At 45.0% G+C, this 288,358-nt stretch overlaps 5 protein-coding genes across 8 annotated transcripts; 2 read left to right on the forward strand and 3 right to left on the reverse strand.

Moving 5' to 3' along the window:
* Window positions 1–17,889: 17,889 nt before the first annotated feature.
* Window positions 17,890–50,509, forward strand: LZTS1 (leucine zipper tumor suppressor 1). Its single transcript, XM_033172121.1, has 4 exons — window positions 17,890–17,987; window positions 42,993–43,474; window positions 45,086–45,910; window positions 49,386–50,509. The coding sequence occupies exons 2-4, from the start codon at window positions 43,130–43,132 to the stop codon at window positions 50,052–50,054; spliced, it is 1,839 nt and encodes a 612-aa protein (XP_033028012.1). The 5' UTR covers window positions 17,890–17,987; window positions 42,993–43,129; the 3' UTR covers window positions 50,055–50,509.
* A 22,210-nt stretch (window positions 50,510–72,719) lies between these two features.
* On the reverse strand, window positions 72,720–100,447 carry LOC117060294. The gene is made up of 10 exons (XM_033172509.1): window positions 100,402–100,447; window positions 98,528–98,681; window positions 96,338–96,466; window positions 95,990–96,120; window positions 94,423–94,641; window positions 84,725–84,830; window positions 84,480–84,602; window positions 81,870–82,009; window positions 80,908–81,167; window positions 72,720–72,860 (listed from the first exon to the last, which is right to left on the reverse strand). Exons 2-9 carry the CDS (start codon window positions 98,622–98,624, stop codon window positions 80,940–80,942), a joined length of 1,173 nt encoding a protein of 390 aa, XP_033028400.1. The 5' UTR covers window positions 98,625–98,681; window positions 100,402–100,447; the 3' UTR covers window positions 72,720–72,860; window positions 80,908–80,939.
* LOC117060293 (interleukin-1 receptor antagonist protein-like) lies at window positions 72,859–80,134 on the reverse strand. The gene is made up of 5 exons (XM_033172508.1): window positions 79,929–80,134; window positions 78,391–78,612; window positions 78,087–78,275; window positions 75,604–75,743; window positions 72,859–73,120 (listed from the first exon to the last, which is right to left on the reverse strand). The coding sequence occupies exons 2-5, from the start codon at window positions 78,485–78,487 to the stop codon at window positions 72,893–72,895; spliced, it is 654 nt and encodes a 217-aa protein (XP_033028399.1). The 5' UTR covers window positions 78,488–78,612; window positions 79,929–80,134; the 3' UTR covers window positions 72,859–72,892.
* Window positions 100,448–106,484: 6,037 nt separating the features above from the next.
* LOC117060026 (interleukin-1 family member 10-like) lies at window positions 106,485–120,025 on the reverse strand. Its single transcript, XM_033172068.1, has 5 exons — window positions 119,885–120,025; window positions 118,092–118,327; window positions 109,188–109,328; window positions 108,412–108,545; window positions 106,485–106,709 (listed from the first exon to the last, which is right to left on the reverse strand). Exons 2-5 carry the CDS (start codon window positions 118,222–118,224, stop codon window positions 106,497–106,499), a joined length of 621 nt encoding a protein of 206 aa, XP_033027959.1. The 5' UTR covers window positions 118,225–118,327; window positions 119,885–120,025; the 3' UTR covers window positions 106,485–106,496.
* Window positions 120,026–151,357: 31,332 nt separating this feature from the next.
* Window positions 151,358–204,275, forward strand: OGDH (oxoglutarate dehydrogenase). Of its 4 annotated transcripts, none has more exons than XM_033171977.1 (24): window positions 151,358–151,474; window positions 158,941–159,186; window positions 166,443–166,631; window positions 169,768–169,858; window positions 176,404–176,448; window positions 180,826–180,941; window positions 184,049–184,203; window positions 186,179–186,325; window positions 186,913–187,003; window positions 187,997–188,176; window positions 188,403–188,531; window positions 189,870–190,049; window positions 190,379–190,531; window positions 192,921–193,023; window positions 193,452–193,580; window positions 194,376–194,526; window positions 194,805–194,932; window positions 195,050–195,228; window positions 195,831–195,902; window positions 196,369–196,491; window positions 198,145–198,217; window positions 200,023–200,186; window positions 200,969–201,123; window positions 202,902–204,275. In XM_033171977.1, the coding sequence occupies exons 2-24, from the start codon at window positions 158,965–158,967 to the stop codon at window positions 203,020–203,022; spliced, it is 3,096 nt and encodes a 1,031-aa protein (XP_033027868.1). In that variant the 5' UTR covers window positions 151,358–151,474; window positions 158,941–158,964; the 3' UTR covers window positions 203,023–204,275. The 4 variants fall into 4 exon arrangements, with proteins under 4 accessions (XP_033027868.1, XP_033027867.1, XP_033027870.1 ...); XM_033171976.1 differs by lacking the exon at window positions 169,768–169,858 and adding an exon at window positions 169,986–170,088; XM_033171979.1 differs by lacking the exon at window positions 176,404–176,448.
* The last annotated feature ends 84,083 nt before the right edge of the window (window positions 204,276–288,358 follow it).

Consider the following 288,358-nt stretch of genomic DNA (forward strand, 5'->3'; position numbering starts at 1 on the left):
CCATCTCAGGCTCACCCACCAGACATCTCTCCACCCTCCACCATCCTTGTTCAGTATCAGCTCTTTTTCTTTAATGCCAAAAATCAAAACACAGTCCATCAACTTCCTCGCAGGGAGCTTCGGGGAACGCCAACTCTCATCTTCCAGCAACACCATTTCAAAGTTCAGATTATCTTCAACTTGTATCTTCAAAAACCTTCTCACCTTCATCTCTGGACTCTCACTCCAGAGACAGGGTATAAATCTTCCAACCCTGGGTCTCTCACACCCCCAGGGTTTTAGGGCACCAACCCTGTGTCTCTCACTCCAGCAGGGTTTTTCAGCTCCTTGGAGTTGCGAAGTTGCTTTGTTACATTTCTCCAATATTCCCTCCAGTTCCCTGGCAAAGTTTACTTCCAGTTTGGCAAAGTTCTCCAAAATCTCACTATTTTTTCCTGATCCATAAAACATTTCTTCGAAATTCAGTCTTATCAAATCCATTTTCTGATTCAACAATTCTAATTTTAAAAGGGTTATCCTTTGTTCATGGGTAATTGTTGTTGTTCAGTCGTTCAGTCGTGTCCGACTCTTCGTGACCCCATGGACCAGAGCACGCCAGGCACGCCTATCCTCCACTGCCTCCCGCAGCCTGGCCAAACCCATGCCAGTAGCCTCGAGAACACTGTCCAACCATCTCACCCTCTGTCGTCCCCTTCTCCTAGTGCCCTCCATCTTTCCCAACATCAGGGTCTTTTCTAGGGAGTCTTCTCTTCTCATGAGGTGGCCAAAGTACTGGAGCCTCAACTTCAGGATCTGTCCTTCTAGTGAGCACTCAGGGCCGATTTCCTTGAGAATGGATAGGTTTGATCTTCTTGCAGTCCATGGGACTCTCAAGAATCTCCTCCAGCACCATAATTCAAAAGCATCAATTCTTCGGCGATCAGCCTTCTTGATGGTCCAGCTCTCTCTTCTGTACATTACTACTGGGAAGACCATAGCTTTAACTATACGGATCTTTGTCAGCAAGGTGATGTCTTTGCTTTTTAAGATGCTGTCTAGGTTTGTCATTGCTTTTCTCCCAAGAAGCAGGCGTCTTCTAATTTCGTGACTGCTGTCACCATCTGCAGTGATCATGGAACCCAAGAAAGTGAAATCTCTCACTGCCTCCATTTCTTCCCCTTCTATTTGCCAGGAGGTGATGGGACCAGTGGCCATGATCTTAGTTTTTTTGATGTTGAGCTTCAGACCATATTTTGCACTCTCCTCTTTCACCCTCATTAAAAGGTTCTTTAATTCCTCCTCACTTTCTGCCATCAAGGTAGTATCATCAGCATATCTGAGGTTGTTGATATTTTTTCCGGCAATCTTAATTCCGGTTGGGGATTCATCCAGTCCAGCCTTTCGCATGATGTATTCTGCATATAAGTTAAATAAGCAGGGAGACAATATACAGCCTTGTCGTACTCCTTTCCCAATTTTGAACCAATCAGTTGTTCCATATCCAGTTCTAACTGTAGCTTCTTGTCCCACATAGAGATTTCTCAGGAGACAAATGAGGTGATCCGGCACTCTAAGAACTTGCCATAGTTTGCTGTGGTCGACACAGTCAAATGCTTTTGCGTAGTCAATGAAGCAGAAGTAGATGTTTTTCTGGAACTCTCTAGCTTTCTCCATAATCCAGCGCATGTTTGCAATTTGGTCTCTGGTTCCTCTGCCCCTTCGAAATCCAGCTTGCACTTCTGGGAGTTCTCGGTCCACATACTGCTTAAGCCTGCCTTGTAGAATTTTAAGCATAACCTTGCTAGCGTGTGAAATGAGTGCAATTGTGCGGTAGTTGGAGCATTCTTTGGCACTGCCCTTCTTTGGGATTGGGATGTAGACTGATCTTCTCCAATCCTCTGGCCACTGCTGAGTTTTCCAAACTTGCTGGCATATTGAGTGTAGCACCTTAACAGCATCATCTTTTAGGATTTTAAATAGTTCAGCTGGAATATCATCACTTCATGGGTAATGCCCGGATCTAAAACCAGTTTGAAAGCAAAAGCGAGCATGGTTGAAGAAGACAAAGGGTATCAAGTTTCAGTACTTTTCCATCTTTAACTGCTAGTTTCCCAGCGCCATTTTTCCCTGAGGCAGAGTGCAAAGAACAATCCAAAACTCCAAAGAAGAGATATTTCCAATACCTTCAATCCCCTAACAGGGATTCAATCCATCTCATCTGTCAAGAAACTTCAAAACAACATTGTATCCAACGGTTCAGCTGCAGCTACTGGAAACTTAGTTATCTTCTCTGTCAACAAAGGAGAGGGACGGGCTTCCTTTTAACATCCCTCCCGGTTGCCAATTGTTAAATTGTAATCCAAATAGTCCGTACTTACAGCAGCCGGGGTTTTTTTTTTTCAGTTTTCAGAAGAACGACGCGCTCATGCAGGCGGCGGCCGCCGCATCGCCGCCCGGTTGGGGCATTGCCTCCACAGCCCAGCGCTGGGTACCCTTCACTCCCTTTCCCCTTTTACAAGGGGATTGGGAGAAGAGCCCAGCGCTATAGCGGGCTCGCTGGAGAGCCCAAGCCGCGGGACGCTCTTCCCGCGGCTTATCGGAGCCCCGCTGTGCGGTAGCGGGGCTCCTACCCCCGGGCTGGCCTGGGTAGTCTCGCTACCGAAACGACCCACGACCGCTCAGCATGGCGTTCTCGCTGGAAGTCCCCAAAGTGCCTGCATCTCAAGGCTTGCTATGTTCCCCTAGTAGAGGATCCTTTCAACAATGCATGATGCTTTGGAGAAGGGCACAATGGATAGTTTTGGAACCTTGTGCATTGGGTATTTGAGAATAAGGGCCAAGCTACACATTATTATAAGCAAGGATCACCTCTGGAAATTCAACCTGACAGTCAACAACACAGTGGTCTTCCTCTCTCTGTTACCAGACTCTCCACTCCTAAGGGAGCATCTGGTCGTGTATGTGCCAAGCCAGGATATCGAACTAGTGTTACCAAAGGTACATGCATGCTAAAACACCAAGGTTTTTTTATTATTGTGCTGAAAATGAGAGAGCACTGTGGAGATCTGTTCCAGAAGCTCACTGCACAAGGACACAGCCACTTGGTCTGGGATGCAGGATTTCAGTGCAATCCTATGGGGGTGTATTTTGAAGTCCCACTATGTTCCATGAGGCTTCATTCCCTAGGATATGTGCTTAGGGTTGTAGCCTAAATGCCCTAAGTATCTTAATTTTGAAGAGCAAGCTCCTAAATTTTAAAAACTGCAATGGCCCATTTCAGAAGTGGAGCGCTGAAGCTGCATTTTCGCTGCCTAGGGCTTCATAGTCATTTCTCTATGTGCCGCATGGTACATGCAACTCTATCCTGAGTGCCACTTGTGAGCATGCTGTAATGAGGAGCTTTTCTTGGGGCAACGAACTAGCACTTGCACATATGTCTACATCTGAGGTAGCTACCTTGTGTACTTCTAGTTGTTACACTCCAGTTCCCATCAGCCCCTGCAAAGCAGAGCTAATGTTCAGGAATGATGGGAAGTGCAGTCCAGCATCAGAGGCTCACAGGTTCCCCACCCCTGGTATAAAACTGGCACTGGCATGTATGGTGGGGTGGGTGTGGTTAAATTCTTCCTTAAATGGGGGGGGGAGCCTTTTTCCTTTCTCGCTTGGTTAAGAAGGGAAAGGCAGAATTGTAACCACAGCTTTTTGAAAACTCTAAAGCAACAGCCCACATCTAGAGATGGTTCATTTTGCTTTACTGGAATTTAAACAAGCTCCTATTCTTTAATCCTGCAAATAAATGATTTTTTAAACAAAAAACAAAAAATCTTTTCAGCTTGGTGGTGTTCTCTCCGAGTGCTGTGCCATTATCAGCCACAGCATGGTGCTCTTATGCTTATTATCTAATACAGCTTGGCTGTGGAAGGTCCTCTGGTTTTTCTGACTTTCCAAATGCATTCGTAGCTGAAAGTATCAGTAGATAAATCTAGTTATGGATCCTCCGGAAAGTAATCTGACTTCCTACCCTCACCATGAGAGAGTCCTGTGGACTGCAAGAAGATCAAACCTATCCATTCTTAAGGAAATCAGCCCTGAGTGCTCACTGGAAGGACAGATCCTGAAGCTGAGGCTCCAATACTTTGGCCACCTCATGAGAAAAGAAGACTCCCTGGAAAAGACCCTGGTGTTGGGAAAGGTTGAGGGCACATTGAGAAGGGGACAACAGAGGATGAGATGGTTGGACAGTGTTCTCAAAGCTACCAACATGAGTCTTACCAAACTGCAAGAGACAGTGGAAGACAGGAGTGCCTGGCGTGCTCTGGTCCATGGGGTCACGAAGAGTTGGACACGACTAAACAACAACAAAACCCTCACCTTCCTGCTTCCTACATGTAGAGGCCTGGGGTGGGGTGGGGTGGGCTAGATTCTGCCTTGTATTTGTGCGAGGTGCCAGGGTTCTAGAAAGCCAAGGTTGTGTGTGCATGTTTTGGCTAAAGAAATGTTAGGATATAAATTGGTTGATCAACACAACTAGCAGATCAAAATCTATTTTAATAGTGGAATGTGGTAGGCAAAGTACTAAGCATGGTGGCTATGTTCTACCTCCTTTGTCAGAAGAATAATGCCTCAGAAGACCTGTTGCTGGGGATCACAGGTGGGCATCACAGGGACTTTTGTTGGAATCAAATAGGGAAGGTGAGAACCATGAGCTTCTTGAAGGAAAAAGGTGGGATATAGGTAAATGCAATAAATAAATAAATAAATAAATGCCCAGTTTATTCTGCCCAGTTTCCTCTCTGAATTAAAAAGCAGGTAGATGCAATTGAACTGCTTCTTCAAATGACCCACAAACCAGTTGTTCTGAATGGGAGCTGGAGTGAGTACCCCTCTCTAACTGCGTCTATACTGCCTCTGGTTCCCCAAAGCTAAATTATTTAGACAAATGATGTAGCAACTTGGCTGAATTATTCAGAGGGACTTAGGGGGTGCTAGCCAATGAAGCAGAAGTGTACAGAGACGAGCAGCATGTTGCATAATCCCCAGAGAGAATTCAGCCATTGGCTGGCAGCGGAAAAGCAACGGGATACAATATTCATAGCAAAGGAGGCAAGGCACCGTCCCAAGCTGAGCCGTGTTTGCTGCACGAGTCGTTTTGTGTGGGTGTGCTTTTCAGAGCATATGTTGCGTCAAAGGCTGGAAGGGCTGTTCTGCATGTATGCAAAGAGAGGTGCAAAGCTAGGAAGCAAGAGTTTTAAATAAAAGCTAAGGGCAACCATTGGAGCCAGAATGAAAAGAAGAAGAAACCTTCTGCATCAGGTCAATGGCCTCTCTAGTCCAGCATCCTGTTCTCACAGCAGCCAACCAAAGGCCCATGAGAAGCCCACAAGCAAGATCTGAGCCCTCTCCCCCACTTGTGATTCCCAGCAACTAGGATTCAAAGGCATTCTTCCTCTGACAGTGGAAGGAAATCATAGACATTGATAGCTATTGACAGCCTTATCCTTCACAAAGACGGGACATCTGCAGATCTGGGTGGTAAAATTCAAGCACCTAGCCTGTTTCAGAAGGGCAGAATAATATAGCTTCCCTTTGCTATGACTTTTCCAGTGGAGTCACATTCCTGGGGATGGACGAATCTGCTGCTTGCTGGGCCTCTCAGTTTCTCATTTTCCCAATCTGAAGGTCAGTTTGTGGTTAGTGTAGGCTTGTGAATCCCCACTCAGCGATGAAGCTCACTGGGTGTGTTCATGCGCCAGGCACTATCTCTCAACCCAACCTATTCTGCAAGGTTGCTGTGAGGATAACATGGGGAGGAGAGCTACGTACACCATCCTGAGCTCCTTGGAGGAAAGGTGATGCAAACAATCGATCAACGTTTATATTTTAAAAGTCCACATTCGTATGCATTTTTTAGCATATTTCTCAGAATGCATGCATTTTTGTTTGCAATATTGCTTAATATACACAATTCTTTTGCAAACAATTTCCCCAAATGTAATGTTGTTTTGTGCACACTTTTTGGCTAAAGAACTGCATCACAAAATCCAGGGAAGTGCAGGTGTCAAAGGATAGCTGTCTTCTGGTTTGCTAATTGGTTAAGGGAATGCAAATTAGAAAGGGTTACATTAAAATGGGAGTTGAGTGAATTCTACCCCTGCCCCCATCCCTACTCAGTTTGGGCATCTCTATTTTGAGAGCCCAGGAAAATTGTGCTTATTTCACATACCCTTTTCTTTGGCCCGTGGGAGCTGTTTCCTAGGGCAGACATCCCAGGGAACTGGAAGAAACTTGATTTGTTTAAGGAGGAATGTGATGTCCTTGTTTCTGTTGGTTATTGGTTTTTATGTTGTTTTCTGTTATTGTTTGTTTGTTGAGTGAATGTATATGCTGTTCCAGCTGTTCCATATCAGGAACTCCAAGGCTTCATTAGTGGAGCTGAACAAGAGCTCTGGGCCTGGGTTTGACAGCCTGGCGAGAGCCAGCTTCTCTTTTTAGCTGCCTCTCGCAGGCACGCCGTGATGCACGTGGGCGGCAGCAATTAGGAACTCTGACGAGCTCTTTCAGAGAAGACAAAATAATCTCAGGGTTTTGCAGAAGCAAAATGACAATTTTCTCCTACTGAGATGGAGCTGCTAGCGAGCCACCTGTTTGATCCAGAGGGGAAGTCTGGAGATGTGGGCAGCTTCTGACGTTTGCTTTGGGAACTGAGGATTTAAACATGGCTACAGGGAGCCTCATTGGTGATATCCTAAGTATCGCCTGCTTCTCCAATAGGAACCTGCCCATGCTTCCATGATTTTCCTTGGTCCTTGGGACAGAGCCAGCCCTACCATTAGCATTGCCACAATGAGCTTCATTGATGATAACTCATGTATCATCTACTTCTGCCATAAGAACCAGCCCATGCCTCAAAGACCTTCGCCGGAGGCCTTGCATTGAGACCTTGGGCCAGCCCTACTGTTAGAGTTAGGCTCCTGCCCCTCCGGCAGCAGATGCTGGGGAATGGGGAGCAGTGGCAATGTGCTGAGGGGCACAACTGTGTCTATGCTCCATGCAGCCTCCCCTGAAGAAACATGCTGCCCATAGATGTTGTGGAGGACACTGTCCTGTTGCCAGTGTTGAAGTAAGATCCAGCTGCTAGCTGGTCAGCTTCCATCCATGAAATAAGGGTTGCATCTTGTCCATCTCAGGCAACAAATTTGCCATCAGGAGTACTGGAACAGAGGCACCCAGACTGTGGACATTTCTCCTTTAGTTGTGGGATGGTTTAGCAGTAGCATCAAAGCTGAAGAGAACTCCTCCCTTGGTAGAAGTGTTTGTGCTGTTGCTTCTAGTTTTTAGGCAGTTGGCTCAGGTGGCTGTTCCTTAAGAGAGATTTCCAACCCCTTATTTGATGAATTGGGCCCTGCTTTTCTTTTCTTTCATTCCTCTGCTTTGCTGATTTATTGCATTATACCCAGGGCCAGAACCACCACTTGGTTGCCTTGGTAGCCTCACTCAGGGGCTAAAGTGCCCTGGCAGGAGAAACCACCTGTCCTGGTGAAACCAACTCACTGGGTGGCTAGTTCAGGGAGCCACCCACCATTTCCCTTTCCCTCATGCCCCTCAAAGAGCTTTGCACCTGAGAACTGCAGGGAAATAAAATGGTATAGTCAAGCTGCACAGCACTCATTTCAGTGCTACTGGGTAATGAAATCTTAGAAGGAATGAAAATGTGCATGGGGATTTAAAAACAAAACCATAAGGTACCTTGTAAACCCTTTGCTCCAAAAGAAAAATAGTACAATAAATAGCATTTAACAAAAAAGTGCAGTGAAATCTCTTGTTTAAAAATCATGGAGATATTTCTTCCTGATCTTCCTTCTCACATCATCATTTGTTATTTGTGTGCATTTGGGGGGGGGGGATTTGCATCTTTGTTATTTCTAGTAAATGTGCTTGCAGGATCTATATTTATGTCTTAACAGTGCTATCCTATGCTCCTCTACTCACAAGTCTCCTTGTTTTTAATGGCACTTACTCCAAGGTAAATATGCATAGGATGAAAGCCTTGATTGGTGTTTCCAACAGCAACCAGTGCTTTCAGACACCCAGCCACTTTCACCGGGGTGGTTTATATACACAGCCATTTCTGGGGAAAGAGGTGTCAGGGTTCAAATCTTTCAGGAAACCTCCTCCTTCTAACTCTGAGCTGTTGGGACAAGGAGTGGGTGAATCTGTCAGCTACAGTTCCCCTCGTGTTTCTCATTTTTTTCTAGTCTTAAGTTCAGTCCTCCACATTGCCACACCAGTTTGCATTTTTCTATTTTTTAACAAATGTTCTCATAAAAATTCATCATGAGGATGTGAACTTACCATTGTCTTTGGTCTCAGAAGTTGGCTTCACCTCCAGCACATTCAACATCTTTTCCTTGCAGAAGTTCACAGGCACAAAATCAGGCAGCCCCTCCAGGTAGGCAGGGCCAACTAGAGTACAGACCGTGTCAGCGTATAAAAAGCTTCAGCAGCCTTCAGTTCTCTGCTTAAACAACATCCCTTTATAGCCATGGTAGGAGGACAAGCTCAAGTCATCTGGGCCTGCTGGGAGCTGTCTATGGTCCTGACTTCACTGACTTCACTTCAAGAGACTTAACTACAACAGTTGACTTGGCCCGCCCAGCCTCAGGAGAGACAGCTTGACCTTGCCCATTTTTTCTGTGGTCTTCAAGGCCCACAGAGCAGGATATATTGTGCTAACAACAGTCTCTGCGCCATTTATTGAGGGGGAAGGCAACCATTCTGCCCATTGTTTTACCTTCCATCTGTTTCCTTGATTGTCAGTTCTGCCTCCTCATCCTTTCTCTTTACTCAGCCAGGCTGCCCCATAATGAAAGCCTTCTTTAAAAATTCCCCATCCAGGAGACCCAGAAGATGTTGTTGTTCCACCCTCTTTGAAGAATGTCCACTCTGGTTAGGGGTCTTGCCTCTTTAGCTTGTCCCATAAAATGGGAGTCTGGCAATTGTGTCATTAGCAAGGTGACTTGCTGTGTGACTGATGGCCCCCCCCCACACACACACACCAGGTGGCTGTGGCTGTGAAGCACCTACCATTCTAGTTATGCACAATGCCCTGAAGTGATTGTCTGTTGGGGGAATTGTGGGTAATTAATGGAAGTGAGAGCTGGACCATAAAGAAGGCTGATCACTGAAGAATTGATGCTTTTGAATTATGGTGCTGGAGTAGACTCTTGAGAGTCCCATGGACTGCAAGATGATCAAACCTATAAATTCTTAAGGAAATTAGCCCTGAGTGCTCACTGGAAGTACAGATCCTGAGGCTCCAATACTTTGGCCACCTCATGAGAAGAGAAGACTCCCTGGAAAAGACCCTGATGTTGGGAAAGATTGAGGGCAAAAGGAGAAAGGGACGAAAGAGATGAGATGGTTGGAAGGTGTTCTCAAAGCTACCAACATGAGTCTGACCAAACTGTGGGAGGCAGTGGAAGACAGGAGTGCCTGGCGTGCTCTGGTCCACAGGGTTACGAAGAGTCGAACACGACTAAACGACTAAACAACAACCCAAAATGGTGGCTGAATAGCTTGCAGCATCCATAGCAGATTGCTGGACTGCCATCTGCCAACTGTAAGCCAACTGGTGTCACCAGTGTAGGATGGAGACTACTAAAGACCACTTGGTTGTCCAGAGCCAGCCCTACACCTACCAAACTTTCTCATTAATTTGATAAAAAACAGTTTGACTTCGGATAACTGTAGTTTGCATGAATGCCTACAAGCAAATGCTATGAATGAGCTGTTCGCCATAATTGGAAACCCAGCCAGATGGGCGGGGTATAAATTATTATTATTATTATTATTATTATTATTATTATTATTATTATTTGATTACCTGTGAAAATGCTTGTGCCAGCACCTCAGGGATCATCCCACATTCTCCCTCTCCCTGTCACTTCATAAAGTACATTATTCATCTTATTAATCATGATTTATCTTGTTAAAAGCATGCCATTTTTAAAAAAAACATTGCTACAGTATTTCTTTTTCCTATGTCTTTAATTCATCTTTCTCCACAACAAAGGCAGAGGCTCAGCGTCATGGGTTTGAGCCCCATGTTGGGATGAAAGATCCCAGTGCTGCACGGGGTTGGAGCTAGATGATCATCGTGATCCCTTCCAACTCTGTACTATCAGTCAGGTCTTTATTGGGGGAGATAAAGACCCCCCCCCCACAAAAGGGACCCTCTTAAATCAAGAAGAATAGACTTCACCTTTCATCAGATGATGCACAGCAAGATCCTGCTTAGGGTTGGGTTTGAGTGCATGGGAAAGTTCCCTGTAAGTTTGACTTGAGGTGCAGCTATCAAGGAACAAGACAACCCAGTGAACTCTCCCTGCTCTCCTGCACTCCTTCGCCAGATCATCTCACAGTTGCTGCTTCCTGAGAAATCCTCCAGGTGATTTTTTTAGGGCGAGGTAATGCACAAAAGAGTCAGACTGTCTGAAAATGCAAGAAGCGGAGACAGGGCGAGCTCCAACTTGCAGATCAGCAGTTTGGGGTGTGTGTGTGGAATTTACATTTGGGACGCAGAAGAAGGCATTGGTGGAGGAAATGCAAATATGAGCCTGGCTACTTCTCAAGATAGAAAGCAAGGAAGATAAAGAGCAGCACATTGCTCAGCCATGGAATAAAGAGAGGACCAGCACAAACACATTATGAAAGACTCATTAAAAACTCATGGGGTGATTTCAATTAATTTGAACTACAGACCAAATTGCGCCCATCAGAACTTTTCTTAACTGATGACAGCCCAGTCTACTTACTTCTACTTGGCTCCTCCACTGCCAGGATTGAAGAAACCAACTCAGGGTACCCATTGTACCCATGACAGCCCCTACATAGAGTCACAAACCACTCACTATCTAGAACAGGAGTCCCCAAACTAAGGCCTGGGGGCTGGATGTGGCCCAATCACCTTCTCAATCCGGCCCATGGACAGTCCGGGAATCAGCATGTTTTTACATGCGTAGAATGTGTCCTTTTATTTAAAATGCATCTGTGCTGGCCCCAAGGGTTTGTCCGTGAAGCGAGGTCCAAGTCCAGTCCTGGGTCTAGGGGTCCAAAGGAGGTCAGTCCGGCGGGGAGCGAGGCAGGGAGCAGGTCGAGGTCCAAGGCAGGTTCAGGCACAAGGTTGCAGGTTGAGCACACGCTTGCAACTAAGTTGCTCACGCAACTTGGGCTGGGTCTGGCTGGCTTTTATCTGGCCCTATGCTTAGGGCGGCCCCGATCCTCTGGAGACTCGCCTCTCCTCCGGGCCTGGAGGTGAGCACTCCTCCTGTAGGCACTTAGCCCTCTTCGCCTCTCTGCCCTGAGCCTCTGTAGCTCAGGAGAGGCTGGTGGGTTACTGGGCGCAGGGGCCGCCTCAGCTTCCTCTGAAGAGGCTGGGAGTGGAGCACCTGCAGGCAATGGGTCCTCCCTCCCATCAGGAGCCAGAACAGACTCTGCTGATGCCTGCACCTGGGGATCCAGCACAGGTGGGGATCCTTCTGGCTCAAGCCCTGGCCCCGGCTCAGCTGGTTCTGGAGGCAGGGAATCCTGTGCAGGCTGGGATCCCTCAGGTTCAGCTTCAGAGTCCATGGAGGACCTTAAGGTCTATAAATAACAACTTCCAAAGTGTTGTTATTTATAGACCTTAAGGTCCTCCATGGGGCATACCAGGAGAGGAGGTCCTGTAGATACGAGGGTCCTAGGCTGCATAGGGCTTTAAAGGTCAAAACCAGAACCTTAAACCAGACCCTGTAGTCCACCGGGAGCCAGTGCAGCTGGTAAAGCACTGGATGAATGTGATCCTGCGGCAAAGACCCCGTAAGGAGTCTCACTGCGGCATTCTGCACCCACTGGAGTTTCTGAGTCAGCTTCAAGGGCAGCCCCATGTAGAGCAAATTACAGTACAGGTAATCAAGCCTGGAGGTAACCATTGTATGGATCACTGTGGCTAGATTGGGGCAAGAAAGGTAAGGGACCAACTGCTTAATACGGCGGAGATGGAAAAATGCCGCCTTTGCTGTAGCTGCAACCTACATGGTTACATCCAAGCTCTTGACAGAGGGCATTGACACTAATCGAGTCCCTGCAAGAGATGGGAGTTGTCCCCCCCCCCAACCCCATGTCATCCCAACCCAGCCAGAGGACCTGTCTTTGAAGGATTTAACTTCAACCAGCTCCCACGCAGCCATCCAGCCATAGCTTCCAAGCATGTGGTCAGTGTGTCCAGGGCCAAGTCAGGATGGCCGTCCATCAACAGATAAATCTGGGTGTCACACCTCAAGTAGGATGAATCAGTCGGCTTGGGTTTCTCTGTTTCCCGTTTTTCAAAACTTAAATTCAGTTCACATTTCCACATCAGTCGTTGTTCTTTTAATCTGCATGAAAAACCACCAGCATTTCTCCTAATATACACATTTTTTGTACTCAACATTGTCTAACATGCATACTTTTTGCAAGCACAATGCATTTTTGCATTTTTTTAAAAAACAGATATGCCTCTTTATGCCCACGTCTGCCTAATATATGCCCTTTTGTACACATACCCCTTTTTTGGGTGGCGAACTGCACCACAAAATTTGGGGGAAACGTGAATTCTGAAGGATAGCTACAATTCATTTCAAGTGCAATTTTTGTGTTTGGGAGAGGGGAGTTTCACCTTAAAAATGCAAACCAAGCTGAATTTGTGCCCCCATCCCTTCCTTCAGGCCCAATATGTTGCCTGCCCCTTCAGTAAGATGGAAAGGAAAAGGTGACCCATTTCAACTGCCTTCTCCTTTTCGTTTGGTTTCTCCCCTTCTGAATGGAATCCCATCAGTTTGTCTGCTCTCCGCTCAAAACAAACCCTGTCATGTTTCCCTTTCCCATTTTACAGCTCAAAATAGCACCTCCCGTCTGGGGATGCTTTCAAGGCAAGGAGGCAGCATGTGGCATTGTGCAGCGCATGCCAACCGCCAATGAGTCAAGGAGCTAGCTAGGCTGCAACAGCTGAAATAATAGAACGGCTGCTTTGCATGGTTTGGGAGTTGGGAACAGCAGGGCAATGCCCACCATGGACCTTAAGAATGCAAGACGAGCCTGCTGGCCATTGGCACATCAAGTCCAACATCCTGTTCCCACAGTGGCCAACCAGATGCCTATGGGAACCCCATGTGCAGGACATGAGCACAACAGCACTTTCCCCTCCTGCAGTTTCCAGTAAATGGTCTTCAGAAGCATACATGGTCTAGGGCAGGCATAGGGAACCTTCGGCTCTCCAGATGTTTTGGACTACAATTCCCATCATCCCTGACCACTGGTCCTGTTAGCTAGGGATCATGGGAGTTGTAGGCCAAAACATCTGGAGAGCCGAAGGTTCCCTATGCCTGGTCTAGGGGGAGCACATATCATGGTGAACTTGAATACGTGTGTACAACCAGGTCTTTTCCCCCAGCAGGAACTCACTGGAACTCAGTTCTAACACCTCTCAGGTGGGCGCCATTGCCATTATAAGAGAAGGTGTTCTCTTATAAGGGAGGTGTTCATGGTGAGTTCTGGCACCTCTTTTTCTAGAAAAACAGCACTGTTTACAATCCTCCCCCCCCCCCTGTTGCTGTCTTTGGTGTTTTCTAGAGCTGAAAGCACAACTACAGAGAGCCAGTGTGGTGTAGTGGTTAAGAGCGGTAGACTCGTAATCTGGGGAACCGGGTTCGCGTCTCCGCTCCTCCACATGCAGCTGCTGGGTGACCTTGGGCTAGTCACACTTCTCTGAAGTCTCTCAGCCCCACTCACCTCACAGAGTGTTTGTTGTGGGGGAGGAAGGGAAAGGAGAATGTTAGCCGCTTTGAGACTCCTTCGGGTAGTGATAAAGCAGGATATCAAATCCAAACTCTTCTTCTCTTTCTTTCTTTCTTTCTTTCTTTCCAGCCAACACTGATGTCTGGGCCTGATTAAAAGCAAAAACCGCAGAGATGTGGCTGATTTTGGTTCTGTTCTCCAGGAATAAATAAAGGTGTGGCTGCTCCAACTACACACCTGACCAGAAGGCAAACAGCATGACACCAAACCAGAGGGGCACCTATGGAGAAACCACAGGATCCTTCAGTCAGCACATTCCAAGCAGATGAATCAACATCCATTGTAAGCTAATGACTGCTCTTCACCCTGGGGCAAAGAATGCAGCAAAGCAAAGCAAAGCAAAGCAAAGAGGAGCCGTTTGCTGATAATCTATGAATCCACGGCTAAACAGAACAATTCTATCTCATACACCCTATACCAGGGGTGAGGAGCTGGAGCCCCAGGAGCAGAATGTGGCCCTCAAAGCCTATCTATTTGGCCCTTGAGATTCTCCCCAAGATGTACAGTACCTTCTTCAAAGTTGCCACTATGGGATTGAATCCCACCCAACAATAGTGGCAGTCTTGATGATGGCTTGGATGCGCTGACTATGTAATGAAAGCTGCAGTCCTAAAGACTAATGAATGGGAGGGTCTCATACAATTCTGCATGCCTTATTTCTGAGCAGACATGCTTAAAAACCATGCTGCATTGTAGGAATCCTATGCAGACGCATTTGCAAGTTGTACTGAAATAAATGAAACTTTGCTTCCGAGTAAATGTGCTTAGCATAGGGATGCAAATCAAATATGCAACGCAATAAAGGAAATGTACTTTTTAAGAAAGTTACTCCGTGTCTGTCTAGCTTTTCAAAGCCCAGCTTGAATTTAAAAGGTTATTGCAATTCTTCTGGAAAACTCTTGGCCTTTCTTGGGCGCCACAGTTTCAGGGCAGCCCTGGAGAATGGTGTGCCCTTGGTGTGCAGTCTTAGGGCACAGACAGTGCAGTAACAAGGAAAGTTTTAGGTGGTCTTAAAGGATGGAGTACAACAGACCAAACTACACATTCCCTTGTGCATCCATTTCCCCCCCTATCACAATAAGGGATGGGCAAACTGGTCCATTTTGGTCTCTCTGTTTCTCATTTTTCCACCCTTAAGTTCAGTTCTCCACATTTCCAGTTTGCATTAAGGAAAAAAAAAAGTCCTCGTGAAAATTCAGCAGTGTTGTAGTGCAAATCTACCTCCACATGAAATTTTGCCTAATACACACATTTTTACAAAACAATTTCCCCAAACACAATGCATTTTTAAATGCTGCTTTCAGGAATATATGATTTTTTTCCCCTGCACAAATTACCCAAGTACAGGCATATTTGTACACATTACCTGGCTGGAGAATTGCATGTGCAAATTTATATGGCTGGCCCTCTTTAGGTTCACATGTTGCTTCAAAAAGTGTGTGCTAAGTCAGTTCACTTATGAATGCAAACCAGAACAAATTGTAATAGGAGTCATGGGGAAGGGCAGGATCTATGGGGATGGGGATATTAGTGTTTCAACCCTTTCCTCCCATGCTGTAGAGTGGGCAATGCCAGGATGGCCAGGCAAATAGCTTGGCCTGGCAAAAGGCAGCTTCCTGGGAGCTTTATAGATGCAGGCTCAAATACTGGCTTGCACCAGGTTTGCTCTCAGTGCAATGCCTGTCAAAATTCCAGGGGTTACTACAGGTTGCACCAGTTTTGCCATCTTCCAGCATTTCCTTTGCCTTTCGGAGCTTGCGCAGACAACTCCTGGGATTAGTATGCAGCACGGTCTAGTGGGGAACATTGTTCTGGATCCGCCCCATCTCCTCCCCTTGTTTTGTGTCTGGCAGAGGGTGCGGCGTAGGAGGGCTTGATGAGTATGTCCTCAAAAGCATCCCGTTCCCCAGTGTGGAAGGCAGAGGCTGTGAGGTTGTGTTTACAGTGTGCTTGTGCTAAAGGCAGACCAAAATGTTTGTGCATGTTGGGAATACTCTTGGCCATTATCCAGAATGTCTTATGAAAAGACAGGCTCCGGTTTCAGAATGACAAGAGCCATGGGTATTATGTAAGCGGAGAAGAGAGAGAATTGATGAGAGGCAGAAAGCAAAGAAGGCAGGAGGAATAGACTGAGAGGGTCTGGCAGAGAGAGACACCTGTAGAGAGATGATCCCACCCACATTTGGCTCTGGCTCCACCAACATTTGACTTCGGCTCCTCCAGCCAACTATCAAGTCTGGCTCTATCCACTGTTGGCCCTAGGCCCCGAGATTTCTGTTTCCATGGGTCAATGCCCCTCCATTGAAGAAAAGATCCCTTGCTCTAACTAAACATGCTTTTGCAGTTGATCAAAACTATCCAGGAATATAAAGTTATAGGAAAACTGGTGCTATTAACAGAAATCCTTCTGGTTGGTTAATTGGTTTGGCAACTTCCAGGCACATGATGTGTGATGCTAATTATTTTCTCCAAGAGTTCAATGATAACTGATCGGAGGCAGCTATCGGAGAGCTATGAGATTCAAGTGAGGGTGAGGGTCAGATGACTTGTCAATCCCTGAAGGTATATAAGAGGACGAGCTATGAGATTCAGGTGAGGGTGAGGGTGAGGGTCAGATGACTTGTCAATCCCTGCAGGTATATAAGAGGATGACCCGGCCTGCCTGCGGCCTGCCCAGGCCCATCTCTTTCTATTCCCGCATGTTGTCGCCCACGGAGCACAACTATGCTCAAATTGACAAGGAGGCGTGTGCCATTCCCTCTGATGCAGATCTGATATATATATATTGGCGGGGTGGGGGGTTGCACATGTGCCCCTCAAGCTGTGTGTGTTGTGCTGTCAGGAGGGGGTCGTGCAAACGCTGCACGTTGTGCAGAATGGAAATATTTAGGTGCGATGTTCTATCCATGGATGCCGCTTGTAGAGGGGAAATTCCAGAGGGCGAGGGAGCATGGGTCCGCCGTGGGGAGCGGAGCGCATTTCTTGTGCACGGGTGCCTGCCTGCAGAAGGGATTTGTGCTGCGGAGCTGTTGTGGAAAATGCCTATGTGGTTGTGTTGACAGGTGTGCAAAGGAGGGGTGCAGAAGCTAAAGGTATCTGTCTATATGGCCTTTCCAAAGGCCAGGTTGTGCAGTCAGCTGGAGCCTTTAAAAAGCCAGGCCGGGAGCCTCCTTAAGTTGCGGCTGCATAGGCCTTGTGGTGCATGTGATTCAGATTCTATTCAGTTGAACCTCTGGTTACAAAGTTGACATTTTATTTAGCAATGCCCCCCTAGTGAGCCTTCTTTTGTTCACTTCTTTTTATTTCGAGGCAGTGCACACCTATGTTTGTGGAACTGCAAACCTTTCCAGTCATGTGTTACTCCAGTCAAATCCCACATATGAATGTGGGGAAAGATAATGGTGTGTAGCCTGGTGTAAATTAACTTGTAGCGTGGACTAAGGCGTGGACTGTCCCTGAGAACCGTAGACTGTCCCCGGGACAGGTGAGGGTGCTGATCGCTTATTTTCAAATCCGAAACTTGACAGGTATGATGGGGAGAGTTTGCAAGATGGCTTTTGGTATCCAGCAGGAGACGTGGTACATGCAAAGCTGGCTCAGCCCAGCTCCTTCCCCCAGCTCCTCCTCCGCAGCCCCTTCCCTGCCCTCCGTTTCTATCCCACATGGGACCCTATCTTTCCCTCCCTCCCTCCCTCCCTCCCTGCCAGCGGGATAGGGAGGGCGGAAGGCGAGGGCAGCCGGCACGTGCCGCCCCTTGGGGACTCCTCTGATTGCAGGCCCTTCCTCCTCCCCCGCCCCCGCCCCCGCGTCCTTCCCTCGCTCTCCGTCGCGCGCAGGGCAGCTGCCGGCGGCGCCCAAAGCGCGCCCGTCGTCTCCCTTTCGCCGCGTGCCCAAAGTCGGTTGAGCAGCCAATTAGCGCCGCGTATGCAAAGCCGCGCCGCCCTCCTCGCTCTCCCCCGCCCACGCGCGCGCGGCGCATCTCCCGCCTCCCCAATTCCGTGCAAGTGGCGGCGCAGCGCGAGAGCAGCCCTGGCCGGGCCCGCGGCGAAAGGAGGAGGAGGAGGAGGCGGCGGCGCGATCGCCCGAGCTTGGCGCTCCGGAGGTGGCAGCAGGCTGCAGCGAAGAGGCAGCTTCAGGTGAGGGTGGCGCGCGGAGAGGCAGGATCCGAGCCCGGGGCGGGAGGCGGCTGGGACTAGGTGGGGTGGGGGGATTAGCCCGGGCTAGAAAGCGCGTCTCGGTCGTGCGTTAGGGACAAAACGGCGGGAGCTGCCTTGTAGGGAGTGCAGAGCGTTTTAGCTCGCCAGGGTCCGCACTAGCTGTCCACGGCTCTGTTGCGGACTCTTACCTGGAGACGCGCCGGGGATCGAACCCGGGACGTTTGTGCGCGCAAAAAGCAGGCGTGCTGCTACTGAGCCGAAGCGTTTGCTCAAATTCGGGTGCTTTTGATTGCTGCTCCGACCGCCGAATCCTGCGGGGGGCGGGGCGGGTAGAGAGGAGGAGAAGGTGCATGTTGTGTAAACAGAAGCAGACAGACAAAACCAGACAGCATCCATCATGTGCCCCGTGCGTGCGCGCCACGCATCACAGGGTTTGGGTAGGTAGCAACGTTTCCTAAGGTGGGTCCAATGAACTACTTAGCGCACGGACAGCTCTTGCAGGAACAAACCTATCCACCCACACCAGACATGGGCTGCCTGCGCTGGCACATTGGTATGCGCAAAAAAGAAGAAGTCTGTGCCCGGTGTGCTGTTCTCACAGTTGGGAGAGCATCGTGTTTCCTGTGCCAGGAATGCAGACTGCTCAGGGCACAGGGGAAAAGCGCGTGTCTTCAGAAATAACCCCTGGCACACAAGTCGCGCCGAGCATCTGATAATGAGACTCTGGGCTGTTCTAATACGGTGGTGCTGGGCTTAGCCAGCATTTATTGAAGGCACTTGCACACAGTGTATCTTCAATAGGCGGCATGACTTGGGGAGCATAGCTCAGTGCTGGGGGGGGGGACGACCATACCTCGGTGACAGAGCACCTGCTTGGCATGCAGAAGGTCTCAGTTTTTGTTTGGGGTATTACTAGGTAAAAGGGTGGTAGAGAATGCCCTGGAGAACTCCTGGCAGAGTAGATAAAAGGGATAAACAGAGAATCTATATAAAAGGGGTAAGTGATGATAGGTACAGTAACATTAATAGGTTAAATTTAGTAGATTAAAAGGGGAAATAGATAATAAACAGACAAATTGAGCTGGTGTATGGCAGCTTTCTTTATGGCACCAGTTCAAGAACAAGCTGTGTTTGGAACTCTAGACCAGTTGCAAAAGATAAGCTGTTGTGAGCCAGCTGCATGAATAGCTTACAGCAGTGGTTTTCAACCACAGCTATAATTCCCAGAGGGATTCATCGATTGATCGATCAAGCCCTCTTCCCAGGGAGTTCTGGGAATTCCAGTTCTGTGAGGGGACTCTCGGCACCCTTAACAAACTTCAGTCCCCATAATTCTTTGGAGCAAACCACGAGTGGTATGATACTGCTTAAAATGTGTAGCGGACATGGAACCTCTGTTGTTCTTGCTGCAACAGACAAACAGGTCCGCTCCTCTGGAATTTGTCACCAATGCTGAAAACAGCTGACCTGGAAGAAAGAGTGGATTTACTCTTGCTGAGAATATGGTGAAGACCGTAGTTCTTGTTGATTCCCTCTCTCCCCACCCACAGTGTGCCTGTCCCCCCACTCACCCCCATGCATACACAATGAAACTTATTTGTGGCAGCATGCCAAGAGGTATAGCTTCTAGACTGGTTGGTTGGTTTTGTGACATATTTTATGTGTTAGTGGAAGTGGATCCCTCTTAGATGAAATGCCATGCTTGTGATAAAAATCCCTTTGCGGTGAAATGTACCATACCTAGGATGCAATCGTCTTGATGTGGTCGGTGCAGATTTGAATTGACTTTAAGACCCGCTGTTCCCTTTTGTTTTCAAGTGGGCTGTCTTGCAATTAAGCATGCTTAGAACTGCCGTCTGAGAAACGGGTGTGTTTTTGTGCATAAAATACTCCGGCCATTCACAGTGTAATGCCCAGGTCTTAGAAGACAACCGTCTGTGGTGTCCAGCAAAATGCTGCAGCATGCATTGTTCACAAAACAGTGCTCACCGTTAGCAACGTCTCACCATGGCATTTGAATGTATGTCGCCCAGAATGAACAGATAATGGGCCATTACAGATGTTCTGTTTTAATTGCAATAGCAATCTCCTGGAAGCAGAGCTAACCTTCCCCTCTGCTGCTATCGGACCCATTGTCATTTATTACAAACAGGCAGGAGATCACACTGCTGCTGCTGAATGTTTCACATCCTTCATCATGTGCACAGTCTGAGGCTACTTAAGTTCATGACATGTGTATTTATCTGATTTGTAAGCTTGGAGTGGAGAGGGAGAGGGAGAGAGAGAGAGAGAGAGAGAGGTGGTTTTTAAAAAAAATATTTATACCCCATAGAATTCCAGTGCTTGAATACTCATCAGCACCATCATATTCTGCAATGAAGCAGTTTTTGTTGTCTATCCACTAAATTGCACTTTTTGCATCAGGGAACCAGTGCTGCCATCCTAAGCATGAGACATAGGATCATATCCAACTAACTTCTTTCTGGAGTAATTCATTGGAATTAATGGCTTTAACTTGCTCGTGTTTCTTAATATCAGTGGGTCTACTCTGAGTAGGACCTAGAATTTGATACGAGCCTGTGCAAGGCATGTATGGATTTGCATTGTGAGAAGAAACGCTATACGCATTGTAAAAGCAACAAAAGCTCTTTCATGAAATGTTAAATTTAGAAGTACAGTGCTAAGGGGGAAATCTGGTTGTTGTTGTTTTACATCATCTGGGTAAGTCCTAAAGAGAGAGAAGGTAGGAAGTTGTCTTACACCAAGTCAAACCATTGGGCCGCCTGCCTCAGTCTTGTCCACACTGGCTGGCAGCAGCTTTCCAAGGCTTCCTTCTGGGAAGACTCCCATCCCATCAATGTGAGAGATTGAGCCTGGGACCTTCAGCATGGAAAGCAGATGCTGTGTTACTCCTTTCCTTTTGTCTGTTCTTTGACCACCAAAAACTTTCCCATGGGGGAAATCCAAACTCCCAGCACCAGTGGGGTGAGATCATCATCTGGGAGGTACACTTCCCTTGCAATTCTGATGTAGTGGCTGGTACCCATTGCGATTGGTGGGGTGGGAGGCAGGGAACCCAAACAGTAGCTGGAAGCCAGAGCCAATGACAACAAATTCTAGTTTTGTCTCCATCCTCCTCTGTGCTGATTTCTACAAGGGAGCCACTAAGACTCAGCAGGGCCGTATTGGACCAGCCTCCACCAGATGTAGCCCTACTGAAATGATGCCCCATTCCTTCCACCTTGTGGCAAGATGGTTGCAGAGCCATTGTTTCTACTTCATGACACAAGTTTTGCGTTTCGGACCTGAATCCATCCATTCCAGGCATAGGCAAACTCGCCCTCCAGATGTTTTGAGACTACAATTCCCATCATCCCTGACCATTGGTCCTGTTAGCTAGGGATGATGGGAATTGTAGTCACAAAACATCTGGAGGGCAGAGTTTGCCTATGCCTGATCCATTCCAATTGAGTTTAGCCCCTTTAGTAACAGGCTTGGGCTTGGGGATCTGGCAGAGTCCTAGAGCCCTCCCACCTCCTACCCAAAGTTGGGAAAGTGCTAAGTAGACTTTGGGAAGGAGACAGGAGGACCCTACGGCGCTGTCAGAGCCTCGTGCCCCCTTCCCAAAGCCCAGCACCTTACTTATCAGGCTTTGCCACCCCCTCAGCTTGCATGCACTGGACACACAGCTCTAAATCCACTCTGGCCCCTGTTGGTCATATAAAGTTCCCTTTTAAAAAAAGACCTGGAGCTTTTTTTGTGCAAAACATGCTCTCTGCCGCTGAGCTCCTGTTCTTGTTCACAAACATCAGGCCAGCTCCTATCATTCCTTATTTTGCCTTGATCCATATTTTTGAGGGGTGGGGAAAATAAAAGGGAAACTGAAAAGGGGTTTTAAGACTAAACTGCAAACAGCCTTTGTGACTTAAGGCCTCTCCCTGGAGGTGGAGGGGGTGTGATCAGAGCCAAACCAAGGACCTTGTGATCATTGTGTTTTTCAAATGCATTAAGAGGAGGGTGCAACATGATAGGTAGGAGTGAGCGCAGATGTGGTTTCCGTGGAGCGCACCACCTGGAACAAAAGTCCTAATGAGGCTGCGCTATCTAGAATTCCTGATAGAGCAGTGCCAGATGAAAGCTGAATACCTCACTTCATAATTATTGCTGGAGTGTGGTTTGCCAAGGAAGCCTAGCCTGGCCAGGCATTGTTTGCAAATGGTTTTGATTGTTGGCCGGCATTGGCTAGCAGCTCATGGGATGTCTCTGTGACCTCCTGTGCAAATGTCTCTGGCGCTCTGGGGACACAGTAATACCTTGTTTTGGAAATTGCTGTCTTTTGAAGAACAGCAGTTTTCTTCCCTGCTGCAGCTGACTGCACAGAAACAGGCGGCGGGCTTCTTTTGCACGCTTTTCCTGACATGCAGGGCCAGCGCTAGTTAGCTTTACTCCAGAGCAAACAGCATGAACATCTGTAATCAGAGGTCCTCTGTAACCAGAGCTGCATGCGCAATGCTTGCAAATTGACTTGGAATCCTGATTGTGCAATGTTCCAGGTTGCCTGGAGGAAGCCTTTGCACATGCAGCTGTCCACACGGATACCTGCTCCCTGCAGGCATTTGTGCATGGATGATAGGGGGCGGAGCTGGTTGGTTGGTGCAGGATGGCTAATTTCAAACACTGCTGAAATGAACATAGGTAAAGGTAAAGGGACCCCTGACCATTACGTCCAGTCGTATCTGACTCTGGGGTGGCGGCACTCATCTCGCATTACTGGCTGAGGGATACAGCTTCCAGGTCATGTGGCCAGCATGACAAAGCCGCTTCTGGCGAACCAGAGCAGCGCACGGAAACACTATTTACCTTCCTGCCGGAGCGGTACCTATTTATCTACTTGCACTTTTGATGTGCTTTCGAACTGCTAGGTGGGCAGGAGCTGGGACCGAGCAACGGAAGCTCACCCCATTGCGGGGATTCGAACCACCGACCTTCTGGATAGATGGTGTGAAATCAGAGATCTGGTGAATTATGGGACAAGGAAGAGAAGTGGGGCATAAGCATGGTTTAAAACATGGAAGGGGAACCTTAGGCCCAGGGAGCAAATATGGCCCTCCAGATCTCTCTGTTTGGCCCTTGAAACTCTCTCCAGCCGTGCCATGTCTTCCCAGGCCACACTTGTGCTTTGCACCTTCCTTGGCTGCTAATACTGCTTCTTGCTTGCCTGGGTGGAGGCGGACAGAGAGGTGGTGTAAGCATTTGCAGAAATGAGCCCACCACGCAAAGGTAACGTTCACATTCATTTTTGCCTCTGGACCCACCCACCACATGCACCATGTGGCCCCTGGAAGATTCTCAGGAGGGAATGTGGCCCTCAAGCTGAAAAGGGTTTCAAAGCAGCCTGAACAGGAATGGCATGGCGCACCAGATGCAAAATGTTTCCCCTTTCTGTCTGGCGTGTGTGCAAAGCGACACTGGTTTTAGATGGAAGCACAGCTTCTAGCCTCAAAGTGGAAGTAGCTGGATAGCACTTGGTTTTGTGTGTGTGTGTGTGTGTGTGTGTGTGTGTGTATAACCAGAACAGCACACTTGCACACTCTGTCCCCCTGAGTCTTGCGCATCCCAGCCATGCTGTACTGTACCCTTCATCCTGGCAGCTTGTTGGCTGTCGAAACCACCTGGTTCTCTGTTTGAGGCAGCCCCAGTCCCTGACAACACACCCTCTGCTTGGCACTGCGAGCTGCTAAAATTGGGTTTCTCTTGCTGCACCACCACGTTAGTCACTGGCAGGCAGGGCTGAAACATAGTGGGAGGTTGATGAACAGTAGTTTTCTGCTTGGAAACTGGCAGCTTTAAAGTTACCGGATTCAGGAGACAAGAGGGAAGAGAATGCTGTAAGCTGAACTTGAGCCCCGGCACGAGATGAAGCAAATAAATTGTTTGACCTTGGTTGAATGTCCAAGCCCTAGTTTGCTCCTTCCGTACTAGTCCTTTTTCTCTGACATCCTTTTATTTGCTTCCATTCTGTTGTTGTTTTTCCTGTGTCATTCTTTTTGTTTATTTTGAGATCTGATGAGTAGAGTTTGCTCCTGAAGATCAGGGGACCATTGAGACTGGGGGACAGGATCCACCCAGAGGAATCTCGTAGACCACCAAGGCCTTCTCCTGAGCCACCAGGTGCCTCCCATCACACATCATTAGTCCAGTGGCACAAAGGATGCACCAGGAGGGAGGCTATGGAATCCCTCCTGGATTGCCCTTTGAGGCCCTGAAGTTCTCCATGGGACAGGTGGAGCTTGGAGAACATAGTTTGATGACAGAGCCTTAGCTCCCAACCATTGTTAGCTCCCAACCCTTGTTGGAGCAAGTTGGTCCCTCAGAGTTGTCTGCAGCCCTGCATCTTCTGAGCAGCCCTACCTCCCCTCCGCTCCAGCCTACTAGCTCCCTTCTCCCTGGAATCTAGCATCGGACCGGGACACAGCACCCTCTCCATAGCCAATGGGAGGACAGCAGTGAGTGCGTATTTAAGGGCAGCCCCACGCAAAGCACATTGCAGCAGTCAACCCAAAATAAAGGATACATTTGTCATCTTGACATAGGAGTGCTCAGAGCTAACCATTGGTTAATGGATGTATTCTTTAACATGGTTATCCTTCTCAGGCATTGTTCCATTCCATAGCAACAAGTTTCAAGGACCAGTTGCGTGCCGGGCGAAACGTTTCTCCCCTCCACCCACCTCCCATTACTTCATTTCTAAATTTGCTACAGAAGGAATGTGCTCTTATGTGGGCTGAATACTGCATTTAGGCAGGGAGACACTGTGTCCGTGACATGAAAGAGCACCCTGTTCTCTGGAGCAAAGATGGCAGTCTTGCTAGGGGAATGTTATGCTAGCCTGTGTGGAAGGTCAGAAGATTAAAAAAATAAGGCCGTAAGACATGGGGTGGGGGACTTTGGGCCCAAGAGCTGAATATGGCCGCTGAGCTTTTCTGTCTAGCCCTTGGGAGTCTCCCCAGCCCACAATCCTTCTCCAGGTCCCTTCCATAGAAAGCTGAGAGTCTAGAAAAAACCTCTAGCATTTGCTAGAGCCAGTGTGGTGTGAGAGCCTGTGTGGTGTTGTGGTTAAGACTCATAATCTGGGGAACCGGGTTCGCGTCTCCGCTCCTCCACATGCAGCTGCTGGGTGACCTTGGGCTAGTCACACTTCTTTGAAGTCTCTCAGCCCCACTCACCTCACAGAGTGTTTGTTGCGGGGGAAGAAGGGAAAGGAGAATGTTAGCCGCTTTGAGACTCCTTCGGGTAATGATAAAGCTATACTGTACATCAAATCCAAATTCTTATTCTTCTTCGCCTGGCTGGGCACATGCATCTCTCCACCACATTGGCTTCTGGCCTTGCTCACTTTTTGCCTCTGACCGAACCCACCACTGCGATGCGGCCCCCAGAAAATTGCCCATGTGGGAATGTGGCCCAAGCAAATTACCCCACCCTTGTCATAAGATGAGCCCTTCTGGACCCAACCAAAGTTCCCTTCCATCCAACAGCCTGGCTTCCCTCAGTGCTTTGTCAGAAGCCTCCAGGAAGCCCCAAAGGCCCCTCTCCCAGCAAGGGGTATTCAGAGATGGATTGCCTCTGAACATGAAGGTTTACAATAGCCTAACCAAAAGCCATTGGCAGGCCAATTTATGGAGAATAGGGCTATTCCCCTGCAAAGCTATCAGTGCCAGTGACCACCATCATATCTTGCAGCAGTGAAGCATATCAGTCTGATAAGAGACACTTGTTTTGTCTGCTCTGAATTAAAGGCCAGTCAATTTCATTGGGTGACTCCAAGTTGTAATGTAACTGGCAGGGAGTCAGGAAGGGGGGGGGGGGGAATTATCCACTTTTTCTAAACCACGCATACTTTTATTTGTTTCAGGAAAGATGATTTAATGCATGCCGGGCCATTGCTGTTCTTGTGCTTTTTTAAAAAAAATAGTGTTATGAAATTGATACTTCAAATTGTTTTGAATTATATTTAATCAGCCATGTTTTGAGATATGTAGATGGATGGATTATAAGCCCCTTTGTGAAGACTCTTTCTTTAAAGACCAGTTATGAGTCTGTTAGCGAAATTGAATAAATAAATCTAGGAACAGGCACCGCCTCCTCTTCAGCATAGCAACCATATTTTAATTTATTCTGTGTGGGAAGGGGCATTGGCTACAGACACCTCTGGGTCTTTTTCACAGTCTTAAATATAGGCAGTGATGTAGGTGCTTTACTTATCAGGCTCTTTCTCTGCAAGACAAATCTCTGATGAGCAGCTCTTCATCCCCATGAAATACTGCACAGCCCTTTGCCTGCAAGAGAATTTTTGAAAGGGGAATTGATTTGAGGTCTCACACGGATGCATGATGGATGCGCTTGGCTGGCTGCCATATCTCATAAACAAGGAGATGGTGTTATAGGCCCTCTAATTCGGCATGAAAATTGCAGAGCACATTTAGATGTTGTAATTGACATTTACAAGACATTGGTGGTGGCTGCCGCTGCCTCTGCTGGTCCAATAAACGTGCTTCTCTGCAATAAACCTGCTTGTACGATGTGCTGTGTTCCATGTTTAACTACATCTATGGCTTACAAGGGTAAGAGTAAAATTAATAACTCTAGCAAATCTTTCTGTGTCAGTTTGCACTTCTGATAAAGCTGTTCATTTCACCTTGTAATTGGAAAAAAAAAACCCTGAAAGCACACATTTCATAATGGCAAAAGAATAAAGTACTTCTTAAATCTAGCCATTGATAGTGGAATCTAAAACCCATGGAAGAATGGTTTTCTACCATCTGAAAATGGGCATTGCATTTGGGGATAATATGGGTTTGCAGTGGGATGCGGGTGGCGCTGTGGTCTAAACCACAGAGCCTAGGGCTTGCTAATCAGAAGGTCAGCGGTTCGAATCCCCGCGATGGGGTGAGTTCCCGTTGCTCGGTCCCTGATCCTGCCAACCTAGCGGTTCAAAAGCATGTCAAAGTGCAAGTAGATAAATACGTACCACTCCAGCGGGAAGGTAAACGGCGTTTCTGTGTGCTGCTCTGGTTTCGCCAGAATGGCTTAGTCATGCTTGCCATGTGACCCAGAAGCTGTACGCCGGCTCCCTCGGCCAATAAAGCAAGATGAGCGCCACAACCCCAGAGTCGTCTGCGACTGGACCTAACGGTCCGGGGTCCCTTTACGGGTTTGCAAGGGGAGACAAAGTTCAAGGGTATGGGAAGCTGTTGGCTTTCAGTTAAGCTGCCATTGAGAGAACAGTAGAAATTGTTGGCAACTTTTGGAACCAGGATGCTGGTCTATATGGACTTGTGATCTGAGCCCGCAGGGCTCTTTGTGCAACTTGTTAAGATTGAAATCCTATAGGCTCTTACCAGAGAGTAAGTCCCATGAACACAGTGCTGCAAGACTCAGTTTATTTTTAGGAATTGGACTGAACTGTTTCTAGCTTTGCAGCTTCTCACTCCACCCCCCAAAAAACAATTTCCCTTCTTTACAGCAATGCCCTCTCCCAGATTGTCCCCAGAACAATGTGATACCCTTGAGAGCTATGATGCTATCTGGCTCTTCTTCCCTTCCTGCACTTTTCCTCTGCCTCCCTTGCCCCATCCTTCCTCTGCATGCATCTTCTTTCATTGCCAACCGTGCTTGTTCAGAAATCCCTACAGTGGGCGTTAAGTGCCATGAAACAGGAGAGATATCTGCCAAGGAGGCTCAGATGTAGCCAAGAGCTTTCGGTTGTGGACGTGTCAGACACTGTACTCCCACTGGGACTTGGGAATATTTCACACATGGCACTTAAGATACTTTTGTGCCTCTCCCAACCTGCTGTCTTTGAGCATGTGTGAAAGATAGAAGTGCCATTTAAATACACAAGTATCAAGTTATTCAGCCTATTGATGGCAATGCACAAAGGTAGGTCTACTGTTCCATTGCAAGCATCCTACATTTCTCACGTCCCTTGTGAACAGCTGCTAGTCTGCCTTGGGAAGATAACTGTTCTTGAAAAGCAGTTTAAAAATCCATTACACAGTTGAAAGAGAGAATAATTAAATAATGTATTCTCAGATGTGCATTGGAACCACACCTGAGAATCTTTTCCCACCTTGGAGATTGTCTCTTTAATTACTACTAACAGGCACACACAGCTTTCTTATGAAGTGAGACTGGGGACAGGACCTTTTATGGGGTGGCACCACATTTTTTGGAATTACCTCTCCCAGGAAGTATGCCATTCCCCTTTGCTGGCCAAAGGCTTATTTAATCCAGTCTGCACTTGGTTGATTTTGTCATACTGCCCTTTTATCTGCTGCTGCTGCTCTTATTTTTTATATTAGTGGCTCAGGTCCTGAATATTGTTGATTGTGAGTTGTAGCCGGTGCTAGTCTTACTCATAATAGACCCTTTGCAGTTATTAGGCATGTCTAACTTAGAACTCATTCATTTCAGTGGGTTTACTCTGAGTAGAAGTTAGCCGCTTACAGCCCTGCATTTATGGGTTGTTTGTTAGTTAGCTTTTTACTCTTTGTTTTAGAGTACACTGTAATCTGCTTTTTTTTAAACCAGGCTTAATAACTCCATTAAATAAATTAGCAACAATAACCCTGTGATCCCTTCTTCTTTTCCATGACTGCTCCCCCTGCCCACGCACCACCCACCCCCATCTATTTGTTGTTGTTCAGTTGTTCAGTCGTGCCCGACTCTTCGTGACCCCATGGACCAGAGCACGCCAGGCACGCCTATCCTTCACTACCTCTCGCAGTTTGGCCAAACTCATGTTAGTAGCTTGGAGAACACTGTCCAACCATCTCATCCTCTGTCGTCCCCTTCTCCTTGTGCCCTCCATCTTTCCCAACATCAGGGTCTTTTCCAGGGAGTCTTCTCTTCTCATGAGGTGGCCAAAGTACTGGAGCCTCAACTTCAGGATCTGTCCTTCTAGTGAGCATTCAGGGCTGATTTCTTTGAGACATCTATGCAGTATGGCTATTTTCTTCACTGTTCTTGCATCCCTTAACCCCGGACATGCATGAGAACTGTGCATCTCCATTGGCAAAGCTGGCTCAAGACATTTTGCTGCCTGAGAGGCAAGGACAAAGTGGTACCCTCTCCCCATTCCACATACAGAAGCCAACCAGAATGGCAGCTGAATCTTGCCTCAACACTAGTAATGGGTTAGCATCCTTCACTGCATCTTAGTGATGGGACAAGGGCAGGTCACGAGGCATGCAGAGTTCTGTTCTCAAGCAGAAGGAATTGGCTGTCCCTGCTGCCTCCCAGCATATGCTGCCTAATGACAGGGTCAGCCCTAACCATTGATTCACAAAGGGCGCATTCAGACGTCATTATGATGCCTGGTTAGAATGCTCTTGGCTCTTTCCAATGACCCTTTCACACTGCTATACCTGCAGTGCTGTGGAACTGCAGCTTTTTGGTAGAGCATGAGACTCTTAATCTTTGGGCAAAAATTTCTGGCATTGCAGGGGGTTGGACCAGATGACCCTCGTGGTCCCTTCCAACCCCTACAATTCTATGGTTCTCTGTCACTCTCTTTTCATTCACACCACTGTGTCTGGTGTGATACAAGAACGTGCACCATTGGGCAGTGCCGCCACTCCCTTTCCGCACATGCATGCTTCTGTTGCCCCACAATTCCCCCATGGAAACAGCAAGAAAGAACTCTGTGTTGGCATGCCACCCCAAATTCCATCACTTTACTCCCACAGTTTTGTGGATTAATGGGGTTGCAGATGGATTTCCTGGAAGCACTGACACAGAACTGAGCCCTAAACTTCCAGGTGATTTCCAGAAGTGGCTTTGGTTGCTCAAATATAATGCAGAAATTAAAAATTAGGGGGACATTGGGGAAATGGAATATACTGCCATGTGAATGCAGCCATAGTAATACTTTTATATTTATATTTAAAAAAACAACAACTGAGAAGTGGCATTAATTAAGTGAGAGCCACTTAATTAATTAAGTGAGAGCCAGTGTGGTGTAGTGGTTAAGAGCGGTAGACTCGTAATCTGGGGAACCGGGTTCGCGTCTCCACTCCTCCACATGCACTGCTGGGTGACCTTGGGCTAGTCACAACACTTCTTTGAAGTCTCTCAGCCCCACTCACCTCACAGAGTGTTTGTTGTGGGGGAGGAAGGGAAAGGAGAATGTTAGCCGCTTTGAGACTCCTTCGGGTAGTGAAAAGCGGGATATCAAATCCAAACTCTTCTTCTTCTTCTTCTTCTTCTTCTTCTTAATGAAGCTGGCAAGGGTCTGTTTCCGCTCCCACCCCACCCTGAGCTTGTCATTTCATTGGAGACTGCAGAAGAAGGTACTAACTAATGGAAACTGCAGACGTGGTCAGGCAAGTAAGGCAGATAGGAGAGGTGTTATTGACAGACATCCACCAGCCATGGAATTATGAGATTTCCGCCTTGCGTCCTGGCTGGGATGCGTAGCCCAGCAGCACATTCTATCGAATCTTGATTGTTGAAGTCAATGAGTAGTACCAAGGAACCCAAATAAGTATCACACAAAGCACAAAAGGTGATGAAATGAAATGAGGTTGATAAACAACAACGTAGAGTAGAATAAGATGGGCACCAGCGGCTTAAATGATGTGGTCCTGTCAGAGACTCCAGGGAGTGCTTGCAATCGGTTCCTGGTGGATTTTGTTTCCTGCAGCACATTATTTGGCCACACTGAGAGTGAGAGATGCGTCTTGAGAGACGTGCAACTCCTGGCAGATTTTATAAGAAGGGTTCAGTAGAGATTTCACGTATGCCACGACCAAAGGAGTACAGGAGGACATGAGTCACTGACTCGGGCTCTCCGGAGTTGTAAGGGCACTTGTGCTTGTGGTTTGGGGTGTTTGTGTATCTTCCCTCCAGGACTGATGAAGGAAGGACATTTAAGCACGCCACCAGGAAGGCATAGCCCTGCATCTTCTCCTGCACCCTCTGCCAGGGATGTGGTGAGTTTTTAAAGTGCTAAGAAGCTTACCTTCCGAAAGGTGAAACTGTGTGTTAACAGAAGATTTCCCACATGATGGTGAAATTGCTCAAATGTGATTTTTGAGCTCCAGTCCTATTTCCCCCCTGCGGAGAGGTTTGCTACCTAATTACTTAGAGGTGGGAAGGGAGAAATGGCAACCAGTGCCTAGTTTCCATGGCAACCCCCGGGGCTCAGCTACTAACTTCTCCAATCTAAAATTAAATGGCTCTCCCCCCCCCACCCGCCACTGCCACCCCTTCTTAATACTTAAAGCAGGTAATTTGCTGCAATGAGGACCCACGGGAGCACCGTCAGTGTCACCAACCAGATTGTTAGGTGTGAAGCTTAAGGCGCTCCAAATGGTCTCTCTGGATGCTCCCTGCCACAAACAGAATGTTCTCCACTTCTCTGAGAGGAGAGCTGCCCCACGCTTGGGCATACGACTTGGTTTCCTTTGGAACTGGAGAGTCGTTTGCATTTGTAATTATTTTTTTTAATGAGCAATCGTACAAGCAGGACTTCTGTGGAGGTGGACAGAAGGCACTTGGATTCCCCCAGAAAGCAACTTCCCGGAGAGGGGAAGGACTCTGTAGCTCAGTGGGGGAAACACCTGCCTGGCATGCAGGAAGGTCTTGGGTTCAGCTCCCAACATCTCCAGGTAGAGCCGGGGAAATCTGTTCTTGGAAACCCTAAAGGGCTACCGCCTCCCATTGTAAGCAGTACTGAATTGGCTGGACCAATGGTATGACTTCCAGTGTTCCTAACTTGCGTGGTTGTCTGACTCCAGCTAAAAGTTCAGACACTTCCACATCAACTTGCTAATGCTTTTTTATTTTTAAGTTTTCATGAAAATCCACCAGCATTTTAGTGCAAATTCCTCCTAATATGTACACTTTAGTAAGCAATTTTGCCTGAGAATGATGCATTTTTGTATGTTCTTTTCACAAATACATGCATTTGTTTGCCCCACACTCCCCGAGCGCACCCGTTATTTGATTGAAGAACCGTGTCACAAAATCGGGAGAAGTGCAAATTTTGAATGCTAGCAGAGTTTTGGTTCTCTTATCATTTCAGGAAGTGCAAATTACTAAATTACCTACATGACAATAAACCAAAATTGAATTTCAACCCCCATCCCTACTGTCACACTCTTCTGCCATTTGACTAAAGAAGCTGAGTCAAGGGTCATGTCCTATCTTGCAGTTGGCTAAAAAGGAGCTGCACTGGGCAACTGGTTGCTGCCCTCAGCAAGATACCCTTAAAGACTCGCTTATTGCCACAGAGGAAACACTTGAACAATACAGAAACCTGGACTATGAAACAGGGTGAGGCATGATGCAGGCCTGTCAATATACAAATGGAACCAAGGGGCAGCGGAACTTTCCAACAATGAACTGTAGTTTGGAACCAGTATGTATCCCAGTTTAGTTTGCCTTTACGTGGCTTGGCTGACTTGCTTTACACCTGGAACTTAGGGAACTGACTTACATCAGGCCAGACTGTTCATCTGTCTAGTTCAGTATAGTCTACTCTGACCTGAAGCAGCTCTTTGGGGTCTCAGGCATAATGCCTTTCCCAATACTGGCTTCCAGGTCTGTTTAACAGGAGAAGCCAGGGATCGAACCTGGGGCATTCTGCATGCTATGGAAATAGTTGCATTTAAACATATTCCATCCCAAAAAAGCGAGAAGCTTTACTTTGATGAAAAGTAGAAGGTAAAGGAAAAGGACCCCTGGATAGTTAAGTCCAGTCAAAGGCGACTATGAGGTTGCAACGCTCATCACGCTTTCAAGCAGAGGGAGCCGGCGTTTGTCCACAGACAGCTTTCTGGGTCATGTGGCCAGCATGACTAAACTGCTACTGGTGCAATGGAACACTGTGACGGAAGCCAGAGTGCATGGAAATGCCGTTTATCTTCCTGCCGCAGCGGTAACTATTTATCTGCTTGCGCTGGTGTGCTTTCGAATTGCGAGGTTGGCAGAATCTGGGACAGAGCAACAGGAGCCCACCCCGTCGCGGGGATTCGAACTGCTGACCTTCTGATCGGCAAGCCCAAGAGTCTCAGTGGTTTAGACCACAGCACCACCTGAGTCCCATGAAAAGTAGAATTCTTAGTAGGCCTGCCACTTCCCGTAGAGCAGGCACGTCCAACAGGTAGATCGTGATCTACCAGTAGATCACTGGATGTCTGTGGTAGATCACTGGCTCCCCCCAAAGAAGCTCAACAACTTTGGCTCCCCTAAAAAAGCTCAATATTTTTGCCCTGTACCCCGAAAACGGGCTTTCCTTCTCCCTAAAAAAAACAAAAACTGAACAACTTTGATCTTAATGCCTAAAAAACGGGCCTTCCTCCTCCCCCCAAAAAAGCTGAACAACTTTGACCTGAACCCCCAAAAAGGGGGTAGATCACTGCCAGTTTTTAACTCTGTAAGTAGATCGCAGTCTCTTGGGAGTTGGCCACCCCTGCCGTAGGGTAACGAAACATGGATTCCCAGGTCCCAAAGATCCAGCCAACCCTTAAGAGGAAACAAAAGAGGCACAATTAGTGACAACTCAATTGCAGTATTAGTTGCACATCAGCTGGGAAAGCGAGAGGCTCCCTGTAATTTAATACACAGAAATCAACACCCTTCCCTGGCATATTTAGCTAGGGCTTATGGGGGTGTTCCCACTGTGCCACAAAGATGAAGGATGTTCCGGATGTGAGTGGGCCTAATGTTCTAGGGGTGAATCATTGTAGGGACTTAGATTTAGCATGCTGCAGTCTTTCTCATCTCTCTGATCGTGATGAAAGTTGTTGCTGCATCAGGGGAAACGGAGTTAATCGGAGGCAGCCAATGCAGTGCCCTGCCAATGTGGTTGGGTCATGACGCCAATAACCCCCAACCATGCCATGCTAACTGGAAGACTTGTGGAAGTTGTGGTTCAAAACATCTGGTGAGCAGCACCAACTTGGGAAAGTCTGATATAAGTTGGCACAACATCGGTGGAGAATTGGGCTCAAACTCCAGCAGCAGTTACTGCACTAGTTATCATATCCCAAGGCTGCTCCCTCTAATGTGTTTATTACACATATAATCATAGAACTGTAGAGTTGGAAGGGACCCCGAGGGTCATCTAGTCCAACCCCCTGCAATGCAGGAATCTCAGCTAAAGCATCCATGGCAGATGGCTATCCAAGCTTTGGTTAAATGCCTTCAAGGAAGGAGAGGCCACCACCTCCTGTCGAACAGCTCTTTCTGTCAGAAAGTGTTTCCTGATGTTTAGTTGGAATCTCCTTTCTTGTAAATTCAAGCCATTGGTTCAAGTCCTGCCCTCCAGGACAGGAGAAAACAAGCTTGCTCCATCCTCCATTTGACAGTCATTCAGATATTTGAAGGTGACTATCATACCTCCTGTCATAGGCTATGCTAAATGTTTGTCACTGATTTAGTTTAACATGGATTATTCACATAGGTTTATATCCCTGCCATTCAAGGCAAAATACCTTCACAAAGCAGCTCGCGATATAGCAAATTGAGTATAAATACCTTTAAAAAACATTTTTTTTAAAAAAATCAGTTTTTTTTTATTTAGCAGAATTTATATACTGTCCTGTTTAATCGTGAAAACCTCTAAGTAGCTGTTTAGTAATAATACAGTCATACCTCATGTTACGAACACCGCGTGTTGCGTTCGTCGCAGGTTACGAACGCACTGAACCTGGAAGTACCGGAACGGGTTACTTCTTGTTTCAGCAGTTCGCGCATGTGCAGACGTGCAAAACGACATCATGGGCAGCAGCACCAAATCGCGTCGCGCACATGCGCGGATTCCGTTCGTAACCAGAGGTACCACTGTAATAACAAAATATCTTCCTGTTCTACAACTCAGTATGTGATCATAGAGAAGTTTAGGAGAAGAGGGGTCCTGATTCAGAGAAGAAATTTGGACTGGACCATCATTAGAGATGTGTATCCTGAAAGAGCTCCCCCATGTTCTGGTTTGGTCCCACTGCAATGGGCATCAGTTGCTGTTCCACAGTTGCAGTCTTGTACAGGCAATGAGAATGTGGCCATCGTATGTGGACTAGGAGTTCTTGACGAGCCAGTTAAGCTCTCTTTGGAGAACCCTGTAACCCATGCCAGGACTGTGTGACCCAGCTCAGCTTTCTTATTTCTGTACTTGGGCTCCTAGCAGACACTGTTGGCGTGGAAGAAAAAGGTTGGAGTGGAGGATGTCAGTGCTGACAGACACAGGACCAGGCTGGCTTACTCTTCAGTGAAACTGCGAGGATTATATCCAAATGCTAGTGTGACTCGGCATAGACCCATTGAAGTAAGTAAATAGACATGGCTAAACTTTGGTTCAGTAATTTCAGTGGGTCTACTCTGAGTTAATCTTTAAGGCGGGGATGGGGAATCTCAGGCCTGGGGGCCAACTGCGACACTCTAGATCATGAGTAGGCAAACTAAGGCCCGGGTACCAGATCTGGCCCAATCGCCTTCCAAATCCAGCCCGCGGACGTTCCAGGAATCAGTGTGTTTTTACATGAGTAGAATGTGTCCTTTTATTTAATATGCATCTCTGGGTTATTTGTGGGGCCTGCCTGGTGTTTTTACACAAGTAGAATGTGTGCTTTTATTTAAAATGCATCTCTGGGTTATTTGTGGGGCATAGGAATTCTTTTATAGAATAGAATCATAGAGTTGGAAGAGACCACAAGGGCCATCCAGTCCAACCCCCTGCCAAAGCAGGAAACACCATCAAAGCATTCCTGACAGATGGCTGTCAAGACTCCGCTTAAAGACCTCCAAAGAAGGAGACTCCACCACACTCCTTGGTAGCAGATTCCACTGTTGAACAGCTCTTACTGTCAGGAAGTTCTTCCTAATGTTTAGGTGGAATCTTCTTTCTTGTAGTTTGAATCCATTGCTCCGTGTCCGCTTCTCTGGAGCAGCAGAAAACAACCTTTCTCCCTCCTCTGTATGACATCCTTTTATATATTTGAACATGGCTATCATATCACCCCTTAACCTTCTCTTCTTCAGGCTAAATATACCCAGTTCCCTAAGCCGTTCCTCATAAGGCATCATTTCCAGACCTTTGACCATTTTGGTTGCCGTCCTCTGGACACGTTCCAGCTTGTCAGTATCCTTCTTGAACTGTGGTGCCCAGAACTGGACACAGTACTCCAGGTGAGGTCTGACCAGAGCGGAAAACAGTGGTACTATTACTTCCCTTGATCTAGATGCAGCCCAGAATTGCATTGGCTTTTTTAGCTGCTGCATCACACTGTTTCCCCCCAAAAAATATAGTCCGCCCCCCACAAAGTCTGAGGGACAGTGGACTGGCCCCCTGCTGAAAAAGTTTGCTGACCCCTGCTCTAGATCTCTCAACCTTTCCTCAGGACACCCCCCTTACTGACCCTGCCCTAAATATTAGGATCTCTCTCTCGATCTCTCGATCTGTCTCTGTCTCAGCATAGACTGAGCCCTTCATTAAACTGGATGTTGGGCGAAGCAGGATGCCGGAGTAAGGAGAAGTCTGACTTGGTATTAAAGCCGTGATGTCTGCATTGGTCAAAAATCCATGTTTGTTGTATAGTTTTAGGAGGGACATGGCGCTGAGTGCTGTCATGAAGGGTGTCTGCACTTCAGAATTGTTCCACTGAGTTTGTAAACTGTGTGTGCACATCGCCACAGGTGTCGGCTTCAAAACTGCGTTCTCTCTTGCATGTGAGAGTGAGGAGGGAAAGCCTCTGCTAAAACGGTGCCTGTCATCTGTGGCCTTCATGAGATGCTTAGTCCGTGTACACACCTTCCATTTTAAGCACATTACTCTGCCCAAAGAATCCTGGGGACTATGGTTACCCCTGCAAAGCTACAGTTGCCAGCACCTTTAACAAACTATAGTTTCTAGGATTCTTCAGTGGAAGTCATTGCTTTCAATGTTTGGTGTGTGCACAACCTTCTGTTAAAAATAGCATACAATTATTGGGGCAGGGGGATGTTGCCCAGTTAATTGGGGGTGCCTTTTGGTCTTGGATTTATTCTTTTAAACCCCATGCTTGTGTCCGTAGCCTACTATAAAGACTTCTCATTCAATGGATGGTTCTCTGCAGCAGTTGTGTCCATTCCTAGCTCTGATCCTCGATGCCGGATCCATTCCTTGCTTTGATAATGAGGCCGCCGGTGGGCGTGGATTCTCCCAAATGCTCTTCATTGAACTAACATGAAATACGATGAACTCCCAGCCTATTTGAGCAGCTGTAAGATGCAATTCAGTCTGAAGTGCTCTCTCTCACTTAATGACAGATCGCGGTGGTACGCGTGGGTGTTTGTGCGGGTGTGCTTTGTGAATTCCCAACTGAATGCCCTCGTTGCCCACAATCAAAATAATCCCAAGCGAATATAAGCAAAATGAATGAGGCTGATGAATTAGAGTGAATGAGCGTCTTGTAATGGGGTCCCTTCATCCACTCTGAAAGACAATTAAGCACCCGCTCCCTCAATGGGTGCCTGTTTAAATTCATTTCCCACAAATGCAAATGGAGGGCAGAGGAGAAGGGAGGATCTGCAATTGCCTCTGTTGGGATGAGGGTCACTGGCATCTGCAGGATTGCCTAGCAGGGGTGCCCAAACTTTTTTCAAAGAGGGCTGGACTTGATGAAGTGAACATGCGTGAGGGCCGACCAAAGTTGTTGGACTTTTTTTAAGATTGAAGTTGTTGAGTTTTTTTTAGGATTCCCCCCCCCCCCAGGAGAAAGACTGCCACAGGGGCCAGATTAAACTGACTGGTGGGCCGGATTACGCCCCCGAAGCAGACTGTGGACATGCCTGGACTCTAGGCTCACCTTCCTTCTCCTGGAACAGGCATCTCATGGGTTATAAACAAATGCAGCCCTAGAGCTCGGGGCCATTCAGTGAAGCTTAATGTTGGAAGATACTGGGCAGGAAAAACAAAGCACTTCTTCACACAGGACATGGCAGAACTATGGAATTTGCCCCCACAATAATTCTTTCTTTAGTTATTTCTGAATGTTAAGAGGATTTACAAGCATATCACAAATCTGTTTTAAAAGCAATGAGGAAAAAAAAAAAACACCAGCTGAAGATAGGTGTTTACTTTGTATCATTTTTAAACCTAAGACGTAGATCCTGCTGGAAAAGATTGCCAAAACAAAGACATATTCAGTTCTTTTCATGAAGTACGACTAGTGGTTGCCTGGTTTATCTCAGCGGAACAGGGGCAGCCATACTGAATAGTACTGTGAAGCAGGCTTCTGATATTTTGGGGACTTGAAGGAGAAACTCCAAGTTGTGTGGTGATACAAAGCAGTTTCCTCTAAAAATGCATTTTGTACATGCATTTCACTATTTATATGCATTGTTATGCACGCTTTACCCTAGTACGTATCACTCGGCTGGAGAGCTGCACTGCAAAATTCAGAGAAGTGTGAATGTTTCAGTCTGCATATTATTTCAGAGAGCATGAGTTAGGCACATGCAAACCGAATTGAGTTTCTCCCTCCTCCCTAGAGGCAGCGTTCCGATATTTGTGCTTGAGCACAGAAATGAGCAGTGTGGCTTTCGGTGACCTTCTAACAAGCCCTGCATATGGCCTGTTATCCTACCCCTCCCCCTTTGCATTGATTAATTGCATTAACAGGCTCTTGAATATCCAGTTAAGGGTCATCCAGCTGGAGGCGAGTGCGGCTCCTGCCTCTCAGCATACAGAATACGTTCCAGGCCCTGCCCCTTTTATTACATCCAGCTCTCGCGGCTCCCTAATATATATGCAAGGCCAGGTGCTCTTGGCTGCTAGGGACTCCATATGCTCACACCAGCACACTCTGTACCCACCAGATAAAATCTCAGCGGTCTTCAAATCCCATTCTGGCACTTGCACACCGACACGTGTGCACACACCCCAATTTGCATCATAAAGAGTTAGCTCTTCGCGTGCTTCTTTCTCCTTCCCCGGGCCACTGTATCATAATGGGCTGTCAATACGGCAGGCCTGACGCTGGGCAATCTCTTCGGCAGCTGGGACAAAGGCTTCTGCCATGCCCCAGCTGACAGGGAATAAGAAGGAGAAGATAAGCCCCATCCCATTTTGATTTAATTGTCTTTAACCCTCCGAATCAGGCTAGGCTGGGGCCAGACAATGAGACAACTTAGTTCTGCTGTCTTAGAAAAGGCAAGAGGCGGAGAACGATCTCCGTCCAGGGCTGGAAAATGTTTGATGGAAATAGCATGGTCTGTGGACCCTGGAGATGGCTAGGTTTGTTTTATTTAAAAGCATTTGTGGACTGCTAAGTATTTTAGAAATCTCTAAAATAGAAAAATGAACAATATCATTAAAACAAAACAACATAAGGGCAAATAAAACAAAAATCCAGGGGATTCAGGCACATAAAAGAGATTACTAAAAGACATAAGAGCCCTGCTAGAACACGCCAGAGGACCGTTCAGTCTAGGATCCTGTTCACACAGCCAACTAGATGCCCCTAGGAAGCCCGCAAACTGAATCTAAGTGCAAAAGCGTTAGAAATTAGTGAGGTGCTGGGTGCATTTTGCGACTGGCGCAGGTCCTGTTGCGACCATGTGGAGATCTCTGGATGCCAGGTCGGCGACGGGTATCTCCACCCTTCCAGCTTTCTTAAGCAGTAAGCAGAAGAGCTTGTTCACTGCATTTATTTTCCTCCAAGGAGTATGTGGTTTAACCCCCCCCCCCCAGTTAATCCCAACAGTGACCCTGCGAGGTAGGCTAGGAGGGGCTGCTACTGACTCCAAGGTCACCCAGTGAGCTACAGGACTGAGTGGGGATTTGAACCCTGATCTCCCAGCTCCTATTGTGGTGCTCTAATCATTACAGCATACTGGCTTCCTAGAGTACTTCCTCATGGGGCAGCTCTATAAATTAAGTAGGTAAATACATATGGGGAATAAATATGGGGAAAGCAAAATGCTACTCAGAGAAGGATATTTTCCTGAAAGCTTGAAAAAAAATGGTCTGGATTTTTTTATTTGATTTAATGTGTTGCAAACCATTTTGAGATCCCCCCCTTTGAAATATAAAGTGGTCTAGAAATGAATAATAAAAATCAAAATAAATGTTACTGCAAAAAAAGGCACCTGGACATTCAGTTGTGACGACCGTATTGTTTTTATTTTGATTATGTATTTTGTGGTTTTATATTTTGATTTTCTTCTGTGAATCACCCTGAGACGTCCATGTATAGGGCAGTGTATTATTATTATTAATTAATGTAAGCAGTGAGGAGATGGGCATCCCATCTTCAACTTTCTTTGTGCTCTGCCTACTTTGGTGGCTTGGACCCAGAGGGAGAATATGAGTGGTGCCTTGGAGAGCCTTTTGGCACATCCACCTGAGTATTGTGTACACTGGCTGGCCTTAGCATTCCAGGATTTCAGGTAGAGAGCCTCTCCCCTTTCCCTAAACAGGAAGCCCACCTAGGGACTTCTCGGAACCTGAAGCCATCACTGTCCATTCTAGTGAACTACTGTAGCTTTAAGGGAAAGGGCTGCAGATCAGCGGTAGAGCATCTGTTTTGCATGCAGGAGGTCCCAAGTTAAGTCCTTAGCATGTGAAGGTAGGGCCTGGAGAGACGCCTGCCTGTGTCGACCGGGGGCAACCTGCTGATTGCTGGGCAAAAGTGCTGGGAAGAGCCACAGTTTAGTGGCAGAGCATCTGCCCTGCAAAGAGGAGGTCCTATGTTCAATCCCTGTGGGTATCTCCAGCTCGGGTTGGGAAAGACTCCTGCCTGCAATCCTGGAGAGCCACTGCCAGTCAGTGTAGACAATACTGAGCTTGATGGACCAATGGTCTGACATAAGGCAGCTTCCTTCCAGTGGTGGTTGGGCTTGATGGGAGTTTGACACATTAGCTCCCCAAGAAGAAGGAGAAGGAGAAGAAGAAGAAGAAAACTGAACTAGATTGACCAACTGTCTTGAGGCAGCCTCCCCTATTCCTTTGTGAACATGTTAAGAGACAGTTGTGGGGAGCAGAGGAGTGGGGAGGTGGCAAACAGAAAAATCTACGACCAGAACCAGGTCGAAAAGTGAGCAAGCAGGAGGCGTCTCTGTTCTGCAGTTTCCTCTTCCTGACGACATTTTTCTGCCATCAGTCACAGCCACCCTTTCCAGCTTCCTCTGCAAACTTTATCCTCCCACACAGAGACTTCTGCAGCTGCAACAGCCTACAAGACTTAAAAAATAATAATGGGTGGGATGCTGGCAGCGGGGTGGGGGACAGTGGTGGAAGGAAGGGGGAGTTTCTTTTATACAGGTACTGCCATTTTGTCTACATTCCAAATTTGGGGTGGCAGGGAGAGAGAAAGCAAAAACAAAGCCCAGTCCCTGCCAGGGAGATGGAGACAGCCTCCCTAACGCCCGCAGTATGGAGAGCAGAAAAGCTTTTAGTGGTTTTTAGTGGAGCAGCTTCCGTTCCATCTCCCTGCTGCAATGAATCAGCCTCCAAAGCACGCCCCCCCTTTCCACCCCCTCCCCTTCTCCAAGGCACCTGGATGGAGGTCATTTTGATTCCTGCAACTCTGCTCCACCCTCTTTAACCTTTAGGTGTGCACCAGGAAAGCATTTCCTCCTTTCTCTCACCAGTTGATGACCGAGGCACACTGGGTTGATTGAGGTGCTTTAAAGCCCCAGGGAAAGGGGAAATATATAGGATACGAGCGCTGAGCTGTAATGACGGCAATGACACACTGCGCCTTTGAGAATGGTATACAAGACATGAGTTGTAATTAAGAACTGCAACAGCATCCATTTTGGAGCAGATCAAAAAGTGCTGAATGTTGTAGGGGAAGCGCAGAGCAAAGGGGTTATTTGGGAATAAAGATGAAACTACCGTGGCTAAGCTTCACTCTAGAGCTTTGATTATGAAGCTTTGATTCAGGGGATTCAGGGGGAGGGGAGGGGAGGGGATCTCTACCGGACCAGGCTGTTCATTGGAGTTGGTTGCCCAGAACAAGTGATGGGCAAATCTGTCAGTTTTGGTTCCTCTTAGTTTCTCATTTTTCAAGTCTTACGTTTTCGGTCCTCATAACCACTTTTTAATGCACCTTTGCCTAAGATACACAAATTTTCAAAGCAACTTCCTCTAAAATTTCCTCTAAAACCACATTTTTCTATGTTATTTTCACTAACGTATGCATTTTTGTACACATTGCCTGGTTGGAGAACTTTATTACAAAAATCAGAGGAAAATCAGTTTCTAAGGATGACTGTGCTTTGGTTGCATGACGCTTTAAAAAAAGACAATGTTATGCCCTGCAGGTGCTGATGGACACTTCCCATCACCCCTGACTATCAAGTATGTTGGCTAGAGGGCAAAAAAATTGGTTACTCCTTATATATCTTGACTTTACACAGTTTGTTTAAATTCTGGCTGGCCTTTTCAGGACCATGGAGAGCTCCCAGTAAGTTGGTTGTTGCTCCCTGGACATTATACAGTAAATCACAAAGGGATGTTGCTTCAGCCAAGATCTCAAGTTATCAAAAGCAATGCCTATTCTGCAATTGGCAGCACCATACTGACAAAGCTGACTGTGCTCTTTGCCCAGTTCCACAACCTCTGGCTTCTGTGTGGCAGGGGAATCACCACTGGGGATTCATACTCAGAGTCTGAGGAAGGCAAAGGGACCATGTTCCTGAGGTTGGGAGGAGACATTAAAGGTTCCCTACTTTGTAGGGCGCCCTGTATCCCTTTCTCATTGGCGTCTTCCCAAGAGGAAGTGGGGTTCTGGGGTTTGCCACTCTCATTTATCAGATGGGATGCCAAGTCTGAGAGATGGTGACTTACCCAACACCATATGATGTGTCAACGACAGAGGTGGGACTTGGACTTAAGTTTCCTCCATATCCATTGTGACTGTTTTCTGAGCGGGCTTATGTTAGGCACCTTGGCCCGTTCTCACCAATCCTCATTTCTTTCTCACCTTTTCTCAGGTTTATTGCTCCTTGGCACAGCAAGGCTTCTGCTATGACCACAACACCAGCCTTCTCTCCCAACAGTGAGGACATTCTCTTAGAAGACCCACCCAGGGTGCCCTCCCTTCTGTGCATGCCCTCCACCCAGGACGATCATGGGAAGTGTCAGTAGCCTAATCTCTGGCCACAGCTTCCACAGCAAACACTGCCGGGCATCCCAGTACAAGCTGCGCAAGTCTTCCCACCTGAAGAAGCTGAACAGATATTCAGACGGACTGTTGAAATTTGGCTTCTCTCAGGAAACTGTTCACAATAAGTCCAGCTCCAAGGGCAACAAGAATGAAGACTTTTTTTACATCAAGGTCAACCAGAAGGCTCACCGGACGGACTACACCCCGCTCTCTGGGGGGGAGCTGGGAGGCCAGGCTGGGAGGAGCAGTGTGGACTTTGGCACCACGACGCCACCCAAACTGAAGCCAGTCTCCAACCAGATAGAACTAGTGAGTTGTATGAAACCTGGCCCGTGTATACCAAAAGATCTCACTTGTGCTAACTGAAGAAGAACCCTGGTGGATCAGGGCAGAGGTCTGTTCCGCCCAGCATTGTGTTTTCCACAGTAGCCAACTAGATGTCTCGGGGAAATCCACAAAGTAGGACACGAGGACAGTCGCTGTCTCCCACAGTTCTCCCCCAAGAACTGGTCTTTTAGAGGGGGCCTTGCCTCTGAACCAAGGCTCTGACACAGGGAAAGAAAATATTTCCGTTACCCTGATGTCTTGCATGGGGGCTTCTGGTTGGCTACTGTGGCAAAAGAGGAAGCTGGACTAAGTGAATTATTGGAGAGATCCAGCCAACCTTTTCTTACATCCTTGTGTAAAGATGTGATCTGATCTGGTCGAGTGGTAGTACAATTTGTGCTTGCAATCATGCACAATCAACCTTCAGATAAGTAGGCCTCAGTATGTTCAGACCCAGGACCCATCTTTAATTGCAAAATGCATTTTGGGGGGTGGGGAGTTACCCTTTATTTATATGGTGGTGGGGGTGCTGCTGTTGGGACCCATGACTCAGTGCATTGGGGGCTGACCCACCCAGCTGATCAGTGAATTAAGGTGGCATAAATGTTCTTTCTCGGCTGCCACCCATCCAGGCACTGACCAAACCCAGACCTGCTTAGTTTCAGCAAAGTGTTGACCTCATGTACCTTAAATCTGTTTTTAAAAACAACCACCACCAAATGGAAGATTTAATCAACTGACATGGCATCCCACCATGCCTGCTGGTTTCTGTGCCAGGGCTGATGCCTGCAGTCAGCAGCAAATGGCTATGTTCTGCCTCCTCAGAGACAGAGTGCTAGGAATTGCTGGAAACTGCAAGTTAGCAGAGCGCTGTTGCCCTCAGGTCCTGCTTTTGGTTTTCCCAAAGGCAACTGGTTGGCCACTGTAAGAACAAGATGTTGGACCATGTGGGCCTTTGGCCAGATCCAGCAGGACTCGAACTATGTTCTTTTGTTCTTCTCTCTTAAACACCACCCCCTCCGATCCCCATGCCTTCCTCTGTATTGCCCTCTCTCCTTTGTATGGCATCTTTGAGGCTTCCTGTATTGGCTCATTCCTTACCACACTGTTGTAAGAACTTAGGCCAGTGGCTTATCTGGTCCAGCATCCTGTTCTCACCGCGGCCAACCAGATGCCTGTAGGAAACATGCAAGCAGGATCTGAGCCCTCTCTCCTCCTGTAGCTTCCAGCAACTGGTATTCAGAAGCATTACTACCTCAAACTGCATCCTTTCCTTCCCCTCTCCCCCACTCCATTCTGCCTTTTGCTTAAGGGCTACCTCTCTCACCGCTTCCTGAAGACTCCACATCTCTTCTCTTAGTCCTCTACTGCTCCTCTTCCTTTTTATTGCCTTCTCTTTTGTAGCTCCCCCTCTCTTTGCATGTCCAGGTTTTAACTTGAGGGCACTGGGTTTTGTTTTTTTTAAAAAAGGATTCTTTATAAATTTCCCACTCCTTTCTGAACTTTTGGTTTGGCTGTCTCCTAATTGTCTCCGTCACCTTTGCCAGTTCCTGTACCCCCAGTAATTATCCTGTTTCTTTTTTTTTTTCGCAGCCCACTGACAAGAGTGCTACGAGGCCCACAGCCTTCAAGCCCGTGCTCCCTCGCTCCAGCACAGTCCTCCACTCTTCCCCAGAGCACGGCAACCATGTTCCCCAGAAGCTCCAATCGCAGGAGAAAGCCAAGGATGCGGATGCTAAGCCTGCTCTGTGCTCCGGAGGACTGTCAGACTCTGGAAGAAACTCCATGTCTAGCCTCCCCACGCACAGTACAGCCAGCAGCTACCAGTTGGACCCCCTTGTCGCTCCCGTGGGACCCATCAACCGATTTGGGGGCTCTGCCTTGAACATCACTCAGTGCGCCATCCTGCAGGACAGTAACATGATGAGCCTGAAGGCCTTGTCCTTCTCGGATGGGGGCACCAAGATCCTGAACCCTGGCAAAATGTCTGCTCCTCCCCACCCCGGCGAGAAGAACTCCTGTGTCCGCTCGCCGATCTCCACGGAGGAGTCTGCCATCCAGGAGCTGGAGCAGAAGCTTCTGGAGAGGGAGGGGGAGCTGCAGGAGCTGCAGTGCAGCTTTGAGGAGAAGGAGATCGCCTCCTGCCAAAGCTACGAGGAAAAGCAGAGGCGCTGCAGGGACGAGATGGAAGGGCTGAAGCAGAAATGCAACAACAGACTCAAGCAGACGTCGCAGAAGAGCCACAGGGCGCAGCAGCTGCTGCAGCTGCAAGTGTTCCAGCTGCAGCAGGAGAAGCAGCAGCTCCGGGAGGAACTGGCCAACCTGATGAAGGAGCAGGACCTCCTGGAGGCCAAGCTGAGGTCCTATGAGAAGGAAAAGACCAACTTTGCCCCAGCGCTGGAGGAAACTCAGTGGGAGGTGAGGCTCAGCTCCATCCTAATAGGGAAAAGCTTGCGCCGCGATGGGGTGGGAATGTGTTGTGCATGGGTACACAGAGGGAGTAAAGGATGTGTTGCCACCACAAGTCAGGCAAGCGTAGGTACCAAAATGGTGCTCACATACAGGTGAAACTCGAAAAATTACAATATTGTGGAAAAGTCAATTTATGTAACCAATTGTTTTCATTAGCTACTGGAGTTTAATATATGACATAGACTCACGACATGCAAAGCGAGATATGTCAAGCCTTTGTTTGTTATAATTGTGATGATTTTGGCGTTCAGCTGATGAAAACCCCGAAGCTGAGATTGTTAATTTGGGGTTATCATCAGCTGTACGCCATAATCATCACAATTATAACAAATAAAGGCTTGACATATCTCGCTTTGCATGTCATGAGTCTATCTCATATATTAGTTTCACCTTTTAAGTTGAATTACTGAGAGAAATGAACCTTTCCACGATATTCTAATTTTTCGAGTTTCACCTGTAAGTTTCATCTAATTGGGCTGGCCTGAGCCACTGAAAGGACCTCCTCCTGTTATGCAGCTACTCCCTTTGGTATGTCACATTCATAAAATGAATTGTAGTTAACATTGCCAGTTCTTTCGTTGATGTGATATTCATTATCATCATCACCATCACTTTCATTGGGTTGAAACCAAGAGGAGTCATGGTTGACTCACTGAAATTAATGGACATGACTAACTTGGGCCCATTAACTTCAGTGGGTGTGCTGGAAGTTTGCCGGTTACTTTTTTGGGATGAAATATTGCTATGTTTATACAGTCATTTTATTGCATTGGAACAAAAATCAGGAGAGCACTAGAGGTTCATAATTCAATGAAGAGCTAGTTGTTTAGCGCCATCAGTGTGCATGGAGCTTAACGGAGTTCAAGAGGGAAGGTCCCTGCCCCCAGGAGCTTACAAACTTCAACCTAGAAGAGGAGAGAAACAGAAGTAGGGGGTAAACAGAGAAGCAACCTGCTTAGACTGAGTTATAGCAAGAGAGAGAACTAGGCAGTTGTGCCAAAGGCTTCACCAAAAAGGTTGATTTTAAGGAGGGGTTGAATTAATTAATGTAGCTTCATGCTCTACAAATCCATGACATACCTCAAGAAGTCATATTCAGGCCAAGTTGAAATGAACAAAGCAACTGCATTTTTCCTTCATGTTATAATGCATGAACATGAAACATACGCAGGATTAACTGTCTTTGCTTTCTGAAAAAGAACCTGAGAACTGCCTGCTATTCCCACATAATGAAACCGAACACATCATATCATAGTTTAGGAGGCCTTTTCCTTAAAGATCACTTTGTTCTTAAGGAGTCCTACTTGGGGTTAATGTTAGGATTGCTGCATCCAAGTTAAGTTATATATTTTGCGCAGTCATGCACAAAAGTTATATATTTTGCGCAGTCATGCAAATTTCCCAAGATGTGGGCTGTAAATGGCAAATATCTGAAATGGGTAAGGGACCTAAGGCCTGAGGCTGCAGGCTTCCAGTCCCCTTTATTTGGCCCTCAGGCCACACCCTCCTTCATTGCTTTTGCCTGGCTGGAATATGCCCCTGTATTGGGATAATATCTCTGCCTTGCCCGGAAGGCAGATGGAGAGCTGTGGTGCATGGGTGCACACACTTCTAAAAACACACTTGTCTTTAGAAACCTCCAACTTTTGATTCACTGTACAATAATGCTCCATCTACTTTTCCCACAGTTGCTATGCAGCCCCACAAGAAGGGAATATGGCCCTCAGGCTGGAAAAAAAACCCAATCTAAAGTTAAATTTCAGGTCTCTTAAGATGCTTTTGTTGAACTGAGAATGCAGTGCTTAGGAGTGCTCAGTGCTTGGAGAATGCAGTGCTTGAGGGACTGAAAATGCAATGCTTTTAGAGGGTTAGGCTTCAACTGGGAGGGTGGCCTTGGGTCAGTAGTTGTCTCTTAGCCCAACCTTTCTCATAGCCCTTTTGTGAGGATAAAGGGAAAGGCACTGCAGATGTAGTCCTGAGGTCTCTGGCAGAAGGGTGGCATCAAAATGTAATAAATGTAATAGAGCCAGTGTGGTGTAGCGGTTAAAAGCGGTGGATTCGTAATCTGGTGAACGGGGTTCGCGTCTCCGCTCCTCCACATGCAGCTGCTGGGTGACCTTGGGCTAGTCACACTTCTCTGTAGTCTCTCAGCCTCGCTCACATCACAGAGTGTTTGTTGTGCGGGAGGAAGGGAAAGGAGAATGTTACCCACTTTGAGACTCCTTAGGGTAGTGATAAAGTGGGACATCAAATCCAAACTCTTCTTCTGGCAGAAGGGTGGCATCAAAATGTAATAAACAAATGCTGTAGCATTTTGACGATTCCACACACCCCACATCACCATCTTAAAAGGTCTAGACATGACAGCATTCTGTATTGGCTATTCCGGTTATTGACTGCCTTTTACCAGGAGAGTTTAAAATCCAAAGAATATTTGGATTTTATTTGGAAACGGAATGAACAGCTGATAGAATTAAAACAATCCAGAATAAAACAAATTCAAGCTTCCAGGGAAATAATTCAGATCCTTCTCTAAGTGACATTTCGCTCTCCCCATATTTGTTTACCTGCTTAATTTCTATAGCTGCCCCATAGCAGAAAGACTCTAGGAGGCCAGTGTGGCGTAGAGGTTAGAGTGTCAGGCTAGGATCTGGGAGTTCAGGGTTCAAATCCCCACTCAGTCATGAAGTCACAGCCTCTTAGCCAACCTCACAGGGTCATTGTAGGGATTAACTGGGGAGTGGGGTGAACCCTGCACCCCTTGGCGAAAAAGGTGGGTTGTGAATAAGCCTAAAACAATCAATCAGAAACTCAACAGTAAAAAAAAAGAAATAAAAACACTGGAGGCATGGGAAACCATGCAGTAGTTCAGAAAGCGGGTAGCCACAATGAAATGTCTGTGTAAACAAATAGGCTGGCAGCAAACACTTGACTCAATGGGTGCTAAATGGATTTCATCTCCCAGGAGGCTCTACAGACCTTCTCCCATGATTACAACCCAACTTTCCAGGGGCCACACGAGGCAAAATTGGGGGGAACAACTAGAATTTACCTTTGTACAGTACACTTGTTTATACACATACCGTTCTCTAACCTCTGGCCAAACAAGCAAAAGGCATTATCAGAATTCAATGATATATTTCAGCCAGGCAAAAGCACTCTGGATGTGAAGCAGGGCCAGGAAGGGGCGTGGTCTGGGGAGAGGTGGTGTGGCTTGAGAGAGATCTTATGGCCAGCTGGAGAGGCCAGGAGGGCTTCCTTTGGCCTCCGGACCTGAAGCTCCCCACCCTGATCTAATCTATTCTCATGTATACCATAATCACTGCTTGTCCACACTAAACTTAGTTGCACCATAGCTATGGCCTCAGGAAAGCTGATTCCTGGATGACACCCTAGCTGTTGTTGTCGTATTTCCCCCCAGGTGTGCCAGAAGTCTGGTGAAATCTCTCTCCTGAAGCAGCAGCTGAAGGAATCCCAGACAGAGCTCAACAGCAAGACCAACGAGGTCCTCAACCTGAAAGCTCAGCTGAAGGATGTCCGGGCAAAGATGGAATTGCTAGATATGAAAATCCAGGACCTGGAAGATTCCCTGCGCGCCAAGGCTATGGAGCTGGAGGTGTGCGAGAACGAGCTCCAGCGCAAGAAGAACGAGTCGGAGCTGCTGAGGGAGAAGGTGAACCTGCTGGAGCAGGAGATCGCAGAGCTGCGGACGGAACTCACCATCCTCAGGGAGCAGATGAAGTGTGGGACGGCCTCCGCGGGCCTGGAGGGGAGCATGACGGAGGAAGCGCAAGCCCTGTGGCGGGAAGTGGAGAAGCTGAAGGCAGAGCTGGGAGAGGCTCAGGACAGCAACCAGCAGATGACGGCCGGCTTCCAGCAGGAGCGGCAGACCTGGAAGGAGGAGAAAGAGAAAGTCATCCACTACCAGAAGCAGCTGCAGCAGAGCTACCTGCACATGTACAAACGGAACCAGAACCTGGAGAAGATGCTCCAGCAGCTGGCTGCAGGGGAGGATGGCAAAGAGCCTTTAGACCTTGACCTCCATGGAACTGATGTCCCTTATGAGGACATCATTGCCACTGAAATCTGAAGGGTTCTGCGTTGTCTTGCCCGCTCTGGAGAGGAGATGCATCTTTCAACTGGGGGGGAGGAGATTGTGTGTGTACAGTCCAGGAGAACCACCTGTTTTCTTGGTTGAGGTCCTTCGCCTGGCCAAAATGGATCGCCAGCTGTTGTCCTGCCACATGTTAATGGTGTGAGGCACCAATCCCAACCCTGTCATGCCCAATACATCCTTCTGTGAGCGCTATCCTGACTAGAGCACCCCAGTGAGAAATAAAAAGGGATGTTACCAGTTGACCATTCTGTCAGGATAGAATCAAAGCAGCAGCTGCTTTCAGTGGAGAATATGCAATAATCTCCATGCCAATTACCACAGGTGGCTGCTTCTTGCCCATGACCCAAATATCAGTTCCCAAGGGCTACTGGAGTGCCAGCCATAGCAAATGCCATTATAGCTCTCCTGCAGCTACTAAACTGTGGGATGAGGCAATAGGATTCTGAGATACTTGGGGATCAGATGGAATGTAAGGCATTTTTTGTGTTTTCTCATCTGGGAGGAAACAACCCTGTTCCACTGGTTGCCTGTGGAGAACCCTCTTTCTCCAGCATACTTCTCCTGTCCAAAATAATAGGCTAGTGTTCTAGGCTACTAGAAGCCATAAACTGGCAAATCAGCCACCAGATCTTCCTTGTCATTGCTTGGCATTGCCTCTTCCATGAGCAGGTAAAAGCTGGGAGAGAGTTCTATTTTTTATTTAATGTGGGAGTGGGAACTGAAATGGTGTGTGTGTTGAATGGGAATGTTTATATTCAGTTACCGAAAATGTGAATATTTTTATGGCGTTTTTGGGAAGGCTTGCTTTTGGCAAATATCTCGTGTTTACTGTCCGCATTACCTGTCCTCTGTTTTGCCAATAGGGTTCAATCTGCACTATTTCAAAGAGTATTGCGCCTTTTAAACAGTCATGGTTCTCCCCAAAGAATCTTGGAAGCTGTAGTTAAGGGTGCTGAGAGTTCTTAAGACACTCCTATTCCCCCTGCAGAGCTACAGCTCTCAGACTGATTTAACAATCCACCCCTCTTCCTGGTGATCTCCCGTAATTACATATAACTCTTTGAGGAGCATAGGGCGTCTCCTAACAACTCTGGTCACCCATAACATACTAAAGTTTCCATGATTCTTTCGGGGAAGCCATGCTAGCTTAAAATCGGATAATGCTACTTTAAATGAAGGGCGCAGGTGTGACCTTCAAAGGCCACAGGAACCCACCCCTACCTTCATTGAGACACCCCAGGAGCTGTGAAATTCAGATGGAATAGGACGGAGGAAGGACTAGGCCAGACTGGTACAGCAAAGTGGAGATCTTAATGTAGTAATTCTGGAACACAGTAGTGTTGGATCAAAAGGTTTAAAACTCTGTTCTTCTCAGGGGCAAAAAGAATCGATCATCAGTTAACAATCAAAAGCAGCACTTGTTCCAGACAGGCGCTTGTAAGTTCTCTGCCTTTGTATGGATCTCCTCGCCCCAAGAGAGCCCCAAACCAACCACGTAAAAAGCTAGCAAAGAACCTGCTTCTGCCCCAATGGCTGTGGAAAGAGCCTGCCAACCGGTTGCCAGGGTGACACAGGGCAGGCTGTGTCTCAGTTCACCTATTCTTTTATAAAAAGCGCAAACTAGGTAGGTTACCCTTTAAATGTGAACTAAATTGAATTCCACCTCCATCCCCAGTTGCTGGTGTGAAACGTACAGCAAACATCCCGCAGGCTGGCAGCCCTGCATGGTACGTTCCACCTTGTTTGACGTTCTGGAGGAATTGAAAGGATGCCAGTCAGCATCTAGGGCTTGAGACAGAAGTGGAGAGTCTTTTGCCTCCTCCATTCCTCCTCTGAGGGGAAAACCTCCGCAGGTCATTCTCAGCTTGCAGTGGTGATTAAAAACATCACTCTTGGGCTTGTGAACACGAAGCCCCGACACCGTCCCCTCTTCTCTGCCTGCCTCCCAGCCAGCTAATTGGGTTTCTGCACATATGTTTCTGATTAGCAAAATTTGCATTTTTAATTGCAGTCTCAAAACCAGCCTGCTCCCTGGTGAACCGCCAATGACCCCATGGGGTTAATTACCTCTGAGTGGGAGCGGCTTGGTGTAGCCTGCTTGCCATATCCTGCTGATCCTATCAACTTCCCCCAGTGCTAGTCTGCTGTCTTTGTCCTCCCCTCCATCTACCTCACCTAAGGGCAGGGGACCAGCTGTTGGCAGACACCATTAAACTGGGAGCCTGTTTTCTTATTTAAGCCTCAAAGTCATCTTTTGTTAAGAGGGCAGAGCACCTCCGGTACAATTTTGCATTTGCCCCAAAGGCTTAGCTCAGCTCCTCCAGATGACTTGTTTGTTGAGCATTCCGTCATGATTTGTGCCTAAACAGAGGTTAGGCTATGTCTGGTCTTCATTGAACATCCATTCTGATTTCTTTGCCAGGAGATTATACAACGATAAGCATTAGTCCTGAATTCATCCTGATTTGCTTACTTGGTAATAATTGTTTGTTCATCCCGCATTTGCCAGTGCATTCCCCCCCCCCATCACTTTCCTAACTGAAAAATGTCAATTTGGGGAGGTGGGTGGGTGTTTAAGTAGATGTGTTACACTCAGGCAACTGAGTGCTTTAATGAACTTTAATTGTGCAATCCTAAATTTCAGGTGTGCTCGTGAATCTCTCCTGCAGAATACTGACAGTATGGAGGTGGCCTGTGTTTGGATCACCTGGTGCCATTTTATTTTTTTCTAAAAGTACAGTGCCTGTAGTATTTTCCTTCCATACGTAATGGAATGAGGGGTTAACTATAAAAGAGGCAGTGGGTGCTCCCTAAAGATATTTCCCGTTACCCCTTGCTCCCCTAGCTTTTGCTCACAGCACATTAAGATCTTTAGCCCGCACCAACAGTTTAGGAAACTTAACAGGTGGCTTAAAGAAGCCTCGTTTGTTTGCTTCCATGCTCCACCGCATCTACAAGCAGATCCTTCCAAAAGAGAGCAATAATTTGTCATGTGAAAGAATTGGATCTCACCAGTTCTCTTCCTCGGCCCCCATCCGCACCAGCGGTTTGAGCTGATAGTGTACAAATATTTTGAAGTCTTCTTGAGAACACATTCGTTCCCACAGTCTCACTGCTATCTCTTGGCAGTGCCAATGGGGATGAATGTTGATGATTTGAGCATTTCAAATCTGAGTGGTGATTATGTGTTTTTAATATTGAAAGCATCAATGACAGCGACTCTACTACTGCTTTAAAATAAACACTGTGCAGCCAGGTAAATTAGCTGTTGTGGTCTTCATATCGGAGCAAACATAAAAAAAAAAACAATGACAGGAGTTTGCAGCAGATTATACATATATATATATATATTACCCTTCTTTCTTTGATCATGAATTCCATTTTGCATTGAGACATTGGGCTCCCTTCCCTGACCGTTAGTTTTTATGAGTTGACATTGTTTGTGTTTGAGTGCCACAGTAAACTATGGTTTAATGTGGCAGGGATGAGGCACACTGAGTCTTAGAAAGGAGATCTAGAAAGGAGATTTTTGCTTCTGTTTTTAATTGACTGCAACTTGGTGCATTATCCGAACCTGAGAACCCATTGTTAATCTCAACAACGATTTGTTTTGAACAGGTCAACTTAAAGCCATAACTTATTAAAACGCCCTGCTTAAACAAACCATAGTTAACAGTAACCGCAGTTTAGGGTTCCACACCAGCTTCCCACTGCATCAGAGAGTTGCAGGTCAGCTTGTTTTCAGCATTTTGCCATGTAGTATGTCCATTGCTTTTCTGCTCCAAACATGCCCTCAAACTGCTCCCTAACCATGTTGACTCTTAATAAGCATGTATTTGGAACTCTGCAGAGGGAAAGAGGCTGCAGAAATTTTTAACAGTGAATCAGCTTGAATGCACTCTTTTCTGCCACTTCTCCATTCGAATGGAAATAATTTTTGAATAGACATGTGTAGCGTTGTGCTGTTTATCCTCTCCCTCTACCACCCTGGCTGCTTTTTTCTTTTTGTAAAGAAAATCACCCATCAGGTTTTAGTTATACACATCTTCAAATAATGCTTAGTTAGAACTTCAGCTGGTCACTATAGCATTCTTTGTAGCATTTGTAACTAGCAGAAACAGCCTTGCAAGCCGGTGGTGGTTTCTAGCTGCCTTGAAGATCATTCGCAGGAAAACATCCTGACTGGGAACAAGTCCACAGCTATGCCATCTCCCCAGTCCTTCCCACTTCCTTGTTATTAAAGGATGAGGCCGCAGTCTGTTGTATTCCTTCTGTTCCTATTTGCTTTCCAAAATCAGGATTCATGCCATTGAGAATTGCAAGGAGTCCATAGGAAATTACTTTTTTCCTTTCTATAAAAAAATTGTTGGACTCCAGTTTACCTCTGATCATTTTCAAATCCCCCTCAATACGGATTAGAGCCTAAGAGCTTCATGTAATTTTAAGAATGAAAGGTGGGGAGAGAAGCCAGAAAGCTGTCATTGGCCACATACATGGTACAAAATAGATGTGGATAGTCAATTTGAGCGTGGTGTCCCTCCACACTCATGTTGCATATGTGCTTAACCTGTAATGTGTGAAGCAGACCTTAATTTGCAAGTGATTTCTAGAGCTCTGCATTTTAGCAGTGTACGAGGCCTTGAATTAGAAGGCTGAACACAGTGGCATTCCTCTTTTCCTGAAGGCTTGTGGCAATGCAGGCTCCCAACCCTGGGTTCATAAAAAGGTAAAGGGACCCCTGACCAAACAGGTAGGAGGAAAAGAAGGAGGGGGGGTGCATGGAAGCTCTGAGGATTAGCAATGGACCCCTAACAGGTGTGGGCCTCAGCAGGAGCCCAGCAGTGCCAAATCTTGCCACGAGTCCTTCCTGTTGCTGTTCAAATTGCTTTGATTGTGACTTAGGGATGGATGAATCTGTCTTTTTCAGTTGCAGCTTCTCATTATCCCAGTTATGCCTTCAGTTCTCCACATGTCCACAGAGGTCTGCGAATACTGGTCCTTGCTAAAATTCATCTGTATTTTAGTGTGCATGTCGCCTAACAATACATGCACATTTTTGCAAGCCATTTCCTCTAATATGATGCATTTTTATATGTTATTTCCACCAATGTATGCATTTCTCTCCACACTTTCCCATAATGTATGCATTTTTTGCACACATTTTGGGCTTGTGATTTTTGCGGGGGGGGGGGGAATTAGAGAAGTGTGAATTTGAAAGTTAGCTGTGTTTTTGTTTGTATCTTGTTTCAAGAACTGGGAACAAGGTGGGTTTGCATTCAGATTATTATTTTTATTGTTCTTATTTGTCGAATTGGTATACCGCCCTTCATCCAAAGATCACAGGGCGGTTCACAACATGAAAATACAAAATGAGAACACAAAATACATAATACAACCAAAAGAAAACCACAAATACATTTAACAGACCATAGAGTGTTTAATCATCCAGAGGCCTGGGTTATAGAGAAACATTTTCTCCTGGCATCTAAAGATATGTCATGAAGGTGGGGAGCCACCACGGAAAAGGCCTATTCCTGTGTTGCCACCCTCCGGGCCCCCCATGAAACGGGCACACAAAGAAGGATTTCAGACGATGATCACAGGGTCTGGACTGGTTCATATGGAAAGTTATTTTGGTCCTGAGCTATTTAAGGCTTTAGAGGTCAAAACCAGCACTTTGAACTGAGCCCAGAAATTCATTGGCACCCAGTGCAGTTGGGCCAGGATCGGTGTAATATGTACAAACTGTCTTGCCCCGGTGAGCAGCCTGCACCAGCCGAAGTTCCCATCTTCAGAGACAGCCCTACTTATAATGCACACTGAAACAGATTTCTCCCTCATCTCCCTTTTGTCTACAGCCACATTGACACCATGTATTTAAAATGGTTTCATTGCCAATTTAAACAGCCATGGATCCTGCCAAACAATTATGAGAAGTGTTGTTTGTTAAAAAGTCCCGAGAATTATTAGGAGACTCCTTTTCTCCTCACAGAGTTCCGATTCCCATCGTTCCCTGTGAAGAGGGATTGGTTGTTAAACCACTCCGGGAATTGTAGCTCTGGGAGGGGACTAAGGGCCTCCAAACAACTCTCAGCACCCTTAACAAACTACAGCTCCCAGAATTTTTGGGGGGAAGCCATGCCTGTTTAAAGTAGTATCGTAGAGCTTTAAATGTATGGTGTGGATGTGGCCTATATCAGCGTGCTACAAGAAAAGTAAGCAATTTGCATTAGCGATCTTGGAAATGTAAGACTTTGTGTCAATCCCATGAAGCATTAAGGGGGTACAGAGAACCCCCAGTCTCACCAGCCATGCACACACACATACACCCAGTCTAATGTGACAATAGGCTTGTTCACATGTTATGCTGAACACAGGTACATGCTGCCCCTACACTTGTACAAGTGTTTGTGTGAAAGAGTGTGCACGTGTTTATTTGTACAGCTCAGCTACTGGTGTGCACAGGTGCACAGGCTGTTCACGTATTCAAAGGTGCAACGTGGTGGGGGGGGCAGCAGGAGCCATCACCCCAGGTGCACATTCAGGAGGGCACAACTGGGCCACAGCAGTTCTGAAGGTGACTGGGAGGGAGGTGGCTCCCTTTTCTAGCCCGGTAATGTGCAGCGTGCATGTTGTCTGGGTAGCCGGACGGGCTGGGAGTGGAGAGTGGGCAGCCGGGCAGGCCCACTCCTGCTGGGGCAAAGCCCCCTTTCACTGCCCGTCCCTTTCGGCGCCTTGGGATGGCATGACACACTTTTCTTGCACCATGGCTGCTGCCGCTGCTGGTCAAACTGGGTTGCTGCTGCACCAGGTGGCTCCCTCCTGCCCCGGGGCCGCCACAGAGCCCCCAGACAGGAGCAGGCAGCTGTAGCACATCAGGGTGCCGCTGGAGCACCCGGTGTGGGCACAGAAGCAGCCACGCAAGCTTTGGCCGGAAGCATGCTGGCTCCTGTGGGCATTCTACAGGTAAACTGCAGCACAACACCCTTTTGCACCTTGCCCCGGGCACTGGCAACCGATGCTACACCACTGCTTTCATTGATTGTTACATGTGAATAACCAAATGAGTGTACGACCCAGCTACTTCTGTACACAGGTGCGCGGACGGCATACCCACTGAATGTGATATGTGAACACCCCCTAATGACTGATGCCTTTGCACCAATGCCGTGTTTGAAACTGATAGTCCGCATTGCCAGCATGTTGCCTGCCTGGCGCATCCCAGGCTCACATGGGTGAAGCCAGATTTCAGGCTGTACATATTAATATTAGCACTGTCTTTTTCTTTTCTCTCCCCCCCCCCCCCTTTCCATTGAGCTCTTGGTGGTTATTTATTTATTTATTTATTTTTACACGTTATCTCTGGTGACCAATGTAGACTTAATTTTATGTTTTTATGTATGAATAAAATTTTTAAAAACAAGAGTAACACTGTCTTGAATATTCCTTTATTTTCTTTTATTTTCTTTGAGTTTCCTGAACGGGGAGAACTGCTATGAAAATGAGCCCACAGTCCAGCCTGCTCCAAGCCGGTGCTTTCCAGAGTTGGGATTGTTGGAGTACAACAACTTTTGAAGGGCACCAGGCTGACAGAAGCTACTCTAGGCAATGATAATTTAGAACACTGGCTTTTTGTTGTTGTTGTTGTTGTTTAGCTACCTATGTTATCTACAGCTGCAATCGAAATTATTCAACCCCTGTTGCAAATCGGGTTTTTTATGAAAAATTTACAGACTTTCAGCTGCTTGCAATGAGCAAATCAAACAAAAGCCAGTGTAAGTTGCATTTCCAGCCAAATCTGGGGAAACCACTTGAAGCATCCATTGTGTCAAGCTATTTCAATTGCTTTTGTTTGATTTGCTCATTGCAAACAGCTGAAAGTCTGAAAATTTTGATAATAAACCAGATTTGCAAATATTTCGATTGCAACTAGGTGTTCTCTCTCTTTAAGAGTTTCTGTTTGTGGTTCCTAAACTGCACTACATTCAGAGAATATCCAAATGGTGTGCAAAAATAAGCTACAAAACACAGGGCAGTTATAAGAAAGTTTTTTTTTTTTAAAGTCCAATAAGACCTTCGAAACTGCGGCAATAAAATGGGGCACTAATGTTAGGAGCCTTGGGAGAAGAAAGAAACTTTCGACATGTCACAAACATAGCAAGGCTGGATCTTGCTTGGTTTCAGAGGCAAGAGAATCCCGGAGAATTTGGGCCACAAAATATGTCTTTGAGTCACAAGAGGCTTTGTCACAGGGACTAGTTGCAACATCAACTGATATTCACTGGAAACAAAATTTAAAAATTCCTTCCAGTAGCACCTTAGAGACCAACTAAGTTTGTTATTGGTATGAGCTTTGGTGTGCATGCACACTCTGAAGAAGTGTGCATGCACACGAAAGCTCATACCAATAACAAACTTGGTTGGTCTCTAAGGTGCTACTGGAAGGAATGTTTTTTATTTTGTTTTGACTACGGCAGACCAACACGGCTACCTACTTGTAACTGATATTCACTGGCAAATCTAAGTGACTGGCATGGGGTGCAGATGGAGCTCGGTATCATCTACGCTGACTTTCCAGGGTTTCAGGCAGGGGTCCTACCCTGCCCTAGCTGGAGATGCTGGGGTGTGAGCCATGCCTGTTCCACATGCACAGACAAAGCTCTATGACTGAGCTATGGTCCTTCCTATTCAGTAGCCCCAAGAGTCCAGAAGAGCACACAACTGAGAGGAGCCGGTGAAATAACAGGGAATTCACCAGGACCAGGGAGTTTGCACACCGATGTGACCTCACTGAGGAATGGACATGTGTGAAGCGACCCCTGGCAGGAGACCCCTGACTTTGGCAAGTGGAACGATGAGACTGCGATTGCAGCTCTTAATTAGGCGGAAAGCGACAAGCCCAAAGGATGGCAAAACAAAATTGAATTCCTCCCTTGTTTCAGGTTCCTGGCTGTGACAAGCAGATTGGACCATTTGCTCGTGGCAGATGCTATGCATCATGTGCACTCACGCGTGTGCTCACCTCCTTACATGCATTCTTTCTGCCATGCAGGAGCCACTAGGAAGCAGGAGCTGTGACTTCATTATGAGGAAAGCACACCTGCTACCTGTAAAAAAAAAAAAGGAAAAACCCACCTTCTGCAATAAATAAGAAAGGGCTTCATTTTGATTACCCGTGGAATGCTTTCAGCATAGCAGATGTGCTCCTGGCTTAAAACCTGGCATGCTCAGGCAGTGATTATCTCAGCGAGAAAAATGTAGATCTTGCAGCTTTCTAGGTATCATCCTGGCTTCTCTCCTTCCCCCTAAACGTGTCTGTGTAGGTGACTTCTTCACCTTTTGTGTTGTTGTTGTTCCTGCATTGCAGGAGGTTGGACTAGATGATCCACCCTTTTCCAACTTCCAGTGTCCTCCAGAAGTTTTGAACTACAGCTACCATCAACCCCAGGCAGTACAGCTGTGTACTGTCTGGGGGCCTGCAGCTAATGAGCGTAATTGTCCAAAAACAGGCTGGTCAAGGCTGAAATCCCTGGCAACCCCAGAGTCCATACCCTATCACTTTGTCTACCGCTTGTGCTAAAGAGTAGAAATGCAGTTGCCTTAAAACATTCAGACCCCAGATGAGGCCATAATGTTATCATCCATCAATTGCTCAAATGGTTGGTCCCTAAAGCCTGCCTTGGGTTTCTTTGATCTCTTATGTGTCCATAGCTAGATCATAAAACTGAACAGTCGTGGTGTAAGTCACATTTTAATTACAGAAGCCATGGAAACAGAAGCTTCTGAGTAAGACATAATGACTGCTGGAATTGGCAAAGAATCCTAATGTCTGATTTCAGCATGCAGTTCGCACACCCCTCATTTCGTTCACCCCCATATCTGTTTTTGGACATTCTGCATGCACATGCATGCATGCACTCAGAGCAAGCAGGCACACTCTATCCCATTCCCCTGCCCTATTCCTTCATGGGGTGCACAGCATTCTCCAACCCCCACCAACCTCAATTATGGGCAACCTTTGTATAAGTGGCGGGTGAGGCAAATTATACCAATGGCACCGAAATTAACCAGCTAGCTTTCCTGCAATCTCCTCTATATCACATGGGGTTAGAGTGATGGTTCTTGGGACACATCTCAGCATATCTCAGGTAAAAAGGTAAAGGTAAAAGACCCCTGGACGGTTAAGTCCAGTCAAAGGCGACTCTGGGGTTGCGGTGTTCATCTCGCTTTCAGGCAAAGGGAGCCGGCGTTTGTCCACAGACAGCTTTCCCGGTCATGTGGCCAGCATGCCTAAACCACTTCTGGCACAACAAACACCGTGACAGAAGCTAGAGTGCATGGAAACACCGCTGAACTTCCCGCTGCGGTGGTACCTATTTATCAACTTGCACTGACATGCTTTCGAACTGCTAGGTTGGCCAACCTTCTGGTCAGCAAGCCCAAGAGGCTCAGTGGTTTAGACCACAGTGCCACCCGTGTCCCATTCAAGGTAGGTAAAGGATCCCTGGATGGTTAAGTCCAGTCAAAGGTGACTATGGGGTGCGGCACTCAACTTGCTTTCAGGCCGAGGGAGCTGGGATTTTTACACGGACAGCTTTCCAGGTCATGTGGCCAGCATGACTAAACCACTTCTGGCACAACGGAACACCGTGATGGAAATGGAGAGCAGAAGACGGAAGCAAGATGGCAGCAAGGTAGGCTTCCGTTCTTCTCTTCTTCAAGGTCACAGTAGAGGACAAGGGGTGGGGAAGTGGACCAGCCCCAAACCAAACCAGGCCAATGATTGCAGTTCCATGATAGATCCATATCAGAAGCCATGGTCAACATCCCATCATCAACAGCCAAAAATAAGCCCTCAAAATGATCATGAAAATTTGCTCTCAGTTTGGGCTGCCACAATCCACATGTTTGTCTGAGGTCAGGAATAGAAATCACACAAATACACACAGTATTTGCTATTGTTCTATCCTGCAAACATCACATAAATAATGGCATTGCTTTCTGCATCTTTTTTGATGTTCCCCTTCCATTGAAATACACTGAAATTAACTAAGTGTATTTTGGCCATTGCGAACAGTGAGATAAATAGCATATGTTTTAGCAGAAACCGAATTGCAGTGGAATGGAAACAGTGCTGTTTGCAATGAACAAGGGATGGGATACAAATCGCTGCCTCCTAACATCCCTGGCTGTAATTCAGCTGCGTGGTTTTCCTCTCTTCCCCAAGGACTTCTGCTCCTCTTCCACCACCGGCTTGTAAAAACTGACTGGATCGCCGTTGCAAATCCCAACAAGGTCTTGGGAAGTGAACCACAAAAGAAAGAAAGCCACACTGATCACAGGAGAGGATCTAGGAGAGACCTTCCCATCCCCACAGCCCCTCTTTGAGATGCAAATGCACTGCGGCCAATTTCATCAGCTCTGCTGCCCTTCCTTTCTGCCTGTTCCCTGCTTTACATCTGCCAGCTCAGCCCAGCATCCCCCTTGGGGGAAGGTGAATGTTTGTTCTCCGGTGAGGCAGCTGCTCCTGGCTTCTCCAAGGGGCTGAAATCAGATGGCAGCAGGGCAGGCCCTGTGGGCAGTCCTCATTAATTGGTACTCCAACAAAAATTAAGACTTAAAAGGGGTAAGTGCATTGGGGCAGCAGCTGGGGAGAATCAGCATGCCCCACTGTGTGTGCTACTACACGCTGACTCCCGGACCCACCATGAAAGGCCAGGCTGTTTGTTTAGCTTCCAGCTAAGAGCCTTGCATGTCTTGCGGAGAGTCAAGGAGGCAATCAAAACACCACAAGACGGACTCCCAACTCCTGCGCAGAGGAGAGGCAAGATTCCATTTTCACTGGGACCTGCTGTGTCTATCACACATGCCCTGGCTTTTAACATGAAGGGGTAGGAAGGGGAGGGAGGCTGCATTGTATATAGTGCCATGGCAGGATGCTAACAGTGGTGTCTGTCACCTGGATAAATTGCTTCCATTTGGAGAGTGTGCCTGGCAGCACCTGGTCATTGATCTGTCACCTTCCAGCAAAGAGAAAATTGGATCTTTTTTTCCAGCCACTGTTGCCTAGGGGAATCTAAAGGGTTCTGTGGCTGCATTTAGAGCCCGGTTAAATTATAACTGTTATTTCTACATTTCCATATAAATTTGCAAATGAGTGTCCTCTCTGTTGTCTTTTTTCCTTTTCCTTTTTTTTTGGGGGGGGGGAGACAATGCCTAACTCGCCATCCCAGTCAAGCAGTGCAGAGTATGGAAAGATCACTTGGCTCTATGGGATAGCTAGGGCAGAGGCTCCTGTCATGTACTGCTTACACACTTCCATTTTTATCTTAACCACAAACTAAAGTGGATCTAGCAGCCCATGTCTTTGTTTGACATAGCTATCCAAATTCGCGTTCTTGCTCTTTGATAAAGGTATGTGCAGAGCTCTGTTCCCATAGTAACCCAGCACCCAACATCTCGGAAACAACTGCTGGAAGCCCCATTATCAGTCTCTGCGGGTGGGGGGGTTAGCAATAAAAGGGAAGAGAAAGGTATGTGAGCTCTGGGCCATTCCAAATCTCCTCCATCAACAACAGCAGCAGCACAGCACCTTGCTTCGCTGGCTACCTTCTCGTGAAACAAGAAACAAGCAGCTCTTCCATTTCAGCTGCATCGGACGGGCACGACAATCTTACCAGGGTTTACTTTAACTCCTCCAGCACCAAACCCCATCAGGAAACAAGGGCTGAGGGTCAAATATATTTGCATCCACTACTACATACCAGAATAAAGGTAAAGGGACCCCTGACCGTTAGGTCCAGTCGCGGACAACTCTGGGGTTGCGGCACTCATCTCACTTTATTGGCTGAGGGAACCGGCGTACAGCTTCCGGGTCATGTGGCCAGCATGACTAAGCCGCTTCTGGAGAACCAGAGCAGTGCACAGAAACGTCATTTACTTTCCCACCGGAGTGGTACCTATTTATCTACTTGCACTTTGACATGCTTTCGAACTGCTAGGTTGGCAGGAGCAGGGACCGAGCAATGGGAGCTCACCCCGTCGCGGGGATTCGAACCACTGACCTGCTGATCGGCAAGCCCTAGGCTCTGTGGTTTAACCTAGTGCCACCTGTGTCCCACACACCAGAATAGTCCGTTGTATATCCTGCAACAGGAATAGCCAATGCGGTTTGTTGACTACAACTCACAGCAAGCCCCAGCCGGCACAGCCAATGATCAGGAATGATGGGAGTTGCAGTCCTTTAGCATTTTGGGCCATCTAGTCCAACCCCTTGCAATGCAGACATCTCAACTAAAGCATCCATGACACGTGGCTACCCAACCTCTGCTTAAAAACCCGCAAGCAGTGCTTTTTTCCCCTATAAAAAATGTTTAGGGGTACTCTCATTTTCCTACTCATATTGAAAAGCTGCCCCTCAATGAGGCCAAACATAGATTCACAAAATGTTTAGGGATATGCGTATCCCTGCGTTGTCCCCCCCCCCAGAAAAAAGCACTGCCCGCAAGGAAGGAGAGTCCATCACCTCCCGAGGGAGTCTTGATGTTACCGCGATGGCCACCCCTGTCTCTCGACACTTCACAGGTGCAAACAGGGACACTCCTACACCCTTATTGGGAACGGCAATAAAATGTCAATTTCCTTACAATTGGGCATTCAGTTTTTGTTGATATTGCTTTACGGAAGGGGTGGGGAAGCTTTTTGAGCCTGAGAGCCACTTCCCCTTCTGGGCAACCTTCCGGGGGCAGGTACATGCCACTGCTGGGTGGAGCAAGAAGTTCCCATTTTGCCTTTGCGCAGTTGGCTAGTTTCTGCACACACTCAGAAACCCCTCTGTATTCACAGTCAACCAAAAGTTCAAGGGCACATTCTAGCCAGACAAAAACAATCAAGGAGGTTGTGAAGCAGGGCACACCTTTTCTTTCTTTCTTTCTTTCTTTTTTTTAAAAAGCGCACCTGGTTTTGACATTTCCACCCGGCAATCTTATGTTGCTGCATCATTATATTTTCACTTAGTCTCACAGATGGCACATACAATTCTAAATTCATTAATATCATGGAATTGCAAGGTTTTTACTTATAGCTTCACAATTATTTTAGACATTTAAGAAACCCCATACAGTGTTTTCACATTCGAACAGTACCGAAGAACACAAAGAAAGCATCAATTGCAAAAGCTTTTTTTGATTATTTAATGTAATGCACCGCGGAAGCCATCACTCCTTCGTACTGTTGACTCAACTGGTGAGTGCAGACAGGACTGTAGCTGAAGCAGGGCTACTGTGAAGGTATTAATATGTTCAACTGAACCCCAAGGTTTGCAGAAGTACAAAAAATATATGGGGGTATGGGGGAAAGTGCAACAGCAAGGATCATTCAGTGTGCAACTTAAGGGTTAATTCTGTTAGGAGTTAAAGTCAACTAGTCAAGAAGGGGACTGGGTGGAAGTGTTGCTTAGCAATCAGTCAAAAGGGGTGGTCTCTACACTGCTCTGATTGGCTGTGTAGTTCTGAGGGAGCTTCCCACTGTATGTTTGGTGGGAACCATGCTATGGAAAGGACCTGGACTAAGAAAGACAAAACCACTCTGTGTGTTTCTTCTCATATTATGTACTGGGTTTATTCAAGAAAGGATTATCCATTTCTTTTCTCTCTGTGCTGTATCTGCATTAAGTGACTTTCCTAACAGGTTATTGGCCCAGAAACACTACTAAAATTCTAAATCAGGGATGGGGAACCTCAGGGTCAGGGGCCGAATAATAATGCCTTTTCCTTGCCTGCATGGAGAGGGGGGGGTGAACCAATTGTTCAAAGGCAACATTCACCTTTATTGCTGCTCTGCTCTGCCTACTTTTTCTTCTGGCCCAGCCCACCACTGGTATGTGGCCCTTGAAAGGTTGTAGGACTATAGAAGGGCCTGTGGCTCTCAGGCTGAAAGAGTTCTCCTGCCCTGACCTAAGATGAGACAAAAAAAAAATCACCCCAAAACTGTCACTGAGGATTGAAGCTTAGTGGCCACAGAATTGTAAGTGTCTGTTCAGGGCTGAGGCAGACAGCGAAAACCCCGCTCACCAGCTCCAAATTGCCCCCTGCAAGAGGTCGATATGTCCAATTGATGGTGAGCTTCTCTGTGACTGGGAAGGAGGACTTGAACGAGCACTTCAGGGTCATGCAGGGGCGTAGCAAGGGGGGCGGGGTGGGCCGCCCCGGTTTCCATAATGGAGGGGGTGACAAATTATCAAGGAACATTTTTTTGGGAATTTTTTTTTTGAATTTTTTTTTTTTAATGCCTGCTCCGAAGGTCTTATCTTACTATACTAGGGATTATATAGCTATATATGAAATTCCATGCATATCGGTTAATATCTTGACCCTCCTCCACCAAAATAGCTGTTCACTTGGCTGTTTTCCTATGTCATGAAGGCTGAAATTTCAGTTCAGAGAACACTTACTGTTCTCAACCCTAACCCTGTGGAAAGCCAACTAATTAAACTTTAATTTGATTTTGAGGTGTTTTTAGGAGGTAATTTAATGATTGTTTGATTTTATACCAATGTTATGTATCTGATGTTAGGCACCCTGAGCCTGACTTTGGTCAGGGAGGGTGGGATATAAATAAAAGGCTTTTTATTATTACTTGTTATTATTCCTTTGTAAGAAAATATGAAATAACATAAAACCATTTTTGCGGGGGGGGGGATCAATGGGGGGTTTGACAAGAAATTTTCCGCACTGGGTACCACCTGACCTTCCCATGCCTTGTGGGGGGGGGGTGACAAAAATGTTTTGCCCCCGGGTACCAATTTACCTTGCTACGCCCCTGGGGTCACAGGCTCACCCACAAAGGCCTGAATGTCTGAGTCAGCCTGGATCTCCAGGGAGTGGACTCTGGCAAGAGCTGCTGCAAAATATAACCCCAAGATATGTGTTAGTCACCTGAGCAGGAGCACAGAGGTGTTAACAGGACGGGTTCCTGCTGCTTCCTCTTCTGCCAGAAGGAATGGAGTGGAGGCCCTGGGAGAAGGGCTGGTTGGCTGGCCAGAACACTGAGTAGGAGTGCTCCACATTGCAATGCATGCATTCTTAAACCCATCAGAGTTGTGTAGGTGTAAATAACATGAGGTGTCTCAACATCACCCCCTCCCCTTCCAGCTGATCCGGTTCTTCTGTACTGTGGGATGCTTAGAGGTCTGGTTTCCTTTGAAATTACAAGTTTAGGGATTCTTAAGGAAGCTTAGCAGCAACTTGGTTAGTGCTTAGTATATGTGATATCTGGTTTTAGGAGCATTGTGGCGCTGTGGTCTAAACCACTGAGCCTCTTGGGCTTGCCGATCAGAAGGTCAGCAGTTCAAATTCATGCAACGAAGTGAGCTCCCATTGCTCTCCCCCAGCTTCTGCCAACCTAGCAGTTCAAAAGCACACCAGTGCGGCGGGAAGGTAAACGCCATTTCCGTGTGCTCTGGCACTTGTCACGGTGTTCCGTTGCACCAGAAGCGGTTTAGTCATGCTGGCCACATGACCCAGAAAGCTGTCTGTGGACAAACACCAGCTCCCTCAGCCTGAAAGCAAGATGAGCACCACAACCCCATAGTCGCCTTTGACTGGACTTAACCACCCAGGGGTCCTTTACCTTTATCTTTTCAGGAGCATTGTGCATGTTAGTTTCTCTTATCTACACATCAGCCTCTACTTATGCTGGCACATTTGCCCTTGACGTGCAGACTGGAGCCATTGTTTTTTGAAAAGGAGATCAATGCAGGACCAGAAGGGCCACTTCATTAGAGACCCTCTTTGGTGTGATTTCAAGGAGCACTTGTTCAGCTACAGCAAGATGGAGATTAATGAGCCTCTCTCCATAAGTACTTTCTTAGGCTGTGTACACATCACCATTTACTCTGGTTCCAGTGCACTCCCACCACTGGCTTTTGAAGACATGTACACAAAACATCGTGCATGATGCAGAGCTATCCTGCAGTTCCTTGGGAAATACTGCTGTCTGATGAATTTCCCCTCGAACCAACTTCAATCTGAAAGGAAAACTTTGGCCACATCCACTTCACCATTAAACGGAAGTGTGTTTGAGGCAGTTGTTGTGCATGCATGGGTGACTGGGCATGAGCAGATGACAGCTTCATGAATAGGAGTTGGGGAATTGCAGGGACAAGGAAACCAAACAGGTCATGCACATGGAGTGTGTGTGTGTAAAACAGCATGTAAATGTGACTTGAAATGCAATGGGGAAAACAGCCTTGCTGCATCTTAATCTGCAAAATTCGAGGCAACAAGGGCAGCTTCCCCAAGGACTCTTGGATTCCCCACTACACTCATAGATGAAACTGGAGGATTCACATTTGCATGAAAAAGTGAACTCAAAATATATCTGGAAGTTTTGAAAATGGTATGAAGATGCTACAGGGCCAGCAACAAATGTGTTTGAGAATCGAGAGTCATCAACAAGAGATAGTGATGGCCACCAATTTGGATGACTTTGAAAGAGGTTTGGCAAATTCCTGGATGATAAAGCTATCACTGGCTACAAACTATGGTGGCTGTCTTCCAGGGGTTGTTTGTTTTCCCCCCAGCTGGAACTCACCAGAACTCAGTTCCAGCACCATTCAGGCAGGTGCCATTGCCATTATAAGAGAACAAAGGAAGCATTCATGGTGAGTGCTGGCACCTCTTTTTCTAGAAAAATAGCACTTTCTGCTTCCACTGTTGGGAAAGATGGAGGGCACAAGGAGAAGGGGACGACAGAGGATGAGATGGTTGGACAGTGTTCTCGAAGCGACTAGCCTGAGTTTGGCTAAACTGCTGGAGGCAGTGAAAGATAGGCGTGCCTGGCATGCTCTGGTCCATGGGGTCACGAAGAGTCGGACACGACTGAACAACTGAACAACTACAACAAAGCTTCCACTGTCAAAGGCTGCATGCCTTTGGAGACAAATTGCGGGGAATCACAGGTGGAGAGAGTGCGGCTGCAGTAAGGTTCTGCTTCTGGGTTTCCCATGGGCATCTGGTTGGCCACTGTGAAAAGGAATTGTTAAAGATTGCTGGGAACTGTGAGGGATAAACTACAGTGCCCATGAGGGGCAGGGCTCTGTGGAGGGTTAACTACGGTGCCCATAATTCTTTGTGGGGAAAGAATGTGCTTTGAGGTATGATGTGTCATGTGCACAGTTTGGGTCTAAAGGCGGACCTCGTGGCTACAATATCAGCCTTCTGCATTTTTTTTAAACCCACTCACTCCCCCGTCATCCCAGCTTTCCATAGAATTTTAGCCACGATGAGGAATCCTGGGGAACTTGGAAGCTTGCCATTGTTTTGGAACATTGTGGCTGATCCTAACACAGGTAATGCCCAACCATGAATTTACAGTAGACAAAGTCGAGCAGCTCTTTTGTTCCCCTTCAAAAGCACTCAGGTACATGAAAACACCTGCAAATATCGGGTGAGCCTGGGTAAACAGAACGGCAGACATGTCTAGAATTGATGGTAGGAATTAATGAGACAGTGGTTAACCACAGAGTCTACAGAGCAGGTAGAAACAAGAGAGGAGAAGGGTAGATGACATGGCATCTTTGCACCTCAAGATATCGCCTTTTTTACTTTAAAACGGACTTGGGAGAAGGATTGGGACATAGCTCAGTCATAGAGTAGCAGACTTACATGGATAAATTTTCAGGTTCAATCCCCAGTCAAGTGAAGGGCTTTGAGTCCTGTGCAATGCCCTGCCCCCCCCCCCACTCTGTTCTGCAGCATTGTTTTGGCACCCTCTGCAATGTGTCACCCACTGCAACCACACCAACTGGGCCACCCTAAAACCACCTCTGCTCTGGTATCTCCATGTAGGTCTGGGACAGCATCCAGACTGAAACCCTACAGAGCCACAGTGTGCAGCAGTGCTTCTCAAGCTATCCAATGTGTTGGATTGGCACTCCCACACACCCGGACCGCAATGTGCCAGGGACCAGTAGCACATTTGGTCCCTGAAGCATCCCACACAACCTGGGCTGTAGTGGAGTCATTGGAGACTGACAGCTGATGACTCTGATCCGTGGACCACCCCTTTAGTAGCACTGGTGTAGAAAATACTGAGATGCACCAATGCATCTGACTGGGAATAAGGCAGCTTCCTATGTTTCTGTGACAATCATGTTCTGGACTGCAAGGCATGGGGTTTTATGGGAGGGAAAGCTCTCCTTCCCCCTCGCTCCAAAGTCCCGGTGAAATTCTAATCTCAGAAGCTGCTATTTGCCTAGGGAGGGAAGCTGCCGTTGGTGCCAGTAACCTATGAAAAGTCATGGGATTGCTGTTTCTTCCCTTCTCCCCTCCCCCTGACTGCAAGAAGGTTAACCTGCCCAATTAAATTGGTTATTTTCCGTGGGGGGCCTGAGATGCAGCTCTTCTAAATCAGCCTCCATTGAGGATGTGTTTATTCATTATAGTGGCTCATTAGACAAAGGGAGGGAAGGGAAGGGAATCGGCTGCCACCTAGTGATTTAACTTCTCTTCTCCCACAAAGTTGCAGCCACCCGCCAATACGCCCTGCTGAAATTTGTGTTCCCAGCTCTGCCGGCACCTACCCTCCTCCAAGTCATGTCAGACAGCGCAGCAGGGAGGCGGGTGTAACTGAACAGCAATCATCACAGTGTGGTGCCGGGTGGAGACACACAGAAAGCATCACGTTTAAATCTTTGTTCAGTCTTAAAGTTCATTAGGGGGTTGAGGGCCTTCGTTGTCTCTCTTGGCTTACCTGACTGCAGGGGTGGGAAACCTCTGCCCCCCGCCCCAGGTACTGGTAGAAGAGCTCCCATCAGCTCTAAACACATGAGAGCCCCATAGGGTGGTGATTAGTACATCATACTAGGCCAGAAGTGGCTGACCTGTGGCTCTCCAGATGTTGCTGGACTATTACTCCCATAATCCTTGGTCACGCTGGCTGATGTTGTTGTTGTGGCCATCTGAAAATTGCTGAACTGCGGGTTAGCCACCCGTGTCCTAATCCTAGAGAGACCCAGGTTCAAATTCCCACTTTGCCATAAAGCTCACAGGATGACTTTGGGCCAGTCAATATTTGTAAAGGCAAAGGATATGGTGGTAGAGGATTGGTAAAACCATACATGCTACCACGAGTTCCTTGGAAGAAGGGTGGGATGTAATTTTTAAAAATGGCAGGTCACACACACACACACACCTTCATAAGCCCAGAGCCTCCAGTTTGGATTGCCTGCACATGAATCTAGCCCTGAAGTAAGCTGTATGTGTCTGAATATTATAGACTCACAGAATTGTAGAGTTGGAAGGGACCACAGGGTGTCATCTAGTCCAGCCCCCTGCAATGCAGGAATCTTTTAGCCCAATGTTTGGCTCAAACCCACAATCCAGAGATTAAGAGTCCCACGCTCTACTGACTGAGCTATCTGTGTTCCTTCAATTGCTCGGGAGCACAAATGGGGTGTTCCACCAAGGTCCTGCTCTCAGGTTGCCCATAGGCATCTGGTTGGCCATTGTGAGAACAGGATGTTGGACTAGGCAGGCCTTTGGTCTGACCCAGCAGGTCTCTTATGTTCAGCATTGCCAGCAGTGGGGGACTTTGGGCTCTCAACTTTCAGCAGCGACCTGTGTGACTTTAAAATTAGGTGCCACTCCCCAACACTCCATTCTACATCATTGTTGCAGCACCCCGTGTGGGGCTGGCACCCAGTGTGACCAAACCTATTGTGACAAAGGCCTCTATGATTACTGCAATAAAAAAGGAAAGATTTGCAGCCTCTTGTGTTTCTGAGCTAATACTGCCACCGGTTTATTTCATCAATTGTTCATTGCACCAATGGTTAGTGGCATGCCCCTCTCAGGAATGAAGAGGGTGTGAGTGTGTGTAGGTGAATGAAAATGTTTCAGATTTAAAAAGGAAGTTGCTTCAGTTTCACCTTCCTTGTCACTTTTAAAGATGTGTGAAAAGAACAAAATAATTCCTTTTTTGAATGACCAGGAAGAACGGCAAAATACTGTTGTGCAAGGGAAAACACAAGGACATTACCAAAGATGCTTGTGCAACAGATTTTGCAGCAAGAATCTGCTGTTGTGCAACAAGTTTCTACTAGCACAGTTGTTGCATTGGATTCCTTTGAACTCTGCCATCCACTAGTATGTGGGCTCTTGTACTGGGAAACAGAAGATGCTACACTTATGGACCATTTCACAGGGGTTGAGATATGTCCCTTGGTATCTAAGACTATGACCCCCTACAATGATGAAAATCAGGAACAGTGTTTGTGTTCTGGAAGAATGAAAACTTCCATTCCTGTTGGAATACCTATTCTACAAGCTATAAATCTGGGAGATCCAGTGTGGTTGTCATGGAATCATAGAATTGTAGAGTTGGGAGGGACTTTAAGGGTCTTCTAGTCCAACCCCCTGCAATGCAGTAATCTTTTGCCCAATGTGGGGCTCATATTATGATAATGTCACGTGCCCCATAGGAGTATCTAAGCATCTTACAAAAAAATTAGAGCATAAATTTTTATATGGCTAGTATTGGGGAGAATCGGTTGAAAAACTCCCTTGCAGATTTTAATACCTGTTTTACAAGTTGTAAACTTAGAGAGTCAGAGTGGTAGGAGGTTCAAATACAGTCATACCTTGGTTCTCGAATGTTATCCATTCCGGAAATCCGTTAGACTTCCAAAAAGTTTGAAAACGAAGGTGCGGCTTCCGATTGGCTGCAGGAGCTTCCTGCACTCAATCGGAAGCTGTGGAAGCTGCGTCAGACATTTGGCTTTCAAAAAACGTTCGCAAAATGGAACACTCACTCCTGAGTTTGCGGCATTTGGGAGCCAAAACGCTCGAGTCACAAGGTGTTCAAGAACCAAGGTACGACTGTACCTGTTCAGCCATAAAGTTGGCTGGGTGCCCTTTAGCCAGTCAGTCACCATTTCCCAATCTCGCTTGTTTCATAGGGTTGTTGAAAGTAGGGATGGCAGACAAATTCAATCCGATCCAGTTTAATGATTTATTAAATGTGTATACCATCCTTTATCTGTAGATCTCAGGGTGGTTCACAACATAAAAATGCAGGATGAAAACACAAAATACGTGATTTAAAAAAGAACCACAAACACATTTAAAAGGGGTATAAGATAATTTTATTTCACATAAATAATTCACTCTTTCGAAAACAATGCATAAATTGAAACACCGTCATCCTTCCAAATTTGCCTTTCTGAATTTTGCACTGCAGTTTCCCCAGCCAAGCCATGTGTACAAAAGGGCACATGCTAGAGTTAAAGTGTGCAGAAAATTGCATGTGCTAGTGAAAAATGACACAAAAAATGCATATGCTAGTGAATAATGACACAAAAATGCTGTGTATGGAGGGGAAATACTTTACAAAAAAATATGCAAAGTAGCATTAAATGTGTATACAGTGGTACCTCAGGTTACAGGCGCTTCAGGTTACAGACTCTGCTAACCCAGAAATAGTACCTCGGGTTAAGAACTTTGCTTCAGGATGAGAACTGAAATGGTGTGGCGGCAGCGGGAGGCCCCATTAGCTAAAGTGGTACCTCGGGTTAAGAACAGTTTCAGGCTAAGAACTGACCTTCAGAATGAATTAAGTTCTTAACCCGAGGTACCACTGTAGTAGGAGAAAATTGCATTAAAATACTAATGAATTTTCAGTAGGACATTTAAAAAATGTATAGCAAGCATAGAAATGTGGGGTATTGAACTTAAGCCTGGAAAAATTATATCTCTGCGGGACTTCATTCTACCACACCACCAATACAGGGTCTATAGAATGGCAACAGCACCTCATGCCCCTTTATTTGTTTTTTCCATGAAAAATTCAGTGATCTCAGCACCTCCTTGCTGGCTCAAACCAATAGGCTTGTTTGGCTCTGGCGAAGTGCTAAGAAACCATCCTGGGAACGCTACAGATTCAAAGCTGCCGGTCTCCTTGCCGCTGCCAGTCTTGCAGAGGAAACTGAAGTTCTTGGATTCCTCTTTTTTATTATTATATAGATCCATAATTTTTTCTCCCTTAAAAAAACAACACATTTTCACAACAATTGGCAAAATAATTTATTTAAATTCATCCATCTAAACAAGAGGCCCTCTGTTACCTTATAAAACCCTCTGCGGTGTTAGGGAGGAAGGAGGCATGGCAATACTGAGCAATCCTAAGTATAGGAAGACAGTAGAACTCACACAAGCCAGCCTAAGTTACCCCTGCTCCCAACTCCATTATGTTGGTGGCAAGGGAAAAAAATATAGGTATTAAAAGAGAATTCCTGGATGCCAAGATGCAGGTTTGGGGCAAGTACTCTTTGGTGAGAGAACCCCATCAGAAATTTAAAATCACAAAATATGTAGCAAAGTAAAGGGTGGAAATATAGGCTGTAAGACCTTTAAAATGTGCCTTTCTAAGTTCCTTCTTTTTATTATTTTTATTTTTATTTTTATTTTTCAAACATAAATACTTACACGCACACATTTATACTCACATACCATGCAAACCAACTTTCAACACTTGGACACACTTTCTCAAACTTCCAATTATCCTCTTTGTATTTCATATTACTTTTTTTTTGTTTAACATAACGTACAGTTATAATTCCCATTTGTTACTCATATTTTTCTTCTCACGATCTCCATTTGCTTAATCTAAGGTTCAATCTACGTCTGCTACTAGGATTCCATTTAAACCACTATCCATTAAATATTCTTTAAATATCCTCCATTCTCTCCATACCTCCTGGGTCGTCTGTCCTCTTATTTTACCCGTTGTTTTGGCTAACTGCAGGTATTCTATCATTAAGTTCTGCCAATCAGCTATAGTTCGTACAGCCTTACTTTTCCAATTCCTGGCCACTAACATTCTTGCTGCAGTTGTGCCATACATACATAATACTCTTTTTTCCTTTTTAATTTCTTCTGGCAGGATACTTAGCAAGAACAATTCTGGTCTTTTTTTAAATGCACTTTTTGTCAATTTTTTGAGTTCTTCATATATCTCATTCCAATAGTTATTTATAGCTGGACAAGTCCACCACATATGTTTATATGACCCAATTTCTTTGTCGCACCTCCAACACAAAGGGGATCCATTTCTATACATTTTTACTATTTTCTCTGGTGTCTGATGCCACCTATACATCACTTTTAGTATATGCTCTCTTAGGTTGTAGCAGGCAGTAAATTTTATGTCCACCCGCCACAATCTTTCCCATTGCTCCATTAGTATGTTGTAACCTAAATCCTGGGCCCATGTCACCATCACAGATTTTACTTCTTCCTCTTTTAGTTCCCATTCTAATAGTAAATTGTAAATACGAGAAATATACTTCCCCTTACTTTGGAGCACCTCTTTTTCAAATTTGGATTTTTCTTTTGCTATGCCATTTTTTTATCGATTATAAATCTTTGGTAAATTTGAAAATATTGCAGCCAATCAGTGAGGTGTTCTTTGATTTCTTCATACTTTTTCAGATGTAATTCATTCTCTTTTTCTTCCAATAACATTTGATATGTGGCTCTTCCTCCTTCCATGTTCACTTTTTTAATTGTTATTACATCTATGGGTGAGGTCCACAGTGGGAGTTTTGGTTCTAATATTCCTTTGAATTTCACCCAAATTGAATATAATGATTTCCGTACTAAGTGATTGAGGAAACCTTTGTGAACCTTCACCTTTTCGTACAGTAAGTAGGAATGCCAACCATACCTGTTGTCTACACCTTCCAGGTCTAGTATTTCGGGATCTTTCAAGGTTATCCATTCCCTTAACCAATTTAGTCCTGCTGCCGCATGATATAGTTCTAAGTTTGGCATGGCAAATCCTCCCCTTTCTTTCCTGTCCGTTAACAGTTCATACTTAATCCTCGGTCTTTTACCGTTCCATATAAATTTCGCCAAATCTCTTTTCCATTCCTTGAAACATTTCATGCCCCCCAAAATTGGTATTGCTTGAAATAAGAAAATCATTTTTGGAAGGACATTCATCTTAACGACCGATATTCTTCCCCATAGTGAAAGGTGTAATTTATTCAATGTTTCCATGTTTGTTTTTATTTCTTTCTATGCCTTTTTGTAATTATCGTCAAAGAGGTTAATGCTTTTTGGCGTTATATAGATTCCCAAATACTTGACTTTGTTTTTAATTTCTAATCCTGTCAGTTGGTGTAGTTCTTCTTTTTCCTTTTTATCTAAGTTCCTTCTAAGTTCATCTCTTCCCCCAAAGGCCATGCATTTAGTAAGTTAAAAATTGGTTTACTTACAAACACTTCAAAGGCCAGGTTCATGTGCTCTTCCATACATCAGTCAGAAGACGCAGTAAAAATTGGTTTAGTTACAGTGGTGAAAGTTCCTAAATTATTGGTACAGGAACTCAAGGGAGGCTTGTTAGAGCCATGTGGTCTGAGTTTGGAGCAGCCAGCTCAGACCTCATATGTTGAGCTTCTCAAATAGACTAGGGGTAACAAATATGGAATCAAAAGAGACGTTGAAGTACAATTGAAACTCACCGCTAACTTTAGGCGAGGTTGACCACCATCTTCCACACAGGACAAAGTACGTTGCCCATCTTCGTTACCCATAAAGATGGCGGATGTTCTTTCATCTTTTATCCCAATAGCTTGATTTGGGATCACAGCAATTAGCCCCGCTGGAGGTGAGCAACTCAGAAACAGGATCAGCAGAGAGAAAGAGGGAGGGAGGGAGGGAGGGAGGGAGGGAGAGAGAGAGAGAAAGCATTATTGGTGCAGGGGTCTTAGGAGAATGGAAGGCCGCCAATCAGATTGAAAGCTGTTGAAGTGACCCATAAGAACAAGTCTCTAGAAAGGAGCTCAACCCCTATACTAGAAGTATGCCCAATGTTCATATCATGAGAGGTCCACTACATAGCACAGGTAGCTTGCACAGTGCACAGGCAATTTTGTGGGAATGTTTTGGAATGCAGGAGAGGATATATTGTTTAAGATATCCTCTTCCAACGTGTGTTTACAAGTCCCAGAAATTAGCAGAGTTCTCATTCCCCTTTTAAACACCCATGCAGCAGATAGCTTGCTCAGGTTTGTTAAAACCTCTGTAATAAATGTCCTGGTATTTTCCCCATTAATCCCTCTCAAAATAAGACACTACACAGTCTTCTATGAAAGTACACAAACGTTTACTCACGAGAAACCATCTGTTCACAATTGGATCCCAGACGGCAGACTTAAACTTAGTAATGGTTACATTTACTCAGGAGACTGTTCCATAAGGGAAAACAGCTCCTTTGTCCTCTTTTGGCTGGAAGCCAAGAGAGCATGTTAGCAAAGCAGCTTCTTTGAGAGCGTGGTCCAAAAGAGAGAGGGATGGAGTCTCGCCCCTGTGGTTTTGTGTTAACCTGCCCAGGTGAGACCACACCCATCTCCAGTTACACAGAGGAAGTCTATCCCAGCCCAGGGGAAACAGCGAGTTCCAACTGGCTGGCCTAGAGTTTCCTTTCTATGTCCACTCTAGGAATGTTGTGTTTGACTGCTCCTGCGTATTACATCCCACAAATTTTGGATTATTTTTACAAAAATAAAAAATAAAAATACTGATGCCTCTTAAAATGGGTGCTAAACTCAGGGGTAGCGCACGTTGTTATGCAGGCATGTGCTCTACCAGTGAATTACAGCCCTTACCTGTCAATCATTATAACTGGTGTGAGGAACCTTTATCCCTCCCAACATTGCTGTACTACAGCTCCCAACATCCTTGGCTATTGGCCATGCCTCTTAGGGCAACTGGAGAGTCAAACTTTCCCTACACCTGCATAACATTGTTCTTTGTTGCTTCTGTGCAATGCCTGAGGTGTGCATCTTGTCCATGGTGCCTCATTTTAGTCTATACCAGCCTTTCCCTCTGTAATCTCAGAGTTATTTGCTCCATTTGGGGAGCAGTTCTCAAGCTGTATGGGTTTTTCCAATTGGGTGGCTAACTATCCAAGTGTGTGGATCTGAAAGAAGGGAGCCACAGAAAGATATTTCAATATAAGGCTGTGGTGAGTCCACTATGGAGGCCACTCACCACACTTGCAACACACGTGTGCAACATCTTTTCCTGTAGCATGAAGACTGCATTTTCTCGCCTGGTGACAAGCAAGGTTTGCACAATGCTGATTGACTGACTCTATCTGTCATCTCTAGCTGAAGCAGGAATGGAGGACCAGTGCCTCCCCTTCAAGGTTGTTCTTAGACTTCAACTTCCAGCCAACATGGCCAATGGTCCATGCAATATCTGGAGGGGGACAGGCTCCCCATCTCCAAGTTAAAATGTTCATGTGGCAGATGGTATGACAGATCATTCTCTGACTGATACCTTTGGAGAACCACTGCCAATTGGAATAAGTGAGACTACATGGACTAGCCTTGTAATAAGATAAATGGACCAGTGATCTGGGCAGGATAGAGCAATGGATTGACTTGGCACCTGCCTATGTAACTGGTGACTAAAGGCATTGCATTACATCAGACTCAGCCCAGAACTCTCCTCTTCCCCATTTCACAGTGGCTCTTATGAACCCCATGGATAAGTCCCACAACAGCATTGCTGAGCCTTGTTTAAGAAGATGCTGCCGCTTCACTGGGTTGGCCCTGCCACTAGGCAAAATGGGACGCTCACTTCAGGCAGCAAATCCCCGTGTACTTAAGCTAGTCCATTTCCCCTGGGTGTGGTCAAGGATGTTGTCCCATTACTAGTGATGAAGTAAGATTCAACTGCCACTGCCAGGCAGATTCTAGTATATGTGGAATGGAAAGAAACTATCTTGTCCTTCACCCAAGACAACAGAGCTGGCCCTACCATTAGGAAGAGTGAGGCTATCTTGCTCCTAGCATTAAAAAAAAACATTCAACTGCCAATCCAGTTAGCTTCCATGCCTGGAATGAAGGATGGGCATTAGCTTGTCTTTTGTCTTAGGCAGAAAAATGTTTTGGACCAGCCCTGCTGAATCAGACACCTCCCTGAAACTAGGTTACCTAGTTCCACTTGAGAACAGCCAGCCACCTGGGGTGGAGGAACTGAGAAGCATGGTAGGAGCTGTTACCTGGTGAGTTGGAATTCCTGGGAGCTGAGAGCAGCCGGTCACCCACTAACAAGAGGTACTTCTGGTTAATATCCCAAATTTTGAAGTACCAGGGATCTGGTAATGCCTGGGTCACAACCGTACCTGGATGGTTAAAAAGGCAAAAAAAAAAAATCTAAACTATTGGCATAATGCTTATTGGCATAGTTTGGAAACTTAGCTTGAGGGATGGACAGAAAAGTAAAGAATTATTTTTCACCTGGAGGTGGCTCCTTAAAATGATTGAATAAATCGTTCATTTCCTGTTGTACGGTTTTGTGGGGCTTCATCATTTCAGCCTCCCCTGTTTTCTCCATTTCTTCTTGAGCAGTGGTTGAGGTTCAGACTATATGAAGTTCAGATTTCTGTAGGGGGATCTTTTAAAAGAGAGTGACGTCTTAAGCTGCAATCCCCAATGAGCTTCTGGTTTGGTTTATTTCATCTATAGATCATACAATGGTAGAATTGAAAGGGACTATGAGGGTCATCTAATCCAATCCCTTGCAATATAGGAATCTCAACTAAAGCATGCAGGACAGTGTCTTACCAAAGGGAAGGTGGTTCTTTTAAAATGAGATTCAGAAGCAATACAAAATACACGAGTGAGAAGATTAAAGATTTTATTCTAAAACAGTAAGCAATGTATACATACCAAGCAAGCACTTCAATCTGCCACTTGGAAGCCCTCAAGAAGTTGTGAAGTGACTCCCCCAGGTAGCCTCAGTTTGCATGGCTCTGCAGCTGATCAGTCTATGCACGAGCTTCAGAGAAACTCTGCCCAAACCATCAGATTTTATAGATAACCTGTGTAGCCTTCAAGACTGGCTACGTGCAGATCATCCATTAGCCACCCCTTCCCAATGCCTCACTTTCTCAAACCACAACAAACATGAAAGATGGTATCCAGCACTATCCTCCACAACTGATAAGGCAGCTCTGAGAGGGGGGCTTCACCTCCTCCCAACATTCCCAAACATTTAGGACTGTTCTCAAAAACATTCATATTGTAAAATAGCGATGAGAAGCCAAAATACATTCCATCAGAAAACTTAACAAGAGAGAGGGAAGGGGAAGGAACAGAGGCAGGAAGGGCTCCAAGTCAGACCACTAGCTCCTGGATACATTCTGTCTTCCGGATGCATTTCCCATACAGTCAAACCTTGGTTCCCGAACGGCTTAGTTGCCAAACAAATTGGCTCCCGAACGCTGCAAACCCAGAAGTAAGTGTTCTGGTTTGTGAATGTTTTTCGGAAGTCGAATGTCCGACACGGCTTCTGCTTGACTGCAGGAAACTCCTGCAGCCAAACGGAAGGCGCGCCTTGGTTTTCGAATGGTTTCAGGAGTCAAATGGACTCCCAGAACGGATTAAGTTGAAGAACCAAGGTACAAACAAATAGCCATCCAAGCTCTGCTTAAAAACCTCTAAGGAAGGAGAGTCCACCACCTCCCGAGGGAACCCATTTGACTGTCCAACACAGCCCATAGTTTGAAGCTGCCTTGTTTCGAAAGATATATCTTGCACAAAAAGAAGCATGATAGATGGGGAACATTGGCAAGAGGAAAGCCAGTGGAAGCAGACAATCTGGCATACTGCTCCTTAACCTGGTGCCTTCCAAATGTTGTGGACTCCAACCTGGCATAGCCAACGCTCATAGAAGATGGGAATAGCAGTCCAATAAAATCTGGAAGGCAGCAGGTTGTAGATAACATTTCAACACAGAGACAGGCAGTTCAGATAAGTAATTAAGGAAGTGGTACCTGCACTGATGTGATAAAGTCCTGTGCCTTGGGAGAGATCCTTCTCTCTGCTCTCCCCTGGGATTTGCACAGCATTTTATTGCTGCTCAGTGAGGCTGGTAGGTGTGGTTTGCATGCTTCATGCTAATTTATATGTCAGATTCTTAGCACTTGAAATACTAATTTAACCAGTTTTTCAGGTCTATCAGCTGCACAAAACTTCACAGGCTCTTTGGGAAATGCCTAGTAGTGGGATTTCCATCTGTTTTTTTGTTTGGGGTTTTATTTTATTTTATTGTTTTATTTATTTTTATTTTTGTTTTGTTTTGTTTTTGAAGTACTTTTGATAGAAGTACTTCTGAGCAAGGATGGATTCATTTGACCATTTGTATTATAAAATATTTGAGTGAAAAGAGAAGACATAGCTGTCAACCTTTACCTTTTTTGCGGGAAATTCCCTTATTATAGCATTGGGAAACAGCAGGGAGGGTTGACAGCAGTGAGACAGATCATTCTGCAATGCTGCTTGCGTACTGTTGATGTGCTACCAAGTTTCACACTTGCGTTGCTAAAAGAACTAACAAGGAAGACTCAGTTAATACATTGGGGGTGAGGCTGGCATTTGCTGGGCTTATAGTCTGCACCAACCACAAGAGCAAGAACAACCTGGAAGGCTCTTGTGCTCAGCTTAACAAATGGTAGCACCAGGGGCATTATGCATCTCGTGTCCAAGCAAGTGCATCTTGCACACTCAGAAATGACATTAAAACTAACTACCTTGAAAGTACTTGGAAAAGTTGGCTCCGATCCTACTTAGAATGCTAAGAATGAATATTCATATACCACTCCCTGAACATTATGAAGAGTCCTTTGATTACAACACAATCATTCCTTTGCATCCTTTGATCCAGTTTAATGATTTATTAAATGTGTATACCATCCTTTATCTGTAGATCTCAGGGTGGTTCACAACATAAAAATGCAATACAGCAATATACACCTATACAGGGTCTATAGAATGGCAACAGCACCTCATGCCCCTTTATTTGTTTTTTCCATGAAAAATTCAGTGATCTCAGCACCTCCTTGCTGGCTCAAACCAATAGGCTTGTTTGGCTCTGGCGAAGTGCTAAGAAACCATCCTGGGAACGCTACAGATTCAAAGCTGCCCGTCTCCTTGCCGCTGCCAGTCTTGCAGAGGAAACTGAAGTTCTTGGATTCCTCTTTTTTATTATTATATAGATCCATAATTTTTTCTCCCTTAAAAAAAAAACATTTTCACAACAATTGGCAAAATAATTTATTTAAATTCATCCATCTAAACAAGAGGCCCTCTGTTACCTTATAAAACCCTCTGCGGTGTTAGGGAGGAAGGAGGCATGGCAATACTGAGCAATCCTAAGTACAGGAAGACAGTAGAACTCACACAAGCTAGCCGAAGTTACCCCTGCCCCCAACTCCATTATGTTGGTGGCAAGGAAAAAAATATAGGTATTAAAAGAGAATTCCTGGATGCCAAGATGCAGGTTTGGGGCAAGTACTCTTTGGTGAGAGAACCCCATCAGAAATTTAAAATTACAAAATATGTAGCAAAGTAAAGGGTGGAAATATAGGCTGTAAGACCTTTAAAATGTGCCTTTCTAAGTTCCTTCTAAGTTCATCTCTTCCCCCAAAGGCCACACATTTAGTAAGTTAAAAATTGGTTTACATACAAACACTTCAAAGACCAGGTTCATGTGCTCTTCCATACATCAGTCAGAAGACAGAGGTGGTAAAAATTGGCTTAGTTACAGTGGTGAAAGTTCCTAAATTATTGGTACAGGAACTCAAGGGAAGCTTGTTAGAGCCATGTGGTCTGAGGTTGGAGCAGCCAGCTCAGACCTCATATGTTGAGCTTCTCAAACAGACATGGGGTGACAAATATGGAATCAAAAGAGACGTTGAAGCACAAATGAAACTCACTGCTAACTTTATCTGAGGTTGACCACCAACTTCCACACAGGACAAAGTACGTTCCCCATCTTCGTTACCCATAAAGATGGCAAATGTTCTGTCATCTTTTTTCCCAATAGCTTGATTTGGGATCACAGCAATTAACCCCTCTGGAGGTGAGCAACTCAGAAACAGGATCAGTGGAGAGAAAGAGGGTGGAAGGGAGGGGGAGAGAGAGAGAAAGCATTATTGGTGCAGGGGTCTTAGGAGAATGGAAGGCCGCCAATCAGATTGAAAGCTGTTGAAGTGACCCATAAGAACAAGTCTCTAGAAAGGAGCTCAACCCCTATACTAGAAGGATGCCCAATGTTCATATCATGAGAGGTCCACTACATAGCACAGGTAGCTTGCACAGTGCACAGGCAATTTTGTGGGAATGTTTTGGGATGCAGGAGAGGATATATTGTTTAAGATATCCTCTTCCAACTTGTGTTTACAAGTCCCAGAAATTAGCAGAGTTCTCATTCCCCTTTTAAACACCCATGCAGCAGATAGCTTGCTCAGGTTTGTTAAAACCTTTGTAATAAATGTCCTGGTATTTTCCCCATTAATCCCTCTCAAAATAAGACACTACACAGTTCTTCTATGAAAGTATACAAACTTTTACTCACGAGAAACCATCTGTTCACAATTGGATCCCAGACGGCAGACTTAAACTTAGTAAAAGTTACATTTACTCAGGAGACTGTTCCATAAGGGAAAACAGCTCCTCTGTCCTCTCTTGGCTGGAAGCCAAGAGAGCATGTTAGCAAAGCAGCTTCTTTGAGAGCGTGGTCCAAAAGAGAGAGGGATGGAGTCTCGCCCCTGTGGTTTTGTGTTAACCTGCCCAGGTGAGACCATACCCATCTCCAGTTACACAGAGGAAGTCTATCCCAGCCCAGGGGAAACAGCGAGTTCCGACTGGCTGGCCTAGAGTTTCCTTTCTATGTCCACTCTAGCAATGTTGTGTTTGACTGCTCCTGCATTTTACATCCCACAAATTTTGTATCTTCAGTCCTCTTACGGATTATTTTCCCCAAAAAAATAATACTGATACCTCTTAAAATGGGTGCTTAACTAAGGGGTAGCGCACATTGTTCTGCAGGCATGTGCTCTACCAGTGAATTACAGCCCTTACCTGTCAACCATTATAACAGGTGTGGGGAACCTTTATCCCTCCCAACGTTGCTGAACTACAGCTCCCAACATCCTTGGCTATTGGCCATGCCTCTTAAGGCAACTGGAGGGTCAAACTTTCCCTGCACCTGCATTAGAGGTTTGTTTCATAACATTGTTCTTTGTTGCTTCTCTGCAGTGCCTGGGGCATGCATCTTGTCCATGGTGCCTCATTTTAATCCATACCAGCCTTTCCCTCTGTAATCTCAGAGTTATTTGCTCCATTTGGGGAGCTGTTCTCAAGCTGTATGGGTTTTTCCAATTGAAGAAATAGCCCCAAATTTGTACCCTGCCAGCTGTGTCTTCCTTCTATGGGTTGCTAACTATCCAAGTGTGTAGATCTGAAAGAAGGGAGCCACAGAAAGATATTTCAATATAAGGCTGTGGTGAGTCCACTATGGAGACCACTCACCACAGTTGCAACACACGTGCAACATCTTTTCCTGTAGCATGAAGACTGCATTTTCTCACCTGGTGACAAGCAAGGTTTGCACAATGCTGATTGACTAGCTCTATCTGTCATCTCTAGCTGAAGCAGGAATGGAAGACCAGTGCCTCCCCTTCAAGGTTGTTCTTAGACTTCAACTTCCAGCCAACATGGCCAATGGTCCATGCAATATCTGGAGGGGGACAGGCTCCCCATCTCCAAGTTAAAATGTTCATGTGGCAGATGGTATGACAGATCATTCTCTGACTGATACCTTTGGAGAACCACTGTCAATTGGAATAAGTGAGACTACATGGACTAGCCTTGGAATAAGAGAAATGGACCAGTGATCTGGGCAGGATAGAGCAATGGATTGACTTGGCACTTGCCTATGTAACTGGTGACTAAAGGCATTGCATTACATCAGACTCAGCCCAGAACACTCCTCTTCCCCATTTCACAGTGGCTCTTATGAACCCCATGGATAAGTCCCACAACAGCATTGCTGAGCCTTGTTTAAGAAGATGCTGCCGCTTCACTGGGTTGGCCCTGCCACTAGGCAAAGTGGGACGCTCACTTCAGGCAGCAAATCCCCGTGTACTTAAGCTAGTCCATTTCCCCTGGGTGTGGTCAAGGATGTTGTCCCATTACTAGTGATGAAGTAAGATTCAAATGCCACTGCCAGGCAGATTCTAGTATATGTGGAATGGAAAGACACTATCTTGTCCTTCACCCAAGACAACAGGGCTGGCCCTACCATTAGGAAGAGTGAGGCTATCTTGCTCCCAGCATTAAAAAAGATTCAACTGCCAATCCAGTTAGCTTCCATGCCTGGAATGAAGGATGGGCATTGGCTTGTCTTTTGTCTTAGGCAGAAAAATGTCTTGGCCCAGCCCTGCTGAATCAGACACCCCCCTGAAACTTGGTTACCTAGTTCCACTTGAGAACAGCCAGCCACCTGGGGTGGAGGAACTGAGAAGCATGGTAGGAGCTGTTACCTGGTGAGTTGGAATTCCTGGGAGCTGAGAGCAGCCGGTCACCCACTAACAAGAGGTACTTCTGGTTAATATCCCAAATTTTGAAGTACCAGGGACCTGGTAATTTGTGGATCACAACCGTACCTGGATGGTTAAAAAGGCAAAAAAATAAAATAAATAAAAAGAACTATTGGCATAATGCTTATTGGCATAGTTTGGAAACTTAGCTTGAGGGATGAATAGAAAAGTAAAGAATTATTTTTCACCTGGAGGTAGCTTCTTAAAGTGATTGAATAAATCGTTCATTTCCTGTTGTACGGTTTTGTGGGGTTTCATCATTTCAGCCTCCCCCATTTCCTCCCGTTCTTCTTGAGGAGTGGTTGAGGTTCAGACTATATGAAGTTCAGATTTCTGTAGGGGGATCTTTTAAAAGAGAGTGACGTCTTAAGCTGCAATCCCCAACGAGCTTCCGGTTTGGTTTATTTCATCTATAGATCATACAATGGTAGAATTGAAAGGGACTATGAGGGTCATCTAATCCAATCCCTTGCAATATAGGAATCTCAACTAAAGCATGCAGGACAGTGTCTTACCAAAGGGAAGGTGGTTCTTTTAAAATGAGATTCAGAAGCAATACAAAATACACGAGTGAGAAGATTAAAGATTTTATTCTAAAACAGTAAGCAATGTATACATACCAAGCAAGCACTTCAATCTGCCACTTGGAAGCCCTCAAGAAGTTGCGAAGTGACTCCCCCAGGTAGCCTCAGTTTGCATGGCTCTGCAGCTGATCAGTCTATGCACGAGCTTCAGAGAAACTCTGCCCAAACCATCAGATTTTATAGATAACCTGTGTAGCCTTCAAGACTGGCTACGTGCAGATCATCCATTAGCCACCCCTTCCCAATGCCTCACTTTCTCAAACCACAACAAACATGAAAGATGGTATCCAGCACTATCCTCCACAACTGATAAGGCAGCTCTGAGAGGGGGGCTTCACCTCCTCCCAACATTCCCAAACATTTAGGACTGTTCTCAAAAACATTCATATTGTAAAATAGCGATGAATACATTCCATCAGAAAACTTAACAAGAGAGAGGGAAGGGGAAGGAACAGAGGCAGGAAGGGCTCCAAGTCAGACCACTAGCTCCTGGATACATTCTGTCTTCCGGATGCATTTCCCATACAGTCAAACCTTGGTTCCCGAACGGCTTAGTTGCCAAACAAATTGGCTCCCAAACGCTGCAAACCCAGAAGTGTTCTGGTTTGTGAATGTTTTTCGGAAGTCGAATGTCCGACACAGCTTCTGCTTGACTGCAGGAAACTCCTGCAGCCAAACGGAAGGCGCGCCTTGGTTTTCGAATGGTTTCAGGAGTCAAATGGACTCCCAGAACGGATTAAGTTGAAGAACCAAGGTACAAACAAATAGCCATCCAAGCTCTGCTTAAAAACCTCTAAGGAAGGAGAGTCCACCACCTCCCGAGGGAACCCATTTGACTGTCCAACACAGCCCATAGTTTGAAGCTGCCTTGTTTCGAAAGATATATCTTGCACAAAAAGAAGCATGCTAGATGGGGAACATTGGCAAGAGGAAAGCCAGTGGAAGCAGACAATCTGGCATACTGCTCCTTAACCTGGTGCCTTCCAAATGTTGTGGACTCCAACCTGGCATAGCCAACGCTCATAGAAGATGGGAATAGCAGTCCAATAAAATCTAGAAGGCAGCAGGTTGTAGATAACATTTCAACACAGAGACAGGCAGTTCAGATAAGTAATTAAGGAAGTGGTACCTGCACTGATGTGATAAAGTCCTCTGCCTTGGGAGAGATCCTTCTCTCTGCTCTCCCCTGGGATTTGCACAGCATTTTATTGCTGCTCAGTGAGGCTGGTAGGTGTGGTTTGCATGCTGCATGCTAATTTACATGTCAGATTCTTAGCACTTGAAATACTAATTTAACCAGTTTTTCAGGTCTATCAGCTGCACAAAACTTCACAGGCTCTTTGGGAAATGCCTAGTAGTGGGATTTCCATCTGTTTTTTTTTTGTTTTGGGTTTTATTTTATTTTATTGTTTTTTTATTTTTGTTTTTGTTTTGTTTTGTTTTTGAAGTACTTTTGATAGAAGAACTTCTGAGCAAGGATGGATTCATTTGACCATTTGTATTATAAAATATTTGAGAGAAAAGAGAAGACATAGCTGTCAACGTTTACCTTTTTTGCGGGAAATTCCCTTATTATAGCATTGGGAAACAGCAGGGAGGGTTGACAGCAGTGAGACAGATCATTCTGCAATGCTGCTTGCATAAGTCTAATGATGTGCTACCAAGTTTCACACTTGCGTTGCTAAAAGAACTAACAAGGAAGACTCAGCTGTTGGCCTTGTCCCCCTTCTCAATTAAATGCTGTTGCTTCCTCATTCCTTTGGCTGCTTTGATCTCCAGCATTAATTACCAGCAGCCTGGCACAGACTTTTACAAAGCAAGGAATCCAAAATTCCAGAGACAAAGGCTTGAAGCTTCCTTATGCTATCAACTCCCTGAAGGAATACTCCATTCCACCCTTCTCCAAACACTTACTCCCACCTTTTCCTCTCTGCTCTGGTCAACAGTTAATACATTGGGGGTGAGGCTGGCATTTGCTGGGCTCATAGTCTGCACCAACCACAAGAGCAAGAACAACCTGGAAGGCTCTTGTGCTCAGCTTAACAAATGGTAGCACCAGGGGCATTATGCATCTCGTGTCTAAGCAAGTGCATCTTGCACACTCAGAAATGACATTAAAACTAACTACCTTGAAAGTACTTGGAAAAGTTGGCTCCGATCCTACTTAGAATGCTAAGAATGAATATTCATAAACCACTCCCTGAACATTATGAAGAGTCCTTTGATTACAACACAATCATTCCTTTGCTTCCTTAGTACCTGAATAACATTTGCTGGGGACTTTGTTGTTCAGTCGTTCAGCCGTGTCTGACTCTTCGTGACCCCATGGACCAGAGCATGCCAGGCACGCCTATCCTTCACTGCCTCCCGCAGTTTGGCCAAACTCATGTTAGTAGCTTGGAGAACACTGTCCAACCATCTCATCCTCTGTCGTCCCCTTCTCCTTGTGCCCTCCATATTTCCCAACATTAGGGTCTTTTCCAGGGAGTCTTCTCTTCTCATGAGGTGGCCAAAGTACTGGAGCCTCAACTTCAGGATCTGTCCTTCTAGTAAGCACTCAGGGCTGATTTCCTTGAGAATGGATAGGTTTGATCTTCTTGCAGTCCATGGGACTAGGGAGATCATTAATGAGCTTAGATCCCTGGCTAGCAACTGGGGGAACAGAGGCATAGGAAGGTCAGGTGGTACGCAGTGCAGAAAATTTCTTGTCACCCCCCCCATTGATCCCCCTCCCCTGCAAAAATTGTTTTACGTTATTTCATATTTTCTTACAAAGGAATAATAACAAGTAACAATAATAATAATAATTTTTATTATTATCCCGTCCTCCCCGGCCGAAGTCGGGCTCAGGGTGGCTAACATCAGATACATAACATTGGTATAAAATCAAACAATAATTAAATTACCTCCTAAAAACATCTCAAAATCAAATAAAGTCTAATTAGTTGGCTTTCCACAGGGTTAGGGTTGGGAACAGTAAGTACTCCACTGAACTGAAATTTCAGCCATCATGACATAGGAAAACAGCCAAGTAAACAGCTATTTTGGTGGAGGAGGGTCAAGATATTAACCAATATGCATGAAATTTCATATATAGCTATATAATCCCTAGTATAGTAATATAAGACCTTTGGAGCAGGCATTTTTTTATATAAAAAAGGGATTTTTATGAACTGCCCTAGTAGGGCAGTAATTGTTCCTTGATAATTTGTCACCCCCCACCATTATGGAACATGGGGCAAACTGCCCCCTACACCCCCCTCCTACGCCCCTGTGTGGGAACGCAATGCTGGGCTACATCACCTACTACAGGGGTCCCCAAACTAAGGCCCAGGGTCCGGATGTGGCCCAATTGCCTTCTAAATGCGGCCTGCGGACAATCCAGGAAGCAGCGTGTTTTTACATGAGTCGAATGTGTCCTTTTATTTATAATGCATCTCTGGGTTATTTGTGGGGCATAGGAATTTGTTCATTTTTTTTTCAAAATATAGTCTGGCCCCCCACAAGGTCTGAGGGACAGTGGACCGGCCCCCTGCTGAAAAAGTTTGCTGACCCCTGACCTACTCGCTTGATCCAGCGGCCTCTTCTTACATTCTATTGTTTCTGGGGGTTGTTGTTTTTTTAATAAATGAGGAACAGTCATTTATTGCAGAATCCTTGGTGTAACCTGAGACCTAATTAGCAGAGACTAATTCAGTATGCAGCCTCCATTTTGGGATTAACTCTCAACGTCGGTTCATGCCTATAATATCCGCCTAATATCTGTAGCTTCCGCTGTTGTTTCCTCATCTTCCCGCCCACTGCTTTTTGTAACATGGATGGAGAACCTTCACACTATTTTGTTACATTTGGAACCCAATAAATATTTCTGGCCAACACTGTAGATTTTGACCCTACATATTTGTGATTATCAACACCAAATATTAAAATGACCAGGGGACTCACACTATTGTGAAATTGCAAAAACCTATTTCCCATTTCCTCACTCAGTAGCTAGTAACTTTCCAGCTCTTGTGCCTTTGCTGTGTGAGAGTGATTTCATCTTTGCCTCCGTGGTTGAAATGGAAACAGAGTATTTTGGCAATACTCCGGGAGAAGGGACAGGTTTAACTTTCATCTGGATTCATCTGGATTCACCAAGGCTCCAACCTGGCACCTCTGAATTTGTATTCTTAATGCAAATTAAGAATGAGCTGCTTTTAAGCAAGTCCAGAGTGCTTTTCTTTCACCACTAACTTTGGAAAACCTTCACACTAGAGAAATTAGGAGAAGGGTCTCCAAGCTGGGTAGAGCTGTAACGTCATGCTTTAACAGTCTAAGGCACCATCCCATCTAGATATTTCCTTTTTTAAAGCCTGCAACCATTGTCTGAGGCTTCACCTTATACCACCTAAGGATTTTTGAACCTTGATTATGGTGTTCAGAATCATCACATGTGAGTAACCTAACAAGTTTACCAGAAGGGTTTTAGACAGCTTCCTGGTGGTCAGTTGGCAGACCAACTCTGCATTACAAAGATCTCTGCAAGCGTGACATGAAGGCTGACAACATTGACACTGCCGTGTGGGAATCCGTTGCAGACAACCACAGTGCCTGGAGACAGACCGTCAAGCTGTGTATCCATAGCAGTGACCAGAGAAGAAATGACCGCTGGGAGGAGCGCAGACAGAAGAAACGCCATGGTGCATCTGCAGCAGTACAACTGGACGCCTTCATCTTCCTCAACTGCAACAAAACATGTCTCTCCTGCATTGGTTTCTACAGCCCCAGAAGGCACTGTAATTCTCCAACAGTTTGTCCGTTTGTCCAAAAGGTACACTGCCCCATTGTCTCCCAAGACAGACAGATGCCAAGCATGGATAGCAGCAACCTTCTGATTCCCCCCCCCCCCCACAATACCAGTGGATCTGATCTATTAAAAATGGTTGTTGCTTTCAAAATGAAACAAAGTGATCTCAGCAGCTCTTTGCTGACTCTGAGCAAGAGGCTTGTTTGGCTCAGAAAGGGTGCTCATGAACCAACCCAGAAACATCATGGATTCAAAAGAGAAATTCCCTTAGCTCTCTCCAGATTTACTGTAAATAGTGAGCCTCTTTCGGGGTTTTTTTTAAAAATAAAGCTCTGTAATGCATGTTTCCTAAGAAATTATGGGTGCTTAATTAAAAATGAAAGGCTTGTTGTATTGATAAGACAGTGTGGCTGTTGGATTAGCAATATCTCCACCCCCGGAGAAATTTTTACTGACAGAAAGAAACCAAAGATTAATGGTCATTTTTGATTTCAGCCTTGGGTACATTTGCAAATAAACAGACATTGTTAATTATTTTTCTACATGATTTGGGGTTTAGAATATATCTATAGATATGCGGGTGGCGCTGTGGTTTAAACCACAGAGCCTAGGGCTTGCCGATCAGAAGGTCAGCGGTTCGAATCCCTGCGACAGGGTGAGCTCCCGTTGCTTGGTCCCAGCTCCTGCCAACCTAGCAGTTCGAAAGCATGCCAGTGCAAGTAGATAAATAGGTACTGCTCCGGCGGGAAGGTAAACAGCGTTTCCGTGCGCTGCTCTGGTTCTCCAGAAGCGGCTTAGTCATGCTGGCCACATGACCCGGAAGCTGTACGCCAGCTACCTCGGCCAGTAAAGCGAGATGAGTGCCGCAAGCCCAGAGTTGTTCACGGCTGGACTTAACGGTCAGGGGTCCCTTTAACTTATAGGTTAAATGAATAACTATGGTGCATTCTATTAAATGTGTAAGCTATAAGTGCAGGCTATTCTTATTTCTTATAAGCGTGAAGAGTCAGCTTTTATTACTTCTCACCGTTGTATTATATGGGATGCACACATGTTTTTCACATTTGTATTGGTGAAGGAGCTAACTAGGCCCATCCAAACACTGAGTGTTTTAACTGATTGGAAATCCAACAGGCCTGATCCCTTCTGCTGCAGTGACCCCCTGCATTCATGGAAATGACCTTGGCATTATCAGCACCACTCTAACCACCTGAATCGAGTTTTCATATTTCCTTGGGAGGCATGTATTAGGCCGATGGAGCTTTATTTTAAGGAGGTGGTGAAATCATTTCTTTTCTTTAGAATGAAAGGGCCATTTTTCGTAGATCAGAAGTAGAGTTGCGGGTGTTCTCAGTCAAACGACAGACCCAGGCTGTTCGAGGAGACGTCTTTATTATATCTGCCACAGCTAGGCCACAGTCCCAACAGACTGAAGCACAGAACTCGGTTCAGAGCAGGTTTATATAGTTTTCAGAAAGCAAGTCTACATGACGTATGAGCATATTATATTGCAGGCCAAAACTCTGGCATGATTTATGGCAGTGTTTTTCAACCACTGTTCCGCGGCACACTAGTGTGCCGCGAGATGTTGCCTGGTGTGCCGTGGGAAAAATTGAAAAATTACTTTATATATAGTCAATATAGGCACAGAGTTAAATTTTTTAACATTTTTTAACATTTTCTAATGGTGGTGTGCCTCGTGATTTTTTTCATGAAACAAGTGTGCCTTTGCCCAAAAAAGGTTGAAAAACACTGATTTATGGAACAGGACATACAGTGAGCCAAGAAATTGTAAGCCAAAAGTTGATGTATGGAACAGGACATACTGTCTTCCAAAAGTTGACATTTCAGCTTCCCTAATAAAAGCACTTCGGAGCAATCAAAGCAATATATTCTGTTGTTGCAAACAAGCTGGCCGTGTCAGCTACTGTTGATAGCGTTCCAAAGCAGATAAGCCATTTTTTGCAAGCATACAAAAGATCATACGAATCCTCCCCATGAGTCCCTTCCTGTAGCAAGTTTACAAACTTCGATTCCAAGTTTCAGAGATAGTTGCTTCCTTACTGCTAGATGCTGCCAACTCTGACAATGTTCAGTCAGTCAGACTAAACTTTCATTCACCCTTCGTAAATTGCAAACTTGCAGAAAGGAAGTTTTTCCTTTATTAGGGGCTTGGGGTACATTTGCCAACAAACACACTTGGTTACTTTGTACTCAGAACTGGGGTTCATAATAAATTATGTTCGATCCTTCAGTAGTGTTCTTTTAGCGCATTGGTAAGCAAACTAAGGCCCGGGGGCCAGATCCGGCCCAACTGCCTTCTCAATCCAGCCCATGGATGGTCCGGGAATCAGCGCGTTTTTGCATGAGTAGCATGTGTCCTTTTATTTAAAATGCATCTCTGGGTTATTTGTGGGGCCTGCCTGGTGTTTTTGCATGAGTAGAGTGTGTGCTTTTATTTAAAATGCACCTCTGGGTTATTTGTGGGGCGCAGGAATTCGTTCTTGCTTTTTTTCAAAATATAGTCCGGCCCCCCACAAGGTCTGAGGGACAGTGGACCAGCCCCCTGAGGATAAAGTTTGCTGACCCCTGCAGTGTTTGTATTTCTTAGTGCAGAAAGTATTGATCTGATGTGTAGAGAGCTTTCCTATTCTAATTAATTCAAGAGGGTGCTGGAAGCTTCTCTGTGTGAAAGAAACAAGCAGAAGGTTCGTGACGTTTGAGTTATTCTTTCAGAGAAGCTGAGCAAAGCTGGATTAAACTGGTTCTGTTATTTCTTCTGTCAAGGTCACGCTGACTATAATAAGAGGCCAGAAGGAGTCTGGGTTTCACTTTCTCTTTCTATCTCTCTTCCTTCTGGTGTGGTGTTCTGTACATAGTATGCTTAGTGTTAAGGTTTGGACTTAACTTAAACTTACAGTAACTTATAATAATTCTGCTGCAACTGGATTCCTTATGGACAGGGCCAGTCCTGAATGTATTGGATTTGTGACCATTATGCTCATTTGCCTTCAGCAGCAGAAAAGCTGTGCTGGATGAAATACAATTGCTTCTGGTCTATTTTTGGGGAATCCTGCAATGTGTTTGAATTTTTACTCTGCTAACTATACATTGGAACCTACTCTGGATCAATATTGAGTAGACTTTCATGTCAAACTGACCACATCCACTTGGAGTTTTTTGGCCTCGGGGTGGGAATGCAGGAAGGAGGCTGGGATGGAGGCAGGAGGAATTGCCTCCCCTTATCCTGGCAGGGGCTGGTCACCTTTACATCTGCAGGCATTTTCCAGAGATTTTCTTATTTAGCTCCCACACCAATAGCTCACTATCTATCTATCTATCTATCTATCTATCTATCTATCTATCTATCGTGGTTCTGTTTATGTTTGAATTTCATAAAGTGACCAAAAGTTCAACCAAGACATGGGAGTCAGTGTTTTATTTCAGCTCTAGGCTGCAATCCATTCTGGAATTTGCTTTGAATACAAGGGTATATAAAGATCCAATCTTCTCGGCACAAATTATTCCACTCTTGCTGTGTTATTAGCCAGGATGGAACCTAGGGTCTGACCCTTTTATCCTTCCTGGACACAGCCCAGGAGGAAGGAGCGGAACCACTGTATAACAGTGTCCCCAGCTCCCAACTCCTCTAGACAGTTCAGAAGGATGTCATAGTCGATGGTATCAAAGGCCACTGAGAGATCCAGCAGAACTAGGAAACAACTTTTACTTTGTCCCTAGCCCACCAGAGATCACCGACCAGCAAGACCAAGGCAGTTTCAGTCCCATGATGAGGCCTGAACCCCAGCTGGAAGGGATCCAAATGGTCCGCACCCCCCAGGCATGCCTGGAGTTGCTCAGCAACCAGCCGCTCAATCACTTTGCCCAAGAATGGAAGAATTGAGACTGGGCGATAGTTGGCCATATTGGCCAGGTCCAAAGATGGCTTTCTAAGAAGCCGTTTAATAACCACCTCTTTCAGTGGGTCTGGGAAGGCTCCTGCGCAGAGGGAAGCATTCACCAGCCCACGGAGCCCATCGCCCAGCCCTTCCTGGCTCGCTTTTATGAGCCAAGATAGGCAAGGATCAAGGAGACAGGTGATCGGGTTCACTCATCCAAGCAGCCTGTCCACATCTTCAGAGGTGACAAATTGGAAGTGAACCCATGCAACTTGACTAGATAGGACTCTAGCACTCTAGGTACAATTGCATGCAAAAATGTGAACATTAATGAGAAATTTGCACCAGAATGCTGATGGATATTCCTGGGCACTCTTTTTTTTTAATGCAAACTAATATGAAAATGTGGAGAACTGAACAAGACTGGAAAAATGAGAAACTGAGAGCAACCAAAATTGACATCCCTACTCTTGATAGCTGCAATTTCCTTGTGTTTTTGTAGCATGAGTGAATACTGGAAGTTCTGAACATGTTAGAACTGAAAAGTTTTTTGTTACTTGATTAGGATATACATACATTGGCATTAAAACATTCCTCCTCTTTCAGAAGTTCTAATCACCTTTTACTTTTTCAAAATAAAACTGAGTGATCTCAGTACCTCCTTGGCGACTCAAACGAATAGGCTGGTTTGGCTCAGGTGACGTGCTTAGGAACCAACCTGGGAATGCTGCAGATTCAAAGCTGCCAGTCTCTGTGCTGCTGCCAATTATACAAAAGAAAGTGAAGTTCTTGTGTTCCTTGCCATCGTTGTAGAGATCCATAATGGCTTTACCCTATTTAAAATTTTAAAACATACAAAAGGTTTAGTAGTAAGTAAGGTTGTACTGCATCACAAACAGATGCCATCAGTTGCCTGGGAGAAAGCGAGACTTGGGGATAAATCCCAATGATTGTAACCAAAGCATATACAAAATCAAAGTTTACTGGAAGCCTCAAGTTTAAATTGGGGTTGTGTCATGAATACACCAAGCATTCAGCCATGAGATAAGCCTTTCATTCAAAGGAAGGGAGGACCTGTGGCCCTCTAGAGCAGTGTTTCCCAACCTTGTGCCTCCAGATGTTTTTGGACTACAACTCCCATCATCCCTAGCTAGCAAGACCAGTGGTCAGGGATGATGGGAATTGTAGTCTGAAAACATCTGGAGGCACAAGGTTGGGAAACACTGCTCTAGAGGTTGTTGGACTACAGTTCCTATCATCTCTGACCATTTGTTGTCCTGGATAGGGCTGATGGGAGTTAAAGTCCAACAAGATCTGAACCACCACTGGTTCTTCAGCCATGCTTCAATTCCTGTCTGCCTTTCATGAGTTTGAAACTTTGTTTATATACCGAACCAGGAAGGTTTCACTACTGAATTTAAAAAACAAAACAGGAAATAGAAACAGAAGCTGGATAATTAAGGAGAAATTCATAACTAATGGAGAAGAGTGCAGAACGTACAATCAGGAAGTGTTTGCTTTCACTAAAAGGACAGTAAAAGTAAAGGTAAAGGGACCCCTGACCATTAGGTCCAGTCGTGTCCGACTCTGGGGTTGCGGCGCTCATCTCGTGTTACTGGCCGAGGGAGCCGGCGTACAGCTTCTGGGTCATGTGGCCAGGATGACTAAGCCTCTTCTGGTGAACCAGAGCAGCGCACGGAAATGCCCTTTACCTTCCCGCCAGAGCGGTACCTATTTATCTACTTGCACTTTGACGTGCTTTCAAACTGCTAGGCGGGCAGGAGCTGGGACTGAACAACCGGAGCTCACCCCATCGCGGGGATTCAAACCGCCGACCTTCTGATCGGCAAGCCCTAGGCTCTGTGGTTTAACCCACAGCGCCACCCATGTCCAAAAGGACAGTAGCAGCCCTTAAAAACCTCAGTAGATCTTTGTCTCTCCCCAGTAGACAGGCTAGGAAGACAAAGGAGAGGGAAGAAGCACAGAAGGATAACAGAGAGAAGAATGGAATGCAGCGATTTAGCAAAGATGTCATTTGGATTCCCTGATTAAGAAAAAAAAAGAATGAGCAAACAGCAGAGAATACCAGTATCTAAAGTCTTTGTCACGTTGGATGCAACTGAAGAAGCAGAAGAACTTTGAAGCCATTGAATGTGACTTTGAACCAGAAATGAAACCTACCTCCAAGGTCAGCTGAGGTTGACCACCAGATTCACCACAGGAGAGGGTTTGTGCTCCATCTTGGGTGCCCAAAAAGATGGGGAATTTGTTTTCATGATTCGCTGTATTGGGGGTTATAGCCACCAAGTAATCTGGAACCAAAAAACAGGCAAAGATCAGTGTGATAAGTGTGGGGTGTGACCATGGAAAAGTTATGGAGCACTATTTCTGATCCTAGCTGAAGACAGCACAGCTGTATCAGACACATCCTGACACCTGGTTACCCAGTCCCAGAATTTGCACAAGTGTTCAATCAGTAACAGTGTAGGTCGCAGCTGTGAGATGTGAAGGGATCATAACCATTGTTACCGGGTGAGTTGCCATCTTTGGGGGCTGCTACCAGCATGTTGTTCTTCAGGAACAGGAACTTCTGGTTGATATCCCAAACCCTGTAGAGCCATGGCTTATCTAAGGTTACGATATGAGGCTTGGAATGATCTGTGATGAAAAGAAGTAACACAAACTTCAATACACAAGGGAAAAAATGGAATATTCTAAAGAAGGAACAAGCAACTTTTCAGACATATCTGTTTTCTTCTGTGTTGGAGCTGCAATTCTTTTCTCCCCTTCTGTGCGAAGTGGTGATAGCCATGATTGGCACAACACATTTTCCATGGTGGCAACATTGTGGAGTTTCTGGTGTGAGTCTAGGACTTCCTCTATCCTTAAGATATTGCACAGGCAAGTCACTAATGAGTTCCTAGTTTATCTTTCTCTTCATCTGGGAGGAAGAATACAGGTCTATATTGAAAACTGGAAAGATTTTGGAAGTAAGCTGTGGCTTAGGTTCAAAATGAAAATAGTGAAATTGAAAAATTATGGTAATAAAGATAGAAGATGTTAAAAAGAAGGTTAATTTTCAGGATTTTTAAAGTTTAATAATGAATTTGGAAAACTGCTGGGATAGATGTTTATTCGGCATTTGCGCCCATCATACAATACAATCATACAATACAAAACAAGCAGTCAATCAAAAATCAGGTAAAGGAAAACTGCTAAAGATGTACTATAATGAAATTCAACAAAGAGAGATTTGAGGAAGTCATGTAAATATGTGAGGAAAGTTAGGAGTTTTAAATTTTCTATTTGTGTTATAAGTTGGTGATGGTGTATATCAATTTTGTTAATTTAAGTATGTTGTAATCCTTTTTTATTTGTGGAAAGTGAATAAAAATATTCTTAAAATAAAATAAAATAAAAAGAATACAGGTGTATATATTGCCAAAGAGACAGCCTAGTTGCAAGTTTTATTGACTGGCTGTTTTCAGCTTTAATCCAATGGGATCAACCTGGCTGAAACCCAAGTAGACTAGTTTGACTGGTTTCTCCAGGTGAAATCCATCAACTCCCTCTGCTGGTGTGCTTATCAGTTTTGATTCTAACCATGTTCTTGTCTTCCTGTACCATGGGAAAAAGAGATAAGCAAAATAACCTAGGGCACAGAGCATGCATGTATGAATGAATGAATGAATGAATGAATGAATGAGGTTAGCTAATGAAGAAGTATATCTATTTGGTTATCTGCAAGTATATTTGCACACAATATCGTCCATGAAATATGTACTTTAAAAAAAATAGTCCTGGTTGTTTACGACCCCCATTCCACCCCCAAAAAATTCTATAACCCAGTAATTCAGGATAATACTTCATGCATCTGATGAAATGCAGTGTAGTTCATGAAAGCTTATATTGTTAGGGAAATAGTCCAACAGGTACCACTTGTTTTTTGCTGAAACAAACTAACACGGCTAGCTTTTGGGGAACAAGTCCTCCTTGCTTTTATGTTAAACCACCAACATGGAAAATATTCCCATGGGGAATGTTGTTTCACTCAGCTGGTGTACATGCTTATGGTGACGTAGCAGGGTTTGCTGGCTTCTGGGCCAGGTGGGAGCCAGGTGGATGCACAGGCACTGTGGCGTGGGATGCAGAAGATGAAGGGAGCCTGCCACACAAGGCCAGTCCTCACCGTCAATGCCACACTGCACTGCCTGCCTGCCCACACAGGGGGGAACAGGTGTATCCCCCTGATGTCCATGAAGAGGAGTGTCAGGCTGTGCTCAGGTTGCCCCTTGCCTGCTTCCCTCCATCTGTGCCAACTCACCATCGGGAGAACATACTGAGTGAGGAGTGAGTGAGCACTGTGCTGGTCAGACAGCCATTCAAAGAAGAAGTCTGGGGTGTAGTGGCAATGCCAGGTCAGACTCTGGGGCCCAGACACCCCTGCAGCAGGCAGGGAAGGATGAGGAGCTGAGGACAGGGCCCACCAGGACGTGCCTGGACAGGAATCCACGCAGATACCAGCTCCTGCATGGGGATGCCTGGTTTGCGCCCCCTCAAAATTGTGCCCCCAGGAGTCACAGTCTCCCTGCCCTCCAGTATGTTATGCCCCTGTTTGCCTATATGGATAATGGAAATTTTAATTTAATTTAAGGATCACTGCAGGTTTTCAGAATTTCTATTGGGCAGCAAATCTAAAAGCAAAGCATTGTTTTTCACCTGGCTTAGGAAAGTGATGGAATAAATCCTTCATTTTCTGGTCCACAGTCATCTTGTGGGGCTTCACCCTTAAAGTCTCTGTGTCTACTTTCTCCATTGCTTCCCAAGGATTGGTTGAGATTCAGGCTACAAGCTCTCTCTTCTACAGTTGTAGCTATTAAAAGAGAGTGATGTAAATTGTTAGAGGCTGCGAAAATCCAAAGTTCCATTGATTGCCCTCTGCACAATATCCCAGGATCCCAGGATATATACAAACATAGTTTTATTCGTTAGCCACCTTTACATAGTTCAAAGCATGCTCAAGGCAGCTAACGACATTGAAAAACTACATAATTACAACATAATAACCAATCTGAACAAGTTCCATATAAATCACAATAAGATGTAAGATAAAATATCAGTATCAATCAGTATCAATCAAAAAAATAAGTATCGATAATAGCAACAACCCACTGCCTAAACAATACCCCAGGACAAGGCCAGGGTGAAGCAGGGCTAATTACACAACCAATGTCCATGAATAAGAAAACAGCAACAGAGAAACAAATGATATGACACTGGTATGAATTGATGCAGTGTAGCAGATCACTAAATCAGATCTTCCACCTTCTTGAAATTTAAAACAGATACACAGACTTCCAGTTTCAATCAGGATAGAGGCTCTGGGGTAAATGTTTAATCCTTTCCCTTGTGCTGAATCAAGCTTAACCCACCTTCTCCAAACATTTGTACCCTCTTTTAAGGGGAGAGGGAATGAAGGACATCAATTTTTCCCCCTTGGTACAGACCTGCTGGGCTGGGCTGGGCTAGGGAGGCAATATATTTCTTTCAAAAACATATATCCTGAACAAAAGAACATTACAGAAGAAACAAATGTCCCTGCTTTGTATTACAAAAAATTCTCAAAATAGCTTACGATAAGTTCATTTAAAAAAAATAGCAATGCCACTTAGAGCCAAAGTAAAAAGAGAATGAATTAAACAGCTGTTCAGAATGTTTAGAAAGGAAAAACAAAAAGGACATCCGAATTATTATTGTTAATTACAATTAATTGACATTAAAATCAAGGAAATATGTCTCCTTCAGCTTCACTGCCCACCACCCACCAAAAGAGTATAATGACAGGTGGGGGAAATAGGTCTGAGGAAAGGCAAAACAGAGATTTCCTGCCTCTGAGATAATTTGGCATTACAATAAATTCATAACCAACCATACAGCAAACGAAAAATAGAAAAATGGAAAAATAAAGGATGGATGCATGCATAATCATAACAAACAGCAGACCATACCTGGTCATAGGAGCTGTTAAACTAAACCATCACAGTTTCCTGGGATTCTTAGTCTGCCGCTTAAGTGGCTATAATGATAGGGAAATCATCCAAGGGAAGAGCTAGACCAGGGATTACCAGCATTGCATTAATGACTGCAATGGGACCTTTGAGGCCTTTCGCTGGCACCCACAAAGCCTCTGGGAACCCCTGACTGCCCCCTTAGTCCTGAGATGGTAAGGGTGGTTAGTTTTTTCTTCCCTTGGAAATTTCTATAGTGCTGCAGGTTCCCACATCCTCTTTCAGCTGTGTGTACTTTAAAAGGCTCGAGATAATTCCCAGATACCTGTGAAGTGTGTATGTGCATGCATTCTCCTTTTATTTGAGAGGGGTGATTTGGGGGAGAAGAGAGATAAGTGACAGGCGGGGGGGGACCTCCCACAGCACTCACTCAAAATTCTAAGTGTGCCCATAGGACTTAAAATATTGGTGATCCCTGAGCTATACTGTAGACAGCTTTCCTGCCTCACAGGTGATTTAGCCCTAGCAGGGGAACAAAGCAGCTCAAGAAAAGAAAGCCTAGAGAGACAATTGTGGAGATGGTACCTGCACTGATGTAGAGCAGTCTTGTGCTGTGGGACGGAGGTTCCTTCTATGTGCTCCTCCAATGGTCCTTACACGACTCTTTATAGCAGCCCAGGTGGTGGGTGTGATTTACATATTCAAGGGTAATTTGAGTTGAGACTTATTATTGGCAGAGGTTTACAGAAGATGCCAATCTCATGACACTTTAAAGGGCCTTCTTGATGGTGGTGGCTGCCCTGTGGAACGCCCTCCCTTCAGATGTCAAGGAAATAAACAACTATCTGACTTTTAGAAGACATCTGAAGGCAGCCCTGTGTAGGGAAGTTTTTAATGTTTGATGTTTTATTCTGTTTTTAATCTGTTGGGAGCCACCTAGAGTGGCTGGGAAAACCCAACCAGATGGGCGGGTATGAAGAAGAAGAAGAAGAAGAAGAAGAAGAAGAAGAAGAAGAAGAAGAAGAAGAAGAAGAAAGAAGAAGAAGAAGTTGTTATTGTTGTTGTTGGTTTGTTGTTTTGTTGTTCGTTGTTATTACCTAACTTAAGGTAGCACAAACCGTTACAGGCAAGAGCACGGTTAGGTGTTAAGAATTACTGACCATTCAAGAGCTGCAAAAGGATCACAGCTCACAAACCATCAACAACTCCCCAAACCTGCAGGTGGGAAGATTAGCAGGACATTGACTGGATCAGAAATTCATAATAAATATGCAAGTGGTTAAACACTGACCGGGCACTTTACTGACAGATAAACAAATTTCTTACACACTCTTTAATACAAGAGCAAAAGATTTAAAAACAATACGTTAAGCAAAGTTGAAAGTGTGACTCCAATGGCCTTTTGGCAAATCTCATTTCTTTCTTTGATAGTGTTATAATCTTGGTTTGCATAGAAAGGAACTATCTAGAACACTGGTTCCCAGTTAAGGGTCCGGGGACCCCTGGGGGTCCATGGAACACACGTTTTGTTATTTTTGCATGGTAAATTTTATGGTCGGTTTTAGCGCTGTGCAGTTTTCAATATATTGACCAAAATCGGTATTGAAATCTCACTATGATAATGATTTTGACCTGGCAATATGCGGCAATCTATCGTTCCTCACACAAAGGAAAGCAGGGCAGCTGATTGCAAGGCACCACCAATATTGAACAATGATCTCAGTCGATAACACTGCTGATCTGATCTTCCTTCCCTCATGCTGATGGAGAACAGGGCAGCTGGTAGCCCTCACTTCAAGGCACTGTGACACTACCTTCCCCTGGCACTGAGGCAGAGAAGCTTTTCTCAGTCAGCAGGAAAGCAGCAGCAGCCACAGTGGACATGCACCCACCCCATCCCCCATATCCTCATCCCGTCCCACTTTCTTCACTTTTTAAAATACAATACATATTCTTTTAAAAATACACTACATTTAAAAAAAAACCACAACAAATAAAAAGCCATTTTTATTTGTTGTATTTAAATTTAACAACAAACAAACAAACAAACACAAACATGATTTTATCCTTCACAGACAGTCGTTTCCAGGGAAGTATCCCAGGAAAGGTCAGACTACATTGTCCAGGACAGCTGTGGGCATCACTCCTTTCATGTTCAAATAAGTCTATCAAGCATTCTCAAAACTGAACTAAGCACTGACCGCACCTAAAGTTGTTCCTGGAAATACTAGCTGAAGTCCCACTTGGAATGCAAAGTTAATATGACTCATAAAAGACTTCCTGAATATTAAAATTCCTTTGATTACAACACTGTTCCTTTATCTCTTCAGCATCTGAGCACTACATTGCTGATGTAGTACTAGTCAAAGCCAAGTTGAGGCTCATCTAATATGCATTCAGCTTAGTAACTTTAGTAACCTGAGTTCTGGCATATTTGTTATTTAATTTTAAAACTTACAAAAGCCACATAAAAATTAACTATTTAACCACTATTTACAGAATTGCATTTCATTCCTCTTTTTGTGCACTTTAGCTTCCTATCTGACTCCCAAATTTTGGGTGAGAAATAAAGAGGCAAGTACTGTAGCAAGTTATAGGGTAAACTACGATCACTGTATTAGCCACAACTTAAGTGTGTAACAATAAGGGATGTGGGTGGCGCTGTGGGTTAAACCACAGAGCATAGGGCTTGCCGATCAGAAAGTCGGCGGTTCGAATCTCTGTGATGGGGTGAGCTCCCATTGCTCAGTCCCTGCTCCTGCCAACCTAGCAGTTTGAAAGCACGTCAAAGTGCAAGTAGATAAATAGGTACCGCTCCGGCGGGAAGGTAAACGGTGTTTCCATGCGCTGCTCTGGTTCACCAGAAGCGGCTTAGTCATGCTGGCCACATGACCCGGAAGCTGTACGCCAGCTCCCTCGGCCAATAACACGAGATGAGCGCCGCAACCCCAGAGTCGTCTGCAACTGGACCTAATGGTCAGGGATCCTTTTACCTTTATGTGTGTAAGAAACACTGAGACCCAAGAGCTTATCAAAACTTCATAAGGGAAATCAGACAATCTGTGGGAAACCTACCAATTCTCTAACAGACTCCTAAGCCTGTCTTGCATGGGCGAGCCTAAACTGCAGGGAATAAACCTGGACATTACCCCCATTTAAAGTAAGGAGAGATGTTTTCCTGAAACACCCTACCCTCCAAGGTACATACTCCAGAGTGTGTGACAAGGGTCAGTGGTCCATAACATGTCCCACAAGGTTGCAAAGTCCTCTGTGCAAGTCTCTGGAATCACTATTCACCTGAAAAGTGCTTGAGGGAGTGTTATTGGTTTGTTTTGGTTTTGTTCTTGTTTTTATTATGTATTCTTTTGTTTTGCTTTTATCCTGTATTTTTATGCTGTGAACCACCCCGAGATCTACAGATGAAGGGCAGTATACAAATTTAATTAATAGTAATAATTATACCCACCAATTCTGTCCACTTGCTTCCCCGTTTCCCCACACTTATGTACCTGCAAAGCAACCAGAAGCCAATCAAGCCAATCAACCTAATTTTCAGCACCCACAGCTAATTGCTCCAGGCTTGTAATAAGCCTACAGTATTTCCTTCCACCAGCCAGTTGCAGAAAGGAACAAAAGAAGTCCTGCTCAGTTGCAACTATGATGACTCACTGCATACAGGGCAAGCAGGTTGGGTGCCGTGTCTTGTCTTCAGGGGAGAAGGAGGAAGAGAGGGGTAATAAGACTTTTTATAGCCTTGCCAGTGACATCAGAGGTAGCGGCTTCTTGCCTCTCCCTCTGCAAAAGTGCTCATACTCAGATCCCTTTTGGGACAGTGAGGTGGGAAGTGATATGACAAACATAAAATGTCTCTCTTTTCCCTTAATAATGAGTTCCCTCCCCCTGTATATTGAATAACTGTATCCTATCTGAAGAAGTGTGCATGCACATGAAAGCTCATACCAAGAACAAACTTAGTTGGTCTCTAAGGTGCTACTGGATGTGGAACAACTGATTGGTTCAAAATTTGGAAAGGAGTACGACAAGACTGAATATTGCCTCCCTGCTTATTTAACTTATATGCAGAATTCATCACGCGAAAGGCTGGACTGGATGAATCCCAAGCCGGAATTAAGATTGCCGGAAGAAATATCAACGACCTCAGATATGCTGATGACACAACCTTGATGGCAGAAAGTGAGGAGGAATTAAAGAACCTTTTAATGAGGGTGAAAGAGGAGAGCGCAAAATATGGTCTGAAGCTCAACATCAAAAAAACTAAGATCATGGCCACCGGTCCCATCACCTCCTGGCAAATAGAAGGGGAAGAAATGGAGGCAGTGAGAGATTTTACTTTATTGGGCTCCATGATCACTGCAGATGGTGACAGCAGTCACGAAATTAAAAGACGCCTGCTTCTTGGGAGGAAAGCAATGACAAACCTAGACAGCATCTTAAAAAGCAGAGACATCACCTTGCCGACAAAGGTTTGTATAGTTAAAGCTGTGGCTTTCCCAGTAGTGATGTATGGAAGTGAGAGCTGGACCATAAAGAAGGCTGATTGCCGAAGAATTGATGCTTTTGAATTATGGTGCTGGAGGAGACTCCTGAGAGTCCCATGGACTGCAAAAAGATAAAACTTATCCATCCTTAAAGAAATCAGCCCTGAGTGCTCACTGGAAGGACAGATCCTGAAGTTGAGGCTCCACTATTTTGCCCACCTCATGAGAAGAGAAGACTCCCTGGAAAAGACCCTGATGTTGGGGAAGATGGAGGGCACAAGGAGAAGGGGGCGACCAAGGACGAGATGGTTGGACAGTGTTCTTGAAGCGACTGGCATGAGTTTGGCCAATCTGCGGGAGGCAGTGGAGGATAGGCGTGTCTGGCATGCTCTGGTCCATGGGGTCACGAAGAGTCAGACACGACTGAACGACTGCACAACAAGAAGGTGCTACTGGAAGGATTTTTTTTATTTTTTATTTTGTTTTTACTATGGCAGACCAACACAGCTACCTACCTGTAACTGTATCCTAGCTGTGAAGATTGTTTCTATATTTCTTCATCTTTCTTTTCAAAGCTGACCATTTAATGATTTCCATTTAATCATCTATCTTTTGTAATGTTGAGTGTTTTCCATGATATTGCGAATGCTATTCATGCCACTGTAACAATGTGTAAGAATGGGATTTGTTTATCTACTGGGATGCAGTTCTTTACAAAAATCATTAAAAACACACCACTGGGCCACTGGGTCCAGCTCTATTTTCCACTGAAATATTTCACTGATTATTCCCACTACTATCATCCAATATCTAGCTATCTTTCTGTACTCATATACCTATTTGGAAACTGACGTATCCCATATTTTCCCCTCTCTTATACAGTTTTTCCCTCATTGTAAGATGCCACCAAGTACTCATTTTGAGACAATTTTCTGAAGGCTGCTGAAAAAGCACGAACATCTTCTAAAGAAAGCCTTCATCTGACACATTTCTCTGCACGTCTACACAGTGGCGGAGCTTCATGCTCCGGCACTGGAGGGCAGGGAGCAGGCAGGGGCAGGGCTGGCGGGTGTCCCGGGGCAAGGCACGGCACCCACAGGGGCAGGGTGCGTGTCCTGGGGGCAGCACGCTGCCCGCAGGGGCGTGGTACACTGCCTGCAGGGGCATGGCGCCCAGTGTGGGCAGGGGGGCAGCCGAAATGGCACCCTACTGGGATCATGCTGCTGGGGGCAGTGCTCTCCCCCCGCACTCCTCTTCCTCTGCCAGTGTCTCTACATAACACCTTTTTTACTAAAAACAAAATTTAAAATTTAAAAAATCCTTCCAGTAGCACCTTAGAGACTGTCAGGAGTAGCCCGGCTACTCATGAGGAGAGGGGGAGAGAAAGCCATGCTCAGGAGCAGGGCAGGGAAAACTGCTCTTCAAGGGGAGACAGCTCATGAAGCTATAGGGAGCCCAGACCCCTTTTGCAGACGGACTCCTCCTCATCATCATCCAATCTATCACAGGAATCGCCTCCAAGCGAGGGAGAGGAGCAAGGGCTCCGGGACACTGCTGAAAGACACAGCACCACCATTCAGACAAGCCCACAGCTTCCGACACAGGCACAGTGCAGGGGGGCTAGAGGACCCAGGAGACATCATTTCAGGGTGCCTAAGATCTGGTGTTGGGCGGGTAGCAGAAGAAATGTAGTTGCGGATTCTGATAGTGATTGAACGGTCATGTTTTTACTAGCTCCGCTTGTAAATAGCTATGCTTAATAAATAACGTCAGTTCTTCAAAGGAGGTTTAGTAGTTACTCATGAGCAGCACCTGGGAAGATCCTTAACAGAGACCAACTAAGTTTGTTCTTGGTATGAGCTTTCGTGTGCATGCACACTTCTTCAGATACACTGAAACCGAAGTCACCAGACCCTTATATATAGTGAGAGAGTGGGGAAGGGTATTACTCAGGAGGGTAACCTCTGACTGCTCCTAATGTGTTGGTTGTTGCTTTTCATAAAATGCAGCTGATCGGGCTGTAAAGCCGATAGCATCAGCAATGGATGGGGGAGGTATTAATTGCTTTCCTAATCTGTCCACATAATGCTGCAATGGATTTCATTTTGCTACACCCCAAATATATCAGATTCCAACTTTCAGTTCCCCTTATAAACAATAGTTCCGATCTATGCTGATGAATTATTTTATTTCAAAATAAAACAGAGTATTTGCAGACCCTCCTCGCTTACTCAAACCAACAGGTTTGTTTGGCTCGGGTGAAGTGCTTATGAACCAGTCTGGGAACTCTGCAGACTGTAAAGAGCATGTCGCTTTGCTGCCATCAGTTTTGCTGTAGAAGGTGAAGCTCTTGAATTCCTCGTTTTTTTCATAAAGCTGATGAATATCTCTCTCCTAAGAAAACATGAAAACTCAGGCAGAAAAGTTACATGGTATTAATAGGACAACATAGTTTCTGGATTAACAACAAACAGTCCCTTTCAAAGCTTGTGTTCCATGCCAATAGTTTCTATTATCATTTTTCTTTTCTGTGTTTTATACTACAGTCATACCTCTGGTTGCAAATGGGATCCGTTCCGGAGCCCCATTCGCAACATGAGCAGCGCGCAACCTGAAACGCCGCGTCTGCGCATGTGTGCGACGTGATTCGGCGCATCTGCGCTTCTGCGCATACGCAGAAGCCCCGAACCTGGGAGTAACCCGTTCCAGTACTTCTGGGTTCGGCGCATTCGTAACCCATGACGAACACAACACGCAGCATTCGTATCTAGAGGTAATACTGTACTTCATTATTATTATTTTTTAAAAATGGGGAAATAATAGAAACCAGTAATTAAAGTTCATTCTATTGCACAGGAAATAGAAGCAAATTAATTAAAGGACAATTTGGAACTAATCACCCAACAGTGTTAACAGGACATAATGAAGCAGACAGAAACACAAGCAAGCACAGGAACCTTTTGATTAAAGGCACAATAGCCCCTAAAATCCTGAATATACTTTGCTTCTCCACACTGGATAGACTGGCGCAACAATCACATTCTTTCACAAAAAAGACTGCCACCAATCATGTCTGGGGGAGAAATAGAAAGGATACATAGAATGCACTGTAATCTACTGTTATGTATAAAACATTGTAATGTGCATCCCTATAAGCACTCTCTGTAAAAAGGGGGCGAACGAAAGATAGTCATTCCAAACAAAGTGTGGAGAAGTATCCCCAGGTCTCAGTATTCCTCCTCTGTAAGCAAAGACTATGAGTCATCTTGGTACAGAATACCAGGGCTGTGCTCAGCACAGAATATATATAATCCTAATCATAGAGGACAAACAGATATGTGACATGGGGGATTCCCTTTGTATAAGGGCTGCCTGACTATCGAGAGAGGGGTACAAAGATCTACTGACAAGGACTCCACCTTTAATTCCAACTCTGTAAGTACTCTTAAAAAGAAAGGAACTAGAGTTTTATTTTTCCAAAGCCCAGTCACAGGCTTTAACAAAAACCATGTGAGATGCTCTTATAACCAGCAGGGTAGGTTAATAACTGTGCAGAGAGTATAGATGGGATGAATTGGGGAAAGAAAGAAAAAACCCACAACCCATCTCTGATATAAGTGGTTCAGGTAATATCCAACCAGATATTACTTAGAATATAGTTTCATCTTCCTAATGCTTTGAACTTCCATCAGATAAGAACTAGCCTGTTCAGACCTGTTGAACTGTTGAAAAAAGGGGAGTTAAACTGTAAACATAGATTGGAGATAAAATCAAGGATATTTGTCTATTCAGGCCAGGGTTCTCAACAGAGGTCGAGGAGTGTCATAGACTCTAGAATGGTGCTCTTGACATGCATTGGAATATAGTCACTATCTTCATGACAAGATAATTTCTTAGGGCCATAGGATTGTAGAGTTGGAAGGGACCATGAGGGTCACCCAATCCAACCCCCTGCAACGCAGGAAATCTTTTGCCCAATGTGGGGCTTGAACCCACACCCCTGAAATTAAGAGTCTCGTGCTCTACCAACTGAGCTCTCTCAGAACAGAGTGAATTCAGCAACTGAAACTGAACTACAACTACACCTGAAACTCACCTCTAACTTTAGCCGAGGTTGGCCTCCACCAGACTTCGCACAGAACAGGGTGTAGCTCTTATCTCTGAGGCCAATAAATATGGGTTGCTTTTTTTGATCTAGAGAATGGTTCGGGAGTACAACCATTAACTCATCTGGGGAACAACAGAGAAACAGGTTAAATGGTACAAGAGAGAGCGAAAAGCATCTTTCAATGGTGCAGGAGTTTTGGATGAGAAGATACTGATCGGAAGGTGGTGGCAGTGGCGGTTGCTCTTGTTGTTACATACCCAGTACATTCATATCCCATCTTTCATCTTTCATAGAGTTCAAGATGGTGTACATGGTCCTCACCCTCCTCATTTCATCCCTGCAATAACCCTCATGATCCTCACCCTCCTCATTTCATCCCTGCAATAACCCTGTGAGGCAGGTTAGGCTGAGAGATAGTGACTGTCCCATGGTTAACCAGTCAGCTTCATGGCTCAGTGGAGATTTCAACTTTGGTCTCCAAGGTCCTAGCCTAACATTCTAGCCACTACACCATTTTGCTTAACTATAAGATTTACTGGTGCTGATAGGGTCAATATACACAAATAGGAATCTTCATGTATGGGGAGGAATCAGAGTGGGGTAGAGATGATAGAAGGTAGATAAGAGCATGGTCCATCTATCAGCAATGGCAATAGTCATGCACCCTATAAAAAGAGTGGCAAACCCAACACCTCCATTACCCAAATCCCAAATTTACAAATGATTGAGAAATGCATAAAGATGAGAAGAGCTTCAGCAGCTACCTGATGAATTGGAAGTTTGTGGGGCTGCTATTAGTACGTTGTTCTGTAGGAAGAAGAAATTCTGGTTGATATCCCAAAATCTGAACAACCAGGGCTCCCTCTTCATGTGAATATCCTCTGTACTTGAGGGGTGCAAAGGCCCTAGGGGGAAATATATATACATGCATAGATACATATTACACAAAAACATATAAGCCAAGAGATATTTGGAGGAGGAAATGACCAACTCGGTTGGCTCTGAACACCATCTTGCACCTTCTGTCAGTTGCCACATTTTTAATTTTTGTGCTACAGCTGGAAATAATGTGCATGAGATATTTCAGAGGTTGAGGCCACATACCAGTGATCTCTGGGGCCAGAAGCAGAAGTGGGAAGAGAAACGGTTGCAAATTTAACCTAGGTACACTAGGCTACTTTATACACATGCTTCTCTCCATCCAGGCAGCCAAGAGCTATAATCAGAGTTCAAGGACACATTCCAGACCAGGGAGATAACCCAAGAAGGTGGGATTTAAGGCCAGTGGAGGGTGTGGCCTGGGAAGAGAGGGTGTGGCTTGGGGAGTGTTCCATGGACCATATCGAGAGGGCTGGTTGGCCATATCTGAGCGCTGAGCCTAAGGTTCCCATCCCTCTAATATATAGCATGAGAAGATGAATGCTTTGGTTGGTATGTCAAGATTCCTTTTTTATATCTATTTGCTTATTTTAAAGCCTTTCAAGAAACCACCTGTGCTGGATCTCACATTTCCCATTTCTTCCTTGCCCTAAGATACCAACCAGTCTTCAGAGATAACGTCAAAAGTCTCCTGGAGACAGGCTAGAATGTCATGCCTTGAAGACACGAGTGGAGAAATTGCATCCCTCCAGATGTTGTTAGGTTCTTGACACACGTCAGCGCCAGCCAGCATGGCCAAGGATGAGGGCTTAAGGAAACTGTAACCTGACAGCGTTGGAGGGACACAGGTGTTTACTGCATAAATTGTAGAGTTGGGAGGAAGGTTCCCTATCCCTGCTTTAAGAGATCCACATTATCTCACTGGGGGAAAGGCTCTATTTAGGGTCTGCAGTACTGAATAGTTGGGAGCATTGACATTTCTTATATCTTGCTGACTTCCAGAATTGTCTCTACATGCCTTTGATTCTGTGCCTCTGACTTGTTACCTCCCTCTGCTTCCATGTGGCTCCACCTTCACCCCACCCCAGGCCACAATCATCAGTCAAGGCAAGTACTGGGCGATAGTTTAGCCTTCTTTGTTCCAGTGGGATTGACCTGGCTGAATACCAAGTACTCTTGTTTCTCTAGGAAAGAAAAAACCCAACAGTGATCATATACTAATTCCATCTGCCAGTAGTGATGTATGGAAGTGAAAGCTGGGGACTTCCGGTTAGGTGCCGGTCAATGGCGGACGGGAGTCCAACGGCTCCGTCCTCCGCCAGGCTTTAGGGACTTCCGTGCCTGCGCCACGGGTCCCTTAAAGCCACGGGAAGAGCGTCCCGTGGACCTGAGCTTCGTGGGTCCCAGACGTGCCGTCTCCGTTCCCGATTGACCCTCGTAAGGGGGAAAATCGGGCGAGCGGAGCGCCGGCACGGGACTGAAGAAGCGTCTGCCTGCGGAGGATCAAAGCAGCGATCCCGCCAGACTCGAGCACCCGGCACTTCCTGCAGAGAAACTTCCAAAGAAACTCTGTAAGTTAAAGATTTGGATTATTTCTACAAGCTTAAAGAACACTGCTTGCAGAGGAACTGCAAAAGGAAGCCTGTTCCCTTTGAACTGTTTGCGCGAGCTTGGTAGCGCTAAAAGATCAAAGCCGCGACTAACGGAAAAGTTTTGCGAACTCTGCCAAACTTTTTAAAAGTTGATTAAAAGTTGTTTAAAGGATGTTTAAAGACTTAAAAACAGTTGATATGGCAAAAGAAGATGCCCCTCACCCTCTGGATTAGGATTCCGGGTCAGTAGCGGGCTGTGACATATTGTTGCCATTTTTTCTTTGTTGGTGTTTCAGTGACTGTTTACCAGTGGAGACATTTTGACTTTTTTGTAACCAGATACAAGTTACTTTGTGGACTTTGACGGTAACACTGCAAGTTAGAAACTGTTACTGACTTGGGCTACATGAAAGTGGACCCTTCTTGGCTTTAAAAACTTATATTTTGGAAAATTAAAACTCTTTGCCTAAAAGTTGGAATTTTGGGACTGGTGTGGGCTCCTGGCTCAGCAGGCTCTTTGTTCTCAGGACTGAGCTGCTGGCCACCTGGTGTTTACTTTTGGGACTGTTGGCCTTCTGCTGTGAATGTCTGAGATTGTTACTACAGCAACTGGAGTGACCTTGAGATTACAGCTGCAGAGCCCACAGGGAATGGAAACTAGATCTAAAGGAACTGGCTCTGAAAAAAGAAAAGGCTCTGTTTCCCTAACTCTACAGGAACAAATGGAGAAATTAGTTGTTAGTGTTGCAGAAATTGCAGCAGGACTGAAAAGCGTTACTGACGGGTTGCAGCGAACACAAGATCAAGTTTCATCAGGAAATACAGCAGTGAATTCAGCAATAGAAAAACTACAAGCTGATATAAAAGCTGATATTAAAAACTCTACGCAGACCCTAGAAAAATCTATTGGGCAAATTGAGGAGAACGTAAGGAAGAACAGAGAGGAGATTAATAGGATTGGGCAAGAGGTGACCACCTTGAAAAAGGATTCAGAGGAAATCAAAGTGGTCAAGGAAAAAATAAAAAAGGTGGAGGAAAAATTGGACAATTTAGATTTGGAACAGATAGAGAATATTGGATCACGACAGAGGTCTGTTGAAGAGTCTCTCGCGTTTCTGCAACTACACCAAAGAGAGGGCAACATCCGCCTAAGAAATCTTCCAGAGCTGGAAGGGGAAGATCTTAAAGATTACATAGTGAAGCTATTCTCAGGATTTTGGGAAATAGAAGAAATCAACGTCTCAGCGCGCATAGTAAAGGCCTTCAGATTTGGTCCAAGAGGATCCAGAGGAAAGAAAAGCAATAAAACAGTCAGTGACTGTTTGATTGTGCTACACGATCGACACGACAGGGACTACTTTCTGGACTTGCACTATAGAAACAACCTGGTGGTAGAGCAGAATAAAGTAATTTTTTATAAGGATATCCCCAGATTTTTCCTTGACAAAAGAGTTCCTTACAACGATTTGGCAACTGAGCTCAGAAAAAGGAAAATTCCCTTCAGTTGGGAATTTCCAGAAGGCCTGGCATTTACGTTTGAAGGAAAAAAGATAAGAATAAGGTCCCTGGCGGAGAAGCAAAAGTTCTTGGACAAGCATCTGGAACAATTCAAAGGTACACCACTCGATCCAGCACAACTTTATAGGTTCCCAGAGGTATTTCCACCACCGCCGGGACCACCAAGGTTACCAAGTCCAAGCCAGGAATCAGAGAAAGACAAGAAAGGAGAAGCAACTGGAGGAGAAGACCAAAGAAAGGAAAATGGCGCTCAAGTTAATGACATGGAATGTCCGGGGATTGAATCAGAGACCAAAGAGACGCAGAGTGTTTTACAGCATAGAAAAGAAGAATTTGGATATAATATGCTTACAGGAAACCCACATAGCCCGACGGCATAGAAGATTACTACAGAACAAAAAATTAGGCCAAGAGTTTATATCATCGGATAAGGTCAAGAAGAGAGGAGTAGTGATATACGCAAAGGAGAAATATAGCCCAAGACAGCTCTTTAAAGATGAAGAAGGGAGATACATCGCAATTGAAATTATTATACAAGGCGAAAAATTTCTGATTCTGGGACTCTACGCACCAAATGATGGAAAGTCAATTTTTTACAAGAAAATACATGATCTGCTGTTGGATTATTTGGATTACAAATTAGTTTGCCTCGGAGACTTCAATGGTGCAGTTTCCACATTAATGGACAGATCTCAAAGAACTAAATTAACGAATGATGGGAAACTCCCAAAGACTTTTTTCGAAATGGTGGATAATTTGAATTTGGTGGACTCTTGGAGATTAAAAAATCCCACAGATACAGAGGCAACATATTTCAGCGAACCTCAGCAGTCATGGTCGAGGATAGATTATATTTGGATTTCGAATGAATTGGCTCCAAAAATACAAAAGGCAGAAATTGGCCCCAAAACTCTTTCAAACCATAATCCGGTACAGTTAAATTTAAAAATGATTTCCAAGGACTCTTTTAGATGGAGAATGGATGACTCTTTGATGAGAGATACCAGGCTAGTTGAAAGAGCGGTGAAAAAGATGAAAGAATATTTTCAGATTAATTGGAGCTCCGAAGTGGAGAAAAGAATTGCTTGGGATGCAAGTAAAGCTGTAATGAGAGGATTTCTCATTAGTGAAAAAGCAAAAAAGAGGAGACAACAAAATGCAGAGATGGAGAGACTATTAAAATTAATCAAAGAAAAGGAAAAAGAACTAAGAGGACATCCCAGATGTGTTAAAATTCAAAAAGAAATTAAATACTTGCAATCCCAGTATGCCAATATAATGAACCAGGACATTGAATGGAAAGTGAAAATGATGAAGCAAAGAACATTTGAATCGGCTAATAAATGTGGAAAATTACTAGCTTGGCAATTGAAGAAAAGACAAAAGGTAAATGTCATCAATACCTTGGTAGTAAACGGGAAAAACGTGGAGAAACCAGAGGAAATCAGATGGTGTTTTCAAAGATTCTACAAGCAACTGTACAAGGAGGAGAAGACAGATGAAGCAGAAATTGACCGATTTCTGGAAAAGAATGGATTGCAAAAGGTCCCAGAGGAAAAATTAATTACTCTCAACCACCCAATAACGACACAGGAGATGGAAGATGCAATAAACAACATGCAATCAGGGAAGGCTCCAGGACCGGACGGACTAACAGCAAAATATTATAAGACATTGAAAGACTGGCTATTGCAGCCACTAAGAGAAGTTTGCAACAAGATACTAGAAGGAGATAGGGCACCAGAGACGTGGAAGGAAGCCTTTATCACACTGATTCCAAAACCAGATACTGATAAGACTCAAATGAAAAATTATCGTCCAATATCCCTTTTGAACGTGGATTATAAAATTTTTGCAAATATATTGGCTACAAGGCTGAAAAGAGTGCTGAAAGACTATATACACAGAGACCAAGCAGGTTTCTTGCCAGGAAGACAAATTAGTAATAATACGAGAATTATAGTGGACATTTTAGAAAAACTGGAGAGAAACATAAATACAGATGCGGCACTATTGTTTGTTGACGCAGAGAAAGCATTTGATAAAGTTTCTTGGACATTTATGAAAAAGAATTTGGAAAGGATGGGAGTTGGTGAAAAATTCTTGAATGGCATTAATGCCATCTACACAGAGCAAAGAGCCAAAGTAATAGTAAACAGTGTGATATCGGAGGAGTTCGAAGTTGAAAAGGGAACAAGACAAGGGTGCCCTATCTCCCCTTTACTTTTTATTACGGTCCTGGAAGTCCTCCTAAATATGATACGAAAGGATAAACAGATAAAAGGAATCCGTGTGGGAGAGAAGGAATATAAATTACGCGCCTTCGCAGACGATTTGATGTTATCCCTGCAGGAACCGGAAAGCAGTGTTCCCAGAGCCTTGGGAATAATTGAACAATTTGGACTTGTAGCTGGTTTCAAATTAAACAAGCAGAAAACCAAAGTTTTAGGAAAAAATATGAGTGCAGAACAAATTCAAAGAATACAGGAAGGCACTGGCCTCAATTTTGTCAAAACAGTAAAATATCTAGGTATCAACCTCACAACCAAGAATTTGAACCTGTACAAGGACAATTACGAAAAACTGTGGACGGAAATAAAGAAAGATATGGAAATATGGACAAGATTGAAACTGTCGTTAATGGGAAGAATTGCCGTGATAAAAATGAATGTCCTACCAAGGATGCTGTTTTTATTCCAAGCCATACCAATTTTGGACAAACTGGATTGCTTTAAGAAATGGCAAAAGGACTTATCAAGGTTTATTTGGCAGGGCAAAAAGCCAAGAATTAAGTTTAAGATCTTAACAGACTCTAAAGAGAGAGGAGGCTTTGCCCTGCCGGACTTAAGACTTTACTTTGAAGCAGCGGCCTTTTGCTGGCTAAAGGATTGGTTTAAATTGGAGAATGTTGATGTATTGGACTTGGAAGGATATGATAACATGTTCGGTTGGCATGCATACCTTTGGTATGACAAGGCTAAGATCCACAGAACTTTTAAGTCCCATATAGTTAGAAAATCCCTGTATCAGGTTTGGATTAGATATAAAGACTTGTTAGAGAGAAAGACCCCTAGATGGATCTCTCCAGTGGAGGCCAAGGCCTACAAGAGACCGAACATGTCTGCAAACTGGTTAAGATATATGGACATACTGCAGCAGGAAGGGGACTCTTTCAAGCTAAAAAGCTATGATCAAGTGAAAAGTCAGGTCCCCGACTGGCTGCATTATCATCAGGTATATGAAACATTCAAAATGGACAAAAAAGTTGGTTTTCAAGTAGAAAAATCAAAACTGGAAACAGAACTGATAGAATCGAACTTTAAAAACCTTTCCAAAATGTATAATCTTTTGCTAGAGTGGCATACGAAAGATGAATTGGTTAAATCGTCAATGATAAACTGGGCGAAAGATATAGGACATAATATTATGATGGATGACTGGGAGGGATTGTGGCAAAAAGGTATTAAATTCACTGCTTGTTATAGTTTAAGAGAAAACATAATGAAAATGGTTTACAGATGGTATTTGACACCAGTTAAGATAGCTAGGATGAATACCAAAATGTCAGATGTATGTTGGAAATGTAAACATGCGAAAGGTACCTTTTTTCATATGTGGTGGTTGTGCCCAGCGGTAAATGCTTTCTGGGATAAGATTTATAACGAACTCAAGAAGGTAATGAAGGTTACCTTTTGTAAGAAACCAGAGGCATTTCTCCTGAGCATAACTAATGAAGAGATACCCAGTCAGGATAGAGTGTTTTTTATGTATGCCACAACAGCAGCTAGAATTTTATTGGCAAGAACATGGAAAGGCGAAGAGATACCAACGGTGGAAGAATGGCAGATGAAGATGATGGAATATATGGAACTCGCAGAACTGACCGCCAGAATCCGGGACCAGAGGGAGGAGAAGGTGTCACGGGATTGGAAGAAATTTAAAGACTATTTAGTTAAATCAGTAAAATTGAATATTTGAGCAGAATTAAATAGAATAGCGGCTTTAGCAGGTATATGTTAGATAAAGTTGTCAGTAAGACATTTTTGTGTGAAAGATTTAATTGTTAGAAAATATGTTAAGATTTGGTGTTTAAGTTAAGATATGATTAAGTAAAGCAAAGCACATTAAAAATTGAGCAAATGTGAATAGAATAAGATACAAAGCTACCTAGAAGGTATATATGATTTTGAAGACAGTGGAGGGAATGGGGGAAGTCCCCCAAAATAGAGAAGATAGTAACAAGAAAAATAAGAGGATAAGTGTTAGTTTAAAGGTTTGTATATGTTTCTTTTTATTGTGATTGTTTGATTGTGTTTTTGTGTTGTGTTTATGCATTGTATTTTTGTATTGTTAATGTTGTTTTTATGTTATGTTTTCCTTTTGTCTTAATAGAAAATAATAAAATCTTATAAAAAAAAAAAAAAGGAAGTGAAAGCTGGACCATAAAGAAGGCTGATCGCCGAAGAATTGATGCTTTTGAATTATGGTGCTGGAGGAGACACTGGAGAGTCTCATGGACTGCAAGAAGATCAAACCTATCCATTCTTAAGGAAATCAGCCCTGAGTGCTCACTGGAAGGACAGGTCCTGAAGCTGAGACTCCAATACTTTGGCCACCTCATGAGAAGAGAAGACTCCCTGGAAAAGACCCTGATGTTGGGAAAGATGGAGGGCACAAGGAGAAGGGGATGACAGAGGATGAGATGGTTGGACAGTGTTATAGAAGTGACCAACATGAGTCTGACCAAACTGCGGGAGGCAGTGAAAGACAGGAGTGCCTGGCGTGCTCTGGTCCATGGAGTCATGAAGAGTCGGACACGAGTAAATGACTAAACAACAACAACAACAAAATACAGTTGCTGCTTTCCAGTCAGTCAAAGTCTCCTGTTTCTTTAGTCATCCATTGTATCCTCATACGATATGGTCATCAGTTTGGCTGTGTACGTGTTACCAGGTTAAAACACAGCCAGGTCATTCTTTTTCTTCCATTTGGCTTGAAGCTGGTTTGGAGAAAAACATATCAAGAAACTACAGGATTATATTATCTGGAGGATACCTGCAATTGTGCAGGCACAACTTTGCTGGCACAAAGATTTTCGAGAGATGTAATATTAAGAGTTTTGTATTCAAATGCTCCTGGCCCCTAATTGTTTTTGTGGTAAGTTGCCAGAGGGGGACATGTCCTCACTTGGTTAGTATACCTATTGTGTGGGTAATAAAAATAAAGCCCCTTTAAATGTAGTTGATTGAAATTAACATTCTAGAATCTATAGAAATCAGAACATAAATTGGGTCATATTCATTTCTTTACAACTATGTGATACTTTGGTATATATATTTAATAATACATACCGGTATACACATATGGAGCATTTATTTTGATACCAAAGAGGATGCTCTGTTTAGTTGTTAGTTGTATTTTACAGACCATAGAAATTATCTAGAATTTTTTGTAGTTGCTATTTCTTTTATTTAACCTGTGTTGTAAACCACTCAGAGATTTGTTTAAATATACAGCAAATATTAAATTTTAAGTGCTCATTAATGGTTATATGTTTTGAATATTGATTATTAAATTTCAAACAACAAGAAGAAATTTTTTCATTGGCTAAATAGGGATATATGCAGTTCGGGTCGTTTTCTAGGGTAACAAACAGAAAAGTAAGAAGTTGTTTTTCACCTGATATTGGCCCAAATGAAGTGAATAAATCTGCCATTTCCTGATCCCAAGTTTTCTTCCTCTTGGCTTCCACCTCATCTGGCTCACATTTCTGGGGCCCCACCTTACGGGGCTCATACTTCTGGGGTTCCATCTCTACAGCGTCTCCCACTTTCTCCAGTGCTTTTATACAATTGGTTGAACTTCAGGCTCGCGGATGCTTTTTCTTCAGTCACAGCAACAATCCTGAGAGGGAGCTATTAAAAGAGATTGATATCATAGGCTATGATTCCTGATTTGCAGAGACCTGACAGCATCCAAATCTTTCCAAAGAAAGGTGGCTGGGGAGCAGATCCATTGATTGCCCTCTGCCAGGGATGGGGAACATGCGGCCCTTCAAATGTTGTTGGACTACAACTCCCATCAGCCCCAGCCAGCATGGCTAATTGGTCTGGGATGATGGAGATTGTAGTCTACAATATTTGGAGGATCGCAGGCAACCCCATCCCAGTTCTATGGCCTATGCTGCAGTCTCACCTTTGGGAAGCAAGAGTAATTGATTATTACTGGGAAAAATATAGAGTGAATGGCCTCATTGCAACCTGCCTTTTCCTGAATCAGACTATTGTCCCGTCTAGCTCAGTTTTGTCTACATTGAGTGGCAGCAGCTCCCCAGAGGACCCCCCAGGCCGGAGCCTCTTCCAGTCCTATCATACAGACAGGCATGGAAAGAGGAACCCTATGTGTGGCTGGATTTTTAAACAGTGGTGTCACATCCCCATGATATATTTAAAACACATTTATGCCATTGTAACAGTAATGGTTTGGCTTTTCCAAAGGAACCTTGAGAACTGTAGTTTACCCCTCACAGAGCTACAACTCCCAACACCCTTAACAAACTATAGTTCCCAGGATTATTTGGGGAAAGGCTGTGCTTTAATGTCCATTGTAGATGTGACCTGTTCTCTGCTCTAGAGCTAATAGCAGGTTTGCCAGGCAAGGGAAGAAATTTATTAAGGAAACGCACAAGGTAGCTGACAGGGATATAATCATAATAAACCAAAACTTTTTTTTTTAATGGCAAGCTATAAATCAAGTGGGAAGGACCTGTGGTCCTCCAGTCCAGACACTGTTGAACTCCAACTCCCAGCAGTCCCAACCAGAATGAGGAATGGTTACAGGTGATGGGATTTGTAGTTCAGCAACATCTGACTGCCAACAGTTTCCCATTTCCCATCACAAATGAAAATCTGAGCTATTCTCATTCTTAAAATTCCAGGGAAATATATTTAGCTTTGCCCCGCAATGACCGTAACGACGGGAAATTTAAGTATTTAGAAATGGGCCAAGGGAAGGTCTATACACAGAAATATTTGCCTTACAGGTGCCTTACGGGAAGCAGAGAAGAGCCTTCCCAGCCAAAATGGCGCCGTGGGGTTGTATTCAACCCCAGGGGCGGGAATGGCACCGCAACCTGCCTGCCATTGACCATATAGGCAGGCAAGCTGCAATCCACTTCCTGGGCCTGGGCGAAGCTGATAAAGGTTCACCCCAAGCCCAGGAAAAACTCTCGCCTCCAGCACAAACACTGGATCCAGGGGAGGTGTTGTTGCTGTCCCACATTTTTGAACGGTTTCTCAAATTTTTCTTCTCTTCTCTCCTTTCTTTATGCTTCCACTGCTCCCTCATTTTTATTCAACGCCCCCCAATTGCACCTGAGGTTACTATCACCACCCCCTGGATGGTTCCAGCGCCCCACAGACTGATCAAGTCCAAGAAAAGAAAGTCCAGAGTGGTAATCGAAGGGACAGTACCTGTGCTGATTTGGGAAGTCCGGTACCTTGAGCTGCAGATTCCCTCCCTGTGCTCTCCGCAAGGAATTGCAGAGCGTTTTATAGCTAGTCCAGTGACACTGGTGGGTGTGACCAGGTGCTGAAGGGTTATTTTGGGGTCAAATACGTGGCTGAGCCTGATTGTAGAGCTGCTCTTTCTAGAAGCTGGGGGCCCTGTAACACTGTAAAGAGGAACTTAAAGCAGCACAAGCTTTCCTTTGAAATCCGCACTTCTCTAAATTCTGCAACTCAGTTCTCCAGGCAAGTAATGTGCCCAGAAATGCGTAAATTAAAGTGTGCATGAAGTATTTGTTGAAAACAACGCTACATTAGTGGGGATTGCTTTGCAAAAATGTGTCTGTTAAGCAAGATTGCATGTTGTTGTTGTTCAGTCGTTCAGTCGTGTCCGACTCTTCGTGACCCCATGGACCAGAGCACGCCAGGCACCCCTATCCTTCACTGCCTCTCGCAGTTTGCTCAGACTCATGCCAGTTGCTTCGAGAACACTGTCCAGCCATCTCATCCTCTGTCATCCCCTTCTCCATCTTTCCCAACATCAGGGTCTTTTGCAGGGAGTCTTCTCTTCTCGTGAGGTGGCCAAAGTACTGGAGCCTCAACTTCAGGATGTGCCCTTCCAGTGAGCACTCAGGGCTGATTTCTTTAAGGATGGATAAGTTTGATCTTTTTGCAATCCATGGGACTCTCAAGAGTCTCCTCCAGCACCATAATTCAAAAGCATCAATTCTTCGGCGATCAGTCTTCTTTATGGTCCATTGCATACAAAGATCTAATACAAAGATTAGAAAAAATTCACATCAAAATGCTGCTGGTGACTTTTTTAAAAAGAAAATGCAAACTGAAATGTGGAAAAGTGAAGAACTGAACTTTGGGTTGTATCTAATGCTAGTTCTGCTCAGGGTCATGGAAATTAATGGGCATGATTAACTTCATTTCATTGATTTCAGTGGGTCTACTCTAAGCAGAACTTAGCTGGGTACAACCCTTAAAATTGGAAAATGAGAAACCAAAAGAAGCCAACATTGACAGATTTCTCCACTGAGCCATCAGGCTGCGAGAGGTGAGGCCGTGGAGCGTCTCCATTGGCTGTGTTGAATGATCAGCAAGTTCCCTTTTTCCTCCTCTCTCTCAGTACGTTTTTCCTTTTGTGCTGTGTCTCTTAGATTGTGAGCCAGAGGACAGGCGCTCTCTTCTCACTGGTATTTGTAAGCCTTTCTGGGAACCTTTTCTGACTGAAGAGCGGAGAGGGGGGGAGGAGGAGGAGGAGGAGGAGGAGGAGGAGGAGGAGGAGGAGGAGGAAAATAGCAGCAGCCATGACTTTTGGGGAATGGCTAGTTGGATTTTGACTTTCAGATTCAAAAAGTTCTCAGGCACCTTTCAGGGCAGCTAGCCTGTTTTGTTTCCAATCAGTGCAGCCCATAACGTCATGCTGAAAGTCTGCAACTTTTTAACAAATATCACACACACACACACACACACACACACACACACACCTTCAAGGGTGCCCTGATTTCCTGCACTGCAGTCCAAGAAGTGCCCTTCCAGATGGCAATAATGCAGTAACATTTGGGAAACATCACAGAAAATGAAGTGGAATGATATGCAGATTGACCAGTATAAATCCACCACTGGTGTTCTATTATAATTGCGTCAATGACATGTTGCAGAATAGACCTGCAAGAAAATACCAATCTGGACAGGCCCAAAGTCTCATCTGTCACCTCCAGGTGCCTGCTTCTTTATCCTTTTTTACTGCTTTGACCCTCAACACATCCATTCATAGAATCATAGAGTTGGAAGAGACCACAAGGGCCATCCAGTCCAACCCCCTGCCAAGCAGGAAACACCATCAAAGCATTCCTGACAGATGGCTGTCAAGCCTCCGCTTAAAGACCTCCAAAGAAGGAGACTCCACCACACTCCTTGGCAGCAAACTCCACTGTCGAACAGCTCTCACTGTCTGTCAGGAAGTTCTTCCTAATGTTTAGGTGGAATCTTCTTTCTTGTAGTTTGAATCCATTGCCCCGTGTCCGCCTCTCTGGAGCAGCAGAAAACAACCTTTCACCCTCCTCTATATGACATCGTTTTATATTGCTAGCAGCTTCGCAACAAATCTGCAAGGGTTTTGAGCCCCATTTGACGGAGAGCTGCAATTTGAGCATTATGCCTCTCGCATCCGCATAAGTGCATCTTGCACACTTCAAACTGAAATTGAAGCTCGCTGTCCCAAAAGTCCTTCCTGGGAATGCCAGCCCAAGTCTCACATGACATGTAAAGAATGATAAATTACAAACCACTCGATTTGATTATAATGCTAGTGTTCAAAAACAGGGCAGTGCCCTCTTTAGTTCCTTCTAGCTTATGAATTGTAGGTCTTTCTGTCTCTCTTTAAGGAGACAGATGGGAGGGAGTGGTGCTCCTCTGTCTCTTAATAGCGCAAAAGGGAATGAGGAATTTTGGGGAATTCGTTATGGATTTTCACTGCAGAAATTCAGTAGGTGAGTACAGATGCTTGCAGGATCTGGCGCTGCCAGATTCCTCCCTGATTTTTCAGGGCAATGATGTAAAACACTTAGAATTTTAGTTCGGTGCCTCAAAGGGGTCCGCTACAGTCAGAGAAGACGGGTGACGTTCAACCAAGGAGAGAAAGAAGCAAGCGGCTTTTAAAAAGCAAAAGTCCTTTATTCGGTTGCAACCGGGTTCCCTACGCAAAGGTGACAAAAGGTATGAGGAACGCCGCCCAAAGGTACATTCAGAATTTTATACAGTTGCAATTGTGGGTGGTCTTATTTGTCACAGGTTTGTCAATTTACGAGGTAAGGGGGAGGTACATGGGTGCAGGGTGCAAAAGGGAGGTCCGGGTGCAAGATACCCTAGAAATCCAGGAAGAGGTGGCAAATGATATGATAATCTGGTTTTTCTAGAATAACAATAGGGATAAGAGTTTTATCTAACAGCTGAATTCGTCTCTCCGCAAGGTCAAGGGAAATGGATCTGGTCCTCTGGCCCTTTACAGAAGAAGAAGAAGAAGAAGAAGAAGAAGAAGAAGAAGAAGAAGAAGAAGAAGAAGAAGAAGAAGAAGAGGACGAGGAAGAAGAAGAAGAAGAGAGTTTGGATTTGATATCCCGCTTTATCACTACCCGAAGGAGTCTCAAAGCGGCTAACATTCTCCTTTCCCTCCCTCCCCCACAACAAACACTCTGTGAGGTGAGTGGGGCTGAGAGACTTCAGAGAAGTTTGACTAGCCCAAGGTCACCCAGCAGCTGCATGTGTAGGAGCGGGGAAGTGAACCCGGTTCACCAGATTACAAGTCTACCACTCTTAACCACTACACCACACTGGAGAAGGAAGGGGAGCTGAGTGGAAGTGATTGGGTTGAGGCTAAAACTAACATTTATGCTTTTCATGGTTACAATAAAGTGATGCAATTTGAATACACAGATTCCAATTCTTATTTTCCTGAAAGTAGTTACAATCATTGAGAAACTGAACAAACACTGATAAGGCACAAGGCTACAAAGGGGTCAATTCCATTTGCACATATGCCAAATGTAACAATTGCAAAAGGGTCACAGTAAGTTTTTACATTTACAAGTAGTAAATTACAAGGGGGGATGGAACTAGATACAATTTAAAATTACCTGGATACAATTATTTTTTAAAAAAAACAACCACTTGATTATAATTACAAAAGAATACTTGGCTACAATTATAAAAATAGAGATAGGATAAATTGAGGAAATACCTGTAGGGTAATGGGCAGTGCAGGGAGGGGGATATTTGACAGAAAGGGGATTCGAAGGAGGGGAATAACGGGAGAAGCGAATTAAAAGGAGAGCAGACGAAAGGCAAATTGAGGAAAAGGTTTATATATATATATATATATATAATGTGATTTCCCATGATGAAATTTACAACACATTTTCCTGAAACGTTTTTTTGATGTGTCTAGATCCAGCCTGAGTGTTGTCTGCATGGACTGGCAGTGGCTCTCCGGGGTTTCAGGCAACGGGTCTCATCTCAGGAGATGCCAGGGATTGAACTGGAACCTTCTGTATACAAAACAGATTCTCTATCACTTAGCTATGGCCCTTTCCCTAAGATGGGTTCTTGCTTAAGGAGCTGGTGTCGTTAATTGCCTGCCTAAGACAGCAACTCTCCTCTGCAAACAGGAAAAAAGGTACAGTAATTTGTTGCTGGTGATATATTTGCTCATGCTTGCATCAGGAGACCTATCACTGCCAATCCAATGGCAGTTCTATCCGGAGCCTGAAGTGCCTCTGTGTTGCCTTGAGATGCTGCCCACTGTTTCTGCACAGGCTCTCCATTCAGTTCAACAAAAATCACATTGAATGCAAAACACGTTTCACTCCACACCATGAGGATTCCAAATGTTTTTATTATCATTATTATTAACCAAAGATTCCATGCCACACCTCAGCTGAGGGCCAGACTTCACAAGATGCTTAACATGTTATTGGGAATATCATCAGGTCCTTAAAAAGAAAAATAGCAGGAGGGGAGGTGCGTATCTTCAACAGGACTGTAACCAGAAAAGGAGGAAGCCGATTTGAGCTTATATTTAGCCCTTGAATCTAATAACAACAAGGCAGGGGAGAAAGGGCTAAACCATTTTTCACATTTTTTTACTCTGCCACATGTTGAATATATTAGCATACAGCCTGCAAATTCTTCCTCCCTTATTTTCCTTGAAAGCAATGGTTCTGGACTATTAAACGGAGTCCTTCCTTTCAAAATAAAATGAAGTGATGCAGTGAGTTCCACCTTGACTCAAAACAAGAGGCTTGTTTGGCTCATCCCAAGTGCTTAGGAACCAACCCGGAAATGCAGCAGATTCAAAAGAGCAAGTCTCATCGTTGCCATCAGTATTGCTGTAGAAAGTAAAACTCTTGGATTCCTCATTTGCTCTATAAAGATCCATTATATCTCTCTCCTAAGAGAACATGACGATTCAGTTAGAAACAAAACTTATAGCACATAAATTGGACAGTGTGATTGTAGGATTAGCAATGAACTGCACCCTAGAAGGCTTCTATTCCTTTCATTTTCTCACAGCACTCTTTCAAAAGTAGCAGCAACCAATAATTAAATACTAGAAACTGGCTAATTAAGGGACAATTACCGGTAATAACCAGTGGATTAGGGATGCGGGTGGCGCTGAGGTCTAAACCACTGAGCCTAGGGCTTGCCAATCGGAAGGTCGGCAGTTCGAATCCCTGTAACGGGGTGAGCTCCCGTTGCTCGGTCCCAGCTCCTGCCCACCTAGCAGTTCGAAAGCACGTCAAAGTGCAAGTAAATAAATAGGTACCACTCTGGAGGGAAGGTAAATGGCGTTTCCGTGCACTGCTCTGGTTTCGCCAGAAGCAGCTTAGTCATGCTAGCCACATCACCTGGAAAAACTGTCTGCGGATAAACACTGGCTCCCTCGGCCAGTAAAGCGAGATGAGCAGCGCAACCCCAGAGTCATTCACAACTGGACTTAACTGTCAGGGGTCCTTTACCTTTCTAATAACCAGTGGTACTGAACAGGAAGCAACAAAGCAGGCAGGACCTGCAAAGGCAAAAAGTTTTTAACTAAAGGCACAGTAGCCCTGAATTGTGCTTTGTCTCTCCATACTGCACAGGCTAGAGCTCCAATCAGCTTCTATTGTTCAAAGACAGCCACCAATCAGGTGTGGGAAAACAAGGGAGGGAACATAAAATGATGATAATGTATTGCTATGGCCATCACATTGCCTAGATTCTCTGTAAAAAGAGAGTTCCAAAAGGAAGGTAATTCCAGAGAAAATGGGCAGAGTGGAAGCACCCAGGGTCTAAGTATCTTCTGGGTGGGTAATGTGAGTCACTTTGGTGCAGAATACCAGGTTGTACTTAGCAAAGAACCTGCAGTCCCAATCATAGGGGTGAAGCAAAGGTCAAATTAATAATTCCTCAGAGAATCCAAAAACATTTTGAACTGCAAACGAAACTCACCACTAACTGTAGCTCTGGTTGACCCTTGACAGTCGACACACAGTTCAGTGTACGTGTATTATCGCTGAGGCCCATAAAGATGGGTTGGTTCGTTGGATTTAGAGAGAGATTGGGGACCACCGCCATTAACTGGTCTGAAGGGGAATGACAGGCAAGAAACAGGGTCAGTGCCACAAGAGCATCTTCCATTGATAAAAGAGTTTTGGCTAAGAAGCCACAAATGGAAGGTCAACATCTAGGTTTACAGCAGTGGTGGGGAACCTGTGACCCTCCATCTGTTGCTGGACTACAACTCTCGTCATCTCTGGCCACTGGCCATTGGCCCTGCTGGTTGGGCTGATGGGGGCTGGGCAGCTTTCAACATAATATGCCTAATAAAGGTTTGATAAGTAAGTAAAAACACAGTGAGACATCAAACATTAGATACTTTCCAATACAGGACTGCCTTCAGATGTCTTCAGAAAGTAGCGTAATTGTTTATTTCCTTGACATCTGGTGGGAGGGCGTTCCACAAGGCGAGTGCCACTACTGAGAAGGCCCTCTACCTGGTTCCCTGTAACTTGTTTGGAGGTTCTAGCAGGGGAGCACAGCTATCGTATACCCTTGACTGAAGAACGGTACACTCCTTCTATCTGGGATGGTCATCCTTTTCCACTGAGCACGCAGCTTCGGAAGGGAGGGAGGGGACACCCGCCTAGCCAGCCAGATCAGCCGAATCAACCCTGGCGATCAATGGGGTGACAGATGTCGCAGCCAGATCGCCCTCACATCTGCCCTGTAACTTCTATTCTTACAGTGAGGGAACCAGCAGAAGACTCTCAGAGAAGAACCTCAGTGTCCAGGCTAAGCAATGGGGATGGAAACGCTCTTTCAGGTATACTGGGCCAAGGCCATTTAGGGCTTTGAAGGTTGGCACCCTGTGCTCAGAAACGTACTGGGAACCTTGTAGGTACTTTAGGACCGGTATTCTATGGTCCCAGCGGTCACTCCCAGTCACCAGTCTGGAAGCTGCATTCTGGATTAGTTGTAGTTTCCGAGTCACCTTCAAAGGTAGCCCTACGTAGGGTGCATTGCAGTAGTCCAAGTGGGAGATAACCAGACATATACCACTCTGGCAAGATAGTGCACAGGCAGGTAGGGTCTCAGCCAGCATACCAGATGGAGCTGGTAGACAGCCAACCTGGACACAGAATTGACCTGCACCTCTATGGGCAGCTGTGAACCCAAAAATCACCCCAAGGCTATGCACCTGGTCCTTTAGGGGCACAGTTCCCCCATACAGGACCAAGGAGTCCCCTATCCCCCAGAATCAGTACTTCTGATTCAGTACAATTGTCTTGTTAGGATTCAGCCTCACTCCATTAAACACCATCTTTCCTCCAATTGCTTCCAGACAGTCACACAGGACATTCACCGCCCTCACTGGTTCTAATGTAAATGAGAGGTAGAGCTGGGTATCATCTGCATATTGGTGAGCACCCAGCCCAACCAACCCTGATGATTTCCCCCAGCAGTTTCATATAGATGTTTAAAAGCATGGGGGAGAGGACAGAGCCCTAAGGCACCCCACAAGTGAGCACCCAGGAGTCCAAACTGAAAAGGTTGAGCAAGTACCTGATGAGCCAGACTGTTGTGAGCTTGCTACTAGCATGTTGTTCACCAGGAAGAGGAACTTCTGGCTAATATCCCATAGTCTGAATAACCGTGGTTGCTTTTCACTGTTGAGTATTATTGGATTTGTGGGAGGCACTGTGAGGAAGATAGGATAAACATACATAGGTACATACTTATTGCATACATACCAGTAAGTAAAATGTTCTGATGAAGGAACAAGCAACATGTTTGGCTCTCTGAACACTGTTTTGCAAACACATCATATGGGTTAGCTTCCAGATGTAATCACAGGTACAATATGCAAAGAATATGCATGCAGTTTTCATGGGCATGAAACGGTGAGTGCATTGGCTGAATCGACAACTTTCCTTTTTCAAGAAACTACCCACCCTACATCTCATGTTTATCATTTCCCTCTTCTCTAAGAAATCAACCAGTCTTCAAAGAGAAGATCAAGGAATGCTAGACTCCAAGCTAGAGTGCAGTGTCTTTCAAAAAAACCATCCTTTTCCCAACTTCGTGCCTTTTACAATAGATTATTTGTACGACAGCTCCTATTGGCCCCAGCTAGCGGGACTGATGGGCAGGGATGATGGGAGTTGTCGTCCAAAATCTTTAGAGGGCACCAGGTTGGGAAAGGCTGATTTAGCAGATACACAACTATATAGCTGGAGTGACAACATACTAGGTATCTTTTATCTGGCTGACACACTGGCTTCCTGTTCTTGCCTTTGCTGTTTGGCCTCTGGAGTTGTCACCTCCCTCTGCTTCCACGTGGCTCCACTTTGCCACCGTGGCTTCTCTGCCATGCCCTGCAGTGCCGGATTACCAAATAGGCAGAGTAGGTACTGGCCTATGGGCCCCACGCCTGTTGGGGCCCCCGCAACAACAGACCAAAATAATATTGATTTGAGCTTGCAAGGAAATTACAATCAAGCTTTCTTAGTTAACCGACTATAGCTCGTGTTCAGGAAACCTCCAGATACAAAGCTTTCAAAAATGTATTAGGAGATGATTTGCCAGGGGGACCCTGAGATTTTTACTGCCTAGGGGCCTCCATGGGGTTTGATCTGGCACTGCTGCCCTGAGGCCTGTAGCTGAAACCATTCCTGGGATATACTATTGTTTGGTCCTCTTTGTTCCAACTGGACTGACCTGGCTTGAAAACCAAGTAGTCTTGTTGAACTAGTTTAACTGGCTTATTGGGCTGGTTTCTCCAAGAATTCTCACAGGAGGTCATTTAATTCCATCGCCTAGTAGGGCGGTCACTTTCCTCTTGGGTAAATGCTCCTATTTCTTTAATCGGGTATTGCATCAGGCTGTGTTCTTGTCTTCTCCCACCATGAGATATTATGGTTAGGACTGGCTCTGTGCAACATTAGACAGGAAAGAAGGAATAGAATTTGGGGTGGATGAAGGCAAATATGCTAAAGTTTAACTGAGTCAAGACAGAGGTGTCATAGGTAGGGAAGTTTGCCAGTCTGGATGGAGGTTTGCAGTCAGTCATGGATGGGATTGCAGGGCCAAGTTTGCAATTGATTGACTGAGTGTTGTCTGTGGTGGAATCTACACACCTATAAAAACACTGTGAAAATACTTGGGGGGGGGGAGCTTTGAAAAATACAATGAATTTTGCATAGCTCACTGTTGCCATCTAGTGTCTCATTTGTATACTGCACTTTACAACACATTTAAAACATTTTATTTGCAGCTGTGTAGATGAGTCCTGTGAAAATCCATGAAATGGCAGTAGCTAAAAGTGCTATTTAGCAGCTCGGGCTGGTATTCCAGCTACAGACTATCTGGTTCCCCTGCCCTTGTCTGAACATTTAAGGATATTTACACAGTTTGGGAAATATTCCAGGGCAGCAAATAGAAAAATAAGTGAGTTCTTTCTCACCTGGCCTAAATTCACAGAATAATTCTGTCATTTCCTCATCCCAAGTCTTCTTCCGCGGCTTCCTCTGCCGGTTTTCCGTCTTGCGGAGCTTACACTTCCAGCCTGAAGGCTTCAGAGCCGTGCAGTTCTTCTCAGGTGCTGGCCTGAGAGGCTTACAAACCGGTTGCATTGCTGCAGCTTCTCCCACTTTCTCCGGTGCTTGTCTAGAATTGGTTGGACTTCAGGGTCTTCTGCAGTCACAGCTGCAATCCTGAGAGTAGTGATTAAAATACATCCATATCATAGACTACAGTTAAATGACAAGAATTCAGGGCATCGAGGTGTAACCAAAGATGGCTGTGGAGCAGGTTCACCAATTGTCCCACACATTCAACATATTCCTGGGGCAGATCCATGGGTGTAGCATGGAGGGCTGGAGGCCCATGGCCTTGGGTGCAATTTTTGTGGGTTCGCAACCAGGCGCCCCTACGACAGGCAAGGCTGGAGTTGTGGAGAGGGAAACGGTGCACAGGTCGAGCCTTCAGGGCTGGGGTGGCGGCAGCGCCTCCTTCTCCTTGTGTCTGGTGAAGGGACGCCCAAACATGCCCTACCTTTGGGCCGGCTGAGAGAGGGAGGGAGTGTGCAGCCACTGCTGCCCCCCAAGAAGGGAGGAAGAGGGTGTGGCTCTGGGGCAGAAGTGGCGGAGCGGCTGCGGCAGTATCGCCGCCCCTCTCTCTTGCTAAGCTCTGTGATACTCCAACGCCGTCAGCCGGCGGCCCCAGCCCCACTCCCAGGTCAGTCTGAGAATCAGTAGCACAGATTTTGTAAAGGTGTGGTGATCTGTCATGGAACACGGTTGTTGCCCAGACCTCATTGCTGGTTGCGAAGGGGCCCCCACCACAGTTTAAGCATCAAGGCCCCCCAAATGTAGGACCACCACTGACTTATCCCTTCCGATTTGGAGTTATATCACTGCGTCTCCCCTACGCGGAGGCTATATACAACTGTCCCTGCTAAATTTTGATTCAATCGTTAGGCCGCTTGTTTGTTTGTTGTAGCCTGTAGGAAAAGTTTTGTTCTGTTTTCACTTCTTGTTGTCCTTTTTAAATGCTTTGACCTTGCTGGAAAATCCATTCAGTTACTAAGTACTTACCTATTTATTATTAAATCCTTCTCCTCCTCCCTGTTTTTATCCTCACAACAACCTTGTGAGGTAGGTTAGGCTGAGAGCCGGAGACTGGTCCAATGTCACCCAGCGAGCTTTGTGGCTGAGTGGCAATTTGAACCCTGGTCTCCCAGGTCCTAGTCCAACAACTATACCACAATGACTCTTGACAGGGTAAAAAGGGGGCAGAGGCAGTATGAAAAATGAAAGCCACCAAAGAAGACAAAAACTATTTGCCTAAACCCAGTAATAATAATAATAATAAAACTTTATTTCTACCCCGCCCTTCCCAATCCAAAAACCGGGCTCAGGGCGGCTAACAACAAATATAAGACAATGATTAAAACAACTTTAAAAACAGCTTAAAAAACAGCATAAAAAACAAACATCAGTGGGATAACCCAGGATAACTGGCCAGGTTAGTCATGCTAGGCCAGTAGGGAGTCCAGGGAGGAATTTTAATGTAGGGACCCAGAAGGGTTTCTTCAGTAAGAAGGGAAAGGGAAAAGGAATAGGGGATCCGGCTAGATTAAAGGCCAGGCAGAATAACTCTGTCTTACAGGCCCTGCGAAGGAGGTCAGGTCCCACAGGGCCCTAGACTCCCCTTCTTGTATTCCACCAGGTTGGAGCCAACACTGAAAAAGCCCTGGCCCTTGTGGAGGATAATCTGGCTTCTTTTGGGCCCGGGACCCTTAAACTATTGTTATTTGTGGAAAGGTAGGGGCAGGGAAGGTAAGGGACCAACTGCTTGATACGGCGCAGATGGAAACATGTCGCCTTAACTGTTGCTGTAACCTGCGCCTCCATGGAAAGGGAGGCGTCTAGGATTACACCCAAACTCTTAACGGAAGGCACCGGGACCAATTGAGCCCCCACAAGAGAAGGTAGTTGGTGCTTTTTTTTCAGCGGGTACTCAAGGGTATGCAGTACCGGCACCTCTTTTTGTTGTTGTGAAAAAGTGTGGCGCTTACTGTAACAACTTCATGGTCAGTACCAGTAACTATTTTTCCAGGGGGGAAGCACTGCCTAAACCGGGGCGAAACTGCCCAAGGCCAGCTCCCTACTTTGTCTCCTCACAGACCCACAATTCCTAGAGTGGTCTAACAACCAATCCCACTTCACAGATAACTCTGCAAATTGTAGATCTGTCGGCACTTTTTACTTCCCAGGATTATTCAGGGGAAGCCATCGCTAGTTAAAAATATTATGATACTGCTTTAAATCTATAGTGTAGATGGGGCTTTCCTCACAGGACACCCACAGAAGTTCATGAACATGACTAATTTAGGTACAGTGGTACCTTGGTTCTCAAAGACCTTGGTTCTCAAATGCCTTGGTTCTCAAACGCCGAAAACCCGAAAGTAAATGTTCCGGTTTTCAAACGTTTTTTGGAAGCCAAACATCCAATGCGGCTGTCGGCCATTGTTTCCGGGGCGCCTGCACCAATCAGAAGCTGCGCCTTGGTTTCCTAACATTTCAGAAGTCAAATGGACTTCCAGAACATATTAAGTATGGCGCTTTTTGTTTTTGCTATTTATTTTGCGTTTTTGTTTTTTGAGGCTCTTTCGGTTAATTTGTTTTTGTGACTTTGTGGAATCCAGTTCAGCTACTGATTGATTGATTGATTGTGTGGCTGTGGAAATGGATAAAAGCCCCCCCCCCATCCAAAGAATGACTATCATGAGTGCAGGTAAGAAAAAATAATAATTTTAATTTTTAACATCTACTATACTGTCTTATTTATTTTATAGTACAGTACATTGATTCTTGCTTTCATTTTATGGATCAATGGTCTCATTAGATAGTAAAATTCATGTTAAATTGCTGTTTTAGGGGTTGTTTTTAAAAGTCTGGAAAAGGATTAATCCATTTTGCATTATTTCCTATGGGAAAGCGCACCTTGGTTTTGGAACGCTTTGGTTTTGGAACGGACTTCCAGAATGGATTAAGCTTGAGAAGCAAGGTACCGCTTAAAAATGATGGCACTATGGTAATTAAAACCATATGAAGAGGTGAAAGAACATGTAAACAATTGGTTGCAGTATCATCAAATTAATGAGATGTTTAAGTGTGACATGAAAAAGACAGGTTTTAACGAGAGTAAATCAAAATTTGAAATTGAAATATTAAATAGTGACTTTAAAGTACTTGCTAAGATGTACAAGATGCTGTTGGAATGGAACCTGAAGGATGAAGAAGTAAAGTCGGTGATGATTCATTGGGCAAAAGACTTTGGACATAACATCATGTTAGAAGACTGGGAAAAACTTTGGAAGGAAGGAATGAAATTTACGGCATGCACATCAATAAAAGAAAATATGTTAAAAATGATGTACAGATGGCATATTACCCCAGTTAAACTAGCAAAGATGTATAAGTCTGATAATAAGTGTTGGAAATGTAAGGGAAATGTCGGTACCTTTTATCATATGTGGTGGGAGTGTAAGAAGGTAAGGGCATATTGGGACATGATATATCATGAACTGAGAAAAATGTTGAAATACAATTTTGTTAAAAAAAAAACCTGAAGCCTTTTTATTAGGTATTATAGGTACAGACATTAAAAAACAGGATGTTAAACTTTTCCAATATGCAGTGACTGCAGCTAGGATTTTGCTAGCACAAAGGTGGAAACAAGAAGAAATACCAACAAAAGAAGATTGGACAGTGAAATTAATGGAATATGCAGAACTGGATAAAATGACGGGAAGAATCCAGGAACAGCGGGACCAGAAATTCATCAAAGTCTGGTTAGTTTACGAACTATTTTACTAACAATTCGCAGTTGAATACGCTAATCGAAGCTTTGTAGTTAATGTGTAGAAATATTATTGTAATTATGATAGAGTGAGTGAGTAAGAGATACATGATAATGTAAGCAATGGTAGATTAAAGAAGTATAACATTAAGATATAAATCTGAATGCCATGTGGAAGGTCTGAGGGAAGTCATGGCTACTACTTTTGTAGTAATTTAGTATAAAACAATAAAAAAATATTTTTTAAAAAAGAGAAGCAAGGTACCACTGTACATCAATTTCAGCATGTCTACTCTGGGTGGCTACAGCTCAGGGTATGATCTGAAAGCACACAAGGCTATCAGCTTGCTAAAGCTTCAGTCCGGTCAGCGTCTGAATAGATGGTTCCATGGGAACCACTAGAAGAAAGAGATATACATGAAAGGAAAACAGGAAATGAAAAGCCAAATTATTAAAAGAATAACTAAAACAGTGTTGAGGGGTTTTTAAAGATCAGCAAACCATATCTGGACATATGAGCTCTTCTTGTTAGTAAAAAATCTCAGGGAAATCTTACATGCCTGATCCCCCAAACGAACCATAATGGTAGATAGGGAAATTGGCTAAGGAAGGAGATGGACCCAGATCCCCTTGCCTCACAGGGAGGGATGAGAAATAATTTGGATCTGTTCACGGTTTACTGAAAATCGCTCTAATTTCGCAACTTCTAAAACAACATGTGAACTGAAAAACAAGGATCCTTTGAAATCTGTACTTCTCCAAATTCTGTGATTCAGTTGTCAAACCATCTAACGCATTTGCGAAATGCATATATTAGGGGAAAGTGAACATGAAAACGCATATAGTATACAAATAAAATAACATAACATGCACCATTGCATTATCTATGGGGAAACAGCTTGCACAAAAAAATTGTATGGTGAAATATGCTCCAAAATCCTCCAAAAACTCTTGTGTCGTTGTTGTTATTGTTTAAAAAACCCATCTGATGTGGAAATGTGGTGAACTCAACTTAAGATTGGAAAAATGAGAAAGAAAAAGAAACCAGAATCGAAAAAGTCATTCATCCCTATTTACAAGCAGTCCTGGAAGCAGACCATCTAACCAAAGGAAAGAAAGTCAAGAGGGGTAATTGAGAAGATTGTACCTGTGAGCCTGAGCTGGAAGACTCCTGTGCCTTGAGCAGAAGATTCTCTCAGTGCTCTCCTCTAGAATTTACAGGGTGCTTTATAGTGGCTTGGTGACACTGGTGGGCGTGAGTACATGCTTAAGGGTAATTTTGGGGTCAAATGCATGGCTAAGCCTTATAGCAGGCTACTTCTTTCTGGAAGTTGTGAGTCCTGTGATACTTTAAAATGTAAGTTAAGACAGCACAAGCTTTTTAATGCCACCAGTGTGGTTTAGTGGTTAGTGCATGGGTAGGCAAACTAAGACCCGGGGGCAGGATTCGGCCCAATCACCTTCTAAATCTGCCCCGCAGACAGTCCAGGAATCAGCATGTTTTTACAAGGGTAGAATGTGTGCTTTTATTTAAAATGCATCTCTGGGTTATTTGTGGGGCCTGCCTAGTGTTTTTACATGAGTAGAATGTGTCCTTTTATTTAAAATGCATCTCTGGGTTATTTGTGGTGCATAGGAATTTGTTCATTATTATTTTTTCCAAAATATAGTCTGCCCTCCCCCCAGAAGGTCTGAGGGACAGTGTTCCGGCCCCCTGCTGAAAACGTTTGCTGACCCCTGGGTTAGTGTGTCGGACTAGGAGCTGGGAGGTCAGGATTCAATTCCCCATTCAGCCATGAAGCTCACCGGGTGACCTTGGGCCAATAACTGCCTCTCAGCCTATCCTACCTCACAGGGTTGTTGTGGGGGCTGAATGAGGGGCGGAGAAGCACATACTCCACCTTGAGGTCGTTGGCGAAAATGATAGGCTATAAATGCAATAAAGACATAAATAAATGAAAGTCTCATAGGCCTTTTGGGAAATGGCTAGCTGGATTTTCCCTCTAATATTCAGAAGTGTTCAGGGAGGGACAGAAGCATCTATTCATGTAACCCTTTCTTTAAAAAAAGAATATTGTTGACTCTCCGTTGGAAACGGGGCAGACCTTTCTGCAATGCCAATCGCATGGACGGTTTGCTTACTAGATGTGGAACAGCTGGTGGAGAAGCTAACTGGGAAAATTAAGCAACTGAGGATCAAACTAGACTTTCACTGGAAATAGGGATGAGGGAGAAATTTCATTCAGTTCTCATTTAAAGGCAAACCTACCTAAAAATGCGGGTGGCGCTGTGAGTTAAACCACAGAGCCTAGGGCTTGCTGATCAGAAAGTCGGCGGTTCGAATCCCCGCAACAAGGTGAGCTCCCGTCGCTCGGTCCCAGCTCCTGCCCACCTAGCAGTTCGAAAACACGTCAAAGTGCAAGTAGATAAATAGGTACCGCTCTGGCAGGAAGGTAAACGGCGTTTCTATGTGCTGCTCTGGTTCGCCAGAAGTGGCTTTGTCATGCTGGCCACATGATCCGGAAGCTGTACGCCAGCTCCCTCGGCCAGTAATGCGAGATGAGCACCGCAACCCCAGAGTCGGACACGACTGGACCTAATGGTAAGGGGTCCCTTTACCTTCACCTTTACCTAAAAACAATATGCGAATCAAACACAGTCATACTTGCAAATCCCCACCGCTCTGAATTTTGCAGTGCAGTTCTCTGGCCAAGTAGGATGTCCATTAAAATGCATATATTAGTGAAAATAACATACAGAAATGCATTCTTTTAGGGGAAATTGCGTATGCAATTGTATGCAATATTATGCAATTACATACGGCATTATGAGGACTATTTAAAAAAAACGGAAATGTAGAGAACTGAACATACTGTATAATTGGAAAAAGTGTGGGTGATGGGTATATAACAGATAAATGATGGTAATAATTATTCCCATGCCAAAGAGATCATATTTGAAATCCAGAAATTTCTAACAAGGCTTCCATCACAAGCCTTTAGCTTTTTAATAATCCTGCTGAGGACCTTTCCCTCAAATGTCTCTGAGTCCTCACAGCCAATCCAGGGCCAATGGCCCTAAAGGGATGGCCCCTTCATAAGAGCAATTGGAACAAGGTGGTTGGCAGTTCTGATGATAATCCTATAGCTCGGCATGAAAGATTTGCTTCCTTTCACCCATTCATAGCATTCCACAAGGCAAAAGGAATACCGCAGGTAATGTCATTCCTTTATGCTAAAGGGAGTGGGGTGGAGGTGAAGCTCACAACTGTATAAATCCTTTACCTTTGCTGAAGGGGAGCCATAAACACAACTATGAGGCTGTTCTGGCCAAGGTTGGTGCTATTTCATCTCTAAGAAGAATGTGGTTTATGACAGGCTCTGCTTCTGTCCCACAAATCTCAGAAGTCCGGGAAGGGGGGGGGGGTTTGAATTGTCTGAACACTGTGAGTTTGCTGATAAAAAGAGGAACACTCAGAAAAGGTTATTTATGTATGCCGCTACTGCACCCCATGTTTTGTTAGCCCCAAAAGTGGAAAACGAGCAAGCACTGGCGGAGGAAAGGGGGGGTGGGGTGAGCGCACCACCCCTGGCACCACGGTCCTGGTGGGGTGGCATCACAGCTGTCCCCCCTGCGTGCTGGGCACCACGCCCCCGCAGGCGGCGCGCCACACCCCCGCGGGGGGCGCACTAACCACACCCCCGCCTGCTCTCCACCACCACCCTGGTGCCGGAGCAAGAAGCTCCACCACTGCGAGCAAGGTCCCAACCAAAGAAGAATGGCAACTTAAACTGATTGAATATGCGCAGCTTGCAGATCTAACATACAGAATAAGAGAACAAGAAGAACATACGTTTAGAGAAGATTGGAAAATGTTTATTGAATATATGGGTGGAAATTGTGTACACTTGAAAACGTTGGCAGCATTAAGATAAATTCAACAGTGTAAACAAGTTTTGATGGGAGTAATGGAATACTGAATGGTTTGGTTTATGTAAAATATGCAGGGATTTAAGATAAGCAAAATGAACCATGGAAAGAGAAGAAGGGAAGTCGCTCGTTTCTGCAAACACCACGCAAAAGAAACGAGGAGTAAAAAGCCCCACCATTTAAAAAGCATTTCCAGGTGCCAGAATGTCACCTAGTTTAACATTTTAATCATCATCATCAATTAAAATATATCTTACAGTAGGAATTTTAAAAATCAAAATAACAGCAGCTATTGGCATTTGAAACAAAAGGGAGCACCTTTTGGGCAATTAAAAATGACCTCAGGACGCAGGAGCATTCCACCACAAAAAATCCCCTTTTCATCCATTTTTGTTGATACCATTTCCCTCTCTTAAGTGTATTCTTTCCTCATTCCTTTTTCCTTCTCATTCAGTTCCAAATATTAATTTTTAAACACACACGCACACTTTGTTCCAAAGCGAGACATGCTTTTTATTATTGGGGGGGAGGGAGATTGTATTATCATTAACAAACCAGGGATTTTCAATGAGACCTTTTGTCAGATTCCCCAGCTTTCTTGCAACTCACCTGCCCAAGCAGTTAGTTTATGCATGTTTCTTAAGGATTGCTGGCCCTCCTCACCCCACCCCACCTCACCCCAGCTTTATGACGTGCCCAGCTACATAGTACTGTCCTTTGCCTTGGAGCTGCCCACAATTCTAGTATCAGGTAAGCTTCCTGCATTATATCTGACTTTTTCTGCTTGGCCTCTGGCTTTGAGTCATGTCCCTCTCAGTCCAGGCTTATTCCCAGGTGTCCCCAGGGGTTTCACTCTGCCCAGTGGGCAGGAATCAGCTGAGATTTCTTAGTTGCATTGATTTCAATGGGTTTGGCTTGGGTAAAAGCTAAATATTCTCACCTGACAGGTTTAACTAGATTCTTAAACTGTTCCCCACCCTCTCCCCACAACAATTCCAGCTGGAGATAATTTTGCTCTGCATCACTTTCCCGATTATTTACTCAAACTGTTGCCTGTGCCTGTGTTCCGAATCTCTTGTTCTGTGAGATGGGATGCCTATAGCAGGCTCTGCAAAAAAAATGGGACAGAGAAGCATGCTGAGCCATGAAAACTTGAAGCAAAGCAGGGCTATAAAAGCTGGTGTCTCCTACACCCCCCACAAACAAACAAACAAACAAACAAACCCACAATATAACTTTGTTTTCAATATTCGTCAACTGGATATTTCATTTACCAAGAGTTCAGAATAGCTTGTCTTAGACAGCTTGCGAAGGAATTCTGAACCTATTCTCTCTTTGTGAACAGAAGTGTGAACATTGGAAACTGTGGTGGAAGATACACACATATAAAAACCATTCTGAAAATGCTTTTTTAAAAGTGTTTTTAAAAATTCATTGAATTTTCCATAAGGCCATCTAGAATCACATTACAATATTGCACTTAAAACACGCTTAAAACATTTTATTTGTGGCTGTATAGCTGAGTTCTAAGTTTAAATTCTTTTTAAAGCCCTGGTTTAAATCCCTTGTTTGAATGATTAAGGATAACTGTGCAGTTTAGGAAGGACTAAAGGGCAACCAATAGAAAACTTTTTTTAGGAAAAAAAATCCTCTGGCTTTGACTTGTGTTTGATGTTTTAATTTGTTGGAAGCCGCCCAGAGTTGCTAGGGCAACCCAGTTTGATGGGCAGCATATTAATAAATCAACAACAACAACAACATGGAATAAATCTGTCATCTCCTGGTCCACATCCTTCTTAGGAGCCTCTTTCTTCTCTACAACCTCTTTTATTTTCTCAAGTCCTTCTCTATTATAGGTTGAGCTTCCAGGCTCTTGTCTGCCGCTTCTGCATGCAAGGCTAGACTCCTCATGGGAGTTACTCAAGGAGATTGACATAAGAAGAGCTGACTGGATCAGGCCAGTGGCTCATCTAGTCCAGAATCTTCCTTTCACAGCAAACACCCAGATGCCAATGAGACTCCCCAAAGCGACAGTACCTTCTGCACCTGCAGTTCCCAGCAGCTGCCATTTAGATGAATACTACCTCTTAGAGGTAGTATTCATCTAAATGGCAGCTGCTGGGAACTGCAGGTGCCCCTTCATGGATCACTGCCTTGTCGTGGCAAAGGGGCTTGAATTACTCAGGGAAGCTATGAGCTATGCCGTGCAGGGCCACCCAAGATGGACAGGTCATAGTGGAGAGTTTGGACCAAACGTGATCCACCTGGAGGAGGAACTGGCAACCCACTCCAGTATCCCTGCCAAGAAAACTCCATGGACAAAGACAACAGGCATATAAAAGATATGACGCTGGAAGATGAGCCCCTCAGGTCAGAAGGCGTCCAACATGCTACTGGGGAAGAGCGGAGGACAAGTACAAGTAGATTCAGAGCTGATGAAGCGGCTGGGCCAAAGCCGAAAGGACGCTCAGTTGCTGATATGCCTGGAAGCGAAAGGAAAGTCCAATGCTGTAAAGAAAAGTATTGCATAGGAACCTGGAATGTAAGAACCATGAACTTTGGTAAGCTGGATGTGGTCAAAAATGAGATGGCAAGAATAAACATTGACATCCTAGGCATCAGTAAACTAAAATGGACGGGAATGGGCGAATTCAGTTCAGATGACTATCATATCTACTACTGCGGGCAGGAATCCCGTAAAAGAAATGGAGTGGCCCTCATAGTCAACAAAAGAGTGGCGAAAGCTGTACTGGGATGCAATTTCAAAATGATAGATTGATCTCGATACGAATCCAAGGCAGTCCTTTTAACATCACAGTAATCCAAGTTTATGCACCAACTTCCAGTGCTGAAGAAACTGAAATTGACCAATTCTATGAAGACTTACAACACCTTATAGAAATGACACCAAAGAAGGATGTTCTTCTCATTATAGGGGATTGGAATGCTAAAGTAGGGAGTCAAGAGATAAAAGGAACAACTGGCAAGTTTGGCCTTGGAGTTCAAAATGAAGCAGGGCAAAGGCTAATAGAGTTCTGTCAGGAGAACAAGCTGGTCATCACAAACACTCTTTTCCAACAACACAACAGACGACTCTACACATGGACATCACCAGATGGGCGACATCGAAATCAGATTGATTATATTCTCTGCAGCCAAAGATGGAGAAGCTCTATACACTCAGCAAAAACAAGACCTGGAGCTGACTGTGGCTCTGATCATCAGCTTCTTATAGCAAAATTCCAGCTTAAACTGAAGAAAGTAGGAAAAACCACTGGGCCAGTAAGATACAATCTAAATCAAATTCCTTATGAATACACAGTTGAAGTGAAAAACAGGTTTAAGGACTTAGATTTGGTGGATAGAGTGCCTGAAGAACTGTGGATGGAGGCTCGTAACATTATACAGGAGGCAGCAACGGAAACCATCCCAATGAAAAAGAAATGCAAGAAAGCAAAGTGGCTGTCCAATGAGGCCTTAAAAATAGCGGGGGAGAGAAGGCAAGCAAAATGCGAGGGAGATAGTGAAAGATACAGGAAATTGAATGCAGATTTCCAAAGAATAGCAAGGAGAGACAAGAGGGCCTTTCTAAACGAGCAATGCAAAGAAATAGAGGAAAATAACAGAATGGGAAAAACCAGAGATCTGTTCAAGAAAATTGGAGATATGAAAGGAACATTTCGTACAAAGATTACCACAATTAAGGACAAAAGTGGAAAGGACCTAACAGAAGCAGAAGACATCAAGAAGAGGTGGCAAGAATACACAGAGGAACTATACCAGAAAGATATAGAGGTCTCATACACCCCAAGTAGTGTGGTTGCTGACCTTGAGCCAGACATCCTGGAGAGTGAAGTCAAATGGGCCTTAGAAAGCCTTGCTAACAACAAGGCCAGTGGAAGTGATGATATTCCAGCTGAACTATTTAAAATCCTAAAAGATGATGCTGTTAAGGTGCTACACTCAATATGCCAACAAGTTTGGAAAACTCAGCAGTGGCCAGAGGATTGGAGAAGATCAGTTTACATCCCAATCCCAAAGAAGGGCAGTGCCAAAGAATGCTCTAACTACCGCACAATTGCACTCATTTCACACGCTAGCAAGGTTATGCTTAAAATTCTACAAGGCAGGCTTAAGCAGTACGTGGACCGAGAACTCCCAGAAGTGCAAGCTGGATTTCGAAGGGGCAGAGGAACCAGAGACCAAATTGCAAATATGCGCTGGATTATGGAGAAAGCTAGAGAGTTCCAGAAAAACATCTACTTCTGCTTCATTGACTACGCAAAAGCATTTGACTGTGTCGACCACAGCAAACTATGGAAAGTTCTTAAAGAAATGGGAGTGCCTGATCACCTCATCCGTCTCCTGAGAAATCTGTATGTGGGACAAGAAGCTACAGTTAGAACTGGATATGAAATAACTGATTGGTTCAAAATTGGGAAAGGAGTACGACAAGGCTGTATATTGTCTCCCTGCTTATTTAACTTATATGCAGAATTCATCATGCGAAAGGCTGGGCTGGATGAATCCCAAACCGGAATTAAGATTGCCGGAAAAAATATCAACAACCTCAGATATGCTGATGATACAACCTTGATGGCAGAAAGTGAGGAGGAATTGAAGAACCTTTTAATGAGGGTGAAAGAGGAAAGCGCAAAATATGGTTTGAAGCTCAACATCAAAAAAACTAAGATCATGGCCACTGGTCCCATCACCTCCTGGCAAATAGAAGGGGAAGAAATGGAGGCAGTGAGAGATTTCACTTTCTTGGGTTCTATGATCACTGCAGATGGTGACAGCAGTCACGAAATTAGAAGACGCCTGCTTCTTGGGAGAAAAGCAATGACAAACCTAGACAGCATCTTAAAAAGCAAAGACATCACCTTGCCAACAAAGGTCCATATAGTTAAAGCTATGGTTTTCCCAGTAGTAATGTACGGAAGTGAGAGCTGGACCATAAAGAAGGCTGATCGCCGAAGAATTGATGCTTTTGAATTATGGTGCTGGAGGAGACTCTTGAGAGTCCCATGGACTGCAAGAAGATCAAACCTATCCATTCTCAAGGAAATCGGCCCTGAGTGCTCACTAGAAGGACAGATCCTGAAGTTGAGGCTCCAGTACTTTGGCCACCTCATGAGAAGAGAAGACTCCCTGGAAAAAACCCTGATGTTGGGAAAGATGGAGGGCACAAGGAGAAGGGGACGACAAAGGATGAGATGGTTGGACAGTATTCTCGAAGCTACTAACATGAGTTTGGCCAAACTGCGGGAGGCAGTGAAGGATAGGCGTGCCTGGCGTGCTCTGGTCCATGGGGTCACGAAGAGTCGGACACGACTGAACGACTGAACAACAACAACCTCTTAGAGTGGAGGCAGAATGTAGTCATCATAGCTGGTAGCCACTGACATCCTCCATGGATTTGTCTAATCTTCTTTTAAAGCCATCCAAGTTAGTGGCCTCCTGTGGGAGCCTAAAAGACCTACAGTTCGCTCCCAGTACATTTCAGAGCACAATTCAAAGTGTTGGTGCTGAGCTTTAAAGCCCTAAATGGCCTTAGCCCAGTATACCTGAAGGAGCGTCTCCACCCTCATCATTCAGCCAAGACACCGAGGTCCAGTTCCAAGGGCCTTCTAGGTTTTGGCACCTGCCCTGTGGAACGCCCTCCCATCAGATGTCAAGGAAATAAACAACGCTTAGAAGACGTCTGAAGGTAGCCCTGTTTAGGGAAGTTTTTAATGTTTGATGTTTTATTGTGTTTTTAATATTCTGTTTGGAGCCACCCAGAGTGGCTGGGGAGGCCCAGCCAGATGGGCAGGGTATAAATAATAAATATATTATTATTGTTATTGTTATTTCCATAGTCTAACTTATCTACCATGTGAAGGACTTTCTTTTGTCCATCCTGAATCTTCCAAAGCTCAGTTTCACTGGATGTCCCAGGGTTCTAGTGCTATGAGAATGAGAAAAACTTTCCTCTCCATTTTCCCCATGCTGTGCGGGATCTTATGCACCACTGTCATGGGTTGCCATTCCTGGCAAACAGAACCTGAGAACGTCAAGATCATTCTCAACAAAGATGGTAACAATGGATCGGGTCCTTTGATAGTAATGCAAGACACACATGCGAGAAACACATGCACATAGTGAATGTGCATTGCTCCTCTTCCTTAGATGTGTTTAAGAAGAAACAGGATGGCCACCTTTCCTCCTGCATTACCAATGTTGGACTAGGTCAGGGTTCTTCAGCCTTGACTCCCCAAGTGTTTGTTGGACTACAACTCCCATCATCCCCAGCCAGCTTAGGCAAGGGTTAGGGATGATGGGAACTGTAGTCCAACAACATTGGGGAATCCAAGGTTGAAGAAGGCCTTTTGATGTCCCTACAAACTCTCTGTTTCTATGGGAAGCAGAGTTTCCACATAAAAGCTAAATTGCTAGCGGAGTGCAGAGACACATGCACACACACACAAGATTTCTCAATATCACCTTTGAGGGGTGGGTGGGTATGGGTACATAGGTGGGTGTTTAATCCTTTGTTTCACTTTCTACATTGTTCTGGTGTTGCCTGAGTGCCCTGCAGCTAGTTTTGGGTTTGGGGGTTTTATGAGCCCTGCTGTAATCTGGTTTAGCACCACCACTAGTATTCTTGAGTATCTGGCTGCTGTGCTTTGGCTACATGACATGAGAACTCCCCAGAGCATTGCAGCCTGCAGCAGTAACCAGGCAATCAGAGAAAACCGCTGGGAGAGATCATATCTCTCCATCAGGCATCTAAGCGCACCCAAGCAATCAGTGGCAGATCACAGAGAGTTTAATGTAGGGTCAACAACTTTGAGAAAGTGGAGAGGATCACCTCCGGGGACAGGGGTGCTTTTCTGAACAACAGGGTAACACCCAAATGGATAATAAGTAAATACTAAATAAATCAATGAAGAGGGGCAGGGTGGTTTCTTTTAGTTTCCTGATCAGTGCTTCTGTAGCAGATGGATAAACAGAATGTGGGGGAAAGAAGGTGATTTTAGCTCAATGGTTAGTGGTTGTGGGGCAAGAGCCACAGATCAGTGGTACAGTCTTGCATGCAAAAGATCTCCAGTTCAAAATTCCATAGAGGTAACAGACAATCCCTCTCCCCCTGGAGCTCTGGAATTGTAGCTGGGGGGGGGAGGGGAGGGACATCCTAACAACACTCAGCATCCTTAACAAACTACAGTTCCCAGGATTCTTTGGGAGAAGCCATGGCTCTTTAATGATACTGCTTTAAATGTACAGTATAGTGCAAATGGGGCCCTAGTGTATCCAACCCCAGTCAGTGGCAGCATTCTGTTTGTTATTGAGTGGGAATCATCATTTCTATTCTCCACAAAGTCCCCCATGTAGTATCACTCCAGAGCATTGCAGACAACTACAGTGTTAGTTTCCAGACCTGACATATAGCGCAAGGAACCCAGGGAAGGCACTTACACTGACAGGCACTTTAGTTACCCTAAAGTGCAGGATGATGACGCCAGGCCTGATTGAAACACCGAAGACTCAGGTATAGAAATGACTAGTTATACCTGCTGTTTAATTAAGAGTCTTCCCAGACTGCGTAAGATGCCATTTAGGGGGAATTCCACTTCTCATTGGTAAGGACATCTTCCTGGATGTACTTGCTTGACTCTTGCATGACTCTACTTCCAGCAGTGATTGATGATAGGTAAGTGGCCTATCCCATAATGATTCAGCTAAATGAGGGGTGGAAGAAAGAAACTTTGCCAAAACGTAACAGGTATACTTGGATGACAAGTTATTTCAGCCTCACAACTATACCAGATGTGGCGATGTTCTGGGATCGTTCACTGCCTTCTGCCTTAGCGATGGTCCACAGTGTTATCTCTGAGGTTCTCCAGAAGCTTTTATCCCCAGAAGTCTTGCAAATATCCAAAAAAGGATGTTGGAGCATCCCAGAAGAAGCACAACTACTTTCTGTGGCCCACGGTTCCATGTTAAAATCTGTGGCTCATGCTTCATATTTCAAAGTGGGAGGGGAGCTCATGATGGAATCCAAGCATTGACAAAATGAGAATGTGTTCAGGTAACCAGAAACTATGGACTGAGGTTGCAGTATTTTCAGAAGATTCCTAAGAATCTAGCCTGGATAATGTATTTAAGCCGGCAATCCCAATTACCCTTAACTAGTAAGCCTCACTGATCATAGCATTGTAGTGCCAGAACAGGAGCAGTCAATGTGGTTCCCTTCAGATGTTGCTGGACTTCAATCATAGAGCTGGAAGGGACCCCAAGTGTCATCTAGTCCAACCCCTTCGAATTCTATTCACCAGCATAGTCAACAAGCAGAAATGATGGGAGTTGTTGTCCAGCATCATTGGGAAGGCCCACATTGGCTACTGCAGTGTTAGAAACTCATTCAAGGAGTTATATTTTCAGCTGAAGAAGGATGGTTGAAGTTGTGGGTGGCTTGTTATAACAGATGGCAGTGAACTGAAGTTCGGATGTTGTTGTTTTTATCCTGTGTGTAGGAATTCATGTTGCACCAAGTGAACATCAAGGTCAGGGCCATCTCATCGTACCAGTATCAGCGCAGGACTTTACAGAACCTCAAAGATTACGCAGCGTTCAAATGAAAATTTGCCTAGTCCTCAGAGCAAGTGTCAAACCATAGTTATTTGTGAGCTGCTTGTCCTCGCACTCCCTCTAGTGGAACAAAGGTGTTCAAAAGACAAAATTTTAACAAGGTGGTGGGAAAGAATTGGGAGTTCCATACTCATCCTTGTGCAGTGACAGCATCTGGGTAAGCCTTTGGGGCAAAACACCAATGCTGTATTATTATTATTGTTGTTATTGTTGTTATTATTATTATTATTATTTCTACACTGCCCTTCATCCATAGATTTCAGGGCAGTTCACAACTTAAAAATACAAGGTAAAAAAAAAGGTTAAGGTACCCCTGACCGTTAGGTCCAGTCGCAGACGACTCTGGGGTTGCGGCACTCATCTCGCTTTACTGGCAGAGGGAACTGGTGTTTGTCCGCAGACAGCTTCCGGATCATGTGGCCAGCATAAATAAGCCGCTTCTGGGGAACTGCTAGGTGGGCAGGACTGGGACCGAACAACGGGAGCCCATAAAACACAAAATACATAATAAAAACAAAAAATAAAAACAAACCAATAACCCCCCTCCCTTTTTGCTTGTGCCATCCTTTGTTCAACCCCAAGCAAACTAGGGGGGATCTGGTATGGAGGCCCTCCAGATGTTGTTGGACTGACTCGCTTTAGCCCCAGCCAGTATGGTCAGCAGTCAGGGATGATGGGAGTTGGAACCCAACATCTGGGAACCACAATTTCCCATTCCTGATCTAGTGCATCATTCCATCTCCAACAGTGACCAGCCAGATGCCTCCAGGAGCCCCACCAGCAAAGCAGACAAGGAACAGCTCTGGCTTAAAATATAAACACAAAATAAGCACAAGGACCCTTCACAGCAGCAGTTAAGTTATGACAGCACAATCATCTTAGCGAGGCTGCATAAACAAACATTGGTAGTGGGATAAGAAACCATTGTCTCTGTTCAAAATTGGATGAATGGAACAGAACTTCCAGGTAAATTGTGATTTAGAAAGGGATCTTGAAGGGAAACTCCAGTGTGACACTGCTGAATTGCAGCTTATTAAGATGTTCAATTATAAGATGACTGAGTTATCACTGGTTTATTGCTGTTGCAGTAGCAGGGTGTGGAGTTGAATTGGAGCCACAGAACAGCACTCCTTATAACCGTGTCACCACTGCTTATCCACACAGTGGAGGCAGGGAGCTCAGAGCGACACAAAAGCACCGGCAGGGTCCCCATGAATCTGGTTGCCCCACTGCCTGGTGCACCCAAGAAGCTCTTTCTCGCTGCCTCATCCAGGTAAGCAGCAATAACAGCAGCGTCAGGGAGGCACCAATGGAAAGAATGTGTTTCAAATGTGCTTTAAAAGTATAGTGTGCACACAGCCATAGACTCTCACTTAATGGGGGTGGAGGTAGGTTTAGATGATAAGGTGCAATATTTTATTTACTTCACAATGTTATGGTAAAGGTAGAGGACCCCTGGAAAGTTAAGTCCAGTCAAAGGCGACTGCGGAGTTGCGGCGCTCATCTCACTTTCAGGACAAGGGAGCTGGCGTTTGTCCGCAGACAACTTTTCTGGTTCATGTGGCCAGCATGACTAAACTGCTTCTGGCGCAACGGGACACCATGATGAGTGCCAGAGCACACGGAAACGCCGTTTTACCTTTCCGTCACAGCAGTACCTGTTTATCTACTTGCGTGGGTATGCTTTCAAATGGCTAGATTGGCAGGAGCTGGGACAAAGGAAAGGGAGCTCACCCTGTCGTGCGGATTCGAACCGCTGACCTCCCAACTGGCAAGCCCTAGAGGCTCGGTGGTTTAGACCACAGCGCCACCCGCTGTGTAGTGGTGGGGCTCCAGTCCATTCTGCTTAGTGGAGCTCCAGACTTTGGCCACAAAGTTTTGCCCTGAAAGACCCACGGATTGTACACAAGAGAGCTGAAGTCCATTTCTATTCATTTAAATCAGGGGTGCCCAAACTTTTTTCAAGGAGGGCCGGATTTGATGAAGTGAACATGCGTGAGGGCTGACCAAAGTTGTTGACCTTTTTTTAGGATTGAAGATAGATGAAGATAGGACTGCCACATGGGCCGAATTAAGCCCCCGAAACAGATTTTGGACGTGCCTGATTTAAATGAACTGAGGGAGTCGGTGTTCCATGAGGAAAGAAAGCTCTGCTCACAAGAACTTTGCTCCAGAGCAAATAAACAGGCAATGGCTCCAGCTTGTTCACATGGACCTTGCCCAGGACAAAGTTCTTGAGCATAATGTGTCCATGTTGACCTTCTTCTGGTCCAGACGTGTGGGAAAGGAAGCAGTGCATTTTTAACAGGCCATGGTACTTAAGCTGATTCCTGGTGCCTGAACCCATCCAATAAACTTGGTGGCTATGTACCAGGGTCAATACCAGGTTTTGGAGGTCCTTGGGGTAGACACCTTCCATGGGGTCCCCTCCCTCAAGTGAATCTACATCCTCACTCCCATTATCATCTCTCACTGCTTTTGGGTACAGTCCTGCATTTGGGAAATGGGGAACAAACATGGTTAGAATTCCAATTCCCATCAGCCACAGCAGCACAGCCAATTGACAGGTATTTGGCGAGTTGCAGCCCAACAACACCTGAAGATCCACACGTACCCCAGTCTCACTATATTCACTACCCTGGGGCCAAGTCAGTGGGACTTATGCCTGAAAAGATGGCACAGTGGAGGATATTGGGTTGTATATCCAATGTTCAGTTGCACCTAAATCATACATTCAAAGCACAAGGCTTTCCCCTCAAAGAATCTTGGGCACTGTAGTTTACCCCTCACACAGGTACAAGTCCCAGCATCCTTAACAAACTACAGTTCCCAGGATTCTTTTGAGAAAGCAACATGCTTTAAATGTACAGTATGCACTGCCGCTGTGATTTGTAACTCTGTGAGTGGTGAACTGCACTGCCTGCGATTCTCTGAGCTTCACAGGCGCTTTGAATGTCTAGTGATCACCCAGCCTGGAACAGTCCCACTGAAAATATTAAGACATTACTAAGGCCCATTAACTGCAATTACTTACTCTGAGCAAAACTTATTTGGAAGCAACCAATTGCAATTTTAAAATTTGCTCTTTTATATTATTATTATTATTATTATTATTATTATTATTATTATTATTGATATTGAGGTCCAGCAATGGAAGCAGGGTGCAATCTATGTATGGGGGAGAAGGCGCAAAGGGCAGAGACTTGAAATCCATCCAACTAATTAGTACAAAAATAACGAAAATCATAACTGGTACAGAATTCTCATGAAAATAACTGGCTCATCAAGAAGAAATCAAACCCAGAACAGCAGCCACAATAGTCTGGAGAAAGAAGGGGGGGGGGGAAACCAAATTGTGGCAACTTAGAGAAACCCGCTTACTGTGGCCTGAGCATTAGTTTTGTTGGAAATGATTGTGGCTCTTGCCAAAATAAGCCAGCTAGCCATTCCAATCCAAATAACTTTATTGTACTAGCCACTGGCCATGACAAATCTGAATCAAAAACAAATCCACGAAATGCGCCATAAATAATAGTCTCTATTTAGATCTCTGCATATCCCTTGCAGTTCACTGCTATATCGTGTCTGATCTTTTTGGCCGCCAGAGGGGAAAGGTCGAATGTCGCTTTGGGACGATGGGGCGAGGCTGCCTTGCCCGGGACACGGAGCAAACAAGGCCAGGCAGGTTGCTGTGCAAGGCGGGGAGTTCTGTTTGCCCACGAAACCACTTGTTCCAGCAGCGGCCGCTCCCCTTTGCAACTCCGCCGCGTGCCAACAAGAGGCTGCAACTGGATCCGACGCTCACGCGGATGCGGAATAAAGTCACGTGAGGACGCGGCGGGCAGGACAAGGTGAGCAGCCTGGTGGCGCGTCACTCTTGCGGAGGGGGCGGGCCGAGCGCGCGCGTCGTAGGTCGACGGTTCTTTTGTACACAGCCCAGACGTCGGGGTTCTTTTTGCAGTCTTGGCTAGCAGAGCGGCGGCCAGGTCACAGCTATTCCTTAGTCTTACTTACTCCTTAGGAGACGTGCATGGCATTGAACTGCAAGGCTGCAGCCCTATAGCCTGGTGGTCCCGATTCGAAAAACCCGGCCTGGCTGCCATGGAACTGGGTGACTTTGTGCGGTCACTACCCTTCAGACCAGCCTACCTCGCAAGGTTGTCGTGAAGTCAACGTGAGACGCTGTGCAATGCTACCCTTGAACTCTTTGGAGGAAAACTGGAATGCAATTGTAGCGTGATAAAACAATATGCACATTTTCCTGAAAGCAGTATTTATGTGAACGCTGTGGGTCTTTAAAGTGATACTGGAAATCCCTTGGTGGTTGCAGGAATTTGGCATTATAAATTAGGACCTTGAACCTGCCGGGGTAGCGTATGGGCAGCCATTGCAAACTTTTGAGCATCAATCGTGTTGGCAATAATCTGCTTCCCATCAGCAATATGACCGCTGCGTTTTGCAGCAGCCAAGTCTCACGCCTCCCCACCACCCCCTCCATCCCTCTCGACACGATGCAGGTCTTGCAGTAGGGGCTGATTCCAAGAGAGATCTCCGGAGTTCGTCTGCAGAAAGTAAGCACCATTTAACACAGCAGGAGTTACACCTGAGCGCGCTACAATACCGTAAAGGAGGGTTCAGGAATCCCTCAAAGTTGTTTCTACCTCTACAACTGCGGATATGGCGGGGAGCAGAGAAAGGAAGGAGGGGCTTTTATTTTTCACTCATGTGATCAATCGGAGGGAGCGGGTTGGCTCCACGGAGATGAAAAAAGAGTAGACTTATCTATGGCATTTCCGGGCTGCCATTGGAATGCATGCTTTAATCTTTCTCCTGGACAGAATTTAAGAGCTGCCCATAGAAACCCGCTGAGAAATGTATTATTACGGGTGCTTTTAGGTTCTTTCATGGGTTGCTTGTGATATTGAGTTTTAGTGCTTCTATAAAGCAGCTTTACGTGGTCACTTCTGAGAGGAGAGGAACGAATAAAGATTTAAATAATCATAGTAATACTGAATCCAGATTCCCAGAAAGTGTAGTTAGGATTGCAGCACTAATTAAGTAATTAAGTAATTAACTACACTTACTGGGAGTAAGCCCCACTGGATGCAGTAGTACTACTACTACTACTAATAGTAGTAGTTAATTAATTAATTAATTAATTAAATTAATTATTAGTAAAATAGTGACTAATTTCAATTAATTGATTGATTAGATCCCACCTTTGCGCGTCATAGGACAGCTTACACAAATACAATAAAATCCGAAACCAGGCCAGGGGCAGGGAAATTAGGGCGTTCAAGACACTGTTCCTACCCTTACCACCGCCCCCCAAATCAGCCCCATCCCATGGCCAGTGGTCCGAGGGGTGGTCTTAACCTGGAGAGTTCCAGGAGTGACGGGCTCAGAAACTCAGCGCTTAGGTGCCGCTCTGCACGTTTCGTCTCTCCGAGGTCGGACCGGCGTTGCGCGGTGACGCAGCCCGGGTGACGCGCGCGGACGACAGGGGTGGGGCCAGCGACTGGCGCTGTCAAGCGCAGCTCAGAGCCGTGAGGCGGGGGAAGAACGTCGAGGCGCTGGCAGGTAACGGCCTGAGAGGGGGCGAGTGTCGATGGCGGGGGCTCCGGCGGGCCCGAGGCGGCGCGGGCCTTGGTTTGGGGGGAGTTATGGTGGGGGGAGGCCGAGTGAGGGCCGCCGCCGCCGCCGCCTCCTTTCCTGGCCTTTGGAGCGGGGAGCGAAGTGTCCTTGGCGCGACGCTGTTCGGAATGGGGTGACCGATCGTGGTCGCGCGGGCGTGGGGGGGGGAGAGAGAGAGAGAGAGAGAGAGAAGGGGGTGACGGGAAGAGCGCGAGCGCCCCACCCGCTCAAGCCCACGTGGGAGCTGGAGCGCGCGCCAAGTCGGGACTCCCCTGAGTTCTCCCTGGGCGGCTGAGAGAGAGAGAGAGAGAGAGAGAGAGAGAGGCTCCGGCGCCTGCCGGCTTCTCCCGGCTTGCGTCGCTTCCTGTGTTAGCCGGGCGCGCTGGCTAGAGGGCGTGGAGAGGATATGGGGGTGCCTGGCTTCCTTGCCTCTGGGCTTACAGCCCTCTTAAAACCCTAGAAAATGAAGCCAAGGGCTATTACGTCTGCATGAGTGGTTGGGGGCGGGGGTGGGAAACAACCACGGGGTTTTTGTTTGTTTTTTTGTGCTTCAAGCCTTTTTTTTGTTTTGTTTTGAAAGCTACCCTTAGAAAAAAGGATTTTCTTAAAAAGAAAAGGGGGAAAGGTACTTTGGACTGTTGAGGGTTTTCTTTTTTCAGCGCAGTCCTATGCATGCCTGCTTTAGTCCCACTGTGTTCTCGCTGTAGGACCTGTTTCCAGGTGGGTGTACACAGGGTTGTAGACTTGTTCAGTCACCAACCCCACCCCATCCCCAAACCGCCTCCTGAAATGTGATTTGTAGCATGGTTAGGCAAGGGTAATGAGCATGGTGATACAGGTTTTTTCCCCCCCAGCACATCCATTCTCTGGTCCATTCTGTAGCTGGGGTGCCAACTATCAAAAAGGCCTCTATCTTGTTGTAACTACCCTTTGTTGGAGGTGGCATTTGGAGAAGGTCATTGGCAAATTACCTTATCATGAAGGCAGACAGGCTGGTATGGGAGCAGGCATGAAGTGCTTGGGTTCCAAACTGTTTTAGGGTTTTAAAAGTGAGCACCATCCTTTTAAATGGGGCTTGGAAGTGAATAGGTAGTCATTGATTATTATTTTTTTCAACTTATGCTTTTTGCCTAGTAAGTTTAATGCCTAAGTACAGATTTGAACTGGCTCTTCCCAGTTTCATGCTCACAAACCACTATACTTCTGGGAACCCTGCATTTGACTTCTTCCTCTGAGCCTAGAGGGGCCCAGTACTCAGAGATATCCAGAAGCACAGGAGGAGATAAGATGAGAAATGCTGCAAAGGTTAAAGAAGAAACAATTGAGATGATGATAATTTTACTTATCATGGTACTTCACAGTGTCGTGACGTGATCAACTATCACATTTTTAAAACATTCAGGCCTCTCAGGAATGCTTCCAGCTAGTACGTTACACTAGATTAGTGGTTAAGGTGGTTATCATATAATAATCCTACAAGGAGTTGCAAATTCCTCCTCTCCCCCCCCAGGCCCCCCCCCCTCATTTCAGGGGTGAAGAAAAGCTAAGCCCTCATCTTCGCTCAAAAGCAGATCTGTGGAAGGAAGGAATTTGGGCATAAGAGTTTTCTGAAAAGTTTCACTCTGATAGTAGAGGGTTGCATTTGTTCCTGCAGCCAGCCTCCATGATAGTAGAGGGTTGCATTTGTTCCTGCAGCCAGCCTCCATGAAATTTATAACTTTTTAAGTTAACACATTTCAGTAAGAGGGACTTGCAACTTCTTTGTTCAGCTTTGAAAGAAATCCTAACAAATATATTACTGCATGGACACAGAATTTGTTATAAAACAGATATAATGGGAGATATAATAGCGGGAGAGCATTATTCTTTTGCCATAATTTGTGGTTATCCATATATGAGACATGTCCTGCTGGACATCAATGAGGACTAGAGCACTGCAGAATGATTTAGGTACTAAAACCTAAGTGAGTGAAGTAAAACTGAAGCACCAGATTCTCTTTCCGTAAGAGTACATTTACATGCCAAGCATAATTGCTGTACATACACTAGTGTTTCTTGCAGCAAACATTGAAATAATGTGTCCTCGAACACCTGTGTACTGTACATCCATTGGGAAACATCTGCCTATTCAAGGAACATGTACTGTGTGGTCTTTATATTTGCTGCAGGAATCTGCAGTTCACAGTGGTTACCTTTACCATTTAAAGTGTGGAGGTACACTAGCCTTTTTGATTCTCTTATCATCTGTGAATTGACCATACAAGAGATGACAACTCACTGAACTTGTACAGTTTATTTGTTTTTAAAAGGTAGGCTGCCACTCCTTTGTTGGCTCATTGGCACATTACTGATACTTCAACACCATCTTTAGAATAAATATTCTAAATAATTATCATAGCACCAACCTCTTGCTAAACCAGTGGGCTGTTAGTTTACTTAAACTACCAATCACTAAACTAAGTTTGGCTTGTTTAGTGGTTGGTTGGTTGTTTATTCAAATATTCCTAGATAACTCCCAATGATTGCTTCCAAAAGCTGTAAGAATATAGTTTTAAAAGGTCAGTATAACTATTACATACATTACAATCTTCAGACTTCTTTTTAGGGAGGAAACTAGATTGAGTTTTTTCAGCCATGATATGGAAGAAAAATATATTCCTGGCTAAATATCAACATGAAGATCCCCCCCACCCTGTTTTTGTGAAGCTAGTTGGGGCTACTTTGCTCTGGGTTGGAATGCTTCTCCAGCTAACTTCACAAAAACTCTGGTAGGTGAAGGGGGACTCTTTATAAGGTCACCCATATAAACATATCAGGAAATTAGAAATTGTCTTAGAGGCTTTTGTGAAGACAAAGAGAGAGATGGGTGCCCAAGTGTTTTTCAGCTTGTGCTGGACAGTTGGAGTCAAATTGTAAGAGGGGGAAACACTGGTGTTGTTCAAGAACACACAGAATAAGTTAGCTGTTCCTGGCTTAGATGAATTTCATCATTCTAAATAGATTAGCTAGGAAAAGCTCAGTTATTACCAGATTATGGAAATATGGGTTTAAATCATGAATTTAAATTATTATTTTGTTTGTAACAACACACACAAAGGCTTCAGTTTTGTAAGTCATAATTCTCAGAATAAGTGCCATGCTTGCTAAGTGGGGTGCAAGAACAAAAAAGTTTGTCTTGCAACTAATAAAATTGATTACTTCGGGGGGAAACCTTTTATCATATAGCTCATGTGTTAGGCACTTACCATATCTGCTGGAAGCAAGGAGCAACTGAGCAAAATAATTGTTTAGCTTTATCTACGTGTTTAAGGGCACCAAATAGATCATGTACTTATAGCAGGATCCAAAGAATCATAAAACTAGTTCTGTAATGGCATGGGGTTTTAAGTGCTTTCTTTCTCATAGAAAAAAAAAGTACTAATATTTGTGCAGCACTTAAAAATTGGGCTCATTAGCTCAATTTTTTCTACTTAGATAATCATTTACAGTATTCAATTTATGAGATATAGGCAAGAACTGATTGATGTGTGTCCAAAAGATGCATGATCGGCACCAAACCTGGAAGTGACCTTGTATATGGAAACTGTTTAGTTGAATAAGACAGTGTTTTTCAACCTTTTTTGGGCAAAGGCACACTTGTTTCATGGAAAAAATCACGAGGCACACCACCATTAGAAAATGTGAAAAAAATTAACTCTGTGCCTATATTGACTATATATAAAGTAATTCTCTTGAATAGGAATCAAATAAACACAAAGAAAGTATTTTATAATTACTTTATTATGAAATAGTAAGTAAACAGAAATATGAAAAATTATAAAATACTTTATTGATGACCCCTGGGACTCCCTTCCAACTCTACCATTCTGTGACTGCAGCTCGCCCAAAGCCCATATTCACAGGTGGGGAATTACCCCTGAGTGGATTTCTACCAAGGGACCCCTTCTCAGAGTCTCCCAGGGTGCAAGGACCCCGAAAGTTCCCCAGCCCAGTCCCAGAGCGTGCAAAGAGCAGAAATGCCCAAAGTGCCGCCGCGACTCTCGGCAAGCGAAGCGCCGCATTTGCGAAAGGAGAAGACGCGAGTTCGGGGGCACCTCAGCTCCACTCGATTACTCCCCCACCCCCAGGCTAGCGAAACCACGCGGGCGGAGGCGGGTGGCGAGGACGTGCACATGCCTCGCATGCCCGAAAGATCAGGGCTGGCGACGTGGAGAAGCGGCTGCTGTCGACTTCACGTTGCCGTCGTTGGTTGGACCCGACGCCCAAGAAGGCAACTCAACCTTCGCTACTGCGGGCAGCTCTTGGGACCTTTTCGTCGAGGGTCTTTCCCCGCCGCCAAAGGTCCCAGGAGCTGGGGTGTGCCCCCCCAAAGTCCCGAGGGTCCTTCCCCGCAGTGCTGCGCCACTTCGGAACCGCGGGGAGGAGGGAGAGGCGTCCGTCCCCCCCGAGGCTTCGTCGCCTGTCTTGGCTGGGGCATAGGCGGGACGGACGCAGTTTCCACCTCTCCCCCTTCCCCTCCTGGGACACAAGGTGACCTCCGTCGGGCGGGCCGTGGAGGCTGGGACTTGCAGGACAGGCGCTCCGCCGGCGGCCTCACCCTGCGGCGCCCCAGAGCAGCGCGCAGAGCGGGAAACGCCGCACCGGATCCGAAGCAGTCCGGGGTGAAACAGTCGCAGCGGCAGTACGAGCTGCCGCATGTCACGAAGGCTGCAAGCCAGGGCACAGCGCCGCAGCCCGGCGAGAGCGGAGAGCGGCAAGGTTTCGCTGCTGCTGCTGCATCTGTGGCTTGACAGGAGGAATTTACAGCCCTGCACCGAGAATGGGGCAGGGGGGGCGCGCAAAGATCCCTTCGGAACACCAGGCAACATCTCGCGGCACACTAGTGTGCCGCGGAACAGTGGTTGAAAAACACTGGAATAAGAGGACAGAATGACCATGGGTCAATCTGTGACAAAGTTTATTGAACTGCTGGATGGCTGAATTGACTTTATGCAACTTGTTAGCATATCTTATGCTGCTGAAAAGTTCTAGCTCTTTGACTTTGTGCTGCCCTTCCTCACTCTATAAAAAGAACTTGTTCTTACCATGCACTGCTGACACATGATGTTCCAGCACTGTGTAGTGACCAAGTATCATTGTTCTAAAACTGCTTTGAGGTTGCTGCTGTTGCTTTACAATCAAGCTGTATATAAATTTTATTGAATAAAGAGTACACTCGATGAGATTGTGACACTTGCTGTTGGTATTATTCAACTAATATAAAAAGGAAGCCCTACATTCTTACTCAGAAGGAAGTGCTCTGGTAGTCCTTCATTTCTTTAGCCATGCAGTTTCTTCCACTTCTTTGCTTCCACTTCTTTGCACAAGCACCATCTTCAATCCTTTAATCCTAAAATTTAACCTAATCTTCAAACCCCTTTCCTAAGATTCCGCTGTCACAGACTGAGATCCTAGCTGTACAGTTTGTCTAAACTAAGCAATGATTTGTGAGTATAATTACTTTGGGTGAATTATACAGCCACAATTGGCTTTAAAGGAAGAGGAGAACACTATGCTAATAAAACTTGTATTTGATAACTAGGAATAGAACAATACCTCAAATAAGAATTTATGTAACTGAACCTCTTTCTTGTAAATCTTAAAGTAGCAGGGTATTGTTCATTGTTTTGCATTTCCCAGCTTAAAACTGGTATGAAATCATTTACAGCATCAGAATCTATACTATCTTCATAAAATGTTTCCCTTTTTTCCCTGTTCAAGCAGGGTTAATGAATAAAGTAGCTGGTTTTCATTATTACATTAATTAAATTGTTTTGTATTTTGTTACCCTAAAGATGTTACATGAATACTGTGCTGTAGATGCCATTAGTAATAATCTACTTTCAGACTGGCAGAGAGCTATTCTTAAGGAGCAAATCTTCAAAACTAATCTGTGTCCAGCGTGGGTTGCTTTGCTACTTTCCACCTTTTAGAAAACAAAGCTGTTCAAAATGCAGGTCTTGTCAGTAGAATAGTTAAGATTTTAGAGTAGTAATTAGTTAAACACATTATTGGCTACTCTGCTGCTCCTCATTGCTCAGCATTATTTGATTCAAAGAGCATTCTACTGCATTTTGTTTCCTGTCCTAGCGATTGGATCTTCCAAAGTTTGACATTGTGATGACCTTGCTGATGTAAGCAGAGAACTGTGGAATGCATTCTGAGGAATAGTATGGTGTTTTTACAATAACTACATCCATAGTGCCTTTGCAGGAAAAACTTGGGCTCATAACATAGAAACAGTATTCGAAACTCCCACTGTTATAGGCGAATTTTGTGACAGGGAATTTCATTAGCGTGAGCAGTTTCTGAGCTCTGGGCGCAGTACTGCGTCGAAGATTTCAGATTAAAACTGCAGAGTGGAAGGAGAGAAGGACCTTTTCCGCCTCTTCACTTCCAGCTACTCTCTGAAGACTGGAGAAGAGACCCTCTTAAGAGTATTGGGGTGGGCAGGGGAAGGACCAGACCATGTGAAAAATGAACATGAATTTTAGCTGCAGTTCATGTTATAAAAAAGCGCACCTAGACATTCTGTTGTTGCGCCCATAACCTAGGTTTAAGGTGCCATTTAGCTCCTAGCTTTTATATCTTAGTTTCTAACACTGTGTGGAAAATGTTGGGACAGGAGAGAACTGCAGGCTGTGGAAACTAAATGCCAGTAACTTTGATACACATACAAAGTTCAGTGCCTAGCATCTTCAGTTAAACAATGGCAGGGCTGTGAAAGATTTCTGCCCCAAATCTAGGAAAGCTGATGTCAGTGAGACTGGACAGTATTGAACTAGTGAGGTCAATACATCTGATCTAGCATAAAGCAGCAGCTTCTTCTCTGGGAAGCGCAGGGTGGGCCAGTGTTGGAAGTAACATGCTGAACTAAATACCGGTAGTTTCTTGATCTGATCCCACAGGGCTTCTTTTCTGCCTGAGTAGATGCTATATCTTGCAGAGTTTATTTTAGAAGTTGTCTTTCTCATGGTCTTTCGCTATGATAATGCTTGACTTACTGGCTTTATCACTGAGCAGTATTGTTGGTCAATCTCATCAATTTATCCCTTTATCTGGAATTTAAATTGTCTGAAGTGTTCCTGTGTCACGGATCACAATACAACAAAGACTAAAGCACCTTAAAATAGTGTACTAAACTGTGCAAGGGATTGTACCTTTCATTCCTTTTCTCCAGCAGCAAGTTTTAGCTTGTCTTACTTTGCTACTGATGTGCTAAGTGAACATCAAGATATTAACTTTGCTTTGGAACTTTAGTATAGATATTGCAACAGATAAACTTGATTAGTCAGATAAATGATTATCTTTTCAACCTGTGCGGTTTTTTTTTTAATTTTATGACTGAATCATTATTTCTTCTTTCCCAACAGGAGCCTGTCTGCTTCATAACAAAAATGTTTCACTTAAGGACTTGTGCTATTAAACTGAGGCCTCTGACAGCCTCACAGACTGTTAAGACAATTTCTCAGAACAAGCCAGCAGCGCCAAGGACGTTTCAACAAATCAGGTGCTACAGTGCACCTGTTGCTGCTGAGCCATTTTTGAGTGGGACTAGTTCAAACTATGTGGAGGAAATGTACTATGCTTGGTTGGAAAATCCCAAAAGTGTACATAAGGTAAGGAGCAGCCTCCCTAGAATAAAGCCTGTTCTTCTACACTTTGGTTCTCATGTCTTCAGGTAAGTGCATTTTGTCAGAGTGAGCTCCAACCTGAACAACTTGAAGAAGAACCTGGAAACCTTCTGAATCCAGTCAGTTTTCAGTTGTGCAAAAATTAAAATGGCTCGGCTGACAAAGGATAGCACTGAGAGAATCAACATCGGAATGAATTTGGAAAGTTTATGACCGCCTTCCCCCTGAGGAATCTTCTTGGCTTTGGCATGGATATAAAGAAGGATGAACTCCTCTTCTTGGATGTCCACTGAGGAATTGCTGAGCTGCTGTTGATGTTCCTTTTTGAAGTAATTGAGACAGGTCTCCTTTTGTATAGGAACAGTTCTGATTATAGTGTAAATAACAACCACATTCAAGGGTCAGTCATTTTAAGCCATGGATTTAACGTGTGTGTGTGTGTGTGTGTGTGTGTGTGTGTGTGTTTATTTTAAATTTGGTCATACTGCATGAATAGTGACTTATATTGTTAGCTGTTTATCACATTTGAGAAACTGCTTTAATTATGGCTTCATTGTTTTCTGCTAAGATAAAGCTACACATGACTCCTAATTTATTCTACTACAAGTTCAAGTACATCCATTATCTGAATGCCGTGCTCCCAATCCATTTTAAGTTTTGGACTAGCTACATGTATACTGAAGAGTGCAAAATACTTTGATCATAGTACATACCCAGTAGAAATTAATACATGCCAATAATAGAATGGGAGGCATTAAATAGTTTCTAAAATCTGATGCAGAATCTGCTATCACATACCTTTTTCTGTCCATGCTGTGGAGAGCAACTGACAGTGAGCATAGAATGTTTTTTTAAAAAAATAATTACCCAGAGAAGACACACATGCTAGCCTGTTGTCTCAGTGTACTTAAATATTGATATGTTTGAGAAAGCATCTGACTTCATTTCAGCAAATTGATATTATGCCGAACCATCAATGAACTTTCATTCCCTCTTTGTGTATTTAACAGTGAACACCAGTGAACTGGTATAAATAATCCATGACATGCAGCTTTAAAGTGTGGCAATGTTCATGGTTTCATGTAAACATATTTCACTACCACATCTGCCTTCAGGTGGGGGAACCAGCTTGATGCCCTTTTTCGATCAATGCTGTGCAAATAATTTATTAGCTATTCATCAGTAGTCCCATGTGACTCAAGTGATATAGTATGAGACCGAAACAAGGAAACAAATGCTAATTTACTTGACATGAGTAGCTGCAACTGGACTGTTTGACCTTGCTCTCTGCTATTTGCAGTTGGCTGTTCTGTGCTTAGTGCAGTGGCGCAGCATGGGGGAGTGCCAGAGGAGCCGTGGCCCCGGGCATGGATTTTTGAGGGTGCAGGAAACATGCCTGCAGCGTGTCCCAGCCCGGTGCTCCTCTCCCAGCGTTGGAGGAACCGGTGCTTGTGGAGAGGAGCTGCTGCTCGGAGCTGGTGTCGCAGCAGTGGGAGTAGTGGGCTCCGTTTGTGCTCTGCCCCTTGGCATGCCCATGTATGCACACACAGGTCCCCAGCAGCGTGGAGACACACTACGCCACTGGCTTAGTGTTACCAGCACTTTTTAGTTTGCATTATGGGTTGGTTTTAAAAATTGTATGTTCTGTTTTCACATTAGATGGTAGTATTGGATTATAAAAAGCTAAGTACCCTCTCTGTAAGACAGAGAGAACATTCTTCTGTTAACTAGTTTGTCTTGCTTGGTAGCCTAGAGGTTAGCTTTCTTAAATTACACAAATGTCTTATTTGCTCTTTCTCTATTAAGGCATAAATACACCAGATATATCCTACTATATGTTTATCTAGGCAAGTAAGCTATAATAAACTCCTTAGATTTATCTGTCAGGGCATGACAGTGAGGTGATTTAATAATTTTTATGGTAACTTGCTTTCTGTATTCCCTCAATACCAAAGACGTTCAACCGCAAGTCTGAGATTCATAGCTAAACCTGTTTCTGAAGCTCTGTAATCCCTATCTCTACTGGAACTGGTTTCTTTCATGAGTCTGGAAGAAATGCATTTCTGAGGCCCACCTGCTGAACATATTCATAGGAAAGAAGCTTTGTACTGCAGGGTTGGACACATTGCAGCATAATGACCTTGTATTGTTGTGTGCCCTGACCTTTGAGCTGCTGTGAGTTCACCGCTCAAGATGCTTTCAGCACCTAGGAATTCTAAACTTTTATCGGGGAAAGTAGTCCATGTCTCTTGAGATAACATGTAATGAAATCCAGTTGCCTGTCTGAAGGTCAAAGAGTGCTTGCATACAGAACCGGAACTGCTGGCTTACTGTAGAACTAGCTATGACAGGACAATTACCAAGGCAATGGCACAGTATAATCTGGGTTCGCATAAGGCCAGATTGGAGGTAGCTCAAGAACAAGTACAGTACTAGAACAATTTAAATGATACATGGATACAGAGAGCTAGAAAGTAGTTCAGAGCAAGGCAAAACGCAACTATAATTAGTCTAATAGTTTCACAGCTGAGCTCCTTTTCAACTAATCCATACTGCATTGCAGCCACTGCTAACAGAATCCTGGTAAGCTAAACTAATTTAAACCACAACAACATGTTACTATTGCTGCAGGAAACTGGTACAGAACTATTTGGAGTGTGAAAGTAATACAGGTGTCTTAAACACCCTTGTGTCCATGTCTGGAAAATATGTATGTGCACTTTTATGCATTACTTCTGGTGCAGTTGGTGCAGGAAACTTTAGCAGCAGTGCATAATGTGTTGCACTGTTCTGTGCATATATAATTTAAATGTTGGTGAACGAAAGAAGTACTCACTGTTTTCAAAAGCTGTATATTAATTCCCAGCTTTGTTTTAAAAAGATTTCTGGTAAAACAACTGTTACGTAGTTTCATCATAGTTTAGACTAGTGAGTGATCATTAACTGTTGCATAGCCAATATTTCTGCACAGTGAATTTTTTCTGAAAGTTATAACTCATCTTGGCTGTCTGACTTCCAGTTGGTGTAGATTCTTAGCAGAAAAAAAAACATTTATGTTGAGTTTGTTAGATGTGCTGAGTTCCTTTTATCATGTGCATCTCCAGCAAGTGCCTGTGTTTCAAAATTTTGCAGTAATTTAAACTTCTACAAGCCCCTACGGGGATCTGGTTTCAAGTGTTATCTCTTTATGAACACACTTCACACCTGGTACAAACATCTGTAATTCCAGTTGAGCAATGAACATTGTGAGGATGGTGGTTGTGACTGTGAATAAGAACTGTAAAGGATACTGCATGGTGTTTTGTTTTATGAACTTATAGATGTCTTCATATATATATATATATATATATATATATATCTAAATGTAAATGGGTTACAAAGTGAAAACCATAAAATCGAGACTAGAATACAAATAATGAAAATTATACTGTTGATAGAAATCCAGAATCAAATTAGTAAAACAAAATATTGAGCCCTGCAAGCTAAAGTGCTTGTGCAGGCATTCTGTCAGTTTCTTTGGCAGATGGGAAGAGAAGAGACTGCAGTGGCAGTGCAAAAGAGAAAGTTGCTATGTTGGCAGATCCCATCACCCTGCAACAGGAGTGTGATCTTTGTACAGGCATAATTGTTAAATGGAGGTGGAGGAGCCTGTTCCCACTTACGGTAGTTTGTTCTTTTAAGGTAGAGAAGATGTGTGCTAAGGGGGTGAACATGCACTCCTTAGATAATAGTTAACACTATAAATATTTCATATACGATAACTTTCTTGAAATGTCAGAACAATTGCTCTGAGGTAAAGGGTAGCTTTGCATTAGGGCTCAGATAGCAAATAATAAGCTTGCATGGTAAGCTTGCTGTTTAATTTTTTGTGTTTAAAATCTAATACAAATTTCTGAGAATATTCACTGAAATAACCACTTAATTAGCCATACATATTGCACCTACCATGAGAAGAAAGAAACAAGAATAAGTGGTGTCAAAATAATTGAGGCAGATGCGAATAAATTCATACTTCTTAGCTTTGTTGTACTCAGGTGAAGAAGAAATTAAGAGTGAATTAGAGGCCACCCACTGAAAATTTTGCCATTCATGTGGAAAAGAGCCCCCTTTAAAAAAATGCTCTCATTCTTCCATCTCCGTTACTTCAGATGTATGATGGGTTATTTTTACTTATTGGATTTTTCGTGGTAAGGACAGGATTCATCTTAATAAGCCCCCCCCCCCCCCGTGGAAACTGGCTTTGAGGGGATTGGGAGAAATCCTAAAATAAAGTGCAGGAGAAAAGTAAAGAGAGGATTGTTGTGTCTGGCAAGCTGAAACGCTGGCTGAGCTCATTAGATGAATCTTGCCCATTAGTTTGTAAATTTAAAAGAGGGACCCCGCAAACCTGGGGGGGGGGGGGAATCACACAAGCTTGGAATAGCTCAAAAGTGTTGAAGATACCACGTTATTAAATTGGTATACTTTTCCAGGTACTAGCTTAAAAATCAAATTGAGATTGTGTTTTGGAACAACAGCTCTCAAGACAATTTACAACCTTACCTCATTTTTTTAACTCTATAATTTAAGACTAGATGGATATTTGTTTTTGTTTCCTTTTATTATTATTTTATTATTTAATATTATTATAATATTAAAAATCAAGGGATCTCTGTTTCTCCTACTGAATGTTGTGTGTGTCAGTTGGGGTGGGGATTGAGGGATTAGAGGATGAAAGTGAGCGGATTGGCCTGTTGGCCTTGGCAATTTATAGTAAATAGCCTGGGAATAGGGACCTAGGGTAGGATGGGTGTGCACAAGAAAAAGAGATAAAGTTCAATCTTTCTATAAATACTGTTATTGCTAAGAAGATGACAGGTGGAAACACCATCCAAGTGCGTGGGCAACAATTGAGGAAAACAGTGGGAGTGTAGGAAGAACAGCCAATAACAGTTTATTGCTGTTGGTACTGTATTGCCTTTGACATACAGTTATAGACACCAATGGAGATATGCCTTTGATTGCCTCATTCACATGCAACTCCCAGCCATCTTGCTGTGACAGCACCTGTGTGAAAACTTGGAAGAACAGCAACAGGATGTGGAGTGGCTAGGGACTATACTTCCTTGCTGCTTGAGGCAAAACATTGGCAAGCAAGGTCCATTTTCTATAAACAGCAGGACTCTGCAAAGGTACATTTTTTCTGCAGATTTGTGGATTCCGAGCTTCCTTGCAACACTAAAACCAAATGTGTCAGAATTTAGCAAGCACCTCCAAATTGGAGGAGTGGGGAGATTTTGGGCTAAAGACTACCCTTCTCAGAAACCTTTCTCTCCCATAGCAATGAAGTGCTTGGGTGAATCTCCCTCACTACCACTACAGGCCTTGAACAGCCCTATGTAAAACCATAGAATTGTAGAGGTTGGAAAGGGCTACGAGGGTCATCTAGTCCAACCCGCTGCAATGCAGGAGTCTTTTGACCAATGTGGGCCTCAAACCCATGACCCTAGTATTAAGAATCTCACGCTCTGCTGCCTGAGCTATCTCTTGCTGGAGCCCTGTTAGGAAATAAAACCACAACATTTTTTTAAGGTTCTCCACTTGTACTCTAAGTAGCAGTTACATAGTATCTCTATAGTCCTTATTCAGGGATAGGTAACCTAAGGCCCAGGGGGCAGATGCAGCCCAATCGCCTTCTCAATCCAGCCCACAGACGGTCTGGAAAGCAGCGTGTGTTAACATGAGTAGAATGTGTCCTTTTATTTAAAATGTGTGTCTGCGTTATTTGTGGGGCATAGGAATTCGTTCATTCCCCCCCCCCAATATATATAGAGAGAGAGAGAGAGAGAGAGAGAGAGAGTCCGGCCTACCACATGGTTTGAGGGACGGTGGACCAGCCCACGGCTGGAAAAGGTTGCTGACCCCTGGCCTTATTGCATCACACTTTTTATTTTCTTGTAATCCTTAATGATAGCCTAAAATGTAGATCGGTATTATTACAGTATTCCTGTATTATACCGGTACATGGGAGCAAAGGCTAAGTAAAAGTGGTTTGACTTAAATACCTAGAAGAAATTAAATTTGAGCCAGCCACTCATGCTATACCAGCTGAAAACATGCTGTACTGTATAGATCTTGTGACTTGGGTACTTGGCACATTTGGTAAGGACATGCTATGCTTAAATACTGTTGTTACACCTTTTTTTTTTCTCCCGAGCTTTGGTAGGTGGAGGGATGTTCTCTGGAATTCTAATGATGGGTTAAGTGTGCTGGTTACAAACTCATTTGAGACTTGTGACAACTGGGTGGAGAAGTGAATAGGTTCCTTTTTTATTTTTAGGTCACTGAAAAGGGAAGCACTAAATAATGTCTTAATGAATAGTTGAGCCTTAACCTGTTTTATATGTGGCATCTCAAAGCTAATGCTTGGCAGTCACCTCTACTTATTCATCAAATATCACGGATAGGACAGTCTCTAGAATTTAGACTGACCTGAAAAGAACTTTAGATACCATTTGCTGGTGCTGTTTCCTTCAGGCTGAAGTCACAAAGTTAACTATTAACTATAATGGCTAATATTACAGATTATTGCTATACCGAAGAGTTGTTACGGTACATCCCTTAGAGATTTAAGGTTTTTGTTTCCTAGAAATCAGATAAGCCATATCTCAGACATTGCCATTGTTTCCTAACTAGCAACAGATAAGGCCAAATTCCAAATTACTGAATGGAAAGCACTGTATTGTCTTGGTTTCTTACCTACTGCTCTTTCTCATGGGCACATGTGTGTGTGTGCATTGTTTGGTTGCCTGTCTTTTTCCTGGAAAATGGTAACTGAGTCAAGATGTTGCTTTTGCATTTGTTTTTTGCTCATTAGAAGATCTGGGGGAACCCAGGACATTGAAAAGAATGGTGTGTGGTCTCATCATATGAGCAACTGATGACCAAACTATATATTGCATGAAACATTTTATCAGAACATTTGATTTTGATTTTTGTTTTACATAAAAGTAGCAATGATGGGTCTAAAATCGATCAGAGCAATTGTGCTATTTAACTATTTCTCCCCATATCATTTTCCTGATCTAAATTCTACAATACAAAATTGCAATGCTCTGTTTATTGAACTTTACAATTTGAATATCATTTTGGCAATGTGCATAGTAGTAGGAAAATATCAAGCTACATTTGACATGGTTGAAAAACGTACTAAGCAGTTTGAAGAGGTAATTCTCTAAAAAATTATTTTATTCTTTTTTTAGTCATGGGACATATTCTTTCGCAATGCCAATGCTGGAGCTGCTCCAGGTACTGCTTACCAAAGCCCCCCTCCGTTAAGTACCAGCCTATCAACGCTAACACACGCACAGTCTCTGGTTCAAGCACAGCCGAATGTAGATAAACTGGTGGAAGATCATCTTGCAGTCCAATCTCTTATTAGGGCATATCAGGTAAGATAACCTCTTCTTACTTCTCTTCTGATGTGTAAATATCTAGCACTATTTTTTGCCAACCCCAAGTTTAAAAGAGAGAGATTCTTATAGTGTGTGTGTGTATTTGCCTCCAAAATAAGACTTAAAGAATCAAACATTGATAGGAATTTAGGGAAAATAAACTGGAGTAAGAGTTCTTCTACCAGTGAGGGCCTTGCATCCCACACTGGCAGACACAGATTTGCCACTTCAGGCCCAGGCTGAGCTATATTAGACTCTGTATTCCAGTACATGGACAAACTTTCTATACAGTACACCAAAATTTGTTCTTGAACAGTAGACTGCTCAGGAGAGGTTATGTGCGGAAATGAAGTGTGTGTAAGCATCTAATCTGCCTTTTTATGGTAAGCTATAGCTATAGCTGGTCTTCAGAAATGAAATGAGGGATGTTGTGTACCCACACACCAGTGGGAGACTCAGTGGCTGCTGGAGAGTTGCTCCCCCTCACTTTTAGGAAGAACAGCATCACACCCATCAGGTAGCCTGTGGCTGTGAAAGCTTGAGATGATAAGACTGGCCTGCTATCACCATATAAAGCTTATTGCAAGCCCACCACATAAGGTTACAACATTGCCATTTTAGTGCTTAGGAAATGTGCGGTTTTCTTGATCTAATCCATGGTCTCAAAAAAGTTTCCATTATTAATGTTACTTTTAAAAAGAAAATCCCTACCCTTTAACCTCAAGCAGATTTCAAAATACACAAGATTGTTAGATTATTGTTGAGAGTATCAAAAGAAGATCAACCAACCTGCTACGTCTAGCATTTGTCCAAAACTGAAAGTAGATCATGGTTTGCCAAAATGTGCACTGCAAATATCAGCCTGGCTTTGGCCAAGTTTTAGGAACAAGATGTGTTATATTGCAGCAGACTGCTCTATTCAGCTGCTGCTTTGTGCAGGTGAGTTGTGTGGAATCATGAAAGATAAGGCAGAGTTAAAGATTATAATAGCTAGGAAATTAATTTGGATGAAAGCACACACACAAAAATGAAAATTCAGAACTAGGATAATTTTACTAAAACTACATGAAAGGACTCTCAAATACTTCACTAAGAGGCTAGTATGAAAGCTTGAAAATATTTCTCCAACAACTAAATGTAGGCCACGTGATATCTACTGAACTTAAAGCTTTGCAACACATATAATTTTTTCCTTGATAAAAACAGTCTCCTATTAAATGATTGTCACACAATGGTGTGGTTTTACCCATATGCCTGAAAAAGATCAGAATATACAAGTGAAAAGAATGTGTTAAAATGATTGTATCCTTCAGAGTGTTATACTCCTTGGGACAGCTTTTCCCCATTGCAGATTCTTTTCATATATCTTGCTCTTCAAGTTCTGGAAACAAACAAGAAAACAGGTAAGTTGCTTCACTAGAGAGGGTGATAATGTTACTCATGCTCAGAGTAGACTCATTGAAACCAGTGAATTTAAGTAACAAGTTTGTTGATTTCACTCTATATACAAATACTGTATCAGAAAAGTTTTACTAGTTAGGAGGAGGATCTAATAGATCAGGGATGTCCAACAGGTTGATCGCGATTTACTGGTAGATCCCCGCGAGGTTTTGGTAGATCGCGGGTCGATCTCTTGCTCCCTTTCCTCAGCGTTGTTGAAACTGACTCCTACAACGCCCCCTCGCCCTGCCCTCAATTGTTGTCTGATCAGTGGAAGGGAAGACTTTCTCTCTGTGGCTGTTTTCATTCAAAGCGATGTTATTGTGAGTGACTTTTTCCCTTTGAGCCTTGCCTTTAACCCCCCCCCCCCAAAAAAGCATCCCTCCTAAGAAAGTATTTGTAGATACAGGGCTATCCTTCTCCCTTAAAAAGCTCAAAATTTTTGACCTGAACCCCCAAAAACAGGGGTAGATCACCGCCAGATTTTAATTGTGAAAGTAGATTGCAGTCTCTCGGGAGTTGGCCACCCCTGTAATAGATGAACAATTGGCTGCCGCTGAGGAAATCAATGATATGAATCAGAACTAAAGAGCAGCAGTGGGACTGAGGTCTCTGAGGCATCTAGTCTCTGATGTTTCTGATAATCCATGGCAGATGCCAATAATGAGGTCTTATTGCTCAAACAATACAAATAAGAGTGAGCAGCCCATTAGATGTAGTCTTTTTTTTAATACAACCTTAACAAGAATAATGTAAAAAATATGTAGTTTGGCTTCTGAATTCTGACAATTCTTTTAAAACATGATAACTCAAGAAGTAAAAGTGAAATCTAGTTCCTGCATATTTACATTAAGCAGATGTTTAGTTTATTGTATAGTGATTAAGCTTCAAGTTCCAAAAGTTACTGGTTACATCGTTCATGCTTCTGGGCTGAAATTCCTGCTAATTACCGGTAATGTCTGACTTGTCAGTTTGCATGACCCAGATAAAACACACTTGGGCACAAGGAAGTTTAATACAGAGAAAGCTTTTGAAGGAGCAAGCATGTTTCTGTAGAACAGTAGCTAAAAGCAATATACTGGTATTCTCTTGAAGCTGGGCCTCATGGAGGATTTTTAATTGAAATGCAACGGTGGAGTGAAATAGAAAAGAAATAAATCTCAACAAGGCCACTTCCAGACAAATATGTTAATTAGGTATGTTCATCCCTTGAATGGCTGAGGAAATATATATATCTCGGCAAACATGGTAAAGGCACTACTTATTTCACTTATTGCATCTAATAAGCAATACAATCATGTCCTTCAAGATCCCATCTAATATTTAGAATAAGGACATGAGACCGAGCCATCATGGGCTACATCTTTTTGAATGTAAGCCACAAAGATGTTTTCTGGGAATAAATTTACAAAAATAAACAGCATTTTAACAGATGTATTCAGCACTTTCTACATTTCTAAGTGAATATTTATCATGGATGTCCCTTTGCCCCACTGAGTTTATGTGCTATTAAAGTATTTTTACTCCTTTAGTTTAAGACAAGTTCGGTTCTAGTCTGACATGGTGTAAAATGGGATCAGTGTTAAGATTTGCATTGAACTCTGTAAACTTGAAACAATAGCATTACAGAAAATCTGCAATGTGAAACATGATTGATAACCAGCTTTGTGACTAATTTTGTTGTTGTTTCTAGGTCAGGGGTCACCACATTGCCAAGCTTGATCCTCTCGGCATTAATTGTGTAAATTTTGATGAATCGGCAGTAACTGATTCTCCAAACGTCGGTGAGAATTACTCTGCAAATTAATTCTAATGTAATTTTAACTTTTATACCCCTTTCCTTTCCATCCCCTTCCTCCCCATCCCTCTTCTGGTATCCACTTTCCTCTTCATTCCTGGCCCATTTCATAGATTCGAGGGCATCATGTAGCACAGCTCGACCCACTGGGCATCTTGGATGCTGATCTGGACTCTTCCGTTCCAGCCGATATTATCACTTCCGCAGATAAACTGGGTGAGGGCTCCGAGAGCAGTTAGTGCCGCATTGCTTGAGCTCCTCCTCTCTCACTTTCACAGCTTCTAGTTAGATTGCTTCACTAAGTCTGAAGGGAAAGGTCTTAAGTTTCCTTTATAATGATCACTTAAAAAAATTGAACAGCAGCAAAGTAGTTCTGTCCCTTGTCACTTACTACTGTGGGCACAAGGTGTTACATGTGCAATACAAGCCAGTTTGTTCTCTTCTACTGTTAATTTTTAGTTCAGTAGTTAATGGCTCTGAGTAGGTTAGTAGTGTCTCTATTATTTGCCTATGAGGAAATAAGGAATATTTTGAAGTCACGTACACAGGCCTTCTTTCTTGCCTTTAGCATCCCTTGTCCCCCAGTGTTCAGTAGGTCTCTCACTTGGAACTGCAGCGACTTGATTCAGCAGCTTGGAGTTCTGCAGTGATGCTACTGGGGAGGAATGGGATGGTTTTTCAAAAGCCTTCAGGCAAGTCTTGTGGTATTTCCTCACTCAGCTCAGTTGTAATCCTTAGCTATGCAGCTTGCCCTAAAATCCTAAGAGTAGCTGAACCAATGACTTTCAGTGATCATGACGAGGAAGCTTTGGAGTTTATTCCCACATCTAATCAAGAGACTGAAATGGTGAGACCCTTGGTTGCAAGGTGCATGTATGTTGCTCAGATGAGGGTGTGTGTGCTGACCCATGTTTGAAATTCAGTTTTCCAGTAAAGTTCAACCTGATCTTTAAGTTTGACCACTAGTATTTTTTCCAAGCATAGCACAGGTTACGGTGGCTGAGCTCTATTTATTGCTGGTGCTTTCTACAGGTTAATCAACCTGGCTCCGCAAGCGCTTTTAAGTAGCATGCTTCTAACTTAGAATAGAACAATAATAATGACCACTAACTAACTCCTTTCAAGACTGACATGTGATTAGAGTATTTGTGCATGTAATGTTTTGAGATGGCCATGATTGATGTGCTCATAGAATGTATATTTGTGAAATGGAAGGTATCCAAAGGAGAAAAAAACAAAAACAAAACTGTAATGGATGTTGTTCTACTCATGTTCAGTCCACTTGGCTACACTATCATCTTCAACTTACAGTTGGCATTCTGATGTTGTTGCCCCCTTTATGTTAAAGATCTATTACTCATACAAGAGTGTTGGTCTTGAAGTCTAGGGGTTCTTTACAGGCCTTGGGGGGATCCCTAATGTGTTCTACAGTACTCCTTTGACATTACACACATTAAATCATCTTCAGCAAGTATGTCAGATACAGGACAGTGGAGTGCAGCACCCCTTTACAGTGGAGTGGTGGTGATGAATTCAGATGGAATTGACATTTTGAGGGGGGGAATCATAAGTGGGCCCCTGCAGGATAGAGAATCTGACTCTATAACCCATTTTACTTATGTCCCTGCTTGATAATGGCTTCATTATTACTCTTGTAGTCTGTCATTAATACTTCACAAGGGTAGAGTTACACCACCACCGGTTTTATACATGTTCATATATGTGAATCCTAAGATTTTAATAAATCTGTATATAACTCTGCTACCTTGCATAGACAGTGTGTGTATGAAATTATTTAGATAAACTTTTTCTGATCAGAGAGTGAAATCAAGGCTGTTTCACGTTAAATAAAGTTAACTGGGATATTAAATATTCACTAGTGATGATTATTTTATCTACTAATATTTAGTATCTTATCCAGCCTTACGGGGCTCTCATACAGTAGCTAGGTTGTATTCTGAGAAATATGTGCCACCTTACATGCAAGTTATCTGTGGCAATGGACACTGCAAACTCAGTTTGAGAAGTAAGGTGTAGAGTGGTTCATGTTGCCTTAGAACAATGGTAGCCAAAAGTGTATTCACACTGATATAGCAGCATCCATTTCTGTCCAGTGTGGAATTACCATAGTTGTGTATACTCAAAATGGGCATACTACAAAATGGGCAAATGTGTGCAAGCTCAGGCACTAGTTTTTAAAAGTTACAGCTCATACAACAACCAGATAGGTGGAAGCAGTTCAGATAGCCTGATGCAATGGGTACTGTTAGGTGAAAACTGAGGAAGAGCCAAATGTGCCTGGTATCTCAGCAGAGCTGATGGAAGAGCCCTGCTTACCATCTCTTTCCCTTAGGATCCTAAACAAATTCTGGAATACATAGTGAACTACCTTGTACCAAATCATTTGTCTGCCCAGTCCAGTACTGTCTACTTTGACTGGCTGTGCCTCCCCAGGATATCCGGGCTGAAGCCTTTTCCATCACCTTCTACCTGAGCCTTTAAGTGGATGTGCCAGGGATTGAACCCAGGATCTTCTGTGTGGAAAGCATGTATTCTACCACTGAGTTATGTTTACTTTCCACATGTAAGCAGTTGGTTGCTCTCCATATAGCTGCTTTCTCAAGCATTGCTTTAAGCTCAATAAACTGGCTTAAAATTGGGTGCTATGTCTTGACAGGATTTTACTGGGTGCTTATTGCAACAGACCTGTAGCTCAGGAAAAAAGTTTGTTAAAAAGCAGTTTTGTTAACTTAAAGATAATTTGCTCTTGAAATTATTACTGAGTATATTTCATGACACAGGGGAACTGCTATCTGTATTAGTAAACTTGCAGCAATCTGGTGAATTACGCACCAACCACACACCGGCTGGTTTTCCTGAGATGTGTCTTGGAACAGCTGGCACACACTGTACCTCAACATAGTTTATTCATTTTTGTGAGCTCTACTTCATTTTTGGGAAACTGAATTCCTTTTTAGTGCTTCTTTATAAATGTGCTTATAGACATAAAGGCAAGCAGGTCTGCTCTTAAGGGCTGCTTGGCAGGCAACTTGAACAGGGTAAGCAAACAAACCATAGCTAAAGGTATATGTCATAGATATAACAGGTCAAGCTTTGTAATCCAACAACAAGCCATGGCTTCATATCACAGTTTGCTGACAGTTAACATACCATAGTTAAGCTGCTAGGCAGTTTGAAGATTATCATACTAAATATTGTTTAATAAACCATGGCTTAGCTTTGGATGCAAACCTGGCCTGTATCAAGGACAGGACAGAGCCCTTATAGTAATATCTGTTTATAAGAAAGGGACTCCTGCCAGTTGTTTCATACCAATGCCTCATTCATACTGCAGGCATGGAATGGGGGACTATTAAGTAAATACAACTTGTGCCTCTTGGGAGATAAGCCAGCAGCAAAATAAGCTTTCAGAGCCCTATCTTGCTATTTCCTTTGAAACTAATTAGTGGCTTAATACATTATACACACACACACATATATAACTTAGAGGGGGGTTATAATCAAGTGGTGTATAATTTTAATGAAATAAATAAAAATAGGATAAGATAATTCAAATCTAACTAGTATTTGGGGGAAGGGGAAGCCAAAGTCTTACTCAGAAGTGGTTCCACCATTACTAGAGCCCTTCTCTGCTGTTTAGCAGCACTGAAAGGATGAATTTGTTACTATTGTCCTTTGACAGTGGAAGTGCTGTGCTAATGTGGTTTTTATGCTGAATGCTGCTGGAAGCTAAGTGACATCCATTTGCAGTTTATCAACTTCTATGGAAGAGGTTTGTATAGGTATTCAACTTGTTATGTTGAACTGCTTGCTGTACATAGGAATAAACTCTCTGATTATTTTTGGTCCCAAATAATCCTAAAGTACAATTTGTAGAGATAAGTACTGACCTTGTGCTGCTGAGCTTGTGTGCCTGCCTTTTAAACCATGAATTCAAACAAGTACAAAGTCACTGTTTCTAGATATGAAAATGCCAATTAGGAAGAGTCACATGGAAGGTGGTTGATAGTACCCATTGAAGTGTGGCTTACATTTTAGTGGGAGGAAATGTTGACCTTTTAAATGATCTAGCAAAATGACTTCAGTTGTTGCTATAATACTGTTCCCCCTTTTTGTACATTTTGACATTTTATTCCTTGGATACAAGTATTTTATAATTAAGACAGGGAGATTCAGAACTACATTTTCTCATTCAAAATATGACTTTATCTTGTTTTATTCCTTGCTTTCACTGCACTATATTAATTGTTGTCTCACCAATATCCAATGCAGATATTATTATTACAACCATATACCCTTGGAGAACAAGCATTCCTTCCTCCATAAAATGTACATAGAATTGTTACTTTTTAAATCTTATTCCTCTCCAGTGCTGTTCTACAAGATAGGTTATGCTGCATTCAGGCCAGTAAAACACAGACACAGAACCCATCGGAGACAGTAGGCACATCACCTTCCTTCTCTGTAGCCTCTGCTGTATTTTGACTCAGCAGAAAATGTCATGCTAGTTGTTTGTTTGTTTTTATTAGCAGGCCTTCAAGGTCTAGCAACAAACCTATGGCTGGAAACAGAATATTCAATCTACATTGTCTCAGGAGGTCTTTGGAAGGGCAAGCTCTCTGCTTCTGTGAGTCAGTCCATTCTTGCCCTTGAGTCAGGGAATGGTGCTATGCAGCTACCTTTTTGCCCACACAAATTTCCTGTTTCTAACTGATTTGCTCCTGGGACCCAATCCAAAAATATTCAGCACAGAACAAGAAGACTCCCAGTCCTTGCATGCTGTGGTTGATTATGTGACATTTGAGTTCAGTGAATGTTTTGAACTCTTGTGGTCTAACATAAAGTCCGCCAGTAGGATTTACCACGTGAAATGGAAATACTTTTGTAGAATGGTTAAACTTTCAACTTAGCATTCTTTAGAAATTCGTCACTTCCAAAGTTTCCTAGAGAAAGTTATATAAGGCAGCGACTTGGACATCATATGTTCTAAACTAAATTGATTTGTTCCATTTGTTAGGCCATATTCGATTCATTCCTTTCTCTAATACAGTTTGCACCTTGTGGGCTCCTTACAGCAACTCCTGCATCCAAGCTGGTGCCAGAAATATTGCTTTGCTTTCTTTGGACCACATCAGTGAAGCAGACAGGGCAGGGTCTTGTCACCTGGGCAGCAGTTTGACTTCACCCCCTCGGGCACACTCCATTGTCAACAAACAGATGTCAACAAAGCCTTTGTGCAATTCACTCAGCCTTCTTATGGAGCGAATAAGCACATCATTTGGCATAATCTGCCCTTGATATTCAAAGCTTTCTCAAATATCTCTACCATACCCATGATTCAATCAGCACAACCTGATAATTAGTTCAGGGGCTGAGGCACAACTGAAATACTGTTGCACAAAGGAATCTTGCTATAGCTGCTTACAACTGCATACAGAGAACAAAGTTGTTTATGGTTACATTCCAAAATAATGATCATCCTGTGGTGGAAACTCTGAACCTCAAGAGGGTCATATGAACGTGCTTAGGAAGGTGCCTACTCAGCTCCCTGTGATAAAGGGTTTGATGGTTTCCCTCCCAGAAGAAGCTGTGTTCAGGACGAAGAATGCTTTTGGGTGTCGAGGCCATTTGAGAAGGATGAGTCATAGCAGCAGTGACTTGCAGTAGTACACAATAAGTTTCTGTTTAGCAAAATCCCGCCAATAAATAACCCTGCCAGTAAATTGTTCCTTATTAGGAGCTGCCCTTGAAATCTCTGTTGATAGCCAAGCTAGGTTTAAAACTTTAAAGCAAAGCCATTGACAGTTGTTCTGACTTTGACAAACCAAAGAGCAGGTGAGCCAAAGTAGTCAATAGTTAGCTTGTTGAGAAAAAACAGGATACACAGTCTAAGCTGGGAATCTCATTAGCCTTTGACATCTTTCAGTCTAATCTATCTCACTGGGTTGTTTGTAAGGATAAATTGTGTGAACACGTTGTACATTGCCTTCAGCTCCACAGAGGTAGAATGCGATACGAAAGTGCTAAAAAGTTACTTCAGCTGGAGCAGATACAGGATTCTGTAAGAAGGCTTTCGTTTATTCATTTGTACTTTTTAAACTAGGCTCCTGCTCTAGAGACCGCTTGTTCTACGATTTACTACTTGTTGCTCTGAACTTTTCCCCCGCTTGCATACTTTACATAAGGAAACAATGAGGAGATCTCAAACCATGTAGCTTAACTGCTGTGTATCGGGTAACTTTCACACCTCTTTTTCTCTGTGTGGTTTATATGGCTGGCTCTGAAAGATTCATTCATGGATTCCCCCCTGTAGTATTGCAGTCATCCTTCATTCTAACCTCCTTTCCTATGGTGGTGTTGACGGTGTGGTTGTGAGTACTGTTTAAAACGTTGACTTTCTCTGTACAGTATATTGCTACTTCCGCGGTTCTTTGGGGTTTTAAAGAACTAACTTTGACTGGGTCTCTCTGTCTTCTCCTTTCTGCATCCCACCTTGCCCCCTTCTCCCAGATCTTGCAGTATTCAAGGAGCGGCTGAGAGTGCTAACAGTAGGAGGTATGCAAATAATGAGCCTCTAACCCCTTCTGGAGATTAGGACTCTCTGAATAGTTGACTCTGAGCATGTATAGTTTAGGTAAAGTTGCAGCTTGCCCCCATGTCAAACCGCATTTGTTTTCTTCTCAGAGTGGTTTGGAATGTATGTGACCAAAGTGCTTCATCATCGTCTTCTTCCCAAATTACATACCTCTTTATTTGATTGAGTGGTAGCCATTTTTTCCTATTGTTTGCTTGCCATTGTTTGTTGTGTTGAGTATTGTCTTGCGTTAACATCTGGGACTCCACAAAAATGTAATTGTTGTCACATGTTTATTAGATCACTTACTCAAGTGCCTTTGATACTTAACCTGACTTGTGTCATTTAATATTATTTGGTGCACAAAAGTAAATGTTACATTTATGTAGATGCCAGACTTTTGTCAGTGACATTCAGGCATCTAAATAGCCAGGCTTGCTTCTTTTTCTATCTTGCTAAGAGATTCCCATCTCATGGTAGCCTTATGCTGTGAGTTGGATACTTCAGTGTCCAAATGCTTAATCATAATTTCCATGTTACTGTTTTTTAATCTGATTGAACGGAGCAATATATTTCTAAAGAGAGATGAATCCCACACTATTTGTGGTGCTTGCCATTCCACAGCTAATCTGGGCTTCTTTCTGGCAGGCTGGTATGCTGCAATGCATATAGGTGACAATTAAGAAGTAAAGCATATTAAGAAAATGATTGCTTGCTGCATGCACAAGAATGAATATTTAGCTTTCTTGTTGTCACATGATACTATATTCGTCTCCTAAATCATACCTACTGTGGGCCTTGATTTGGATTTGTCTCTGTAAAATCTCTAGCTAAACAAATTGCTATCTCATTTACAGTATTGGGATTTAATGTCCCTAAACAGAAGACCACTTTAAAAAGTTATGACTATAGCCAACTAAATGGTTTTTTTTTTAACAAAACAAAAACCCTGATCATACTCCCCCAGTCTTTCCAACCATCAGAAATTTATGGAGTTAAATAAAAAAAGCAAAGGCTGGTTTGCTCCTACAGCAGCCCTTTTGTGGATGGGTATACCATAGGTCCTCTCTCTCTTTCTCTCTCTCTCAGCATTTGTAACTTTAAAATCCCTGCTAATCACATTCTCCCTACTTCAGTATCTCTACTGGGGTGGGAGATGCAGTGGTGAGTAACAGAATGACTTGCACTACCCTAGCCTGATTCTGCATCCAGGGTAGCAAAATTATATCCTTCAGGCTGAGGGTGTGTTCATGTCATATTTCTGCCAATAATAATAAGCATTAAAAATTACTTGATACTTTACTTTTTTCTAATGGGTGAATAAGAAAAAAGCATCTATCTCATACCTCTTGATACATAGTATTAACAGGTCTATGCACTGAATTTCCAAACAGATGAGAACTACTTCTAACTAGCAGGACTAATGTAACTATCACCTCACTCAGATGAATTTTAAGTCACCCTGATATCTTCCCTTAATTGAAACTTTCACAATTTAAAAAATGCTTCAGTTTTTACAACAAAGCAAAAGGGAGACCCAGAAATATGTACATAGCACAATATGTTCTGACACAAGAACAATATTTGGTTTTCCCATGCAATCCCCCCCCCTTTTATGAAAGAGCTTATGCTGTGAACCAACAATGTAGATTTTAAAAACCAGCAAGTGCCAAACACAGGAATTAGACCTGGGTAAAAAGGTATGGGTATTACCCAAATCTTCCTCCTGAGGACAGAACTACACTTGATTCAGGTTGCCATCAATATGAAAGCAAAATTTCAAGTACTCCCTGACCTCTGTATCATGTTTCAGCTGGAGTTGAGGTGACGATCTCTTGACAGTGAACCTAATTAGCCCACCATGCCTCCCCATTTGGACCACCAGGCATAATGAAGATAACAGGCATTCCATTGGCCCTTCTTTATTGCCTATGTGAAGGCATCACACTTCACATCATAAATGGTGTCTAGCACGGCAAGTAAAGCATGACCAAAAAAGGGGTGGAGGACCCAGCTGATCAGCACTGGATGGAAAGTTATTTGCAAGGCACTTTGAAGCCCTGGCTGTCAGCTGATCACTGGAGCCCTAAAGTACAGTGCAGAGCTCCCTTTCCAAGCAACAGCAATCAGCTGGTGGTACTTGAAGAGAGCCCTGCACAGCCCACATCCCAACAGTCCACTGGGATTGGCCCAGGGAGTTGGAGGAAGTAGCTCAGATTCAAAGCACTTCCTTCACTGCTTTCTCAGAAGAGATGAAAAAATGCTCGATTTAAAAACTTGGTGCGTTGTTGTTTTTCTTTTCCCAGGGGAGCAATTTATATTCAAAGCACTGGAGGAAGTGCTTTGAATATAAACAGCTTTCTCTACAAAGAAGGAAATGTTCCAGTTATAGGAGCATTTTGCCCTCTGCAGATACTTCAAAGGAGTTCCCTATAACCAACATTCGGTCAATTATCTGTTACAGTGACCTTCAAGCTTTGACAAGTGTCAGTCACCTCATGCCATTATGAAGTCAGGTGGAACACCCACCTGTCAAAGTTTATTTGCAGGAGATGAGGAAGATAAGGATCTGGCCAGAAACAATTCCTGACCCCATTCCTAGTTTAGTCAGACTCACCCCATTTTGTTTCCTTGCCCCCCTGATGGGAGAGCAGCATGGGATACAGAGGACTAAACATGGCAGAAAGGAGTTAGAGTTTGGCATATCATTTAAATGTTCAGTAGCAACCCTTTATCAAGCAGCATGTATAGCTCTGCCTACCAGCCTGTTTCCAAGTCTATGTAATCTTCTACTGACAGATGAAGCAGAAGTGTCTGGTGAGAATTGATTGCTTTGCAATCGGCCTGATACAGGAAGAAAAATGACGTAACGTGTACAGTCTTCTCTTTGAGCCTGTAGAAGCCCTTTCTTGTGTCTTGCTGCCGTTTGAAATCTTGCTGGTGGTAACAGGAAAGGGCCTCCTTGGTTATGTGGATCTCCCTGCTCCAAGAAAACCATCCATGTCAGTGACCTTATGCCACCATCTTGCAGCATTTTAGACAGGACATTAGTCCGGCCTTTGTTTGGCTTTTGTCTCCCCTTGGCTTCATGATGATTTTGCTGATCTGTGTGCTTCTATTGTCTGAGGTTTCAGATGGTTCCTCTGTTTCAGTTTGTGTTTAACTGTTTTTGGTTAGTTGCATTTAGTACTTACTTTAAGGTCAAAAGCGGAATAGAAATTTCAGAACACATAAAGGGCAGGATTCAGCTAATGAGTCCCATCAGTGGAAGCCCTATGGTAGAACTTCTGCCTGCCCTATGGGGCTTTCCCACTGTCCTCCCCTCATGGCCCCTGAAAAGGCTGTGGGGGGGGGGGAGTCTTAGGAGAACCCCCTGGAACAGCGTGCCTGGGGAGGAGAGGCAGAATTGTTCTGTCTGGCAAGCTGAAATCCTTTCTGTTACAAAACTCCTCCCAAAATAGTTTCTCACTAGATACTAAGTTGACCATCATTAAGGAATTTTTCTTTAATGTCGAAAATGCTTGTCAGGTTGCTGTGCAAAATCTCCACTTGGATTAGTTGGCGTATCTTTTTATAGACAACTTTCTGGCTCTCAGTTGTATGATCTTCAGCTGGACACTCCTTAATTATTCCAGCAACTGATGCTGAAGTATTTTAATATTGGTAATAATAATAAGATACTTCTGGTCTGTGCACAGTAAACATGAATAGTGGGTGATTAAATGTATTGCTGAGGGAGAATTTTGAGATTTTGTGAAAGCAAAACCTTTGTGATTCCTGTGAAGAGCATTGTTCTCGGAGTCCAGTTCATTCTCAAATCTTTGTTCCCATGGAGTGAGCTATTCAGGAGAGTCCTATACAGAACCCTAAAACTGATACATAATCATGCTGCTTTTCTACCTTTTGGTTCTGGGAGCTGGGCCTTTAACTCTTTTATTTCCTGCTTCATTTTACTTTTAATTTTAAATATGTGGTGAAATGTGGTGACAATGTATTTTTGCAATACTTCTTTTCTCTTTAACAACCAAAAAATGTGTGAATGTGGGTCTAAAATTCTTATTGATTCCTCCCCTGGATTTAATTACCAATTTTAACGGCAAGTATATTACCTGTGTTTACACCCTCCGTGCCTTTTACAGTAACCTTTTTTGTTCTTGCTTACCTGTTCATCATTTTAATTGCCGCCTTTTGTTGTTGTTGTTGTTGTTGTTCATACAAACCTCCTTCATGCTTATTTTGTGCTGCTTTCTTGTCCTTCCCCTCCTTCAACAAAACCTGGTTCCTGTGCTGCGGCTGTCTGCATTGAACGCCTCTTCCCACTCCTTCTTTGCCTTCTCCTACCCATGAAAATTCTGCAGGGTTTTATGGCCTGGACGAATCGGACCTCGACAAGGTTTTTCACTTGCCCACTACCACTTTCATTGGAGGAAATGAATCTGCTCTCCCTCTTCGGGAAATCATCCGCCGTTTAGAGGTAAGAGACCTGCACAGGATGCAGGAGCCTTGGAGAGTCAACACTGTTGGGATGTTGTCACTTTTCTTCCCTTCCTACCCCAATGTATGCTGTAAGGTTCTCAATTAGTTGCTCATGAGTAAGCAGCCAGGACTCCGCTGTTTCTTTTAAAGATTTTATTGTGCAAACTATGTACAGTGCAGAGCTAAAAAGTTCATGTATGTATCAAGCGGTGTCAGAATCCAGGAATGGCCCCTTCCTGTTCTGACCCCAACAAAAGAGTTTCGGTATACGAAAACCCCGCCTTCCATCCTTTCTTTTCACCCCACAATGTCTTTGGGGTGATGGAAATTGCATTCCCCCTGTATCGCCCTCGGGGCTGTGGGAGTGCTGGGTCTCTCTTGCATCCCCAGAGCCTCTATTGCCTTTCCCCTGTGATCTCTCCCCCTCCTCGCTGGACATCTCGCCACTCCTTTTGCTGCTGGCAAGGTGGGACTGGGGCTCTCTGTAGCATCCGGAGAGCCCTTCCACCACTTTGCGCTGCATTGGGGACAGTTCCCTGACATATACATAACAAGGCAAGGTACAGGCTTTAGAACTGTGTCTTTCCTCTGTTCCTTTCATAAGCTATAAAAACACTGCTCCCCACCAAGCCATGCTGAATTCAGCACACAATCTTCACTCCCTCTTCTACATGCCGAGAGTGGATAAAAAATTACCCAGAGATCAACTCCCAAACTCACTGTGCATAGAGTTTGCAAGGTGGAGTGATGTCCAAACAGCGCTCTAATCAGAAGCAAACCAATTTATCCCAAATAATTTCCCTCTGCGATAGTTACGGTTGGTCGGTCTGCTTTTTAACATGGTGCTAACATTGTAGTCCAGAAGCTAATCTTCACACTGGGCAAAAGATTCCTGCATTGCAGGGAGTTGGACTAGATGACTCTCGTGGTCCCTTCCAACTCTACAACTCTATGATTCCATGCCAGAAAAAGTATCCCATTACACACTCGTGTGACAAAATAAACACTGGCACCTTATTTCCCAAGTGACATCATACCTACATTTCCATTTGGTATTATCTTTGTGTAGGAAAGAGAGCCACTGTGGAGTAGTGATTAGATTATTGGACAAGGTCCTGGAAGACCAAGTTCAAATCTCTGCTCAGCCATGAAGCTTGCTGAGTGATGTTGGGCCAGTCACAGTCTTGGACTAAGCAACCCCCTGCAAAGCAGAAATGCTGCCATTTGCCATTACGAGTGAAGAAGCGAGTGTTTGCATGAAGGATGGCAAGCTGGTACTATAGGACTTGCGGGGGACCCCTTCATAGGTGGTAAAATACCGGTAGCTGCCTGTGGTGTTTCTGTTGCCAATGTGCTGCTTCTGGTAATTGCAAGAGGAGTCTTCAGCAGGAGCTGCCTCTTGTTGGAATATTGTGGAAGCCCATGTACAACTTTACGTGCTGATACCATTCTACACTGTAGTCTGAAATGTAAAGTACATTTTTGAAGTCTATATGAATTCTCCTTAGGGATGTTAGCATTGTGTGTGAAGATTTGGGCAGATAAGATGCTGTGACAAATAACCTGTCCCCAGAGAAACTATATTAGGGTAATATACAGTAGAGGGATAAGGTATTTGACCCTGGTGCTCTGGCAGCCTCAAAAAGGCAGTGAAATAGAAGATAAAATGTGGTTATCCAATGGGGAAAATGTAAGAACACCAATCCTTCTGGATGTTGCAACTACAAAAACTACTGTGCTCTGTAAACTATGAACATATGAAAGCTTAAAATTTTAATGGTCATTCTTGATGGAAGAGCATTTCTTACTCCTGTTTTCTGGCAGTCATAGAGATTTTTTTCCCCTTGCCAGTGTGGGTGCCTCTTGCTCAGCACAGCAAACGAACAGCTGCTGCTGACTCTTGAAAGGGGAAGAGATGGGAAGGAGAAGAAAAACCTCAAGGACAGGAGCACTCCTTTCTTGTCTCTGTCTTCTGTAACTGTGTTGTGCAGAATAAAGGCAATCACTCAGCTTCCTCACCCGCAGTGGCTTTTCTTGCCCATCTTAACTTCTCAAAATGTATCTCCTTTTATTCTGGGTTTCAGAGTTATCTTTCCGCTCAGCAAGCAGGTTATAATTTACATACTTCATAAGGCAACACCACTTCCTAATGAAGAAAATGCAACCTTGGTGTCCTCTGCCTACATTAGTTCTGTGTCATGACTATGCCTAAAAATAATTTCCAACAAGGCTGTGCAAAGGTCAGTCTTGCCAACACTTGCCAGACATTCCTTTGCTCTTCTGCTTGCATCTCCTGCCAGTTCATTGGTATTAAAATTTCAACATAACCGATTCAAAAAGTAGCTAGTACAGTCACGTTATTTCTTACCTCTCTGAGTTTCAAACATCTACCTTCAGGGAGCATTTTAGCACTTTGGCTGTGCATTGCAAAGGATTCTGGGGCACATTTTAAGGTACATAGGTTACTGACCAGCCCTCTTTACTCTTACTGTTGCTGCATGTGAATGTAAAAATACATTCCCCTGCAGCTACACATTTCAAAGACAGATTATTAGTGGTAATCAAGCTATTGTTTTCAAGGAAGTTTGTCTGCCATTATTAATCATCTTATTGAGAAGCCTTTGATAAGTTTCCAAGTTTTGAAAAATACTAGCTTATTTGAAGACCTTAGATGTTCAACTTCTGTTTTTCCAGTCCCAGATTTGAATGAAACTGCACAGTCTCTATGTGCCTGATTGTGACTGTTTCAGGAAAGTATATGTCATTCAGATTAATTAAACTAGCAAGTTCCAGAGCCGGTGTGGTGCAGTATATAAGATTTGGATTGTCAAGACCTCAGTTCAGATCCTAAGTCATCTATGAAGCATCACTGGACAGTCTTCTGCCTTTCCCTTGGTGTAGTGTACCTTACTGAATGCTTATGATGGTAAAATGAAATTACCCCTTATGCACTGCCCCAAGTTCTTTAGAAGAAAAGAAGGATAAATAAATAAAATGCAATTATTTGGTGATATATAGTTGTTCAAAAAGTACTTCTTTTATCTGTGCTGTGAGATGGTCAACACTTTTGCTTTATTATGTGTTGATCCTTTTTGTGTTTAATAGATGGCCTATTGCCAACACATTGGTGTAGAGTTCATGTTTATTAATGATCTGGAGCAGTGCCAATGGATAAGGCAGAAATTTGAAACTCCTGGTGTCATGCAGTTCACTAATGAGGAGAAGCGCACCCTGCTGGCTAGACTAGTCCGGTCGACCAGGTACTTGCATTTCTTCAACTTCCCTGAATTGTGGGGGGTGGGGGTTGGTTGGTTTTTGTATGTGTGTGTTTGGGTCGAGTCTCTTAGGCCCTTCAGAGTTCAAGTTTCATGGCAGTGTACAAGCGGTCTACAAGCATAGGTTCACAGCCCAGAAGTACCAAATGGTTCAAGAGTTGATTGACATCCTCAACAAACTGAGATGCACACATATGGTTCTGACCCAATGTTTTTCAACCAGTGTGCTGTGGCACCCTGGGGTGCCTTGAATGGTGGTCAGGGGTGCCGTGGGTCAACACTGGCCTCTGTCCCTCTTTCTTTTCCTCCTTCCTCTGATGCCCTCTTGCATCTCTGCCTCCCCAAGGCTTGCACAGCTCTTTGTTGTATCAGCTCTGGCTACAAGCTCGCCAGGTGAATAGTGCCTCTGGGGCTGGTCAGGGGGCGTGCTGGTTGCCAGCAGCTGAGGCGGCAAGCAAGTGGGTAAGCAAGCAAGTGGGTGAGGGAGCCCAGCCAGCCAGTCCACCAGCCCTTGCTGTTGGGAATGGACAGACAAGTCCCAGGGCCCTGTGGGACAGTGTGAGGAGACACCACTCACTGGGACGGGGGCGGGGCAGCTCAGAGACCAATGGCAGCAGCTGCCCAGAGGACTCCTAAGGAGAGGAGGGGAGAGGAGAGGAGAAGAGGCTAAGGGAACACTCCACAAGGGAGGGTGTTCAAAAAGGGATGAGGGGCTGCCGGTTCTGCAGGCAAGGGGTGACATAACAGCTCCTGAGCCCCATTGCCAGTTCTAACCTATCTGTTTTTATTATCTGGATTTGTCATCTCCTCCAATGCAGTTTAAGTGAGGTTTTTGTTTTTTAAGCTAAGCTTTCTCTTAGGCATGTACATGTTCCTTGACTATATTTTTCCAGCTAAAGCTGCAGTCAGGAGTGGTGTTATCCTCTCCATCCTACCGCAGTTATACAGGATGTATTTTTTTGTGCTAATAGCACTGAGTGTAGGCCATCATTAGTATGGCATGAAGGGAAAAGTCTGCTCTTCATTTAGGAAAGGCCTTGGATGTTGGCTCTTCTCACATTTCTCTGCTTACTCACACATTTGACCTAGTTTTACATTGAGAATAACTGTATCTAACCTCAGATCACACATGTTGTGAACCACCCTGAGATCTACAGGTATAGGGCAGTATACAAATTTAATAAATAATAGTAATGTGTATGTATGTCATAATCTAGTTGCATGTATTCTTCTGCTGTCTCTCTAGAGATGACTTGCAAAACTATTCTGAATCGTTACCATTTCCCCTTCATCTTCCCACCCCACTGCCACCTCCTGTCTCTAAGTCACACAACAAGAGATTTGAGAGATCTGGAAAGATATGACCATGATTTAGTACTGGGTTTTAACTCTTCCTTTTCTTTTAATAATGCAACTCATTATGACCTGACCAGGTGTTGCTATTTCCTCTACACCTCTTGAGTAATGCTTAATATGCCTGTAAGTTTAATGCAATTGAAGTTCTTCAGCCATTAACTACTACCGATGTTCCAACTCCTGTTTGTGACCACATCCACAATGCTTTAGATCAGGCATAGGCAAACTTGGCCCTCCAGTGTTTTGGGACTACAATTCCCATCATCCCTGACCACTGGTCCTGTTAGCTAGGGATGATGGGAGTTGTAGTCCCAAAACATCTGGAGGGCCGAGTTTGCCTATGCCTGCTTTAGATCGAGGAGGAGGGGGTGTTATATGAAGGTTCTCCACACACATCTTTCACCTCTGTTGTCTCTGATGTCCAGCTTGTGAGGGAAAATAGTGGGAAGGGTTAACGGCCAGAACATCCCATGCAGAGCCAGTGGGTGATGGTGCAGAGATAAATTCCTTTCAGAATCACTTCCTTCTTAGAGCTTTTGAGTCATTCTAGTTGGTTGTGTGGCAATTCTGGCCTGACAAATGACTTATATCTTCTGTTTTCCAGATTTGAGGAGTTCCTGCATAGGAAATGGTCATCTGAGAAGCGATTTGGTTTGGAAGGCTGTGAGGTGCTGATCCCCGCCTTAAAGGCAATAATTGACAGGTCTAGCCAGAAAGGAGTGGATTATGTCATCATGGGGATGCCTCATAGGTAACTTCATCCTTACAGAAAACTGATTATCGGAAGAGAGTTCTAAGAGTGCTGAAGATACACTGACTGGCTAGCAAGTTGTACTTGAATCTGAGAGGCCTGAACTGATACTTCATCTCTTCCATGGCCTTATTTAATTTAATTTATATGTTAGGCAAGTCTTTCTTCTCTCAGCTCGGTGTCCCACTTTTAAAATGACTGGTATTTTTATATCTGACAGACATGTTGTAAAGACAAACACAGAACTTGTGAAGTGTAGTGCAGCCCTCAGCCATGAAACTCGCTGGGCGGCCTAGGGCTGATCATCACCTCACAAGGTTGTTGTGAAGATGGAACAGGGAGGGATAGAAACTTGTGTGCCACTTTGAGGTCCCTGTAGGAAAAGTGAGATATGACTTTAACAATGAATGAATGAATGAAAGTGTCACATGAACTGTAGTAGTGGTAGATGTTTATATAAACAAGAAATGTTACTATCTTTTTTTTTTTTTTTACTTTAAGGGAAGGTGTGTCAGAATGAGTCAAAGAATCTTGTTTCCAAGACAAGCCTGCACAGTTTCTTGCTAAATGTGGTTTTGGTTTTCCAGAGGGCGCCTGAATGTGCTTGCCAATGTTATCAGGAAGGAGTTGGAGCAGATATTCTGCCAATTTGATTCCAAGCTGGAAGCTGCCGATGAGGTGAGTTACTCCTTAATTTGTGTTTGAATTGTCTCCTCCTACTCCACTCCACGGGGAGATAATGATTAACTTTGAAAGCAGACACAACAGCACTGTCCCCGTTTTCCCCTCCAAGCATCCTCTCTTAGGATGGATCTAGACACATAAAAAAGCGTTACAGGAAAACACGTTCTAAATCTCATAATAGATTGCTGAAGGATCAAACTCTACAGCGCCATCTGGTGTTGCATGTTTATAACACAGTTATAACGATATAATTGCGGGAATGTAGCTGAGTCCTCTGAGTCATGTGGGATTTTAAAAGCTTGCCTTCCAGTATTTTTGTCACTTGTTCAGTGAGGCCAGCTTGGCTACTAAGCTGAACAGCTTTTCTACAGTGTTGAAGTTATATGCAACTTTTTTTACACAGCACAGAATGTCATTTCTGTTGTGACTGAATGTCATTGGGGAATTTTTCAGTTCTCTGAACCTGGCCTTCATAGAACTTGAGCTTCCAGAGTAGATAATACAGGTTATGATCCCGTAGTACTACTGCTGCCTTGTTCTGAGCAGTGGTGGCTTTATTAAAGTGAGCCTTGAGAGATACCAAGCACTTCTCAGGTAACCTCGGATAATACCGAATGTAACCATGGTACAGGATTATTGATTCCTAGCAGCCACTCGTACAGGTGTCTACATATAAGGTAATAGTGCTGAAATCTCATTCTGGATAGATTCCTTCTTGATAGTTGCAAAAGCTCATCAATTTGAACAGAGGTGAAGAAAGAAAGAAAGAAAGTATCTGATCAGCACCATTCATTCCCTCTTCTGTGTTTGTGTTCTGGCCCTCTCTATGATAGCTCTGAATGAGCACTCCATGCACCTTGGAATTCCAGTTCATTCCCTCCTAAATAACTCAAACCACAAACATTGTGCAACCAAACATGAGGCTCTGAAAATTGACAGCATCAAAGGCCCAGGCTACTTAATCTGTTTTACACTCTCTCTCCTCAGGGCTCAGGGGATGTAAAGTATCATTTGGGAATGTACCATCGGAGGATTAATCGTGTCACTGACCGAACCATCACCCTTTCACTGGTTGCAAATCCATCTCATTTGGAGGCTTCTAATCCTGTAGTTCAGGGCAAGACAAAGGCAGAACAGTTTTATTGTGGGGACACCGAAGGGAAGAAAGTAAGTTGGTTCTTTTCAGTTGTACGTGTATAGGTGGACAAAATGGAAAAACTTTTATCTGGTGCCCAAATAGTTACAGCTATCAAACACTGCTTATTGTACCTGCTTCCTTCTCCAGCCAATTATGTCTCCTCAAAGAGCATCACTACAGTCTGCATTCAGTTCTGGGCACTTAACTGCTTCAAGATTATTGACAAGCCTTTTGTTTGTGTTTTGGTTCTCAAAGGTGATGTCTATTCTTTTGCATGGAGATGCTGCCTTTGCTGGGCAAGGTATAGTTTATGAGACTTTCCACTTAAGTGACCTGCCTTCCTATACCACACATGGGACTGTTCATGTGGTAGTGAACAACCAGGTAAAATATGGATTTCATTATTATAATGTCAGCTTCTCTAACTCTTTTTTTCCACTTTAAAATCTACCAAGAAGAGACAGAGTGATCTTTTGAACTTGGTTGTGTGCATTTATAGTAGAAGCTGGGTGATGCTGTTATGTATTGAAACTGAATTTCTCTTCCTTCCAAAATATATGGGAAAACATATTGAAGGCCATGCCAGCTTCACAGATTGCTGCTGGCTGAGCTATAACAGTTGAGTTCACAACCAAAGCATTAGCTTTTCATAATTGAGCTAATTCATTGAGAAAATGGTTTGGCTCATCTTATTCATGCTAGCTTTCCTGAATCGTGGCAGAACTGAGTATTGAAGACTTTCTGGGCTCCTGGCAGGCTTGTTGAAATGAATCTACTTTTGTCTCATCTGTGCAAATTCTTTGAAAACTAAAACTCTTCAAAAAGAGACTAGTTGGTTTTTTCTCTTGTTCCTTTCCTCAAATTTGTCAAATGAACATTTGAAATTGAAGTCCAGAATATAGCTAAGCTTTTCTGTTAAGCAGCAATAATTCACTGCTTCTTTCTTTACCATTAACCTTAAAATGAAAGCAGCTAAATTATTGCACAGTTGAGATTATATAAAAATTGAAGCAAATACAGCAGTACTTCAGACTTACCTGGTGAATAACTTTTTTTTTAGTGGTTAGGCGAGAGAACTTGGAGTGACTTAAATAAGTATGAACTAGATTTCATCTTGGACTCCCTAAGGTATAATGCTGATGATTCCAAAACGTGCTAGTAGATAGGGTCTTCCAGTAAAATGGTCTTGTTCCACTGTTTAAGAGGAAAGTCATTGCTGACCAGTTTGGTTTTTGTGGGGAGGGAAGCCTTTACTGAAAAGAGACACATAGGAATTCAACAATTAGCAGCCATGAGAAGCTGGACGGTAGGCATGAAAAATGGAGGGACTACTATCGATAAGATGCTCTTCCCACAATTATCTTCAGCAACTGAGATCCCTCCAGTTTCTCAGTGTGCTGCCACAACCTTACAGATGCTGGACGATTTGCTTGAAGTAGCCTCCATTGTACACAAAGAAAACAAATGCTGATTACAACTTTTTGAAGGAGGGGGTGGGACCCAAGAATGAAAAAAACACGGTGTGCAAACATTAATTCATTTTATTTTATTTATATGCCGCTTTTCACTCACAGGAGTAAAAAAGCGGCTTACATACAATAATATAGTGGAACATCACAGTTGCAACAAATTATGTAAAACAGTTGACAAATCAACAGTAAAAAACCCCACCTTTAAAGCACTCTTCACAATTACTTAAACGGCTTCTATTATCTTCTGCAGATTGGATTCACTACTGACCCTCGAATGGCTCGTTCTTCTCCGTACCCAACAGATGTGGCCCGGGTGGTTAATGCACCCATTTTCCATGTCAATGCTGATGACCCAGAGGCTGTGGTGTATGTATGCAATGTGGCAGCTGAATGGAGGAGTACTTTCCACAAAGATGTAGTGGTGGATCTGGTAAGTGCTGCCTCCTGTTGTGGGGGACACCTGTGTGATCTTTGGGTATGATAATATGTTTGAGAGGAAACATAAATATATTGTAGTAAACATGCTAAAACTTAAACCCATAAGCCTTTGTTTGTGTGATTAACATTTCCCTTTTTCATTCAAGTAAGCCGGTACTTAGATAACACTGAAACTTGCTAAAATGTCATCACAATTAGTCTCTCTGAACTTTTCTTTGCATCAGATATCTCCAAATAGTTAATAATTGGTGCTTGGAACTTCCTTTAGTTTTCGAAGATGGAGCATAATGAGGTTTATGTTTTTTTCTCCAAATGTGCTAGGTATGCTACAGGCGCAATGGGCACAATGAAATGGATGAGCCAATGTTCACCCAGCCATTGATGTACAAGCAGATCCGAAAGCAGAAGCCGGTGCTGCAGAAATATGCTGAGACTCTAGTTTCACAAGGAGTGGTAAATCAGCCAGAGTATGAGGTACATTCATTTATGTCTTCACAGTCAATCTGGAACTACTGACCCATTTTAACCTCTTAAAGATGTTGTATAATCTTATTTTAATGACTAAGCGGAAGGAAGCTCAACTGAGGTCAAAGAAGTGCAAACTAAATTTTACTTTAGCATATAGGGCAAGATCAACTGTCACCATCTCAAGCTGAATACAGAAGGTTGTAACAGCATTTTTGAAAAAGAACCAGGAAAAGAATCTAGTACAGTGGTACCTCTGGTTACGAACAGGATCCGATCCAGAGCCCTGTTCGCAACCTGAAAGGTCCGTATCCTGAAGTGCCGCGTCTGCACATGTGTGCGACGCGATTCGGCGCTTCTGCACATGCGCGCGACGTCATTTTCTGCGTCTGTGCATGTGCAATTCGACGAACCCAGAAGTAACCCGTTCCGGTACTTCTGGGTTCGACACGTTTGTATTCCGTGACGAACGCAACACGCAGCGTTCATAACATGAGGTACGACTGTATAAATGAAATATAAAGAGGTTTCAGAAGCATTCTGATAAATGGGGAGGATGAAGCTCTGAACAAAATATCAGAGAGGTTTAAGTATGATGTGTGGTTACACTTCAGAACATCAAAACTCTTTAAAAAATGCATTTCTTGGCCCAGAATTTCTCCTCTACTCTAGGCCTGTAAATATTACACTTAAGCTTAGAACAATTTTCTATGATCAGTCTAAAACCACATTTATTGTGTAATGTCTAACAGTTAACTGTCATGGAGAGGGGTTTAAGAGCCTATTGTCATTCTGTAAATAATCAAAACAATACAGAGTGATACATATTTAAGATAAGTTGTAATTATATTTATTCGTGTTGCCATGTGATAGGATTACCTTTATTTGCAGACTAAAAATACAAGTTGGTGACTCTCAAATGGAGGTAAACAAGGGGAATGGGGAAAAATCACTATCCTCAGACCCACCAATATACCATGCAGAAGGGGAGTTAGGATTTAATAGGAGCATACATACCCTGCATGATTAGAGGGGCCAGGATTGAAATACCCAATGGTGTACATCATCCAACCACAATCTCCCCACCCCATCTAGCACTATTTAAGCTGTTGTGGATTCTGCACTATTGGCAGATTCTGATGGGGTTAACTTGGAGCAAATAGGCTTCACTCTCACCTCACATGACACCTTTAAGAAGCGAACGGAGCAGCATGGCAGAAACATTAGATAATTCCATAATTCACCCCCAACCCAAAAGTATGCCTTACTTGTAGCAGAGCGTGTCATTTTATTTCAGCCTGCCACCCAATGCACAGATAACTTGTGTCCAGTGCTGTCAAGTATCCCGTTTTCCCCGGGATTCTCCCTTATTTCAAGCAGTTTCCCGCTGCTCTCCCTTATTTTTTATTTCCCTTAAATTTCCCGTTTTTAATGGAAGCAGCTCCTCCCCTGCTGGCCAGGGACTGGGTGGGAAGACCTTGCCTACTTGGAGAGAAAAGCCTCAGCCCTCAAAGCAAGGTGGAGCCGTTTCCCGTGCTTACAGGGGGGTGTATTCCTCTCCCTGCTTCAGCTCCTATCAATTGCTGCCGAGCCCCTCAGCCGGCCAATAGGGTTAGCTGGCGGGCGGAGCCTGGCTGACTTTGAGCAGCTGCTGCTTCCTGTCCTGTTTTGATGGGATCAGACAAGAAGACGATGGGGCTCCATCGCGTGGAGCACATGGCTGCCCTCCTCTTTGCTCCGCTCCGAGCCCGAGCCCACTTGGAGTTTACATTGCTGCTCCGCCCACTTTTGCTTCTGGCTCCGCCCACCACTGACATGTGACTGTCCCCAGGATAGGTGAGACTGCTGATCCCTTATTTTCAAATCCAAAACTTGACAGCTATGCTTGTGTCTGTGTGCCACCCTCATGCCGCCTGAGTTCCATGGCAGCATATGGGCAATGTCTTCCAACTTCGGGGCCGTTTTCCTTTTTAAAAAGGAGGTGTCTCCTGGGTATACATTCTCCCCCAGCTGTGTTATTTTCTGTGTTGCCTTTTTATGACCATATTGATTGTAGTAGGACAATGCCGTTTTGTGTTGGAAGGAAATATAGTAAACAAGTCAACATCAGTCAACTTGAATGAGCAGCTTGAAATTCCATATCACATGGTTTTGCTGCTGTTGTTTTCTGGTGGTCTTCATTTTGTTCACTAGTTTTCATGGTCTTTAATATGTTGGAAACAGCTTTGGCATTTTCCTATAAAGGAAAAGTAGTATCTTAATATTTTTTAAGAATAAAAGGAATAATAATGGAATAGAATGCTTCCTGAACTCTCTTTACTTAGAATGAACCTGATGCCAATTTTTCAGTTTAGGCTCACCCTTCTAACTCTTATATTGTGTTGGTTATGCATTTCAGGAGGAAATTTCCAAGTATGATAAGATCTGTGAAGAGGCCCTTGCCAGGTCCAAGGATGAGAAAATCCTTCACATCAAGCATTGGCTAGATTCTCCGTGGCCTGGTAGGCACTGGCTGCTTCCTAATACTGTACCTTTTGTTAAAAGGTAGTTCTGCTGCCAAGGGATTACACATGCAGCTCCTGGCACTAAAAAGAGAGATACTTGCCCCATGCTCCGAGTACTGAAATCCCGCATAAAAACTGTAGGAAGAAGTGAGCATTACACACTTAGTAAACAAAATGCACAGACAGTAAAGAGCGGGGCACTTTATGAGCAAGTTTTGTCCTTTCTGCAGGTGCTCTGGCAAGGAATATTGTGTTCAGTGTTTAGCTCAGGATGGTTTCTTTGCCAAGTTTCTTCTTCTCAAAAGCAGAAATGCAATGAATGGGCCACTTTTACATAGTTTAGTGTTCCAGAAACCAGATCTTCCTCCACTGTTCTATGAGTGGGAGACTCACCTCATTAAATGTGCTCTACTTTACTTCCCTAGGTTTCTTCACTCTGGATGGCCAACCCAGAAGCATGACTTGCCCTTCCACTGGTCTGAATGAAGAAGATTTGGGCCATATAGGAAAGGTGGCCAGCTCAGTGCCTGTTGAAAACTTCACAATTCATGGTGGTATGACTTTCCGCATTGATAGCCATTAATTCCTCAGGGTTCATCTTCAATGTAGTGAAGGCTGCACAAGAAAAGGCAATACTGGGCTTCTATTTAATAATAATCCTTAACATTCCATTCCACTTTAGTTGGTTAGGTGGGCTCTTAGGTACACGGTGAGCCAGTCAGTGTGGGAATGCTGTGGATAAACAACCTACTCATGAAGGGGTTTCAGTGAAGTGATGTTCTTGTATGGGGAGACTCACATATAATCTGAGCACTAGGGAGAGGAGGACACTCTGTGGCACTTGTGCTCTTGCCCAGCACATACTGAGCATGCCTCACAGTGGGCTAAGTACTAGTCATGTCTGCAGGGGTCCGTGAGGACCATATGCTTACAACATCCTTTGCAAATTTCTTCAGTCACTTTCAGATAGATGTTCAGCAACTGATGAACGTTCATCGATTTCTGTTCTTTGTTTGCTTTGGACGTTTAGGAATTCTCCATATATAATATGTCCCAGTCCACTGTAGATTTGCTTTAGTGGAAGGAGATCTTGCTTCAAAACAGAACCCTTCAACTTGGCTCCTTCACCGCTTTTTCTTTTGCACCTTTATATTATAATGTTTTTCATGTTTTCACCCCACGTTCTCTGGAGCAGCGGTATTTCAAGGTATTTTGGGTGCTGAGTTCAAGCACAAATGTGAACAGTGCTGTCCTAGAGTCATCCGTAGAGTTAAGACTGTACTCTGGAGTCAATCATTGTAGTTTCTTCAAGGCAGGCTGAAAACTTTTTCTTCTCTCTCTCTCTGCAGGTTTAAGCAGAATTCTAAAAACACGTGGAGAGTTGGTTAACAATAGAACTGTGGACTGGGCATTAGCAGAGTACATGGCATTCGGCTCTCTTCTTAAAGAGGGAATCCACATCCGACTGAGCGGGCAGGATGTTGAGAGAGGGACATTCAGGTAAAGTGCCCACCTAAAAAAGAATGCATTCCTAAGGGGTTACATTACATCTCAACGTGTCATTGTACCTAGCAGCAGGTCACAAAAATGAGTTTGGTCTAAAGCTTTTCCAGCTGCAAATGAAACACATTGACCAGAGCAATGTAAATCTATTAAAGCTGTATGGTTAGGTGTACCTCACTCCATGTTAGGATTGGACTGTATTTGTGCTTGCTTTAATGCCTCACCTCGTCACTCTAACCAGTTAAATTGCAGGGCTTTCTTTTTTTCTTCTTCAGCCATCGACACCATGTCTTGCATGATCAAAATGTTGACAAGAGGACCTGTATTCCCATGAACCATCTGTGGCCAAACCAAGCTCCATATACAGTCTGCAATAGCTCCCTCTCGGAGTATGGAGTGCTAGGTAAGTACATCTCATGGCTCCTTACAGAAATCGAGGGTAAGTTAATTTGGTACTGTTTGAGTCTCCCACTCATAAGGTTCCAGAAAAGCATATTGTTTTTCATCTGTGTCATTGCAGGATTTGAGCTAGGCTTTGCTATGGCCAGCCCCAACGCTTTAGTGGTGTGGGAAGCCCAGTTTGGTGACTTCCACAATACAGCTCAGTGTATTATTGATCAATTCATCTGCTCTGGACAGGCCAAATGGGTGAGACAAAATGGCATCGTACTGCTGCTGCCCCATGGCATGGAGGGCATGGTAAGGATACATTATTGTTGCTAAACAGTGATTTGCCTGTTTTAGACTTAGATTTTAGATAGACGTGGCCCATGCAATTGCCTCATAGAAAAGGCTCCTCTGAGAATAGGAAGGCAGTAGACCAGGCATCCCCAACCTGCAGCCCTCCAGATGTTTTGGCGTACAACTCCCATGAACCCTAGCTATCAGGAACAGTGGTCAAGGATGATGGGAATTGTATTCCAAAACATCTGGAGGGCCGAAGGTTGGGGATGCCTGCAGTAGACCCTGATAAGTATGTTGCAGGTTATGGAACAATTTAGCATAGCCTCTTCCATTGTAAGTTTATGCATGGCTAAAGATGAAGTATTAGTAGTAATAGAGCCTGGTGTTCTGAATGCCATTGTAAAGTCTGATAGTAAGCCAAAGCCTTTGACAGCTATATTCCTTTCGCTAAACAATGAAATTGGGACACAGTCAGAACCTTAGGATAAAATTATGGAACAAAGGCTTATTCCCCAACCAGTATTGGCTACTGCTGGTGCCTAAACTGCTTCAGTCAGTATACAGTTTAGCCAATAAAGTTTTAATCCAAACCCTTGAAAGTCCTTGTGTTTTTGCAGGGCCCTGAGCACTCTTCTGCCAGACCAGAGAGGTTTCTGCAGATGTGCAATGACGATCCAGATGTCTTCCCGGTGAGTTAAGTCTGTAAGAGTACTTCCTGCTCCTTCCTTTTTTGCGTAAGCACACTCTAGTCCCTATTTCTTGAGCATATCAAGAAGTGGTTCCGGAAAGGACTTCTTAATGTAACATGTGAAATGGCGGCCTTGTGTGTCTTGGTCCTCAGCCATGAATGAGGTTATGTCCTTGAAGCCTCTATGAGTCTCAGTGCTGTGTTACTCCTACCTGGGTATTAAAGGTCATACTTCCAGGTTCGGTGGGTCGCGCATGCACAGACACGTCAAATGACATCATGTGCAGAAGCTTTCTGCTCAGGATGCGAACGGGGCTCCGGAATGGATCCCGTTCACATCCAGAGGTACCACTATATATTGTACAATTGATTTTATTACAGCTGTGTTTTGGCTGTTTGACTATTTGTTTACGCCTGCAGCATTTCCCAGCCATTAACTATGGCTCTTGTATTTTTTCCTCCTGAAGAAACTAGATGACTTTGATGTGCGCCAGCTGTATGACTGCAATTGGATTGTAGTGAACTGCTCCACACCAGCAAACTTTTTCCATGTTGTGCGGAGGCAGATTCTTCTCCCCTTTCGGAAGCCGGTCAGTATGTAGAATGACTTCCTCACTTCAGAAGGAGCATGTGCTTTCTCCTCCCCCCAAGTCCAGCACACAATACAAGTGGGATGATGAAATGACTTGGGAACCTGTAGAGCCTTTTTGTTCCCCTGGCAATTCTATCTTATCAATGCATCAAGGAAAGACAAAAGCCTTGCTGTATGAGAGAGCTGGAACCACTAGCCTGGAACCAGAAATAAGTTAGAAGTGGTCTGGCAAGTCAACCAATCCTTGATGAATTCTGATTATCCAGAAAGTGTTTTTCCTTTGTATTTTTACGGCACCTAATTCCATAGGAGCTCTGTTTCTGATTTCTTAAATGAATGCCTTTGGACAGAATGTATTATTTTGGTTCTCCTTCAAGCTGCATAACTTTGTCGCTCTTCTTGATAAATATTTGTGCAGCTCCTGCCCATTCATTATTTAGAAAGGCTGAGTCAAGACTCATTGCTGATGGAAAAAGGCTAGTTTGGGTCAAATCCAGCTGTCATGCCAGTAGAGTGAGGCTTCAGAGCTTTGCTGGACCAGACCAAAGATGGATCTATTTTATTTTTCATAAAATTGCATTAAAACCTTCTATTTCCCGAGCTGTCCCCAGCAGTGTTTTGCTGTCCCCAGCAGTTGATCTGCATGATCCAGTATGTTTCAGGATCTCCTGCAGTATCACAGTGAGTGCAAATTTGACACCATTGTGCTCACTCACAAGACATTGACACTGGCATTTTTTTGCAATAGTGTAAGGTAAAGGTAAAGGGACCCCTGACCATTAGGTCCAGTTGCGGACGACTCTGGGGTTGTGGCGCTCATCTCACTCTATTGGCCAAGGGAGCCGGCGTACAGCTTCCGGGTCATGTGGCCAGCATGACTAAGCCGCTTCTGGCGAACCAGAGCAGCACATGGAAATGCCATTTACCTTCCCGCCAGAGCGGTACCTATCTACTTGCACTTTGAGGTGCTTTCAAACTGCTAGGTTGGCAGGAGCAGGGACTGAACAAACAGGAGCTCACCCTGTTGCGGGGATTCAAACCACCAACCTTCTGTGGTTTAACCCACAGTGCCACCCACATCCCTCTAGTGTAAGGAACACTGAATACTCAAAACATAATACCACTTCATTGGCACACACAAAAGTAATACTAAGGGGGAATTAAATCTGCAGTCAGCCCTCTGTGTATCTCGTTTGTATTGCTGTTCTTTGAGCCAGCAGTTGGGGATCTGGTGCTACTCCCATCATCCCTGCCCATGCTGGTTGGGGCTTTATGGGAGTTCGGAGTCTAGCAATGTCTGGAGGTTCACAGATTCGTCCCTAAGTCATTCTGTGTGTATGATGCAGTTCATCATGGCAAAACAATTATGACTCAATAAGGCAGAATTACAAGCATGAAAATTGATATTATTTTCCTGGTAATTATCATCATCTTGGTGTGTGTTAGGCATGTCTGGGTAGACAGTGCTTTCCTAGTAGACTTTGGGTCACGTTGTTACTACTTCAAAACATCTGTGTTTGACTGACTTCAGATTATTGGGGTTTTTTACTCCTGAATGTAAGTATAATAATTCAGTACTTAATTCAGGAAGTGTTTCCATCCCATGCTGGCTATAACTCTGGAATCCTTTTTCTTTCCTTTCCTGTCTTAGCTGATAGTCTTCACTCCAAAGTCCCTGTTGCGTCACCCTGAAGCTCGCTCCAGCTTTGATGACATGTTGCCAGGTACGGCAGGCTTGGGACTGGGTTCAGGGAGGAATTTCTTCCCTTGTATTCCACTGCCAGGCAGAAGATAATGTGACTTGGTAGTCAGGTGAGGAAACTGTAGCCTTGACTCGGGACAGCTGTTCTCTGCAGAAAAACCTGGTCCATTTTTTTGTGTGGCCATGAAAAGCACGTTTGCTGACTAGGTTTTAGCTGGATACCTGCTCCCACACTTCCCATCTCCTTTTCTCTTCATCTGGTAGTTAGAAATATAGCTAGACAGAGCAGATTCCTAGAAAGGTTGATTTGGGAGGCCACTGTAGAATCTCATTTCTAATTCAGTTTGCTGGGAGAATACAGCAGAACTTCACATTCAGCACTTTAAATACTGCACCAGTGTCCCACAATAATAGTTCGATAGCGCAGTTCTCTGGTTCAGTATTATGCCCTTGAAGAGTGTCAAGACCCAGTCAAAGGGGTCTCTAACTCAGTCTTTAAGTTTGGCATTCTCCAGGTTGCAAGTGCAGAGTAGCAGTTGCCCCCTGACAATCAGGATTAGCAAAGCCAGAAATACAACACAGTGCTGCATCGGTTGCTTTGTCTTTCTTTCCTAGAGGATCATAATACCCCACAATGGTGGTTGATGTTTCTCGATTCTTCTGCATGCTCAGAGACAGATTTAATTTTATTTATTAAATTTGTATACCACCCTTCATCCGTAGATCATAGGGCAGTTCACAGCATAATAATACAAGATCGAAATACATAATCAAAACAAAACAAAATCACCTTTCCCCCACCCCAGATGTCATCACCATAAATAAAACCATGCCCTTGAAGCCACTATACCTGGGAGCTTTGGAACCCAGGTCTAAGGGAACCAACTTGCTGGCTTTGCTGCTGCTGTGGTACACAGCGTGTTTGCAAGGCAGTGCCTTGCCTTGCTTCTGACTTGCTGCAAGTCAGTGGCGAAGGAAGCCGCTTTGCCACCCGGAGTGGCAAACCCGGGGGCACGGTATCGCTCCGTAGTGCATGCCACACTCTGCAGCTTGCTCGCAAACCTGCTCAGCGTGCACTTTGCATTTTGCGGCTGAGCCGGAAAAAGCAAAGTGCACACCAAGCAGGTTAGCAGTCGGCACGCACGTTGCTGCTTCTTGCTTCTTCCGGCTGCCGGCGGAGGCCCGCCCGTTATCTCCGCTGGCAGCCGGAAGAAGCAGAAAGCAGCGTGGCTTTTTACCGGGCAGTGGGGCTCGGCTTGGGTGTCACAGGGAGGAGCGCCCAGAGTGTCATCCCCTCCAGGGTGGCACCCGGGGTGACCCGCCCCCAACGCACCCCCTTGCTCCACCCCTGCTTCAAGTCCCTGTGAAGAGAACCATGCATAAGAACCAGTTCTCCACTGCTGTTTAATTCTAATATAGGAACTCAAAAGTTCAAGATGGGCAGCTGAGAACCAGAATTTCCTTAAGCATCATTTGCATAGCTCTTATTGGTTCTACATTAATCATATTTATTTAGCTTAGTCTTGTCCATGTAAACACTGTGTAATTAAACGTTGTGTCTGACGGGGCTAATTGTCTCTGAAATGGGTGCATTAACTGATCTGTAACTAACCCTAAGCTTGTTCAACTGAAACAGCATTTTCTTTTCCTGTTTACCCCTACCTCCTTTCTTCTGTTTTCCCTGTGTTGAACTTTTAGATTGTAAGCTCCCTATAGCCAGGAACCTATCCTCTTGTGGTCTGTAATGCACCAGACTTGCTGATGGGACTAATATAAATAAGGTTGTTTTTTCAAACAAACAAACAAAAAAAGACTTCTCCTTTGCAGGGACTCATTTCCAGCGTGTCATCCCAGAAAATGGTCCTGCTGCGCAGAATCCAGAGGGGGTGAAGCGAGTTCTCTTCTGCACTGGTAAAATCTACTATGAACTCACCCGAGAGCGCAAGACTCGGGAGATGGAAGCAGAAGTGGCGATCACAAGGGTGGAGCAGGTAGGGGGGAGCAGGAACTATTTCTGTTGCTTAAATTTGTCAATGCGAGTCTGTAGTGTGACCTTCTGAGGTCTGAAATGAAGTGTTTTAGATTCTCTCTTTAAACTGAAAGGCATTTTAGGAGGAGGTATGGGCTGAATTTTAAATTGATACTCCCAAACCTCTTGGCTTGATAGCCTAGTCTGACCTTCCAAGTACTGCTCTGGAGGCAATAAAACCCCTCCAGGGGACACACTTTAGTACTTCAGTTGAGCCCTACAGACTAAAGTTCTGAAGTAGGAGCATTTAGTGTTCAAGGATGCTGCAGACATATAACAAGGAGCTCATTCTAGAAACAGACTTTTAATGGTGTTGAGCAGCAATTTGCAGAATACAGTACTTAAGAGATTCAGGTCAGCTGAGTTTCCTATAGTGGACATCTCCATTAAGCCCTGGGGGTTTGTTCCTTCCCCACCTGATCTATGAACAAGGACGGAGGTAAATATTCTTGCAATCTGCCTTTACTTTCAAGGAAAAGTGGTTTGTGCCCATGTCATACAGTTGTAGCTACATTTGCATTTGGCCTCAAGAGTAACCTCAAACTTCAAATAGTATAATGTTGCTGGGATTAAGAAGTATATTTCTGGACTCCAAAAGCTTTTTACTAAAAGAAAAAGGCTGCATGCAACCTGTTTCTTACTGCATAGAACTAACAAACGAAGGCTGCTGTTTTTCCCACCACAACTTGTCTGTTGCTGGGTGGTCACAGTCCTTGTGAACTATAAACTTTCTGTTGTTTGTAGCTGTCGCCATTCCCATTTGATCTTCTGCTGAAGGAATTCCATAAATACCCAAACGCAGACCTTGTTTGGTGTCAAGAAGAGCACAAAAACCAAGGATACTATGATTACGTGAAGCCCAGACTCCGCACAACCATTGACCGGGCAAAGCCAGTGTGGTAAGGATCACCTTCTGACAGTCAGGTGCCAGATCAGTGGGTGGAGGCCAAGCTTCAGATATTTGCTCTGGAGGTAGATACAGTTGTGGCGATCATTCCTTCCACTCATTCTTCTTGGACAGTAGGGGAGTGGAACAAAACGTCAAACTGAGCTAGCGAATGACAGAGTGTCAGTTGGAAAATGACTATTGGAAAGCTGTGAGAGACAGAGGGAATGAGATGTGACAAAAAATTATTTATTTTTTCAATTTTTATACTGATCTTTCGGAGATTTCAGGGTGGTATGCAAAATAAAATTGAGAACACAAAACACGTAATGAAAACAGACAAGCAAGCAAACCAATAAACCCATATAAAAGATTACAAACCGTTAATGGCCAAAGGCCTGGTTATAATAAAGGAATGTTTGTTACTTTATTTATTTTTTTACAATTATTAATCTATCCCGCTTTTCCAAGGCAGCTTACAAGTAACATAAATTTGCATATTTTGAGAACACAAACCCCGTTAACATATTTAAAAAATCACCAGGATCCTTCCCACAGAACAGAGTAGTAGTTGGTGGTAGATTGCCTTGCAAGTGGTGCTGCAGCTGGAGCAGGCTGGGAAAGCATATGTAAAAGAGGATAGTGGTCATGAAAATTAGGACAGTTGTTTTAAGTTGGGAAATTGGTATACCGTGACCATCTGTTTTGTTTGTTATGGTACTTAAATGAATGTTTAAACTGTCTCTGCTCTGGTGTGGGTGGGTTCCAAGGTAAACGTCTCTCCCTCCACATGCCTGGTGTGAATGTACTCGAGTAAGAATGCAGAAAGAGCAGCATAGGTTGTGGCAGAAGTATTTTAAGGGAGGTCTGGACTCGACCATCTGGGAACAGGTTAGGGGACCCTGGAAATATCACAGCACTGTGGGCTTACATAACTGGGCTTACATAACTGGACATAGTCAAAACAAAATCGAAAATTCTTTCTAGTAGCACCTTAGAGACCAACTGAGTTAGTTGCTGGTATGAGCTTTCGTGTGCATGCACACTTCTTCAGATACACTGAAACAGAAGTCACCAGATCCTTAAATATAGTGGGGGAGTGGGGAGGGGTATTACTCAGAAGGGTGGTGGGAATGGGTGATAGGCTGATAAGTGTGGAAAACCTGTTGACGACTCTAAACGGCTGCAATTAGTCTTGACGGCTTGATAACTGGACATAGTCTATAATTCAGCAGCAACAGTTGTGCTGGGAACTGACGGTTGTGGGGTATTTGAGCTGCACTGGGGCACATAAATGACCTAAGCCTAAGTTGGAGGACCTTTGTGACCCAGCAGGCCAAATTCCTTATCCTCCTTCACCAGTTGCATTGGGTAACTGATAGCTGAACAATCCTGCCCACCTATCAAAATTTGCCTATGGTGGGGGGAGACGGGGGAACACGCTGGTTCCATGGGAAACTCCAGTGATGTCAGTTAATTGACAGGTGTGCATGAAAATTGGTCTACCGGCTGGAGTTTCCCATGGAAACCTTGTTTTGGCAAGAAAACTGGGGGGCGAGGGCAAAGAAGGGGTGGGGCAACCGCTGCTGAAGAACACAGGCAACAAAAACCCGCACGTGACTTTGTGGTAGCTGATCCAGGAGCAGAAAAGCACGGAGCTACAGGGCCCAAAGTACACCCCCGGTCTCGAACTCTGCCTATCCCATATAGGGCCAGTGTGACTGCAGATGAGCAGTTTATGGACACCAGCTACAAATTGCCATCTTTCTATTTCTCCTTTCCACACGCTAGGTATGCTGGACGTGAACCTGCTGCCGCGCCAGCCACAGGCAACAAAAAGAACCATCTGACTGAGCTGCAGCGCTTGTTGGACACTGCCTTCAACCTCGACTCTTTCAAGGGCTTGTCTTAAATACTCTTGGACTGGTTTCTGCAGCGCACTGTGTGTGTTTCTCTGTCTGCTCACTTCCTTTCTATGTCCTTAACTATAGACCTTGTAAGCTAACTTAAGGCGCCTGTTATTAATCTCTTGTTTGCTCTTGAGGAACTGCCTCTTCAATGACCCTGTCCAGAATGCTCATGTTAGGTTTTATCTTCTGTGTGCTGTAGATCAAACTTCTGGAACAGTGTGTTATCACTCCAGCACAAGCCCATGTCCTTTCTGACAACCCTGGGACTAACCAGTCCCCAGAATGAGGGATTTAGAGGGACTGGTATTTGCGTTCCAAACAAGTGTCTCTCTTTTGAGACTGTGATGACTCCAGATGATGCCTGAGCCATTGTCTCCAACCCAACAGTGATTCAGGAGGCAGGCGTTGCTTTTAAATCACAAACACAAATGTGCCCACCTGGAAGGATGAGAGGAATGATGTCTTTTCATTCCATTTTCCTCTCTAGAAGTTTTTGATCTGGCATAACTCTTCAGTTGTGTAATGAGATTAGATTCCCTTTCCTTAAGCACGACAACCCTAGTACTGAAAATCCTGGGCTAGCACCCTAAATCACTGCTGCTGTTTCTTGTGGTTTAGCAGCCTAGCATTACCCATACTGAATACACGCACAGACAGCTCAAATTCAGGCACTCTTCTTTCAGGAGGGGTCCCTCCCCCTTTAATGATGTTATAACTCAGCCCAGGCACTAATCTGTTTGCGGGAGGGGCGTGCTCTTTTCAAAACTTCCACCATTTGTAGTCCTAATATCCCTTCCTGGGTAGGAACTTGGTATACAGTGGACACTATAAAGAATCTTTTATACAGTCACCAAAGCCACTTCTCTTTCAGCCTCCAGGTTTGCTTATCTTTCAGGTTCTGACCAAGAGAAAACTACACTTGGGAATAAAAAAATACCCATGAACTAATGTTTTGTATAGGAAAATGTTGGGGCTGATTCTTAGATCACACTCTTGCCTGTAATACCACATGTAAAGCAAAATTTGAGTCTCTCTACTATTACTTGAGCAGAATTTAATGTTCCCCCCGCCCCTTCATGGGCTATAGTCACATTGCACTTTTTTTCCTGAGTTTCATGCAAATGGGAATCCACCTTTGCTGCACACCTCTTTCATAAATTACTTCCATAATGATTATTTCAGTCTTAACTTTGAGTTTAGCAATGCTTTTAAAGGACTACTTGTGTATATAGAATTGGCGGATGAAGTATTTGTTTTTTAAAGAAAAGATCTATTTTCTGTCATTGCAAAACTTTTGGATGAGACCTGAGTCACAACAACTTAGCATAATTGATATGTAGCCTACTAGAAACATTTTTATGTCGGTGTCTCTGACCTCCACAGAGCTTTCTAGCAAGGTAGATATAGTGGAACCTCGGGTTATGTTAACCTTGGGTAACGTAAACTTCGGGTTGCGAAAGCGGCAACCCCGGAAGTGTTTTGCCACATGCGCAGAAGCGGTCTCTCCGGTTGCGAAAGCTTCAGTATACGGCCGGACCTCTGGAACGGATCCTGTTCGCAACCAGAGGTACCACTACTGTACTTGTCCCAGGAGGCTCAAACCTGGATATAAACACCCAGTTTCCTTGTTGCTGGATAGATTCTTGCCCTGTGTTCTCCTAGCTCTGTGCTTAGACTGTGTGAGCAGAGTTTAGGACGGCATGCACTTCCACTATGGAGTAGCTTGTACCTACTTCTCATTGGCTTTCTCCTGAATTACACAGCTTCTCAAACACAGCCGTAATTGGGGAGCGGGGAGAGACACAGTGAAACCAATTAAACATTATGGCTTTAAGAAAAGGGTTTTGAGGTAGTTCCAAGGATCTTTTCTGTGAACCTCCCTAACTTTATGTTGCTGTAGTCTTCTGCCTTTCTGGGGCCCCTCGGGTGTTGGGGCTTTCCTAGCCGTTGCCTGAGCAGGGCCCCTCTCAGTAGGTAGTGTGCTAACAAGATAGCTCAAAATTGATCCCACATGAGATTTCTTGCTGCTTCCTCATCCATGTGCACACTGGAATATACTGACTGATCTTAGGAACGTTAATGTCATTTATCTTCCACCTGCAGCCGAGAGGCTCAAGCATGGCCACAGTCAACCCCTTCTACTTTGTGGCCTTTGCAACAGGAATTGATGCCATTTCTTGGCTCTGTCTTTTTTTTTTAACCCATTGCTGATATCTGGCAACTGCTTTCAATCACAGTAATTACACAGTGGTCTGCCAGTGATAGAATGTACCTCAGTGCTTTGGCTGTCCCTTCCCCCCCCCCCCCCGTGCGGTCATCACAATGTCATTTGGTGGCAATGGCAGCAATGACTTGATTGGCAAGGCTGTTGAAGAGAGAAATTCTGTACTAGGTTGAGCCTTCCCTCTTGGACAGAACACATAGCATGCACCCACTGTTGCACTTCTGCCTAAGCCTGTTTCTATTCTGTGTTAATCTCCTGAGCTTCTGAATGTGGTCTGTGTATGCTGCCATGCCATGTCACATCAGAGCTTTCCCATCCCTCAAAGAAAAGAAAACCTAAACATCTTTGCTGTCTTTGACAGGAGATGTCCAGATCTGTATTCATCTGTCTGACCCCTGGGCGTTATTGAGAGACATACAGCTTCCAACTGTCCCCATCTATTTTCTGTGTGTGCTGCCAGCCATACCAAAAGAATGTGCCATCTTGTGAATAAATACTTTTCTATAATCGTAAGAATCTGTGCTGCTTCACTAGTGGGAACAGCACATTCCAAAAGTGATGCCCACTATTTGGGGGTAGGCTGTCAACAAAAGGGTTTATGTGGGACTGCAATATTTGTTCTTTAGCTCTGCAGAGAGAGAGAGAGAGAAATCCTAGTGTCTAACCTTTGCCAAAGCCAGGGGCCAGTGGAGAGAGGGAGGTTGCCTGTTCAGGGCTAGCGCTACCCTAGGGCTCCCCTCAAACTCACAGCCTGACTTTTATTTATTTTGGTTTTAAAACAAAAAACAAAATCAGACATGTCTGGCTTAACCAATAAAGCCTGATCTTCTTCCCAAAGTGTCTCCAGCTTGCTCAGTTGTCCGAGATTCATTCTTTCACCCGGTGCAAATGACACAGGCCCTTGTTGAGGGGCAGGTGGGATGGAAACCAGGAAGGGCCAATTCCATCTGCAACTCTGCATACTCCTGTGAAAACGTATAAAATGACAAGCAGTGGCCAGCAAAAGTCATAATCTGTGCTTATCTGAAGCTATTTATTACAGTTGGTGCTCAATGAGCACATCCTGATCCTGGTCTGAAGACCATCCATCCCCAAGTAGGCACACTAAAAGCTTAAACATCATTTTGAATTGGTCCAACCTGCAAGTCCAGGTGGTCCAGCAAGGCAAGTATATCTCAAGGTAAGTACTGAATCGACAGCAGCAGCCACCACTAGGCTTCAGTGCAGCATAATTTTCCTAACGTGTTCAAAGGAGTCAAAGCCAGCAATGGGATGCATGGAAAGTGACTTCTGAATTTTTCTCATTCACGTTTGGTTAACAAGCATCACAAAATATGCAGCAGAGTAAAGCATGGAAATACAGGCTGTTAGACCTTTAAAATATGTCCTTTAAAGTGAGTGCCAAAGTTTCTCTCTTACCCCAGCATAGCAAAAAGGCCACACGTTTGGTAAGCTACAAAATAAGTTTCCTTACGAACTCTCCAAAGGTCAGATTCATGTGCTTCAGAAAATTGCACAGGCAGTAAAACGTGGCATAGTTATGAAATGGTGAAAGTATCTAAATTATTGGTATAGAAACTTGAGAGTGGTTTGCGAGAGCCATGTGGTCTGAGCTGGAGCAGCCAGATCAGATGTTCTCACATGGTGAACTCAATAGGAACAAAGACTTGATTACCTAGTTCCAAGGTGAGCTAAGCCTGGCAGGATAGCTTACTATATGGTCTTTAACATATTCATGCATTAATCAGACTTTAAGCATATTGGTTATTTGAAGCTCGTTATCCCACACCTAGAAAGCGGCGTTTTTTAGAGAGAGAGAAAAAAAACTTTTTTTCTTAAATGCTCCTATAGAGTTGGTTTATGAAGTACAGTAACGAAAGAAAGCCGGGACAACTTTAGTGTCCACCAGCACAGTTTGGGGAGTGAGGGAGAGAGAAGGAGCTTTGAATTGAAAAGGAGTCCCTGATCAATTGGGCAGCAGATTTCTGAAAACAAAGTTGGCATTTTAAAAGAAGTCTCTCCCCCTTTTTCCTCGTGCATCAGGGAATGCATCTTTTAAAATGCTGCTATTACACATGTGCATCATCTGAAAACAAAATAATGCCCCTTCAGGCATGCCATGTTTATTTGCAAATATATGCAGATTTAATAAATAGGTTAAGTAATAACTCAATTTTAGAAATGTAATTTGTTCCAGCCACAGAGAACATGAAATGAGTTGGATGGTGGCCAACCCACTCCTATTTCCTGCTAATCAAGAGGTTTGCCTTGCTCTCCTCTTTTCATTGGAAGTCAAGACTGGTGATTTCAAAACAAGCAGATTTTGTTGGAGCAGTTTTTTAGCTCTTCTCTCACTCCCCCCCCCCCATGCTGTTAGTGTGTACAGAGTGCCAGTGTCTAACAAGTACCACTGAAACTGCAGTTTGCCTCAGGAGGGCAGCTGCTTACGTTTCTAGGCCAAGGGCAAGTGGCTTTCAGAGGGCAATTTTATCCAGACTAGCATGGGATGAAGGTAAAATTCCCTTCCATCTGCTGTGGTTGCAATCTTAACAGCGGTGGGGGTGCAGTACAGCTGCTATTCAAAAACACTGCAGATGCAGCTATGAAGATGCATTTGAATATATAGTCTGGCAGTCAAGATAGGCTAGAATAATTATTTGGCATCTACCCACTAAGAATAAAGCAACTTTGTAGATCAGGGTCACAGGGAACTTGTGGTCCTCCAGCTATTGGTGTCCAGCAAGTCCATCAACTCCAATTAGCATAGCCAATTAATTGGGTGTTGGGAGTTGTTGATTGACTAGACTGGGTTTCCCACCCATGTTGCAAATGGTTCTGAAACTGAGCAGGTGCTTGTTCTGTCTAGACACGTGTCCTTTTCAAATGGGATTTTTTTTCCTTTCCATTTTCCACTCCCATCGTAATACAGGGGCATAAGAGATAAGTGCTCTATTTTGTTCTGCACTGGTACTGTGTAGAGGAACAGCTGAAACTTAAGTTGCCACTGCATTAGCAGTATAAATAGGACAGGAATGAAGTGCACAATTGCCTAAGGTGCAAATTAACAGGTGCTGTTTGAGAAAACGTGTGAATTCCGCATGGCTGGCACACCATGAAATAGCAGCAGGCCTTGCAAGAAAGCGATGGGGTGACTGACTGCAAGCTCTGGTCTTTGTACCACTCTGCCATTAGGACTTGAGCACCACAGTGTGTTTTTCACACTTTTTTAAATCTAGACTAGCTCAGATGTCCCTATAGTTTTAGGAACCCCCAGCTGGCAGAGCAATCTTGGCCCTCCAGGGGATCCAATTTGGTTATTGCGGCCATTTTCACAGGACCACACTCCTCTGCTGTTGTCCTGGTGATATGTGCTGGTGCATGAGGCTCAATTCTTTGATGGCTGTGCCCATTGCCAGTGGCGTAGGAAGGTGGGGGTGATGGAGGCGGGGCGCCCTGTGTTCCACCCTGGAGGGGGCAACACTTGGCGTGCCCCTTACCCCCAAGCTTCATCACGCTGCGAGCCTCGCTTGGCGTGGCAGCGAGGGGCGGGCCCGCGAGCGGCACCCGGTACAGAGTGTGCATGTGTGGAATTCTGCACACACACACTCCGTACAGGGTCGGAGTGCGCATGCGCTGGATGCCACACATGCACACTCTGTAGGGGCTGCCATGCGAGTCTGTACAGGCTGCCGCTTGCACGGCGGCCCTGTACGGAGTGCGCATGTGTGGCATCCCGCGCATTTGCACTCTAACCCCATAGGGAGTGTGCATGTGCAGAATTCCGCACATGTGCACTCCGTACCGGGTGCCGTACAGGCGCCGTCCTGGGGGGTGACAAAAAATTTGTCGACCCCGGTACCCTCAGGACTTGCTAAGCCTCTGCCCATTACATTCCTTTCCATTTGCCAGGCCCTGCAGTTCCCCTGATGGGAACTGGTGCATGCAGCCAAAGCAGCAGGATCAAACTCTGCTCATCAGATGATTCTAAGGAAAGCAAATTGTTTTGGTGGCAAGTGGGACTATGCATGTGACTGGCATAGTAATATCATATTGCACCACAAGTAACCAGTCCAAAAACCCTTTGGAAGGGGTGGTGCTTATTTCATTTGGCAGGTGCCTATTTTTTAAAGGAGATGTTACACAGAATGGACTTGGCTAGGGGCAGCAGACAGAACTCAGTCCCACCTGTGGCCTTTGTGTGCGGTCTCCTGCATCTACAGCTGTACGGAGAGCTCTGAAGCTGTAAAAATTCAGTGACACTAGAACACACTCATTAACAGCCTGTTAAGGGACAGTTCACGGTGCTGACAGTGACATACAAAAGTGCTTAAATGTCTTGAGATATAACAGACCTGGGAAATGTCTAACACATCTCCCAATTGTTATCTTGAAAATAGCCCATGAACCCTTTTTAGGAGGTTTGGAAAGGTTTTGTTATAGCACCCAGATGCTTGGAGCCTTAATGTAATGCGCCTCCAGTCTACAATGCTGGACGATGGGTTGTAATGGAGCCACCAGATGGCAGCACATTATTGGCATAGATTTGAAATTAAATCTGATAGAGATGGAACTAGGGTTGCCATATTTAAAAAAGTGAAAATCCGGACACAAAAGTTGTTGAGCTTTATTGGGGTGGGGGGCAAATAAATGACACTTCTGATGGGTTGCCATATGCCCGGATGCCGTTTTCAACAAACGAATCCCGTGTATGTCTGGGAAATTCCAGCCATATGGCAGCCCAAGATGGAACCAAAGAGTACTTCAAAAGAGTACTTGCCACGAGCATTTTAATTCTCCTAAGCTCTTCTATGAAAATGAATGTTAATAGCAACCAAAGGTACATTAAAATGCTAAAGAAAGGGAATGCACAACAGCTCAATGCAGCAGTAAGGAACCTGTAGCCCTCAACAAGTTGTTGGACTCCAGTTCCCATCAGCCCCAACTAGCCTAGCCAAAGCTCAGGAATTATGGGAACTGTAGTCTGCAACATTCTTGGACTCCTTAATGGACTCCCACCCCCTGTGCAGAAGCTTGGAGGTTCCCAAGCTGTTCCAGTGAAAACTGTCCTACCAATCCCATACATAATTATTTGTGATCCAGCACTGCCTCTGTTTCTTGGTCAACAGATTTGTTTAAAGAGAAAACTCGGGTGGAGTTTTCTTTCTACCCAAGGCGGAAAATCTGGTTTTTCTTGTTAAAGCTAGATAAATGGGCTTGGCTGCCAGGCACCACCATAGTAATGAGTAGGCGATGTCAGAGAAAACAGAGTAATGAGAAAACTGTAGTAATGAGTAGGTGATGGCAAGGAAATGGAGGCAGGGAAGAACCTTGAAAGGTTCTCTATACTGTAGTTCATATGCCTTCTCTCCAGTCTTTGGATATTTAAACCCACCCTCTTACTCAGAATTTACCCATAAATTTTGGTTCTCCCGCCAATTCAGCACTGACAATGCTGGTGAACTTTAAAACAGAGCATGGCATCGTTGACTCTCCTCTCCTAAAACCACAAGTGAATGATCAATAGAACTAAATAGCAACAGCTCCCGAACATCGGGTGGGGTTAATGGGATAAGGCAGGTGCAGTTGGCCCCATAATTCTCATGTGGATCAATGCAACTGTTCTAGCAAGAGCTCGCCACCAAATCCCCAGGGTGCTGAGAGGAGAAACTTAGAAACTTATGCACCCCTGCAACACTGCATCCTCCTGTTCTGGGGTGTTGTGCCAAGGGTAGCCTGCCCCTATAATTTGAGAACCACTGTTGTTATCAAAATGCATGTCACAATTATTCTGCTTTTTGTAGACAGAAGTATGGCTTATGGTACCATGCTTAAAATAATATGATTATCATTATAATAGGGCACATTACACTTGGCTTTTTTAGCATTATCAGTAGAGGTCTCCGCTTTGGAGAGTTTAACACTGACAGGTGGTAGAGCCAATGGCTGTTTGCCCATGCCTATGCACAATCAGGATTGCATATTAAGGACTGTGCATTGGCAGAGACATCTGCCACACACCTGAGGTCACATAAGACATTGCTTTGGGACGCGTTAAGTGTCAGCCTCATCGGCCAAATTCAAACTCCTGGGGGCCGGATGTCCCCCACCCCTGCTTTAAATCATGTGGCACGAAGAGATGAAAGTGATCAGGTGCATTTGCAGAAACCTCAAACATAATGAGAGAGAAGTAATTTTGCATAATGGATTGGGAGATATTTCCATGCAGGATCAAGCAAGAGTTAGCAAAAGTCTTTTATCCTGTTATGTACTGAGTTGAATAGGATCCAAAATCCAGCAGTCTGATTGGTCCTAGAACAATAGGATTGAGATTGCAGCAATCTGACTGGTCCCAGAACAATAGGATTGAGATTGCAGCAGTCTGATTGGTCCGCAGGAGCTACCCAATCCAGCTCCAGGTGGAAGTGAATCCGCACTCCGATTGGCATACAGGAGTATCCCGGAATTAGCCAATCACGTGGGGCCCATTGTGTAAATAGTGTATATAAAGCAAACGTTTTCGGGGAACTGCATTCCTCACTACTATGAGCTGAATAAAGAGCATGAAATTCACACCTGACTCTGAGTATATTTCATATCCCAAAACCTTATTATTCCCTACATAGTCTTCACAGAATCTCCTTCCTGCTTATGAAGGCTTGTTAGATTGCCAGCCCTCTTCTGTCAACTCCAGAAAAGGAGGGAGATAATGGGGATTGTGTGGGGGTTGGTATTTAAAAATGTATTTTTGCGGTTATTACAGGGTGAGTACAGAATCACGAGACCTGATAAAAAGCACAAGATCTGGCAGCCTAATGGAAAAGGGGTTCTCTAAGAAGAGTAAGTTCTGATCTGGCATACTACAAAGCAGCTTTTTGTCCATCTAACTCGCAGCTGTTTACATTATAAAGCACATTATTTCCCTCAAAGAATTCTGGGCAGTGTAGTTTGCTGGGAATTGTAACTCTGTGAGGAGCAACTCCACTACAAAGAAAGGTTGCAGTATTTCAGACTTTTAGTTTAGGGGAAACTTCTATCACATGAAAGAAGCGTATAAAATTACACAAGGCGTGGAGAAAGTAGAGAGAGGTCTTTCTTCTCTCATAACACTAGAATTCATGGACAGTCAATGAAGCTGAATGTTGGAAGATCCGGGACTTGCAGAAGAAAGTCCTCCTTCAAGCAGCGCATAGTTAAACCAATGGAAGCTGCTCCCACAAGAGGCAGTGATGGCCACGAACTTTGAAATGGCTTTGAAAGAGGACTGGACAAATCCATGTACAAGAAAACTACAAATACCTGCTTGTCATGATGACTTGGCTTTGCCTTTATGGTCAAAGGCAGCAGAGCTACTGATATCTAGCTTCTGGAAACCTCAGGAGGGGAGAAGGCTCTTGTGCTCAGGTCCTGCTTGCAGGTTTCCCACAGGCATCTGGGTGGACAATGTGAAGAACGGAAGGCTGGACTCACTGGGCCAGCAGGCTGTTCTTATGTACATGATTCTTCTGACACTTGGTTATCTCTCACCTTTTTGCTGTCATGGAGCTTACGGTAGTGTAGAGCACATTCCGAAGGTGCCTCCCATCCCGACACGGACCAGACCAAGACGTGCTTAGCTTCTGTAAGGTGTCTTGTCTCATGTACCTTCAGGCCACTGTGCTCTGTGGTCTACAGCTCAAGATGGCTACCTGGCTCATTGCACCCATCGGGCAAGGTGAGGCGAGTGCCTCAGGTGGCAGGATCCACGGGGGCAGCAGATCCAGCTGCTGCCACCTTGGTGTGCTCCTTGGAGGCCAGATCTGTCCCCCATTGCGGCCTCTACAGTGGCCTCTTAGCCTAGAGCAGGGGTGGCCAACTCCAAAGAGACTGTGATCTACTCACAGAGTTAAAAACTGGCAGTGATCTACCCCCTTTTGCAGGGTTCAGTTCGAAGTTGCTGAGATTTTTTTAGGAAGGAGGAAGGCCCATTTTTTAGGGGTTCAGGTCAGAGTTGTTGAGATTTTTTGAGGTGGGAGGAAATCCCTGTTTGGGGGGGGGGTGAAAGGCTAAAATGTTGAGCATTTTTTTAGGGGAGCCAGAGTTGTTGAGCTTCTTTGGGGGGAAGCCAGTGATCTACCAATGATCTACCACAGATGTCCAGTGATCTACCGGTAGATCACGATCTACCTGTTGGACATGCCTGGCCTAGAGGATGCGCTGGTGGTCTCTCCCCAGCCTTGTTCATGATGTAAATCTTGGGGGGGGGCTTGTTCCTGAGGTCGCGCTTCCCTCACCCCTTCTTCCCTGGGCACGGAGTGAGCAGAACCATTTTGTGGTTTACCTCAGGTGGCAAAATGTTTGGGCTGACCCCAATGGCTGCCATGATTTCAGTGGAGCGGGAGAATGCAGTTTTGAACCACAGCATTGAGGTGCTTCAGCCTGATGGCCACGTCAGATGTTACTGGATGCATATTACAACTATAACATCTACCTGTGTCTATCTCGTAGCATTTAAAGCAGCTGCATCCATCCCCCCCCCCAGCGCCACCCACATCTGCGGCACGTGGGAATACGCTGCAAGAAGCTGTAGTTCGTCCTCCGTTTCCCACCATGCAATTCTCAATGGGCAAAAGCAACTAACTATGTTAGTTCAACACTTTGGCTAAATCACTGGTGGGGAACCTGTGGAGGATCACAGGTTCCCTACTCCTGTTCTGCAAGGAAAAAAAGACTTGCTTTTGCTTGTTTGGGTTTTTTGCTTTCCCTTATGTGTGTCACCTCTTGCCTAAGTCTTGGCCCATTACTGCTGCCTGCAGAGCAAGTTTAGTTAATGGATAACGCAAGCTGTTATCCTTTGGGTGACGCAGGCAGGGAGGGAAACTCTTGCAACTGTGATTCATTGGGAGGGGGATTTAGCTTTTTCCTTGACAGTTTGCTCTGTGATGCTGCACATGGGATCCAAAAGTGCTGGAGACTGTGTGTGCTGATGCTTATGCCTGCGGGGTAGCGGTGGAGCTGGAATACTGCTTCCCCTGTGCGGGCAAGACTCCGAAAGGCCTTCTTTCTGCAGCAGATTGCAAGCAGACAGTCGCAGTCATGTCTAGGACACCCTTGAGCTGCCTCTCCTGAACTCCAAGCACGCTGCAGCTGCCATCAGTCGGCAAGATGGCATCTGTCTTAATTACACCCCAGGAGGTTTTTAAGGTAGTGCCAAGGCTCTTGCTTGTGCACAGGAGTTTAATTCTATTTAGACACTCGTACTTAGTTCTGCAGTGTAAATTAGGAGAGTGCCTTCCATACTCCCCTCCCCCCAATAATAACAGATTAAAGTAGATGATACAATAAAATGCAACAGCAATTTAACCAGGGGAACAAAATATCTAAGTCCTAGGAAATAGAAAATTCTTTCCAGTAGCACCTTAGAGACCAACTGCGTTTGTTCTTGGTATGAGCTTTCGTGTGCATGCACACGAAAGCTCATACCAAGAACAAACTCAGTTGGTCTCTAAGGTGCCACTGGAAAGAATTTTCTATTTTGTTTCGACTATGGCAGACCAGCACGGCTACCCACCTGTAACTAAGTCCTAGGAAAATGTAAAGGGCAATGGAAAATATACGAGAGTCAGCACTGGGGTGTCACCACAGAGAAGACCCTGATCTCTGATCATCACTGGTGCTACCTCTAATGGAACTGAGGTCTGGAGAAGGGTCTGTGAGGGAGGGTTTAAACTTAAAGCATACATCTAAATCACGATTATACCACTTTAACAGTAATGACTTCCCCCAAAGAATGCCGAGAACTGTAGATTGTTAAGGGTGCTGAGAGTTGCGATGAGGCTCCCTATTTCCCACCCTGAATTAAATTCTCAGGGTGATTTAACAATCAGTTCCTCTTCACATGGAACTCGGGGAATCTGTAGGTCTGGGAAGGGAACAAATGCAATACGTATATAGTTCGCAATAAAAAATACAGCCATGTGTAAATATCAGATAACATGCAATATGTAGCGAAACAAAAACCAATAAAGTCAGTCACCTTAACTAATCAGTTCACAACTACTGGGCCATAAAAGTCTTTCAAAACAGACAACTCTGTCGTGTGCCCATGGAAGTTTATTAGCCTGTGGGCTGCTGTGGGGCCTTTGGGGTGTGTTGTGCTTGTAGGAAAATGAGTGGGAGATAATACTAAGGAGAATGTGGCTGCTTACACACATACTGGCACTTGGGTACATAGCTGTCAACTTTTCCCTTTTCTTGTAAGGAATCCTATTCGGAATAAGGAAATTTCCCTTTAAAAAAGGGAAAAGTTGACAGCTATGCTTTGGTACTTGTTGTTGTTGTTTTTCCTACATAGTCCATGCACAGTCTAAATTGATTGCCTGCTTTTTGCCCCTGAAAAGCACTTCTTGAGAAACTGCTTTCATTCCGGAAAGAAAAGCTCACTGCAGGTGACTCCACATTCCCAGATCCTGGCAAGAAGTGTGGAGCCATACCTGCCCAGTGACATTGTGGGCGGTTGTATACCAAGATCACAAGCTCAACTTTCTCCTCCCGTCACCTGGGTCATGTACAGGGAAAAAAGGTGTGGGCAGCCTAACAAGGGGCGGGTTAATGCATTAGCAAGTAACCTTGCACGCCCTTGTGGACGGCAGGATCTAGAACCAATCTAGGCTGAAAGTGGCGTGAACAATTCCAGGATGAGAAAAACCGTGTTTTTGTGCTGCAAGGGGGTTCAGCGTGCATGCAGCAAGTGACTTCTGTCATCGGGTCAAGGGTGGAGGAAAAAGAAGTCACCTTCCTTCGTCTCCACACCTTTGTCTCAGATGGTCACTGCGTGCCTGACCTTTGTCAGCTGTGCCCAGTGCACGATGAGCTTGGCTGGGTCTCTGTGACCAGCCAGGGATTCAGGGACCCCTTAAGGCGATTTTGCTAATGTGCGTAGCAAGGACCTAGGACAAGGAGAGGCAGCAGCACAGTGCCCTGCTGTCACCATGGCAACAGCACATCATCCCTTCTGCAGGAGGGGAAAACGGGAGGCACAAAAGCATGATCTCACAACAGATCGACCTCTTCGCTAGCCAGTTCGGTCTTCACTGACTTAGTAACAGTGTCAGCTATGCTTCCCCCCCCCCCCCCGTGTGTGTGTGTGGTGGGGAGGGGAATCCCAATTTAGTTTTGATTACGCACCAGTAACCAATTCCATACCTCCTGACTCGAGATGAAGGAATAAATTCAAGAGGTGATACATATCTTCAGAATTTATATAAAGTCTAGGTGCATCTTTTATGGGTAATATCTGCTACATATTGGAGGAAATGGCTTGTCTGTTTGCTTGTTTGTTCTCTGTGCTTTTGGACACCTCTTGCCAAAGTTGGCTTGAGGGCTCCCAAGATGGGGCGTGCTGTTTACTGTTGACCTATTGATACTGGCCACCATTTTGAATTAAGGTAGCAGACTTAAATGCGACTTCGGCATGACTTTACCTAATTTTTGGCGTGACGGATGCAAACTAACAAATTACACTCTCCGTTTAAAAATCACAGATTAGTTTTGGTTTCTAAAAATTTCTGGTCAGTGCCAGGAACGCCCCTAATAGTTACATAAGTTACATATAAATTCAATGCCAATTAGCTGCCAAGTTAGGGTGCAATTTTTCGTGTATTAAGCACTATATAGCCTGTAAGTAGGATACCTGAAATATCATCTCACCTGTAGCCTACTCTGCAGGAGGCCCATTCCACACACTGTAGGAACTGAGCCTTTCATGTTGCAGCACCAAACCTTTAGGTTCCTCTCATGTTAGTATTGTTGTGATATTCAATTCCACCTTAACAGCAGCCGTGAGGCTGTAGCATGTCACATGCTACAAAAGTCCTACAAAACTTCCATTTTGTAGTTAGCTCTTTCTCTTTCGCTTTTGGACATGGAAGAGATTGCACATGTTCATCTCTTTGTCCTGATGTTTGCTTAATAAAATGCTTCTTAATACCAGCCTCTGTCATGCCACTTCTGCTGTGCAATGGACTACATAGACGTGCCTAGCTTCTGCTGGAGGCTAGGTCCCTGATTTCTGCTCCAGGGATCAGAACTGGACCGCCAGTTTGGCTGGTGGTGAGTGAGCCAACTGGGGCCTCCCAGCTGCTCCAGTCTGCCTGGAAAATTACCAACAAATATTAGACAGGCGCTGTCTCTATTTCCCTTTCGGTGCCTACTGAAAACCTTCCTCTTTCAGCAAATCCTTTAAGCAGCAATTGTGACTGTTTTTGAGATGGTTTTAAGGCTCTATCACTTGTTGCTGGCTACTCTGTGGCTTCTTTGAGAGGGAGGGAGGCTATATAAAAAGTTAATAAACAGTCATATGAATTGGCATTACAAAATTATACTAGAATATTGTCAGAGGAAAGAAGAAAAAACAAAGCAACATTATCATATAATTGCCACATGCAATGAAATTACAGTGGTGCCTCGCTAGACGAAAATAATTCGTTCTGCGAGTCTCTTCGTATAGCGAATTTTTCGTCTAGCGAAGCACCAAGGCAGAATAGCGGTTTTCGCGACGGAAAAAATTGTTTTTTCGGCTTGCGAGGCAGCCCCATTGACTTTTTCGTCTTGCGGGGCAGCCTTCCGCTAGCGAATGCCTTTCGTCTAGCGAGTTTTTCGTCTAGCAAGTTTTTCGTCTAGCGAGACATTCGTCTAGCGGGGCACCACTGTATTGTGTATGATGACTGAAGGTTTCTGGGTGGGCTGGGCTCCCTAGAACTTGTGGGTCCTCGTGCACGACACGTTTATGGCCACACACATGCAGCTTTAAAAAATCAGCCCTCTCCACCGTTGTTCATTAGGGCAAGCAAGTGAATATCTGGAGTCAGCTACTGCATTACAATTTGCATGTATTATGTCACAATTGTAGAGGATCATGAATAAGCACCTCCTTTGCATGCAGAAGGTCCCAGGTTCAACTGCTGGCATCTCCAGGTAGGGCTGGGAGAGACCCCTGTCTGAAACTCCAAAGAGCTGCTGCCAGTCACTGTAGACAATGCTGAACCAGATGGGGCAGTGGTCTAAGGCTGTATGTTGTTGTCTGTCTGTCTGTCTGTCTGTCTGTTTATATCCCTCCCATCTGGCTGGGTTTCCCCAGCCACTCTGGGTGGCTTTCAGCAAAATATAAAAAATAACAAAATGACAGACATTGAAAAATGCTCCTCCCCCGTCACCTCATCTGCCCACAGCTATTCCAGACTAAAAATCATTTCTGAGGACATGCCGATACCTGCCTTACCGCTGTGGCGGCATAAACCAGTCATTAGTGGTTGTGGGAAGGAAGGCTTGGCAAATCACCGTGCCCATGACGACACATGCTTTTCCTGGTTTCTCCTGCCTCTGAAAACGGTGCCTCACACCAAGCTCCCCATTTTGTCCTCACAACAACCCTGTGGTGTAGGTTAGGCTGAGAGGCAGTGACTGGCCCAAAGTCACTCAGTAGGTGTCATGGCCCAGTGGGGATTTGAACCCTGGTCTCCCTGGTCACAGTCTAACACTCTGGCCACTCCACCCACACCAACCACAGCCTATTTGAACAGCAACTGTCTAGGGATCATGGCCTTAAGTCGAGAGAGAGGTCTTTCTTATCACCTGTGCTGCTACCTGATCCTTTTAGCCAGGGATGAACTTGTGAACTTCTGCGTGCAATGAATGTCTTTTGTTACATATTCAGTGGTCTGTGTTTGCCTGAGCTTGAGTCTGGACTAAGGATTCTGAGCTGCTGTGTTCTGATTTGATCACCGAACATTTCAGGATTCGGGCCTCTGCCATTGGCCCTTGAACTTTGAGTCGTGATTCGTAGCTTGGAAGGGAAAAAATGAACAAATTCCTATGCCCCACAAATAACCCAGAGATGCATTTTAAATAAAAGGGCACATTTTATTCATGTAAAAACATGCTGATTCGCGGACCGCGGGCCAGATTTAGAAGGCGTTTGGGCCGGATCCTGCCCCAGGCCTAAGTTTGCCTACCCAAATTGTCTACGTAAAATAAATTTGAATATAGCCATCATGACTTGTGGCTGTTGGCAGAGTTCTCATCTGTGAAGGTGTCTAATATAATTCTTTCCAAAAATCATCTAAACTAGAGGCCACCGCCGTCAGCGAGGGGGGGAACAGATGGCAAGTTTGCCTGCCAGCACTGCCCACCACTGCAACACATGTGGGAAGCGAGTTCTCAAATGTGACTCTTCCCGTGTGTCGCTGCAGGATGAGTAAGAGCTCCCCCCACCTCATCCTTTACCAGCCTGCATGTAGGCTAACATCTAATTCGGCCCCTTAGAGTAGTTAATTTCCTGCCTTCTCAAGTGAAACCGTTTAATGTGGACCTGCAGGAGTTAGCAGAATGAAAGCAATGGGAATGACAACCCTTTGGGCGTGTGAATTATTGCTACCCTTCTTGCCGATGGCACATGAGTGTCTTTGGGTAGAAAAATACCGCCCCCGGCGCACCATCGCTAATGCACAGTCATGGGAAACAAGTGGCATATTAGTGCTGTGAAAACTAACATGGAAATAAGGTAAAGGGACCCCTGACCATTAGGTCCCGTCGTGGACGACTTTGGGGTTGCAGCGCTCATCTTGCTTTACTGGCCGAGGGAGCTGGCGTACAACTTCCGGGTCATGTGGCCAGCATGTCTAAGCCGCTTCTGGCAAACCAGAGCAGCGCACGAAAATGCCGTTTACCTTCCCCCCAGAGCGGTACCTATTTATCTACTTGCACTGTGTGCTTTCTTACTGCTAGGTTGGCAGGAGCTGGGACCAAGCAACGGGAGCTCACCCCGTTACGGGGATTTGAACTGCCAACCTTCCTATTGGCAAGCCCTAGGCTCTGTGGTTTAACCCACAGCGCCACCCGCGTCCCTCTAGCATGGAAATAGTAAGGCACAAATGACTGGGTGCAAAGTACCTGGGAAAGTGCAGCTTTGAGGAGCCTGGTAAATAGATAATTTACAGATAGCTGCTGGCTGGAGAGCTATCATGTGCTGAGGCATGACTAAATCGGGAACTTGTTTTACTGCAGCAAAGGAATTTGGAACTCCTTGCTTATGACATGCACAGCAAAGAATCTGACACCTTTTAGCCAACATAGTGCCTTCTGGATGTTGGACTACCTACTCCCATCATCCCTGGCTGTTTTTGCTGGGCTGGTTGGGAGTCCAGTCCAGTCCAGCATCACATTGGCTAAGGGTCTCTCCCAACATTATTTTTTATCATGCATCTATGATTAGTTGTGCTCTTGACCATTTTCAATTGTGTTTGTGTCTACAAAAGTTTTGGGGTGGTCACATTGCTTCGGTTCCAGACTTCCTGCTGAAATCCCATAAACTTTTTTAAAAAAAAAGGTCATTTTTGTCCTGCTTTTGTTGTACTGTAGCCCCTCCAGATGGCAGTAGTGGTGGTAACATGGGGGAGGCAGAGTGAAATCAACGGGGGGGGGGGGAATCCATCAGGAGTGCATTATTATTGTGTTAAGTACATGTTGCAGGATACACTGGCAATAAACACCAGAGACGACCTATCAAATTGATTGTGGTGTAAGCTTCTGAGGATTTCGCCAGATGATTGCATAACCTTTAGGCAATAAAGGCTGGCACTGCCATAAATCCGTAGTAGGTCTTTTAAGGCAAGGCAGCCCAACCTAACAGACCAAGTGGGCAGGAAGAGAGTTTTGACACAGAACTCATGGGCTGCACACTGCCTTGTCATGTGGTAGGGAAAAGAAACCCAGAATTTGACACACACACACACACACACACATCCCTCGGCCCTTCTGCTGCCTCCCCAAAACCAGCTAAGTGATGTGCAGGGCTTTGGTGAAGAGATGGGAGGACTCCAGGACCCTGTCGGAGCTCTCATGCTTCTTTCCCAGCCCAGGGCCTCCCTTTCCGGCTTTGGAGAGACAGCACAAGGGCTGGTGGGGTTCAAAGGTTTCCAAGGGCCACAAAAAAGGCCTCGAGAGCCACATGTTGGACCATCCTGTTTTAAGGTGACGCAAGATTCTTTGCTGTGTCAAACAGTCTAGAACAGCTGTCCAGAACAGGGAACCTGTGGCCTCCTAGTCCTAGCAGCTCCCATAATGCCTGGATGCTGGCTATTCTGGCTGGGGCTGATGGGATTTGGAGTCCAGCAACATTTGGAGGGCAGCAGGTGCCTCATCCCTGCCTTAGAACAAGCTTATTGCTGAACAGCCGTGCGCTCATATATGGATACTTGCCACACAGTTCCCAGTACTGTACAGTACTTATTTTCCCCATAAGATGTTGGTAGGCGCAATGCACAAGCAATTCTGGTTTTTTTCCAGTAGAGGCCAGCATTTTTTGCATTTGCCGCATGCATAAACAACATACCCCGTCTGACCTATCCCAGAAGTCCCGCTGATTTCAATGGGATCTACTACCAACTAAATGAGGGTTGCTGCAGCCTTAGGCAGCTCCTCCAACTGTGAAGTCCCAATGCGCAGTAAATGCATGAATATCTAAATATACATTTAAATAGTTAGCTTCCTTAAAACGATTTCTTTGCTATAAGGGAAAAGTGCTTCAAAATGCCAATTAAATGATGATGACGACGATGATGATTTCATATATAAAAATACAAGGAGAAACATTGGGGCCAGGCTGCCCAGGTAATGCAATCAGCAACCCTTATCAGGTATCTTGGCAGGCAGGATTTCTGCTGTAGACCGCCTCCTATGATATATGTACGATGATTTTGGGGTGGTCTTTGGCTTAGGGGGTTGGGCAACGTCAAAAGTCTTTAAAGGCTGCTGCACACTTTTGTTCAGGGTCTCTCCCTCCTTGGAAGGAGGGCAGGGGACTCTGTTGCAACAGAAAAATAAAGATCTGCCTTGCTTTCCACTGGATCCTGCCTCCATCCATTCTTCTCTGACTTAGGGGACTCAGAGTCCCATGGGGAGCTGGGCAGCAAAAGCCAAACCCTAATTTTTACATCACCGGTACTCACCATGGAAGTTGTTACAGTAAATGCCACACTTTTTAACAACAACAAAAGTGTCGGTACTGCGTGCCCTTGAGTATCCCCTGAAAGAAAAAAAGCACTGCCGCTCGCATCAGTGCCTCCAAAGATGTCATCTGGCAGTAGTACGTGGCAGAAAAAATAATGGCTACTTGTGAGAGATGGGCTTTTTCTTAGCAGAACAGAAAAGGAAGACACAGCTAAGTGGGTTGTGCATAGTCCCCTCTGTTTCTGGAGGTTTGCACTAATGATCTCCGCCAGCACACAAGTCTCATTGTTCCAACAAAGAACATAAGAACAGCTCTATAAGAAGGACATAATAAAGGGCTATGTAGTCCGGTAGTCAGTTTCCTACAGTGGCCAACCAGATGCCTATAAGGAAGTCTACAAGCAGGGAAGGAAGATACTAGCTCTTCCCTACCGTTGTTTCCCAGTGTTTGGTATTCAGAAGCATATCCCTAAAGAATATGGTCATCCTGGCTAGTAATAGCCGCTGGGGGCCTCCTCCACCAGCACCAATTTGTCTCGTTCCCTTAGAATGCCATTGAGGTCCATCACCACATACTTGTGGCAGCGAATTCCAGAGTTTAACCAATATTTGTTTTGCTGTTAGTGTGCGACTGGACTTCGGAAAAGGTTTGTGCAGTCATGTGCGGGACTGTGCAGAAATGGCAACAATGACTGGAAGAATTGGGAATCGTTTTAATAAGGAATGATGAAAATATATAATTTACCTTTAAAAAATCACTGTAGACAATTAAAATGATTATAGCAGGATTGGAAGGACACTTGTAGTTAAATGTTGGATTATGGTTGTAATGGAGATTTAATAGACCTGGATTAACAGAGAAGATGCACATTAAGAGATTCAAAGAGATTCAACCCATACTAAAGGCTACAAAGACTCTTGGCTGAATGATCGTATTGGTTGTGGAGGGGTCCCTCTGTAGACAGAAATGTGTATTTTTGCACTTGGCCTAGGCACACGCCATACATTTAAATCACACTTCCTGCCTGCCTGCCGACCCACCCACCCCCAGATAAACCTGGGTACTCTACAGTGCCGGATTTGCGTATAAGCTAAACAAGCTATAGCTTAGGGCCCCACTCTCTTGGGGGCCCCAAAAAAAATTAAAGGGGAAAAAAACCTGGATGTACATTTCCAAAATATAAGATAAAAAACAAATAAAATAAAACCTACATATTGCAACAATGTGTTTTGTTTTGTTTTGTTTTGTTTTGCGTAGGGTCCTATGATGTAAGTAATGGGCCCCACCTGCTAGCCTGCTCCCTAAAATATCACTGGTTTGCTCATTTCTATATATAGGGTGCCTACATTCTGCATGGACTGGTTGCATGGCAACATGCGCAAATGGCTTTAGATACCTATCAGGTCCATAAATTACCATATAGCATATATTCAACACAAAAAAACAGCGACAATTTGTTGTTGACAAAGGACAGCTGGACATATAAAGGGCCCCATTACCTTCAGTAGCTTAGGGCCTCATCAAACCTAAATCCGGCCGTGGTACTGTAGTTTGTTCAGAGTGTTGAGAATTGTAGCTCCATGAGAACTACAGTTCCCAGAGTTCTTTGGAGGAGGGTGCTTTTTGTATGTGTATGAAGCGATCATGTGATTAAGCCAGCCCAGCAGCATTTGGGGGGCTTTCATGGTAATGCTGTTGAGTGGGGGACCCTGGTCTTCTGCTCCAAAGACCTAATCTGACATTAGGCAGGCTCCTTCATTGCACTATGTTTGGCACCTGTCCAAAACTTACTTACTTACTTTCTTTCTTTCTTTCTTTCTTTCTTTCTTTCTTTCTTTCTTTCTTTCTTTCTTTCTTTCTTTGGTAAGGTGATATGTATTTTAATTAGAGGTGTGAAGGACTAGGGGGACCCTGGAAAAATGCAAGGGGGCGTTCTAATTTAATATGCAATTTTATCTTATAGAATGTATACTTTGAAATATTTTATTTTGTCACATTTTAGTTTTGTTTAGGTTATTGTTGTTGTTCAGTCGTTCAGTCGTGTCTGACTCTTCGTGACCCCATGGACCAGATCACGCCAGGCACGCCTATCCTTCACTGCCTCCCGCAGTTTGGCCAAACGCATGTTAGTAGCTTCGAGAACACTGTCCAACCATCTCATCCTCTGTCGTCCCCTTCTCCTTGTGCCCTCCATCTTTCCCAACATCAGGGTGTTTTCCAGGGAGTCTTCTCTTCTCATGAGGTGGCCAAAGTAATAATAATAATAATAATAATAATAATTTATTATTTATACCCCGCCCATCTGGCCGGGTCTCCCCAGCCACTCTGGGCGGCCTCCAACAAATACCAAAATACAATACAGAGTCACAAATTAAAAACTTCCCTAAACAGGGCTGCCTTTAGATATTTTCTGAATGTCAGGTAGTTGTTTATTCCCTTGACTTCTGACGGGAGGGCGTTCCACAGGGCGGGCGCCACTACCGAGAAGGCCCTCTGCCTGGTTCCCTGTAGTTTTGCTTCTCGCAGTGAGGGAACCGCCAGAAGGCCCTCGGCGCTGGATCTCAGTGTCCGGGCTGAATGATGGGGGTGGAGACGCTCCTTCAGGTATACAGGACCGAGGCCGTTTAGGGCTTTAAAGGTCAACACCAACACTTTGAATTGTGCTCGGAAACGTACTGGGAGCCAATGCAGATCTCTCAGGACCGGTGTTATGTGGTCCCGGCGGCCACTCCCAGTTACCAGTCTAGCTGCCGCATTCTGGAGCCTCTACTTGTACTTGTACTGAATCTACTTGTACTTGTCCTCCGCTCTTCCCCAGTAGCATGTTGGACGCCTTCCGACCTGAGGGCCTCATCTTCCAGCGTCATAACTTTTATATGCCTGTTGTCTTTGTCCATGGAGTTTTCTTGGCAGGGATACTGGAGTGGGTTGCCAGTTCCTCCTCCAGGTGGATCACGTTTGGTCCAAACTCTCCACTAAGACCTGCCCATCTTGACCTGTCCATAGCTTCCCTGAGTAATTCAAGCCCCTTCGCCACGACAAGGCAGTGATCCATGAAGGGGTTTGTTTAGGTTAACTTGTCAATAATTTTAATGCCCCCTTTTTTTTTAGGTAAAGTGCTTGGAGGTCTTTATGATTAAACGGTATACAAATCCCAAGTAAATAAATAAATAAATAAATAAGCATCATCCATGGCATCTGAGGAAGCAGGCTGGTGTAGGAGAGCCAGCGCAGGACAGCTGGAAGACACAACACGCACAGCTCTGTCTTCCAACAGAGGAGGATCGGAGGAATAACTGGAAAGCTGCTGCTGCCACCTGAATCTGCTGCATAAGTCACCTCCCTTTGTCTAATGATAGGGCCGGTCCTTCAGGGACCACTGAAATCAAGTTGTCTGACTGGATGACTGAACGCACTGAAATGTGTCCAGTGGGTCACATTGATGGGCAGCCAGGGTGAAGATTCCATCACATCATCATTCTGATGAGGATATCTGTATCCCACAATCTGCAGCACAAATGCTTTCAGGGTGACTAACAAAATCTTACAGCCATATGATTAACGGGGGGGGGGGGGGTCCCGTAAATTAACAAGTGCAGTAACTGCAAATCGAATCTGCTCAACAATAAACTTGCTCCGTGCTGCTTCTTTGTGCTGGAGGGACACTGCACCTGTTGAATCCGTGCCTACTAGCTGTAACCTTTGCTTTTGGGGAAAGGGCAAGGCAGCTGACATTTGCTTGAATTGGCACGATTTCATTAGGGGTAGTTTCAGAGCTGCCAGGGCAGGGATGCAAGATGAGAGGAATTAATGCAATCGTCGGCAGCACACCCACCCCAGAGACGCAAGTGAAGAAGGGGTGTGCGAACTCCCCCCCCCCCTTTGCAGAGCCTGGCGCTGCGTAAGCCTCCTTTGGGATGCTCGGAGGCTGCCTTCGTGCCTCCGATTCCTCTTTCACCCATCTCGCCCACCTACGCGGTGAGGATGTTCTGACTGAAGGAGCCACGTCAGCCAGAGTTGCTGAGTAACATTTCTCTGACACACACACAGGGAGAATAAAGGTCACCCAAGGTGAGAGAGCAGCATGCCTGCCTCACTTGGCTTCCGGATATCTTTTTTTTTTTTTAATTGACAAACGGGGTGAGTCAAAGGGGTGGAGACTAGGGGCCTCAGATCCCCACCACCACAACCTCTTGCAACAGCCCAAAGAAGGGGCCTTTGTAATATATGGGGTGAGGTTCTTAAGGTGGAGCAGCTGGGATGTGGGGTGGGGTTTCTGTTACTGGCCAAGGCAGCAAGGAAGCATTTCTCATTGGCAATAGGCAACAGTCCCATGTCAAGACTGGTTGGCTTAATTCACATCCACACCATACATTTCAGTGGCGTAGCGTGGGTTGCCACGTGGAGGGGGGTGCAAGGGAAAGAAAGAAATGGAGTACAAATGCGCATTCAGCTGCCTAATGGCATCCGCATCCCCCCAGGAGATTGCAGGCTGCAACGATAAGAAAATAAAGAGTTGTTCCGTTGTCTGGAGAGGTTTGCATTGCGAAGCCGTTTCCAACGGATCCCAGCGACGGAAACGTGCAGCTGTACTGAGGCAGCAATTTCACGCCTCTCATAATTTTGCGTCCAGGGCAACCGCCCGCGTGCCCAACCCGTGGTATGTCACTGATACACTGAAAGCACATTTAAAACCTCCTGGCTTCCCCAAAAAAATCCTGGGAACTGTAGTTTGCCCCTCACAGAGATACGGTTCCCTGCACCCTTAAGAAACTACAGTTCCCATGATTCTTTGGGGGAACCCGTGCACTTTTATATGGTGTGGACGTGAGCTTCGAATTGGAAGCAAACGTCGGTGAGGCTGGTGGAGGAGTGAGGTACGAAAGGAGAGGGTTGCGGCTCAATGGGAAAATGCCTGTTTTGCAGAAGGCCTTGGGTTCAAATCCTGAAACATGGCATCTCCACTTAATAAAATAAATCAAGCACCAGGTGATGGGGGCAGTGGGGGGAAACACCTATGCACAAGACCCAGTCAGACTTGGCAAAATTGGGCTGGATGGGATTACTAGTCTGATCTGATCAGGGCTGGCAGGTGCCCTCTGGGACTGATGAGGCAGAAGACAGAGTGGCTAGCAGATCCAAGCAGTTCTAGTTTTGCCCCCATCTTTCTTCCTGCCAAGTTCTACAGGTAGAGGAAGACAGCAGCCAGACTCACTCCCTGCGCTGGATGTAAGAAGTCAGGCCCCACCAGGTTCTGCCTCTGCCCCTCAGCCAGCTACTAGCTCCTTACTTACAACCATTCCAAGGAGTGGCACCTAACGTCAGCTTCCTCCTCCTCCTCAGTCCCAGTGTTGCCTTTGTGTATTTCAGCAGGGAGGAGCCTTCAGACAAAACCAGAATTCCGTCCTTTTGGCTCTAGCTCAGCCTACCTTTGGCTCTGGCTCCACCTGCTGTTTGGCTTCCCTTTCTACCCTCAAAAGCTGCCTGTCCCCACTGATCACACAATAAGTCCCAGGGGAGGATAATGTCTTTTGCAGAGTCCTCCAAATTTAATTTAAAAATTCCTTCCAGTAGCACCTTAGAGACCAACTAAGTTTGTTATTGGTATGCGCTTTTCGTGTGCATGCACACTTCTTCAGATACACACTTCTCCAGATTTAATGTTAGTCTCTTTGGGCTCACACAGGCTGGCTAGCACTGGGCGAAAATGACAGAAATAAAATGAAAGTGATATAAATTTGAATACGGTAAAAGTATGCAAAACCACGGTCAACTTAAAATTCTGAATCTCCCTGGCAAAACAGAGCATTCTCTCTTTTAAAATTTCCTCTCTCGCCAATTTGTTGTTGACATCCATCCGTCTCGAGAGACAATGGAGGGCTGTGTTAGCAGCACTGAAGTGACTTCACCGGGGCGCAAGCCTAGGCAGCGTGTATGGAGGTCATGGGATGCCCAGGGGACGAGACCCCACTTTCAGCCTCGCTGATGTGGTCCAAAGGAAAGCAGAGATGTATGTTGGGCACCAGCTTGGCTGCAGGAAGAAGAGTTTGGACTTGATATCCCGCTTTATCACTACCCGAAGGAGTCTCAAAGCGGCTAACATTCTCCTTTCCCTTCCTCCCCCACAACAAACACTCTGTGAGGTGAGTGGGGCTGAGAGACTTCAGAGAAGTGTGACTAGCCCAAGGTCACCCAGCAGCTGCATGTAAAGGAGTGGGGACGTGAACCCAGTTCACCAGATTACGAGTCTACCATTCTTAACCACTACACCACACTGGCTCTCAGTGTGTTGCCGCAAGGAGGTATACTAGGCGTCGTCCAACTGTCTGAAGAACTCTGCTCTGGATATGTGTAGGGTTTACTCCTGAGCCTTTTCTCCTCCCAAAGATATACCACAAGGCAACAGAGGTTTAAGATCAGAGTCTTCCTTCTCCTAGATGATTTACGTGGGGCTACCTTTGAAGGTGACCCGGAAACTGCAATTAATCCAGAATGCGGCAGCTAGACTGGTGACTGGGAGTGGCTGGCGGGACCACATAACACCGGTCCTGAGAGATCTGCATTGGCTCCCAGTACGTTTCTGAGCACAATTCAAAGTATTGGTGTTGACCTTTAAAGCCCTAAACGGCCTCGGTCCTGTATACCTGAAGGAGCGTCTCCACCCCCATCATTCAGCCCGGACACTGAGATCCAGCGCCGAGGGCCTTCTGTCGGTTCCCTCACTGCGAGAAGCAAAACTACAGGGAACCAGGCAGAGGGCCTTCTCGGTAGTGGCGCCCGCCCTGTGGAACGCCCTCCCATCAGAAGTCAAGGGAATAAAGAACTACCTGACATTCAGAAAATACCTAAAGGCAGCCCTGTTTAGGGAAGTTTTTAAATTGTGATTTTGTATTGTATTTTGGTATTTGTTGGAGGCCGCCCAGAGTGGCTGGGGAGACCCGGCCAGATGGGCGGGGTATAAATAATAAATTATTATTATTATTACCTTCCCAGGTGGATGAGCCCCATCTGCCCCTCACTTCCCTCTACAGCATGTGCAGAAATTGCCTTCTTGACCATTGGACCCACTCGTGGTCTCATTCGCTCTGTTTCGCCAGAGCCAGAGGGTTCGAGACCCATATTTTCACCTGGTTTAGCCAGCCATTTGGAGCCAATTCCCAGGGTGTGGCCTCTGCCACATGCTGACAGCTTCCAGGAACCCCAGGTGAGAACTGGGTGGGTACCAAACGTGGATAGCCTACCCCAGAAGGAGCACGACCTGTCCCCGACCATGAGTGCTACTGCTCCCCTAACACCCTATGCATCCCTCTCATCAATTAAAGTCCATATAAAATGTGCAGGGATTACCTGGAAGCAAGTCCCATACATTTATATGTTGTTTATAAGATGGGCTGCAGGAAAGGCAATGTTTTGTTTTGTTTTGTTTTGTTCTGTTTTGCTTCTACGAAGAGCGGGTATTTGCAGCGCACATATATGGAGTTTGTTTCGATTTGAGTTTCAGATTTGAGTTAGGTGTGGCCTGCTGACAGAAATGAATGTTGACTCGCCTGTTCACCTAAGGGATTAAGGAACACCCAGTTGGACTTCTCTGCCAACCTGTACAATCCAGGCAAGGTGTGCATCTGTATTTTAGAGTGGGGGGAGGAAAGCTCCGAAAGCCAGTTCAAAGTAATAGGAAGCTCAAAAGGGGTAACTAGATCATAGTGTTTCAGATCATTTGCAGCAGGGGGTCAGCAACCTTTTCTGGCCTGTGGCAGCATTTCGATTTTTGAGCAGGTGCCATGGGTGTCGCCGTCCCCTGGCCACTTCTCTCCTCTCTCCTTAAATCAGCCTCTTGCCCTTCACACACACGCACACACACCCCACCTCAAGAGACAGACGGAGAGAAAGCAGAAACGCTGCTTTTTCGAGGAATCTGGGTTAAAAGTCAAATCTAGCAGAACTGAAAGAGGGAACGAGTGTGAGAAGGGAGGAAAAAAGTGACCGCCCTCACGACCTCATGCCCAAAGACACAGTGAGGGGCGCTCAAAGGATTTGTGGGCCCCAGGAGAAGAGTTCAAGGACACCAATGTAGATTGCCGAGCCCTGATTTTGAGAGGGTAGGGGGCTGTGAGCGCACTGTTCCTTTAACGCACATTTGGAACACATTCTTTCCCTTGAAGGATTCTGGGCACTGTAGTTTATACCTCACAGAGTTACAGTTCCCAGCAACCCTTAACAAACTGCAGTGCCCAGAATTCTGTCAGGGAAATAATGTGCTTCAAATGTGCTTTAAAGGTACAGTGTGTACTTAGGTTTTTCCTCCAGAAATTCACTGATTTTTGCAAGCGTACATCAGACCAGGTAATTTATTAACTCTCTCAGGAGCTCATGTACTGCATTCCCAGTGGGGCGGGAGGGGAAATTGGGTGTTTGCCTTTGTGTGTGTGTTCTGGACTGGATCCCAGTTGTTTATGTTTGTTCGTTATGCACAAGAGAAAGTTTAGCCAGCAGAATGACTTACTGCCTTTATGCAGATAGATAGATAGATAGATAGATAGATAGATAGATAGATAGATAGATAGATAGTCAGTCAGTCATCTGGCAATCACTTATTTGCAACTCACTTAACGCTGTGCTAAATAACAGTTTGTTTGACTTGGGACATTACAAAAACACCTTCATGATGAGAACTAGGCAGTTTTGTGTCTGGATTTAGTTTCGTGTTAAACACAGCCTGTTCTCAGTAGCCTGTTTAAATTCCAGGACTTCTGCACTTTTTAACATCTCCTCTACTCAGAAGGCAAAGCTTTTCCAGTTACTATATACAGTATGTATTAAACTGGCAAACTGGAGAGCCGCCTACACGGAGTCCTAGTCACTGTTCATTTTTCTGGAGAAATTGGTGTATATCATTTCCTCTGAGTGGGCCTTTGATAGTGATGCTTGGAAACTAGTGGGCGGGCCGTGGTTTCAGGCAGAGGAATGTGCAAGCATTTGCAAGTGTATTGTCTAGAAAGATACCAGAAAGTGCAAGAGAGTCTTTGCATTCCTCCTGATACTGCACTGAATATACTATTCGTATACTCAGTGTACCATATGTCCACAGAGCTGTCAACCTTCCTTTTTTTTTTTTGCATTGGGAAATGGCCATAGCTGTCAACTTTCCCTTTTTTTGCAAAGGGAAACTGCGCTGGGATAAGGGAATTTCTCGCAAAAAAGGGAAAGTTGACAGCTATGTAATAGAGGCACCTTTTTCTACCTAGCCTGTGCAGTTTAGCTCCCATCAGTGAATGGAAGCAAGCAGATTAAGAGGCCACGGAACAGAAGAAAAGAGCCCTTGTTCTAACCAGTTTTTCTGGATACAGGAAAAAAAAAACATTGGACACACAGCGAGGTTGCCAGTAGTACTTGGGAATCCAGATCAACTGGAGAGGCCCTGCTCAGGGATCTGATTTTCCGAGGGATGGGATCCGTCAGGTGGAACTAGAGCTGAGCTAAAATGTCACAGAAGTCCTTTTTCTGATTCGCCTTTTTATCACCCACACGGAGAAGGCCACTTTGCAGAATTTCCTCCCAAGTTTCCCTCCACCATTTCTGTGGTGGATGCCATCTCACCCCCAGGGGCTGTGGAATTATGCCACGTGGTCCACAGTGTTACGGAGGTGGCAAAATGCTGGCCACGCTTTGACCACAGTTGCTGCTGCTGTCACTTGTAATGATAAGAACTTATTACACTTACTGCGACGGCGCTAATTATGAGCCCCAGCACCAAGAGCTGGATAATTTCTACTCCCCCTGGAGGAATTAATGATTCCCCGCCCCCAAATCCCTGTCTACGAAGAGGGTGCTAAACTACAGTTCCCAGGATTATTTGAGGTGTGCCTTGTGCCATGTGCTTAAGAAGCACACTTTGGATGTAACCCTCAAAGCACGCTACATTTTCACGTGCACACTTAAATGTGGGGGGGGGGGCTGTCTGTAACCAAGCACCAACCTGCCACCCAATTTGCTTGGGCAGGAAGTGTCTTTGCCCAGGATGGACTGTAGATCATTAATGATACGTTTCGGTGGTTTTAACTGCAGGCTAAATGACAGTAAGTAGTGGTCTATCATTTTCTCTCCCAGCTCAGTCCTCTAGTAAATTGCTCCTAGCCTAGATACCAATCTGGCCTTGTTGCTGTTGTCGTTTTTGCTTTGTTGGATGGATGTGGCAGTCTGAGAAATGCCTGGTGCTCCCCAGTTGTGAGTTTCTGACGAATTCGGAACAAATGCAGTTGTTCTCTTAGGGCTGGGTCACGTTCTCATTCAGTTCCATAGTTGGCTGATCATCAGGATCCTGCCACCTCCATCACATTTATTTATTTACTTACTTACTTACTTACTTATTAAATTTATATACTGCCCTTCATGTGAAAATCTCAGAGCGGTTCACAAGTTAAAAAATACAGAATAAAAGCAGCAAGTTTTTTTTTATAATTCTTGCTTTCTGGAACTTCAAGGAACACCGGGGTGGGTTGGTGGGTGGGTGGGGGAGTGGCACCCTCCTGCATGACCAACCTCGACCAGGAGATTTAATGCTGAGTGATCTGCAAGCTCTGCTTCATTCGTAATGTTGAAAAATACAATGGTACCTTGGTTCTCAAACTTATTCCGTTCCAGAAGTCCATTCCAAAACCAAAGCGTTCCAAAACCAAGGCGCCCTTTCCCATCGAAAGTAATGCAAAATGGATTAATCCGTTCCAGACTTTTAAAAACAACCCTTAAAAGAGCAATTTAACATGAATTTTACTATCCAACAAGACCATTGATCCACAACATGAAAGCAATAAACAATGTACTGCAGTCACACAATCAATCGATCAATCAGTAGCTGAACTGGGTTCCACACAGTCACACACAAAAAGAGCCGCAAAAACAGAAACTCAAAATAGATAGCAAAAACAGACAGGCCTCAGCGTAACACTCAAAATGGAAGTGTGGCACTCAAAACGGAGCATGTTCAGCTTCCGAAAACATTTCGCAAACCAACGCTTACTTCTGGGTTTGCAGTGTTTGGGTTCCAAGTTGTTTGAGTACCAAGGCGTTTGAGAACCACTGTACAGTACAAAGAAAGCTACCAGTTTGCTTTTAGCTATTTCCTCTGTTGACCTTTCATCCTCTATACACCATCCCTGTAAACCATGGGTAGAGAATCTGTGGCTGTGCTGGCCCCAGGGGTTTGTCCGTGAAGCAAGGTCCAAGTCCAGTCCTGGGTCGAGGGGTCCAAAGGAGGTCAGTCCGGCGGGGAGCGAGGCAGGGAGCAGGTCAAGGTCCAAGGCAGGTGCAGGCACAAGGTTGCAGGTCAAGCATATGTTTGCAACTAAGTTGCTCACGCAACTTGGGCTGGGTCTGGCTGGCTTTTATCTGGCCCTATGCTTAGGGCGGCCCCGATCCTCTGGAGACTCGCCTCCCCTCCGGGCCTGGAGGCGAGCACTCCTCCTGTAAGCACTTAGCTCTCTTCGCCTCTCTGTCCTGAGCCTCTGCAGCTCAGGAGAGGCTGGTGGGTTACTGGACCCAAGGGATGCCTCAGCTTCCTCTGAAGAGGCTGGGAGTGGATCACCTGCAGGCAATGGGTCCTCCCTCCCATCAGGAGCCAGAGCAGACTCTGCTGATGCCTGCACCTGGGGATCCAGCACAGGTGGGGATCCTTCAGTCTCAAGCCCTGGCCCCGGCTCAGCTGGTTCTGGAGGCGGGGAATCCTGTGCAGGCTGGGATCCCTCAGGTTCAGCATCTGAGTCTGACTCCCAGGCCATCACACCGGCATTCTAAATGTTGCTGGACTCGCAACTCACACTGGCTCCCTGCTACGATGACCAGTGGTCAGCAATGATGGGAACTGCAGTCCAACAAATCTGAAAACCACCTGCTCTTAACTCCAGCAGGGAACCCTTATGGTTAAGAACAGAATAGCTGTGGGGTTGGTTGGTTGAAGGTTAATGGTTCACATGACAGCTACGGTACGTCTGCTCAGGGCTTGCTTGTCTAAGAGGCAGCTTGGCAGCACCGTCATGCAAGCTTCTACATCAGGGTTTTCCAAACTCCTGAGTTCAGTGATCCCTTGATGAGCTAAGCTGTCATCAACAAATATACCAGAAAGTGGAAGGTCAGTCCCTAGGGTTTGTAGTAGCATATGAATTTTATGATAACCATTTTTCTTTATTTCCCCCCTAATTATAAAAAATATCTGGACTCAGCTACATTAGTCAAAAAACAGCGTTTTAAATGTGTTATAAACATGCAACACCAGATGGCTCTGTAGAGCACAAAACTTTTCTATGTGATTTTACATAGCGTTTTTTTCTTTCATTTAATTTATGACTTATCGATAGCGTTTCCCCCCATGTGCAGATCCAACCTCTGCCATTGTTGTGTGCAAATTCTTACTATTACAAGCTTTTGATTCTCTTTCGCATATATTCTCACTAGGATGAAGGTTTATTTACGTGCTTATTTATTTCATAAAATGTAGACACTACTTGATGGTAAATCTGGACAGGGTTTTCACAGGAGGCTCCATAAAAATCACTTGGCTTGGTTTTTTGGGGGGGGATTTTGTGTGGGTGGGAGGTATACTAACTCTGCAATGTGCTTCTTTATTTACTGCAGAAGTAGTCAACCATTTTTCTGTCAAGGGCCGCATTTCCTCAGAGATAATTTTTCAAGGGCCGCATGCCAGCAGTGAGTGGAGCCAGAGTTGAAGATGGGAAGAACCCCAGGAAAAAACAACAACACTGTTCTGGATTAACTATTCTGGAACAACAATCACTCTATTCCAGTTTCCTCCATGGCTGTTTCAGATTAGTATTCCCAGCCCACTAAGTTTGATGGAGTTCCTTCAAACAAGTATGTAGAGGATTTTCCACCACTTGTGGAAAGCAACTGTCTCTTCTTCCAGTTTTATTAAACCGCACAAAAAGAGAGGGCAAACATTTGTAAGAAAAATAAGAAAAAGAGACTGGAAATGGTTTATTGAATATTTACAGATAAATTGTAAACAGATAAAAACACTGGCAGGATTATTGTAATAACCTGCAGTTACATAAGACTATATATTTAAAGAAGACAAACAAATGAGTAAGTTAAGTTAATTTGGATATGCAGAAGATATTAAAAATAAATTTAAGGAACCACAGGAAGAGGGGGAAGTCAAGTTTAGAAATGTCAAAGTGATTGTAAAATCTGTGAAATGTATATATCTGAAAAGTATAAATAAAAAGAAAAAATAGAAAAAAGGAATAGGAAGAACCTCTGATTAGATGGACAAATGTGGTAGCTTCAGGTCAGAGGCATTGCAGGCTGCCTTAAAAAAACGAGACTGGGGGACTAATTAGAAAAGGGGACATATCTCAGTGGTATAGCACACAGAGTGCTTTAGCATCTCCAAGTAGGTCTGGGAGAGGCTTCTGACTGAAGTCTGGGGAGCTTCTGCCAGTCAGTGCAAATATTGCTGAGCTAGATGCAGGGGCGTAGTGAGCTGCTTGGCTGCCAGGGGCCGCAAGCCAAGCGACACCCCCGGGGGCGGGGCGTCGCTCCGTGCACATGATGTCATGATGCATGTGCACGGAGCGACGCCTCTGCCCGGGCCAGCAAGGAGCGGCATCACGCTTGTGGCTGGTGTGATGCCCCTCCTCACTGGCCTGCCCGGCTCCGTCCAGGTAGCCCAGCGGCAAAAAAAGCCGCTGAAAAGGGGCTTCCCCCCTTTCAGCGGCTTTTTTCACCGCTGGGCTTCCTGAGCGGAGCCAGGGCATGGAGAGGGGCGGGCCAGCGAGGAGGGGTGACACCCCTCCTCGCTGGCCCACCCCTCTCCATGCCCCAGCTCTGCCCAGGGAGCCCAGCAGCGGAAAAACCTGCTGAAAGGCGGCGGGGGGGGGGGGACACACTTGAAAGCTCCTGCTTTGTCTTCCTTTCCCACCCCCTTTCAGCGGCTTTTTTCACCGCTGGCTGGAGGCGCCGGTTGCGGGGGGCGGGGCTCCGCCCCGAGTGTCACCCCCCCAGGGCGGTACTCGGGGCGGCCCACCTCCCCGCCCCCTTGCTCCGCCCCTGCTATATGGACCAATGGTTTGACTCAGTAGAAGGCAGCATATTACACACAGATTCACACACGCACACACATCCTTTGAATATTTTCACATACCGGTACTTGTTTTTAACTGTTTTTGTTTATAATTTTAATGCTTTATGTCCTATTTTTGTAAACCACTTAAAAGCTGTTGCTTTTGCAATTAAGCGTTATTTTTAAAAAATTGTTAAATAAAACAAACCCTTTGCTTCCATTGGCATAGCATCTGGGGAACTGTGGCACAGCCAGTTTCAAGACTGAAACCACAAACTGACATGTGGCATTTATATCTCCCCTCTCTTCTGTAGAAGTCAAGGCAGCCTATTTGGGGATCCCAAGGGATCTCCCACTCCCCAATCTATCACTGGCTAGATTCATCATTTGCCTTCAGTTCAAGCTCCTGGTGTCCTGACTAAATCTCAATGAGATCCCTCAGGAAGAGGGATCTGCAACCACGCGATCCAGTGTAGAGTGTGCTTCTGTTTAGGATTGTAGGCAGCCAAGAATTTGAATCCACCTCCCAGGTCTTTTGTTTCTATGCCCCCTGAACTTGCATTGCCATCACTGAGGTTTTTTGGGGTTTCCCACCTTAGGGTTTCCCCCACTCCCAAACTTTTTTTTTTGGTACTTCTTCTTTTGTACTTCTGCAAACCCCCCTGGGGTTTCCCCAGGATTGCCGATACTTTCGTTTCATGCGTGGAGGGTGCCATTTTGGCTACGGAAAGAAAACGTTACTAGTTGAGGCTGCTAAATATAGTGGATTCGATGTGTATATTATTTTCAATATTATCTGCATGGCATATACCGGACCCAAATGGCAGCCCACCCTGCTGATTTCAGGTTTTCACGATCCGCGGATAAGGCGATATTAAGGAGGGAAAAACTGACATTAAATTGTGTGTTAGCCAGCTGTGGATGTACTGAAGCGTATTGTGTGCTTGTACGTTTGTAATACGCATGCAGGGACATTTTTCTGGACACCAGCTATCACCACAATACCTGCTTGCCTAGGTGAGGTGTTCTTCAGTTGGGTTGCTGGTGGTAGGGCTGGGTGCAATATAGTTGATTTTCATTTAATTCAGTGTTTTGTGCAAGTCTGATACATCAGGAAACTTGTAACTCAAAAAGGAATGGCTGGGCTCAGAAAGTAAACAAGTATTTGACCCCACCTGCCCACAATGGGCCTCAGGTTCCTGGAAATAATAACTGAGGGGAGGGAACAACAAGACACAGTACAAATACATCTGTTTGAGAGGAGGAATCCTCCCTAGACCTAAGAAATTAATGAATGTCAGCATCTAGCTAATATCGAAGGGTAAAAATACAGGCTGCAGCAGTTCTCCTGCAATAGGACAGTCGTCATCACCTCAAAAGGAACCCCCCAGGTCTGTGCAAAACAGAGGTTACCAAAGTTGTGAAAAGTGTGTGCCTAGACTCACATGTGCACAGTCAGCCCTCAAGTATGTCCATTTACACACTGCTGAGAGGTTTAGGATAATTTACTTGACTTACTACAATAGGAAATAAGAATAAAAATGGGGTCCTTTCAAGGGGTTCAGCTTCTTAAGGAAGACTGGACCTTCGGAGAGAGTGTACCTTTTAAACCTGTTGGGAAATGAAGAGAGACCAGGCCAGGATATAGAAAAGCAAAGCGGCTAGTAAGCCTGATCTTTATTAAAGCTGTTGCAATAGGGTGCTCCCCCCCACACACACACACAGGAGGGGGGGAGGGACCCAGGACAAAGGTGTGCAAGCCCATATATAGACATTTTAAATGGCCCGCCCTGGAGCCCAAGACCACCACCCAGATACATCATACCTACATCGCAGAAGAGGTGGTCTACAGCAGAAAACCTGTCTGCCAGGTTACCTGAGAATGTTAACTGATTACTGTACATTATTTTTGGCAGTCTGGCGATTCCTTTGTAAAAGTAAATACTCAGTTCCTGAGTCCAGGTCACAGGCTCGCCCTATTCATATCTTAAATGTGCCCTTAAGAAAGGATTTGTGAAAGAGACAATTTGAGGCCATTTTGGGAGAGAGAAAATGGTGTCAGGACTTTTCTGTGGGTTTCAGACATGTGGTTTACATATTTGTATGTGTTTGCTTGGTACATCTTGGAACATCTATTTTATATATATATATAAGAACCTAAAATTCTTATAACAAATACATACACTGTTGATGAGGTTTAAGAATTGTTCTGATAAGAAATGCTGATAATGGGGATAGTGGTGAAGGAGGGGCTTGTGGGGTGGGGGAACACCTGTGGTGCCAAGGGTTGCATTCGCCCTTAAACATGTCCTTATGAAACTCACCATTTGGGCTGCCAAACGGGTTAGCTGCATTAGGGTGCAGAACAAACCAGGGTGTGCCCCAAGGAGAAAGGGGAGAGCTTGGAGAATTCCAGCAAAGCCAGGAATTGCCTGGAAATGAGCTGTCATTGTGTTAGTGTTGAGACTGGTTGTTGTTGTTTTTAATGCTGGGCCTACTATCTCTGCAGTATGTCTTTTTACATGAAAGTTGTATTCTCTTTCTTTCTTTCTGCTATTGCCACTATGATTGTAACCTTATGCCTTATCTCGGTGGGGAGGGGTGTTATGTATTGAAGTTCTCACCCTAGGCCACGAGGGGTGTTGTGTATATAGTTTCACGTGGCTGCAGTTCTCACTCAGGTCCACACATGCAAACGAAGGATTGAGATTGCCGCTCATGGATTGGGTAGCTAGAGAGAGATTTGCTACTGTTGCATGTTAAAGGCAAAGGGACCCCTGACCATTAGGTCCAGTCGTGTCGGACTCTGGGTTTATGGCGCTCATCTCACGTTACTGGTCGAGGGAGCTGGCGTACAGCTTCCGGGTCATGTGGCCAGCATGACAAAGCCGCTTCTGGCGAACCGGAGCAGTACCTATTTATCTACTTGCACTTTTTTTTTAAAAAAAGATTTTATTATTTTCCATAGAACAAAACACAAACAACGTTAGACATACATAAACACAATAAAAACAAAATACACAATCAACGATATAAAACACAACAATACCCTACAAAAAGAAAAAAAAGAACTTATACAAACCTTACTAACTGTTTATCTTTGTTTCTCTACTTTTTTTTTAACTTCTTAAAGGGGACTTCCCCTGGTCCCTCCTCTGTCTTCAAATACATATATACTTTTTAGGTAGCTTCATTTCTTTTCCCATTAACTCATACTCAATATCTTAATGTTCTTCCAATTCGTCTAAACCAATATAATATAAACTTATATTCTATATCTTATCACATTCTTATACAAATAAATCTATCACATCAAAATTTCTTCTCAAACCATTATAACTAACCTTAAACTTCTAAAGCCGATTCTTTTATATATTTCTGCACAAATATTCAAACATTCAGTTTAACATACTTAACTAAATAGTCCTTAAATTTCTTCCAATCTTGCGACACCTTCTCCTCCCTCTGGTCTCGGATCCTGGCGGTCAGGTCTGCCAATTCCATGTACTCCATCAACTTCATCTGCCATTCCTCAATTGTTGGTATGTCTTCACCCTTCCAAGTTCTTGCCAATAAAATTCTAGCCGCTGTCGTGGCATACATAAAGAATACTCTATCCTGACTGGGTATCTCTTCATTGGTCATGCTCAAAAGAAAAGCCTCTGGTTTCTTACAAAAGGTAATTTTCATTACCTTCTTAAGCTCATTATAAATCTTGTCCCAGAAGGCCTTTACCCCTGGACACGACCACCACATATGATAAAAGGTACCTTTCGACACTTTACATTTCCAACACACATCCGATATTTTAGAGTTCATTCTAGCTAGCTTAACTGGTGTCAGATACCATCTATATATCATTTTCATAACATTTTCTCTTAAACTATTACATGCAGTAAAATTGATACCTTTCTGCCACAATCTCTCCCAGTCTTCCATCATAATATTATGACCCACATCTTTTGCCCAATCTATCATTGTTGATTTCACCAATTCATCTTTCGTATGCCACTCTAGCAACAAGTTATACATCTTGGAAAGGTTTTTAAAGTTCGATTCAATCAGTTCTGTTTCCAGTTTTGATTTTTCAACTTGAAAACCAACTTTTTTGTCCAATTTAAATGTTTCATGAACTTGATGATATTGCAGCCAGTCGGGGACTTGATTTTTGACTTGATCATAGCTTTTCAGCTTAAATGAGTCCCCTTCTATCTACTTGCACTTTTGACGTGCTTTCGAACTGCTAGGTGGGCAGGAGCTGGGACCGAGCAACGGGAGCTCACCCCGTCGCGGGGATTCAAACCGCCAACCTTCTGATCAGCAAGCCCTAGGTTCTCTGGTTTAACCCACAGCGCCACCCGCGTCATGTTACTGTTGCATGTTACTGAGTACTATATAAACAGGCTGGCTCAGCCCTTCAGTTCTGTTCCACCCTGAGAATAAAGAGAGCTGCTTGGAGAATCACTGTGTCGTCTGCTATGTCCACCCACTATTTAATAGAGGGGATGTCATAAACCCAAGAAGTTAATGCATGTCAGAATCTAACTAATATCTGGGATACTGAAGGGAAAATACAGCCTGCAGCCGTTCTCCTGGGTGTGTAGCCTATGCAAACTAACCTGGCTGGGCTAGCTGAATGAAAGTCATTATGAAACAACAGACAGTCAAAAGAAATCCCCTCCCAGGTCTGTGCAAAACAGAGGTTACCACAGTGATGGGGAGGGATGTGAGGTTACAGGAAGGTTTAGGGTTTGGGCTCAATAGTTTTCTGGGAAGAAGAAAGGAAGTAGGTAGAACGGGGGGGGGGGGGGGCTGAAGGGCAGAACCATCTTTGGAGGCTGGGAGAGAGCCACTACAATGGTGTGCATAACAACAACAACAACAACAACAACAACAACAACAACAACAACAACAATAATTTATTATTTATACCCTGCTCATCTGGCTGGGTTTCCCCAGCCACTCTGGGTGGCTCCCAACAGAATATTAAAAACATGATAAAACATCAAATATTAAAAACTTCCTTAAACAGGGCTGCCTTCAGATGTCTTCTAAAAGTCAGGTACCGGTAGTTGTTTATTGCTTTGACATCTGATGGGAGGGTGTTCCACGGGGCGGGTGCCACTACCGAGAAGGCTCTCCGCCTGATTCCCTGCAACCTCACTTCTCGCAGTGAGCATGCCTTGGACTGTAATGCTACGCAGCTGCAGGGAGCAAGGCCCGCTTGAGATGTAATGCTGTGAACTCTCTCCCTCTTCATGGAAGACTCTCGGTGTATATAGGTGCAAAATAGACCATATATCTTAAAACACTACAGCATGGGTAGGCAAACTAAGGCCCGGGGGCTGGATCTGGCCCAATCGCCTTCTAAATCTGGCCTGCAGACGGTCCGGGAATCAGCGTGTTTTTACATGAGTAGAATGTGTCATTTTATTTAAAATGCATCTCTGGGTTATTTGTGGGGCATAGGAATTAGTTCTTTTTTTCCCCTTCCAAAATATAGTCCGGCCCCCCACAAGGTCTGAGGGACAGAGGACCGGCCCCCTGCTTTAAAAGTTTGCTGACCCCTGCACTACAGCTTCCGCCATGGCTGGACTCTCAAAAGAAGCACACCCTGGGTAAAGTCCCTGGAACCCCTGGAATTTTGCTACTGCTTGGCAGGGAATGGGGTGGCATGTAATAAATATATCCAATTAAGCACCGTCCCCTGGTGGCTCTCTCTGGGTGTCTACCACTTTCATCATCCCGGCCCTGAGCATTGGCCAAGCTGGCTTGAGCGGATGGGCACTGAAGTCCAGCAATCATTATACCAACTGTCCAGCAGTGGCAACAGAAAGTCACTAAATATATGGAAATAGCAAAAATGACAATGAGAGTCAGACAACAGGGGGATGAAACATTTAAAAAAGAATGGGGAAAGTTTATTGAATATTTGGATAAGATATGCAAGTTGTGAAATATAGACATATAACTCATGGTGTATAAAAAGAATTGGAAAATGTATTATAAAGATTTGTTAGTAAGTGAAATTATCTAAATATGAGAGGATTTATAAGTTTTAAAAGTGAATCTGGAAAAATAAAGGAATATGAAGTAAGAGAGGGAATTTAACGAATGAAATTGAAATTTTGACGTGCGAAATATAGATCTAAGATATAAGGAAGACATAATATGAAAGAAGGGAAGTCTATGGGTTTAAGATGTAAATGTTTGGAGTGATATAATCTTTATTTTTATTTTGTCTTCATTTGTAAAGTTATTGTAATAATTTTTGTGTTTGTATTCGACTAAAAATTAATAAAAATTATTTACGGAAAAAAAGAAGAAGTCCAGCAATCATTTGGAGAACCCTGTGTTTGGGAAAAAGCTGTCACAGTATAATCCAAGCCCCTCGCGTCTTGTTGTGCAAGAATTTGCTGACTGTAGCTGCACAACCGTGTGTGCAGGAGGACCGCCTGTCACCAGTGTCTGTAGGAAAACCCTCTACACATGGTGGGGACTGCAGCAAACATATGCTTTTGAAGCAGTTAAGATGTTTGGGGAGCACGAGCGCGCCTGGCTGTAAGGGCGCCACTAGCCTCCGAGGCAGGACGTTTCTTGTGCGGCTTTTCCCGTCTCGAGTACGTGTTGCGTACGGGGATCGGGAGCCGTGGTGTATTCATAGCTGCGGCGAGCTTTGAACGGGGAGTTCCCAGCTCAGCCTCGTCATCGCGGCGGCGGCCCCTCCGCTGAAGGCATGGACGTCCGTCTCATCATCTACCAGGCTGCAGCCTCTCCTGCTCGTTGTGATGAAACCTTTCCTCGAGCAGGCAGTGTGTGGGCTTGTTGGGGAGGGGGGAAGAGAGAAAAAGAGACACACACACAGAGAGAGAGAGAGCCGCCCTCCACGTTACTCCCCCCACCCATCTTTGCGGGGTGGCACCGTAAAATGAAATGCACAGCCATCCGTGCAATTCAGGAAAAAAATAAAATGAAAAATCCCACTGAGTTCAAGGAGACTTAAACGCGCCTAAGGTTGCAGCTTTTGCACAGAGGGGGCTGGGGGCGGCGGCGATGGAGGCAGAGAAGGGAGCCAGCGCTCTTTTGTCTGATCCCTTCCACAACCTTCCCACCCGCGGGAAGACGCTGCTCCCGCTTGCGAGCCTTGCCCGACGGCAGCATCGAGCCCCGGGAGGAACCTTTCCCCCGGCGCGCGCTCCTTGCAAAATGCAAAGTGCAATGCAAAATGCAAAGCAAGCTCTCCTCCCTCCCTCCTTCCTACCATCCTCCTCCTCCTCTCGAACCGGGAGATAGGAGCTCCATTGCTCTAGCCTAAGAGGAGGAGGAGGAGGAGGAGGAGGGCCATGAATATTGATGAGGCTGCCGGGGCTCTATTGTGCAATTGGAGCTGCGAGGTGGAAAGCGCAGGCAGAATGGAGGTGGAGAGCGGCGATGCGCTCGCAGCTTTGTGGCTCCGGCAGTAGCAGCAGCAGCAGCAGCCGAGCCCGAGCAAACCAACAGCAGCAGAAGCCGCCTGCACCGGGGGAGGGAAGAGGAGGAGCGGGGAGGGGGGGGCTTTGTTAACTTGCACACAATCGTCTCCCATCCAGCCCCCCGCCAGCCACAGCCAAGCGGACGCGATGGAGCGAGGGCAGAGAGATCTGTAGGAGCCACAAGGATCTGCTGAAGACCCACACTCACACACACACACACACACACACACACACACCCCAGAAGGGGAGGAAGAAGAAGGGAGAGCGGCGGCGGCTCATCCGAACCCTCCTCCTCCTCCCTCCAAGCCAGGAAGAGAGACAAGAGGAGCCAGGCGAGAAAAAAAGGCCATTTTAACGTGGCTCAGCTCGGGCTTTTGGGCAGCTGCAGGCTCCTGCTTCGGAGGTTAGTGGCGGCTGAAGGGTTTTTTATTTTTGCGGGGTGGGAGGCGAGGCAAGGTGGATCTGTTGTGTTACTGATTGTGGCTTTTTTGTGGTGGTGGGGAGGTGGAGGGGGCATGTTCCCCGGGGAGAGAGGAGAGGTTGTGTTGTGTGTGAGAGCTTTGTGTGTGTTTTAACCTCGCCCCCCCCTCCAATTGCTATTTCACTGAGAAATATCTCCCCCTCTTGTTCGTATCGGTGGCTTTGCTGGGCGCTCCTGGATTTCCCTGTTGTTTTTTCCATGCTGGCAACTGGGAGGGTTTGGTGGTGGGCAGAAAGAGAAGAGGCGGAGAGAGGGGTGGGTGAGGTGGGGACCCTGCCCAGTTTTGGGGGGCACCCACCTCACCCAGGCTGCCATATTTTGTTGTTGTTCTGAAAACATATATATATATTTAAAAAATATTATAATTATTGGCTAAAGTGTGCCAGAGAGAGAGAGAAAGTGAGTTTCTATGGCAACAGAAACTGATGCCATGGGGAGATGTGGGCACGATGTGGCACCTGCTATGGGAGATGTGGGCACCTGGGGAGGGGGGGGTGTTGTGAGGCTGAGCGGGGTTGTTGCGAAGAGCACCTGCTGCCTGGCCAGCTGTTGGCTCCTGTGTGCTGTGGAGGTGAGGGTAAAATCACTTGGTGTTCCTGCAGGCAGGGATGCCATTCCCTGGGCATTCAGACTGAGAATGAGGTGGCCCTGCACCGCTGTCGTTGGGTGTTTTTTTTTTAAGGGAAGAGACTTTGGTACTTGAGAAGGACATCTCTTCCTCTGATAAGCAAATCTTTTGCATGGCTGTTAGAGGACATCTTAAGTGCCAAGGCCCCTGTTCAAATGCCGCCCTATAGTTTGTGTCTGAGAAACCCTACTCCAAAGGGAGAGTGTGAGACGACCAGGTACTGCAGAGAGCTTGGAATGTGCTTCATCTGGCGACTTCAGTTTTTAAGTACAGTACTGTAGCTGACTGATCTTGTGGAAGTTTCAAGCACGGTTTCAGTCATCTGTGGTGGGTGCAAGGCCAGCAGGGCTTTTCAAAGCCAGAAACTTAGGAAGCGTGGGTGTCAGCTTTAGATTTCCCCACATCTTCACCCCTTCACTTGCATGAGTCCAAAGCAGAGAACGGGACGGTGTCAGGCTGCTAGGATATTCACACAGTTACAATCTGTTCTTCTCTGGAGCTGGATGGTATTTTTATATCCCATTAAGCAAAACAAAAAAAGCAAAAAAGAGAAGTTTATTGTTCTGCCTTATGATTGCAACACAAGTTTGAGATTCCACCGTTCTCCTGTTTTGTGCACCGATCATGGTCTGTTGGCAAGTAGGGGTAGGTCTCCAGCTGTCTGCTGACACTGCTCTTGTTTTCTGGTATTTTTTAAAAAATGTTTATCTTACTGCTTTGGGCTGATGAATGCAGCAAGGTGGGGTGGGAGAGAGCACCCTCTTTTCCGGGTTGCTGGTTGCCCAACTCATCTTGTGCTTCTGACTTTTCTAGACACTGCTAATCTGTCTGGGCCAGAGCGTTTCCCAGGTTTACCTGAATTTGGGGTTTATTGGATCAGCGTAAAGCCAGCGAGCAGGCAAGGAACCTCCCAGACTGTCAAGCGGCCTTTTTATTCTTATTTATTTGATCCGTTAAGCCTGTGATCTAACCTGGGAGTAAGCCCTATTGAATCCAGTGGGACTTATCTCTGAGTGGACATGCCTAGGGTTGTATAGTAAAACATGTCATAAATACCCTTTGCGGAACATCCTAAGTGGCTGACAATCAAAGCAGGCAGGGGAGAGAAACTTTATTCAAAACAAATAAAGAAACAAACGAAACCAAATGAATGAAAGAATAACAAGATGAGACTGTGGGCAGGGCCAAGAGAGACAGAGAGGTGGGTTGGATGTACAGGTACTCAGTATCCAGCCAGGTCATGAAACATTATCATTTGGATTTGGCCAGGGGAATCCGTTCAGGATTGTCCACACTAGGGCTAGCCCATGTGGTTCCTTCCAGATGTTGTTGGATTGCAACTTCCATCAGTCCCAGCCCGCCTGGCCAGTGGTCAGGGGTGGTGGCAGTTGTACAACACCCAGTGGTATGCGGTGAAATTTTTCATAGGAGAGAAGTTAGGGCCAGAGGCACCAAACTGCAAGGGCAGTTGGTGGGGTGATGTTGCGCACGTGACATCGTGACATCACGCATGCGAGCATTGTGCCTCCTTCCCTAAGCTGGGCCGAAGCTTCGCAGGCTTTAGGAAGGAGGCATCAGGGAACATTCAGGCGACTAGGCTAGTCTGCTGACCGCACACCACTGACAACAAGACCTGGAATGTGCAACATTGGCTCTCCGTAACCTACCCTGACTAGCTACAGCTCTTCAGAGCTTCAGGTAAGGGTCTTTCGCAGCCTTACCTGGAGATGCCAAGGATCGAACCTGAGACCATTTGCAAGTAACACAGCAGCTGTTCCCTACAAAGGAACCAAGGCAGAGAATCTTAGCAGTCTTGAGTGCCACAAACAGAAAGGCCCTGTCTTGTGCACCTCGGGCCAATAATGGGGCACAAAGCAGAGCCCCTTGCCAATGTGAGGCGACGCCTCCCCCTTTTCTGTCTAGTTGAGGAGCCATAGGAGGGAGGGCATGCCCGTCCTCGCAGTCAGTAGCTTGAGTCTATAAATACACATGAAGCACTAAGATTTCATGAATGAACCAGAATAATCACAGAGCCAGGAATACTCAGCAGGAGTTTGGCTGGTTTGGTTGGTTCTGCAAAGCTCATCTTGCCTCTCTCCTTTCCTTCTCTCTTGGGTGTATTGTTTTTCTTTCACCGTGTTGCTTGTGGGGTATGGCAGCCATGGCGATGTTTGGGCACCTGCAAGAGGGAGAATTTGGGGGAGGGCAGAGACCATGTGATCCGCTTCCTTTCCCCTTAGTCGCTTTTTCGCTGTGCTAGACGGAAAAGGGCTGGGTTTGCGGGGTCTTCTTGCTCATGCACAATCCTTGCATAAACTCTCTCTAGCTTTGTATTTGGTTAAGAGCCCCGGTGCATTGGTTTCCATCACTGTTGATGCAGCTGGTGAGGCAGTGAAGAAGTGGCTTTTAAGCTGCTGACTTAAACTAAGGTTATTCCATTGGTCCCAAGGTTGACTGGCAGTGGACAAAATAGACCTTGGAAAGCAGCATTTCCCAGCTCTTCTACCTGAGAACCTTTTAACTGGGGTTACTGGGAACTTGCTCCTGGAAACCTATGCATGATAGACATGTGGTTGTATGCTATTCTCCATGCGGCCATTTTTATGGCCCCATGAAGTGAGCATGGGATAATGCTGCACTGGATGCCCGACTCCTGCTCGTGTTTGTGTCTGTACACACTTCAGCCCAAAGCCCCATCTACAGTTGCCTCTACCAGAGGCAACTGTAGATGGAGAGCCAGTGTGGTGTAGTGGTTAAGAGCGGTAGACTCGTAATCTGGTGAACCGGGTTCGTGTCTCCGCTCCTCCACATGCAGCTGCTGGGTGACCTTGGGCTAGTCACACTTCTTTGAAGTCTCTCAGCCCCACTCACCTCACAGAGTGTTTGTTGTGGGGGAGGAAGGGAAAGGAGAATGTTAGCCGCTTTGAGACTCCTTCGGGTAGTGATGAAGCGGGATATCAAATCCAAACTCTTCTTCTTCTCTTCTACCAGCTCAGACTTTGCCGCTGTATTCTGGTGCTGAGAGTTGCTGGCCAACCTCTGCTCCCTGCACAGAGCTACAATTCCCAGAGTTCCTTGGGAAGGGGGATTTACTCTTCAACCACTCTGGGAACTGTAGCTCCGTAAGGGGAATAGGGCTTTCCTAACAACTCTCAGCACCCTTAACAATCTACCGTTCCCAGTCTCATTTGGGGGCATCCGGGATATAAAGCGGTTTGATACCGCTTTATATGCACAGTGCAGATGAGGCCTTAGAACCGTCTTGATTGATCCATGCACGGAGACGACTTGTTCCTCATCACACACGTGGCATGCAACTTGTAAGGATAAAACACTTTTCGTGAAAAGGGTTTTCTGTTGTGCGATGGTGAGGTTCTCAGGCTTTGAGTGAGTTCATTGCTGGGCACTATCACCCACACAAGAGAGGGAAAGGTGTCAGCAGATACGGGAAATTTCAAGGTTTATAAAAGTACCAAAGAAGAAGAAGAAGAAGCTTAAGAAGAAAAACTCCCTAAAAAGGGGGGGGGGAGGGAGGAAAGTAGCACCACTCTCTCACAGCTGTGAGTGCCGGGAAGGTAATAATGAGCCAATCCTGACCCTGTGTTCCATCTCTGAAGGACCTTCTCAGAGTGTCCTCTGAGGGAGATGTGGAAGGTGGCAGTGAAAGAAAGAATAGGCCTTTTATTTGGTGCCTCCCCCACCCATTTCAGAATTGTTTTTCTCAGGGAGGCCCATCACTCGCTGCTTTTAGGTGCCAGGCAAAAATAATCCGTTTCAGTCAGGCTTTGGGCCTTTAATTCGGAGAGTTTGGGGTATTCTGGCCTTCTTTAATGGGTGGGATGTACTAGACTGCTTTCTATGCATATGAATGTTCTTAGCTTTTATTTCGTTTTAGTTTTGCATTGGTTTTAATTTTGTTAATTATATTGTAAGTTACTTCGAGTTGTGTGTATGTGTGTGTATCTACTAATAAGTACAGTTAATAATAATAATAATTTCCAGGGGCATTTGGTATGATTAGGAACCAAAGCAGGTCAAAACCAGTCAGTTAGGAACACAAGTTATGAGGAGACAGTCCAAAAGTGAATGAGTTGATAAATATTACAGGATTTGTTAATCCTGTAATGACTTGCACATGTAGAATTAGTTTCTTGGGTTTTGATGAATAAGACTACAGTAGCAGCATCTGTCTCTTTGAGCAGCCAAATCCCACCCATTGTACTGCTGGATTGTAACTCAATATGATAACTCAAAACAACTCTCAATAGCTGTTAGCTATACCTAGAGCTCATAGACACGGTCAGCTAATGTTATCAGTAAACATTATTTGTTATTGATTCGATTTATACCGTGCGTTTTCTTCCCTAAGGAGCTGGGCATACCCAGCAATGATAAAACATTTACAAAAACAGTTTAAAAAACCATTCTAGAAACTGTTTAGAAACATTGCCCCGGAATATCTTTCAGCCACCAGTTGCCTGGATAAACTGGAATGCTTTAAAATTTCTTGTAAAAGTCAGCAATGAGGGAGACGGACGCAACTCACTCGGAAGAGCTTTCCACAAACGGAATCACCCCTGGAAAGGACTTGTCCCAAGTCAACGCCAACCAGGCAGCTCCCAGTGGCAGCACCACCAACAAGATTTCACCTGCTGGTAATAGGGTCAGTGTTAAGAAGCTTGAGGATGACCAAGGCAAGCTATTAGGTACTTGGGGCTCAAGACATTTCGGGCAGTGCTAGCACCTAGAATTTGGCCTGGTGCAGTGCTTCCAGGACCCTTCTTTCTTTGCCCTTCACCTTTCTTATTCCCAGTGTTCAAAATTTGATCATTTGCGGCCAGTGGAAGATGCCTGGGTGCCAGGATGGCACCTGACATCTTCACCATCTGGGGATCATTGGATCACGACTGTTTTCACACACCAAAACTCCGTCTTGTAGAATTCTATCAGTTACATTTTATCTGCACAATTGGAATGGATTTCTGGAACCCAATTGCTTTTTCTGTGCAGCCTAAGCAGGAGCAGTCACAGGTCAGAATAGGCCAATATATATGTGGACGGTCCCTGGATCAAGGGACTTTTCTTTAAGTTTTCAAAGCACAACCTATCTCAAGCTTGTCATCCGAACTAGACAGGTGTTTAACTCAGAATCAATCGCAGTCAGTCCATCATTTGAAAAATAAGACTTTAGAGCTGTCTTACCCAAAAATGGCAACTAGGCATTCCGTTTTGGCGACTGCAACCTTGGTTTAAGGAGTCACTTGGCGCCTAGCTTATATATCTTGAGTTTCTAAGACTGAAGGGTGGGGCGTGGCATTCAGGAAAGCTCTACACACTAGACATACAGAGGGGAAGTACTGTAGCCTTGTTGCAGTAGAACCACCAAGGTCCAGAATAGTGGCTGGGATCGTTTTGGAGCCTCATGGAAAACGATGACTCAGATTTCCTGCTTGCCCACCACAATCGAGATAGCAGAATGCCTTGCTTGTATGCACAGTCAAATCTACGTCTGAAAGACTGTACAAAATAAAAAATAAAAAAAATCCTTCCAGTAGCACCTTTGTTGTTGTTCAGTCGTTCAGTCGTGTCCGACTCTTCGTGACCCCATGGACCAGAGCACACCAGGCACGCCTATCTTTCACTGCCTCCCACACTTTAGAGACCAACTAAGTTTGTTCTTGGTATGAGCTTTCGTGTGCATGCACACTTCTTCAGATACCTTTGCACACGAAAGCTCATACCAAGAACAAACTTAGTTGGTCTCTAAGGTGCTACTGGAAGGAATTTATTTTTTATTTTGTTTTGACTATGGCAGACCAACACGGCTACCTACCTGTGAATGACTGTAGATGGGGTATTCTAACACACAGCTTAAAACTATCCAAAAACAATCTGTCAGTACCCTGGGAGTGCAGAAGAAGTGGCACTGAGTCTAGGCCAGGGGTAGGCAACCTAAGGCCCCGAGGCTGGATGCGGCCCATGGGCCTTCTCAATCCGGCCTGCAGACGGTCCGGGTATCAGCGTGTTTTTACATGAGTAGAATGTGTCCTTTTATTTAAAATGCATCTCTAGGTGATTTGTGGGGCATAGGAATTTATTTTCAAAATACAGTCCGGCCCCCCACATGGTCTGAGGGACTGTGGACTGACCCACAGCTGAAAAGGGTTGCTTTAAAACCTGGATATATGGCAACTCAATGGAAAAAGCTCAACAGAACAAAAAAAACCTCAACCATTTTGGGGTCTTCATAAAAAAGCACAACAACTTTTCAGGTGTCAGGAATTCTACAGTGTAGGGCAGGGGTGCCCAAACTTTTTTCAAAGAGGGCCAGATTTGATGAGGTGAACATGCATGAGGGCTGATCAAAGTTTTATGGTAAAATCCTAAAAAAAAGCTCAGCACATATACTGCCACGGGGGCTGGATTAAATCGGCTGGCGGTCTGGATTAGGCCCCCGAAATGGACTTTGGACATGCCTGGTGTAGGGCAACCCCTATACTGACTCCGATAAGCAGTTACCACATACCAGACTTGGTGCTGCACTCATACAAATATTCTTGCAGTTTAATTTGCTGGCATTAAAAAACCATTTGGAGCTGCAAATCCATTTTCTGCACATCAGCCCAGGGTCTACCAGTAGATCCTGACCAATTTCTACTTTAGAAGGTCCGTGGCTCAGTGGTAGAGCATCTGCTTTGCGTGCAGAAATTCCCAGGTTCAATTCCCAGCATCTCCAAGTTGGGTTGAACTTGGTAAATGGTAATGGCACGTGTAGGTGGAGTGTATGAAATGGCAGCTGTCTTGTTTGTTTTTGTTTATAGTGTCTCCTAGGGCTCATCCAGGTTTCCATCAGCGCCATGCTTTCCAGGCACAAGTCAGCGCTTTAAAACACCATGTCTGAGGTGGTGGTGGTTGTTGTTGTTGTTGGGTTTTTTTTTCCCGGACTCTGCGCTTTCCCTGGGAAAACCCACATTTTACAGGAGAACCAGAGCAAATGGGAATCCATGAAATATCCGATTGCCGTCAGCTCCAATTCAGCGATAGAACACTGGTTTTCCCAGCGAAAGCGTTGGAAGCAAAACAGAACAAAACAAAACACCGCTTGGGTACGGAGCTTTAAAGAGCGGACTTTGTGCCTAGAAACCCAGCACAAAATGCAGTCTGGATGAGCTCCTAGTAAGGAATGTAGGACTTCCGTAAGAGCTGGTTGATATGAGCTGACTGAAATTTGCTCCAGGCATTTTGCTCGGAGCCAAAATAAGACAGATTTCTGTGTAAGTTGCAGCCAGAGCTTTTTTTTCAGCCAGAACTCACTGGAATTTAGTTCCGGCACCTATTTTTCTATAAAAAACAGCGCTGGTTGTAGCTAATTAGATTTACTCTTTTCAGAACAAAAGGCAGTGAGGGTAGCCACTACAAATAATACTACAAATAGTTAACTTTTAGCCAAGAAATTGGCGGGAGGTTCAGTTTTCTTAGGGCTTTTACAGATGCTGAGCTGGTTCAGATGTCATGACAAACCATGGTTTATTACCATGATGAAAAGAAGCTGTAGTCAGCCTTGGCCTTGGTGCCCTTGTTTCTTCTCTTCCTGTGACGAAGCCGTGAAGAGGAGACTGGAAATGTTCACTTCCGATTTCGTTTCGTTCTTTGATTGACAATTTATGTGAGCCTACAATTGTTTGCATGAAGCATAGCAGAATCAAACCATGGATTATGAAGCTGGCTTGTTTCAACAAACTGTACTTAAGATTAACCACTGTTTAAGCTCCAGGCGTAACATTAAACTGCAGTGAATCAAGACCAGAAGCAAAAGTTTTATATCATGACTGTGCTGAAGAAGGCAGTGAGTATACAGTATAAGCCAGAGGCTCACTGCGGCCCATGTAACAGTAAACCATGGTTTATCATGACGTCTGAACTGGTAAAACAAAATAAAGGAATACTACACATAAATACAGGTATATATATCTAGTTTTTACTCCTCGGTATAGTGGTACCTTGGTTCCTGAACAGCTTAGTTGTCAAGCAAATCGGCTCCGTTTGCGGAGGTTTTTTGAAATCCGAACGTCCTCGACACGGCTTCCGCTTGAGTGCAGGAAGCTTCTGCAACCAATCGGAAGCTGCGCCTTGGTTTTCGAATGGTTTTGGGAGTCGAATGGACTCCCGGAATGGATTAAGTTTGAGAACCAAGGTATTCTTTTGAAATAGTTTTATGGAATCTTATTCCTGAAGTTTACCTAAGAGCAGTAGAATTTTTTTAAAAAAGTAAAATAAATACTAATAAGTTTAAAGTGTAGTTCTTACCTTCCTGTAGCCCTTAACTCACAAGCATGATCCTAAGCATGTTTACTCAGAAATAATAACCACCAAATTTACTTCCTAATAAGTGTACTTGGAGTTGCAGCCTCGATTATGTTTCTCAGAACCCATGTGAATAGGAAACAAGGAACCAGGGAACAAAAATAGTCACGATTGTAGTAAATCTGGAGATAAATATGCAAACAACACAAGGCAGTAAGCCAGTTTGGTTAAAATTTAGTGGAATTGCCTGTTGGAGGGCTTGATATTCAGTCTCCTGGAACAAAGTTTTTCAGGTTTTAGAGCCAAATTAAACAACCAGCAACCTTTACATGATGCATCTGCATGTTGGACTGTACCAGTACAGTCTACAGCAGGGAGGTCAAATATTTGAATGCTCTCAGCCCCGTAGAAGGCTAGCCTTCTCTCTAAAATGCTAGTTTTGCAATGCATAGCAGAGGGAGGGAAGTATGCAAACATTTGATTGCTCCTCTGCTGCCCATAGTTTGCTGATGATGTAGCAATAGCATGGTGTTTACAGGCAGGGACGAGGAATCTGTTGCTTTACAGATGTTCTTGGGCTCCAGCTGTCATCAGCCAGCATACCCAGTGGTCAGGGATGATGGGAGCTGTAAGCCTAGCAACATCTGGAAGGCCAAAGTTCCCCCATCACTGATTTGCAGGATACCTCCTGTCTAGCTCCCCCCCCCCCCCGGCGCACCTTGTTTGGAGTGCTTTGAAATAGTTATAGGCAGAGAAGCAGGAAACAGGATTGCCAAGTGACCAGAGTATAATGGCCTGTTTTCTGTGACTGTTAAGGGCAGCTTGGTCTTCAGGAATCTTTTTGCAGCAATGAAATAAGTTTGAAGACCCTCCAGATGTTGTGGAACAGGCACAGGCAAACTCGGCCCTCCAGATGTTTTGGGACTACAATTCCCATCATCCCTGACCACTGGTCCTGTTAGCTAGGGATGATGGGAGTTGTAGTCCCAAAACATCTGAAGGGCCGAGTTTGCCTATATGCCTGTTGTGGAACTTCCATCATCCCTGACCATTGGTGATGTTGTCTGTGACTAATGAGACTGCAACATCTGGAGGGCCAAAGGTTTCCCCATCTCCCCACCCCCCGGAAGCCACGAAATATTTTCTTCTGTTTCATATGGGCGGCTTCCAACATATAGAAAAACATAATAAAACATAAAAAACTTCTAAAGGTTGTATCATTACTTATCTCCTTGGCTCAGGGGTTGCATAACTCCATCCACTCCAACATTTCTCCGATGAAAATAGGGACATCTCAAGGAAAAGCGGGACATTCCGGATTAAATCAGAAACCGGGATGGCTTCTCTAAATATGGGACTGTCCCTGGAAAATAGGAACACTTGGTGTGTCTTTGATAGCTGTATTTGTTTCTCAGACCCTTTTTGCCTGTGGTTCCACCAGGGGTAAAAGGAACAGCGTGTGTGAATTGCTGCCACTGTAAATCTTATTTATTTATTTAATTAAATGGCGTTGCTCCTGTGCGTTTAATTGATACAAGGCTTTTCCTGGCAAGGAGCTAGACACCATTGCCTGCTAATTTCTGTAAACCTGACAGGTGCTAGAGGCACAGTTACAGGGCCTGGCTGAAAAGTTGGCAACCTCTCTGCAGCCCTGCCCAGAACCTTAAGCCAGCGTGTATTAAAACGAGTGTCGAGACGATTACTTTTTTTCTTTTCTGTTTTCCTTTCCTCATCATGCTTTTCAACATACTCTCTGTAGGTGCGGCCCGATTCTAGGTGATGTTGGAGATTGTGAGTGTTAAGAGCTGGGAGGTGGTAGCTATTGCAGATTAATTAGTCTAAACACGCAGGCCCATTTTCAAACAAATTGCTTTATTGGTACAGAGTTTATTTTATTATTTAGTAACATGCATTGCTGCAGATTACCTGGATAGGGGTATGGACAAGTGCACTGGCACAGAGCCAATCCTGAACTTATGCTAGCATGCCGTGCACCCAATGTTCGAAATTAGCCAGGCTTTCACTGCCTATGGCAGACCTTCAAGTAACTTGGCCTTAAGATGTTACGTTCTTTAAAAGCTATGACCAACACTTGGAGTTGGGCCTGAAGCATATTTGCAGTCAGTGTAGCTGATGCAGAATTGGTATAAAATTCTGTAATGGTAAGTCCTGCCTAAATTTTTAGAGAGCTTTCTTGGTGAATAAAAAATAAAAAAATTCCTTCCGGTAGCACCTTAGAGACCAACTAAGTTTGTTCTTGGTATGAGCTTTCGTGTGCATGCACACTTCTTCAGATACATTCTTGGTGAATGTTGCAGTAGGCAGGGAGGCACTTTGACTTTCAGAAAGTTCTTGATACAGTCCTTTGGCAACCACTTCTGTGTAAGCCCGACATGGACAATTTGCAAATGACATTTTTCTTTCTTCTGGAAACCATTAGCACGGAAACAAGTGCTAAACTTCTGCTCGATTCCACTAGGTTTCCAGAAGTGGCTTTTAACTTTGTGGGAAAGGTAACATGAAATGTGAAAAAAAAAGTTAAGGAAAAATGTTGGGGAGACGGAATAAATTGCTCTCTGTATGCAGTCCTGTTTCTGTTAGCCAGTAGGTAGTGGCATTGGAAATTTTAATGCGACGTCTGTGACCTTGCCGATCAGACAGGCTCTTGCGAGGGATCCAAGGAACATCACAGCAGAGATTACCGTATACAAGGTTAGATCCATCTCCTGTGACAACAGAAGGCCTGTGTGGGTGAAGGCTACCTGGTGTTGCCTGCGTCTTATTTACAGAATGCTGCAGTCATATTGAAGCTCCTTTTTTCCAGAATGCCATAGCCCTATAGAACATCAGACTCGATGATGCCCTGGACATTTCATTTGGCACCTGCAACCAGCTCCTTTTCCTAGGGTGCATAAAGTTGGAAATGAGGTGTCTGCTTCGGATGTAAAAACCTCCCGCCCCCCACTGCCTCATTCCTAGCTCACAAGGGTTTCCTAGTCCTATAACCTCCTTTCAAGAAGTGCTTTTATGCAGACACGCAGTGCCTTTCCAGTGTGGGGTAGTGGTTTTTGTGTTGGCTTAGGACTGGGGAGACCCACCTTCTAATCCCCACTCGCTCATGAAATTCATCGGGGGATCGTGGCCCAGCCACCAGCTCTCAGCCTAACCTACTTCACAGGGTTGTTGTCAGGGCAAAATGAGGGTTGGGGGGGGGGGAGAGAGATCATGTGCCTGAACTCCTTGGAGGAAGAATGCAATTCATAATAATTTTATTGATCCATGGGGCATATAAAGTTAAATATTAAGGTCTGGCTGGCATTTATTAAGACCATCAAACTTGTCCCATGGAAGCCAAGTGGCTCTGCGCTCTAGGCTATTTTAGCTTCTCGGGACACAGCCGTGGTTGTCCCTTTTTTTCTGCACATCCAACACAGGGTGTGGTGGTGCCGTCGTACCCACTGCCCCGAGGAGACTGCCAATTGCGTTAGTGATGAAATAGTTCACTAGGTAACTAGGTTAAGCACTGAGTCATCCGCCCACTCACTTATATAATGCAGTACGGGCTTTTAAAAACAGGTGTCTCTAAAGGTCAGGTGCTTTAAAGCAGGAACGTGGAGGTGTGCAGTTTTGGAGAGTGAGAGTGGGGCTTTCAGCAACTGAAGGGGGAGGGTGGTGGAGGGAGGGAGCACAGAAAAACAACAACACATTTTCAGGGTTTTTTGGGGGGGCTGTGCACCTTTGCTTTTGGGCTGTGCCCAGTATTGTGCTATTGGGTGGCAAAGCATAGCTGGTGTTAACTTTTCTACCTAGCAAGCTAGCTCTGTTTGCTCACTGCAAACCAGGCAGCCTGTCACTCAAAAGTCCTGGGAGCAAAAACCGAGGCCAAAAAAACCAAGCTGGTGCCCTGTGGGGTATAAAACAGATGATGGTGCAAACAGATGCCCTGCATTGGTGGGTCGGGTGACTGACGTGGCAGAGTATTTTGTTTTGCTTTTCAAAAGGACACCCCACACAGCTTGGATTGAAAGAGAGACTGTGGCATGTAGCCCAGGAGAGGAAGGAGTCACACTATGTCCAAAAGTATAATCTCCTCCAAGATAAGCTTTGTGTGTGTGTGTGTGTTTGTGTGTGTGTGTTATATTCAAATGTTGTCATTATTTATTATATTTATGTGCCGCCCATTGGGGCAGTTTATAACCTGGTTAAAAATACAAGCTACAACATACAGCCCCCCCCACCGTCTCTCTAAGGCAATAAAAGCCTATTACAAACAATAAAAATCAGCACATATTGCCATGTAAAAGCCGGCAGAGAAACAGCAGGATAAAATCAGTTTAAAAGCAGTGTAAACCCTGTAAGGGAAAAATGTGCAAGAAACACCACAAATGTGTGCCTGTTGGTACATTGAAAGGCTTGGAAGTGTTTAAAGGTGGCTTCATAGTGTGGTGCCATATCAGGGGAGGCATTCCATATATATCGGGGGCCACCACTGAGAAGGCTCTTTGCCGCCAACTGCCTCATTGCATTATGCAGAGAAACATGGGGATGTGTGTGCCAGCACAGGGCCTTTTAAAGTAGCAACACTTTTGACTGGGCATTCCCTCTGAACTGACCCATAGTTTGCTTTTCCGGCAGAACATCCTTCCATTAAAGGTGATTCTTAGCATTGCTAGTTTGTAAACGGTGGTTGTCTTTCTTTAGAGCAGTTTCTGTGTTACCTACACAAGAAGGTTCTGTTTGGTGGCCGATGGTACTGCTTCTTTGTTTGCCAATGCACTTTGAAGGTTCCACGGTTTGATTTGCCCTGCTGCTCCCAAGTTTTCTGTGCTTGTCCTGATGTAGGGTTCAGCTTGGAAGGAGCATACTGTTGCAGCCAATAGAATGGGTTGGGGTGTGTGCTTGTCAGTCCACATGCCTGAGAAAAAGTCGGTGCCCTCTGATGTAGATTCTGTTTAGCCACTTGTAAGATCCCATTGCTTTCATTGGCTCGTATCTTAAGGAAATGGATTCAGTTATGGGAAAGTCCATGGAGAGATGTTGGTGGAAAAGGCCAGTGTTGTGATGACTCTCTTGGGAGAATATCTAGGTGACCTGCCCAGAGGCTTAAAAAAAAAAAGGTGTATCATCAGTATAAATTGGTTATGACAGAGGGGTTGATGCATTTGTCTACGTATTGTTCCTCAAGGTGATAGCTGGGAGTGTCCATTGACTAGTAAGGAACAATTTTGTATCCTCAATTACTCCATTGCTAAGAGTGGCCTCTTCAGACGTCCATTTGTTGACCTGGGATTGCGTTGCTACAGCACAAAGGTAGTGAGCATTGTATGGAAGGGGCTGTAGCTCATTCGTAGAGCACATCATTTGCATGCATAAGGTTCCGGATGCAATCCCTGGCATCTTCACATAGGACTAGGTTGCGCTTGCTGTGGGTTGCACGTTTTCAGGATGCGAACGCGCCGAACCCGGAAGTACCGGAACGGGTTACTTCCGGGTTTCGGCGCATGCTCAGAAGCGCTAAATCACGCTATGCGCAGAAGCACCGAATTGCATCATGCGCAGACGCAGCGGCACGGGTTGTGAACGCGCCTCCCGCACGGATCGCATTCGCAACCTGAGTGTCCGCTGTATAGAGCAACTTCCTGGAGCGGCGTTGTTTTTGGGCCATTTCCCCCGAAATTCTGTTACAGGATGTGCATAAGTGGGGATTCCCCCGGTGCAACCACACCCTGTTCTGCCCCCGCCAGCTCCCCTGAATGTGCTGTGGAGAGAAATATAATGCAGGAAGATAATGGGCTGCAAGTTAATGAAAGGACTGCTCCCTAGTGCTCCCCTGAAAGTTCCTCAAGACTCCCCAGGGTGCCCCAGTGCACTGATTGACAACCAGTGACCTAGGATTCTCATCAGAGACCCTTCTCTGTTTGCTCCCTCCAGGAGAAGTCCAGAGGGTAGCTATTTTGATGGTAGCCCTCTGCGCCACTCCAAAAAGCCTGGAATACTCTCCCCAGGGAAGCTTGCCTGACACCAGCATCTTTTGGACAACAGGTGAAGACCTTTTTATTGTCTGATGCATTTGAGTGCTAATAATGTTCTGTTCTTGCAGCGGTTTTCTCTGGGCTCTTTGCTGATTGTGCTTGTGTTGAATAAGGAAAGGAAATCTTCATCAATTTTTATTAAAGGACGATGAACTGTTGGTGTGGCGTCCTTCGTTTTAAACACCGTAATGATGTGAATTGCATCTGCATAGGTGTGTTGCTGTTCTCGGTTGCCTTGAGACTCTTTGGTAGGAAGCAACAAATACAGTATATTCTGGCGTACAAGACTACTTTTTAATCCAGGAAAATCTTCTCAAAAGTCGGGGGTCGTCTTATACGCCGGGTGGAAAATCTGTGGTCGAGTATATCTCAAACTCTGTATTTTAACTGGAAAAGTTGGGGGTCGTCTTATACGCCCAGTCGTCTTATACGCCCAGTCGTCTTATACGCCGGAATATACGGTACCTAAAATTAAAACTGTTCCTATGTGTGAAAAGCTTGTAGCTGTACTTTTGCCTGACATACTTATTTCCCACGAGCAGGCATGACTTTAACGATTGGCTTTCGACGGAGTTTGGATATTCTTGCAGCAGGTCTGCTGTGACTTGCTCAGCCTTTATTGCCGTTTCTTGATTGCTTAAGGCAGCCTTGGCCAACCTGGTGTCCTCCAGCTGTTTCGGACTACAACTCCCATCAGTCCCAGCCAGCATGGTTGATGGGAGTTGTAGTCCAAAGCAACTGGAAGGCACCAGGCTGCAAAGACTGCCGTAGGGTGGTGACGGTTACGTAGCTGGTTGACCACAGAGCCCAAGAGTGTGGGTGTTAAGAGGTAAAAGGACATTGCTCTGAGCTCATACTGAAGAACTATGTTTTCTAGTAAATGGGATAAGAAGAATCGATGTCAGACACCCTTGACATTGGTGAGGCACCTCACTCTGTGCCCAGACAATGGTTGAATGGTTGAATTGCTGTATTGCAGCACAGCAGATTTTAAACCTTAGTCTAGGGGTGCAAAAACCTACATGAGAAATGGTGTATATTTGTTAGGTAATGCTTAAACCACCTGTGTTGGAAATGGGATGTTGCTGGAACTTTTAAAAAAGACACATTATTATACTTGTAGAAGGCTGAACTATAATAATCAGCGAGCAAAGAATTAAAGGCATATATTTGAAATCTGTGACATTAACTTGGGGGATAAGCAGATGGAGCAGGGAATCTTTGGCTAGATGCTAGATGCTGTTGGGCCTCAGCTCTCATCTTATTGGCCCTTCTGGCTGGGAGCTTGCAGGAGATGAGAGTCCAATAATTTTCAGATGGCCACTGGGTCTTCATTCCTGCTGCTGATGGTAAAGGAGCAGTCCCTTTCCTATTGTGCTTGGGGGTCATATGCCTACTTGGAGGGCAGTTCCTCCCCCTGCCAGCTGAATTTAGGCTCCTGAACTGCAGCCCCAAATGGCTGGGGTCCAGTACCTGTCTGCTTCTCTCTGCAGCCATAGATATTCCAAGGCAGTTGAAAAGCAGAACCATTTGCTTCCAGCACTCTTTGGAGCTGGTTGCAGGGAAGAAAAAGATTCTTTCTCACACTGTTTTGTGCAAGTGTAGAGAATCTCTACCGCTGCTAGAGACCCCCGTCAGTTCAGTACAGTAGATCTTCACATGCATAAATCTCACTCTTAAAGGAGTGCTATTAGGATACAACATTTATTAGCATGGAAATCTTTTCAGCCCTGGAAGAAAAAAATATTCTACCCTTTCCTTCTAGTTCTGGGTTAAATAAAAACCATGTATGCCTTTTAACTTCAACAGCCTTTTTGCAGCAAACACAATATCACACTTTTCATTTGGCTTCAAGTCTGGAAAAAACTGTTGCCCTTTGTAGCATTCTAACAGGAGGTTAGAACCCACGCTTCACCCTTAACCTTGCATTGAGGGGAACAGGCAAAATCCACATGTTAACTACTCTTAAACCACCAATCATGTGAACAAAATAGTGTGGCCAAGGGGTATAACTAGTCTGGATTAAATAATCTTGAATAAGCAACTTTTGGGGAGCAATTACGGCAACCGTTCTCTGTACCAAAATATTGGAAGGTCTTATTACCCAAGGATGGGAGAACCTGCAGCTCTCCAAATATTGTTGGGCCAGTAGTCAGGAATGGTGGGTGTTGGAGTCTAGCAACATCTGGAAGGCTGCAGGTTTCACATCCCTGGTTTTAAAAGATTTTGGCCAAGAAGAGAAGAATTTTTAGGCAGTGAAGGAATGGCATAGCTCCTACCGGGAGGTAGGTTTGGCAGTGGTTGTCCTTCGAACCGGAGAGGCCAGCGGCCTCCTTTGGTTAAGCTGGGTGGTTCCTGGCTGGAACACAAGAGGCTTCAGTCATGCTGAGCTGCCTCCGTGGATCCAGTTCCACGTGGATGTGGAGTAGAAAGGAAGGGAAGATAAATCCCTTTTACTTGCTTCCCACCCCTTTAAAAAAAGTGTGCATGTATAACATTTATATTTATTGCATTTATCTCCCACCTTTCCTCCAGGGAATTCAAGGTGGTGTACATGGTTCTCCTCTTCGCTATTTAAATATTCACAACAACCCTGCGAGGTAGGCTAGGCTAAGGTCGACAGGCCTGGCCCAAGGTCAGCCAGTGACCTTCATAGCTGAGTGGGGACTTGACCCCTGGTCTCCCAGGTCCCTAACCCAACACTCTGGATTCTAACCACTGTACTTCATTGGCTCCTGTATGCCAGCACTACATGGTAGATAAGTATGTGTGTGCATGCTTTGTGTGTATATACAGTCAATTTTGACTGGTTAAGCCAAAGTTTAAACCGGACACCATGACAGGCAGAGATGATCTCTGTTAAATGTTGGCAGCCCCTTTGCCCAAGGTGCAGTCACCTTTTTTTCCTTCTTAAATTGCTCTTATCAAAATAAACACTCTCTGTCCATCAGGTCTGACTACCTGTTGTTCTCCCTTTGTGCATTATGAGGATTTTTCACAAACTGGGGCTAGCAGACAGTCCTCTCCAGATATGCCTTCTTCCTAAGTGTTAATCAGTCCCTACTGGACAAGCTGCTCTCTTTCTTCTTTAGAGTGAGTCAGACTTCATTCCTTTGTTCCAAAAAGCCATCGAAAGTGCTAGATGCTTTTGATTGGCCCAAGATCTACCTGACTCATGACATCATGATTCATACCGGAACTTAAGCTTCTCCCCCTCTAGTAGCAAGACCCTGCCTTTGATGAGAGGCTGAGAAAGAAAGAGAGAAGGCATGTTGTTTTTCTCTGGCTGAGTAACCATATCACACATTCAGAGTGGCGTTTTTATCCTATCCAAATAGCTCAACACTGCATTCATGGTTTTCTCCCCTTCACCTGTTGTGATTGGCCCAAGTCTGCCACTTGAGAGGCCATGGTTTAGTGAGGTTGGAATGGCTTGCCTAACGATCATGTCATTTCACCTTCTTTTGTGATAACCAAGCATCCTTTTCCACAGAGTCTAGGGCTTGCTGATCAGAAGGTCGGCAGTTCGAATCCCTGCCATGGGGTGAGCTCCTGTTGTTCGGTCCCAGCTCCTGCCCACCTAGCAGTTCGAAAGCACGTCAAAGTGCAAGTAGATAAATAGGTACTGCTCCGGCGGGAAGGTAAACGGCATTTCCGTGTGCTGCTCTGATTCGCCAGAAGCGGCTTTGTCATGCTGGCCACACGACCCGGAAGCTGTCTGCGGACAAACGCCGGCTCCCTCTGCCTATAGAACGAAATGAGCGCCGCAGCCCCAGAGCCGGACACGACTGGACCTGATGGTCAGGGGTCCCTTTACCTTTACCTTAGAGAATCTAAACCTGTGATAAAGTGGTTGCAACTACTATTAAGTTAGTTGAAAACATGCATGCTTGTTAGCCTACTCCTGTCCTGATGTGTGTTATCTAGAGCTAGATCTTTGTAGCTCCTCCTATATAAGCCCCTGGGTCCTTGAGAACATCACACTGGCCTTGCCCTATTGATAACCCTTTCAGAAAAGGCACCAGCACGTTGCCTTTCAGTCAGATCCTTTCAGTTACGAGAGAAAATGAAAGTACGATCACACTGTATGCTCAGAGAACCAAAGACATTTTCCTGGTGTACTTCGTCCCTCTTTAACTTTGGAGCAAATTTGGGCATGCAAAAGAGTTGTGCAGACAGGTTCTTTCTCTCTCTTCTGCAGCGTTCTTCGGGGTTTTCCATCTAGGAACATCAAAGAAAGCAGGAGAACTGCAGAAAAGAGAGCCTGCCTCTCTGTACTCTCCTGATCGCTGATGTGGGTGGGCGATTGGGCAGAAAACGTCATTTGCCATAGGAACTTTGGAGGCTGCCTTTTACTGAGTCAGATTGTTGGTCAGTCTAAACCAGTATTGCCTACACTGACTAGCAGCACTTCTCCAGGGATTCAAACAGGAGTCCATTGCTGGTTCCTCCTGGAGATGCCAGGGATTGAATCTGATTTCATGCAAAACATACTGGTCTGCCACTGAGCATGCAAATCATGTATTCTTTCCATACCACATCTAGGCAATGCTTTTGTAGTCTTCAGATCCGGACATCTCAAGTTCATTCATTTTTCTTTTCGGGCAAAAAGTCTAAAAGAGATTTTCCAGGCTATTATTGATAAATGTCAACAATCATCTTCCTCCAGTCCAACGTAACAAATTTGTCTCTATTATTGAGAAATAATAAATCCTTGATCTTTATTCCCACCAAAGCCTCTTCACTGTGGTCATATATTAGAGCAGAAAACCATAGTGATTTATCTATTGTATGTCCATTAATTCACACCCAGATCCATGTCTTCCAATCCCATTTCCTGTTGGCCATAATTTTGGATACTAATTTAGGAGAAAATTTTCTTCCATTTCCTCTTGTCCCATTCTTTTTCCAATAGCGTTGCCTGAGACCTGATGGTGGCCTCTTCCTCTAGATTCTATTAGTCTTTTCCTTCTCAACTCTCTCTGCCAGCTCAGGATATTTCTTAATCCATGGCTCCATTCCACTCCTCCAGCATCATGACTCCATCCTCTGGAGAGAGCCTGTCTTCATTGACCTCTTGGCTTGGGTATTGTCAGGACAACAGTGGAATGCACAGTTCGGAGGTGAAAGGTCCCCTGGCAAGGCTTAATCTTCTCCATGACAAAGGAGCCTCTGGAGGGGGAGGGGAACCAAGGTTTTTGTGACCAGAGGCTCATTCTCCACACAGTTTGATGTCTCCTAGGGTTCTGAGGCTTCCTTCAGACAATCAATTACTGATTAATAAACTTAGATACCTACAAAACTTTTGCTTGTTTAAGCAGCCCACTTGGTCCTCTATTTGTGGCACAACTTGAAGTCTCCAGTGAACCATGATTTCCCATTTCATCTGAACTGGAAAGCTATGGCTGCCTGCTTCAGCACAAGTTAGCATCTTTAACTGGTGTCAGACTATGATTTCACATCGTGGCTTGTTCCAGAGATGATAACCATAGTTTCCTGGTTCAGATGAAGTGGGAAACGATGGTTAATTAGAGACTTCCCGACTCGTGGCTGCATATTGTGAAGGGAGGAGCAAAGGGACTGAGGCAAAAGGCTTGTCCGTATCTTGGCTTAGTAAGCACAAATGCCATTGTTATTTTTTATGAGGACTGGTTCTCACTCCAACTTTTGTAGCTGGGTGTGAACAAAATAGTGCACAAAACTTTGTCAAGCGTGAAGCTCGTGTTTGTGTTGAATTAGACACCTGTCCTTTTAAAAATATTGAGAAGGCTGGTCAGAAAGGATTGGGGAAGGACTTTTTTCAGAGTACTGGTAGGTTAAAGGGGCATTGGTGCTCACTTCACACTTGCCAAAAGGCTTGTGTATTTTGGTTGGAGGCAAACCCTAACCAGACTTGACCAATACAAAATGAGAACTGGCTTTTGGAGTAACTTTGGGATGTCAATGAGGAGAAAGAGAGAGTTTGCACTTCCTCTTCCATTGCTTATTTTAAGAACATGCAAATCCGATCTGATCTGCAGGCTTCCTCTGATATTTTAGTATTACGTTTTAATCCCACCTTTTATCCAGATAGTTCCGAGTAGCTTGTGCGGTCCATCTCCCTTGCCGCACCACCTCTCCTTACAACAATCCTGTGAGGAAGGCTATTTTGTTTTTTCTTTATGCATTCCCTGCTTTTCGGTCTTAAAAGCCAGCTTCCTCCTGCTTCACCGCAAAACCATTTACAAAAATAATTCCAATAATATGCACCTGTCGTACAATTAAAATAAATGTAAAACCAAAAGCGATACAGGATCAAAATAAGACATAATCAGCCAGTATGATGATTTGAAGTGTTTACACACACACACACACACACACACGAAACTCAAAAAATTAGAATACTGTGGAAAAGTCCATTTATGTAAGCAATTGTTTTCATTAGCTAATGGAGTTTAATATATAAGATAGACTCATGACATGCAAAGCGAGATATGTCAAGCCTTTATTTGTTAGAATTGTGATGATTATGGCATACAGCAGATGAGAACCCCAAAGTTGAAATTGTTAATTTGGGGTTCTCATCAGCTGTACGCCATAATCATCACATTTATAACAAATAAAGGCTTGGCATATCTCGCTTTGCATGTCATGAGTCCATCTCATATATTAGTTTCACCTTTTAAGTTGAATTACTGAGAGAAATGAACCTTTCCACAATATTCTAATTTTTCGAGTTTCACCTTTATATATGAAAGAGGAATTTTAGTATGGTGAGTTGGGCATTTATTTGTAGACCACCCTAGGATTGGTCAAGATCCTGGGTGGTGTAATTTTTTTTTTTTAAAAAATAAGTTCATAGAGTTAACTCAAGCCACAAGTCAGATGAAATAAAATCTTCACAGCTTGTCTGAAACCCAGAAGCGGGGACCCAGCTGGACCTTGGGCAAGGGCTATGGAGGGGGAGATCCTACAGTACGGTTAGGTTGAGTGATGGTGACTTGGTTCAGCATCTTTAAGTAAGATCCATAGGTGAGCATCAGTATCTCTGTGCCATGTCTGACTCTATTCACCACACCTCACTTGTTCTCGTTGACTTTTTTACTCTTCCTATTGACATTATCTTGGGATGTGGAGCAGGCTGGTGGGAAACATGTAAATGTAAACTTTCCTCAAAATTACAGGTAGGTAGCCGTGTTGGTCTGCCATAGTCAAAACAAAACAAAACAAAACAAAACAATTCCTTCCAGTAGCACCTTAGAGACCAACTAAGTTTGTTCTTGGTATGAACTTTCGTCTGAAGAAGTGTGCATGCACACAAAAGCTCATACCAAGAACAAACTTAGTTGGTCTCTAAGGTGCTACTGGAAGGAATTTTTTTCTATTTTTCCTCAAAATGTTAGATGTGTGTCTCTATCAGGCCCGAGGTGTCCATTTTGTCAGAAGCGGGCCGTTGTTTCAGTACATGATACTAATACAGAAAGTGATACCAAGTGTTCAGCATCCTGGGGTGACAGCAGCTTCTTATTTGCATATTTTATTTAAAATGCATGTATTTTGAAAGGCGCCCAGTCCCTGGCCTTGGGGACCATATATTTATTTATTCATTTTTATTTATTTGTTGCATTTATTTCCCACCTTGTTCTCCAAGGGGCTCAAGCGGGTGTACAACCTCCTCATTTAACCCCCACAAAAACCCTGTGCTGTAGGTTGCGGCTGAGAGGCAGCAACTAACCCAGGTTTACCCCGTGAGCTTCATGGCCGATTGAGGATTTGAACCCTAGTCTGACTGGTCCTGCTCTGACACTCTAACCACTATGCCACGCTGGATCTGTAGCCCAAGTGACAAAGATCTCTCTCGAAAGCCCTGACTCATGAAAAGAATACCCCAGGCCTGGGGATTCCCTAAGTGAGCAAGAGTTGTCTCATTTCTGCAGGCCGTCCCCCACCTTCCTTGTGTTTCCAAGAGTCCTGGGGAACTTTTGAGACCTTCCAGACTGTGACTGCCTTACTTGCCATCCCATAATGCAAATTAGGTTCCCCACTGAACACCCTTTTAACCATGGGGTGTTCACTGTCGCTTTCAAGCTGTCGGTGTGTTCTAGCAGGCAGGGTTAGTCAACATATTTTGTGTGTGGATCATTATCTTCCATGGACTTCTGTGCAAGCTGGCTGAATGGAGGTGAAAGGTGTGGGGCCCTAGCCCTTCTTTCAGTGGGTGCTGAGCTGGGGGAATGTGAGTGATGCTAGATTAACAAGAGCTAATTGATGCTGCTGAAAAGAGGGAATGGGTCGTTGTTGTCTCTTTCTCGTTGTTGTCTCTTTCTCGGAGAGAGGAATCCCCCCCCCCCACTTTCCAACTTCCCTACAGCAATAGGGCCAGATTTTAGAGGTGGTTTTTTAAAAAAATAATTCCTCATTTGGCGCATTCTGCCTGTGTGTTTTTGTGCTGCTCTTCGCGTTGTCAACTCCTCACGTGTCAGGCCAAAAATAACACAGCGAGAAACGAGAGGGTAGAATTGGGGGGGGGGAGGGAGAACCCTTTCCCACAACCCCAGGAAGAAAGGGGATTCCTGCCGTTTTGTGCATGGGGAGGGAGGGAGAGCAGAACTGTTTGGACTTTAGATGAGCAGAGGATGAGCAGACAAGAGGCCAAGTGCAGAGCAGGCTCCGGAGTATCATCTGATCAGCTGCGGCCTGCGAGGCTTTTGAAAATCTGGGTCAGAGCAACTCTGGATTCCTTGCACTGGGGGATGGGTTGTGTGTGTGCGCACAGGGCCCTGCCTCCCAGCTGAACAGATTGGGCTCCTCCACATCAAGATTTCCAGCAGTTTCCTCACTGCCCACCCACCCAGCCACAAAAAGGATGTGAAAAAGTTAATGCCGTGCCAGCAGCAGTTGTGTTCTTTAAAAAATTGCCCCAGCCACCAGGGTGTGTTTAGAACCTGCCCTCGAGAGGCTGTGTCCTTCCCCATCCAGCTCATGGGTGGTTGTGCTGGTTTGGCACATCCAGAATAAATTATTGGTGTTCCAAGCTTTGAACTCGAAGGCAGGGATCATGGGGGACCTCAGGCTTGGGGTCCGCATGCAGCCCTGCAGGCCTCTCTACCTGGTTTTTGGGACTCTTCCCAGGCCACACCCTCACCAGCCACATTCCTCTGTGGGGATCCTACCAGGGGTTGCGTGTCAATGACTGGGTGGAGCCAGAGGCAAGAATGAGCAGAGCGATTCTCACCTTTGTGAAACAGGCTGCATTCCAGCCATGCAAAAGTCAGAGGTTTTCCACTGTGAGGAGCAACTTCAAATCCACATAGGCGTCTCTCCAGCCAGGCATTGGCCCAGCAAGGCACTCCAGCCTGGCAGAAGCTTGCAAGGTGGCAGAGCAGGGCCAGTGAGTGGTATGTCTGGGGACATGGGGTGCAGCCTGGGGAGAGTTGCAAGGGCCACACCAAGAAGCCTGGAGGGCCACATTTCCCACCTCTGTTTTAAGGGAAGCCTTCTTTTTTTTTACTCTTTGCAAGGTCAGTGGAATCAGGAACTCTTGTGTATTTTATGTGATCATTTGAAATCTGGGCTGAATCCTCTACATTTTGTGCACATTTGCTGTTTCCTGACTTATAGTTGAAGGCAGAGGCACAAGTGGCTATCCTAGGTTGGAACAACCTTTTATGGCAGCATTGAATACCCTCAGGTCACAGCCCCCTCAGTTAACCTTTTTTGCGTGTAGTTTGATTTTTTTTTAAATCTTGGCTTACATCTTGTATTTTGAGGAATGCATCCTGAGTACCGGTAGTAATAGTATAAAGCTTAGAAAAGTAAGTAGGAACTTGTTAACTTTCAGTGTGGCCCTGAGAAGCGAATCATGAGCTGGAGACATATAGGAGACATCATTCCTACTTTTATTCACTGTTGAACAGTTCCCACTTTTCACGGGCTAAGACACAGAGTGAGGATGAACCTTGGTATTGTCAAGGTTTTAGAACCCATGCCTTAACTTCCCAAAAATGAAAACTGTTGGCTTTAAAATCTCATGATTTTTTTAAATAAAATCTCCAATAAAATTTGAAAATCCCTTTTAATTTTCAAGATTTTATTCAGAATCCTTTTTCGTTCCATGAGTGCTGGAAACTTATGTTTAACTAAATAAAAGCTGAGATTCTTAAAAGGACTCTTGAAATGCCTATAGACTTTCTGCTTTTTGTAATTAAAAAAGAAAAAGAAGTTCCACACGGTGTATGTATACAATGACCATAGCAATGTTGCTTTGAAACAAAAAGTTGGGAATCACCTTGGAAAAACGTCTTAATTAGAAGTGTAACAATTAAAAATAAAAGATGCTGACAGATATACACATGGTGCACAACCCTCTGGAGATCCAAAATAGCTGAAAATATGCCTTCCTCCACCACACTGAAAATATTAAACACTCAGGATTGGAGAGACCTAATTGCACCATCTGGCTCCTGTTCATGTCATCTGAGAATTCAGATTTCCCTAACTCCACCTGGGCCCAGTTGAGACAATTCTGACCTCAGAGCCCCCCCCCCTTTTTTTGAAAGACATGGCAGCAGAGGAGAATCAGGAGTGCTCAGTCTCAGCAGGACATCAGTGCCTAAATGCAGGATCATCCCCTTGGTGGGAGATGGTTTGGTGTTTCCTGTAACAAGATGCACAGCTTTGTTCAGGAAAGAGATTGGGGTGAGAGGCCACACTGGATTCCTGCACCAGTGGTGAATGGATGAAATGTGCTTTGCAATAAGCAGGCACCCGACTGGATCAAGCAGACTTGCTTTATAATGTATATAAAACGCAGTGTAATGCTGGAATTGGAGTGTGAGGAGAGAACACACACGTTTCCCCTATTACCCAAGCTGCATATATTGCCCAGGTGAGCTGTGTGTGGAGGGTTCCCTGTACTGGGATAATCCTAGGGCCATTTTTTTATGTCTTGATCTTTGCTTAAAGGGCTGGATATAAAAGACAGATTCCACAAATGTGTAAAGCATTGCAAAATAGGCACTCTCTTCCCAAGCATGGGGGAAAATGGAGAAAGAGAGATTTATATATAAATAAAAATCTGGGGTGGGACAGGGCGGTGAGGAACAGCCCAGAGGATATTGTGATGGTCTGAGAGTAGGCTGAAATCCATTTCGTGCATTAAAGGTAAAGGGGACCCCTGACCATTAGGTCCAGTTGCGGATGACTCTGGGGTTGTGGCGTACATCTCACTTTACTGGCCAAGGGAGCTGGCGTACAGCTTCCAGGTCATGTGGCCAGCATGACTAGATGCTTCTGGCGAACCAGAGCAGCGCACGGTAATGCCGTTTACCTTCCCGTCGGAGCTGTACCTATTTATCTGCTTGCACTTTGATGTGCTTTCGAACTGCTAGGTGGGCAGGAGCTGGGACCGAACAATGGAAGTTCACCCCATCGTAGGGATTCGAACCGCCAACCATCTGATCGGCAAGCCCTAGGCCCACAGCGCCACCTAATGCGTCGTGCATTACAAACTGGTATTGTTGCTACTTCCCCCTCTTCTATTGGTTGCATATCAAATCATTTTGGTAATCCCCCATGGCCACGTTGGCACATCATGATGAGCCAGGGTTGCTTACTATGGTTTATTGCGAATGTCCAGTGGCTCCTGCTTCACTCCTCCCTTGGCATGAGTGGGGGAAACTAAGCAGGAAACAGCACTTAAGCTCGGCTTCCCACAGTGGTCGGAACTTCGGCTTGTTTCTCCCTAACAAGCCAAGCCAGGATCGTTTACCAGCCTGAAAACCATGGTTTTGTTATTGGCATACAAATTCTAGCCTGTTCAGGAGAAGCAGCCACAGTCCCTAGATTCAGATGTTGTGGGAAGCCATAGAGCTGAGTTGTGGTTTCTGGTTTGTTCACCCACTCACACCATATGGGAGGAGGCAAGTGGGAGGGATTCTCTGTCCAGGGCTCGAAATTAGCAGGGCGCCAGTCACATTTTTGCACCTAAATGTTCTCCATTTGTGAGTACCTCAAGAAGTCTGGGTGCCATTTTTTGCATCCTGCTGACACTCAAGGATTACTGAAATGTATGTGCTTTGAAGCCTCAAAGTACCGGTATATGTTAAGGATAGAAAATATGTTAAGGAGTTAACAATAAAAAGTAGAGTGTTTTGAAAACTGAAGTATGGTACCAATATTTTTATTGTAAACACCAAATTAAACATGTATTAACATTTTCTGCTAAAAATGTGATATTAACAATGTGAATTGCGTATTAGTTCATGCTTATCAATATATAAAAAATGTTGCTGGACACACACACACACACACACACACACCCCGTGGCGACTAGACATTCTGTTTTGGTGCCCACAACCCAGGACCCAGAAGCCCTTTGGCTCCTAGCTTTCTATCCCATTCTAACACTGCTGAGTAGCTTAGTTAACATCCACACCATATATTTTAAAAGCATATTACTTGCCCCAAAAGAATAATGGGAACTGTAGTTTACCCACCCGCAGTGCTACAGTTCCCAGCACCCTTAACAACTACAGTTTCTAGGATTCTCTGTGGAAGCCATGTGCTTTAAATGTATGGTGTGACTACCTCACAAAGATTTCCATCCGTACAACAGAGTAAAAGCAACCTCTGATGGTTGCAGTAGAGAGTAATAAAACAAGGTTGTAAGGCATTTTGCAAACGTCAGCATGTCGCATGGATAGCAGTGATGATCTTCGTCATACACCCCGTATGTGTTGTATGGAGAGCACACACCCCAACTTTCAGTGCAATGTGGACCTCTTGTTTCCTCTGCAACTTGTGCCTTTCCAAAAGTGTTGGCCTTCCCTGCATCTCTCCTGCCTTGCCATCCTCTCTCCCCGGCTTTTTCATTGTTTGCGCCAAACTCTTAATAATGGTGAATCATGAATAGAGAAACAAACCAGCCCTTTTCCAACCGAGCATTGATTGCAGAGGAAGGTGGATTGAACTGGAAGGGCAGTTGCAAATAGCATGAGTGACTCCCCACTCTCTCACTATATATAAGGGTCTGGTGACTTCTGCTTCAAAGTGTGCATGCACACGAAAGCTCATACCAAGAACAAACTTGGTCTCTAAGGTGCTACTGGAAGGGATTTGGTCTTTTCTTTCTTTTCTTTTCTTTTCTTTTAGGAATAGCAGTTTGGAGAGATGGTGCTGGAGCAGCCCAGCCCTTAATTTTTCTGCCTGCCTAATACGCAAAAGGACTCACACTCACTCTTCCTCAACTCCACATCCCGCTTCTCCTATAGTTTTCCCCTGGACGCACAAATCTTAAGATGTGCATCGGAAAGTGGCTGAAGGCAACGGGCTTTTGCAACTTCTGAATGGCCCGCATACTTCTTGTAGATATTTGGCTAGCCAGCTTCCTGAAAGTCTACCAAATTCACTACCTGAATGCCAACGCCCTCCTCAGATGCCTTCTCCCAGCTTCCGCTGCATCAAAGAAACATAGCAATCCGCCTTATTCTGAGTCAGATTGTTTTTCCATCTAACTCACTGTATCAAACAGTCTTTCCCAGTCCTACCTTGAGATTGAACCTGCCACCTTCTGCTTGCAAGGCAGTGGAAGATGACTCAACTGAGCCGCTGAGATGGAACTTCCATCTGAGTGAAGTTTGCTTCTTCTCCTAGTGGTTTTCAGCCTCTTGACAAAGGCTGCATTGTTTTCAGAACTTTTTTTGTGGGTGGGTGGGCCTCTGATCCTTGTTGTAGTATAACAGGGATGGGGACACATTCCAGTCAGGTATAAACACTTGTGATGCATTGTGGGGTTACGGGTGTGGTCTGAAGAGAGGCTTTGTGACCTGGGAGATTTCCAAGGTTCAGACAAGGCTGGAGGACTGCATTCCGCCCCCAGATTTGAGGTTTTCCACCTCCGGTGTAGAGGCTAGTTTCTTGTGGGGCTCTGTAGTTTTATGGGTTGTCTCGGTTCTTCTACTTCTACTTTTATAAAAAGGTAAAGTACCCTGACTGTTAGGTCCAGTTGCGGATGACTCATCTTGCTTTAGTGGCCGAGGGAGCCGGCGTACAGCTTCTGGGTCATGTGGCCAGGATGACTAAGCCGCTTCTGGTGAACCAGAGCAGCGCACAGAAACGCCGTTTACCTTCCTGCCGGAGCGGTACTATTTATCTACTTGCACTTGGTTTGCTTTCGAACTGCTAGGTTGGCAGGAGCTGGGACCGAGCAACGGGAGCTCACCCCGTCACGGGGATTCGAACCGCCGACCTTCTGATTGGCAAGCCCAAGAGCCTCAGTGGTTTAGACCACAGTGCCACCCGTGTCCCCATCGCCCTTTACTTTTATACTCCACCCCCAAAGGCTTTCCATTTGCTGCAAGGACATTTTGGGCATTTGCTGAACAAATAACAAGGGTATAAACCTTTTAGTAAGTAAACACCTGAGAGTTGCAAAGGCATGTGTTGAGAAACATGCAAGTTAGTCGTATGCATATTATTTTTTTTTTGCCTGTTGTCCATAATGCACCTGAAGAACGCATGATGTCTGAGAGCTTGGTGTGTTGTAAGCCATTCAGGTTTGGAGATGAGCAATGGAATACTTTTTTGCACTGAACCTTGCTGTAGCTTCTTCAGAGGTTCTGAGCTTTACACTCTTCCCGCTACTGACCTTGCAGCCATTGCTTGTGCTTTCAATTCACCTGGAAGTGTGATTGGGGTGGGTGGGTGGGTGGGAATGAGGGCAGAACTGGCGATTATGGAGCTCTCACACTGCAAAACCTAGGCGGTTAAGTTTAGAGAGCATGCAGGTGGCATATCACAAAGAAAGCTTCCTTCCTTTATCTGAACAAAATATAAGCTTCACTTTGCCTGTCTCAGTCTTTGCAGAGCGTTAAGGGAGGGTCAGCAACCTTTTCCAGCCGTGGGCCGTCCACCGTCCCTCAGACCATGTTGGTGGGCTGGACCATATATATATTTTTTGGGGGGCGGGGAAATGAACAAATTCCTGTGCCCCACAAATAACCCAGACAAGCATTTTAAATAAAAGCACACATTCTACTCATGTAAAAACACCAGGCAGGCCCCACAAATAACCCAGAGATGCATTTTAAATAAAACACACATCTAATAATGTAAAAACACGCTGATTACCGGACTGTCCGCAGGCCGGATAGAGAAGGCAATTGGGCCGCATCCGGCCCACGGGCCTTAGGTTGCCTACCCCAGCTTTAAGGGAAGGTAAAACAAGACACAGAAAGCCTATATGTAAATGGGCATGTTACTTTAACCTCATATTGATTGATTGCAAGCATTTATATGCAGCTCTCAGGCTTGCAGTCTGAAAGGCATGACACAGAAGGGAATGATTGTGAGGATAAGATAAAATAAAATAAACCCATGTATACCATTCTGGGATTTTTGAGGGTAAGATGGGATACAAGTGTGGTAACGAGAAATGAAATTGGACATGGAAAATGCCAGGTTTTTTGTTTTTTAAAAAAAGGTTAACTAAAGACTAAAATGCAGAAATGCAATGCTGTGTTCATGCAAAACAGGATGAGAAAGCTGTAGCCCTCAAAAGCTTGCTGGACTACAACTCCCATCACCCCCCCCCCCACCATGGGCTGATGGGAGCTGGAGTCCAGCAAGGCACTTGATGCAGGCACCTTGTGAAAGGTAGACAGGCCTGAGTCTGGTTAGTGCCTGGATAAGGTGAATTGCCAGAGGGAGGGTTCCATGGTGAAACAATGACAGGTGATGACATAGAAGAAGATAAAAATAAAGGAACGTCAATTAGCTGTAACCATGTACATGGTTGTCCCCCTCAATTAATCCCCACAACAACTTTGTGTGGCTGAGAGCTTCATGGCCAGGTGGAGATACAAACCCTGGCTCCAAGATCCTAGTCCATCGTTCTAACCTCTGTACTGATTCTTATTTCTAAGATGCCCTTCAGAAGTGCTGTTCCAAGCGGGATCCGCACTTGGTTTTTAGAGAGTAAGGAATCCTCCTGGGAGCTGTTAATGCATCACACATTTATCCGAAACAGAGAAGCTTCCATGCTGCTAAAGGAGGAAAGTCCCATTCCTTAGAGCCCCCTTCTCTCAGACTTAAAGGGGAGAAATACCAGCTTGGCGGGGGGGTGTTGGCGGTGGGGAGAAGGTGGCATTGCTCATTCCTGACATTCTTGATGCTGGTTAGTTACCAGGAGTCTGTATCATCCCTCCCTCGCCGCAGCCCCTGTGACTATTCTTAAGCACGTTAATCATGACTGGGCTGAAGGATATAGTAAGACTCTTTTTCCCCGCCTCGCTTCAGGCAGAATATCTTTAGTCGTGTTATTGAAAGGGTAGGTGGTAAGCAGAAGCCGTGCAGAGGAAAATACAGCAAATGCCAACTGGTAAGCTTTTTAGGTTTGTGTATTTGTGTGCCCATGGAGAGGCAGTACAATTTCTGACCCGAGAGTGGTTGTCAGGGAGTTTGGACTTGCCTGACCGCTTGTTTCTCAGTAGCTGGTGAAAGGGCACTTTGCATACGCTCAAGGCGTTGGGTGATACAGACGAACGTCTTCTCCCTGGGAACACCTTGCTGCAGAATGCAGGCAAATCACTTCAAATTCCATGTGCACTGATATGATACACGATACAGTCTACCTCGTGTTACGGCCGCTGCAGGTTACATTTGGCGCAGGTTATGAATGCTCCAAACCCGGAAGTACCGGAACAGATTACTTCCGGGTTCAGCGGTTCGCGCATGCACAGACGTGTCAAATGATGTATGCACAGAAGTGCCGAATTATGTCGAGCATAGTGGCAGACGCGGGCACTTCATGATACAGACTGCTCAGATGCAATGGGGCTCCAGAACGGATCCCGTTTGTATCCAGAGGTACCACTGTATACATAAACTACAGACAACTCTGTAACCAAATGTAATGACCCGTAATATTAAAGAAATGGTGCCGGCAATTCTGGGATTTGGAACAAGTGTAGCAGAGAAGCAGCACACAAGTAAGGTTTGATTAAAATTATTGCGGGAATAACATGTTCTGGCAGTGGGGAAGACAGTCTGCCTTCTGAGACAAACTATATATCCTGCGTCCACAACACAATGGGCACCTTTGAAAGTGTGCAACTAATGGCAAGATGCTCAGCATTGTGTCAGCAACCAACCAAAGCATCTATCGCAATGTGTGTGCAATTATGGTTTCATTTCTAGGAAACAAGACTTAATTCCTAACAAGCTGGGGGGAGGTTATGTTCTCCTTTTCCAGGGAATGTTCTTCCCACTTCCACATAGTTCAGCGTAGAGCAAATGCTTTGCATGCAAAAATTCCCAAGTTCAGCCCCTGGCAATTTCTAGTTAAAAGGATCAGGTAGCCGCTGAAGGGAAAAACCACCTGCCCCGAGACATTGGGGAAACAGCACTTTGGGATGCCAGCCCATAAGCCTCAGCAAGCGTATGGAGGGCATCGGTCAGGGGGGGAAGGCTAGGCTATGTCCAGGCATGTCCAAAGTCGTTTCAGGGGCCTAATTCTGGTCGGATTCTAATCCGGCCCCTGTGGCAGTTTATTTCCTGGGGTAAAATCCTTAAAAAACATCAACTTCAACCCTAAAAAAAGCTCAACAACTTTGGTCGGCCCTCACGGCCCTCCACTTCCTCAAATCTGGCCCTCTTTGAAAAAAGTTTGGACACCACTGCGATAGTCTGACCCAGGGGTAGGCAACCTAAGGCCCGTGGGGGATGTGGCCCAATCGCCTTCTCAATCCGGCCCGCGGATGGTCTGGGAATCAGTGTGTTTTTACATGAGTAGAATATGTCCTTTTATTTAAAATGCACCTCTGGGTTATTTATGGGGCATAGGAATTCGTTCATTTTTTTTCAAAATATAGTCCGGCCCCGCACATGCTCTTGAGGGACGGTGGACCGGCCCACGGCTGAAAAAGGTTGCTGACCACTGAGTCCCTTCTTATTATTTCTTTGCCCTGAGGCTCCTGGGATAGACACCTCCAGGTCCCACAGGTGGCTTTTCCATGTGCCCTTACCAACACAGGCAGGTCCCCTGCGATTAGCAATTCATGAAGCAAGTGTCCTATTATTCCAAGCACCAAGGTGTTTGTGTCGCACCCAGGCCCTGTTTTGCAACTCATGCCAACCCACCTCTTGTTTTGGCAGGTTTAATGGAGATCAAGGACTAACTGGGTGCCTCGACCAGCTTGTTCCTGTTGGGACAGGTTGCAGCTTGTTTTGTGCAATGGGGGAGGAGGAAGAGAAGAGGTGAATATAGCCTGACCTGCTGAGCCGGGGATAGTTTGCCAACGATTGTCACTTGGCAGATTCTTTTTCTTTTTCTTTTGTTTAGATCAGGCTCTCTCCTGCCTCACATCTCCTGGCTGTTTGTTTAGCTCAGGGGTCAGCAAACTTTTTCAGCAGGGGGGTCCACTGTCCCTCAGACTTTGTGGGGGGCCCGGACTACATATTTTGAAAAAAAATAATGAACAAATTACTGTGCCCCACAAATAACCCAGAGATGCATTTTAAATAAAAGGACACATTCTACTCATGTAAAAACGCGCTAATTCCGGACCGTCCGCGGGCCGCATTTAGAAGGCGATTGGGCCGCATCTGGCCCCCGGCCTTAGTTTGGGGACCCCTGGTTTAGCTGTTTGTTTCTTATTTATTTGTTTGTTTGTTTTTTAATTAAAATAAAATCACAACTCCTTTATCTGCAGGCTATTCCATTGCAAAATCAGAGTGAACACTGTGTAAAGGTAAAGGGACCCCTGACCATTAGGTCCAGTCACAGACGACTCTGGGGTTGCGGTGCTCATCTTGCTTTATTGGCCGAGGGAGCCGGGTACAGCTTCTGGGTCATGTGGCCAGCATGACTAAGCCGCTTCTGGCGAACCAGAGCAGCGCACGGAAACGCCATTTACCTTCCCGCCGGAGCGGTAGCTATTTATCTACTTGCACTTTGACGTGCTTTCGAACTGCTAGGTGGGCAGCAGCAGGGACCGAACAACGGGAGCTCACCCGTCGCGGGGATTCGAACCGCCGACCTTCTGATCGGCAAGCCCTAGGCTCTGTGGTTTAACCCACAGCACCACCCGCGTCCCGAACACACTGCAAACATTTTGCAAAAAAGCAAGAATAGTTTGGTGCCTTTATTAGGGACAGCAGAGTCACAAAGTGGTGAGCATGCTTTTCAATATCAGAACTCTTCTGTGGACTCAGTGCAAAGCCGAGGGTGTGGTGGGGTTGGGAGGGGGGCATGGATGGAAAAGCCTGCCTGCCTGAAGGTTGTAATGGTCTTAAGACAGGAGCAGAAGGAAATGTCTCACAGGCTTAATTAGGTTAGATGGAACCCGATGCAAAGAAGACTTTTGATTTCAGCAAGCAAGTTTTATGGAACAATGGCAAATGCGTAAAAAACCAGCAGTTCTTTGGCTCTGCCTCTCAGTACCTGTAATGCTTTAAAAACAAACAAACACAAAAAGCCTCTGGTGTTTTTCAGTTGTATAATTAAAGAAGAATAGTGGTTTAGCAATGGCAGTTTATTTTAGGATTCTACCAGGACAGAGAGAGGAACCATAGGCTCTGTTCAAATACACAGACTCCTCTCTTCCTTTTCCCAGAATAATTCCATGCAGCGCCAAGGCAGATTCCTGCTTGGGAATTACACCGGATCAGGGCCTTGAACTGCATGCACCAGGGAGAAGACAATCTTGTAGCTCTGTTTGCTCAGCGGCAAACAGCTCTGGGCAAAACAGCTCTTTGCAGCCAGGCCAGCTGCTGGTGTCACTAGGGACATTGTTACTAGGGAGTGCCTGTCATTTTTCTCCCAGTTGCACGGTGGGGCCCAACCCTTGGAAAAAACCGTGCCAATAGCAACCCTATATCTAGTTGAACACATCTACTACGGAGCTGCCAAGTCCAATTTGCTTTTGCTTAAAAAACAAAAAGGGCAATCAGTGTTTGGTATTTGCAACACACACACACACACACACACACACGTTTCCACAGAGTTCTTTTATTTTTTTAAACAACAGCAAAATACTGCTGTAGATCCAGCTCTCCCTGGTAGACTGAAATTCCCGTCTGACTCATACATAATGAGAGAAATTGCACAAGCAGTGTTAGAACAGGTACGGATGGAGGTTCAATTTATTGTCAAGACTTAATTGTCATAACAAATTAACGAAGAAAATAAGCCAAAAGTTGCGATTGAGTGTTGCACAAAAGGAATGGGGAAAGCAAAGCGGTACATGATCAGAATAACACGTTTATCATTAAAACGATCAATGATGTTAGTGGAGAATCTTTTTGCCACTTTAGCAGCTGAACCTCTCACCAAGTATGCCATTTTGTGTTAGATTGGCCAACCTGTATTTGGGCTGAGGTGCAGGAGGGGGGCAGTGTGGAACGGGCTTGACAGTGAACAGTGGAGACACCCCCCCCCTTTAATCTCTACGGAGCAAAATAGTGACGAGTTTGTAGGCTCCTTCCCATGTGGGCAGCTGACTCCTGCCAACTGTGGGCACGAGGCCAGAGGTTAAGGAATTGTAATGGCTGAGGGGAACTTCAGAGGCCTGTAAGCCAACATGAAGAAACTGTAGCTCAGTTCAGTGCCAAGCTCCAGCCCCAGGCTGTCTGCTGGGGGCGGGGGGGGGGGCACACTGCCTGTGTATGCAGCTATCAATCTCCTCTCCAGGAACATAAGACATTTTGCTGGATCAGGCCACAGGCCCACCTGCCTAAGGCCAAAGAGAGCAGTTTGTGGAAAAGTTGGTTTGGGATTTTAGCACCGCCCTGTATTGGCTTCCCAATAGCTTGCAAGGCCACATCATCTGCACCTTCCGTTGAAAGCAATCTTATACTGTACTGCTGTGAGCCATTGCTCCCACCCCCCCCCAAAAAAAAGAATCAGGGGAACTGTAGTTTGTTAAGGTTGCTGAGGATACTCTTGTTCCTCTCACAGAGCTACAGTTTCCAGAGCGGTCGATCCATTCCCTCAGGGAATTCTGTGAATTGTAGTTCGGTGAGGAGAAAGAGCTAACAGCTATAAGTTATTGCCTCCTTAGGGGGTTCTCTTCTAAAAAATGTTTTTTGTACTTCTTTAAACCTTGGAGTTCCCCATGCCTGCCGATACTTCCCCTTCTTTCCCTGTGGGTGGCTAGGCCCCCAGTAGCACCTAAGTCAGGCCCTGTCTGCATTTTACATTTAAGGCAATCTTCTTCTTCTACTTCTTCTCTTCTTCTTACTTCTCTTCTTCTTCTTTTCTTCTAGTTTTTATTCACGTTCACCTTTAAACTGTGTAGCATGGCTGCACTGAGATATATGTCTTTGCATAAAACATGCAGCAGTTACGTAAAAGTAAAACCACAACAAACACTCAGATAACTACAGTTCCCAGGATGCTTTGGGTATAGCATGACTGTTACAAGCGGTATAATACTGCTTTCAATGTAAGGGAGGGTGTTATTGTGACCTCATTCCCTATTGTACCACACCAGGCACTGAGGAATCTGGGAATCGGTGATGTCTTTGAAGGCTCATATTTTGCCAGGTTTCCTTTCTGGAGACTAAAAGGGAAGAAGGGGAATCAGGCTACCTTTCTGACAGCCTGAGGGGAAACCTTGGCTGACTCCAGCACCTGGACTGGGCTGAAGTAGCTGAACCGGATGGTGGGAACTATAAGGGCAGGGGTGGGGAGAGGTTGTCCCCACCTAGTTTTATTGGCCACTTTAGAATCAGGAGAGAACTTGCCCCCAGGGCATGCAGAGAAGGCGCGGAAGGCTTTGGCTAGTGAAAAGATTAGGGTGCCAGGGTGCCAACCAACCTCTTGCAAGTCTAGCATACTGGGCTTTCAAAGGCTTGGCGGGGAAGAGAGATAGACCCTCGATTTTACTCCCTGTGAGAATCCAGTGCTATGGAATTACAGAGCCTTCCCCTCCCCCGAAACCTAATGGGGGGCACCAGTACCTGTAGACGAGTGTTGATGCTGTGAGGCACCCCCCTCCAATCCTCAACCTGCATATACTGTATGTGCAAATATAAACCATATATTGCAAAGGCACCAAAGTCCCCAGGGATATCCATTCATTCTGAGGACACCTAACCTGAGGCATATGTGGTGGGTGGCACCCCTGAAATCTCTCACCGCTTGGGGATTTGGGAAGGGGCATATAACACTGATCAAGGTGTGTGTCCATTCCTGCATACTGGAGGCTCTGTAGGGAGGCAGGGTTGTTATTTGTAGAATTGTAGTGTTGGAAGGGACCCCCGGGGTCATCTAGCCGAACCCCCCCTGTTGTGAAGGAATCACAGCTGAAGATGGCCATCCAACCTCTGTTTAAAACCTCAAATGAAGAAGAGTCCCACCTCCTTCCTAGGTAGCCCGATCCACTGTCGAAGACCTCTTAACCATGGATAGGCAAACTAAGGCCCGGGGGCTGGATTTGGCCCAATCCCCTTCTAAATCCGGCCCGCGGCAGTCCGGGATCAGTGTGTTTTACATGAGTAGAATGTGCCCTTTTATTTAAAATGCATCTCTGGGTTATTTGTGGGACCTGCTTGGTGTATTTACATGAGTAGATGTGTCCTTTTATTTAAAATGCACCTCCGGGTTATTTGTGGGGCATAGGAATTCTTCTTTCTTCTTTCTTCTATCTTCTTCTTTCTTTCTTTCTTTCAAAATATAGTCCGGCCCCCCACAAGGGTCTGAGGGACAGTGGACCGGCCCCCTGCTGAAAAAGTTTGCTGACCCCACCCCTGTGAGTCTTAAATGTCAGAAAGCTCTTCCTAAGGTTTACTCAGACTCTCCTTTCTTGTGGTTTGAATACATTGGTTCGGGTCCTGTCCCCTGGAGTAGCGAAAAACAAGCTTGTTCCATCTTCCATGTGACAGTCCTTCAGATATTTGAAGATGCCTATAATTCGCCTCTGTTTTCCCTTCTCCCGGTTAAACATACCCAAGTTCCTCGTAAGGCTTGGTTTGTTGTTGTTGTTGTTGTTGTTGTTGTTGTTGTTTTGATTTCCTACCTGCCAGGGTTGTTGTTGTTCAGGTCGTTCAGGTCGGTCCGACTCTTCGTGACCCATGGACCAGAGCAAGCCAGGCACGCCTATCCTTTACTGCCTCTCGCAGTTTGGCCAAACTCATGCCAGTCGCTTCGAGAACACGGTCCAACCATCTCATCCTCTGTCGTCCCTTCTCCTTGTGCCCTCCATCGTTCCCAACACCAGGGTCTTTCTAGGGAATCTTCTCTTCTCATGAGGTGGCCAAAGTACTGGAGCCTCAACTTCAGGATTTGCCAGGGTACGTTACGGCAATTTAAAAGTGCATATGAAACACAGTTTAAAACAAGTTAAAATCACAAGCAAGGGCTGGTCCTCCATGCCCACCCAACCTGCAGATTCCCCACCCGTCTTCTGAGTTCTCTGCAATAACATGTGAAGAGAGCCTGTGGAAGAGGTTCTGTTTGCACTGGAAATGGGGTGGTCACCAGGGTTGGCATGGGGATTTTGGACTCCTGAACGTGCGTGATTTGCTGCTCCATATTTTTATTGGCTGTGATAATATACTGTACATAGTAGGTTATCCCATAGGGTTACAGTCCAATAAGTCGTGGGCTAATGAACTTGCAGACAGTTGTCCTTCAGTAACCTATACCCAGGGAAACAGAGTTAATATTTCCCAAGGATTTGGCATCCAGCTGCATAACACTGAGATGGTCCGGACTATTTTTTTCCCCTTGGCCTACTACGTCTTAAGACAAGAAGCAAGAAAACTGGGAAAAGAGCATGTGTTTCTAATCTTGGTTTTTAGCAGGTTGCAAAACAGCACCAAAATGTTAGAGGAGGAGAAAACTGTTCTTCTGTTTTCTAGTTGGCAGAAGATGTAAGATTATCGGAAGAGACGGGACGGAGGAGGCCCGGGAAGTGGGTGTATTGTGTGTGGGGGGGTTACTCATTGCTTACTAACTCTTTTTCTTGAATTTCTCAATGTTCTGCCACGTTTCCACGTGTGATGAAAGTTGCGGGGCTAGGTTTCGGAAGATTGAGGGAGGGTGGGGGGTTATTTGAGGCCGTCAGAAATTATGGATTTTAAAGCTGTTAATCAAGGGCATGTTCCACTAGGCCTCTCTTAAGTGTATTAAGGACTCTCACTAGAATAATTAGACAGGAATGTGTGTGCAACAGTTGGCCGCAGAGGCTATTATTTATAATTTCAGTGACACTTCTTAGCACTAAAGCACCTTTGCAATCTGCGTGTGATTTATTCTCCCAACAAACCTGAGTGGCAGGCTGCGGCTGCTCCCGTTTATAGGCTGAGGCACTGAGAACAAGGAGTCTTAGGTCCAGCAAGCAAATTCCTAGTCGAAACGGGGGACAGGCCGCTGGGAAGGGGACATCATTCTGCTGCCGCTAAGCCAGATATTTAAAACAAAAACAGAAAACTAGGGACTATGTTAAACAGCAAGATCTCATCTTCCTCAGACACTTTGCAGGCTTTATTCAGCCGAAGTAGCAGGGCTGGCATACTCAGGGAAGTGCCACGACCCACCTGCCCCAACACCCACCCTGAGCAGCGTCCATTGGGCACCATTTCAATTTCCCACAGGGCCCCAAAATGATGTGGGGAACTGTAGGGAATTTAAAAACTGGCTTATAACTACCCATAGCTGCCAAGCAAACTCATGGTGTTGCAAAGCAAGCGTGGGGACACTTTGCCAAGGGAACCCCTTCAAATCTGGAACTGGTGGGGGGAGGTCACTAGCATCACCCCTATGGGGACATGCCACCCTCCCATTGATTGAATCAACCTATTGTAACCAATAAAATAGGCTGTAGTGTTAGCTGGATTGTGGGGTGTTGGGGTGGCCCACAGCAGATTATCCGCTTCATAAATGTGCCCACGGGCCCGGAAAAGGGGGTGACAAACCCCTGCCATATGGGGCAGCACCCAGGGTGCCCTATTTTGCTGCCCCAGCAGTGTGAGAGAAACAGAAACCTACACCAACTGATGGAAAGTTTGAGGTGTTGGGGAGGGCACAAGCAATAAATATCTCTTAGTGGGGGTCTACTGGCTTTTCAAAGTCATGCAAAACTGGCATCACTTTCAAATGAGCTAGTGCCCGAGACCTGCGGTTATAACGCTCTCTCTCTCTCTGTGTGTATCTCTTTTCAAGTTCATTTAGTATGCCCATTCCTTGCTTGTTTGTTGGTTGGTGTCCATATGTACCAATCTCTGGCTGTTGAAGTACATTTTGGGAAGATGGCAGCTGCCCAAATACAGGCATTTGTATATCTCTCTCTCTCGCACCCGCTCCTCTAAATTGCATGCGGCCCTTTCCCATCCTTAACCTTTTATCAGAGAGCATTGCAGGCTGGGACTTGTAGTTCCTAGGGCCAGCCCCTCCATGTTAAACAGAAGGAGAGCTGCCATCTGCTCCTCACGCAGAAGGAGCTGCAACGCAGGCCTCACAGGCTCCGGGCAGACTGCCAGCCAAGCTCTCAGCTGGAACTGCGCTTGGCCGCATCTGTGCCAAGGCTAGGATGTTTCTCTGTTCCTGGGATCAGGTGACCCTGCTGTTGTTGCTGCTCCTGTCGGCTGTCGCGCAAACACATTTGCTGCTTTCTGGATAAGGAATCCACAACTGGCAGCCTGCTGAAATCAGCCTCTCGGGGACGGGTCCCTGGCCAGGAAGCAGAGCTGCAAGGCAGAGAAGCCTGGGTGGGACTATAGCTCCCTTTTCACCCCAGCCCCAGAATTTCCACACTCATACTGCTGGATTTAAATCATAGGAACCTGGGAATCTGCCTTCATTTGAATCGGACCAACTGGTCCTTAGGATTGTCTACACTGACTGGCAGCAGCATTTAAGGGTTCCAGACAAGGAGTCTGTCCCAGCCCTATTTGCAGATGCTGGGTATTGAACCTGGGACCTTCTGAAGGGCAGAGAACTCTACCGTTGAGCTACGGCCTTTCCCCAAGTTCCCTTCCATGTACTTCAGACCCAGTGTTGGGGTCGCAGAAAGAGTGTCAGGCTAGGAGTGGGGTGGGAGGGATCCGAGTTCAAATGTGAACTCAAACTTAAAGCTCACTGGGGCACTTTGCCCCCTTCCAACTCCCCCCCCCCCGAACGTGCATATTCACACTCTCTTGCTCAGTGCATTGTGAGAATAGTGTGGGCAGAGAAGAGCCGTGGAATGCACTTTTGAGCATTATGGAGGAAGGGTGGGGATTAAAACGGAATAGTTAACCAACTAGAACTACCTCTTGCACATTATGCAGCCTTAGCAAGGAGATTTGCACATTGCCTTCCCAGAGAGCCTGCAGTGTGTCGGCATCATGCACTTGTGCGTCTAGGTTGTGCATGCGCCCCGCAGCATTCTGCTCGCTCGAGATGCACAGAAATTGCACTGAAAGCAAATACCTGAGTCACTCACGCTGCCTCTAAGCCCACATCTTGTATTAAGTGATATGACCCAAGTCCAAGTCTTGATCCAGTGGACTTCCCTGGCACGTTCTTAGTGCCTGCCTTGAACACTTATTTTAAGAGCTTCCTGTTCCATTTTGTTTTTCCCTTGGGTTGTGGTAGCTGGTTTTCCTTTGTGGATATGTCTCTTCATTTTGTTTTTTGTTTTTAAAAATCACATTAGCAAAGTGTTTTTTGGATGAGCTCTTGGCTTCCTCCGTGTCCCCTTGCGACACCCAAACTCCATTAGACAGGTGACCGAGAGACATTGAGGCCTTGGGTGTGTCCTGTATCCCTGATTCTTTAATATTGTGGTATTGATCGACTGATAGTCAAGTAAAGCAGCGTGGTCAAACTTAAGGCTTGCGGAATCTGCTTTGCTATTTCCATTTTGCTTTTGCACCAATGAAAGCTAGAGGTAGAAGAATTAGCTCAAGGGGCTAAGCCGTTTACATAGGGCATCCCTTGGACGGTACACTGTGGCGACCTTTATATAAACAAACATAAATCTGCACATGAGTTACTGCGGATCAGCGATTCTAACAGCCTCACTGAGGCAGAGCAGAGCTCTTGTGTCGCTATTGTTAAGAGGGCCTAGTGGTTAGAGCAGGGGTCAGCACCCTTTTCCAGCTGTGGGCCGGTCCACCGTCCCTCAGACCTTGCAGGAGGCCGGACTATATTTTGAAATAAAAAATGAACGAATTCCTATGCCCCACAAATAACCCAGAGATGCATTTTAAATAAAAGCACACATTCTACTCATGTAAAAACACCAGGCAGGCCCCACAAATAACCCAGAGATGCATTTTAAATAAAAGCACACATTCTACTCATGTAAAAACACCAGCCAGGCCCCACAAATAACCCAGAGATCCATTTTAAATAAAAGGACACATTCTACTTATGTAAAAACATGCTGATTCCCGGACTGTCCGTGGGCCGGATTGAGAAGGCGATTGGGCTGCATCTGGCCCACGGGCCTTAGGTTGCCTACCCCTGAGTTAGAGGGTCGGACTAGGACTTGGGGAGACCAGGGTTCAGATCCCCACTCAGCCACGAAGGTCACCAGGGTGACCTTGGGCCAGTCTCTCAGGACAAAACGGAGAGCAGAGGTCGGGGGGGGGGGGGAACCATGTATGCTTCCTTGAGCTCTTTGGAGGAGAGGCAAGATATAAACATCTATAATCTTGACGACGTGATGTGTCAGGACCACTTTTAGCTCTTGTGCAGGAAAAATCGCCTGGTGGTCTTATCTCGGCAGAGCCACATCTGCATTCTGGCCACCCTTGCAATTGAAGTATCTCACTGGAGCAGGCTGGGCCAAAGGCAGGAATTGCTTTGTGGAATGAATGCTCTTGCCTCTCTCCCCCCCTTCACCAACCCCCCCCCCCCCAGCTCCCCCTTGCTATGGAGGCCATATGGCTCAGCTCCAAGCAGGGAGGAGGTGGCCATGGATTCCTCAGGGGTGGGTTATTGGATTACCACAGCCACCCCCACCCCCACCCTGCCACTCCTCCAGTCCTTTTTTTGCTGCTCTTCCCTCCCCTAGTGCATTTCTTTCCTCCGCACAGACTGCTGCCCCCACAGCTTTTTCTCTCCAGGGTGGGTGGGGTGGGGGGATCTGCAGAGCCCTAACAGGAACTGGAGCCTCTGAGGCACTTCCTGGCCTCTTAACCCTTTCTCGCCCTCTTTCCCTCCCGGGTAGAAAATGCAGTGTTACGCAGCTCTTTACCCAGAACCCCAGGGCCTAAGTTAGAGGCTTCTGCGACTGAAATTTGAGTACGTACTTGGCTCTGTTAGCCTAGATTGCTAGAGAGGTACCACGGGCTGGTTATGTTGAAGGGCACAGGGAGGCCTGCGCAGAGAGATTCCCAGGGAGTGGGGTTTAAGTTTTGGTCTTGAAACGGGTTGCTTGCCTTTCTGCAGAACAGAGCAATATCCAGACGGGGTTAAGGTTCATAAAGCACTCTGTATTTGAAATGTGATGTGCTGGTGATAAAAGGGCTCAGTGTTGAGCATCTGATGCCTTGGGTATGGGAGGTTCCAGGTTCGAATCCTGGTTGTCTGGGGAAAATCCCCAGAGAGCCGCTGCCAGTCCGAGTAGACAGTACCGAGCTATAGATGGAGCCAAATGTCTGTCTCGATACAAGGCAAGTTCCTTCTTCTGTAAAACAAGCCATTTGAAGATGTGCTAGAAGATTCTTGGTTACTCAAAGTGCATCCTTTCTCTCCGGGGGGGGGGGGCACTTGAAGTTTAAACACCTGGCAGCAAAAAGACTTGCAAAAGCTGGGGGGGGCACATCAGATTCCCGTGGCTTCAGCCACATCAAGACCAAAAAAAAAGTGTTTCCTTGTGCTGCTGAAAATTATGTAGATGGCAAGGATTCAGACATAAAAACACTCCAAAAAGCAAGATTACTTTCCCTCCAGCTTTCATCATGCAGATTGCTTCTTTCGGGTTACCAGAACTCAACTTCCAGTAGAGGAAGTGGCAGCTTATTTGAAGGGGTCTGGGAACAGAGGCAAGAACAGGAAACCACCCTAACTCTTGTGAGCCAGTGTTTGTGTGTGTGTGTGTGTGTGTGTGTGTGTGTGTGTGTGTGTGGCTCCAGATTAGTAAATAGTCTGCAGAGTAAGTGGTATCTGCAGAGTAAGTGGTATCCTCAGAGGGAATATTTTTTATACTGTAGAATACCTCAGCTCCA

This window comes from Lacerta agilis, chromosome 15, assembly GCF_009819535.1.
Source record: "Lacerta agilis isolate rLacAgi1 chromosome 15, rLacAgi1.pri, whole genome shotgun sequence".
NCBI lineage: Eukaryota > Metazoa > Chordata > Lepidosauria > Squamata > Lacertidae > Lacerta > Lacerta agilis.

Bases quoted from the DNA above. Each gene is read 5' to 3' on its own strand.
- LOC117060026 (XM_033172068.1), bottom strand. From the start codon at position 118,224: ATGGAACCCCAGAAGTATGAGCCCCGTAAGGTGGGGCCCCAGAAATGT. The intron at 109,329-118,091 runs GTGAAAAACAAC...ATTTCCCCCTAG, and splicing joins TTCATTTGGGCCAATATCAG to GGCCTTTGCACCCCTCAAGT. The intron at 106,710-108,411 runs GTGAGTTTCAGG...ATGTTTTCTTAG, and splicing joins AACCTCGGCTAAAGTTAGAG to GAGAGAGATATTCATCAGCT.
- LZTS1 (XM_033172121.1), top strand. From the start codon at position 43,130: ATGGGAAGTGTCAGTAGCCTAATCTCTGGCCACAGCTTCCACAGCAAA. The intron at 43,475-45,085 runs GTGAGTTGTATG...TTTTTTTCGCAG, and splicing joins TCTCCAACCAGATAGAACTA to CCCACTGACAAGAGTGCTAC. The intron at 45,911-49,385 runs GTGAGGCTCAGC...ATTTCCCCCCAG, and splicing joins TGGAGGAAACTCAGTGGGAG to GTGTGCCAGAAGTCTGGTGA.
- LOC117060294 (XM_033172509.1), bottom strand. From the start codon at position 98,624: ATGGAGAAAGTAGACACAGAGACTTTAAGGGTGAAGCCCCACAAGATG. The intron at 84,831-94,422 runs TAGAACTTCTGA...TCAACCACTCCT, and splicing joins TTGAAAAAGTAAAAGGTGAT to CAAGAAGAACGGGAGGAAAT. The intron at 82,010-84,479 runs GTAACAGCTCCT...GCTCACCTCCAG, and splicing joins CAGGAATTCCAACTCACCAG to AGGGGTTAATTGCTGTGATC.
- OGDH (XM_033171976.1), top strand. From the start codon at position 158,965: ATGTTTCACTTAAGGACTTGTGCTATTAAACTGAGGCCTCTGACAGCC. The intron at 196,492-198,144 runs GTCAGTATGTAG...TTCCTGTCTTAG, and splicing joins TTCTCCCCTTTCGGAAGCCG to CTGATAGTCTTCACTCCAAA. The intron at 198,218-200,022 runs GTACGGCAGGCT...TCTCCTTTGCAG, and splicing joins CTTTGATGACATGTTGCCAG to GGACTCATTTCCAGCGTGTC.
- LOC117060293 (XM_033172508.1), bottom strand. From the start codon at position 78,487: ATGGAGAAAACAGGGGAGGCTGAAATGATGAAGCCCCACAAAACCGTA. The intron at 78,276-78,390 runs GTGAAAAATAAT...TTAACCATCCAG, and splicing joins TTTTAAGGAGCCACCTCCAG to GTACGGTTGTGACCCAGGCA. The intron at 75,744-78,086 runs AGGTAACCTAGT...GCTCACCTCCAG, and splicing joins GGCTGTTCTCAAGTGGAACT to CGGGGCTAATTGCTGTGATC.